Consider the following 288,358-nt stretch of genomic DNA (forward strand, 5'->3'; position numbering starts at 1 on the left):
ACTTCCCTGCATAGTTTAGCAGAAGCATATTGTTGTCAAGCGGGAATGAAAATCAAACCAGAAGTAGATAAAAATTAGGCAGCAACTGAATGAGCCAAAAAAACAAAAGTAAGAATATATGTTGAAGGATCAGATGCGAAGGCAAGAAATGTGGAAAATGCATAAATATAGTTGCAGGTATAGAAAACAACCTCATGTTGGTCAGGACTGAACTCAGGAATGGTTAAGAAAAGGTGAATTGAAACCAAAGACAAAAGGTTAATATTGGTGGTCCAGGATAGTGGACTATGTGCACACTGGTTTACAAAGTCCATTGAATATGTGGGAGAAACAGACAAATGTAGGTTTTGTAAAATAGAATTAGAAGCAGTCACACATCTTGTTGCTAGTTGTGACATACTAATGGCAGAAAGACTGTATAATGAAAGGCATACTAATGTGGTAAGATTGTTGCACTTAGGATTGTGCAAACATTATAATATTGAAGTAGCTGAAAAACACTGGAAACATCAGCCACAAGGCATGATAGAAAATGATGAAGTTTATATCACATGAGATCATCAATTACCAACAGTTCAAAAACAGATGCAAGAAAACCAGATATAGTATCCATGAACAAAAGACAAAAGTAGCATTGATCATTGAAATTGCTACACTCAGTGACTACAGAGTCTTACATACAGACACAAAATCATAAAATATCAAGATTTCCAGGTAGAAATGAGGGTAATGTGGAAAAAGGATACCCAGACAGTTCCAGTAGTAGTAGGAGCAACGGGTCTTATAAAAAAGAATTTCCAGTGGTACTTAGATACAGGGGCAGCTCATGCTATTGGGCTGCAAGACTGCAGCCCACCCCCAGCTGTACAAAGGAAAGGAAATGAATAAAAAAACAAAATAAAACATAAATAATAACAAATGGGAGTCCCTGCACCTTGCTGCAATTTCCCGAGTCCAGACTGCTACAGAACCAGTCCAGAGCATACACACAGATCTGGACTGCTGGTAAGACAGTCTAGACTCAGAAGACAGCCTGCAACAGCAAAGATCCCAGAAGTCTGTGCAGTTACAATTGCATAGACTGGAAGGGTATCAGACTGCAACATCTGCAGGCTGGAGCCTGCTCTCGCGGGAAGGACAGGACTTAGGCTCTCTCGTGGGGTTTTTTGAAACTGGAGCTTTAGCATTAACGAATGCTGCTGCTTTGGACTGAAAGCAGGTATGACTTGTTTATACTAATGGAAATGTGTGTGTGTGTGTGTGTGTGTGTGTGTGTGTGTGTATAAACTGCCCCAGTAGCTAGAAAGAAGACAGGAAATATACCCAGTGGCTAGACTCAAACCCTGTACCTTGGGAGTAGGTAGCAAGAGCTTGAATTTCCTACCCACCACCACTTGTGAAATTCTTTGCCTCATTTTTATTTTACTCATAGAATTTGTGTTTTTTCTGGATTTTGAATTCACTAAATAATGACAGGCATTTGAATTTCAGACTTCATATTCTTCAGAAACTACATGGTAACAAAGCCTTTTATTCTAGCAATTTTCTGTTTATAAGATAAATATTTGAAATTTGTCCCTATTTTTGGGGCTGTATTCCCCCAATATTGGCTTTGTCTAGGTGTTTTGTGCTAAGAGGTTGAGAGCTATGGTGAGAACTGAATTCACTAAATTATAGCCATTTAAGTTTCAGTCTACCTGTCTTTCAAAAAACAGCTGATCTGGCATAGTGGTATGTTGTTCTGATTGTAGTGCACAGGGTCCTGGTTTCAAGACTTGGCAATGAAATGCATGGTGGTAACACAACATTTTATTCTAGCAACTTTCCAAGATTATACAAGCAATGTTTAAAATGTCTCCCTAGTTTTTGGGCTTTTGCTCCCCCCCCCAATACATTTTGGCTTGTTCCATATTTCTTGTGCTTCAAAGTTGAGAGATACAGTTGAGTGTCAAGTGCATTTTACAAGGAGCTGAGAGCTTGAGGAAAAGTTTAGTGCTGCTTATGCTGTAGCTGCTTGTATTGTTAATAGCACAATATATAGTGTACTTGCTTTTGATGCAGAAGACTGTGGGTTCTATTCCCACAGTATATAGATGCATTACTGTACTATGTTGTACATTTAAAGAGGGTAGATGCTGCAGTCCTGAGAATGTCCTCTTTGGCGGAGATACCTAATAACGATGAACCTGTTATCAGTTTGCTATCCATTCCGTATTTCAATATTACTAGCTTATCATTTTTTTTAAAGTAGCATAGGCAGTTTCTTCCTCAAGAGCAACAGGCACTTTATATGTAGATGACACATTGAAATATAAAGTTGTGTGCTAGCAGCAGCCTCTTCATTTGTTACAAATCTCTTTAATGTGGAATTATTCAGATGACTTTTACTTCTGCAGAGATTGTGCATATTTACTGATACTGATGGATTTTAGAAATTTGAGTAGACTTTTATGATGGAAATGTTCTGAATTGGGCAGTTTTGTCATTATTGGCGCATGCATTTTGTTTCATTGTTTACTGGAAAAATGTTTAAAACAATACATTTAAAATGCCCTCTAACAATTGTACTGTATTATACAAGCAATATAATTTAATACAATCAGGAAGGCGTATCAAAGAACACATGTATGTTTCCTGTGCAAGGTGCCTATGATTTGAAAACAGCCAAAGTTAATTTTTATCTGCCACTGGCCAGATGTGTTTTCTTTGATTGTGGGTTTTGATGCTGTTTCAATGAATGTGAGTTTCAAGGGCAGAGAAGTTTTAATGCCAAGTCTATTTTCATTGTGAAACTGCATTGCTTTGTTTAGCAGATGTCTATTAGTGGTTGTGCTGTAAAATGCAAAATAAAACTTTTAAATGAAATACAAATCATCTTAGAAATAAAGCAGTATGCACATTACAATGTTTATGGTAAATGGGGCGAAATAGCCAAGTAATGGGACATTGGAATAGCTGCAGGGGATAAGCCCCATTTAACCATGATTTTGTGAGGGTGGAAGGTCGACAAACTCAGCCCCTGCTGAACTATACCTCTCAACTTTCCAGATTTTTGCCAAATTAATAGATTTTTGCTTCTTATTTTTGGTTTGTTCCTCATAACATTTGTGATTTTCTGGCAAATCATTTAGTTATGAAGTCACTAAATAATGACAGACATTGAGTTTCAGACTTCATACCCTTCAGAAAAAATGCATCCTAAAGCAAGACCTGTTATTCTGTCAACTGTCTAAGTTTATACAAGCGCAATTTTTAGTACTGTTTGTGTGTTCCCCCCAATATATTTGGTCTTGTCCAGATTTCCTGCGTTAAGAGGTTGAGAGGTGTGAGCAAATACATCACTTTATAGAATTAGGTATATCCAAACCTCTCAACTGTCCCCAATTTTGGCTCAAAATGTTGCTGTCCCACTAATCATCCCTTCACAAAATGACAAATTTGGAAGAAAATGTGGAGGGTTTACAATTAATAAATAATTGTAATGATCAGAGTTATTGATGGCTTTTAGTTTCAGAAATGCATGTAGATTTTCTTATTTTGTCACCTGCTCAAGTTAACAGTACTAATATTAAAAAAAAGTGTCCCTTCTTTGACAGGTTCCCAGCTCTATTGTGTGGCTATTTTATATTTTTGCATTACATTTTTGGTCAGTTTTTCATAAAATTGTGGTTTTCAGGCAAATTAGTGGCAAATCATTAAAAATTCAAGTTAGAAAATAATGACAGACATTTGAGCTTCAGATTTCATACCCTTCAGAAAATTCATACTAATGCAAGACCTACTATTCTATTATCTTTCTAAGTTTATAAGAGCAATATTTAAAAAATATCCTTATTTTTGGGCCTTTGTCCCACTTCTATTTATGGCTTTGTCCAGATTTCTTGCTCTGAGGTTGGGAGGTATAACAAATGTGTCAGGGCCATCACCGTCAGCCAGAGACATTTCAAATTGTGACATACTTGTTGCACCCCACTCCCCCACATAGTGACTCTGGATGTGTCCAAGCAAGGCAAGGAGCAGTTATGCAGTGTAAGTGTGCAGAGTATCCTCCCATCCAAGGTAGACAAGTACTACAGTGGCTTTTCATCTGTCCTTGATTTTGCAGAATGTTCTGGTTATCTGTCATATTTTTATATTGTTCCTTTATGCTTCTTATTCAGAAAATGCATGTTATTGCAGAGCCTGTTGCTCTGTGCTTAAGTAGCAATGCTTTAATGACCATCAGGTAAGCTTGTCTGAGATTGTAAGATGCAGGTAAGCTTTAATAAGCATACTGTTAAAGAATTACCAACACCGAAAGCCTTTTTGTTGTTGCCATGCAGAGAATATTTACATAACTAGATTGTATATAAGCCTTGGGTATTGAAATGCATATGACAATATTTGTAATAAAGGACAGGATTACAGTATTTTCAGAAGCTTATTACATTTGTTGGAGACTTGCAGTTATCTTTGCAGGCTTTACCCGTAAACTAAACAGAATGCCAATCTATCATGTGTGGTCCATAACCTGTGCAGTAATCCTTTAAGCAATTTATCTTGAGCTTGTTTCTTGTTTGCTGTTCATTTTTTACTTTGATCAGGTTTTCCCCATGAAACAAGTAGATAGTTGTCAGGCAGCAGGTCTTTTTTGGATAAGAAATGTTTTTACAAGTGGGAGTATGTCGGTATCACAGAGACTGATACTTTCAACATCTTACTTGGTACTTTTATAAAGCTGAATATAAATTATAATTAGAACTGCAGTGCAAGGAGAAGTGATTTGAGTTGAGTGCTGCTTGTTTTTTAACACTTGATTTTGACTGTTATTCCAGTAATGTATTTAAAAAGTAATTTATTTTTTCTTGCCTCACAACCTTTTTGTTTCCATCTAGATATTAAGTAAGCTGTCATGTAGCCAATGCATTGAAATATTTTTTTCTTCTACACTTTATTTTATCTTGATTGGACTCTCATAATGACGGTTTGGCACCCAGGACAGCGTATTTAATTAAAGTCCCAGTTTTTGCAGTTTTTAGCATAGCCCCCCCCCTTTCTAGTTGGCCACACCCCTTTCCATTGGCCCCACACATTCAGCTGTCTCCTGCAGCCACCAGCTGCCACTGCTTGGATACGTTATCGATACATGCAACTCCAGACGAAATGCAGAAGGAGTCATTACTGGGCACATTGCGGGTGCTGTAAAGAGCACTTCTGGCTAACATCAAAGATTGAAACAGCCCTAATTTCATGAACTTTAATCATACTTTGACTTAGGAATGGAGTCCATTCCTGTCATGGTATTAGAAACCCAAAAGACTTGGAGAAAATAAAAAAGAGGGAAAAATGCATCAACAAGCCCTACATGGGGAGATGGGAGCTTCAGAGATGTGCTTATTTCTTCAATTCTCATTAAAAGCCACACAGCCCCTAGAAACACTACTTGCTTCTTCAAGTGTCACCTATAAATTTTGATTTTCTTAAAATATATTCTTAAAGTTAGAGTGTTTGCAAACACAAGCTGTGGGAATCAAACCAAGTCTGTGGGATACTTCATATTCAGAGCTTGTCCCTTAATCGATAAGCTATGCTGTGAGTCATTTAAAATATAGTACAGTACATAGTAATCTGTGTATCAGTATAAGGCTGAGCACATAAAAAAATAGGGGCATGTCATTCTTAAAAGCAAAAATCTGAAAGTTTACAACACTTCTAACCCCCAAATTATAGATATTCTATACAAAAAAACACAGTCCCCCTGTGTATTAATTTTAGTAATATAGATATACAGCTGCAATAAAAAAGTCCTCATTTCCTGGTGTAGCCTCTTGAAAATAATTTAGACTGAATGTTTAGGCTGTCAGAGTGCACAGTGGGAGAGTGGATAGTGCTGTCGCCTCACAGCAAAAAGTTCCCTGGTTCAGTTCTTGGCTGGGGTGCCTTCTGTGTGGAGTCTACATGTTCTCCTTGTGTTTGTGTGGGTTTGTCCAGGTGCTCTTGGCTCCTCTCATATTCCAAAGACATGCAGTAGGTGGATACTCTAAACTGGCCATAGGTGTGAGTGTGCGTACACGTTCGTGGTGTGGAAAAACTACTGTGGCAGGATGAGCCACCTGGCAGTGTAATACTTGACTGTAGATGATCGTCATTGTTGAAGTGACACCCCGACCCCATGTGCAAAAATGAGAAAAAGGGGTGTGGATGGATGGAGGGGTTTAGGCTGTCAGAAGCAGCACAGCCCTAAAGACAAGAAAACAGCAGAAAAATGTATCATACATGCTGAAAAACCCAGAAAGTGGTAAGAGTGACTCATTTTTTTATGAAGTGTACACGACTGTGCTAAATATATTTGTTCCAGTTGTCATGGCACCACGGACCATGATGCATTTCCTGTTCAGAACACACTAGAGCTAAGGAGAGGGATACTATGACTCAGTACAAAGCATGGGGTCTTATTATGCACACAGTATGACAGCCCATATTTGTATAGTGCACAATAATCTGACTCATACATATTAGCATAACCTGACTTGCACATATCATGGCTTGCTAAAGGAGACTAACATCTAAAAATGAGAAGAAAAACTAATTTAAGCCATCCTAGCCCCACCAGGTTATGGACATCCAAAATTAATAAGCAAAAGGAGGGAAGTGACCAAGCAAATGCCATGACAGAACTTAGTGTAGAGCTCCTGAAATCTGATTTACAGTAACCAGTAGAAAACTCCCTGAACACTGAATCATATAGCCCTCACCCTCCCAAAATCAGCATGCATTTGTTTGTGACATATGAAGGAATTAAGTAAACCTAATGGCATAGTTTTTGGAAAAGCTATTCAAAAAGAGGAAGAGAAGAATGCTAAGCCCATAGCTGACTGACCTGGCTGAAGACCTATCACCTTTGAACTGTCAGTTTGGCAACTATACTATACTGTTATGCATGAAGAGAAAGGCACAATACCTATGTACTTTTGTACACTAAGGCCAGACAATGGTATCCTACTGAAAATTCAACATTTGTACTCTAAGTGCCAGTAATGACCTCGTGTAGGGAAAACAGAGTTGACAATTTTTGTCCTGGACTCGTGCTCCTAAAACGATTGGAACAGGTTTTGCTGCAGAAGACCTTTCCAGAAAGTTCTATGCCAGTTCTTTGGGAACAAGCTGTTTCCCCAACCTTTTTTAAATCTCTTGCTGGGGAGAAGGGACAACTTCACTACAGGAGAGATACAGTGTCCCTTTCCAGATGTTGAGGTCGAAGAAAACTACTCATTCACAAGGAGTACACCTCCAAGGTACAGCTACTGACAAAAGGGCATAATTAAAAAAGAAGGCTGTAAAAATGACTAAGTACATTCAAATCAGCTGTGGGAGACATATCTGTCTACCATTCCTTTGCCTTACAGTTATTTTAAGCTGCCAAGCTCTTGGATCAGTGAATGCGCCTCCTGACATCCGAATGGGAGATTAGGAAGAGACCTTCTTGGATCAGTGAATGAGCCTCCTGACATCCTAATGGGAGATTAGGAAAAGACCTTCTTTGGTAGGGCTGACTTTTTAACCATGTCCACTATTTAAACATGGTAGCATCCACTGCTGAATACAAGTAGGTACATGTAGTGTACTAAGTAAAATTCTTAACATGCAGTGCACTAAGTAAAATTCTAAACATGCAGTGTACTAAGTAAAATTCTAAACATGCAGTATACCAAGTAAAATTATAAACATGCAGTGTACTTATGTAAAATTCTAAACATGCAGTGTACTATGTAAAATTCTAAACATGCAGTGTACTATGCAAAATTCTAAACATGCAGTACTAAGTAAAATTATAAACATGCAGTGTACTATGTAAAATTCTAAACATGCAGTGTACTACGTAAAATTCTAAACATGCAGTACAAAGTAAAATTCTAAACATGCAGCATAATAAGTAAAATTATAAACATGCAGTGTATTAAGTAAAATTATAAACAAATGAACATAACAGGTTACGGTTGTAATTGTCTTCAGAAGGCTCATATTCTAAAAAAGCTTAGCTAGTGAATTTCAGTAGATCTTGAAGCATACATTCAGTAAATCAAGCTGTAATGCAGCACATCGCTCTTCTATTAAGATAAGCCATCCATCCATCCAGCCATCTACTAATCCATATACCCACCCATACATGCACCATCAGTCCATTAAAGTGCCCATCCATCCATCCATCCATATACCCACCCATACATGCACCATCACTCCATTAAAGTGCCCATCCATTCATCCATATACCCACCCACACATGCACCATCAATCCATTAAAGTGCCCATCCATCCATCCATCCATCCATGATTACAGGTGAGGGTAAGAGACAAACTGAATGGTAAATGGGGAGCTTCATCCTATGACCCATTGCTCACTTCACAACCCCAGTCCAGTACAATATGTGCAGTAGTACTGCACTAAACTCATCTGCTGCTTAATCTCCCTTCTACATCCATACAACTTCAAGTTACTTAAACTTCTTCACTTAAGACAGCAACTTCCCCATCACTTGCAGAGAAAAAAATACCTTTTCCAGGGGAAAAACATGGAATCTACTTTACAAATTAATTTTTTCCCTAGTCACTACATATCCTACAGGAAGTCATACCAATGTGTAGCAGAGACCACAGGCACTTAAGGCTAAGATGACAATCTACAAACAACAAAAATGCCACACTCATATGCCCAAACTGGATGCTGAAGATTTAAAACAGTAGGGAAATCAAGACCAACTCTTAGGAAATTCTTAATCCAGCAGGAATGAATCTGACTTACTGCTGAGAATGAGGAATCAAGTCTTACTCTGCAAACATGGGGACAGAACATTACTTGGCAGCAGCCATGCCTCACAAGACTTTCAGAAGATTTGACCATATCTTATTTATTTATTTATTTTTACATTTGTTATCCGGGTTAGTCTGACTGGGTCCAGAGAGTCCTTTTTCAGAAGAGACCCAAGGAGAAAAGCTCCAGAAAAGTAATTAAAAAACAAGAAAAACCTAACAATTCAAGGTGTAAGATACTTAACAGTACAAAAACAGAAATATACAATACAAATATATACAAGGCAAAAGTACAGCATTTTGAGAATGCAGTAGCAATATGTTTAAGAAATTTGGTTAGCATTAAGTTATTTACAAGGAATGTAGCAATGCCTAAAATAAAAAAGTCAGAGTAAAATCATGGCGTAGTACAACAAAGATGTATTTAATAGCATAGGTACTAACTTCAGAGAGAGTAATATCTGTAGACAGTTTAGATAGATACCAGGCAGATATGTCACTTGAGAGAAGAAAAAAAATCATTAGGTAATTTCCTGACAAGTACAGATCCATGCATGTAGGAAATGAATTTTTAGTTGCTTTTTGAATTCGCCACTTTTGGTAGTGGAGCAAAGGGACAATGGAAGTTTTTTCCATGAGTATGCAATTGAATGACTGTAAACTATTTTTCCAATATTTTTGTTTGGGTTGGTCATCTGCAGAAGGTTTTGTTGTGTGCTTCTAAGGTCACGATTGGGTGTGTAGGGTGTAATTATGGATGTAAGGGCAGGGCAGGATTTGGGGCTATTTAGGATGCTAGGCCTCCAAGTCCATAAAATGCATGTAAACCATATTCTCAATCTCCCATGGCACTCCATGATCCATTGTTCTATGTCCAAGATGGAATCCATACTTATCCTCCTGAATTAGAGGCTACTTTACAGCACCTGGCATAACATTCTCCAAGGAAGCACATTAGCAGGATTTCTATATATCATCAAAATGACCTGCTAACATTTCATAAGGTAGTAACAGACACCATATTTTAACAATCCAGATGCATTGTCTCTCCTTCCATGCAGCATTGAAAAGGTGCTTTAAGCACTGCACCCAACAAGATCCATCTCCTTCAGCATTTTGAGCTACATCACATCCATGCACAGCCTTGAAACCAGAAACCTGATTAATTGCTGCAGTGCTGTCATGAACAGGAATGGATCCAGTCAAATTAACTGCTTTTGGTTCTGCTTTCTCAAAGAAAGGCGTGTCTGCTGGGTTCAGGTCTTCCTCATAATGTTCATTGCACCTCCCAATAATGCCCCTATTCCAGATCAATGCTTTTCCATCCTTACTGAAAATAGCCTGGGCAATGTTCTATACCCCCTGTTGAGTTGCAGAAAGGTTTCACAGAGCCTCTTTGAGTCCAAATAAAAGTCAGTCATGATGGTCACACCAAATCCCTCTAACACTCAGGCCTTTGTTTTGGTGATTGCTATAACTATTGACTCCCTGGTCTGTTGCTACCTATTGACCAGGTCTGGAATCATGCCCCCATTAGGCCTGCATGGAAAACCTTGATGGCTTCCCTCACCACTGATAAGCATCAGTAGGTTTTAGTGTTACCTCTTTGACAACAATCAATCATAGTCTGACCACAGCTCCTTGTAGCTACCTCAGCTACTGATGTCTTTAAAGGTTTATTTCGATGTCTTGTAACCAATCTCCCGAGTATTAAAGGATTACCTCTTCCAGAAGGGGAAGTTGAACCCATTCCATACAGAAGTGTCTATCATGTATTCCCACATTACACTCACCACATGTTTAGGATTTTTAGGTCTGTCCAGTACTTATTCTGGCTCTGTGACATAACTTGCCACCAATTGTTGGTTAATGTAAAGCTCAGCACTTATTTTGTCCAGAACATATGGCCTGAAGTCTGATGGCAAGCCTACAAAGTCAATCATTTAGCCATGAAACATGATGTTCTGGTACTATTTTACTTACCTGCATTCTTGTGTTCAAGCATGATATTTATTATAGACAATCTGTCAGTAGTACAGAAGTCCAATAACAGCTTACCACTCAAGTTCCAATCAGGCTGGGCATTTTATCTCTACATTCTTCTCCATCTAGTATCATCATTCTCCAAGTGAATGCTGATGTCTCCTAGCAATCTTATGGAGTCAGTAGGTGATACCCTACCAAGCACCACAACAATGGCTTTCAGGAAGGTTGAACATCCTGAATACTGTTAGGAGCATATGCAAACCAACAGAAAGCATTTTCTTTGCTGCAACTTGCATTCACATTGAGGTGACCCTCTCAACTACTGATGAAATGCCAACTGTAGAGCACAAAGCTTGGAATTTATAACTGCCATCACTTCCACCTACTATTAGTCTCCGCTATGGAGAAACTCCAAAAGAGCAGAATCCACACCTGACTGAAAAGTCTAGTTCCAGAATGAATGATGTGTGTGCATAGAAGTAAGGCCAAATATATCTAGATTGTCCCTTTCAACCTCACACATAAGCATTAGTTTCTTTACCAGAAATAACATTCCATGTCTCAACAAGCAGTATCTAGCCTGTTTGATTCTGTCCTGTTCCTGCCTTACACTCATTTGACATCACACTCAACCTTTACTTGCTGCCTTCATGTAGCTATGGTGACCCAACATCACCCTCAGGCCTAGCTCAGGGACAGGACCCAGCATCCTTGTTCCAGGTCATAGTTACTGATGGTTGTAAACAAATCACCAAGGTACTAAACATTTTTAAATTCATTCTAGTCTGTCTCCTCCTTTTTGTCCAATTTTGCAGGGTATGTGAACGAATACTAATTAAAAAGACAATAATACAAATAATTATAAAAAAGTCACAGGTATGCAAATATCTGGTACCCTACAATCATTTACAAATACACGTCACGCCTGCTGTCCGTATTTAAATGATCAATGCTGTATTCTGTGCTAATGCCCTGCGGTAATATAAGCAGTTTTTATTATCCTTTTTAAATTTGTTGCACCAAAAATGGCCAGATGCTGTTACCACATTGAAGTGATTTTGGTTTTTGGCTAAGCTTTCTCCTTTCATAATTGAATTTTGTGTTCCCACAACATGACATTTTTGAACAACCTCTTCAATCATTCTAGTCTGTTTTGAATGGTAGAATACAAAACTGATTACTTTCAAAATCTGTGGACAGAGTAGCAGAGACATTTTCTCCAGTGATACTCTGTCTTCTGTTTTTTACCATTTTAAAAAGACTGGAATGAACCCTTCCATTTTTGACCGTGCTTAAATTATACTGATTTTATGAATTCTAATACTTCATTAGATGCAGGCTCCTTCTTTCATTCTCTAGCTCTGTGTTAGCTAATGGTGTAAAGATTCCTAACTGTCCAGCCTCAGCTGTTCAGTTAGCTGAGGATGACCACACACACGCGCGCGCGCACATACACACACATACACAGATACACACGCACGTGCGCACACACACACATACACACACACACACACACACGTGTGCACACACATGCACGTGCGCACACACACATATACACACGCACGTGCACACACACACTGAGCATATACAGCTTTATCACTTCCCACGTGTGTGTGTGTGTGTGTGTGTGTGTGTGTGTGTGTGCACGTGCTCTATCACATACATGGGCAGTGATAAAACTGTGAGTCCTCCAGAGAGTTGATACGTTTATGACCTTAGTGGAAGGAAAAGAATGAAGAGCTACAAGCTTCCTGCTAGTGGACTGTTCCTATGCCAAAAGTCTTAAAATGCAGTGTGTATGCTTAAATATAACTTATGGCTATAAATTCCTGAATCATCATGAAAATTCATGCAAGCCACAATGAAACACACCAGCTGAGTTACACAGAAATACCACCAAATCAGGTTTTATTTTTTTATATGTGGCAGTGGGAAATAATTTTGTATTAAGGAAATGCTCTCTAGAATGTTGAAATGTTTAGATATCATTTAGGAAAATGTCTACCACCATCTAAAGTCTAGAGACAATAATGCATATTCACAATTGCTTTCCTCATGTACAGTTGCTGAAATTAAAACATTTGTGCTGGAGTACTGATCTTATGTGAATCCAGAACATTTAGAATATCTTCATTAAATCTATCCCCACTGCTCTCCGATCTATGAAATAGCGAACTGTGTACCTTGTGGCCTAGGTGTTTCTCAAACCACCAAGACACCACATTTTTTTGGTCCTCACATAAATGCTCATGTTAAATGCCTTTAACTTCCTTTTTTAAGTCCACATAAACTGCTGTCATTGTAATACTCAAATGTCTATACCTACTGATTACAGCCATTTGTGTACAACTCTAATGTCTGATTGTTATAAGATGTATAGTATCCCAAGTTGCTTCACAGACTGCAAAACAAGACTACTGACTGGTTAACTTGATTATGACAGCCAAGGTCTTCATTTACGTTCATAGATGGTCTCTGCACCCAGCAAATATCGCATCATTGCTGACTGTGTACACCTCAGACTTCCGAGCATGGTAAAAATACATAAGTAATTATGGACAGAATATTGTATTTCAAGTTTGCTTCACACAAACACACAATAGTCTAAGTATTCCAATGTATTTCAAACAAATGCACCCAAAATCCTGCCGAGCCAGAATGCTTAAATTAAAAAAAATAAGTTAAGTTACTTTCATCCTCACACAGTCCCCTCTCCCACCCAGCAGTTATAGCCAATTTTGCTGTGTATACCTCATTTGATTATAATAAGCATTATAGTCTTTTAGTGCAAGAATTAGGGACAAAGGCTCAGAATCACAGACAGATTTTAAATATTAGCTTTATGTGGTTAGAAAGCTGCTAGGACAGTTTTTTGTATTAAAATGCATTTTCTTAAGAATATGAAATCAGAAACTGAAATGTATGTCATTATTTAGTGAGTGAAGTCCTTAATAATTTACAAGAAACCACTAAATTTATGAAAATATGATGCAAAATCAGGAATGTTATGCAAAATCAGGGACAGATGAGAGCTGCAATCAGGGAGAGATGAAAACTGTGTAAGTTCAACTTTGTTTCATATTAACAGCAGCCACAAGTATTCTAAATTATGTCATACAAATGCACATTTTTCGCACAAAGGTTAACCAAGAAAATGTCCAGAGGGTAAGTTACTTTCATTCACAATCAGACACAACTCCAATCTCATTTCTTCTGCAAATATCAAAGCTCTGAGAATCTGATAAAAGAGACAAGTACTAAGCAATGCATTTTGTAGGTTCCCTGTAAACATTTTCTAACTTCTTGAAACATGGAGCAGACCTATGGAGTCTGAAAACTACACACCTACAGCAAAAACTCAGTTATTATGCTATTTCTCCTCATCCGTTCAATGCTCAACTCAGGGGAAAACTTTCACCAAATAGTGGGATCTTAAAAATTTATAATCGCAACTTTGTGTGTTCCTTTTGTAGTTTGATACAACCTATCAGGTTCTGTAAAGGGGTCTGAGTTGGAAATTTTAACAAATAAGTTATGAGTTGATGTACGCTTTCCTGTAATAAAATATGTATATAAATAACTTAGAATGTATTGTCCTATAGTAGAATACAAGATCATTTGTGGCTATCAAAGTCATGGTTTGAGTAATTTTATTTTTTCTGTCCTCTATTTTATAAATGATTTACTACAGATGTTATACAGAAATAACCACCCCAAAAGTACTAAATATTTTTCTGTCACCGAAGAATGGAAGTTAACAAAAAAGACTTTTTTAAGCAATGAGGGAAACACCCCAGCTCAGAGAATAGACAGGGTTTATACAGTATGTATTTATATTTGATATCACATCTGTGAAGTTCTATTTTAGCAAAAGGTATACAGATAAGCTCAGAGAATAGAAACAATTAATATAGTCTTGTAACAATTTAGGAAGACAGAAACTATACTAGGCAAGCAATAATCATAGGAGGCCTAATCCTATGCACCTTTAAGCAGATACACAAAGGTTATTTATACATTTTATGAGAAGTAAATGGTGTCCAACACCAAAACCAAGCAGCGTCTTACATGTTAACACTTGTATAAATTTGTGTCTTTCCATCCAATCATAAAGACTAGTCTTAAATGTAGACAAAGTAGGACTTTCCCTGACCTGTAGTGGTAATTTATTCCATAGTCTGGGAATATGTTGTGTTTGGTTCCTATCTTTCCAGTAAGTCTTCCTTATTTGTTTCTGTAAAATTAAATCCCTTGTACAGGTGTTTGTGGAGCCATTGGTTTGGAGAAGAAATAGGAGGTCAAAAGGAGTGGGTCTTTCATGGCATGAAAAGCAAGACACAGGTCACCTTGGAACAGCTGGTATAAGGGCAGTTGTGCTAATCTACCGAAGCAGGTATAGGATTTAAGGCCTTTAATTTTTTTCTTAGTTAAAAATCATTGAGGCCTTTCTAGTTGGCTAAATTCCTTGGATTTTTACATACCGAAGGGGGTATCGTATTCACTGACAGGTCTCATAAGGGTAGAGTACAGTTGTAAGATGACTTCTTTGAATCTTGAAGATGTTCCTTTGGAAAGGAGCAAGGCAAGTACAAATATGACTCAGTCATTGTCCATGCTGGTGTGAATGACCTGAGATGTACCTCCCTGGACTACATGAAAAGAGACATAGAGGAGCTCTCTGAGCATGTAGCCCAGGCTGGTATGACCCTGACCTTGAGTAGCATCTTACCCTCACCAAGAATGATGCCACAATATGAAGACAAGATGATCAATTTCAACAATTGGCTTAAGTATTGGTGTCATTCAAAGGGGATCCAATGCCTGTCAGCGTGGGATGATATGCACGACAAGCCACGATGCTTTGCTAGGGACGGCTTGCACCTGTCACCCCTGGGCTTTCGGATATTGGCAAAGGCTCTTGCTACCCCATAGTGCCTTTTTTAGGCAAGGCTCAAAAGACAAACCCACCTCCATAGGTATCACAAGGGATAAGAAACTAAGAGTAATGCTACTCAACGCTAGAAGTCTAAACCTCAAGATGCACGCACTCGAAACTCTCCTTAGCATGGAGAACATCGATATCTGTGCAGTAACAGAAACCTGGTTCAGGACTCCCGAGAGCACCCCAGCACTACCAGGTTATACCTCATACCATGCGTTTCGGCCCCAAAACTTGGACCGAACCACAAAAGGAGGGGGGTATCGATATTCATCAAAGATACCCACACCTCCAGGTTGGTGGCAAAGCACGAAGCATCAGAGACTATCCATGTGCAACTAACAGTGGGTAAAACTGCCTTCCAGTTTATAGCCTGCTACAGACCACCCTCCCAAACCCAGGAACCCCACTTGGCCTTCCTGAGAACACTGGAAAATATGAAGGTCTCTCCGAACACCATTATATTGGGTGACTTCAACTACCCAAACAAAGATTGGGAGCATTACTCTAGCTCCAACACCCTTGCCCAAAGGTTCCTAGAATTCATAAACTCAAATGCTATGGAACAACTTGTTACCACTCCCACAAGAGGGGAAAACATACTGGACCGGATCATCACCAACATGGGGACTCTATGCTCCAGACCAGAAGTGTATCCCTCACTGGTAAGATCAGACCATAAACTGATCTCACTGGATATTCACATCCCGACCCCACCCCCTGCCCAGAAAACCACAGTGAAAAACTTCTCTAAAGCAAATTTCACACTCCTCAAAACCGAGGTGGAATCCTTCAAAGCCCTCTGGCCTGTGGAAAATACGGCCCAGACCGCAGAATCCTTTATAAATGCATTCTATGAACACCTTCAGGAATGCATGGATCATGCAATCCCAAATAAAACCAAGACCCAATCCTCCAAAGGCAGACGACCTGTCTGGTGGACCCCAGCCATAAACAAACTATACAATAGAAGGAGGAAGCTACTACATGATAGAGCAAAATCCCAAAAATCTCTGATCAGTATTAGCAAAAAACTAAGGGCACTCATAAAATCGTCAAAGGCCAGCTTCGAGAGAAAAATTGCACAGGACACTAAAGATAATCACAAGGCTTTCTTTAGTTATGTTAGGAACCTGGGTGGGAATTCACAGATATGCTCAGAATTAGTCCAAAATGACAAAAAATACACTGATCCCACAGACATTGCCAACATCCTAGCTGACAGGTTCAGCGCAAACTTCTCCCCCCCCCTCCCCACCAAAAAGGCAAATATCTATCCCAGCAGAGTGCTGCCCCCCCGACATCTCAGATGTTCGGGTGGGAGCCGCCCTCTCCAAAGCAAAAAACACAGCATCAATGGGACCAGATGGTGTCCCAGGCTGCGTCCTACATGAACTCCAAGAAGAGCTAAACCCAAACATAAAACTACTGTTCAATCTCAGCCTTACTACAGGATATGTACCCAAAGAGTGGCGTACAGCAACAGTGGTCCCTCTCCACAAAGGTGGTGCCTCAACGGACCCTGGAAACTATCGCCCCATAAGCATGACTAGCTTGGTCTGCAAAGCTATGGAAAGGATCATTATGGACCTCATAAATAAAGATATTGGGGACCTACAGACACTGGATCCTACCCAGTTTGGCTTTGTTAAGGGCAGATCCTGCCTCTTAAACCTGGTTGACTTCTTTGAAACAGTCACCAAGGCCATTGACGAAGGGAAGGTGGTCCACACAACCTATCTGGACCTCGCAAAAGCCTTCAATACAATACCCCACTCGGGCATTATAGATAAGCTCACCAGCTTAAATATAAACCCCTATGTCACTAGATGGGTTGCAAACTGGCTCAAGGACAGAACCCACATGGTTAGAATTGCTGGAGCCATGTCAGACTCCAAACCAGTTACAAGTGGCGTCCCACAAGGCTCAGTCCTGGGACCTCTCTTGTTTGGTATATATTTCTCGTAGGTACAGGCCAACACGGAAGGACTGTGGCTGACCAAGTTCACAGATGACTGCAAACTGGGTGCCATAATCGACTCTCCAGCCGACACAAGCATCCTCCAAAAGGGCCTCATAGAAACAGACAACTGGTGCCAGAGCCATGGCCTCAAGCTAAATGCCAAAAAGTGTATAGTCATCCCCTTTGGCAAAAACAAAGTGCCCACAAATTACCACATAGGTGGTAATCCATTAAGTACAGAAGAAGTCATTAGGGACCTGGGGACCCAAGTTGATAGCAATCTGTCATTTGACAACCACGTGGCCAAAGTGGTTAGAAAAACATTTTATATAGCCCACCTAATCATGAAGGGATTCACATCTAGATTAGGGGAGGTCATCGTGCCTCTTTACTCATCCCTCATCAGGCCCATAATTGAGTACAATGCCCCTTTTGGGATGTACCTTACCAAACACCTGCAGCAACTGGAAAGACCCCAAAAGTACCTCACCAAGAGGATCAAAGGGCTCAAACAGATGCCATATGCTGCTCGGTTAAAGAAACTCCAGCTCTACTCAGTGGCATACCGACTGCTCAGAGGTGACCTGTGCCTGACGTATAAGGCCATGTCCAACCCGGAATTAAGGTACATGCTGCACCTTAAAAAATCCAAATCCCATCAAGCTACACGCTCAAGAGACTTGAACCTCAGGACTGAAATAAATAGGACATGCTGGAGGGACAGATTCATAACCCAGAGGCTCCCTTCACTATGGAATAAAATCCCAGTCCAGGTTAGGCAGAGTCCCTCATTGACTCTCTTCAAGAGGAATCTTGATGAGTGGATGGGAGATCATAGGTTTACCCCGGGTATCACTTCTGTGTCACTGTTAGACAGAGGCACAGTATACTAACCTTTAAAAAGGGCATAGCAAAATTAATTTAAAATGGGTGGCGAAAGCCAAACATACTCTGGCTAGGCTTATAAATGCCCTAGGGCAGATAGCCTAGTATGAACCTATGAACCTATGAACCTATCAGACGGAAGGATTTCCTGACTATGGTGAAAACATGATGATTGAATGAGAGACTTGTACACATAAGTATCCAAGTCTCTTATGAATGTATCTGTTTGACAAGGAGTGCCATTTATAACATATGAGGTGGGTACAGCCTTTTTGATGAATGTAACTTTGCTGAATTTTCCCCCATTTAGTTTGATACTGTTTGCAGTATGTGCATGCTCCAGCCCTTGCTGTAGATATTTAGTATCAGTGGATGAACAAATGACAGTACCCAAGATGCAGTTCTCACCAAACTTGGTCAACCACACCCCTTGGACTGATTGTCTGCAAAATTAATGCAAAGCAGGAGGGGGCCCAACACTGAACATTTTGGTACTCCACTAGTTAAAATTTTACACTCAGAAGGTGTACCAGCCACTTTCGGTACATGGGATCTGGTAAATAGCCAGTTTGCAAGCCACAAGATAAAGCAGGGTATTACATTATGTTTGTCTATCTTTTCAATAATATCTGCATTTGGGTTATTGTCAAAAACCTTGGCCAGGTCAAGCTAAGCAGCATGCAGACAGTAACCATTGTCCACAGCATCTGTAACCTTTTCAAAGATGTTTGCTAGATTTAGGAGACAGGATCTGCCATCCTCAAAGCCAACTGATTGGAGAGCAGATCAGTTAAGTTGCCTATGTCTGAATAAATGAGCTCTTCTATGATACCTTACTTGTCATTGCATATAAAGGTGGTGAGGTTGATGGTCCTATAATTACCCAGGTATGTAGAGGGACCATCCTTGTGTGGAGGAGTTACAGGGGCTGTTCTCCAGGCATTAGGTTCAAGCCCTGTATAGACTGAGGTTGTGCAGTTTAAGTAGCAGCTCAGACAGTGCATACTTAACACTAATGAGAATGCAGCCTGGCATTCTTATACAGTCCAACAGAAACATTATTTTTAGTCATTGATGGGGATGCTAAGACTTGTTCCAAGGTGACTACAGGAGAAATTACATTTTCAGGTATCATGAACACAATAATGTGAGAAGATGAGGTAGTGTTGGCACTAAATTTGTCTGCTAATATATTATCTCCATTCTTGGACTGGAATGTGTGACATCATTAATATATTGTCTGTATTCTTGGACTGGAATGTGTGACATCATTAATATATTGTCTGTATTCTTGGATTGGAATGTGTGATGTAATTAATATATTATCTCTATTCTTGGACTGGAATGTGTGACATCATTAATACATTATCTCTATTCTTGGACTGGAATGTGTGACATTATTAATATGGTATCTCTATTCTTGGACTGGAATGTGCGACATCATTAATATATTGTCTGTATTCTAGGACTGGAATGTGTGACACCATTAATATATTGTCTATATTTTTGGATTGGAATGTGTGATATCATTATGGTTGACCTCAGTGCTCATTAACGTCAATGGCAAACTAATAAGTGCAGGCAGCATATATAACTTTTACACAGTCACATACAGCTTTTCATTCGCATAAACTGGACCTACACATAGGTTCATAGGTAGGTACTAGGCTAACGGCCCAAGGACCTGCGTAAGCCTAGCCAGCAAGGTACCATAGCTTACGCCACCCAAGAAAGTTATTTTCCTGTGTCACTGTCCAGCAGAGACACAGAAGTGATCCCCAGGGTGTATTTCCTATTTCCCATCCACTCATCAAGATTTTTTTTGAAGAGTGCTAATGAAGAACTTTGCTTCACATAGATGGGTAGCTTGTTCCGGAGTATAGGAAGTCTCTGGGACAGGAATTTATCCCTCCAGCGTGTCCTGTTTATTGCAGTGACAAGGTTTAGGTCCCTAGAGCGTGTAGCTTGGAGGGATTGGGATTTCTTTAGGTGTAGCATGTCCAACAGCTCTGGGTTTGACATAGCTTTATATGTTAGGCAGAGATCACCTTGGAGTAGGTGATATGCTACGGAGTAAAGCTGGAATTTTTTTTGAGGCGGACAGTATAGGGCATTTGTTTGAGGCCAGTAATCCTCTTTGTGAGGTACTTCTGTGGCCTTTCCAGCTGCTGCAGATGTCTTGTGAGGTACATTCCAAAAGGGGCATTGTACTCTATAATGGGTCTAACAAGTGATGAGTAGAGGGGAACAATTACCTCTTTTTTCCTGGATGAGAACCCTTTTATGATGAGGTGTGCCACATAGAAGGACTTCCTGACTACTGTGGCGATGTGACTATCAAAGGAGAGACTACTGTCCACCTGGGTCCCAAGGTCTCTTATCACACATTTGGTGTTAAGTAGATTGCTGCCTGTGTGGTAGTTCATGTGTACAGAGTTTTTACCAAAGGGAATGACACTGCATGTTTTGGCATTGGGCTTGAGGCCATGGCTCTGACACCAGGCATCTGTCTCAGTGAGGCCCTTCTGTAGGATATTCACATCATTTGGGGACTTGACTATGGCTTCTAGTTTGCAGTCATCTGCGAACTTCATCAGCCAGAGGCCTTCTGTGTTAGCCTGTACGTCAGAGAAGTAGATACCAAACAGGAGAGGTCCCAGGACGGAACCCTGTGGCACTCCACTTGTTACTGCCTTGAGGTCAGATTTGGAGTCTGCAGTGTGGGTTCTGTCAGTGAGCCAGTTGGCAACCCATCTTGTGACACAGGGATTTATACCTAGTTTAGTGAGTTTAGCTATAATTCCAGAATGGAGGATGGTGTCGAAAGCCTTGGCGAGGTCAAGATAGCCTGTGTGAACCACCTTACCCTCATCCACAGCTTTCGTGACTGCCTCAAAGAAGTCAATCAGGTTCAGGAGGCATGATCTGCCTTTCACAAACCCAAACTGGGTGGAATCCAGAGTTTGGAGGTTACCAATGTCTTTGTTTATGAGTTCCATGATGATACATTTCATGGCCTTGCAGACCAGGCTCATCAGGCTAATAGGTCGATAGTTCCCAGGATCAGTGGTGGCTCCCCCTTTGTGGAGTGGGATAACTATTGCTGTGCATCATTCAGTGAGCACAATGCCTGATGTGAGGTTATTATTGAACATGGTGCTTAAATGGGGAGCCAGTTCGTTCTGAAGTTCGTGTAAAACGCAGCCTGGGAAGTTGTCCGGTCCCATAGATGCTGTGTTTTTGGCTTTAGAGAGTGCAACTTTTACCTGTGTAGTTGTGATTACAGGGACTCTGCATTCTTCCTGTATAGATACGGGCCCTTTAGAGGGTGAGAGAGGGGTAAAGTTAGCACTGAACTAATCTGCCAGGATGTTGGCAATATCAGTTGGTTCTGTAATTTTTGTGCCTTTGTGCTGTAACTCAGAGCAGATCTGGATGTTGCCATCTAGATTCTTGACATAGCTATAGAATGCTTTGTGGTTGTCCTTGGATTTAGTGGCAATTTTGCTTTCGTAGCAAGCTTTGGAGAATCTTATAAGGAATCTCAGCTTCTTACTGAGGCTGACCAGGGATCTCCTCCACACATGGGATTTTACTCTCTTTTGCAACAGTTTCTTCCTTCTGTTGTACAGTTTGTTTATGGCAGGGGACCACCAGATTGGCTTCCTTTTTTTGGAGGATAGCATCTTGGTTCTGTTTGGGATAGCACGATCCATGCACTCGTGTAAGTGCTTATAGAGTGCATTTGTGTAGGATTCAGCAGTTGTAACTGTATTGTCCATCTGCATGGGTGTCAAAGTTCACCACGTCTGTCTTAAGAAGCATGAAGTTGGCTTTGGAGAAATTTTTTACTGTGGTTTCCTTAATGGGGGGTGGGGCAGGATGTGGATATCAAGGGTGATCAGCTTATGGTCGGATCGGACCAACGAGGAGTTGACTTCAGGTAAGGAACACCGGTCACTCATGTTGGTAATGACTAGGTCTAGGATATTTTTGCCCCTTGTGGTAGTGTGGATAAGTTGATCCAGGGCATTGGAGTTTATGAATTCCAGAAAGCATTGAGCTAAGGAGTTGGTACACGAGTAGTTTTCCTAGTTAATGGTGGGGTAGTTTTAGTCGCCCATTATTAGGGTGTTTGGTTGAACCCTAATATTTTTCAGTACATCAAGAAAAGAGGAGTGGGAATCCTGGAGCATGGTGGGGGATCTGTATCAAGCTACAATTTGGATTGCAGTTTTGCCCAGAATTAGTTGCACTTGGATAACTTCGGATGCATTATGCTGAGCAACTTGCCTGGAGGTGTGGATATTCTTAATGAATATGGACACACCTCCGCCTTTGGTGTTTTGGTCCAGGTTACATGGCCGAAAAGTGTGATATGAGTTATAGCCTGGTAGTGCAGGGGTGCTCTCTGGAGCCTTGAACCAGGTCTCAGTCACTGCACAGATATTGATGTTCTCCATTTTAAAGAGTGCCTCGAGTGAGTGCATTTTGAGATTTAGACTTCTAGCATTGAGTAGCATTACCTTCAGTTTTTGTTTGCCTGTTCCTGTTATGGTGGTGAATTTGTTATTTGAACCCTACCTAAAAAAGGCACTATAGGGGCAGCAAGAGCCTTAGCCAGTATCCGGAATCCCAGGGGCGATAGGTGCAGGCAATCTGTGGCAAAGCATCATGGTCTGTCAACCATGTCATCCCAAGCAGACAGATACTGGATCCCCTTAGAATGACACCAGAAGCTTAACCAATTGTTGAAGTCAATCATTTTGTCCTTGTACTGTGGTATCATTCTGGGTGATGGCAGAATGCTACTCAGGGCTAGGGTCATACCTGGGCTACAAGATCGGAGAGCTCTTCCATGTCTCTTTTCATGTAGTCCAGGGAGGTACATCTCAGGTCATTCACACCCACATGGACAATGACAGAGTCATATTTGTACTTGGTGATTTGTACACTGATTCACTACAGAAAAAGGAAACACTTATGAGCCAAGTCCTCCTTTAGAAGAATGTCTTGTTGTTGTTTAAACTTATATTCAAAAGTAAGTTGTAAGGAATACAGTAGTGTGAGGTAATCCCCTAATATTAAATCAGAGACTTCCTTTATATCTTATTAGTCATCTGTTATCACAGCCCCACCCCAATGAGAAATTGCTTCTTTCCCAATTTTGCATAGAAGCAGGTTATCTCCATGACTGAATATCCAGGCCACCTTCCACTGCCCGACAAAGAATGATAGCCCAGCTTTTTTCGGGTGGAGTAACCATAACTGGATCTCATTCTGAATGTCCATTAAAAAAGCAAGCATTCTGTGGATTACAAACATGGCATATGAACCATCATCTTTGTCCAGAATTATAGTTTACTGGTCATTCTCTGCCACTAATCACAAAAGCAGAAGCACTCACAGAAGACGCCTTTTTCAAGGCAAGCATGGTGACCATAGCAGACTTTACCAATATACCTTACCCCTAACACATAGTGCAGCCAATTAAGGCTACATGGTAGCATTTTAACAGACTTATATATTTTTTCAATTCTTCAGTTTAATGGCTTTTAAGTGCAGAACAGATTCCTTTTGGCTATAAGGTCATCTCCACACACTTCCCATAGATGTATCCATTGAATGACAATACAACAGATAAACAACATGTAACAAACTATCATCAAAACTAAGGGAGGTGAAGGGAGGCAACTAATGATGTAGAGACTGAAAGGGTTATGGTTGAATACCTTACACAGCTATACTATAAAATGTGTCTTCAGAGTCATCATTCAGGTCTGATGAAAGTCCTTCAACTATAAGATTAAAGTGCTTAGCTAAAGTTCATTAAAACTTTTCCTTTACTCTGTTGTGGGCACCTGAACTGCTATTTATTCCATGTTCTAGGCAAACTGTTTTATTTTGGTTGTATGGTTTCTTGTTTTCAGCATTTTCTTGCCTTTAGTGTGTTTGTTTTTTGGTGCAGTGGTTAGTGTTGCCTCCTCACAGCAAGAGGCTCTCCAGTTCGATTCTTGGCTGGGGTGCCTTCTGTGCGGAGTCTGCATGTCCTCCCTGTGGTCGTTTGGGTTTCCTCCGGGTGTTCCGGTTTCCTCCCACATCCCAAAGACTGCTGTAGGTAGATTGGACACTCTAACTTGGCCCTAGGTGTGAGTGTGTGCATGTGTGTGCCTTCTGTGGAAGGTTGGGTGCCGGGCTGTCAACTCAACACCGTAAAACTCCACTGCCAATCATGAGCAGACAGGTGATCCGCTGTGATGACCCCTAACCGGGAAAAAGCCGAAAGAAGAAGTGTGTTTGTTTTTTAGTAGGCTCTAATTAGCATAATATGTGTTCCCTTGGATACTGAGGATAAAACAGGAACAAAGCTGAATATTTTGATTCAAAACAATGCCCAACGGGAATTTGCCATTCACGAAAAGTTAGAAGAAAGGGAGACATGATTATGGAAAACTGTATAATGTTTGAAATGTATACATCTGTCACAAAATCTATAGGCTGTACAACAGAAGGAAGAAGATCATGGCAAAATTAGGAGGTGCAGCGCCCAGCAAGATAAAAGCACTGTCAAACTAAACAAACAACTTGGAGGGCAAATAAAGTCTACCAAAGCCAAATTTGAGGTAAATCTGGCCTCCCAGGTCAAGGACAACCACAAGGCATTCTTTAGCTATGTCTGAAACCTCAAAGGCAATACACAATTGTGTGCAGAGCTCGTTGTAAATGATGCCACCTTTACTGAGATAAATTCAGATCCAACTTTACCCCTCTCTCCCCCTCAACCTTCTCTCAGAAAATACCATCAAATGTAGCTCCCCCTGCTGTCACTAGGGGACAGGTCCTTAATGCTCTCTAAGGCCAAGAACACTGCATCAATGGTCACAGACAATATCCCAGGATGCCTTCTAAATAGCATGAAACATGACCTATCAGGCCCTCTGGAACTGCTATTTAACTGTAACCTTGGAACAGGCTTTGTGCCTCATGAATAGAGAACAGCAGCAGTCCTCTGTCTGTGTGAAGGTGGGCCATCTACAGACCCTGGAAACTACATTTCTGTAAGTCTCGCTAGTCTTATATGCAAAATCATGGAAAGAATTATTATGGAAATAATCAATAATGATATAATACACCTCTAGACACTGGACTCAACCCAGTTTGGTTTCATCAAAGATAGGTCATGCCTACTCAACCTGGTGGACTTCTTTGAGAAGGTCATCAAAGCAATGGATGAGGGCAAAATGGTTCACACTGCCTACCTTGATATACCCCACTCTTACATTGTTGACAAACTCAAGAGGTTAGGTATAAACCCATATGTCACCCAGTGGATAGCCAACTGGCTCATAGACAGGACACTGGAAGTTAGAAATGGGGAATCCACCTCTAGAAAGAGGCCAGTCACAAGTGGAGTCCCTCAGGGATCAGTCCTTGGACTGCTCCTTTTTGGCATTTACTTCTCTGAAGTCAAGACCAATGTCAGTGGTCTCTGGCTGACTAAATTTTCAGATGATTGCAAATTAGGAGCTGTCATTGAATCCCACACTGACACAAATATTATCCAGGAAGGGCTGACACAGACAAACAGCTGGTGTCAGAACCATGGACTAAAATTAAATACCAAGAAATGCATAACAGTATCCTTCGGAAAGTCATCCACCCCTGGTAACTATCATGTTAACAACACACCCCTTGGAGTTGACCCAGTAGTCTGGGACTTAGGAACACACATAGACAGTAATTTATCCTTTGACCATCACGTATCTACAGTGGTGAGGAAATCATTCTATGCTGCACAACTTATAAACAAATTTATGACATCTAGGTCCAAGAAAGCCATTGTTCCACTGTATTCGGCATTCATCAGACTTATCATTGAGTGCAATGCCCCATTATGTGCCAATAGGTTGGGAGGGTGGCCTAATGGTTAAGGTGTTTGCCTTGCAAACACAAGGGGCAGGGTTTGAGTCTCACAAGAGATAATTGGCTAGCCTTAAAATGGCTTGCAAGGGCTGTTAGCTTAGTACTAACCTATGAAATCAGACAGTGAGGCTGGATAACATGAAATCAGGAAGTACTTGGAGAAGGCGCTTAACACACATACTAACCAGGTATATCCAACAAATGGAATGTCCACAGAAGTTCCTCACTGAAAGAATACAGGGCATAAGTAAATTGTCCTATGCAGACCACCTCAAGACTCTATCCATTTATTCTGTCTCCTACAGGCTGCTGAGGGGATATCTATCATAGGATCATAGCCTATGCCTGGAATACAGAGCATTGTAAGACCCCACTCTGATGGATCTCCTGCATATCTGCAAAACAAACAGCAGCAATATTACCCATTCTAAAGACTTAAACTTTACCTGTGATATAAATAGGACCTGCTGAAAAGACAGGTATGTATCCTAGAGACTACCCTGTCTCTGGAATAGGCTCCCCATCCATGTGAAGCAGAGTTCCTCCCTAACCCAATTCAAGTGTAACTTGGACAATTGGATGAGAACAGGAAATTCACCCCTAGCTTGGCACCAATGTCTCTAACAGACACAGGCAATCTGTAAGTGGTTCATCTCCCAAGCCCCTGCTTACACTTTTTCAAGGGTACCAGCACTTGTCAGATATTTGGAATGCATGGCTAGGTTTAAAAAGGCCCTTGTGGCCATTAGTCTAGGAAACACTTATGAACCTATGAACTATATAACAGCCTGAAACTCTGAATCTATCCTAGCTAAGGTGATTGCGGAAAAACTGTCATTCAGGTAAAATGCTCTAAAGAAACAGAATACACAGGCTTAAGGAGAGGCCTTTTCTAAAACAAAGTTAAAGTTACAGGAGAGAACAACATTCATCTTACAAGGACTGATGTGAAGAACTCATTTCAGAAAGATTTTTATCATGGGAGACAAAATTAAAATCAATTACCATGCTATTCAAGTTGATAAAACAGATCAGTGAACCTAAGACTAAGAAAGTGAGAGATGTACCCAAAAACATTAGCCACAACTTCACTGTTATTACATGAAAGAAAATGTCGTCCAGTTTGACAAGTAAAATTTGTTGGCATGAAATTTTCAGTCATCTTTTGGCTTCTTACAGGAACCTAATTGGAGGAGAAAAAAATGGAGAAAAACATCTCTATTTAAAATGAAAATTTCAGTTTTCAGAATGAGAGCTCAAGGAGGTACAGGCAGGAATGCACCTTCTGCCCTTCCTGTGTAACCAGACTGTAACACGTAGGCTGCGAGTCTGGTTGGGTTGTCTGGTGATGCATGCTGAATATCACAGTGTGTGTGAATGAAACCGCAAAAGTCACTCTTTTTACTGACTTCCATGTTTCACTGAAAAATATGCCCTTATTTCCATGATATCAGGGAACTGTGTGGGCAACGAAGTTTCCCTATACAGAGAGGGTTGTAAAAGTTCTGAATTACTATATCAACCTGTGGGGGGTGGGGGAGCAGGAGTCTTGTCCTCCTTCTGCAGTGTTTTTATGTAATACTGTTAACTCACCAATTTGCATTGTCATCTTATTAGTTTTAATATTTACTGGTACAATGTTTGGTGGCACAGTGTTCTACTTTAAATCTGATTCTCCAGAAGCATGAGCTGCCATGACTGTCCTAGCCAGAGTGATGGTTTACAATTAGGTGTGCCAGTTCTTTTTTGTCAGTTTCTATTGAACAAAAGCTAGTGGAAAAATATGTACAATAGGTTGTCCCACCTTACTGACTGAATGGCGAGATGTAAGTATACGCTAGGGTTATCATGTCCCCCCGCATGTGCTCGATTTGGGGGGTGAGCACTATTAAGGGCTCAGAGAGGGTGGCAAGAAGTTTTAATGTATCTACTTAATGGTGTGTATGGCTACTAGGCATCTTATGATTCCCATGATCACCTGCGTAGTATTGTTTTAAAGCTCCTTGACTAAAAGCTTGGAAGCTATTGGACACCATTTTTAAATGGGTTATTACTCATGGTCCAGGCATATGTAGACATTTCTTTCCACTGGCATATAACAGCCACTAAGAACTGTCACATTGTCTATAACCATTTATAGAATTTCAGTGCTCAGCCAATATCCAGGCACTTTGGTAGCCAAAGTCACACACAATAGCTATTTAAAGTATTAAGCAAATTCAACTGCAATGAGAACTGCACTGCTGAAAGAAAGGGGTAAAAAGAGATAGAAGCAGTAAATAATATGCTTTTGTTTACTAACACACAATTCTGTCTTCCAGCTTGTAAACCATGAAGGTACACAATGGGTTTAATTTGAGATGGGGCCTGAACTATGGCACTGAATTTTTAATTGAGCAAGCGTTAGTAAAGGATGCATAGTTTTAAAATGTTAGTAAATTGATTGTGTAATGATTAAGTACTCATATGTTAGAATAAATCACAATGTAATTTGCCACTTGTAGGATTCTATAATGCCTATGAGTTTTTGTTTTACGATTAAAATAACCTCACAGAATATTTTCTGACTTCAGTATCCTTGCATTCTTTCATAAGACGGAACACAGATGTTTCCCTACCAGTGGCTAAGAACCAGTTGATCATCAGCTAATATCCTGAAAGCAGATGGCTGAAAAATAACCTGTTAGTGGAAATCAAAGGATTGAATATTAGATACAGCATGGTCACTGTTTATTTAAAAAAGATCAGTTGGGGGCTTCCCTTTCTGCACTGCAGAGTTACTTTAAATTAATATGCACACACACCCACACACGCACACATGTATATGTGTTTATAATATAAATATATATATATATATATATATATATATATATATATATATATATGTATATATATATATATATATATATATATATATATATATATATACATACATATACACACAGACAGACATATAAGGTTTATATATATATATATATATATATATATATATATATATATATATATATATATATATATATATATACACACATATAAATATATATACTAGGGGGATATAAACACTAGGGTTTGTGAGGGCTCCACCTCACCACCCATGAAGGGTGGTTTGATGTTTGAAAGTGGGCTGTAGGGACATTATGTTCTTTTGACTGAACAATGTTTTAACAAATACAATGAATGTTAATGGGGAAGTGTAGACACAGACTTACAGGTGCAATTGCCAGATAATTAATTTTAACCCTAATTGCCCATTTTAATTTTCACTGGTTTAAATTAATGTTACCTTAGAAGTGGAACAGAAATATTTCCAGGTAGAGTAACAGAACTAGCTTTGTTAATGTGTCAGATTCAAACTTGCTATTGTGAAGACTATCGGACAGAAATTGTAGAGAGATGCTAGCACCACTGTAAACAGTCCTTGTTTGTGGCTCTTTTTATCTAACTGCATTTGTTTTGTCAAATCCCTCAACTGTTTTATGAAATCAGATTTGTCTATAAAATTTAGTGCATGCCGTATTTAGCTGAGTTCCTGTCCAGAGAAAGTTTGCAATAAAACAGGACTTAGTTTATTCTAAATTCCCATTTGGTTGTGTATCATTAGAAATGTTGCATACAAAGCAAGCAAACAGTTTAAATATATAATTTAAGCCAGATTTAAAGACTAGTCATCAAATGTGGAAAGAGTTTAGAGAAAGGTTGTAAAATATTAAATGAACATAGACATTAGAGTAATGACAGTACTGGACGTGACCATCAGTTTACAATGTACCTAAATAAGCATTTACAAAACAAGCAATAATAATAATAATAATATGAGAAAATATAAGCTAGAATTCAGTGATGCTAGCCATGCACAGGACAGCTGACAAAGGAGCCATGCACAGCACAGTTTGCGTAAAGGTTCTAGAGCAAAATGATCATGGATTTCACTTGCCATTCAGAAGATGCTAGACCTATATTTAAAAAGTACTCAGCAATTATAAAACCTGAGGGAGTACAACTTAATGAAAGATCATGGTTTCTTTCATTATTTAAAGAAAAAGTCAATCTTCTCCTAGAATTTAACTCAGCTGTTAGGCATCTTTTTTCCCTGCAAAATGGTTCCAATATTGTTTAGGTAACAGAAACCCAGCTGTACTTTCTAAAACTTTCATTTCCTTGCCTTGGAATAAAAGGAAGGGAAAGCTGACCTAATTTTTTAAGCTTAACTTCTCCACTTCAGAAGAAATTGTCTCCACCTTCATGACGTTGCACACTCATGGGGAAATGTATAGTTTTCCCGGACAGACAGATACTGCCCCCAGTCTTACATACCCAATCAGTCCTACTGAGATCAGCAGGTCAAAAAAAGTAGACTATTGTGAAATTGTGTTCCTCTGACATTATTGCACTGGAAACAAAAACAATATCAGTGCACCTGGCTGATAGGTTTGCTACCTGTCTCTGTTTCAACAGTGCAGTACTGATTTTGGCAATTCTGTCTGGGTGGCGTGAAAAATGGTAAATGTCTTGACATTTTACAATAAATAAATAAAATAAAATAAATACATAAATAAGAAATCTGTGATACTACATTTAAATCATATTAATCTTCTTCTTCTTCCTTTGACTGCTCCCGTTAGGGGTCACCACAGCGGATCATCTGTTTCCATTTCTTCCTGTCCTTTGCATCTTGCTCTGTCACACCAACCACCTGTATGTCCTCTCTCACCACATCCATAAACCTTATCTTAGGCCTTCCTCTTTTCCTGTTACCTGGCAGCTTCATCCTTAGCATCTTTTTCCCAATATACTCTGCATCCCTCCTCAGCACATGTCCAAACCAATGTAATATTCCCTCTCTGGCTTTGTCTCCAAACCTTCCAACCTGGGCTGACCCTCTAATATACAGTGCAAATCTTAACATCTTTAACCCTGCCACATCCAGCTCTGACTCCTGCCTTTTTGTCATTGCCACTGTCTCCAACCCATACAACATATCTGGTCTCACTACCCTCTTGTAGACCTTTCCTTTTACTCTTACTGGTACTCGTCTGTCACAAATCACTCCTGACACTCTTCTCCACCCACTCCATCCTGCCTGTACTCTCTTCTTCACCTCTCTTTCACACTCACTGTTACTCTGAACTGTTGATCCCAAGTATTTAAACTCATCCACCTTTGCCACCTCTACTCCCTGCATCCTCACCATTCCTCTATCCTCCCTCTCATTCACACACATATATTCTGTCTTAGTCCTGCTGACCTCTTCTCTCTAGAGCATATCTCCACCTCTCCAGGGTCTCTTTCACCTGTTCCCTACTCTCACTACAGATCACAATGTCATCTGCAAACATCATAGTCCAGAGGGACTCCTGTCTGATCTCGTCTGTCAGCCTGTCCATCATCATTGCAAATAAGAAAGGGCTCAGAGCTGATCCTTGATGTAATCACACCTCCACCTTAAATGCATCTGTTACTCCCACCGCAGACCTCACTGCTGTCACACTACCCTCGTACATATCCTGTACCACTCTTACATACTTCCCCGACACTCCCGACTTCCTCATACAATACCACAACTCCTCTCTAGGCACCCTGTCATATGCTTTCTCTAGGTCCACAAAGACACAATGCAACTCCTTCTGACCTTCTCTGTACTTCTCCATCAATACTCTCAGAGCAAACATCTTAATATCAGCAAAAAACATTGCCCATCAGAGAGTCTTAATTTTGATAAGGTGGCATGATTTGTCCTGCATGATTTCAAGTTTCAGTAAGAATATCTCACTTTAAGCATCTAAAAAGATTGCAAACCTAATAGTTGAGATCATGTTTTGTATAGTGATCCATTTGTAAGACACATTTTTTATAATACGACAGTCTTATATAAAATAGTGTTAGTCCCACACACAGAACTGCTGATTTGTCATGCTCAAGGATTATGATTTTGATAAAGTGTTAGTGTGCTGCACTATAACAAATCAAGGAGTAGCAATGCAGCAGAAGTGGGAAGATGTAACAGATGAAGACGCGTGCCTCGGTTTAAAAGAAAATATCATAACACAAATTCAGGAATAGATAGCTGGGCCTTTTGCACTCTACTTCTAAGATACTTTTGAGTGGAAACAGCAAAAAGCAAAAAATATTAGCCCATTTTTCAACAACAAAAACAAATAGAAAGAAAAAAAGAAAGAAAGAAAGGAAAAGAAAGACAGAAAACACTAATCTTCCTACTGTTGTAGACACAGGTGAATAACAGAACCAGTTATTTGAAGTGTTCATTTACAGTTCTTGTATTGCAATGGTAGCTTTGAAACCACAGGAAGAGTTGTGGAATTGGTCTGTTGTCCATGTTTATAAGACTAGAAAATGCCAGGCCTTACAAAAGCCTGCACTTTAGCTAATATATTTGGCTAGAACTGTATAGCTTTCATGAATAGTGCAAAACAAGCTCTGACAGAAATGTATATGATAGTCATTCAGGGAAACAAATGCAAGTATTCCTGTTACAGAACGTGTAAGATAAAAATGACTCACATTGCTACTACTGTATCTCAGTGGAATAGGAAGATATCATCACTTACTTTTGTCTAGCTTGACTATTATAAAAGAGACTTGAAATGGATTCTGGGAAAGGGACAATAAAGCACTAAAACAAACTCATGTCAGCCATTTTGTGGAAAAACATTAAATGTTTATAAGAAGTACCAAGATTAACTCTGATGTATTAAATAACTTAGAAAGCAAAGATGCAATAAAGAAAAATATTTTTGGCTTCTAAAGTAAGTTTTCCTTTAAGAGAATAGATATATTCTCTCACTCTATCTGAACTACACCCATTTATATGATCTTCAGCTGCAGTCTAACACTACTTAGGTTCATAGGTTCATGGGATGATACTAGGTTATTGGCCCGGAGGCCTTATAAGCCTAGCCAAGAATTTTGCCCATGTTCCTACAAAGTCAGCACCTGTTTCCCCTGTCCAACAAGGACACAGGTGGGATCCCAGGGGTGTATTTTCTGTTTCCCATCCAGTCATCCAGGTTCCTCTTAAAGAGGGCTTGAGATATACTCTGCTTGACATGGAGACTGAGTCTATTCCACAGATAGGTTTGTGTCTCAGACACCCCCATCACACCAACAAGTTCGATTAATGCCACAAACAGCTTGAGGCCTTGCATGCGGATTGTATGACTGGAGTTTGACTTATGAATATGCAGCAACTTCATCAAGGCTGGGTCTTAGATGGCCTTGAATGCCAGGCACAGGTCACCTCTGAGCAGTCTGTATGAGACTGAGTAGAGGGACAGGGCTTTTAGCCTATCTGTATAGGACAGGTGTTTGATGCATTGGGATTGGTGAAGTCGAGGAATTTCTGGCCATTCTTGTTTGGGTTAGTATAGGTCTTGCACCTTATGGTTGGGTAGCTAAAGTCAACCAGGATCAGGGTAGAAGGTTGAATCTTGTTGGATTCAAGTTAGCCCAGATAGGTGGAATAGGCGTCCTGAGCCATGATTGGGGGTCTGCATCTATCTATGGTTTGAACAGGTGTTTTGTCAACAGTTAATTGCACTTGTAGTGTCTCCTGCATGTTATAATGTTTGACCAGCCTGGAGTTGTGTGTGTGTCTTTGATAAATATTGAAACTCTACCCCCTTTGGCTTTATAGCCCTCCGTTTGGGGTCTGAAAGTATGGTAGGATGAGTAATCTGGTAAGGCTAGGGTGCTCTCTGCAGCTTTGAACCAGGTTTCAGTGACTGCACAAATGTCAGCAACCTCCAGGGTAAGGAATGCTTGAAATGAATGCAGTTTCATTTTAAAAATCCTAGCGTTTAGAAGCATGACCTTTAAATTTTATATAGAAGAATTTTTCATGTTGGTAATTTTGTGCTCATGACTTTGCCTAAAAAAGGTTATATGAGGGAGGCAAGAGCCTTTGCTAGAAGCCTGAAGCCCAGGGTAGACAGATGAAGGCCATTTCTGGCAAAGCATCATGGTCTGTCAGTCATGTCCTCCCAGACTGTCATGTACTAGATCCCCTTGGCATAACCCCAGAAACTAAGCCAACTGTTAAAGTCAATCATCTTCTGTTTGTATTGAGGCATCATTCTGGATGATGATAGGATGCTGCTTAAAGCTAGGGGTATACCTGCCTGGGGGGCATATTCAACGAGCTCAATCATGTCTCTCTTCATATAGTCTAGAGAGGTATGTTTCAAGTCATTCACACTAACATGGACTATGACAGAGTCATAACAGTACCTGGTATTAAGAGACTTGACTGTGTGCATGATATGGCAGATTCTATCACCTGACAAGCAACTTACCTTGACTTTCTCCTTGTCTAGCCTGGTGAGGGGCACATCTGTGTGTCTTATGATAGAGTCTCCTATGACTAGTATGTTGGGTTTGTGGCTGGGCCTTAGAGGTTGTGAGACACAGGCATGTGTACTGTGTGTGATGCTTGGTGCTGTGGGTTATGATGTGCATGTGTTTTTTGCTTTGGAGGTCTCTTTGTTTTTATGAGAACCTCCACATATGTAGCAGTGTGTTGTACAGGTGTGGGTGGTGTTAGAGGTGTGGTGTTCATAGTGCTTGTGCAGACAACCTTCTCAGTGCCAGATGTAATGGCTTGTGACTGAGACAGCAAGGATTCTAGGTTCTTAATGTAATTGCATCTCTCACATATTGTGTTCCTGGGTGGTAGTAGTAGAGGGTTGTTCGTGTACATAAGGCAGTTGTTACACTGTCTCAGGATGCCCATATCAACCAGACCAGCAGGAGAAACCATAGGAAATTGTCTGTCCATGGTTCTCAGAATCTGTTGAAGAGAGTTCAGGGATAGTAGAGTGGGTACTATCTGAGGAGAGAGTACTGATAGGTGTGAGTAGGGCTGGATAAAATCAATATAGTAGCTGAAAGTGAGGGTCTCACTTACACAGTAGTGCTGGTAAGGGAAAAAATGCAGCTGAGATACCTTGCAAAGGGTTAAAACAGTGCAGAGGTGGTGCACTACGTGCAAACAAGCACAAACCCATGCAAACTCGGGTCTAAATACCACAAAAATGAAAATAAAATATAAACATTGGAATTGACCAATCAGCCCTTGTCCCTGAGCTCTTAGCTCAACACCCTATGCCAGACCAGTTCCAACTTGTTCATTTACTCCCACTAAGTGCAGGCAGGCCTTTGCCAACACAGGATGGCATAGCAGGTGTGATGCCCATGCCCTGACCTAGCAATCAAGGAGCCTCAATCCTCACCACTAACACCAGAGAGGGCATCCCATATGAGAGGAAAGGATAACAAATACATACAGTAAAGTGCAATTTCCCTTAAGAGCACACAGAGATCACAGTCAGTCTGAAGCTGGTCTCTCCCTTGCTCTCCAGATCCCCAATAAGACTCCCCACTGGCACAGCTATAGGGTCCAGATCTCAGCCTAACTGGGCAAGCTAAAATTTCCAGCACCCTCTCTGTCCTACCAGTGCTTTGTGTCCCTGCCCAAGTAGTTGACACACACATTTTGAGATAAGAGTTTATACAACCACACAGACACTTCTGGGGAAGACTGGCACAGGTTCTCCAGCTGTGCCCCTTTTACCCAGACTATACAGTAGTACTATGCCACCATCCAGCTAATAAATATCAGCTACTCAAAGACCCTTAAAAGGGTGTCCAATTATTATTGTGCAATATTATTATCCAATTGGTAGTATGACTAAACAGTCTCAAGGCTTATTAGAGTGACTTGGTCAGTAAACTCTATAAATATGCAATGTACTCTATAGCTTAAATTATCTCTACACAAAATAACCACAGTTGAAAGGTTATAAAATATTTAATAATTAATAATAAAAACACAAGACAATACTTTCTACTACACAGGGCTAGTCAAGAGTTCAGAGATCACACAGAAATACTTAAAATAATTCAGTAGTACAGTTCTGACATCACAGAAAAACAGTCTAAACCTTCTAATTTCTAGCTATCTCTAAAAGAAAACAAGTCTAAGATAACTTACATGTGAGCAAGAGGCAGTTCTGTGAGTTGGATGATCAAGACAAAATGCTTAATGCCTTCTGATTCTCTGTTTAAATGGAAACTGCAGTTCTGATAAACATTACATCATTTCTTTTACACTTTCCTGGTGGTCCCAGACCAACAGAAACTGCATCTACATTCTTTTACACCTTTTGTTATTTTGCAGCTGGTCAGGAGCAGAGCAATAAAAATACATTTGCTTGTTTAAATTTAGCAATTTAACTGTTGGTTAAAACAATAGAAAGAATTTCTTCAGCTTGACATTTCGGCATCACTGTCTACTTCAAAGTGTCACCACATGCTTTACTTTGGTCAGTAGAGTGCACTGTTATCATATTTATTTCCGGTTCCACATGTAACAGTATTTCTTTACATTTAAGACAACAAGCCTGTAGTTTACATTCATATTTACAAATGACGGAATTATCTGCAAAATTCTGTCTGGCTAGGCTGGCAGCCTTCACCCTTCTCTACCAGTCTTCACAGCAGAAAACACAGGAATCACACAAACAGATCTGGATACAGCAAAATCTGTAACGAGACTATGCTAAAGATAATTAAAATTTGTTTAGGTTGATTTAACACAGAAGAACAGATTCACACTTAAATATAGCAGTAGCAAACAAGAGCAAACTGATTTTAACAAATTAGCCAATTAACCAATAAAAAAGCTCAACACTGAGCCCTCTTCTAGCAGCCTTCAATCAGATGAGTTCTAACTGCACACTCCTGCCACTTTGGAGCAGTGAATACCCTGTCCCATAAAAGATGGCTTGGATTAGAGTTCAAGTTATACAAACAGAGCTAGATTCATCAGGTCTGAATCTAGTCTATGCTACAGCAAACAAAGAGCACCAATTTCAGAAAGAAACACTTCAAATAAGCAGGCACAATAAGCCTTCAACCAACAATTCCCAGCTCAGAAGGGCAGAATCTACCCTCTCCTCCTACACGAGTGTAGACCACAAACATTCTTAATGTAAAATAACTGGCCTGAAGCCCAAGGGCTTAAACCAGGACTAAGACACTTTTAGAATAACAGACAAACTAAGCCTTCAACCAGCAATTCCCAACTTAGAAGGATGTAAGCTACCATTCCTGCCACAAGAGGTTGACCACAAACCTTCCCTAATGTAAAACAACTGGCCTGAAGCCCAAGTACTTAAACCAAAGGGCTTAGAATAGTGGTTACAATTTAATCAGGCTACTAACAAGCAATAGTAAATGCAGCAGAATAAATGCAATTAAATACTTTTAAGAACAAGCAGTAAAAGCAAAATAAAGTAATAAAGTAGGAAGAAACACAAATACAGTAAAAGCAGATGAATAAAATGCATTTTTTTTTCAATTTTTATTTCATTATTTATTTTTAGGTTAAGTAGGAGGGGAGGAAACAAGATACTTTAAGGTTGAAAAACTAAGTGGGTGGGCCTTCCCAAATGACATCTCTCTACTCAGTAGAATGAGCTGATAAGATGGGACTGAGAGGAGTGTCCAAAATGAGATTTATAGTAGGGGCAGGCAACTCAAAAGCCACAAAATTTAAGAACACAATGAAAACTGGGTGGATGGGAGAGAGAAAATGCAGCCAGAGATGAGCGATATTCAGGGCAAGTAGGCAAAGTAATCAACTCTTAAATGAAGAGCTTCAAATAAAAATTAAATGCAGCCAGAGATGAGGGATATTCAGAGCAAGGAGGCCACACAAACACTTCAGTTAAATACAGATATTTCTAAATAAAAGAGCAATGCTGTCCTTTTCTCAGCTATTCACAGTTTCCAAAGGAATTCTTTAGTAACTTTTTAACTGACCCTAGCCAAGAACTCTTAAAACTCCAATAGAACAGAAAACTTAAAAAAACAAAACAAAAACAAATGTAATACTAGAATATGATACAAAATAGAAGTGACCAAACCTTAAATGAAGAGCTTCAAAGCAAAATTAAATGCAGCCAGAGATGAGTGATATTCAAAGCAAGCAGGCCACACAAACACTTCAGCTAAATACAAATATTTCTAAATAAAAAGAGCAATGCTGTTTCTCAGCTCCCCTTGCTAATTAACTGATGCTGTTCACAGTTTGCAAAGGAATTCTTTGGTAACTTTTTTAACTGATCCCAGCCAAGAACTCTTAAAACTCCAACAGAACAGAAAACTTAAAACAAAACAAATGTAATACTAGAATAAGATACAAAATAAAAGTGTAGACTGGTGTGAAAAGGGAAATGAAATATTGTTCATAGACATCATATACATCTAAATATACTCTTTAATTACAGATGTAGTTTAAAAAGCCTACTTCCTCTTAAATGACCCTGTAAAGGGAGCAGGCCCCTAGTATCAGCATCCCAGTAATGACAATGGGAAGGTTAGTGCCTCAGCAGTCCATGTCCTGTCCTTCAAATAAGCAAGACCAGCCTGCTTAAATAGAAAATGTAAGATCATAGATATATTAAAAAAGAGCAAGAAAAAAGGGAGTGAATGAATACCTAGGATGAGATGAAGGGTCAAAAGTACAAGAGTAAATGAGAACAACGCTTAGTAAGGAAAGTTTTAGAAGGCTGAAAATAATACCGGCATGTGCTTTGGCATCTGTAAAAAAAGCTGAAGCTATAAATCAACTTGCTCTCGAAAAGTGCTGGATCCCTCACCCTAGACCAGGTCTGTCCAAAATGACACTTGGGGAAGGGGGTAGCAGTCTGATTCCAAGAGTGATACTATTTTTACATACTAAATAAAAACATCATTATGTTATATATTTACCACTGTGTATAAAAGAAATCATGTTATCTGTATACCATTCACTCTGCATATGACCCTGTCACTATGGACTCATCTCAATTCAAAACTCTTCATCTAGACCTGCAGAACATCCTATTTTCCACACAGAGGCACTTGGCAAACTTCAAAGTATGAAGCAAAACTAAATTTATGAACCTTAAGTATGTTCTGACTTAGGAATAGGATGCATTACTCTCTCAGTATTAAAACATCCTAACATGTTAGATGGAAGCCTGAAAGCAGCATAATTTCTCTGCTCTGCAGTTCCATAAATATTTTGACAGGATTTATTTTTAAAAATCAACAGACAACTTTAAAGTAACTGATTCATAAACTGGAAATCAAAACCTCCCTTTTGGTATATTTTTCAATACATAAACATTTTATTTTCCTGTCAAAATTAACAAAAGAAGAAAGACAGAACTACATCTGAAAAAATCAGCCTTCTCAAATCTACACAGCATGTCCACTCTATTTAGAAGGAGATGCATTCAATTCTCATGAACATTCAAGATTTGGTAACAAAAATGGACAAATGTGATACAAAAATGGACAAATGTGATACAAAAATGGACAAATGTGATACAAAAATGGGCAAAATCATGGAATACTCAAACAAATTGAAATACTGAGTGATATTTTAAAACAAAAAATCCAAATATCAGCACTAGAAGAATCAGTCTCAGATATTGATTGTAGATTGACAGAGGGAGAAAAAAAACATCGAACATCTTCTACAACAGAACAACAAACTTATTAATAAAGTAGATGATTTAGAAAATTGGTCCAGAAGGAACAACATCAGGATATATGGCATACCAGAAGGAATGGAAGGAGATAATTTAGTGAATTTTTAACAGCATGGCTTCCTAAAACTCTAAACCTGCCAGAGGCTCTTTCTTTTGGTATCAAGAGAGCCCCACAGATCTCTATCTACAGTCTCATCTAACAGTAAAAATACTTATCCAAGGTCAATCATTATAAAACATATATCTAGCCAAGACAAGGATCTTATCTTAAAATCTGCTTGGGCTCTTTCTCCCTTGAAAATAAATGACCAGATAGTCAGATTTGACAATGACTACTCCACAGCTGTTCTTACAAAAAGGAAACCTTTCATTCCTCTCATTAAAGCCTTAAAACAAGCTGGCGTCAAAGCTCACTTGACATACCCTGCAAAAATAAGACTGCCAGAGGGGAAATAACCTTCAAAACTCTTGAAGAAGCTAATGCCTTCATTAAGAAGAAAAACCTAATAACTACAGAAGAACAAATGGACACTGCTTCCACATTAAAAAGACAAGCAACAAAATCTGACAGGTCTGTTTAAGAAAAAAAGAAATACAGAGACAAATAATCGAAAATGTAGTCAATTTACATTCAATTTCATCAAATAGATGTTTTTTTTCTTTTCCTTTTGATCTTATACAAACAGCTACAGAGATAAACAAGGTTAAAACTTTGTTCTTTCTCTTTGACAATAATAATTTAATAATATAACTTGACAGTAAGTAACTGCGTAATTCTAATTTGATTAAGAGTGTTTAGATATGTCTTCAAACTGCCCAGTCACTATATATTAGTAATTAACACTGATTAAACTCTGCTTTAGTTACCCACTCTAGATAATCAGTGAGTGAAGGACATCAGTAAAGTACGCTACTGACATAGGCTACACAGTTCGCAGCAAAATATAGTGTCTCATACATGTAATTAAAGCCCAGTGTTTTCCACTTTGGATTTGGGGAAACCTCTGTTGTCTTTTGCTGTACATGTTTACAGTATTTTCTCTTCACTCCTATAAAAAATATTTCTGTGCTTATGCTGTTTATTAGTGGTGGTTATAGTATTGAATACTTTATATGATACGTTCTAGGTAAAACATTTTGTACTGCAGTCATGTTTGAGTGCTTGGAGGGCTTGTTGTGACCTTTTCTCACTCAGTTTCAAAGGGGGAGGCTGTGTGCGGTAAAACATGGATGTTACAAGCATATCTGCGAGTGTTTTACACTCAAATCACATATTCATGGAAGTATTCCCGCCTATTGCCTTTTTTTCCCACTTGAATCCTTTTGAGAATTAGCTTGAACTCGTGAATGCCACTAAAAGCTTCACACTCGCATAGAAACAGCTTCTGCTACCCAAAGAAACTGCATTTGACCCTTGAACTCCTCTTTCACTTCCGAAATCAGCGGACCAATCAGAATGCTGCAGAAACAAAAGTGAAGTGTATAAGATAAAAGAATTTCCAAAAATATAAAAAAACTTAAATGCTGATTTTTTTAAGTAAATAAACACTGAATTCCACAGAAAAGTATTCTAAGAAAGGCATTCTGTCAGTATAGTACCTCACAGGATCCGCAGTAGCAAGGCCCACCCCAAACATGTCTCCAGCCCAGAGGAGGCAGCAGCACTATGAATATTCAACAGTGTGCAAAATGCAATGTAATTAATATTCAACATCTGTGCAGAAACCAATGCAATGTTTTATTGCAGACGTGTGACATTCTGCATCTGCACCAAAACCAACCTAGTGTTTGACAGCATCACGATGACCTAAATGTGTCTTTTGAAAAGCTTTGGATAGTAGACCTTGTGTGGGTTCAGTATCATTTAACAGAAATGTGAATCTTTCTGACAGTGTATTGAACCTAAACATCAAGGAACTTTTGTGTGTTTAATGGTTGTACACCAATGATGCTGGGAATTAACTGCTGTTTTTAAATCGGTTGCTAATTTCATCATTACGTAGCATACATTTGCCAACACCTTAGCACCCAGCTTTAAATACGCTGTCCCAGTCACCATATTGCAGCACTTTAAATGCATGTACTGAATCAGTGCAGTGTATGTTTAAGCACATATAAATACTACTTTGGCAGCCTGATCTTGGTTCTGGGTCACATGGAAACTGCATAGGCAACAAGTTTGCAGAGAGCCCTGGAGTAAAAGGAAGTGGCAGCTGTGGCACAGCCCCAGACAGTTAATGTGCTGGTAATGTTATGTGATTTTAACATATTTGTTTGGAACCTTACATTCCAATCTTTTTATTTCAGTGACAGTAATGTATACATGGCGTGACATGCAGCTTAGCATGAATGCCACTCTTCTTAGCTTTCCCTGCCCATTATGTGTGTCAATCACTCCGGGCATTCCCAAAGCTATGCAGAACTAAGTGCGGGGTGCCACAATGATAGAATGCTCAAAGATTGCGCAGTGACTCATTCTATGCATATGCTAACATGAATGGGTGTGTAATTAAATCAGTGTTGCCTGCATTAAATTAATTTAATGGTATTTGTTCTTTAACATACAGAAAATTATATTGTGCCTGTAAAATTGGTATTCGCAAAAAAAAAAAGAATGGGATAAAAGATTAGAAGATATTCAGAATGAATAGACGATCTAAAACAAAATGTTATATCTAATGACAAGATAACCCTGGATAATATAAACAAATTAAATAAAGAATACCAAAACATTTTACAACACAAAATATCTATAAGTCTAGAGAAAACGAAAATATACTCATGCTCCATTAACCCAAATAATTTGCACAAAATTGCAGTAAGATCAAAGTGTTTAAATGAAAAGAATCACATCAAGAACATTTTATATATATATATATATATATATATATATATATATATATATATATATATATATTGAAAATAAGAGGAAAATAAAAATATCTGATATGGGAAATATATTGCATTTTTTCAGAAAGTATTACGAGAAGATAAACCAATTAATGATAATGAAACTCTAGACAAATTCTTAATAGATAACATTTTAAAGACTCCATCCCCTGAAAATATTGCCAAAATTGATAAACCTTTTACATTTAAAGAATTAAAGGATCAAATAGGTAAATTAAAAACAAATAAATCACCAGGGTTAGATGGCCTGAATCCTGAAGTATATAAAATATTCCATGACAACATATTAAAAATCTTATTGAACACATTTCATGAAATTAGAAATACATTTATTAGGTCACTGTCATGGAAATATCCACTTATCTCACCTATACTTAAAGCCCATAAAGAACCCACTTTTTGTTCCTCTTATAGACCCATCTCACTTTTAAATATTGTTTATAAGATTTTTATGAGCATAATAGCAAATAGAATTAATTCCATTATGCCTAACTTAATACAAGGGGACCAGACAGGTTTTATAAAACATAGAAGAGTGCAAGACAATAGACATAGCAAATACAAATGAATTAACCATAATGAGTCTTGATATAGATAAGGCATTCAATTCAATAGACTGGTCTTACTTATTTAGAGTATTGCAACAATATATTTTTTCTATGGACTTTCTAAAACTAATTAGAATGGTTTTATGAAGACTCTGTGTTTTTTGTTAAGATTGGTTCTTTCTTATCTTCCCCCTTTAAACACATAAAAGGTACAAAACAAGGTTGTCCCCTTTGCCCTTTAATCTTTGCTCTAGCAATAGATCTATTGGCTAATTACATTAGAAATAAGTTATATATAAAAGGCTACAACCTTAATAGCGACCTATCCCCAAAGATACAATTGTTTGCAGACGATCTACTATTAACTAGTGGAGACATTGAAACATCTTTAGATCATCTACACAAAGCTTTATATTTATTTGAAAATATGTCAGGATTGAAATTTAATCATAGCAAAACCCAAACCCTCTTAATAAATAAAAAAGTGACCACTAAATTGAGAAATTATAAACATTTCAACTGGGATAATTCACAAATTAAATACCTAGGTGTCTACATTAACTTGAATCTTATAGAAACAGTCTCTGTAAACTATAATAATTTAATAAACTCAATTACTAATCTCATAGATAGCTGAAATATATTTTATTTTACCTTTGAAGACAGAATAATGTTAATCAAAATTATATTACTACCCAAAATTCTTTACATTAGTCAGTCTTTGATTTTTCTCCCACCTAAGAAAGTTTCAAAAAAGATCAACAATATCCTATTAAAATTTATTTGGCATCCCCAAAAACCCTGGATATCTTTACAGATACACACCACAAGCTTGGAAGAAGGAGGCATTAGCTTCCCCAGTGTTGATTATCATATAAATGCCACAATATTCAACACAATTCTTCTATGGATAAACACCTCATACAGCGCACACTGGAAACTAATATATGAAACAAATTTATCAATTAACAAATGCTACTTAAGCCCCTTACTACAATAAATAAAAATGTCTTTATATGGTCATTAAAAATATATATGCAGGATAAACAGAAATTAAAATCCTGCTCTTTCATTAACCTAATACTATCAAGCTTTAAAAGGTTTACTCAATCAAAAACGTATTAATATCTGCGTGTCTAATCACCTTTGATATTAACAAACTGCTTAAGTTCAAAGATAGTAACTTACTCTACTGGAATCAATTTTGTCCACTAATAAAATTCACTCAGCGAACTATTTAATAGCCAGATATAGTTTACATAATAAAAATTGGATAGATATACAAATGTGTAGAGAATTTAGTCATAATAAAATTATATCCTCTTTGCAAACATATGGAAATGATACACTTAAATTACTGGAATTATTTTTTAATATTACTAATGGCACTTTGAAAGGCACCTCATTTATATCTTTAATTTATAAAACTATTAGATCTGACTTTTAATTTTATAAATGCCTCCTCCTGGGAATATTCCACTAAAATAAATGAAGAATTCACTGCCAATAATAAAAAAAAACTCTCCTTAAATCAGTAGAAAGAAACAACAATCTCTCCATACTGGAAGATATAAACTTGGAAATTTCTCCACAGATGTTACTTTACACACCAAAGAATTGCGTAAATTATCAAAAAGAGTGATATGAAATGTTGGAGATGCAAAAGAACAGATGATGATTGGTATCATATGATTGTTGCATGTACTACGGTATCTCGGTTATGGATTGAGTTTAATAATTTCTGTAAGGCCTTATGGAATGATAATCGTACAATTTCCAACTCTCTTATTCTATTTAATGTACCAATACTGGAGATTGTACGCAAAACTCAAGTATGTATATTATGGTCAATTCTTGCAGTTGCAAGGGAAGTTGTACCAACAAATTGGAAAACCAACACTCCTCTTTCATTTAAAAATTAATTTATTTGTTTGGCCACAGCTCTATATGAAATCTCTAGTATAAAGCTCAGAACAAAAAATTTAACACACAAACTAATTGCCTGGGAAAAGTTAAACTTGTTATTGCAAACATTTTAATTGATTTCCTGAATGTATACGCATGCTTTAACAAGTTTAAGCATGTATACACATGCTTAAACTTGTTATGGACTCTGTAAATAGTTTTTGCTATGTTATGATTGTAAATATGTTGTTCCTGTTATTGTTCTTATTTGAAAATAAAAACATTTTTGAGAAAAAAAAATCTTAATATTAGGAAGAATTGAAAAGGAGAGACCTTGCATTCTGCACTGCTAGCTTAAACTTATGGATGTTTAAGATTCACTGCACATTGATAAATTAAGTACTGTAATGAAGCCCAGCACTATATAAGTGAACCACAAAAAATGGGCATATTACTATCTCATGTGGTAACAAATTTTAGGGAGATTGCTTGCCATCTCTGTTTGTTTTTTTTACCACGGCTATTTTGTTTTTCCTCGTTTTTTCTCAGTTTATTAGGGCATGGCTGGCTATGGATGCAATCTGATCTTAAGAAAAAAAAAATGTCATTTTCATTTCCAGGATGATCTAAGGTTGCATAGATCGTTTGAGAAACAAATGAAAACACAACTGCAAGTAGATAAAACCTTATTAGAGGATATAAGAATTATGTTTGGCCTGAACAAAACAGCACTTATAGCCAGAAAACTGAAGCATCAAGAAAATATCTATCTCAGAGAAGAATTTTATATGAAAGAACTTGAACTACAGCAAGTGTTTAAATAGCTAGGAATAGATGAAGGGCTAGCAACACAGCACAAGCACAGAACATAGCTTATTAAGGAATATTTCAGAAGGCTGAAACTATTACTGAAAATTGCTTTCACATCTGAATAAAGCTGAAGCTGTAAGCATGTTTGCCATGCAGAAGTGCTGAATCAGATGGATCTGAAAAAAGAAAGCTGTTGTATGCCTTTCAAATGATATAGAAAAGCTAGTACTTGGCAAGCTTCTATAACTCTCTGTCCTAAGGAGGTACAGGTATCCTTGAAACTGACTATATGTATATATATATATATATATATATATATATATATATATATATATATATATGTGTGTGTGTGTGTGTGTGTGTGTGTGTGTGTGTGTGTGTGTGTGTGTGTGTGTGTGTATATATATATATATATATATACACACACACATATATATATATATATATATATATATATATATATATATATATATATGTGTGTGTGTGTGTGTGTGTGTGTGTATATATATATATATATATATATATATATGGGTCTACTTCATTTGATTGAAAGACTATTTGACCTAAACCCATTTGATCGAGATTTCATTTGATCAAAAAACAGTATTCAAGGCAAATAACAGGGATTTGTCCCCCTCCCCAATGTCGTACGACCCTGGAGTTGATATATATAGTTGGGGGGGTGCGAAGCCCCCCACCTATTTTCGTTTAAAATTTGTACTTTGTTTTATTTTCTTCTTTTAAAGGACACTAGGTGGGGGGCTTTGCCCTCCACACCCCTCACACCCCCCTAACTATATATACCAACTCCAGGGTTGCACGACATTAGGGAGGGTGACAAATCCCAGTTTTATGCCTTAAATACTGGTTTTCATCCAATGAAATTTCGATCAAATGGGTTTAGGTCAAATGGTCTTTCACTCATATGAAGTAGACCCATATATATATATATATATATATATATATATATATATATATATATATATATACACACACAAAATCACGGAGCTGTAAACATCATAACATCATCCAAACATACCGACAGTTCTAAGGCATGAAGAAAACAAGTGTAAGGTAATATTCTTGCTCAGATTAGCAAGGATATTTAGGAGACCAGAAGTGGAAAAAAAGTCACAAAAAACTAAAAAGGAAAAGAAAGAATATAAAGATTGTGGGGAAAGAAAATATACAAAAATCATGGCTAGAAGAAAAGCAAGATGGAAGAAAATCAGAATGGCCACAATTACAGTGGAGAGTTTAAAGAACTGCTGGTGCAATCACATGTTGATCAAACTTTGATGTATGAATGACTAAAGAGAGGTAAATTCAAATCATAAGAAAAAAGGCTAATGATGACAGCTCAGGATAGTGGACTACACATGTTGATTCACAAAAACATCTAGGGAAAGTAGGACATACAGATAATTGTAGGTTTTACAGTAGAAAACTAGAAACAGTTGCACATTATTTCCAGGCTGAGATATACTGAGCTCTACACACTAAAAGACACAACAATGTGGCAAGGTTGTTATACTAGAGACTGTGCAAACAATAAAACATGCAAGTAAACTGAGAAGCATTGGAAACATTAATTGCAAAGAATTACTGAAAATGAAGAGATAACTACGGAGAGTAATTTGTTTGGCTGATGAAAAAAATGTTGTAGTCCATTGGACAACTTTGTTGCTGGGCTTTATGTTTTGGGAGATCAGGAATTTGCCCTTTCCCTAAGGTTGCATGTTGTTGGAGTTGAAATATGTGTGACAAAGGGGGATACTGCCAGCACAGCTATTTGCAATTTTGTAAATAATTATACGTCATTTGTGAATATCAACATGATTTTTATAAGATGCTTGTGTTACAAATGTATTAAAATTGTATGTCATGTGTATATCAAACTGCTGGTACAGAAGTGTGTGTTGAAAAGGTTTTTGCAAAGTGCTGTTTGAAATGGAACCACAGTGTGCCTTATTGGAAGAGAGCAGAAATGTACATGCACTATTGTAACTGTTTAAATGTATATATTTTAACAGTGGAAACTAGAATACAGGAGGTTAACTTCAGAAACATAGCTGAAATTAAATTAAATTACTTTATGGCTATGCAATAAAAGATGGTATATTTTAGTTTTCAATGCAGCTGGACACAGAGTCTGTGCTGAAAAGTTTTCTGTATTGTCTCTAGGGTGAAATAATTACTAGTCTTGAAATGTAAAGGAATGTAATTGCTTTATGACTTCCAGCATCTGCCAAAGATCTGAAGTCTATGTACTTTCACAGGTAGATGCTAAATACTGCCAGCTTACAGTAGTGGGGATTTCACCTGGGATAGAGTCAGATGACAAGAAATGATGTCGTTCTGCAAGCTATCTCAGCTGTAATTTTGAGATATTAATTTGAGAAATGTGGAACAGTGCATTCTGTATTCTGTATTGGACCTGACAACAACAGGAATCATTCACCACACATCTGCCCTGCTCCGATGAAGTAAGTTACTAGGAAATGGTATAATTCTCTTAAATATAGTCAGAATATGCTGAAGTTTAGTTTAGATAGTTGTCTTTATTTGAGACTGTCTTGCAATTTGAACTCTGATGTCACTGTGAATATTTATTTATTTACATTTGTCACCTGGGTAGTGTCCGACTGGGTAGAAAAATACAGAAAATCAGCAGAGACCCGGTGAGAAAAACTCCAGAAGATTACAAATTAGTAAAAGTACAATTATTTCAGAAAAAATAAATTAAAAAATGTTACAAGTCCAAACAAGGAATACACATCATAGAGGTTATGATAATATACAATGTTCATAAGTACAATTAGAGAGATAGTATGCAAGAAGTAATGCAATAAAAGTGCAGTAACAGAAGAGAGACTAGCCAGGAAAAATACAGGGGTAAAGCCAGTTAGTCTTTAAATAATCTATCAGGGTAGTTTTAAATATGGACAGATTGGGATTTTTTTGGATGTGCTGAGGTAGATTGTTCCAGTCCTTTGCTATTTTATAGGAGTAGAGGGAGTTGCCATGATAATTGTGAGACTGGGTCACTTTTAGCATTAGTTTGTTAGATTACCTAAGGAGCCTACAGTTAGAGTTTAGTTGGACTAGGTTTGAAAGAGAAATGCAGTCTGTAGGGTTGTAAATGACTTTATGGACAAAAGAAAGTTGCTTCAGTGCTAACAGGTTGGGAAGTTCTAGCCAACTGAGTAGCTGAAGAGCTGTACACTGGTGGATTTTTTAGGTTTATTGGTGGCAAACTTAGCTATATTGTTATAACAGAACTGTAGTTTATTAAGGTCAGTTTTGGATAGCTTGGTAAGGATTTCAGAGCAGTAGAGGAGGATAGCAAGTGAGGTGTTTCAGTGGCCAACCTAGTTTTCTGAGTAAGGTAAGGTTTAACCCTGTAGAGAGCACCAAGCTTGGAGTGGACTTTTTAATTGTAAGGCAGATATGTTTATCAAATTTTAGTGTATCATGTATAGTAGCACCTACAAGCTGCATCTGATTGGTGGGTTCAATAACTGTACCACTGTAAGAGTAAATGGAGAGGGGTGGAGAGCTGAGTTTGGATGGTTTCTTAGAGAAAATAACGAGTTTGGTCTTACTGGGACTGAGGATAAATTAATGGCTATTTAGGTAATGTTCAATGTCCTGGAAAGATGTTTGCATATTTTGTTGAAGTTGTTGAGGGGAGTGGGCTGAGCAGATAAGACAGGAATCATCAGCATATTGGATTATGGTGGCATGTTGGGTGGCAGTATTAAGGTTATTGGTAAATATTACAAAGAGGAGGGGCCCAAGCATGGAGCCCTGGGGCACACCAGTGGTGACTGGTAATAGTGGGGAGAAGTTATTTGTCCATTTAGTAGCTTGTTGGCAGTTAGATAGATAACTATGGAACCATGTTAGGATGAGGTAGAGAGATTAAAAGAGGCAAGTTTGTTGAGATATAGCTGGTGGGATACAGTGTCAAAAACTTTAGACATGTCTAGAAAAATAGCAGAGACTAGTTGTCCTTCATTTCTGAGGTGGTGAATGGCATCTGTAAAGGATATGAGGGCTGTAAGTATAATATGATTAGGTCCGAAACCATGCTGAGAGCTGGAAAGCAGGTTGTAAGTAGTGAGGTGGTTCATGAGTTGTAAGTGAATACATTTCTCTAGGATTTTTGCTATAGGTGAGAGGATGACAATGGGATGGTAGTTAGTAATATCTCTAGATGAACCACCCTTATGTAGCAGTATGACATGAGAAAGTTTCCATAAAGTGGGTACATACTGTTCTGAGATAGAGTGATTTATCAGTATGGATATGGGGTAAGCAGTGGATGGAGCAGCTAATTTTAGGAACTCATTGGGAAGCTGGTCAGCAGCCAGACCGCAGGGTTTAAGGTTACATAGAAGCCTTTTTATATAGTTGGTTTGGATATGTTTAAAAGAGAAAGAGTTAGTGTGATTAGAGTTTGGGGAGGGGACAGTGAGGGTAGGTTTGTTTTGCTGTCTAACAGATGAGACAGAGAAGAAGCAATGAGAGTTGAACTGTGAGGCTAAGGGTTCAGTGGTATTACTAGTTCATAGGTTCATAGGTGAGTACTAGGCTAATGGCCCTGAAGCCAACATAAGCCTATCCCAAGAATATTCCCAGGCATCCTCTTCCTGGATGTTGAAAAGAAGATAGGTTCATAGATTAATACTAGGCTAACTGCCTCTGTGAACCATTTCAAGCCTAATCAATTACTCCATGTGGGGATTAAACCTTGCACCTTGTGTCTGTAAGGTAAATACCTTAACCATTATGCCAACCTCCCACACAAAATAATTACCCCTGCCAAGTCTTGAACACAGGACCCTGTCAACTACAGCACAGTGCATTATCCCACTAGGACACTCAGCTCACCTAGTGAGGGGAGCAGGGATGGAGTATCTACCAGGTTTTAAGAGGTGGTTTATGTAATGCCAGAACTTTTTTTTTGGGTTGTGCTAGTAATTTTGTTCACAGGTAAGAAATTAGGTTTTCTTATCACTGATGACCCTTTTTTTAGCTTGGCTCCTAAGTTGCTGATATATGGAGAGATCAATTTTGTTTTTAGTTGTATGGTATAGTGACCAAGCTCTTTCCCTTTGTTTCATTAGTTGTTTAGTTACCTTAGATAGCCATGGAAGTTGTTTATATATATATATATATATATATATATATATATATATATATATATATGTGTGTGTGTGTGTGTGTGTGTGTGTGTGTGTGTGTGTATGTGTGTGTGTGTGTACTGAGTATTTTATTGTTCTTTTATTATTTATTATTAAATATATTTAAACCTTATATTGTGGCTGATCTGTCCAGAGATATTTAAGTTTTGAGAGTACTTGTGTATTTATTTGGTGACACTGTGTGGACCACTCCTAATAGCCTTGCTCTTGGCAAAACTACCATTTGTATTAATATTAGTATAACCTATAAGGTTAGACACGCTTTGTTAAGGGCCTTAAAGTAGCTGGTAAGGTGTTGGCTGGTGGCACTGATAACTACCTTATAGTCTGGGCAAAAAGAGGCATAACTAGTAAACCTGTGCCAGCCTTTCCCAGATGTGTGTGTGTGTGTGTGTGTGTCTGTGTGTGTGTCTGTGTGTGTGTGAAAATCAGACCTCAAAGAGTGTGTCTGTCAACTACTTGGGCAGGGACACGAAGCACTGGTTGGACAGAGAGGGTGCTGGAGGTCTTGGCTTGGCCTCTCAGCTGAGATCTTTACTCTATAGCTGTGCCAGTGGGGAACCTTATTGAGGATCTGGAGAAAGAGGGAGAAACCAGCCCCAAACAGACTGTGGTCTATGTGTGCTCTTAAATGAAATTGCACTTGATGCAGAGAGCTGCATCTGGAAATAATGTGTGTGTACCTGTTATCCTCCAGTGTACGTCCCCCACTGTTACCAGTGGTGAGAATTGAGAATCCTTGATTACTGGTCCATTGGTGGGTCGTCACAATATGTATACCATTTGTGGGGGTGCAGGGGGTATTCTCCTCCCTGGAAAAAAATGTTTGATTTGTTTCAAGGTTTAGAGGTTCATTATTTTGTGTTTCAAATGCCTGAACCTTCAGTGTTTTGAATTTATTCCTAATCATGTGGGATCATCACTTCCAATAGGTAAGAAAGTGGAAGAGGGAAAACCAAATATTGTAGCTAAGGAAAAAAATGACAAAGCAGTATTAATACTCAAAACAGATACACACAGAGACAGTAGTGAAAGAGTTAAGGTGAGAAAATATTAATCCATGGAAGCAGAAATTAGAATAGTGGACAATAAGGACATCCTGATAGTTCCAGTAGTAGTAGTAATAGTAATAGGAACACATTGGCTAGTAAGAAAGAATTTCTAAGCATTCTTAAATATGTTACCAAATATGGGTAACCATAAGGAGTATGGAAGGAGGCAATTCTGGTTACATTGCAGTTGCTGAGAAGATCTCTGTCAAAGTCTGAAGAAAAACCTAAGCCATGAAATGTAGCTATGCCCTGACTTAGGAACAGGTCTGTTACTGTCATGTATTAAAAACCCTTAAGGTTTGGAGAAATTAAAAAAGATAATCCTGTCATCGCTCTTCTGGAGGCAATGCAAACCAAAAGTAATACTTTATTTGCTATTACTTTATTTGCATTTTGTTTACCAGAATGCCCCATCAGGGCTGTAACCCATTTTCAGTGGAAGGCTTAGGGAGAAAACCTATTTGTTCTGTGTAGGGGGTTTCAGTATGTGGCCAAGGCATGAGAACTCAGCATTCTCGGTACTGATTTTTCTCTACAGTTATCTACAGAATTCTGCTTTAAGTGCACCATCAATGTTGCGTAACTGTCTTCCAAGTCATGATTTTTCTGGATGACTGCAAAATTACAATTACTTAACTGGAAAAAGCCAAACAATGACAGTGCTATAGTCTGTAAGCAAACTCTTTCAAATAATGGTTCTGAAAATTTTTTGCAAAATGATTAATGAATATGAACGTTATGAGCGCATGCTTCAATTGAGTGTGTTGTCTTGTAATTTTACTGCTCTCTGGGCCTTGTACCACACAGGCCTACACTAATCTGCTGTTTATAGTCTAAGGAAGGAGGGGGCTGTTTGTAAAGACACACTGCCATTGCACCAGTTATTATTCACGTTACATCCACTCAATATAAAGTGACTTACTTTAGAATTTTTCACATCCCAACTCCAGTAGCACAACACTGGAACTATAATAATATATTTCCAGAACTGCATGCATACTACCTTCACTCCTTATAACAAGAACTGAATCTGGGTGATTAAGCCATTCTCCACTGCTGTTCTAGTTTTCTCCTTTCATTTCTGGATCAAAAACATTCAACCAAAGTCCCACCTAGAATTAAATTTTCTGTGACCTTTGATATATCAGGAAGAGTCCAAAGTCCAACTTCTCACAGCCATTGCTTGCAGTTATCAACACAGCTTTCCCATGTAAGCCCTAATCTTCTCACTGTAGTACAAACTGTCCTGGTCATTTGGTTTGCTCACATTAATGATTTGTATCTCTATACATCTGGTTATTATAATTTGTTGCTGCAGTTATGGCTTTACATGTGTAGCCCTGTCTCCTTGCTGAACATTGCTGTGAATATACTGTTTTTAATGGTCAAATCTCTTTGGTTTCTGATTAAAACAAAAATTACTAGCAAATCCAGTGTGTCTACTTCCTAAAAACAGCAAAGTGACTGCCCCTAATGTGTTTTATTCATTTGTTTATTTAATCTTATTTCTTGTGTTTTATTTATTTGTTTATTTAATTTTATTAGTCTATTTGCTCACTAGACAAGGGCACTGATATATTGACCCTTTTGAGACACAACCCGATCTCAAAGAAAAGAAAATACATCACAGTGTTTCAGCCAACAATATTATATACAAAATAAGTACATAGCAAAATTCAGAACATAGTAAGACTGAATGCAGATATTGCTAAAATTATCTAGTCAGTGTATTGAGAAAAAATAGATATACAAAATACAAGCTGATATGCATAAAATACAGTGCATTCATACCTATAATATATAAACCCCTATATACATGTGAAATGTATGTGTGTTAGATACTACATGAAGAGGCTAAGCAAAGTTTATTAAATATATTCTATAATTCTTGATACGGAATGGTTACCTAACCACTGACATAACAGTTGCAGGTGGATTCAGTTAAGAGATGCTTTTTAACTGCATATTCAAAGCTTTAAATGGTTTCTAGATTTCTGTTGTCTGTAGGCCGGTGGTTCTAGCAGGCCCTACTCTACACAGGACTGTCTCACCTACAGCACTTTTAAATGGAGGGCATACTAAACAGGAACTTTTGTACTGTGTACTTCTGAGTACATAAGGGTCGTCTTGTAAAAGGTAGCTTAGTTTTAAAGGGGGGTAGTGACCATCTTTTAGCACCTTGTAAATTAGAGTACTTAGAAGAAAAGTGGCCCTATGAGGCACTGAAAGCCATTTTGAAAAATGTTTGGCCTCCTCAGACCTCATCTTTACCATCTTGGCCTCCAGTACCCAATGTCCACGCCAGGTCTACCAGCTACTCTCCAACTCCTCCCCAGACTTACTTCATGTTTTGCTGTGGCCAGTCATGGATTCTGAGGGTGTCCTTGGGGGCTCAGCTGAAATGTGTTTCCATCTGGGGGGATTTTTTTTATGAATGACCTACCCACTTCCTTTCTCTACTCCCCACTCCCATTAATTACATCTAAGAGTAACTCCTCTCTTTGGAGCATGCCTCCCCTTAGGGAGCTTATCAATGAGCACCTCCTAAGGGCATGCCCATCTCTTACCTGCCACTCCATCAGTTGTCTGAATCGCTAATTGAACCTGGATCTGCTGGTCTGTAGTGAGGGATTTATCCCTCTACACCACTGGAGTGGCCTTAAATTTGGAATTTTTAGCAATTTTGTAATGGTGTGGGTGTCTGCTAATAGAATGAATCTGCTGACTATTCTCAGTGGTCTGTGTTCTGTGAGTATTGTGGGCTGAATGCAATATGAAAAAAGTAAGGCCATATTCATGTTTGGGTATTAAAATATTTTTAGCAATGGCCCTGTGAGCAGCAGGTAAAAGGAGATGACTGATCATTATTTAAAAAAAAAAATGTGCGTGTGTGTGTGTGTGTGTGTGTGTGTGTGTGTGTGTGCGCGTCTGTGTTAAAGGAAAGGGTAGGTTGAGCATTAGGCCTAGGTCCCTCTGTTCAGTGACATTAAGTATTCTGCTCTCATTGAGATCTGGTAAGAGAATAGGAGGGATTGTGGGTAATTTCTTTGCTGAGGCAAAGACTATGGCATTGGTTTTCTTGGGGTTAATTAGTAGTTTGTTAGTAGTGGACCAGGTGCATAACTGAGTTAGATTGTCCTGTATCTTAATCTGCAGGTCAGACTGGCTAGCACTGGATTGCAGGAGCAGCATATCATCTGCTTACATTATTAATTTAAAGATTTGGTAATTCTAGGGAGAATAATTAACAGAGAGAGTAGATGACCTAGCACAGACCCTTGTGGTACACCTTTATTAAGTTTACCTGTTGACTAGGTGGTTTCTGTCAGTCAGCCAGTTTGCTACCCATCTGGTAACATATGGATTGATGCTTAGTTGAGAGAGTTTATCTATTATGCCGGGGTGGGAAATAGTGTTGAAAGCTTTGGCCAGGTCAAGGTAGGTGGTGTGCACTGTCTTATCCAGTCAATGACTTTGGTGACTGTCTCAAAGAAGTCAACCAGATTTAACAGACATGACCTTCCCTTGACAAAGCCAAACTCTGTGGGGTCGAGTGTTTGGAGGTTGCCAATGTCCCTGTTAATGAGGTCAGTGATAATCCATTCCATGGCCTTGCAGATCAGACTAGTTAGGCTGATGGGTCTATAATTTCCTAAATCGGTGGATGCTCCACCTTTGTGTAAAAGGATGACAGTGGCTGTCCTTCACTTAGCTGGGACAAAGCTGGTACTCAGGCTTTGGTTGAATAGGTTGCCTAATGGTGCTGCAAGTTCATGGCTAAGTTCATGAAGGATGCAACCTGGGATGCTATCGGGTCCCATGGAGGCTGTATTTTTTGGCTTTGAGAGGGCAGTGATGACCTGTTCCCTAGAGATAAGGGCTGGGGAGTAGGTACCAGGGATGTCCTGGTTTACTGATGGTGGGGGGGGACAAAGGGGTGAAGTTTTCCCTGAATCGGTCAGCCAGTAGGTTGGCTGTATCTACAGCGTTTGTGTATGTGGTATTCTTCACCACCAGTTCTGAACAGATCTTGGTGCTTCCTTTGAGATTGCGGACATATGTGATAAAAGTCCTTATGATTGTTTCTAGTAAATGTGGCTAATTTGGACTCTAAGGTGGCATTAGAAGATTTCAATAGTGCTCTTATTTGCTTGTTCAGGCTAAGAAGAGATTGCTTTCAATTGGGTACCTGCTCCTTCTTGGTCCTGGACAGCAATTTTTCCTGTTATATATTTTATTTATTGCAGATGTCCACCAGACAAGTTTACTCTTCCTTGCTGAGGATGATTTTGTCCTGTCAGGTATTCCTGAACCCATGCATCTATATATAAATGCTCGTGCAGTACTTTGGTGTAGATGTTGACATTGATGCCAGTTCCTATAGTGGGGGAGGGGGCTGTGAAGCTGTTTATACCATCCCTCAGGAGATTGTACTCAGTTTTGGAGAAGTTTTTTTGTTTGACCCTAGTTGGGGGGGGGGGGGTCAGGGGAGATGGTGACTTCGAAAGTGACTGCTTTATGGTCGGATCTTACCAGGGATGCTGATACTGCAGAGGTGCTGCAGTGGTTGCTCATGTTATTTAATACCAAATCTGAGATATTGTCACCTCTTATGGGGTTATTTAATATCTGTTTTAAGGCATTTTCATTGATAAAATCTAGGAATCTCTGGGCATTCTGACATGAGTAGTTTTTCCAGTCTATAGTTGGGTAGTTAAAGTTGCCCAGGAACAGGGTAAAGGGTTGAAGCTTGATAGATTTGAAGAGGTCCAGATAGGTGGAGTGGGCATCTTTAGTTACATTTGGGGGCCTGTAGCTAGCTATGATTTGAATAGGGGTCCTGTCAATGGTTAACTGCACCTGGGGTGTCTTCTGTGCATCATACTGTCTGACCAGCCTGGAGGTGTGCATGTCTTTTATATATATTGCAACTCCACATCCTCTTGCTTTGCTGCCCATGGTTTGGGGTCTGAATGTATGACAGGATGAGTAACCTGGTATGGCTGTGATGCTCTCCGCATCTTTGAAACAGGTTTCTGTGACTGCACAAATGTTACCATCTTCTAGGGTTAAGAATGCTTGCAATGAGTGCAGTTTTATGTTTAGACTCCTAGCATTTACCTTTAATTTGCGTTTTGTTGAAATTTTTATGTTGGTAGTATCGACCTCATGACTTTTCCTAAAAAAGGCACTATGGGGGAGGCAAAGGCCTTTTCCAGAAGCCTGAAACCCAAGTGAGATAGATGCAGGCCATCTCTAGCAAAGCATTGTGGTCTGTTGATCATATCTTCCCAGCCTATCAGGTACTGGATCCCCCTGGAATGACACCAGAAACTAATCCAATTGTTAAAGTCAATCATTTTCTGTTTGTATTGAGGCATCATACTGGGTGATCGTAGAATGCTGCTTAAGACTAGGGACATACCTGCCTGGGGCACATATTCATATTTATTATCTACTAAGATGGTATAAAGAAATAAACTAAATGTGCAGTCTATATATGTAACCTAGGCTAGGAGTTAAAAGAACTGTAAATGCAGCCTGACACCTAGGCTAAGAGTTAAAATGGCCAAATGAGAAAAGGACCATAGTCTACCTGCCACACTCGCTGTGTGCATAGGATAAGTAACTCAGCCTACCTGTCACCTACACTGTGTGCATAGGTTAAGCAACACAGCCTCCTTGCCACCCAGGAGGTGTGCATAGTTTAAGTAGCCCAACCTACCTGCCACCTAGGCTGTGTGCATAAATTAAGTTGCACAGCCTACCTGCAACCTAGGCTGTGTGCATAGATTACATAGCACAGCCTACCTGCAACCTAGGCTGTGTGCATAAATGAAGTTGCACAGCCTACCTGCTACCTAGGCTGTGTGCATAAGTTAAGTTGCACAGCCTACATGCCACCTAGGCTGTGTGCATAAGTTAAGTTGCACAGCCTACCTGCTACCTAGGCTGTGTGCATACGTTAATTTGCACAACCTACATGCCACCTAGGCTGTGTGCTCAGGTTACATAGCACAGCCTACCTGCCACGTAGGCTGTGTGCATAAGTTAAGTTGCACAGGCAATGAAAGACTAACAGGAAAGAGGTTCTGGAATAATTAGAGATGAACAACTTAGGTACCACCTAGGCTTTGTGCACAGGTTAACTCATAGAACCTTTCTACTGCCTCGACTGTTGTAATTATATAAAGGATGAAATAATCAGGGCATATGCAGAGGCCAAAGATAAAAGAACATAAGTATAAGCATAATGTGAAAAGAGTGGAGTGAGAGGATGTGGGATCTAGGGAAGGAAGAGGTGGGAGGAAAAAGGGACAACTTGTCTAACAAGTTGTGTCTGTAACTAGTTGTGTCTGTAACTAGTTGTGTCTGTAACTAGTTGTGTCTGTTACTAGTTGTGTCTGTTACTAGTTGTGTCTGTTACTAGTTGTGTCTGTTACTAGTTCTGTTTGTTACAAGTTGTGTTTGTTATCCTCTTGATCCTTTAGGTTTGGAGCTCTTATGACAGAAGGTCTTGCTAGAGTAGCCGCGCCCTGGCACTGCTATACTCTGTGTATGTGGGTGGGGGTATTGTGTTTGTGTTGGGAATGTCAGTTACCAGCTCAAAGGTGGCAGAGTAAAGTTCTTGAGAAAGGCTTATCAGAAATTCATTTCTATAGTTTGTGTGCGTGTTTGTGCGTGTGAGTCTGCGTATGTATATGTATGTATGCATGTTTGTGGTGCATGCATGTGTGTGTGTGTGTGTGTGTGTGTGTGTGTGTGTGTGTGTGTGTGTGCACATGTGTGTGTGCGTGTGTGTGCATGTGTGTGTCTGTGTGTCTGTATGCGTGTGTGTGTGTGTGTGTGTGTCTGCATGTTTGTGGTGCATGCATGTGTGGTGTGTGTGTGTGTGTGTGTGTGTGTGTGTGTGTGTGTGTGTGTGTGGTGCATGCATGTGTATATGTGGGCGTGTGTGAGAGAGAGATAGACTTGCAGACAAACATGAACACTCTGCAACATAATGTGTGATGACAAAGTGAGACAGACATAATGAAAGAGACATGACAGAGAAAGGAGAGGATTATGTGCTTGTCTTCTTTACATGGTGTCGCTAGTTAGAGGACCAAGAGGAGCTTTCCATGCAGTGATGGGAGCTGCATGTATTACTCACACTGTTGTGCTGCAGCATAAACTTCCATTTCAGAGATCATGCTACTGCACTTTGAAGCAGAGGCCAATGTTTCCTCACTGTCAGATAGTGTGCGTTCTCAGACAACCCCCCCCCCCATCTCCTTAGTGATGTCTCTAGTAAGTCAGGCTCATTCATAATTCCAGGGTACCTGTGCCAGGACTGACTACTGCAGTACCTCATTGACAGGATCACCACAGAGCACATTACTTACAGTGTGACAGAGCAAACAATCCATAAATTGCATCAATAAAAGCCTCTGACATAGCAGAGATTACAAAGCCCCTGAAAGCTTTTAGGCTGGCTTAATAAATACATCATTCAGTCAAGCTTCAAGGAAACAGCCACATCACAAGCAGGCTACCTGCCACTCTGGCCTCTTTAAACATTTGTTTCTGCACTGCACCCTTGTCTTGTAGGTCAGTAAAATGTCATCAAAATGAAGCAATAAGCCTGCTGCATTCAGCCTGTTTGCTACGGTGAAGCATTATGTCAGTTACTAGCAACTGTCAGGTGACTATTTATCATGTGGAGATGGGGGAGGGGTACAACAATACGGAACAAGAGAAGGGGGATGAATTATGATCACTGAGCTGACTACCAGTTGGTGACCTGTCGTTCTGCATCAGGAAGGTCATTTGAAAACAGGATCTAGCATCCGTAAAATTAATAGGATGGCTTTCCAGTAAAATAATGGATCCGAGAGCAACCTTGAAACCGTTCTTATTCCACGAACAGAAATGAAGGAGTCCATCATTATCATCACTGTGTGATTTCCTGCGATGTCAGAGCCCGGCATTACAGAGCTATGAATGTCATCATTAAGCAGGCTGGGACCTTTCTGGGTTCCACTTTGCTACTGGCACGTTACTTGTTACAGTTGTGGTACTCACATCAAAGCCTGTTTAAGCAACACTGAAATATAACACAGCCTAGACAATGTCAGCTCCTGAAATATTATGTAAATATTATATAATATCATTTGGTACACCAGATTTATTTCAGTCTTTTGCTTACATTCTGTTCCAGCACTGAAGTTTAACCTTAGCATATCTCTCCTGAAAACGGCAGTGATTGCTGAATAGAAAAAGATGGACCTCATCTTTTAGACAAACAAACAAATGCATATCTTTTCTATTTAGTATGATGCTGTTTGGGGAAAAAAGTAGAATCTTTGTCATTACTAATTTTAAATAACATGAAATCACAACAATATTAGATTCCTGTGATACTGAGGAATAATTTGTTAACAGACAGTGTAAAAATTCATTGGAATTGTTAGTTGCCTGTATTTTGTGACATCTTTGCTGAACAGAATGATATTTATTTAATTGTTAGCCAAGAAAGTTTATGTCAGCATAACTGATTTTCACTATTAGCCAGAGAGGAAAATAAAAAAAAAAAAAATAAATAACACTAACATGGAAATGCACAGATATTGCTAATGGTATAATCAATAATGTGTGTGTTAATAGCTTTAAACACAGACATGTTTTATATAAAATCGGGTACTGTATGTAACAAGCATATAACGCACAAGTAGCAATGTGTTAACCAGGAGAGGTCACAGGGTTTGATAGCAGTAAGGATCACCTTGTAATTAATGACTGCATGCTCAATGGTATGGGGCAATAAAGCCCTGATTGTGCCCCAAGTAACCCAGGCTGGAGATGCAGATCCAGTGCTGGAGTAGCTGGTTAGTAGAGGCTGGCAATCAGTGGCCATGGCCAGGTCACCCATCCAATGCACTGAACTGCATTTGGGCTGAGTGTATATTGTAGCCCTTGTCGTAGAAGTGTGTACTCTGTCCAGCCACAAGATGGAACTAATGGCATTTTAGCCAGTGACCACAACAGATCTGCAAGAAGAATGTGGGTCTCTAATAACCTGAAGGACTTGCACTGCAAACATTAGGGACACTTGGCAGGTATAACTTCCCTAGCTTGCCAGACACCCTCATTTACTGCACAACCATCTCTGTCCAGTACTGATGGCAGCAAACTAAAGGTAGAGGACAGGAAATAACAGCTGAGGGTGGAGCAAAGGTCATTTCTTCTTACACATCTGTTATTATAGTAAGTGCATAACTTGCATACCTGGCATGCAATGGCCCATCCTCAATGACTTTTAGGACAGACTCCCTAGCTAATCCTCATTTTTAATTTCTCCAAATCTTTTGGGTTTCTAATACCATGATGGGAATGAACCCCGTTCCTAAGTCAAAGTACGATTAAAGTTCATGAAATTAGTATTGTTTCAATCTTTGAAGTCAGCCAGAAGTGCTCTTTGCAGTACAATGTGCCTAGTAATGACTCCTGCAATTCATACAGGGTTACATGCATTGGTAACATATCTAAATACGATTGTAGATTCTTTTTTATAAGACCCGTTGCTCCTACTACTATTGGATCTGCCTGGGTATCTTTCTTCCACATCTAATAATCCTCCCTAGTGGCCATTGTCATGGTAATGTTCTCCTGATGCAAAGACCTAAAAACTCTGTCTAGCTTGCAGTGCCCCACAAGTATGGTCAGGGAAGACCAATTGCATATCTTAGGTGGCACTATGGAAAAGGCTACAGAGGTAACCACTGCTCTAGTAGCATGAACTTGGGGTTGCAATCTGTGCTCTCCCACGCTCATACAGTTGGTTAACCATTTGAAAAGGGTGTATTTGGTTAACTTATTTGCTTTTGCAGGAGTTGGAAAAGATGAGAGTGCATTGTCCTTTTTTAGTTTATTTGGTTTTGTAGAGTAAAATTTATTTTATATAGTTTTACTGAATTTGCTGAACAGCACAGAACACTGATCCCAGTGGATCATTTTCAGACTCAGCCTGGGAGTTAATCACAGAAGTAGACTTGAACATGACACAGATTTTTATTTGACACATTACAAATTGATACAATGCTGTATGAATTACAACAAAGTACAGCAAGATACAGATAAATAAAGATTATGTAATATAGCAGTAAGAAAATATGTTGCTGAACTAGTAATAATGTATGATAATCTAGTACACACATACACACACACACACATATATATATATACATATATATATATATATATATATATATATATATATGTATGCATACACATATGTATTTGCATTCTAAATATGTACTTCTGTAGATGTGAACTTTATTTGAAATGTTTGGAGCTTTTCTCCCCGGGCCTCTACTGAAAATGGACACATATCCAGCTAGACTAGCCCGGTCAACAAATGTAAAATAAATAAATAATAATTAAAAAAAAAAAAAAAAAATATATATATATATATATATATATATATATATATATATATATATATATATATATATATAAAATCATGTATTTTCATTTACAATCATAAAATTTACATTCCCTATGATAATAAAGGAGGCACTATGCCTGCTTTTTAATAATATGGGAGAGTGGAGAGGCTAGATTAATTAAAATTGTAGCCAGTCCTAAAGAAAAGTGCTGTGTTAAGGGTGACTGCTAGGTATTTAAGAGGTAAAAAAATAAGGTTCCAGAGGCAGCAGATCAGGGCAAAGGTTGGACAACAGTGATACAACTTGTGATGTCCCATCTCTTGACCAGTAATCAAGCCTTAATCCTCAGTACTGACACAGTGAGTGACATTCACTTGGAGCAAGAATAGATGGACGCAGTATTTTTAGATGCAGCACTCTGCACCGAGCACAATTTCCCTTAAGAATACACAGGGAACACACTCAGTCCAGGGTCTGGGTTTCCCTCTCTCTCTGCTTTCTCCAGGCCCCCAATAAGACTCCGCACTGGCACAGCTATAGAGATGAATCCTTAGCCGAGAGTCCCAGGCCAAGTCCTCCACCACCCTCTCTGTGAAACCAGTGCTGTGTGTCCCTGCTCCAAGTAGCTGACACACGCACACACTGAGATTGGATTTTCATGCACACACACACCTGGGAAAGGCTGGAACCGATTTACTAGCTATGCCCCTCCACCCAAACTATAAGGTAGATAATGCCATCAGGACACTCCAAAGTCAGCTAATCTAGGCTCCTACAAGGGTACACAACTATACTGAGTGAAATTAATACTAATACAAATTGTAGTATTTGACCAATGCAGCAAGGGTTCCAGGAGTGGCCACAGTGTCACCAAATAAATATAAGTAATCTCAAAGGTTAAAATATTCTCTAAAAGACCAGGCACAATGAAAAGTTTAAATATATTTAATAATAAATAATAAAAGAACATGAAAATGCTGAATATCTATTTACAATAAACACCACAGTTTCAATAACACAAATGAAGAGATTCACCAGATACAGAAAAACAATATTTAACTAATCTCACTATATTTTCCTGATTGATCTAAATATTTACTACTCCCTAGTTCACTTAGAGCAAGGCAAGACAAAGTAGGTTAGTGATCTTTATATGTCAGGTTTCAAAAACAGACTGCTCTGAGACTTCTGTCTCATCTAGTATTAAAACATCATTTCTGTGCTGGATTACAAAAGGACATCACATACATCTGTTTATCTGACTTCCTTCCCCCTTACAAGAAACTGAACCAGAATCTCACAAATGTCTTACCATACACACAGAGGTTTGCTAAGATGTGTTATAGCATCTGGAAGCCATAAAACCACTTAAGCACTCCCACCCTTCCAGGGCAGCAATTAGTTTACTGCTAAGGACAATACAACAGGATTCCTAGTCCTTGTTTTCACAGACATTCATCTCTGGCTGCAAACAGAACTGTAAGATACAATCTTTATGGCCTAAATTAAGTAATTTAATTTCAGGATATTTTTCTAAAAGTTACCTGGGGTTGAGTTTAACCTTTTCTCCTCTAGCATCCTCTGTTACAATATAAACATTTAATCAGTGACAATAGTGCAATCTGACATACATGTACAGTAAACTCTGTTAACCGGCACCCATGGGGAGTGGTAGATGCCAGATAACTGTAGTTTTTGATTGCTTGGGAGTTACTATTAAACATAGGCCTGACTAATAATGTACCCTATACTATTTGCTTGGTTTGGCTTTTTTAGGTTGGGGAGAGAGGGAATTTATTTCTGTCTTCCTTTATAAGATTCTCAAAACGTAAGGCATGTTTCAGCAGGGGGGGCAGAAAGTACGACATATGAAAATTGTACTATATTTCTTCCATTTTTTTCTGGTTGCTTGAGAGTTCTGGTTGCTTGAGTTCTGGTTAACTGAAAGTTTACTGTATATTTCTTTCCTGTCCAGCAGGACACAATGGTGATACATTTTAACACAAGCAACTTTACAAATTCATTTTCAGCACAAGCACCTGTACAAATCAGCTTGATATACAAATGACATATAATTCTTTACAAAACTCCAGCTAGCAATGCTGGCATATGTTGCACATCCACTGCCTTACTTCCCCTGGCATAGCTGACAATACCTCCCATCATACCACCAAATAGACCAGCATGAGCAGAATGGAGTTCAAAAGTCCTTTATTGAGCGTACTATAACAGACCGGTTTCGGCAAAAATTGCCTTTTTTTTTTTTTTTTTTTGTCCTACACTGAAGAAGGCAATTGTTGCCGAAACCGGTCTGTTATAGTACGCTCAATAAAGGACTTTTGAACTCCATTCTGCTCATGCTGGTCTATTTGGTGGTTTGCTGTATTTGGTTTGGACCGTGCATTTCCCCCTTGCATGGGATTCTGTTGGTTAATACCTCCCATCATGACATCTCTCCCTCTTTGAAGACTCAAGTTAGTTTTTCAAGTGACCATTGAGAAATGTGGCTTGAGGGACATAAGCCTGTTTGGGAACAAATTAACCCATTTCCTGTTTTGAGATCCCATCTATCTTGGCATTGCTGACCCCACTACAGTGCTACACTGTCATATCATATGCCTGTAACCCTAGGCTCCACCTTAATAACTTGGCATTTTGCCAGCTGGCTCGATGTAGCCATAGATCCCCCTTAGACTCCTCCTGCCACCCATTGTAAATAGCACCAGGGCCTCACTATCATGGTAAGATTTCATCATGTTCACATGGTACAGTTTGTGCCCCTGCCAGGCAATTCTACCATGTAGTTAACATCACTGACCTTCCTTACCACTTTGAAGGGTCCCTCCTAAGCTGCCTGCAGCTTGTTCTGTCTGACAGGAATAAAAACCATAACCTGCTGTCCCACAGCATACTCTTGGGCTTAAGCATTCCTTTATACCAGATTTTTTCTGCTGTTGGGCTCCTGCCAGGTTCTCCTGGGCCAAGCCCATGAGCTCCCTAAGCTTGTTTCTAAGGTTTAGGACATATATCACAACAGACTCCTTATGGGATTCACACTCACCATCTCACTCATCACAAATCAAATCTAAAGGCCCTCTCACCCTATGCCCATACAACAATTCAAAGGGTGAAAAACCCATAGATTCCTGGGGTACCTCTCTGTATGCAAACAGCAGATGGAGCAAATATTTATCCTACTCTCTCTTAAACTGTTCTGCAAATGCCCGTAACATAGTCTTCAATGTAGAGTTTAACAGCTTAACAAGATCATTAGCTTGAGGGTGGTAGGGGTGGTACTTAGGTTCTTCACCCCCCACAGTGCTCCCGCAGAAAAGCCAGCAGGTCTGACGTAGGCTCATAGGTAGGTACTAGGCTATCGGCCCAAGGGCCTATTTAAGCCTAGCCAGCAAGGTTATTTAGCTTACGCCACCCAAGAAAGTTATTTTCCTGTGCCACTGTCAAGCAGACACACAGAAGTGATCCCCGGGGTGTATTTCCTATTTCCCATCCACTCATCAAGATTTTTCTTGAAGAGGGCTAATGAAGAACATTGCTTGACATAGATGGGTAGCTTGTTCCAGAGTATAGGAAGTCTCTGGGACAGGAATCTATCCCTCCAGCATGTCCTGTTTATTGTGGTGAGAAGGTTTAGGTCCCTAGAGTGTGTAGCTCGGAAGGATTGGGATTTCGTTAGGTGTAGCATGTACAACAGCTCTAGGTTTGACATAGCTTTATATGTTAGGCAGAGATCACCTCGGAGTAGGCGATATGCTACTGAATAAAGCTGGAGTTTTTTGAGGTGATCAGTGTAGGGCATTTGTTTGAGGCCAGTAATCCTTTTTGTGAGGTACTTCTGTGGCCTTTCCAGCTGCTGCAGATGTCTTGTGAGGTACATTCCAAAAGGGGCGTTGTACTCTATAATGGGTCTAATGAGTGATGAGTAGAGGGGAACAATGACCTCTTTTTCCTGGATGAGAACCCTTTTATGATGAGGTGTGTCATGTAGAAGGACTTCCTGACTACTGTGGGGATGTGACTATCAAAGGAGAGACTACTGTCCACCTGGGTCCCAAGGTCTCTTATCACGCATTCATTAAGTAGATTGCTGCCTATGTGGTAGTTCATGGGTACAGTGTTTTTACCAAAGGGGATGACACTGCACTTTTTGGCATTGAGCTTGAGGCCATGGCTCTGACACCAGGCATCTGTCTCAGTGAGGCCCTTCTGTAGGATGTCCATATCATTTGGAGACTTGATGGCTCCTAGTTTGCAGTCATCTGTGAACTTCGTTAGCCAGAGGCCTTCTGTGTTAGCCTGTACTTCAGAGAAGTAGATACCAAACAGGAGAGGTCCCAGGACGGAATCCTGTGGTACTCCACTTGTCACTGCTTTGAGGTCAGATTTGGAATTTGCAAATTTTACAGTGTGGGTTCTGTCAGTGAGCCAGTTGGCAACCCATCTTGTGACGTAGGGATTTATACCTAGTTTAGTGAGTTTAGCTATAATTCCAGAATGGAGGATGGTGTCGAAAGCCTTGGCGAGGTCAAGATAGGCTGTGTGAACCACCTTACCCTCATCCACTGCTTTGGTGACTGCCTCAAAGAAGTTGATCAGGTTCAGAAGGCATGATCTGCCTTTCACAAACCAGAACTGGGTGGGATCCAGAGTTTGGAGGCTACCAATATCTTTGTTTATGAGTTCCATGATGATACGTTCCATGGCCTTGCAGACCAGGCTCGTCAGGCTAATAGGTCAATAGTTCCCGTGATCAGTGGTGGCTCCCCCTTTGTGGAGTGGGATAACTGTTGCTGTGCACCATTCAGTGGGCACAAAGCCTGATGTGAGGCTATTATTGAACATGGTGCTTAAGAGGGGAGCCAGTTTGTTCTGAAGTTCGTGTAAAACACAGCCTGGGATGTTGTCTGGTCCCATGAATGCTGTGTTTTTGGCTTTAGAGAGTGCAGTTTTTACCTGCGTAGTTGTGATTACAGGGACTCTGTATTCTTCCTGTATAGATATGGGCCCTTTAGGGGGTGAGAGAGGGGTAAAGTTAGCACTGAACCTATCCGACAGGATGAAGGCAATATTAGTTGGTTCTGTACTTTTCGTGCCTTTGTGCTGTAACTCAGAGCAGATCTGGGTGTTGCCATCTAGATTCTTGACATAGCTATAGAATGCTTTGTGGTTGTCCTTGGATTTAGTGGCAATTTTGTTTTTGTAGCTAGCTTTGGAGGATCTTATAAGGGATCTCAGCTTCTTACTGAGGCTGACCAGGGATCTCCTCCACTCATGGGATTTTACTCTCTTTTGCAACAGTTTCTTCCTTCTGTTGTACAGTTTGTTTATGGCAGGGGACCACCAGATTGGCTTCCTTTTTTTTGGAGCATAGTGTCTTGGTTCTATTTGGGATAGCATGATCCATGCACTTGTGTAAGTGCTTATAGAGTGCATTTGTGTAATATTCAGCAGTCGTAACTGTATTGTCCATCTGCATGGGTGTCATGAAGTTCACCACTTCTGTCTTAAGAAGCATGAAGTTGGCTTTGGAGAAATTTTTTACTGTGGTTTCCTTAATGGGGCGGGATGTGGATATCAAGCTTATGGTATTATGAAATTGGCACCTCTGTCAGTCAGTATTTTTCTTGGGAAATCTACCCTGCTGAAAATCTCTAACAAAGCATTTGCCACCTTCTTTGCCTCAGTGGAGGACAGAGCCACCACCTCAGGATATCTAGTAACATAATCCACTACCACCAGGATATACATCTTCCCTGTGGAACTTGGGGTACTCAGAGGCCCCACAATATCCATAGCTACCCTCTGAAATGACTCTTCAGTCACATACAAAGGCATCAAAGGAGCCTTGATCTTGTCTCCTGTCTTGCCTACTTTGTGGCACTGTTCACAGGTCCTGAAGTATGTTTTTACATCCCTTGCAATCCCAGGCTAATAAATGTTCTGCATAATACATCTCTTGGTATGCTTTATGCCCATATTACCTGCAAAAGGAATGTCATGGGCTATGGCTAGAAGTGTCAGATGGGAAGCTCTAGGCACTACCAACTGCTGTATTACCTCACCCTCTAGCTCTCCCTCAAGGGTCCACTCCCTATACAGTAAACCTTTCTTCCAGTATAGAGAGTCCCCTTTTCCTTGAGAATCAAGTGCCTTCTTAACTACCTCCCTCAAGCCTTGTAATGTAGGGTCGAAGAGCTGAGTCTGTCACAACTCTATATTTGTGACCCTTCCCAGCTCCCTTTCCACATGAAGCCTGGTATCCTCTGACAGTGGTGCCTCACTGTCAGCCTGGGTACTACCACTCACCTCTGCCCTTGTGATCACTCTGTTCTAGGGAACATCAGTACCTACCAGAAGCTGTGGTTTAACTTTAGGCTCACTGCTACAGGGTACGTAGCTCCCTCCTTGAAATAGCCACCTCACCAGCCCTGGCTTCAGGTGTGGGGTCTGTCTAGGTATCCCCCAGGCTACCAGACCCACATGCCTGCCTCCAAGCCTGACTGCATATAACTGCATGCACACAAAGTACTGAATTATCAAAATAATTCCCTATCAAGACATCTGCAGGCATATCCTCAAACACAACTACTTGCTTGTTTCTTTTTCCACTGCCCTAGTCAAGGTGAACCCTGGCCAAAGGCATTTGGAATGGGGTCCCTCCTAAAGCTTCTACTGGAGTCGACTGTCCAAGAAAGCACTGCTCTTCTATAACCACTGCAGGCTTCACAATGGTGATATCAGAGTCTATGTCTCGCTTAACAATGGCCTATTTTCCATCCACTAAGACAGGATATAAACTCTGGCAATAGTTTGGTACCCCTGTTGTCTCCAGACAACTTACAACCGACATACTGTTACCCTCACTTGCTGGCTCCCCTACCTTTTGTTCCCCACCTTGCTTCCATGGATATCTATATGGTACATGGCCCCACTGGTTACATTTAAGACATCTAACCCTTGATTCTGGGTGTGCACTTGAAGTAGTGGCTTCCCCTATTACTTTTGGGCTTTGTTGTGGTGGTTTAGGCTGCCCAAAAGAAACAGGGGAAGCCACTAGTTCAGATGCACAGCCAGGATCAAGGGTTAGCTATCTTATATTCATGTGCAGCACTGGGTATCCCCTTCCTGTGCAGTGATGCCCTGCTTGCTAAGTAGAGATTCCCTTTTTCCCCAGCTCATCTGCAGAGTTACACTCTCAATATGCCAACCAAAGTCTCATGTCCTCAGGCAAAGTGCTAAAGGCTTGTTCCCTCACAAAAAGGCCTTCCAGCCCTTCAGATGTGGTAATCTGACACCCACTCACCTACCTATGAAAATAAGTGCTTAACTCAACAATATAATCACACACACTTTCATCTACTTTGCATCTATGCTCACAATACATTTTTCCTCAAAGCTTCAGGTGTTAACTTAAAAGATTCCAGTAAACACTTTTTCCTTTATCATAGTTTAAACAATCAATATCAGACAATTAAGAAACAGCAGTTATAGTTTTACCATGGAGTAAGGGGGTCAGGAACCGTACCCAAAGCCCTTGGTCAACATTATACTGTTTACATACCCTTTCAAATATATGAATAAAATTATCAAAATTATCACCCTCTGTAAACGGTAGAATAAATTTACTGATGTTTACTGCTTTTGGGGTTCGGTTATTCCCTTTCACCATTAGCTCCATGTTCCTGTCAGAGTCAGCATCTCCCTGTCATGTTGGCACTATTTTTCATTTTTTTCAGCCTCCAAATGCCATAGTCTCTCTGCTGATTCTAATGTCATCTGTTTCTCCTTTTCTTCAGCTTCCAAACACCTCAGTCTTTCCGCTGATTCTAATTCCAAACACTTGGCCTCCAGTTCAAGTTTCTTTAACTCCAGACAAATTTTTTAAGTCCTCTGAGGGAAAAGGTAAACTGTCCTGAGTCTGTGGGCTGCAAATTCCCATCACCAGACTGCTTGTCCTCCTAGTTGGTAGACGTAGCTGTGACTAAGGCTGAAATAATTTCATCTTTAGTCAGGTTTGCATGCACCAGTCATTTGGCTTTGCACACCTTGGCCAACTGGTTCTTTGTCAGCCTGCCATAATTCTCTGCTGACATCTTTGCCTGCTTTCCCCGAGTAAACTAACAAAAAAAATAAAACTGTTGTGAAAATGAAACTCTGTATATTTACCTTGTGGTTGCTGAGAGTACACACACCTTTACTGACAACTGCCTACAGGCTACAGACGTTCAATTAATATCCCCACCACTGCTCTCCAATATGTGATGTCCCCTCTCTGGGCCAGTAATCAAGGAGCCTTAATCTTCACCACTGACACTGGTGAGGGACGTTCACTCGGAACAAAAATAGATACACACAGTATTTCCAAATGCAGCTCTCTGCACCAACCACAATTTCCCTTAAGAACACACATGGAACACACTCAGTCCATGCTCTGGGCTTCCCCCTCTTTCTCTCCAGGTCCCCAATAAGACTCCCCACTGGCACAGTTTTAGAGCTGAGTCCTCAGCAGAATATTCCAAGTCAAGTCCTCCACCACCATCTCTGTGAAACCAGTGATGTGTGTCCCTGCTCCAAGTAGCGTACACACACTCTTTGAGACTGGATTTTCACACATACACCTCTTTGAGACTGGATTTTTACACACACACCTCTTTGAGACTGGATTTTTACACACACACCTCTTTGAGACTGGATTTTTACACACACACACACACACACACACACACACACACACACACACACACACACACACACACACACACACACACACACACACACGTACACACACACACACGTACACACACAAACACGTACACACACACACACACACACACACACACACACACACACACACACACACACACACACACGTACACACACACACGTACACACACACACACACACGTACACACACACACATACACACACACGTACACACACACGTACACACACACACACACACGTACACACACACATGTACACGTACACACACACACACATGTACACGTACACACACACACATGTACACGTACACACACACACACACATGTACACGTACACACACACACATGTACACACACACACACATGTACACACACACACACGTACACACATACACACACACGTACACACACACACGTACACACACACGTACACACACGTACACACACGTACACACACACACACGTACACACACACGTACGTACACACACACACACACACACACACGTACACACACGTACACACACACACGTACACACACACACGTACACACACACAAATGCACACACGCACATGCCCCCAAAAAACTTTCACTGTGAACAAGAATGAGTTTTCTGTCCAATCCCATAATAATACTCTCATTGAAGTCGTTCCAAGTACCAAACTGCTAGGAGTTATTATTGATGAAAATCTAACATTCGACCTCCATATCCATAGCAACATCAAAAAAACACATAAAAAATTAGGTACCCTCTAGAAACACAAATACTACCTTAATGTTGTTGTTGTTGTTTTGTCTTTCGGCTTTTCCCGGTTAGGGGTCGCCACAGTGGAACTCCGGTCCACTAATGATTGGTAGTTAATTTTTATGGCCAAGTTACCAGCCCTGATGCACAACCTTCAATGAAGGTACGCCCATTCACACATGTCTCCATGCAGAAGACGCTTTAGCTGAGAATCGAACCGGACAGCGTCTTACTGTGAGGCGACAACACTACCACAGCACCACCACCACGGGTCTATTAAAAAAGCTCTAGTATCATCCTTCCTGTAACCATCTCTACTATAGGTTCATAGGTTCATACTAGGCTATCTGCCCTAGGGCATTTATAAGCCTAGCCAGAATGTGTTTGGCTTTCGCCACCCATTTTAAATTTATTTTGCTATGCCCTTTTTCGAGGTTAGTATACTGTGCCTCTGTCTAACAGTGACACAGAAGTGATACCCGGGGTAAACCTACAATCTCCCATCCACTCATCAAGATTCCTCTTGAAGAGAGTCAATGAGGGACTCTGCCTAACCTGGACTGGGATTTTATTCCAGAGTGAAGGGAGCCTCTGGGTTATGAATCTGTCCCTCCAGCATGTCCTATTTATTTCAGTGCTGAGGTTCAAGTCTCTCGAGCGTAGCTCGATGGGATTTGGATTTTCTGAGGTGCAGCATGTCCATTAATTCCGGGTTGGACATGGCTTTATACGTCAGGCACAGATCGCCTCTGAACAGGCGGTATGCCACTGAGTAGAGCTGGAGTTTCTTTAACCGGGCAGCATATGGCATCTGTTTGAGCCCTTTGATCCTCTTGGTGAGGTACTTTTGGGGTCTTTCCAGTTGCTGCAGGTGTCTGGTAAGGTACATCCCAAAAGGGGCATTGTACTCAATTATGGGCCTGATGAGGGATGAGTAAAGAGGCACGATGACCTCCCTGATCTAGATGTGAATCCCTTCATGATTAGGTGGGCTATATAAAATGTTTTTCTAACCACTTTGGCCATGTGGTTGTCAAATGAGAGATTGCTATCAACTTGGGTCCCCAGGTCCCTAATTACTTCTTCTGTACTTAATGGATTACCACCTATGTGGTAATTTGTGGGCACTTTGTTTTTGCCAAAGGGGATGACTATACACTTTTGGCATTTAGCTTGAGGCCATGGCTCTGGCACCAGTTGTCTGTTTCTATGAGGCCCTTTTGGAGGATGCTTGTGTCAACTGGAGAGTCGATTATGGCGCCCAGTTTGCAGTCATCTGTGAACTTGGTCAGCCACAGTCCTTCCGTGTTGGCCTGTACCTCCGAGAAATATATACCGAACAAGAGAGGTCCCAGGACTGAGCCTTGTGGGACGCCACTTGTAACTGGTTCGGAGTCTGACATGGCTCCAGCAATTCTAACCATGTGGGTTCTGTCCTTGAGCCAGTTTGCAATCCATCTAGTGACATAGGGGTTTATATTTAAGCTGGTGAGCTTATCTATAATGCCTGAGTGGGGTATTGTATCGAAGGCTTTTGTGAGGTCCAGGTAGGCTGTGTGGACCACCTTCCCCTCGTCAATGGCCTTGGTGACTGTTTCAAAGAAATCAACCAGGTTTAAGAGGCAGGGTCTGCCCTTAACAAAGCCGAACTGGGTAGGATCCAGTGTTTGTAGGTCCCCAATATTTTTATTTATGAGGTCCATGATGATCCTTTCCATAGCTTTGCAGACCAAGCTAGTCAGGCTTATGGGGCGATAGTTTCCAGGATCCGTTGAGGCACCACCTTTATGGAGAGGGACCACTGTTGCTGTACGCCACTCTTTGGGCACATATCCTGTAGTAAGGCTGAGATTGAACAGTAGTTTTATGTTTGGGTTTAGCTCTTCTTGAGTTCATGTAGAACACAGCCGGGACACCATCTGGTCCCATTGATGCTGTGTTTTTGCTTTGGAGAGGGCGGCTCTTACCTGAGCATCTGAGATGTCAGGGGCAGCACTCTGCTGGGATAGATATTTGCCCTTTGGTGGGAGGGGAGAAGTTTGCGCTGAACCTGTCAGCTAGGATGTTGGCAATGTCTGTGGGTTCGTGTATTTTTGTCATTTTGGACTAATTCTGAGCATATCTGGGAATTACCACCCAGGTTCCTAACATAACTAAAGAAAGCCTTGTGATTATCCTTAGTGTCCTGTGCAATTTTTCTCTCGAAGCTGGCCTTAGACAATTTTATGTGTGCCCGTAGTTTTTTGCTAATACTGATCAGTGATGCCTTCCCTTTTTGGGATTTTGCTCTATCATTTAGTAGCTTCCTCCTTCTATTGTATAGTTTATGGCTGGGGTCCGCCAGACAGGATGTCTGCCTTTGGAGGATTGGGTCTTGGTTTTATTTGGGATCGCATGATCCATGCATTCCTGAAGGTGTTCTTAGAATGCGTTTATAAAGAATTCTGCGGTCTGGGCCATATTTTCCACAGGCCTGGGGGCTTTGAAGGATTCCACCTCAGTTATGAGGAGTGTGAAATTTGCTTTAGAGAAGTTTTTCACTGTGGTTTTCTGGGCAGGGGGTGGGGTCGGGATGTGAATATCCAGTGAGATTAGTTTATGGTCTGATCTTACCAGTGAGGGATACACTTCTGGTCTGGAGCATAGAGACCCCATGTTGGTGATGATCAGGTCCAGCATGTTTTCCCCTCTTGTGGGAGTGGTAACAAGTTGTTCCATAGCATTTGAGTTTATAAATTCTAGGAACCTTTGGGCTAGGGTGTTGGAGCTAGAGTAATGCTCCCAGTCTATGTTTGGGTAGTTGAAGTCGCCCAATATAATGGTGTTTGGAGAGACCTTCATATTTTCCAGTGTTCTCAGGAAGGCCGAGTGGGGTTCCTGGGTTTGGGAGGGTGGTCTGTAGCAGGCTATAAAATGGAAGGCAGTTTTACCCACTGTTAGTTGCACATGGATAGTCTCTGATGCTTCGTGCTTTGCCACCAACCTGGAGGTGTGGGTATCTTTGATGAATATCAATACTCCCCCCTCCTTTTGTGGTTCGGTCCAAGTTTTGGGGCGAAAAGCATGGTATGAGGTATAACCTGGTAGTGCTGGTGTGCTCTCGGGAGCCCTGAACCAGGTTTCTGTTACTGCACAGATATCGATGTTCTCCATGCTAAGGAGAGTTTCGAGTGCGTGCATCTTGAGGTTTAGACTTCTGGCATTGAGTAGCATTACTCTTAGTTTCTTATCCCTTGCGATACCTATGGAGGTGGGTTTGTCTTTTGAGCCTTGCCTAAAAAGGCACTATGGGGGTAGCAAGAGCCTTTGCCAATATCCGAAAGCCCAGGGGCGACAGGTGCAAGCCATCCCTAGCGAAGCATCGTGGCTTGTCGAGCATATCATCCCAAGCTGACAGGCATTGGATCCCCTTTGAATGACACCAGTACTTAAGCCAGTTGTTGAAATTGATCATCTTGTCTTCATATTGTGGCATCATTCTTGGTGAGGGTAAGATGCTACTCAAGGTCAGGGTCATACCGGCCTGGGCTACATGCTCAGAGAGCTCCTTTATGTCTCTTTTCATGTAGTCCAGGGAGGTATGTCTCAGGTCATTCACACCAGCATGGACAATGACCAAGTCATATTTGTACTTGCCTTAAATGACCCGAGTGCTTGTGTTATGTGGCGGATCCTAGCGCCCGACAGGCTGCTCACCGTGACCCTCTCCTTGTTCAGCCTGGCGAGCGGGACGTCAGTGTGCCTGACGATAGAGTCGCCTATTACAAGTGTATCAGGTGTGTTGTTTAGTCTTAAGGGCTGTGACTGTTTGGCACACTGGCTTTGTGAGATATGTGTTGCACGTGTTTTGTTTTGGGGTAGCGGCTGCTTGGGTGTCTGCTTTGGAGGTCTCTGCTGCTTCGGCAGATCTTTATTTAGAGCCTCCAAGTATGTTTTTGTGTGATTATGTGTTTGGTTTGCTGTCGTGGTAGGTCTATGTGAGACTGGAATTGTAGTGAGTGTGGTTTCCTTCTCCTCCTGACTGGTTATGCCAGTACTGAGTTGAGAGAGCTTAGCCTCCAGTTTGGCTATATGGTTGCATCTCTCACATGTGTTGGAATTTGTTGGGAGGAGGAGAGGGTTGTCTGTGTACATGAGGCAGTTGTAACATTGCCTCAAGATTCCCAGATTCACCAGCTGGACCGGAGAGGAGATTGACAACTGACCTTTGGACATGCTAGAATAATATTGGGAATTCCTTAATTGAAAACCAGGGCCAGTGGGGAGTGAGGGTGTAGTGCTTTTAATTTTTAGTGCTGACTTATATAATTGCTTTAGTGAGCAAGTGCCAGGTAACTTAAGCGCAATGTGTTACAGGTAACTTAAATGCAAAAACGACAAACAGTAACTTTCTTTCAAGTGAAACAAGAAAATAAGTACAGTAAGCAATGCAGATATCACTAGTGATCCACAGAAGCGCTGAGAAGGCGCATATTACGTGGAATTAGCGTTCCAGGGAAATAACAAGCAAACAAACAACAAGCATATAAACAAAGCTAGATTCAGCAGGCCTGGATCTAGTCTATGCTACAGCAAACAAGGTGTACCAATTTCAGTAAGATACAGTTCAAATATTCAGGCACTATAAACCTTTAACCAGAAATTCCCAGCTCAGAAGGGCAGAGTCCAGCCTCTTCTCCCACAAGAGTGCAGACCTCAAACCTTCTTAATGTAAAATAACTGGCCTGAAGCCCAAGTGCTTAAACCAGAACTAATACACTTTAAGAATAACAGACACTGGGCTCTCAATCAGCAGTTCCCAACTTAGAAGGATGAAAGCTACCTGTCCTGCCACCACAGTGCATGCCACAAACCTTCCTAATGTAAAACAACTTGTCTGAAGCCCAAGTGCTTAATCCAAAAGACTTAGAATGATAGCTACACTTTAATCAAGTTACTACCAAGCAGTAATAAATACAATTGAATACTTTAGAGAATGCCTGGATTAGTGCTCAAGTTACACAAACAAAGCTAGATCCAGCAGGCCTGAATCTAGTCTATGCCACAGCAAATAAGGAGCACCAACTTCAGTAAGAAGCAGTTCAGATATGCATGCACTATAAGCCTTCAACCAGAAATTCCCAGCTCAGAAGGGCAGAGTCCAGCCTCTCCTCCCACAAGAGTGCAGACCACGAACCCTCTTAATGTAAAATAACTGGCCTGAAAGCCCAGTGCTTAAACCAGAATTAATACACTTTTAGAATAACAGACACTGAGCCCTCAATCAGCAGTTCCCAACCTAGAAGGATGTAATCTACCTGTTCTGCCACTACAGTGCAGACCACAAACCCTCTCAGTGCAAAACAATTGGTCCGAAGCCCAAGTGTTTAAACCAAAAGGCTTAGAATGAGTTACACCAAGCAATAATAAATACAATTGAGTACTTTTAAGATGATGCAAAAGTAAAAAAAGTAGGTAGAAACACAAGTACAGTAAAAGCAGATGAAATTTTTTTTTTTTTTCTGAACAAGTGCTGAGATCAAAGAAACAGATTTGAGTGCTGAAACTAGAAAACTGGCTAGTTATAAGAAAAAAAAACTAAGCTAGAAGGGTTCCCTCCAACACAGAAGGGCTTGGGGGCTCAGAAGCCTACAAATAGTCTATACCACTTAACAGGAATGTCCTTACCAATATCCAGTCCTCCCTGAAAAACAAACTGGAATCATGTTACAACAAGGCTGCCAAATTTTTAACAAATTAAAAAAACTCAGCACACCACTGTTTATCTCTACAACAGATAAACTGGCTCGAACTGCCACTCTACCTCACTTATTCACAATTAACCACAACACATAAACTCATATACAAGCCTTTGTCAAGCCCCTCCCTCTCCTCCTTATTAACTACATACCACCCTAACAGGCCACTAAGATCCAAAAAACACAATGATGCTGAAAGTTGAAAAAGCTAACCTTGCAGCTGGTCAAATGCTGTACTCTTTTACTGTCTCAAAACTATGGAATGCCCTCCCACCTTCTATCAGAATAATCAGTAATCCTGCTCTCTTTAAGAAGTCTCTCAGATCACACCACTCTTCTATCTGGCAATGTACTTGTGCCAAAATAGTACCTCCTAACACCTGATCCACTACTATATCCCTCTACAATATCACTACTTAGGAGCTCTCTCTGACTTGCCGAATTCAACTGCTTATGCCTACAAAACCCCAACAAGTAACAATCAAAACTGCTACCCTTCCTGACTAACTCCATCCTTAATGATCAAATTGTACACAATATTGATTTGTAATGTTTGTAAATAACGTGTACCATTGTGTTTAATATCTGTTTCCATGCACTGAGACTGTATATACACTATATATTGTGCTTTTTCTTGTATGTACTATTAATGTTATGTGGAGCTTTTCTCCCTCGGCCTTTACTGAAAATGGGCTTACCTAGGCCCAGTAGACTTTCCTGGTTAACAAATGCAATAAATAAATAAATAAAATAAAACACTAAATATTTATATTATATATTTTCTTGACTGATCCAAAGACTTACTATCCTCTAGTTCACTTACTAGAGCAAGGCAAGATGAAGTGGGTTTGAGATCTTTCTATATCAGGTTTCAAAAAACAGACTGCTCTGAGACTTCTATCCCATCAAGTATTAAAATATCATCTCAGTGCTGGATTACAGAATGACATCACATACATCTGGTCATCTGACTTCTGGTTCCATACTACCCCCTCCCCTTTACTAGAAACTGAACCAGAATCTTGCACATATGCATTACTATACACACAGATAGAGCTTTGCTAAGATGTGTTATAGCATTTGGAAGCCATAAAACCATTTCAACAGTTCCACCATTCTAGGGTATCAATTACTTCACTGATAAGGACAATACAGCAGGATTCCTAGTCCTTGAGGATTCATATTCCTTGTTTTCACAGACATTTCATCTCTGGCTGCAATCAGAACTGTAAGATACAATCTTTATGACCTAAATGAAGTAATATAATTTCAGGATATTTTTCTAAACTTTACCTGGGGCTGAGGTTAACCTCTTCTCTTCTCTTCCAGTATTCCCCTGTTAAAATATATACATTTAATCAGTTACAATAGTACAGTATGACATACATGTATATTTCTTTTCTGTCCAGCAGGACCCACTGTTGGTACATTTTTAACACAAGCAACTTTACAAATACATTTTCAACACAAGCACCTGTGCAAATCAGCTTGATATACAAATGACATAGAATTCTTTCCAAAACTCCAGCTAGCTATGCTGGCATATGTTACTTATCCACTGTCCATAACTGCCAGTACCTTACATTGTCACACAACTATCTGCATTTATATGTTAACAAAATATGCACTTTAGAAATAAAAAAGATGAATTCAGAGCCTGATGGTTATAATGGGAATTCTGTTTGAAAGCATTTGCACTGAGTTGAAATGAATAGATGATATTTTAGGGATAACCAGAATTTGAGGTATGATGAAATATTTCTGATTGTAGAAGGTAATGATTCCTAGAATTTAGGGGAAGAGCAGAAGAATTATGATCTCTTATAAAGTAATGTACTTTGTTGTTGGATTAATCTAGAGGTAGACCAACTGAGGGAATGAATCTCAGGTTGTAGGGAGTATGTCTAATGGAGATCCTACATGCAGGAAATGAATGAGTCTAGGTCAAATAGTTTATAGAATAAAAAGCCTAGACGTAGATCAAACCTTTGCTGGGTGGGGGGACATTTTGCTTTTGATAGGATTGAACAGTGATGTTCATGGTGGAATATAGTGAAGATATTCTCCATGTATCAGGGTAAAAGGCTGGATGAAAGTAAGGCAACTATCGGCAATTGTTTATATGTTAAGAAACTATGTAGTAAATATAAAAGGACAGATAGGCAAATTGAAACACTGATTTAAAGTAATGTTTCTAGCACCACTATGCATAAAATATAGGCTAGTCTTAAGTATCGGTCTTCATTATAGAAAAAAACAGTTAAGGAAGTCTGACAGAAAGATGCTATACTTCATCAGTTCTATTTGCAGAGTAACAACCACCAGGAAAAAGTTTTTCCGAGACAAGGACATGTAGTCAGAAGTGGCTGTAGGCTTACAGGGTGAAACTGTCAACTTCTTGAGCATAAAATAATTATCCCAAGGTGGGAATGGTCCCTCAGTGGGGAATCCAAACTGAAAATTATCACACAAGATGGTCTTGAAGACTTTCACAGGTACCAGAGAGACCAAGTCTTTACCAGAATGAAATTTAGAGACAGCTTTTAAATGGACCATGAAGGAAGAATAACATAAACCAGATTTATGACATATAATAAAGAGATAAAGGGAATAAATCCTTCCTAACTCCCCAGTGAGTCCACTTTTCTCAAATGAGTTTTTGAAGCAGCCAAATGATTTTGTCTTAAGGCTGGCAAGTTCAGGTGAGGCTTACCTGAATGTCTAAAACAGCAATATCTTAGAAGGTTGGAGCCTTAGAGGTTTGTGGAAGAGGTAGGGTACAAGAACAGGGGGCCAAGTGTACCTGGAGCAATAGAGAGAGTTGAAAATTGCCTCAGCCTTACATAATCGAGCTTTTTGGATGACTTTCATCACTACAGGAAATGGAGGATGGTATGAAGGAGACCATTTCGACAAGGGTGCTTTAGGGCATTCTTTACCTGATCTGCTGTAGCTGAGTAGTCCAAAAGGAAAGATGTTCTTGGCCACTAATTGGTAAAGTGACCAGTCATGAGGTATAAGAAGATATTGACTTAATTTACATCCTGAAGAATATGTGTTACTTGGGAAAGCAATGGGACTTAATTACCAACTGTGAAACCTTCATGGGTTTGCTATACAGGGTAAGAGCGAGTCCCCCTTTATGTTCAGGTAAATCTGCAGCCTTTTTCAGTGGAGGCCTAGGGAGAAAAGCTCAATGGAATTTCAAAACAGTTTATTAGATTAAAAATCACATAACATGGAATCTTTGAGTAGAAAAAAGTAGTTAACACTATACAGACAGAATAAGTACTTTTGCAGAGGCTTATAACAACTAAGACTCATTGCATGCAAAATACTAAAAAAAAAAAAACAAAGTGACACATAACACATACAAGTCTGAATATGTAATGGATAACATAGTTGAGCTAATCAATAGTAATATGTAAATAAAACATTTACAATGTGCAGAACACAGCAGGTTTAGATTAGATACATGTTCATTCATGGAAGTACAATAAAAAGTGGAATGCACAGTTTTATTTAGTGGTTCATCATGATTATATCTTTACAAATACCTCCTCCCTCAAACCCATACCTACTAGCTACATCAAAACTCTACTCTCTAAATTAAAACCATGCTCAGCATCAACTGACAATACTCCTTCCACTTTCCTTATACTAGCAGCTGACTCTCTTGCTCTCCCTGTATCTATCCTAATTAATCGCTCTATCTCTGAATCTATAGTCCCTTCCACTTGGAAACAATGCTACACTCTACCTATACACAAAGGAGGTAACTCCTTTGACATCTCCACCTTTAGACCTATCACTATCCTCTCTCCTGTCTCTAAAGTACTAGAAAAATGTATTCATAAACAAGTTCTGCAGTATGTAATACAGGAAAATCTGCTTATACCCACTCAACATGGCTTCAGACCTAAACATAGCACCACTACAGCTCCATTATCCTTCCTCATCACTATCTCTTTAGCCACGGATGACCATAAACTTATTTCTTGCCTATTCTTGGACCTCTCAAAAGCTTTTGACACCGTCTCACACTCTCTTCTGCTGCACAAATTGCATAACCTCAACTTCTCCTCTGATACTGTTGCATGGTTCTCCAGCTACCTCACTGATAGATCTCAATCAGTGAGATGGCACTCTGCACTCTCCCCTCCTCTCCCTGTAAAAATGGATGTACCTCAAGAGTCTATCCTAGAGCCTTTACTTTTTAATATCTTTACTAATCAGCTCTATGCCTCCTGTCCTCAGTCATCTTTAGTGCAATACTCAGATGACTCTACAGTCATCACTACAGGCAACTCTCCCTCTAAGCTCTTCTCAGCTGCTCAGGCATCTTTTAACTTAGTTGAAACAAGGCTCTCCCAACAACCAGCTCATCCTTAACCCTAAAAAACAAAGCTGTTACTCTTCCTACCCAAAAGGAAGAACAATATTAAACCCTCCTTCTCCATACAGTCCCTTAGTAACACTCCCATTCAAGTAGAATCCAGTACTAAGCTCTTGGGCGTAACCATAGACTATCAGCTTAAATCTGACTTGCATGTTAAAAACTGTATCAAAAAGACTCATTCAAAACTAGGGCTCCTTTACCGTAACAAGAAATTCCTTACCTCTGAAGCCAAGATTACTCTCTCTCTCTCTTACCTACCTTCTGCCCAGCCTAATGTACAGTTCTCAAATTCTCACAAATCTTAACTCAGCACTCCTGACCAAACTTGAATCTACCTACAACAAGGTAGCTAGACTTGCTGCCCAACAAACCTACAAATCCCATCAGTGTCTCTCTAAAACACCTAAACTGGCTTGGATTACCCCACCAGCTTCTTCTTTCTCGGCCCCAGATCACCCATTCTATCCTATACCCGCCTTCCTACTGCCCGACACTATCCCCTCTCATCTCCCATTATTCTCCCTCCAGACCTCACCGAAGCTCTAACTACAAATCTACTACAAATCTACAAACCCAAGTCTAAAATTTGGATGCAACATGTACAGCTATCACCCCACTATTGCCTGGAATAGGCTCCCACTAGGAATCAGGACCCTTACACATCCTAAACAATTTAAAACCAAAGAGCACTTTAAAAGTCACTGGTCCTGCCACTGCACTCTCCCTCCTTAACATCCCCTACTTCTCATACCTTAATGTACTTTCTGCCTTTAACTCGCTCTTCTCACCAGCTCTCTCTAATCTTCCTTGACTACTCTTTCTACTGTCTTCTAAAATTTATTAAGCAAATTGCCTCAGAGAAACATTCTATTGTAAATGTCTTGCCTTCACGCAACTACATCATGATAAAACTGGGTTTTTGTAACCACTTACCCCAAAAACTATATTCATCTTAATGACATATTGTTTTTATACATCTTGAAAGAGCTTTGCTATACTCATGATTATTGACACTGTATAACATTGTATTTCTACTTAATGCCTTGTAATAATCCTGTAACATTGCTGTTTAATGCTAATTTATAATGAAAATTGTATAATATGTTGGAGCTTTTCTCCCCTGGCCTCTGCTGAAAAAGGGCTCTTCAGCTCAGTCGGACATTCCCGGTCAACAAATGTAAAATAATAATAATAAAATAAAAATGAGTACTGGTATAACAATACAATTTCACCCAGTTTAAGAAAAAGATTAGTAGACTGGGTGCATGACTGTCTTAGCTGTTACAGAGATCTGCTCAGGGGGGTTGTGGTTGGGGTGTAGTTTGAATCAGTCGTGTATCTCTAGTAACAAGTGATTTTATGAAAAATATTTTAAAACTGAAGGTAGCAGCCAAGTGCTATATTAGAAAGACAATCTTCAATGCATATAAATTTGGCAAAACTTCTTCTTTTGATTTAATACTCAGAGTAGTCCAATAATATGATTAAGGAGGATAGAAGAGAAACTAAATTTTATATATATGTGTATGCGTGTATACATACATACACACACACACACACACACACACACACACACACACACACACACACACACACACACACACACACATTCATACACAGTCTGTACGGGCATTTTTAGCAACTGAGAGCTCATAAAAGCTGACAGAGTAAGGAGGCTGGAAAAATGTGTGTGTGTGTGTGTGTGTGTGTGTAAACTGTGCAGAGTGAGGACAAAGTTGCCAACCTGTAGTTGTTTTTGAATGTGATAATATTACATAGATCAGTGATTTCTAGCAGAAGTTTTCTCCATGTGCTCCTTATGTAGAACTTTAAAACAGACAATCTCCATATGTGCCATTCTGATGTTTTCGCAGGCATCCTTTTTCATGAGTGTAACTGACGGGGTGGTGTTGGTTTTGAGTTTAGGACTTAAAGGTATTACATAGTTGGTAAAAGTGCAGTTTACTAGCAAAAGACGACAAACATGATGTTTTTGGCAGGGTACTGTGATGAGTTCTAAAAGTAAAACTGTTGATAAACTTGGAAGATTGTGTTGAAATTGTTCTTTCATGGTAAAGCATCTGTGATTCTGGCATGCACTAAACGTGTAAAAGAATTTAAAGTGAACATGGGCGGTTAGTACTTTTTGCTTCAGCAGTTGTAGCTCGGTATCTTAACCTGTAGAATCTAGTATTGCACCTGAGTATTTAACTTTGCTGAATGTTGAATTCTTCTGGGTAGCAAATGAGTTCTTGGTACACTTGCTGACGCTTTAGACATACTTATTAATGTATCATATGTGTATATACCGGATACCCCAGACATATGACACATATGCTGCATATATCAAAGTACAGCAATATTATCCAAGAGAGTGGCAAAGACTCCCTTCTGGATATAATCTTGAAAGGCCAGCAGGAACAGAATCTGAAGGACATGTGATCTAAACTGATATCTCCATCTGCATAGTACGTTTTCCTTCCACATACCTGATCCCACTAAACTGTGATTCATCTTACCACGCCATTACTGGTCTAAACCCAACTCACATAATCAAGTCCCCTTTTTCATCTTACTGGCCTCTGTTACCTTTCCTAGCCTATGTAGTCACTACCAGCTACATTTCCCCCACTTCTCCTCCTCCTACTTTAACTCTATTCTCCCTTTTCTATTCCACTTATGTAACAGCAAATGAATTTGGTTTGTTACATCGTCTATGTCTATGCATTCTGCCAGATTGTCTATGCTTATTTATAAATGCAAACCACTGTTATTTGTCCACTGCACATTGTTTTGTTACATTATGATGTAAACTGGACTGAGCCTGTAATTGGTCATTGTTTGATCAGTGTTCAACCCTAGTAAACAAATGCAAATAAATAAACAAACAAATAAATACATCCAGGACAATGATATGTGAGTGAGAGTTGAAGGGCATTCCTGTCCCTGAATTGTCTGCCCAATGAAATGCCTTCCCATCCTAGGCCAGCTGTACCCCGTCATGTCATTTCAGGAGTCTGTAGTTGGAAAAGATTCACTAAGTGGCGGCCTGTCAGATTACCTAATTTACTAAACAGATCTTAGCAAAAACACAGCTTTTAAATATATATAGGCTTTTAATCTGATTGTAAAAGAGATGTTAATTAAAGTGAAAGTAAAGAAACAGCAACACTTTCAGCTAAAAGCTGTTAGAAGAAAGTATATGTATTACATGGTGGTAGATTTAATTAAGAAAAAGTCATATGCTTGTGTAGAAATCAGGAGCAGAAATTTATTTTATAGAATATAGAAGTATGTTTTCAATATAAAAATTAATAATAAAATAATAATATGAAAAACTGTTTTAACACTTTCTCATTGCTAGCATTGAAATGAGAAATAATACAAACTTTTTGCATCTAAACAACCTTTTCAGTCTCAAATTTCATGTCTGGATACAGTAAATTTGTTTTTCTGATTTTGTTCCAATACTACTGAATCACCAAATCTTTCAAACATATTTCTTCATGTTTTTTTGGGAGGGGGGTGATGCTGAAAAACACCCTCATTATAACCACCAATGTCCCTGAAGTGTCTGGAAACTTGTCTTTAAACTGAAAATTCTGGGATTCAAAAATCTGAGCTGCATCTCGGTGTGACTGAATTGCAGAAAAGTCAGAAAAGGTCCAATAGGCAATGCTCTTTCAAGTCACAAATGAGGAAACAATACATGTATTTAACACTTTCAGCCTTAAAGAAGAGAAATAAGACAAGCTGGCAGAGACAGATTGCAGGCATTTTCAGATCCAAAGAAGAATCTTCCATATGTACAGCATTTATTCTTCAGCTGGCTATAACCTTCTATAGCTAATTCCCATATGACCTCTCACACTCTGTTAATATTGTAAATAGCTTTTGACTTTGACTTTAACTGTGTGAATTTGTTAAAATGTATCTGCACAATATTTTTCCACTATGGGCAATATTGCTCAAACTTTGTATTATTTGATATGTATTTGTAGTTGTACCCTATTTTTATTGGACTATCTTCACTGTAATCTGTTTCATGGAGCTTTTCACCCCGGGCCTCCACTGAAAATGGGCTCCCTGGGCCCAGTGGACTTCCCCAGTAATCATACTGGAAATAAGCAAATAAATAAATAAATAAAAATTTCCCAGAGTGTGCTCAGGAAAACATTTAAAGTAGCCAAATATATTGGGTAGCAATGGATATGATTATGAACATTCATAATGTGCAATTACAGAATGACTTACAGCTGTGCACATAATAGCATAGATATGGAAAACAAGAAGCTTTTATAGGTTCATAGATTCATACTAGGCTATCTGCATAGGGCATTTATAAGCCTAGCCAGAGTGTGTTTGGCTTTCGTCACCCATTTTAAATTAATTTTGCTATGCCCTTTTTTGAGGTTAGTATACTGTGCCTCCGTCTAACAGTGACACAGAAGTGATACCCGGGGTAAACCTACGATCTCCCATCCACTCATCAAGATTCCTCTTGAAGAGAGTCAATGAGGGACTCTGCCTAACCTGGACTGGGATTTTATTCCAGAGTGAAGGGGGCCTCTGGGTTATGAATCTGTCCCTCCAGCATGTCCTATTTATTTCAGTGCTGAGGTTCAAGCCTCTCGAGCGCGTAGCTCGATGGGATTTGGATTTTCTGAGGTGCAGCATGTCCATTAATTCTGGGTTGGACATGGCTTTATACGTCAGGCACAGATCACCTCTGAGCAGGCGGTATGCCACTGAGTAGAGCTGGAGTTTCTTTAACTGGGCAGCATACGGCATCTGTTTGAGCACTTTGATCCTCTTGGTGAGGTACTTTTGGGGTCTTTCCGTTGCTGCAGGTGTCTGGTAAGGTACATCCCAAAAGGGGCATTGTACTCAATTATGGGCCTGATGAGGGATGAGTAAAGAGGCACGATGATCTCCCCTGATCTAGATGTGAATCCCTTCATGATTAGGTGGGCTATATAAAATGTTTTTCTAACCACTTTGGCCACGTGGTTGTCAAATGAGAGATTGCTATCAACTTGGGTCCCCAGGTCCCTAATTACTTCTTCTGTACTTAATGGATTACCACCTATGTGGTAATTTGTGGGCACTTTGTTTTTGCCAAAGGGGATGACTATACACTTTTTGGCATTTAGTTTGAGGCCATGGCTCTGGCACCAGTCGTCTGTTTCGATGAGGCCCTTTTGGAGGATGTTTGTGTCGGCTGGAAAGTCGATTATGGCGCCCAGTTTGCAGTCATCTGCGAACTTGGTCAGCCACAGTCCTTCTGTGTTGGCCTGTACCTCCGAGAAATATATACCGAACAAGAGAGGTCCCAGGACTGAGCCTTGTGGGACGCCACTTGTAACTGGTTTGGAGTCTGACATGGCTCCAGCAATTCTAACCATGTGGGTTCTGTCCTTGAGCCAGTTTGCAACCCATCTAGTGACATAGGGGTTTATATTTAAGCTGGTGAGCTTATCTATAATGCCCGAGTGGGGTAGTGTATCGAAGGCTTTTGCGAGGTCCAGGTAGGCTGTGTGGACCACCTTCACCTCGTCAATGGCCTTGGTGACTGTTTCAAAGAAATCGACCAGGTTTAAGAGGCAGGATCTGCCCTTAACAAAGCCGAACTGGGTAGGATCCAGTGTCTGTAGGTCCCCAATATCTTTATTTATGAGGTCCATGATGATCCTTTCCATAGCTTTGCAGACCAAGCTAGTCAGGCTTATGGGGCGATAGTTTCCAGGATCTGTTGAGGCACCACCTTTGTGGAGAGGGACCACTGTTGCTGTACGCCACTCTTTGGGTACATATCCTGTAGTAAAGGCTGAGATTGAACAGTAGTTTTATGTTTGAGTTTAGCTCTTCTTGGACATCATGTAGGACGCAGCCCGGGACACCGTCTGGTCCCATTGATGCTGTGTTTTTTGGTTTGCAGAGGGCGGCTCTTACCTGAGCATCTGAGATGTCAGGGGGGCAGCACTCTGCTGGGATAGATATTTGCCCTTTTGGTGGGGAGGGGGGGGGGGGGAAGTTTGCGCTGAACCTGTCAGCTAGGATGTTGGCAATGTCTGTGGGTTTGGTGTATTTTTTGTCATTTTGGACTAATTCTGAGCATATCTGGGAATTCCCACCCAGATTCCTAACATAACTAAAGAAAGCCTTGCGATTATCCTTAGTGTCCTGTGCAATTTTTCTCTTGAAGCTGGCCTTAGACGATTTTATGAGTGCCCATAGTTTTTTGCTAATACTGATCAGAGATGCCTTCCCTTTTTGGGATTTTGCTCTGTCATGTAGCAGCTTCCTCCTTCTATTGTATAGTTTGTTTATGGCTGGGGTCCACCAGACAGGACGTCTGAATTTGGAGGATTGGGTCTTGGTTTTATTTGGGATTGCATGATCAATGCATTCCTGAAGGTGTTCATAGAATGCGTTTATAAAGAATTCTGCGGTCTGGGCCATATTTTCCACAGGCCCAGGGGCTTTGAAGGATTCCACCTCGGTTTTGAGGAGTGTGAAATTTGCTTTAGAGAAGTTTTTCACTGTGGTTTTCTGGGTAGGGGGTGGGGTCGGGATGTGAATATCCAGTGAGATTAGCTTATGGTCTGATCTTACCAGTGAGGGATACACTTCTGGTCTGGAGCATAGAGTCCCCATGTTGGTGATGATCAGGTCCAGCATGTTTTCAACTCTTGTGGGAGTGGTAACAAGTTGTTCCATAGCATTTGAGTTTATAAATTCTAGGAACCTTTGGGCTAGGGTGTTGGAGCTAGAGTAATGCTCCCAGTCTATGTTTGGGTAGTTGAAGTCGCCCAATATAATGGTGTTTGGAGAGACCTTCATATTTTCCAGTGTTCTCAGGAAGGCCGTGTGGGGTTCCTGGGTTTGGGAGGGTGGTCTGTAGCAGGCTATAAATTGGAAGGCAGTTTTACCCACTGTTAGTTGCACATGGATAGTCTCTGATGATTCGTGCTGTGTCACCAACCTTGAGGTGTGGGTATCTTTGACGAATATTGATACTCCCCCTCCTTTTGTGGTTCGGTCCAAGTTTTGTGGCCAAAAAGCATGGTATGAGGTATAACCTGGTAGTGCTTGGGTGCTCTCGGGAGCCTTGAACCAGGTTTCTGTAACTGCACAGATATCGATGTTCTCCATGCTAAGGAGAGTTTCGAGTGTGTGCATCTTGAGGTTTAGACTTCTGGCGTTGAGTAGCATTACTCTTATTTCTTATCCCTTGTGATACCTATGGAGGTGGGTTTGTCTTTTGAGCCTTGCCTAAAAAGGCACTATGGGGGTAGCAAGAGCCTTTGCCAATATCCGAAAGCCCAGGGGTGACAGGTGCAAGCCGTCCCTAGCGAAGCATCATGGCTTGTCGAGCATGTCATCCCAGGCTGACAGGCATTGGATCCCTTTTGAATGACACCAATACTTAAGCCAATTGTTGAAATTGATCATCTTGTCTTCATATTGTGGCATCATTCTTGGTGAGGGTAAGATGCTACTCAAGGTCAGGGTCATATCGGCCTGGGCTACATACTCAGAGAGCTCCTCTATGTCTCTTTTCATGTAGTCCAGGGAGGTATATCTCAGGTCATTCACACCAGCATGGACAATGACTGAGTCATATTTGTACTTGCCTTGGAGTGACCTGAGTGCTTGTGTTATGTGGCGGATCCTAGCGCCCGACAGGCAGCTCACCGTGACCTTCTCCTTGTTCAGCCTGGTGAGTGGGACGTCAGTGTGCCTGGCTTTGTGAGCTATTTGTTGCACGTGTTTTGTTTTGGGGTAGCGGTTGCTTGGGTGTCTGCTTTGGAGGTCTCTGCTGCTTAGGCAGATTTTTATTTAGAGCCTCCGAGTATGATATTGTGTGTTTATGTGTTTGGTTTGCTGTCGTGGTAGGTCTATGCGAGACTGGAATTGTAGTGAGTGTGGTTTTGTTCTCCTCCTGACTGGTTACACCAGTACTGAGTTGAGTGAGCTTAGCCTCCAGTTTGGCTATATGGTTGCATCTCTCACATGTGTTGGAATTTGTTGGGAAGAGGAGAGGGTTGTCTGTGTACATGAGGCAGTTGTAACATTGCCTCAAGATTCCCAGATTCACCAGCTGGACCGGAGAGGAGATTGACAACTGACCTTTGGACATGCTAGAATAGTATTGGGAATTCCTTTATAATTGAAAAAAGGACCAATGGGGAACAAGGTACTCAAGGGGAGTTTGTGAGGGTGTAGTGCTTTTAATTTTTTAGTGCTGACTTAGTGAGCAAGTGCCAGGTAACTTAAATGCAATGTGTTACAGGTAACTTAAATGCAAAAACGACAAACAGTAACTTTCTTTCAAGTGAAACAAGGAAATAAGTACAGTAAGCAATGCAGATATCACCAGGGATCCACAGAAGCGCTGAAAAGCTGCGTTTTAGGTGGAATTAGCGTTTCAGAGAAATAACAAGCAAACAAGCATACAAACAAAGCTAGATTCAGCAGGCCTGGATATAGTCTATGCTACAGCAAACAAGGTGTACCAATTTCAGTAAGAAACAGTTCAAATATGCAGGCACTATAAGCCTTTAACCAGAAATTCCCAGCTCAGAAGGGCAGAGTCCAGCCTCTCCTCCCACAAGAGTGCAGACCACGAACCCTCTTAATGTACTAAAGAATCTAGACAACAAAGTATGCCAAATGATTGTTAGAGTATGATACACATTTATGGGAGGTACAACTGCTTAAGTAGTTGTAGAAGACATTGGTATAACCTCTGCATAGGAATCTGTGTTATTTGTGTTTGAAAGGGCTTTGAAACTTTTTATACCATTACTTAATAGAATTTAATTTGCCTTAGAAAAATTCTTAAGCATTTTGAGCTTGATGGGGTATCTGTTCTTATGATTACATCGAACAAGACTGATATTTGGTCTGATCTTATCAGGGAGGACATTGCAACATCATATGTTAATATACTGCTGACAGGGTTAATGCAGACAAATGACTGGTGCCAAAGCCATGGATTAAAGCTAAATGCAAGGGAGGGGTGCAGTGCTCTCCCATGTAAGTGAGTACTATGTCCAGCACATTTGAACCTTTTGTAGGTGTGCTGACTAGCTGTTCCAGTGCATTTGCTTTGACAAAATCCAAGAACGTCTGACCCAGCATGTTTGTGGTCATGTGTATTTCCCAGTTGATGGTAGGATAATTAAAATCACCCATGAGTAAGGTGTTGACTGTATAGTAAATTACTGCAGTAAGTCCAGGTATATGGTATGCTTTTCTTGTTTCATGGTGGGGCACCTATATATAGTTAGCTATGTTGTGATAGGAAGCTTTACCTATAGTTAATGGGACATAGAGTATCTCAAAAGAGTCATACTGTTTGGCCAGTCTCAAGGTGTAATTATCCTTAATGAAGATTGATACATTACACCTCCTCCTTTAGTTCTTACATGCTCAGTTTGTGGTCTGAACGTATGGAAGGCATTGTAGACCTGCACGGCCAGGGTGCTTTCTGTGCCTTTGAACCATGTCTCAGTGACTGCACAGATGTCATCTTCCAAACAAAAAACAAAAACATCTTGCTATTTTCCCCACCTTACTAAGCTAGAAAAGTCCAGTTTCAGATACCTGCTGATACCTGGACTATGTTTAAGCTTCTGTGTTTGGCCATACCTTACTTGGGCAAAAAGGAAGTTTCTTTGTTCACCAGTGAGACTGGGGAGCTCTTAACAGCCTGCCTGCCCTTGGAGGAGTGGTTTCTGCCCAGAAACTGTAGTTCTATTGGCCATTTTGGGATAATTTCTATCTCTTTAATCTTTCTGATATAAAAACTGCATTTCCGTGGTTTTGTGCGTCAGGTAGCGCCAGTTAGCTAGGGGGTTAAACTATTCCCGACTCCACGAAGTCTACTCTTCAGTTTTTCCCTTGGAACTAGACAAACCTTCAACTTTAGCACTCAAATCATTCATTTCACAGCCCAGCACTTGCTTAAAACTCATAACATGCACTAAATACCCCTAGCACTAGATCCCCTTATACTGTCCAGAAGGACAAGGCTCTCTATTCATCCACACCAGTCAATTAGAAAAACAGCTCATTCTACCTATTTAGGCATGTCCAAAGGGCAGTTTCCGGTGTGCTCTCCAGTCCAACTGGTGAATCTGGGCATTTTGAGGCAATGTTACAACTGCCTCATGTACACAGACAACCCTCTTCTCCTACCACCAAACACTAATATATGCAAGAGATGCAATTATACAGCCAGACTGGAGACAAAGCTCTCTCAACCCCAGACTGTAACTGGCTGTCAAGAGGAGAAGGGTAATACTTGCAACACTCCACCAGTCTCACATAGACCTAACAAACTAACACAGGCAAATAACACACATAAATACATGAAAACATACTCGGTGGCTTTAAATAAAAATCTGCAAAAGCAACAAAGACCTCCGAAGTAGACATCCAAGCAACCTCCACAACCCATCACCAACCATGAAACACATACTTCACATAAACAGTGTACCACGCAATCACAGCCCTTAACGCAAAATAACATACCCAACATACTAGTGATAGGTGACTCTATAGTCAGGCACACTGATGTCCCACTAACTAGGCCGGACAAGGAGAAGGTTACAGTTAGCTACCTGTCGGGTGCCAGGATCCGCCACATAACACAAACACTCAGGTCACTCCAGAACAAGTACAAATACAACTCTGTCATTGTACATGTTGGTGTGAATGACCTGAGACGTACCTCCCTGGAGTACATGAAAAGAGACATGGAAGAGCTCTCTGATCATGTAGCCCAGGCAGGTATGACCCTGGCCCTGAGTAGCATCCTACCCTCACCAAGAATGATGCCACAGTATAAAGAAAAAATGATCAACTTCAACAATTGGCTACGTTTCTGGTGTCATTCAAAGGGGATCCAGTATCTGTCTGCCTGGGATGACATGCTTGACAAGCCACGTTGCTTCACAAGAGATGGCTTGCACCTGTCACCCTTAGGCTTTCGAATACTGGCAAAGTCTCTTGCCACCCCCATAGTGCCTTTTTTAGGCAAGGCTCAAAAGACAAACCCATCACCATAAATAGCAGAAGTAACCAAAAACTGAGGGTAATGCTACTCAATGCCAGAAGTCTAAACCTCAAAATGCACACACTCGAGGCACTCCTCAGTATGGAGAACATCGATATCTGTGCAGTAATAGATACCTGGTTTAAAGCTCCAGAGAGCACCCCAGCACTACCAGGCTATAACTCATACCATATCTTTTGGTCACCCGGAGGGTGTATCCATATTCATCAAGGATACTCACACCTCCAGGTTAGTGGCACAGCACGATGCATCAGAGATCATCCAAGTGCAACTAACAATGGGCAAAACTGCAATCCAAATTGTAGCTTGCTACAGATCACCCAGCATGACCCACGACCACATTCAGCATTTCTGGCGACAATGGAAAATATGAATGTCCTACCAAACACCCTAATACTGGGTGATTTAAGCTACCCAAACATTAACTGGGAGAACTATTCAAGTACTAACTCCCTTGCCAAACGCTTCCTAGAATTTATAAACTCGAATGCCCTGGATCAACTGGTCAACACCCCCACCAGAGGGAACAACATATTGGACCTGGTCATCACCAACATGGGCGACCATTGTTCCACACCTGACATCAACCCCTCGCTGGTTAGATCACACCATAGACTAATCACTCTGGATATTCACATTCCGCCCCCAACCCCAATCAAAGAAACACCATGAAAAACTTTTCAAAAGCAAACTTCACGTTGCTTAAGACCAAGGTGGAAAGGTTCACAGCCCCCACGCCAATGGACAATGCTGTCCAAGCTGCTGAAACCTATACAAAGGCACTCTATGATCATCTGCAGGAATGCATGGATCGTGCTATCCCAAGTAAAACCAAGACTCACTCCTGCAAGTAAAGGAAACCAGTCTGGTGGACCCCTGCCATAAACAGGCTCTACAATAGAAGGAGGAAACTAGTACAGATAAGAGCAAAATCCCTAGAAGGAAAGACATCCCTGATCAGTATCAGCAAGAAACTGCGATCCCTCATTAAATCATCCAAGGCTAGCTTCGAAAGAAAAATTGCCAAGGACTCCAAAGATAACCACAAAGTGTTCTTTAGCTATGTCAATAACCTAAGTGGAAACTCTCAGATCTGCTCTGAGTTGTTGCAGAATGGCTCAAAATACACTGAATCGACTGATATTGCCAACATTTTGGCTGCTAGGTTCAGTGCAAACTTCACACCCCTCTCACCCCCTAAAGGGCCCATAACCATATCAGAAGAATGTAAGGCCCTGGCAATCACTGACACACAGGTTAAAACAGCCCTATCCAAAGCCAAAAACACAGTCTCAATGGAACTGGACGGTGTCTCAGGCTGTATCTTACAAGAGCTCCAAAATGAACTAACCCCTCACCTAAGCACACTGTTCAAACTCAGCATCTCTACAGGTTACATACCCACAGAGTGGCACACAGCAACAGTTATCCCACTCCACAAAGGTGGCACCACAGTGGACCCCGGGAACTATCGCCCTATAAGCCTGACTAGCCTGGTCTGCAAGGCTATGGAGCTCATCATCATGGAACTCATTAACAGAGACATTGGGAACCTCCAAACTTTGGACCCCACCCAATTTGGCTTTGTTAAGGGCAGATCATGCCTCCTAAACCTGGTGGACTTCTTTGAGACAGTTACCAAGGCATTAGATGAGGGTAAGGAGGTCCACACAGCCTACCTAGATCTCACAAAGGCTTTCAACACCATTACAACACCATTCCCTATTCTGGTATTATAGACAAACTCACCAACCTGAACATTAACCCCTATATCACATGATGGGTTGCAAATTGGCTCACGAACAGAACCCACACTGAGAGTTGCAGACTCTAGGTCCGACTGTAAACCGGTTACAAGTGGCATCCACTAGGGATCAGTCCTAGGACCCCTCCTGTTTGGTATATATTTCTCAGTGGTACAGGCAAGCACAGGAGGACTTTGGCTGACCAAGTTTGCAGACAGTTGCAAACTAGGTGTCATAATTGATTCTCTGGCTGATACAGATACCCTCCAGAAGGGTCTCATTGAGACGGATACCTGGTGTCAAAATCATGGCCTCAAGCTGAATGCCAAAAAGTGCATAGTTATCCCCTTTGGAAAAAACAAAGTACCCACGAACTACCACAGAGGTGATAGTCCCCTAAATACAGAAAAAGTAATAAGGGATCTGGGGACCCAAGTAGATAGCAATCTCTCCTTTGATAATCATATCGCCAAGGTGGCTAGAAAATCCTTCTACATGGCCCACCCAATCTCAAAAGGGTTCTCATCCAGAACAAAGGAGGTTATTGTGCCTCTGTACTCATCACTTATTAGACCCATTATAGAATACAAGGCCCCATTTGGGATGTACCTTACAAGACACCTGCAACAGCTGGAAAGACCACAAAAGTACCTCACCAAGAGGATTACTGGCCTCAAACAGATGACCTATGCAGCCCGACTAAAGAAACTCCAGCTGTACTCAGTTGCATGCTGCTTACTCAGAGGTGATCTCTGCTTGACATACAAGGCCATGTCCAACCCAGAATTGATGGATATGCTCCAGCTAAAAAAAACAAATCCCTTACCACAACGATAAACAGGACATGCTGAAGGGATAGATTCCTGACCCAGAGACTCCACATGCTTTGGAACAAGATTCCAATACACATCAGGCAGAGCCCCTCACTAGCACTCTTCAAGAGAGACCTTGGTGGGTGGACAGAAAACAAAACATTTACCCCGGGGATCACTGCAGTGGCTCTGCTGGACAGAGGTGCAGGGAACTAATGGCTCTTCTGGTCAGAGGCACGGGGAACTAATCTAAGGAGTGGCGAAAATCAACACACTCTGGCTAGGCTTATAAATGCCCTTGAGCAGATAGCCTAGTACTTACCTATGAATCTAAGTGAGGAGTGCTTCCAGGGAGTGCAGTTTCTTATTTAGATTCGTTAGCATTAAATCAGCAGTACCTTCAGTTTATCTAGAGAGGACTTTTTATATTGGGAGGTTGGTTATTTTGACACTGCCTAAAAATGGCACAATAGAGGTGGCTAATGCCTTTCCCAGTATCCAAAAGCCTATAAGAGTTAAGTGCAGACCATCTCTGGCAAAGCCGCGTGGCCTGTTGACCATGTCTTCCCAGGCGGACAGATATTGGATCCCCTTGGCCTGATACCAGAAGCTAACCAATTGTTATTGTCAATTATTTTTTGTTTGTATTGTAGAATCATCCTTGGTGAAGGTAGAATGCTGCTTAAGGCTAGGCTTATACCTGCCTGTAACACATAATCAGAGAGCTCAGTCATGTCTCTCTTCATACAGTCCAGTGAGGTACGTCTCAAGTCATTCACCTCCACATGGACTGTGACGGAGTCATACCTCTCAACCGTACCAAATTCCTCGGTATTTACCAGTTCTGAGGTCAAAATAATGGGATGCCACAAATTCCCAAGTGACCCCTTCAATTCCCGATTTTTTTTTTTAAGTTGGTTTTCATCACACATCCCAGGGGCACATGTGCAGTGATGACATCAGGCAGACTGCCGGAGACTCGTTACTGCCATGTGTGTGTTCCAGTTGGATATACCTGGTGTACCTTGGGTACAAGAAACAAGAGCCTGAATTTGCTACACATACCACCACTTGTGATTCAAGGAGTTGAGTCCATAGCTTTCAACTGTCCAGATATTTGGCTCATACTTTTGGTCCGTTCTTCTTAAAATGTGTGTTTTTCTGTCAAATCAATGAGAATTGAATTCACTAAATAATGATAGCCATTTAAGTTTGTCTTCCTGTCTTTCAGAAAATGCATGGTAACACAAAACATTTTATTTTAGCAACTTGCTAAGATTATACAAGCAATGTTTAAAATGTGTCCCTGGTTTTGGGCCTTTCTTCCCCCTAATAAATTTTGGCTTTTTCTGGATTTCTTGTGCTGCAAAGTTGAGAGATATAGTTGAGTGTCAAGTGGCCTTTACAAGGAGGTGAGAGCTTCAGGGGAAGAGAAGTTTTAGTGCTGCTTATGCTAAGTCTCTCTGCATTGTTAGTAGCACAACAGGTAGTATACTTGCTTTTGATGCACAAGGCTGTGGGTTCTACTCTCACAGTATGTAGATGGATTGCTGATACTGTACTGTTGTACTTTAAAGGGGGTGGATGCTGCAGTCCTGAGAATGTCCTCCTTTGGTAACCATGAACCTGTTATCAGTTTGCCACCCATTCCCTGTTGCAATATTACTAGCTTATCATTTTTTAATGTAACATAGGCATTTTATTCTTCAAGGACAACAGGCACATTATTTGTAGATGAAACAATGAAATATAAAGTTGTTTGCTAGCATCAACCTCTTTAGTTACGGATCTCTTTAATGTGGAATCATTTAGATGACTTATTTCTGTAGAGATTGTGTGTATTTACTGATATTGGCAGATTGTAATGACAGACATTTGAGTAGACCTTTATGATGGAAATGTTCTGAATTGGCAGTTTTGTCATTATTGGTTCATACATTATGTTTCATTGCTTACTGGGAATATTTCCAAAACAATAAATTTAAAACACGCTCTAGCAGGTATGCTGTATTATACAAGGAATATAATTTAATACAATCAGGAAGGTGAATCAAAGTACACATGTATGTTTGCATGGTCCTAAGTATGTATGCAAGGGGCCTATGATTTCAAAACACCCCAAAGGTAAAATTTATCTGCCACTGGACAGATGCATTTTCTTTTAATGTGGATTTAATGCTGTGAGTTTCAAGGGCAGAAAAGTTTTAATGCTGTCTTTTTTCATTGTGAGACTGCATTGCTTTGTTTAGCAGATATCTATCAGTGTTTGTGTTATAAAATTTAAAATAAAAGTTTTAAATGAAATCTAAGTAATCATTGTAGAAGTAAAGCATAAAGCCGTATGCACATTACAGTGTTTAACTAATGGGGAGAAATAGCCAAGTAATGGGACACTGGAATGGCTGCAGGGGAAGAGATGTGTATGGGAGGGCCCATTTGACCATGATGATTTTGTGAGGGAGCACTCAAAGACAGCTCTGGGTGGTACAAACTCTAGCTACGCCACTGGAGTGGTCTCTGTTTACATTTTTGGATCTCTGAAAGTCTGTACCATTTTGACCTTCTTTACAGAATCAGTTGTCTGATGTTGATGCAAAAGAACCTCAGTCTTCAAAATCAAGCAGCACCTGCTAGTGGGAGAGATTTAGACTTGAGTGCATTGCTTGCCTTTCGAATGTACTGCATTTACTTGTCAAACGGTGTAACAACTTTTTTTAAACAAGAAACCTTTTTATTAAATGATCACATATGACATAGAAGTCCCAAATGGAAAATGCTTAGTTAATAAGCAATTGTTGTGTTTAATAAAAAAATCATCATATTTAATAAGCAGTCATCTTTATTCATCTGGGTTAGTGGATTTTTTTTTCTTTTCTTAAAGTAGCTCTCCTTATGGAATAACAAGCTTAAGAAAGCCCTTAAGTGATGCAGGAACTAGTCTGGTAGTTTCCTTGCTCATAGCATGAAGAGGGCATAGACATTGCTTAGTAATGCCAGGCTATGCTTGAATTTGTATCATATCTTCAAATAATGTAGAGACAGGGCTCAGTGAAGAATCACAGCAAGCTTCTCTTCGGAGTTTATAGAGTTCAAATATTGATAGAAATAACACTGTTGTTCTGTTTATATTTTTGTGTGTAATCTTTGTCTTTCAGTTTGTGTTTAAAAGTTGGTATCCTACAATTCCACCAGAGTGGGCTGGGTTACATAATTATGTATGCAAACTGTATTTTAATCAGCGTACAGATTTTTGGCCAGTTGTACCCAATTTTCATGGGCCTTTGTCCAGATTGTTGATGATTCCACGTTGAGAGATTTGGACAAAGTCATACAAATACTTCTGGGTGACTTGAGTGTTTGAGTGACTTGATGGAGCCTGTCACTTGAGAGGCAGCTAATCGTAACCTGCTTCTTATCCAGCCTGGTGAGGGGAACATCTGTGCGTCTCACAATGAACTCACCTATGACCAATGTGTTAGGTTTGTGCTGGTATGCTTTATCGGCTTATTTGTTGAGACACTAGTGTGTATGTGTTATTATGTGTTGTAGTTGTTTTTTGCATTATGTGTGTAAGTGGTTTCCGTTAAGGAGGCCTCTGCTCTTTTGGTAAGTTACCAGTGAGTATCTCCGCATATGTCGTTTATGTGTCATGTTCTTATTTAGTGTGGGAAGAGTGTGTGTGTGTGCTGACAAGCTGTTTGGCATTCAGTTTGTCCTTATGTGAGAGTCTTGCCTCCAATTTCATAGTGTAACTCCATCTCTCACAGAAAGTATTTGTTTATTTCAGGAGTAAGTGGTTGTCAGTATACATGAAACAATTGCTACATTGACTCAAGATGCTCATGTCTATTAGGATGGCCAGAGAGATGATGGAAAACTGCATGTCCATGACAGCAGGCTCTTATTGTATGTTTTTTAAAGAAGGGAAGGGGTTAATTTGACAGGACTGTGCTGGTAGCGCATATATATGTATATATGTAAATATTAAAAAAGATCAGAGAGGGGGCCCTTGGAACTTGTTGCTAGAGGAACAAGAACTATTATGGCAACTTAAAACTAATGCCCAAGTCTACCCGGGTCTCAATGAGACCTGCTCGATTAAATGTCTTCTAAAACTCAAGGCCATTACAAGGTAGATCAAACATTTAGTTGTCGCACAAATTGTGTAATTAATAATTGAACCTGTTTTATTTTTAAAAAATATCAGGAAATACCAAGTTGGTTATTTATAATATTTACATATATACACAATATATAAAAGAGTAAAAAAAGTAAAAAAATTAAACAAAATAAAAAATTATTTTTAGGAATAAACATTTTATTCACTTTAAATTTATAACATGGTGTTGGAATTTGTATAGAATGGTAGTATTGTTCATAAAAACCTTTTGAACATTGATTCCCTTAAATGGATTTTAGGATTGTGTATGTTGAAATTGTGAAATCTGATTCGTACAAAATCAATTGTTTTTAATTACTTAATGAATTAATTGTGTGTGTGACTATATAAACTGTAACACAAGTTTGTAACTTTGTCTGAAGAAGTGCGGAAAGTGTCTGCATGAAAGCGCTAACAAAGTAAAGAAATTTTGTAAGAACGTACATTTGGACTGCAGTTGGTACCGTTATTTTTTTCGTTTTATCAGTTTTATTTCTTTGTTTGGAGTTTATGGCTAACAATAGCGGCATCCAACCATCGCAGCCCTTGACAACGTTCCTATCCAACACCGACTCTGGGTCGCCATTAACGAAGATAGCAGAGCAGTTGGTAACCTAACGGCTTTAATACAACGTCTCACACAACGCGTGGACGATTTGGCAACCCAATTCAATACCCGGTTTCCTGAGGCAACACCGGCAGTTCGGCCGAGAACAGGAGTCAGTTTCCAACAGACCCCACTTATTTTGAGGTCTACACTAGATGATAACGTTGCAGAGCAACCGAATGTATCCTTCAACTCAACGGACAACATACCTAACGCTCAACCGATAAGGTATGAATCTAACCTAAATGAAGGCAATGTTCTACCAAGCTCAAGAACTTGCATGTCCACTAACAAAACACCTTTGTTAATCGACTTTATTAAAGCCCCCGACAATATGTTCCATAATAACAATTCTCAAATTAGTAATGTTGAACAAAACGAACTTACTAGTGGCAATAATATTGTTTCCAGACTAAAAGAATTTGACACGGTTCTTTTAAAATATAAGAAATTACAAGTGGAAACAATATACTTTCGTGAATGCATAAATCATGGTATTGTACCGAAGGGACTCAGGCAGTGGAAGTACCCTTCAGGAGTCATAAAAGATTCTGACTTCCATAAGCAGTTAATTCAGTTCTTTAACCAGCAAGGACTTAATTTCTTAGAACTGCTTATTGGGGTATTTAACAATCAAATGGTCGATTTGAAGACACAACTCGAGATACTGGAAAAGGAGATCAAGGACGATAGAGATTTCCACAGTTATGAATACGACTTTGGGCGTATATTCATCAGTATTAATTCATTGTTGAACAAAATTAATGAAACAAAGAAGCGCAAACTTCATAGGGATAAATTAGCTTATAACAAGAATTTGGCATATCCCGACCCTCCTCTTTTGTACAACACAATGGTACAGTCCCAAGCGGCGTCACGTTCAAACTCAAACTTCAATTCTAACAACAACAATGACCAAAGTTTGGACACTGACTTTGACGAGTTTCCTCCACTTTTAGCGGACTCCCAATCATATAATGGAGAAACACTTTCGGGACCTAGAAGAAGCGAAAGAATCCATGAAAAACAACAACAACGGAACCGAAATGACGTTAATGGAGATAATTCCGGTTCGTCTTCGGGTTTTCAACAACAGCGGAATTATCGGAAATCCAACTCATTCAAGAACAACAAGAAGACCCAGAACAGGAGATTTTACAACCGCCGCAAGAAATGATAGACTTTTCACATGGTATGCCAATAATTGTTTATAACACCAGTAGAGACTTTAAGGTTTATAATTACACTGCCTTTTCACCTGAAAACGAATTCATTGACATTTTAGCAAAAGGCTTTAACTTTGCTTTGCCTAGTAATTTAAACTTAGCACGTGTACTATGTGACCTTAAACTCTACACTAGAAAATTGAATCTAAACACTATGTTTAGGGGCAATTCTGTTATTCTAAACGATGAAAGGGTGCCTAGCACATACAACCCTCCACTTAACAGTAATATAGCAGCATTTGAAAAAGTTTCTGAAATGCATTTCAGGGGATTGTATAATAAATATAAAAACTTCCAGGAAGGCGACATGCATCTCAAACAAATGATACAAACAGTGAAAAGTCATCAGATAAGGGTTATGAAACCCGACAAAGGCGGGGGAGCAGTCCTAATGTATGAGGCAGAGTACAATAGATGTATGCAATCTATGTTAGCTTCTGTTAATTATGAAGTTATATCCAGAAACGAGCTTAATCAAGCTTTTTATAAAATTAAGAACATTCTAAATGACATGTTTATAGATGGGAGCCTCACCTCAGACCTATACCATTATTTAGACATGGTAGCCCCCCGTATTCCTATAATGTTTGGAGTTCCTAAACTTCATAAAGGTTTGTCTAATCCAACTTTTAGACCCATTATTGACGGCAGGCAATCGATAACATATGCCTGCGCCAAATGGGTCGACAACAAACTAAAAAGTATCCTAAAAACGGAAGCACAGATTTGTATTGATTCATGGCATGTCTTAAAAAACCTTAATTCAATTCCGTTCTATGATGACTACAAGTTTGTAACAGCCGATGTTACAAATTTGTATACAGTTATCCCACAAGACATAGGTCTTGAATGGGTCAGGGACCTGCTTTTGCTCAAACATATTAATGGTTTAGAGATTGATTTGATCATTGCACTATTAGAACTGGTGTTGAATAATAACTACTTTTTGTTTAAAGACAAGATTTACTTGCAAAAAACAGGGGTAGCAATGGGCTCCCCCTGTGGCGGTACATTCGCCAATTCCGTCATGGCGTTCTGGGAACGAACTCATTTGTTCAATGACACTACATTTAAGCAAATAGTCGTATGGTACACGCGATACCAGGATGACATTTTTATGATCGTAAAAGGAAGTGAAGAACAAATTAATACATTGATGTACAACATGAATTCTTTTACTTCTTTTTTGGAATTTTCTTTTGTTTCAGAAAATGAATCAATTAACTTTCTGGATATTTCAATTTGTAAAGATTCTGTTAAAAAGTGTTTTGTTACTAGTATTTATAGAAAAAAACTGTATAGTAATTCACTATTACATTTTACTAGCAACCATCCATATACACAGAAAAGAGGTATTGTGAAAGGACAATTGGTGAGGGCTACTCGTATGTGCTCAGAAGATTATTTGTTTAACAAAGAATGTGAATTACTTAAACAGATGTTCCTTAATAGAGGGTACCCAAGTAAACTTATTAACAACTTGATTAATGAAATAAAATTAAAACGTCAAAATGGTTTACTTTCACCATTATTAACCCACCACAATTCAGTGACGTTAACACACGATACAGGTAGTCTATCGATTGATGAGCAACCAAGTATGGTGGTTGCCAACCAAGACATTATTAATTATAGAACCTGTATGATTACCCAATTTAATGAACATATGTTTGAATTTAAAAACATTTTAAACATAAATTGGGAATTAATTACACAGGACACACAATGTAGTGAAAGTTGTGGTCTGAAACCAAGAATTGTGTTTAAAAGAACACCATCTCTTAAAACTTTATTGGAACGACCTCTACAACAGCATGTAATAACAAAAGGGATGTTCAAATGTGGCTACTGCCACTACTGTAAATATATTCAAACTGGTTCCACATTTAGCATTAAAGGAGAAAGGTACTACATTAATGGTAAATACAATTGCCAAACAGAAGGTGTAGTCTATGTAGCAATATGTCAATCATGTAATGTGTTCTATTTTGGCAAAACTGAGCGGCCATTGAGACAACGCATATATGAGCATTTATATGCTATCACTAAGAACAACACCTTTAATGCTCTAGCAAGACATATTGTAACGAACACCGACCATAAATTTCTATTTCTTGTTGTCCAGCATATTAAAAAAGATCAGAGAGGGGGCCCTTGGAACTTGTTGCTAGAGGAACAAGAACTATTATGGCAACTTAAAACTAATGCCCAAGTCTACCCGGGTCTCAATGAGACCTGCTCGATTAAATGTCTTCTAAAACTCAAGGCCATTACAAGGTAGATCAAACATTTAGTTGTCGCACAAATTGTGTAATTAATAATTGAACCTGTTTTATTTTTAAAAAATATCAGGAAATACCATGTTGGTTATTTATAATATTTACATATATACACAATATATAAAAGAGTAAAAAAAGTAAAAAAATTAAACAAAATAAAAAATTATTTTTAGGAATAAACATTTTATTCACTTTAAATTTATAACATGGTGTTGGAATTTGTATAGAATGGTAGTATTGTTCATAAAAACCTTTTGAACATTGATTCCCTTAAATGGATTTTAGGATTGTGTATGTTGAAATTGTGAAATCTGATTCGTACAAAATCAATTGTTTTTAATTACTTAATGAATTAATTGTGTGTGTGACTATATAAACTGTAACACAAGTTTGTAACTTTGTCTGAAGAAGTGCGGAAAGTGTCTGCATGAAAGCGCTAACAAAGTAAAGAAATTTTGTAAGAACGTACATTTGGACTGCAGCTGGTACCGTTATTTTTTTCGTTTTTTTTTTATTTTGTAATATTGCCATCCATCCTGATGTGTTTCTCTGACGCAGTGGTGCAGCAGTAACATTGTCACCTCACAGCAAGATGTTCTCCGGTTCGATTCTCGGCTGGGGTGCCTTCTGTGCGGAGTTTGCATATCCTCCCTGCATTCGTGTTGGTTTCCTCTGGGTGCTCCGGTCATCTCCCATGTCAAAAAGACATGTGTCTGGAGTGTTTCTCCCCAGGCCTCCATTGAAAATTGGCTTTGTTCCAAGTCGGACTTTCCCAGTAAACAAATGTTAAATAACTAAGTAAATAAATAAATAAATATGTAATAAAGCATGTAAATGAACTATCCTGCCTGTTCATCATCTATGCTAGAGAGGGATGAGTGACAGTGCCAGAATGGGATCCAGATTCCTCAGTTTCGAGCCCAAGATGCACTCAGTTAAGACTGGAGGAATACATAGGAGTGAATCATCCCTACTGCACGTATAACTTGCAAAACAGGTCAGAAACATATTTCAGGTATTAAAACTTGCTCAAATAATTTCTTATTTGCAAAATATGAAATGAGGCATTAAGAATGCTCTAAACAATTTTCTAAGTAACAGAAATATCCGAAACTGAGAGACATTAACAGAAATATTTGAAATAACTATGGAAAATATTTGAAATAAAGTCTGAATCGCATAAAATGTATAAAATAAGGGAAATGACCACATTTTTTTACCAAGCACTACTTTTCGCATTAATCATGCTAATCGAGTTATCTGAAGTGCATGGTGCTCGCATGTTTGTGCAGTATTACAGTACAGTTATTTCACAAAATATAGCCATTTCAAAGCATATTACAAAATATAGTATTTCAAAGAGTTTATTGTGCATTTGAATGTTATTATAGGCACACACAGTTTGTTCATATATACTTTCACGGGCCGTATTATTACAGTGAGTTTGGGCATAATTTGTTGGCATGGCATTGGATTTCCAAAAATAGGTCCACTTGGGTTTGACATTAATATTGCAGAGAATTAGAGAGTGTTTGAGCAAAAGTACAATATTTTCATACAGGTTGTATTTTATGATAAAGATGATTGTACTAAGGCATTTATTCTGCTTAATTTAGCTGGTTTAGAACCCACATTTGTGTATGCACCTGCTGTCTTTGCAGGAGACGGTGAAAACTGTCATATAGTTGTACCGACTAAATCAAGAGAAGACCCCGAGTGCTTAAAACATAAATTTAGAGAAATGTGTAACCCCAAATGAACACTTATTTTACACAAGGGATCAAAAGCCTGGTGAAACCTTTGCAGCATATATAATTGATTTGAGAAACAAAGCTATAACCTGCATATTTGGTGATTTAAGGGATAAGTTGATAAAAGGCAGACTTGTGTGTGGTATTAAAGATAATGCTGTGAGAAAGATTTTGCTTCATGTCAGTGATTTAACTTTGAGTAAGGCCACTGAGATTTGTCAGATATATGATCTCACAGAAAAGTACAGAAATATACTTACAAATGAGAGTGGCCTTGGAAGATACTGCAGTAAAGCCAGTGTTGATAGTATGTAGCACGTGGTTAAAAGAAACAAGCCCAAGCACATGGCAGCAACTGTAAGCCCTGCAACAGTCACTGGGAAACCCCATAGCTTTCTAGCAAGTTCCAGAGTATGCACAGTCTCAGTGAAGCATAAGAGTGAGTCAGCAAACTCAAGAAATGGGTCCCCACCCAGTTTTATTCCAACTGTCGTAATTGTGGTGGAAGTCAAGAGCCTAAAAGGGCAAAATGTATAGCGTTTGGTCAGCAATGTCATAGATGCGATAAGTGGAATCATTTCAAAAGGTTTTGTAAATCAAATAAGGGGAATTTTTTTATTAAAAGGGAACATTCAAAGAAACAGGTTGATCAGTTAGAAAGCTATGACCCTATTTTTTTATGTGGATGGTGTGTCAGGGCTGCAGGAAACAGTTAATGCTGTAGATTTATGGGCAAAGAAGACCCATAGAACTCAAAGTTGACACCGGTTCAAAGTGTAATGTTATGTCAGCAGTAGGCTTGCCACCCCTCCGTTTTTTTTCCGGACTATCAGGAAATCAAACTGATTCTCCGGTAGTCCGGAAAACACTGTACAAACTCCGGTATTCTGTTTCAAAAAGGAAACAGACTATCGGAGTTTGTAAATCGGCTGATTTACTATGCTTTTTTTACAGAAAAGCATAGCAAATCAGCCAAAAGCAGGCGGCGGGAACGAAAAAAGAGGGCGTTCCCGTTGAGTGATGCTGTCGTGACATCACAAAATAGGCGGTATGTTGGCGGGAGAGGGGGTAGGGTGGGCGGGGTTACTGGTGACGCGAGGGGCGTGGCGTGGCTCCGGTTTTAGCCGTGAACGAAGGTGGCAACCCTAGTCAGCAGAAGCATTTGCTAGAGTATGTGCTGGTGAGAAGCTTGATTTGGCAAACTGTGCGAAACTTGTTGCTTATCGTGGTGAAGAGATTCAGACTGAAGGCTCATTTCATGTTGGTCTGTTGGGAGAAGCTACGGCATGTTATTTTATGTGGTCAAAAGGCACATGCAATCATTATTAGGGTGCAGAGACAATTTGAAAATATGGCTGCTTTCATTTAATAAGGAAGTCCATCATGTTAGTTTTAAAGGCTACTATTCTAATTTCATCCAGTATATTTTCTCTACCTATGCTGATCTTTTCGAAGACAAACTAGGCAGGCTTCCAGTTGTGCACTCTGTGAAGTTAGAGCCAGATGTCAGCCCAGTTGTCAGGTCAGCCCAGAAAGTTCCAGTAGCTATGCAGGACAGAGTCAAAGCCGAGCTAGATAAAATGGTGCAACAAGGTGTAATTTGTCCAGTTGAAGAACCGACTGAATGGGTATCTTCCATGGTGATAGCTCATAAGAAAAGCTCAGATGATACAAGAATATGTACTGATCCACAAGATTTGAACAAAGCACTGAAAAGGCCTCATCATCCAATGCACACAGTCAAAGAAGTTGCAGCTCTTATGCCAAATGCCACTGTTTTTTCTGTCTTAGATGCAAAGAGTTAATTTTGGCAAATTTTGCTTGATCAAAAATCCTTGTTGCTTGCTATGTTCAGTACTCCTTTTGGTGGGTACAGATTTTTGAGAATGCCATTTGGGATAAATTCTGCCAGTGAAGTCTTTCAGAGTGCAATGGAGCAATTTTTTTCTGGGTATCCTTGTGCTATTATCGTTAATGATCTTTTAGTCAAAGGTAATGGTGAAGCTGAGCATGACAGAAACCTCAAGAAAGTTCTGGAAAGAGCACGTCAGGTGAATCTTAAGCTGAATCCTATGAAGTGCAAGTTCAGGTTACAAGAAGTTACTTATGTTGGTCATTTGTTTACCAGTTCAGGCTTACAACTAGACCCTTCCAGCAAACAGCTATTTTTGAGGTGTCTATATTAAATCAGCGAATGCTTAAAAAAATGAAAGCTGATTTATCGACCCTCTTTAAGTGAAAGCATAAATCCCGAACACTCGTAACAGCGATTTTTTTTCCCTGGAGAAAAAAATTGCTGGGCCTTTTGTGGGACTTTGCCATTTCCTCCACTGTGGCGCAATCTCGGAGTTGGTATATTTAAGTTGGGGGTGTGTGGGAGCAAAGCCCCCCACTTTATTTACTGTTTTGAAGTTTGTTTGTTTTTCTGTAGAACAGTGATTTTTTTTTTTCTGGAAAAAAAAAATCACTGTTCCAAGTGTTTTGGATTTTAAGATTTTGCTTAAAGAGGGTCGATAAATCAGCGTTCGCCTTTTTAAGCATTCGCTGATTTAATATAGACCCATTCTTGAGATGCCAGCTCCAGACAATGTTCAAGCCCGTCAATGTTTTCTTGGCACGGTTAACTATCTAGGCAAGTTCATTCCAGACTTAAGCCATCTAGCAGCACTGCTTAGAGAGCTGACATGTAAAGATGTATCCTGGTCGTGGTTGGAACAACACCAGACAGCATTTGATGTTCTAAAACAGAGAATTGCTAGTCTACCAACTCTCAGATATGATGTGCACAAACCAGTCACTCTTTCCTGTGATGCTTCAAAATTTGGTCTTGGTGCAGACATTCTTCAAGAGGGTCAATCTGTTGCCTATGCATCCAGATCTCTAACTCAAACTGAAACTGTATGCTCAGAAACATTTGATGCTGGTGTCTGAGCCTGTACCTCAGCATTTAGCCTGTGAGAAAGACTCTTTATCTCAGAGTGAGTTGTCCAGCGTTCCAGTTCCAGAGGACATTCCAGAAAATATCCGTTTTCCTGAGATGAATCACAAAATTCTGGATACGATTTGTTCACCGAATACTGTCCCTGTTTCTAAACCCAGTTTTGATTACTATATTACTAGATCAGGTCACATTCCCAGACCATGTTACAGATACAGAGCAACTTGGACATGAACATTGTGTTTATTTCTAATGTCTATATTATTGCATGTGTTATTCCAATTCATTTCATTGAGAGAAATCTATTTAAGAGGGAGGATGTAGATCAATATGTATGTATATCTTTAAGAAGCTTTCCATGAGCTTGTACAAGTGTATAAATACTGAGCATGTGCGAGCCTGTCTGCCATTTTGTAGGAAGCTGTTGAGATGTAAGCATGTATGCCTGTGTAGTCTGCCAGTTAATCAGTTTGTTTATATTTTATAATGCTGCTATCCATCCTGATGTGTTTCTATGTAATAAAGCATGTATATGAATTACCTCCTGTTCGCCATCTAGACTAGAGAAGGACAAGTGACAACTATAGGTTCATAGGTATGTACTAGGCTATCTGCCCAAAGGCATTCATAAGCTTAGCCAGAATGTGTTGGCTTTCGCTGCCCCCTTAGATTAGATCCCTTTGCCTCTGTTCAGCAGAGCCATTGAAGTGATCCCCAGGGTAAACTTCCTGTTTCCCATCCACTTCTCAAGGTTTCTCTTGAAGAGGGAGCTCTGCCTGATGTAGATTGGAATCTTGTTCCAAAGCATGGGAAGTCTCTGGGACAGGAATCTATCCCTCCAGCATGTCCTATTTATTGTTGTGGTGAGGTTTAGATCCCTATAGCGTGTGACTCAAGGGGATATGGTTTTCTTTAGGTGGAGCATGTTAATCAATTCTGGGTTGGACATGGCCTTGTATGTCAGGCAGAGATCACCTCTGAGTAGGCGGTATGCAATCGAGTACAGCTGGAGTTTCTTCAGTCGAGCTGCATAGGGCATTTGTTTGAGACCAGTGATCCTCTTGGTGAGGTACTTCTGTGGTCTTTCCAGCTATTGCAGGTGTCTCGTAAGGTACATCCTAAATGGGGCATTGTACTCTATGATGGGTCTGATGAGTGATGAGTAGAGGGGCACAATGACCGCTTTTGATCTGGATGCAAACCCTTTTGTGATTAGGTGGGCCACAGAATGATTTTCTAACCACTTTGGCAATGTGATTATCAAAGGAGAGATTACTATCTACTTGGGTCCCCAGATCCCTTATTACGTCTTCTGTATTTAGGGGGCTACCACCTATGTGGTAGTTTGTGGGTACTTTGTTTTTTCCAAAGAGGATGACTATGCACTTTTTGGCATTTAGCTTGAGGCCATGGTTTTGACACAGGTATCTGTCTCAGTGAGACCCTTTTGGAGGATATCTGTGTCAGCCAGAGAGTCAATTATAGCCCCTAGTTTGCAGTCGTCTGCAAACTTGGTCAGCCATAGTCCTCCTGTGCTTGCCTGTACCTCTGAGAAGTATATGCCGAACAGGAGGGGTCCTAGGACTGGGCCCTGAGGAACGCCACTTGTAACCGGTTTAGAGTCAGCCCTAGCTCCCGCAACTCTTACCATGTGGGTTCTGTCCGTGAGCCAGTTGGCAACCCATCTTGTGACATAGGGGTTTATGTTCAGGCTGGTGAGCTTGTCTATAATACCAGAATGGGGAATGGTGTTGAAGGCCTTTGCAAGGTCTAGGTGGGCTGTGTGGACCACATTTCCCTCATCTATAGCCTTGGTAACTGTCTCAAAAAAGTCCACCAGGATTAGGAGGCATGATCTGCCCTTAACAAAGCTGAACTGGGTAGGGTCCAGTGTTTGGAGGTTCCCAATGTCTTTGTTAATGAGATCTGTGATGATGCGCTCCATAGCCTTGGAGACCAAGCTTGTCAGGCTTATAGGGCAATAGTTTCCGGGGTCTGTTGTGGCTCCACCTTTGTGGAGCAGAATAACTGTTGCTGTACTCCACTCTATAGGTACGTAGCTTGTGGAGAGGCTGAGTTTGAACAGGGTGTTTAGGTGAGGGGTTAGTTCATCTTTGAGCTTGTGTAGGATGCAGCCTGGGACACTGTCCAGTCCCATTGATGCTGTGTTTTTGGCTTTGGAGAGGGCTGTTTTAACCTGAGTGTCTGTGATTTCAGGGGCACTACATTCTTCTGGTATGGTTATGGGCCCTTTTGGGGGTGAGAGGGGGGTGAAGTTTGCACTAAACCTGTCTGCCAGGATGTTAGCGATATCAGTAGGTTCAGTGTATTTTGTGCCATTCTGCACTAACTCCGAGCAGATCTGAGAATTGCCACTTAGATTCTTGACATAGCTAAAAATGCCTTGTGGTTATCTTTGGAGTCCTTGACACTTTTTCTTTCGAAGCTAGCCTTGGATGATTTTATGAGGGATCGTAATTTCTTGGTGATACTGATCAGGGATGTCTTTCCTTCTTGGGATTTTACTCTTTTCTGTACTAGTTTTCTCCTTCTATTGTACAGCTTGTTTATGGCAGGGGTCTACCAGACTGGTTTCCTTTTCTTGGAGGAGTGAGTCTTGGTTTTGCTTGGGATAGCATGAGCCATGCATTCTTGTAGGTGCCCATAGAGTGCATGAGTAAAGGATTTTGCAGCTTGGGCAGCATTATCCTTTATCATGGGGGCTTTGAAACTTTCCACCTCAGTCTTAAGTAACGTGAAGTTTGCTTTTGAAAAGTTTTTCACAGTGGTTTCCTTGACCGGGGGAGGGGATGGAATGTGGATATCCAGAGTGATTAGTTTATGGTCAGAGCTAACCAATGAGGGGTTGACCTGCAGTGTGGAACACCGATTGCCCATGTTGGTGATGACCAGGTCCAATATGTTGTCACCTCTTGTGGGGGTGTTGACCAGTTGATCCAGGGCATTTGAGTTTATAAATTCTAGGAAATGTTGGCAAAGGGAGTTAGTACTTGAGTAGTTCTCCCAGTTAATGTTTGGGTAATTGAAGTCACCCAATATCAGAGTGTTTGGTAGGACCTTTATGTTATCCAATGTTTCCAGAAATGCAGAATGGGGGCCCTAGGACATGGTGGGTGATCTGTAACAAGCTATAATTTGAATTGCAGTTTTGCCTGCTGTTAGTTGCACATGGATGATCTCTGAAGCATTGTGCTGTGCCAATAACCTGGAGATGTGAGTATCCTTGATGAATATGGATATGCCCCCACCTTTTGTATTTCGGTCTAGGTTTTGCGGCCCAAATGTATGGTATGAGTTGTAGCCTGGCAGTGCTGGGGTGCTCTCTGGAGCCTTAAACCATTTCTGTTTCTGCACATATTTCGATTTTCATCATACTGAGGAGTGCCTCGAGTGTGTGCATTTTGAGGTTTAGACTTCTGACATTGAGTAGAATTACCCTCAGTTTTTTGTCACTTGTGTTATTTATGGCAGTGGGGTTGTCTTTTGAGCCTTGCCTAAAAAGGCACTATGGGGGTGGCAAGAGCCTTGGCCAGTATTTGAAAGCTTAAGGGTGACAGGTACAAGCTGTCTCTAGTGAAGCAGCATGTCATCCCAGGCGGACAGACACTGGATCCCCTTTGAATGACAACAGAAGCTTAGCCAATTGTTGAAATTGATAATTTTTTCTTTATACCGTTTTATCATTCTTAGTGAGGGCAGGATGCTACTCAGGGTCAGGGTCATACCGGCCTGGGCTATGTGATCAGAGAGCTCTTCCATGTCTCTTTTCATGTAGTCCAAGGAGGTACAGCTCAGGTCATTCACACCAACATGGACAATGACACAGTCATATTTGTACTTGTTTTGGAGTGACCTGAGTGCTTGTGTTATGTGGTGGATCCTGGCACCTGACAGGCAGCTAACAGTAACCTTCTGCTTGTTCAGCCTGGTGAGTGGGACATCAGTGTGCCTGACTATAGAGTAGCCTATTACTAGTGTGTTGGGTATGTTATTTTGCCTTAAGGGCTGTGATTGCATGGCACACTGGTTTTGTCCAGTATGTGTTTCATGGTTTGTGTTGGGGGTGGAGGTTGCTTGGATGTCTGCTTTGGCGGTCTCTGTTGCTTTTGCAGATTTTTATTTAGAACATCCGAGTATGTTTTTGTGTATTTATGTGTGTTTTTTAACGGTGCTGGTTTCATAGGTCTATGTGAGACTGGTGGTGCGAGGGAAGTAATTCCCTTCTCCTCTTGACTGTCTGATCCAGTCTTGGGTTGAGAGAGCTTAGCCTCCAGTTTGGCTGTATATTTGCATCTCTTGCATGTATTAGAGTTTGGTGGTAGGAGTAGAGGGTTGTCTCTGTACATGAGGCAGTTGTAACATTACCTCAAAATTCCCAGATTCACCAGTTGGACTGGAGAGTACACCTGAAACTGCCCTTTGGATATGCCTGGATAGGTACAGTGTACTGTTTTACTGATTGGCTGGTAAAGTCGAATAGAGAGCCTTGTCCTTCTGTACAGTATAGGGGGGTTTAGTGCTAGGGTTTATTAGTGCTTGCTATGAGTTTTGAGCAAGTGCTGGGCTGAGAAGTGAATGGTTTGAGTGCTTAAGTTGAATGTTTGTCTAGTTCCAAGGGAAAAATTGAAGAGTAGACTTTGTGGAGCTGGCAATAGTTATACCCTAGCTAACCGGCGCTACCCGGCGAGCAAAACCATTCTAATGCAGTTTTTATAGCAGGGAAATAAAAGAGAAATTAGCCGAAAATTGACAATAAACTACTAATTTCTGGGCTGAAACCACTCCTCCAGGAACAGATTGGCTGCTCAAAGCTCCCCTCTCTCACAGGTGAACAGAGAAACTTCCTTCTATCCGAGTAAGGTATGGGCAAACACAGAAACTTGTAACACAGCCCTGAATTCAGCACTAACCTGAAAACTGGACTATACTAGCTTAGAAAGGTGGGAAACAAGTATTTTTTTTTCAGAAAATAAAGCAGATACAATCAAAAAACACTTCAAATGCACAGAAAAGGCTATCACATTTGAGTGTGTAGCCTACAATAGTTAAACAAGTAATTTAAACACAAAAACAACTTTGTTAAAGTGCAGGCAGTAAAATAAGTACAATATGCAGCTGAAACAAGCTTTTTAAATCACAAAAACTCTAAAAAAAATCGGCGTTTTAGGCGGAATTAACAAAAGGCAGCAGGAAAATGCAGAAAAATGATACTTAACTCCAGAGTCTCTCTTTTATCTCTCTGCTGCTGTAGAACTCAGCAGGGCACCAGGCAGGAGCTTACTGAGCTGTATACAAGTGCATAAACCTCGCAAATGCGTTTTTTATAGCAGGGAAATGAAAGAGATAGAAATTAACCCAAAACGGCCAATAAACTGCTCATTTCTGGGCTGACACCACTCCTCCAGGGACAGATAGGCTGCTCAAAGCTCCCCTCTCTCACAGGTGAACAGAGAAACTTTCTTCTATCCAAGTAAGGTATGGGCAAACGCAGAAACTTGTAACAGTCTTAAATTCAGCACTAACCTGAAAACTGGACTATACTAGCTTAGAAAGGTGGGAAACAAGTATATATATATATATATATATATATATATATATATATATTTTTTTTTTTTTCCCGAAAATAAAGCAGATACAGTAAAAAACACTTTAAATGCACAGAAAAGGCTATCACACCAATCAGGAAAGCGCACAATAAGCCTTCCACCATCAATACCCAAGTCAGACAGGTTAGATTAGCACACTTCTGCTACAAGGGTGCAGAAAAACACCTTCTTAATGTAAAATAGTTGGTATGGAGCCTAAGTATAACAAGAGCACACAAACTACCTTCAACAACCCTATGACTAACAGATACAACATACTACAGTGCAATTAACTACTTAAAGCAACAGCAAACAATACATTTTTTGAAGCTGCTAAAGTACAGTCACAGTATATAAGAGAAGTGCAAAACCATATTTCAAAACTTTTTGTGTGTTTCCTAACTTATATAGAATGGATAAACACCTACTGCCACTAAATGAGTAATCCCAGTCCTGCTAATGTAAAAGCACAGTAAAGGGGTGTCTGGAGTGAAATGTTACTACAAACAAACTTAAAGATATGAAATGCTACCACAAACAAACTTAATGATACAGACACAGCAGTGTACTTTAAACAGCTTATAAAAGTGTGATTATTCAATAAAAGTCTTTGCTTTGTATAAATGAGCCAAGAGACTCAACTGTACAGACTTTAAAAAGGCACTAAAAACAAGATAAGCTGATTAATAAGCCATCCAGCTAATTAAACTACATGCAAAAATATCCAGAGTTTCCCCATCCTAAACAGACTAGGCTACCTCCCAATGCATGTGATGGAAAATCCACTGACATCTTGATTTAAAAACAAGAGCTTGATAGAGTGTAAAAATATACTACTTTATCCAACAGCTAGCTAGATAATGAATTCAGAGCAAGTAAATTAGTAGAACAGACAATGAGAGGCAAAATGCACTTTTTCAATATAAGCACACAGAAAGGCAAATCAATCATTCAAGATATCAACAGCAGTGTAGGAAGGGAGGGGCTTATTTAAACTCAATTTATAGTAGGGCTGGGCAGCTTAAAAAACAGGTTTAAAAGGCAGATCAATGAAGGGGACGGTGGGGGGGAATAATTAGCAGGGAGTCACCAGCAGTATTTTAGTTTATGCAGGCTTGAAATCTTTTCAGAAAAATAAAAGCCCAGAAATTCAATGTATATGTAAGAATTACTCAAATAATTTAAGCAGCGAAAAAAAATGTGTAATGTGCAGCCTAGCTAATTTAAGTGTCTATCTCTCACAGTGAATAGAACAAAAATACCAGCCAAGCAGATTTCTTAAAACAGAAAAAATGGAGCAAGTAAAACAGAAAGCAGCTTTATCACTCACAGACAAGAAAAAATATAGGTTTACATTTCACACCTAGCAGGGAATCACCAGCAGTGCTTTACTTTATGCAGGCTTGAAATATTTTCAGAAAAAGACAAAGGCCCAGAAATTCACTAGCCAAAAAAGCATTTTTGAGTTGACCCTATAAGTCATTGTGATCCCAGATCCTACTCCATTTTCCTAAAGGACTGCTCCTTACAAGCCATGTTTCTAGTCCTCCTGGGTAAACTAAACTGCTATGTTGCAGTTTTGAAAGAGTCCAACTTTGCAGTTAAAGGTAACTACTGGAATATGTTTTCTTAATCCCTATTCCCAAAATGTCAGTTCCTGGAATCGTTTTACATTATTTGGCTACACTGTGATATTCTAGAGTTGCCACATTTGGAACATGCAGTAAAGAAAAAGATCTCTTGCTCCATCCCTATCCCTACCTACTCATTCCCTTGCCTTTTTTCCACTTCTTGGTCCATCTAATCTCACATCACCAGAAGGATTTTCTAACCTAAATGGGCCTGTTTGCTTATCATTACAGGAAGTGAAATATCTTTATAGGTTCATAGGTAGTTACTAGGCTATTGACCCCAGGGCCTATATAAGCCTAGGCAAAAAGGTACCCTGGCTTTCACCACCCAAGAAAATTATTTTCCTGTGCCACTTTCAAGCAGAGCCACAGAGGTGGTCCCCGGGGTGAATTTCCTATTTCCCATCCAATCATCAAGATTTTTCTTGAAGAGTGCTAATGAGGAGCTCTGTTTGACATAGGTAGGTAGTCTGTTCCAGAGTATGGGAAGTCTCTGGGACTCGAATCTATCCCTCCAGCATGTTCTGTTTATTGTGATGACAAGGTTTAGGTCCCTAGAGTGTGTAGCTCGGAGGGATTGGGATTTCTTTAAGTGGAGCATGTCCAACAGCTCTGGGTTTGACATAGCTTTGTATGTTAGGCAGAGATCGCCTCTGAGTAGGCGATATGCGACTGAGTAAAGCTGGAGTTTTTTGAGACGGTCTGCGTAGGGCATCTGTTTGAGGCCAGTAATCCTCTTTGTGAGGTATTTCTGTGGCCTTTCCAGTTGTTGTGGATACATACCAAAAGGGGCATTGTACTCTAATGGGTCTAATGAGTGATGAGTAGAGGGGAACAATGACCTCTTTTTTTCTGGATGAGAAACCTTTTGTGATGAGGTGAGCCACGTAGAAGGATTTCCTGACCACTGTGGCGATGTGATTATCAAAGGAGAGCCTACTATCCATCTGTGTCCCAAGGTCTCTTATCACACTTTTGGCATTAAGTAGACTACCACTTATGTGGTAGTTCATGCGTACAGAGTTTTTACCAAAGTGGATGACAATACACTTTTTGGCATTGAGCTTCAGGCCATGGCTTTGATATCAGGCATCTGTCTCAGTGAGGCCCTTTTGTAATATGTCCACATCGTTAGGAGTTGAAATTATGGCTGCTAGCTTGCAGTCATCTGCAAATTTTATTAGCCAAAGACCTTCTGTGTTAGTCTGTACTTCAGAGAAGTAGATATCAAACAGGTGAGGACCCAGGACTGAACCCTGTGGTACTCCACTTGTCACTGGTCTGAAGTTGGATTTGGAGTCTGCTACTTTCACAGTATGGGTTCTGTCCATGAGCCAGTTGGCAACCCACCTTGTGACATAGGGATTTATACCTAGTTTTGTGAGCTTATCTATAATTCCAGAGTAGGGGATGGTGTTGAAAGCCTTGGCGAGATCTAGATAAGCTGTGTGGACCACCTTACCCTCATCTATGGCTTTGGTGACTGCTTCAAAGAATTCAATCAGGTTTAGGAGACATGATCTGCCTTTTACAAACCCGAACTGGGTAGGGTCCAGAGTCTGGAGATTACCAATGTCTTTGTTTATTAGTTCCATGATGATACGTTCCATGGCCTTGCAGACCAGGCTCTTCAGGCTAATGAGGCAGTAATTCCCGGGTTTCGCCGTGGCTCTCCCTTTGTGGAGTGGGATAACCGTTGCGGTGCACCATTCAATGGGCACAAAGCCTGAGGTGAGGTTATGACTGAACATGGTTCTTAGGTAGAGTGCCAGTTCATTCTGTAGTTTGTGTAGAATGCAGCCTGGGATGTTTGTCAGGTCCCATAGATGCTGTGTTCTTGGCTTTGGAGAGTGTGTTTTTTACCAATGCAGCCATGAATACAGGAACTTTGCATTCTTTTGGTATAGAGATGGGCCCTCTAGGGGGTGAGAGGGGGGTAAAGTTAGCACTCAACCTATATGCCAGGATGCTGGCAATATCAGTTGGTTCTTTATATTTAGTGCCATTGTGCTGTAACTCAGAGCAGATCTGAGTGTTGCCATTGAGATTCTTGACATAGCTATATAATGCTTTGTGGTTGTCTTTAGAGTCAGTGGCAATTTTGTTTTTGTAACTAGCTTTCGAGGATTTTATGAGGGATCTCAGCTTCTTACTGAGGTTGACCATGGAGTTCCTCCAGTCATGGGATTTTACTCTTTTTTGCAACAGTTTCTATCTTCTGTTGTAGAGTTTGTTTATGGCAGAGGACCACCAGATTGGCTTCCTTTTTTTGGAGGATAGCATCTTGGTTCTATTAGGGGTTGCATGATCCATGTATTCGTGTAAGTGCTTATAAAGTGCATTTGTGTAGGATTCAACAGTCGTACCTCTATTGTCCGTCTGCATGGGTGTCATGAAGTTTGCCACTTCTGTCTTAAGAAGTGTGAAGTTGGCTTTGGAGGAGATTTTTACGGTGGTTTCCTTAATTGGGGGTGGGGGCGGGATGTGGATGTCTAGGGTGATTAGCTTGTGGTCGGATCTGACCAACGAGGAATTGACCTCTGGTGTGGAACACCAGTTGCCCATGTTCGTAATGACCAGGTCTAGGATATTGCTGCCCCTGGTGGGGGTGTGAATAAGTTGATCCAAGGCGTTGGAATTTATGAATTCCAGAAAATGTTGAGCAAAAGAGTTGGTACATGAGTAGATTTCCCAGTTAATGGTGGGGTAGTTGAAATTGCCCATTATTAGGGTGTTGGGTTGTACCCTAATACTTTCCAGTGTATCAAGAAATGAGGAGTGGGAATTCTGGGGCATGGTGGGGGGGTCTGTAGCAAGCTACAATTTGGATTGCGGTCTTGCCCAGAGTTAGTTACACTTGGATAATCTCAGATGCATTATGCTGTGCAACTAGCCTGGAGGTGTGGATATCCTTAATGAATATGGACACACCTGCACCTTTAGTGCTTCATTCCAGATTAAGTGGCCGAAAGGTGTGGTATGAATTATAGCCTGGTAATGCAGGGGTGCTCTCTGGAGCTTTGAACCAGGTCTCGGTCACTGCACAGATGTCAATGTTCTCCATTTTAAAGAATGCCTCGAGTGAGTGCATTTTGAGGTTTAGACTTCTAGCATTGAATAGCATTACCCTCAGATTTTGCTTGCTTGTACCTGTTACGGTGGTGAATTTGTCATTTGTACCTTGCCTAAAAAAGGCACTATAGGGGTGGCAAGAGCCTTAACTAGTATAAAGAATCCCAAGGGCGACAGGTGCAGGCCATCTCTGGCAAAGCATCATGGTCTGTTGATTATGTCACCCAGGCAGACAAATACTGGATCCCATTAGAATGACACCAGAAGCTTAGCCAATTGTTGAAGTCAATCATTTTGTCCTTGTACTGTGGTCTCATTCTGGGTTATGGCAGGATGCTACTCAGGTCTAGTGTCATACCTGCCTGGGCTACAAGATTGGAGAGCTCCTCCATGTCTCTTTTCATGTAGTCCAGGGAGGTACATCTCAGGTCATTCACACCAACATGGACAATGACAATGTCATATTTGTACTTGTTGTGGAGTGACCTGAGTGCGTGCATTATGTGGCAGATCCTGGCACCTGACAGGCAGCTGGCAGTAACTTTCTCCTTGTTTAGCCTGGTGAGTGGAACATCAGTGTGCCTGACTATAGATTCACCTATGTCTAGAGTGTTGGGTATGTTATGTTTTATGGGCTGTGGTTGAGTGTCACACTGAGTTTGTGGGCTATGTGTAATTTGTGTTGTGTTGGGGGGGGGGGTGGAGTTTGCTTGCGTTTCTGCTTTGGAGGTCCCCGATGCTTGGGCAGGTTTTTATTGAGAGCCTCCCCGAATGTAGGTGTGTGTTTTGTGTTTCTCTGTGTGTGTTTTGGTGGTGTAGGTTTTCAGGGACTATCTGATGAGTGTGGTGTGGTGCAAGTGTTTACCTTCTCCTCTTCACTGTCTAGTCCAGTCTTGGGTGAAGAGAGCTTTGCTTCCAGTTTGGCTATATAAGTGCATCTCTCACAGGTTATAGTGTTGGGTGGTAGGAGGAGAGGGCTGTCTCTGTACATGAGGCAATTGCTGCATTGCCCCAAGATGCCCAGATTAATCAAGTAGACAGGAGAAATCACTGGGAGCTGACCCTTAGATATGCCTGGATAAGTGCTTATTTATTAAGTACTAAAAACTGCTTTCCTCTAGACAAGTGAGGAAAGTTGAGTGCTGTAGTAATTTGCAGCTTATTTAGTGCTTACAATGAGTTCTGAACAAGTGCCGAGTTCAAAGAAACAGATTTGAGTGCTGAAACTAGAAAACTGGCTAGTTCTAAGAAACAAAATTAAGCTAGAAGGCTTCCCTCCAACACAGAAAGGCTAGGGAGCTCATAAGCTTACAAACAGTCCTGTAAACAGCAAATCTGTTTCTGGACTAGGCTAGACAGGAAAGGTAGGAAACAAGCTTAGAACTGTTTTTCTTTTTCAGATGCTCTCTTTGTACACAGTAGGAGTGCCTGAAATCAAAATATGATCTCACTGCACTCAGTTGAGTGAGCAAATGAGATGGGCCCAGAAGGAGTATCCAAACACAAATTTACAAGAGGGACGGGCAATTTCAAAGCCACCAAGATTAACACCAAAACAAAACCAGGGAGGGCGAGTGGGGAACTAACTGAAAAAACAGAGTCAAAACTTCCAGTTCAGTTAATATTCAATGCAACACAAATAAATCAATTAAAATACGGTATTATTTGAAAAAAGTGCAGATAAAAGGTACTTAAATTCTCTTATACGTCCAGTTGAATACAGCTAGATCTTAGCAATGCTTGTATGAAAATTAATGTCTAGAGGCACTTGATGTTCAGGCTCAAATCATTTCTGGATTACTGATCAGTGCACAGTTTTCAGACAGGTAAGAAAAATGGATAGTTGGCAATCCTTGGGAAGTCACAGTTGAGCTGTGTATCTATTTTTTTTTTACTGATTTAGCTCTTTTTTTCTCTTCTTCTAAACGTTTTACCACCATGCAGTTAGTATAAATAAATATGAGGTATTGGCAAACATGGTCCCTCATGGGGGGAGTACAGGGAGCTTTTTCTCCTGGAAAAAAAGATTTTTGAATTGATGTTACCTGCAAGTTCAATAGGTGCATATTGTTTTAAGACTCTGACATTAGGCAGCCTGGTGTCGTTGGTTTATGCATTGACTTATCGGAGTGGGACCTTTATGTATCTTAGAAATACATCTGCAGTCCTTTCACTGGCACACCTGTTCATGCTAGACATTTCAAAACTAGTAAGCTATCTACCTCATTTCTTTGTTGGTCCCTGACAATCAAATAAATGCTGCTGAATTATTGAAAGAAAGGCAGTGTAGACAAATTCTACTGCGACAAATGCACACAGAATCTCAATGAACTGCACAAAAGGGAAAAGGAGCAGCCTGTGCAGAAAAACAGTGTGCCTGCCATAGTGATTACCATGTGCAAGGTCCAGATATGCAGATATAATGAAGACACAGAAAGCATTTAATTATACAGTTTGGTCTAAACACAGCAGTTCTTCCACCACCAGAACTGTGTTATCTCAAGACTCTAAGCTAGAAAGCTTTGCCATCCTCTCAGTGCAAAAGTCATTCTTAGCAGTATTTCTCAGGTTCAGTGTCAAGATTTGGAAGGAAGTTGTCCAGATTAATCTTAGTGTTAGCCTGAATCCACAGTTAGTTCTTACTCATAACCGTGCTAGAATTCAAGATCAGTTTACTGTGAATGGCCTCCAGTGAGGCAGACTCAGCAGCCTCAGATTCCTCAATAATAGTCTTATACTTATCAACAGCCTCCAGAGGGGCAGGTTGCAGTTGAGGTGCCTGCTGAGAACATCGGTCATCTGGACCTGCAGTGAGGAGAGACAAGAAGAGGTTAGCCATGAAATGCTCCACCTGGACAAGTTTTTGGGATATCTATCTAAATATATATATATATATATATATATATATATATATATATATATATATATAAACATATATCAGCATTTGTGAGTAAAAACTATCTGTGGTTGGCTAATAGCCTCCCCTGCCTCCTGTGGTAGGTGACTTGATTGCTGTCTCATTATGTTCATGCTGAAAGAGAAAGAGCACAGCAGGTAGCTATGACAAGTATAAGGTAGGATTGCTAGAATAATAGATATGAGTTACACTGTAATACATATTTCCCCATTAGCTGTGTAACAGGTAGCAGGCACATGTGTTTCACCTGTGCATACATTAAGATACTTACCCAAAAATGACTCTGTTGCATGCATGGACACACCAGGTATGTCTAGGCACTGTGGGATAACCTCACCCCATAACAGGTCCCAGTAAGAATCCACATTAAATGTATTTGCCATATGCCATTAAGTACCACTACCATGTCCACCTGACAGTGACTCTCTGCACAATGGTCCACACATACTTGCTATGATGACCTTGACAAATACCTCCCATTATCAAGAACAGTCACAAACATAAAATGGATAAAATAATTACAATGTTATGTGCTTACAATAGCATTAAGGGCACATCCTCTACTTCCCATGAATAGACCTCATCAGGGTTATGGAGCTGCAGGTCATCATACTGATGGCTAAATTGTGTCCCTGCCCTGCTAATTCCCATGGCTGAGGTCAGCACCTCATCCAGGTAATACCAGGCATCTACTTTCTTGAGTCCACCATGACAGAGCCCCGGTAGGCACTCCCTGAGCTTTCATTCATGCACCATACAGGTGCTGCCCAGTGGCAGTAGCCAGTAGTGTCAGTGTCACCCAAATCCCACAGAAAATGGTATTACTTTTAGAGGGAATAAAATGTTAACTGTAATTACGCTTGACATTGTAATATCTGAAACTCGGTTAGTGCAATGTTGTAACTCACATACTCATGCAGACCTTCAGCACAAGCTCATGGCCATGATCTGTCAGAAGCAAGAATAGGTAGCAAGCTGCACTTTAAATCATGGATATACAGCAACAAAGTAGAGCAATTCATGGACATTCATGCAGCCTGTTTATTGTGCCTATACATTATGCAAACATATATAAAACCAGATTGTTCCAGAAGCTCTCTGCTGTTCTGTAAGCTAAGTCACTTAGGTATGGGAAGCTATAGTGGATATCTGAACAGCAGTCTTAAGAAGAAAACATCACTTTCTAGACCTATAGACCACTCTCTGGACGTGCATAGTCCTCTGACTCTGTTTTTGTCAGTTCATAAAGATGCGCATGACTGAATATGAATTCAGTCTGAAAAAGGCTAACAGTATGAATAGATGTTCCTGCATGATGTATATCATATGTACATTTTACTGGCAATAAGGCAGCCCATGATATTAGGACAGCTTGTTCCTCTACATGCCTGTCACTACTTATGGTGAGAGTATGCCATGTGTAATCTTTAGAGTGACTTAAGGTGGTGCTATCGTAGTGCCATGTCAACACATATACCCCCCCCCCCCACTGTGCTAGAGTACGGCATTGATGCTGGCATTTTATAAGGTGTCTCATAATGTGTTGGCAACAGAAATGACTGTAAGAAATTCATATGTACCAACATGTGCCAAGTACGCCTGCAGTATGTATTCCCATATCAGTCTCTAAAGCTATAAAATGGCATATGTCACAGTTATCCCTTTGAATACAGTATGGTACTGCTAGTTTACCCCTTTTCTGTAGCTGTTATTCTACCAGTCCAGTAGTATAAAGTTCACAGCATTCTCATGTGCTCATTGGTATCTGCATGTCCAGATGAAAAGGTAGATGTCAGAGGTTGGACAATTTTGTCATGCATAAAATGATGCTTTCTTGCAGGGACTCAGGACACATAGCTAGGTATCTCTTGGGGTGAGGGGATAATGACCACCCTTTATGGGTGCAGATATAGCAAACAGTGGTCCATGATATAAATATCATAGGAAGTACAACCACCCATTACAGCACAGGTGTAAATGTGTTGTTAGTATCGTACACCGTGCTAAGGCAAGGGTGCATACCACAGCATAGCAGCTGAAAAGTTGGCCGTGGGGTGGGGATCTATGAGTCGCAGTCTAACTGAGCAAGAGGAGTATTTTGTGTCCCTGCAGGGTACAATGGTACTAAAATCAATCCTCGAGGAGTGGACACTGGCACCATGAGGAGCCCACCCCATGCACCTCAGTGGATGATGCCCCAGGTTATTACCATACTCAGCAAATAATATACAATAGCCCTGTATATAGCTACTGTAGGCTAAACACAGCATATGTTGCCTATCTTTTGTTATAGGAACATCTGATATACAACCATGTCAGAATGGAATCTGAGGTAGGTCCAGCTCTATAGTACTTCCTGTATGGAAATCCTTAATGTGCATGCTACAGGGGAATGATTTTAAAACATTTACTTATTCTTACTCCATTATATCTTTTGTTGTGTTGTCTCAAGGTGGAGCACTGCTAAAGTGACAACTGTAACCACTGGGTGGGACAACAGGCTAATGTTGGCATGCATATAGACATGACAATAATGATGCGATACAGATATCTGGATCACAGACTGATGACACAGTGGGACTGATTGTTTATATTGTGGGTAAACATGCACCCACAATACAGGATGAAACTGCAGCATCACCCACACATAAACCTGTGGCTGTACAGTCTGAGTCTCCTATGGAGAAGAGGTTCCCCTGTAGTTCAAAGCACTACCGATGATCCCGCTGTGCCAGCAGCAGCCGCATATAAGGCCATGAGCGCACTGTTTCCGATGTGGGTATATTCTCCACTGTGCAGCTTTGGAGGGGTAGTTTACACTGTCATGTGTCACAGCTGGGTCCTGACATATTGGCACCACTTGAAATCATTCAGCAGATGTGCTGCATCATCCAGGTACAATATGCATGGAGCTGATTGTAATGCTGCATGACATTTGTGAGGATGTTACCAGCTATGCCAGCTGTTCCATGTGAATTTGGAATCCAGGGCTACAGTACTGATGGGTATTATGAGGTCTACTGTGGCACAAACTGCTTCCATCTTCCATCCATGAGGAGGACTGCCTGTACCACAATTGCTGTGCAAATTGAGAAAGTTGTCTGATGTCATGGTAAGGTACATATCAAATATGTCTATATTGGTGGTGGTGGGGGGGGGGTCATCACAGGGCTACACAGTTTTCATCTGTGTCTGGAAGTGTATGACACTATGCCAGCCCTTGCCATGGGTGGCCATGACACCTCTCTCCACTGGCAGGATACCTCACAAGTGGATTAATACAGAACAGTTTTCCACAGGCACATACCATCGATGCTGTGGGGGATACCATGATCTACAACAACAGACCAGAGGAATAGTCACTAGGTCACTGCCATGAAGTGGCACTCCTACCTCATCGATAGAAAAACAAATTGCACATTACCTCAAGATCCCTATCTTTGCCTTCTGTGGCACGATCTCTCAACCCAGAGATTTTTTTTGTGTGTGTGTGTGTGTGTGTGTGTGTGTGTGTGTGTGTGTGTGTGTGTGTGTGCAGACAGCCATATGTCACTGAGTCCTTAGCTAATTGTGTACATTATGATGACTGTGATCCACTCTATCACCCTTACTGTGTGGTAAATGTGGGAATGTCTGATGCACAGAGTGGCTTGACAATGCAATGAATGTTGCAGCTCACTATTAACACTACACATATCATGTTTGTGGACCACACTGTCACTGTGAGGTCACCAGGGCACATGGTTCTACACTAGACATCATTGTTTCACCTGGGGAGTGGTTGTGTGGCTGCCAGTTGTTGCTGTTCCACCTCACTGTCAATGGAGAATGGTACTGAGGTATCATTCCTGCTAGTTATATGTGTGTGTATGGTCTGACTGTACCAGTAATGTGAGACTTCCCAGACTGTTTCCTCACTAGCATAGCATGTGACATGCTAGGAACATCCTGCAGGCTGTGGTAGGGTCATTCCATAGTGTCTCCCAGGGATATCAAAGTAGTGGAAGTGAGTTTTGTACAGGATGAACTCAAAAGACTGTGATATTACAGACTTGCTTGTGTACAGTGTTATACTGGATCTGGTTATGCCTTGTATGTTTTGTATGGGCATTATAATCCAGGGCTCCAGCGGATATCCAGCATCACCTACAAAAGAATTTTAACATGTGAATGGATTAAATTTATTATTATTATACATTTGTTTACCAGGAAAGTCCGACTGGGACAGAGCTCATTTTCAACGGAGGCCCTGGGAGAAATGATGCAGATGCATGTCTTTGAAATGTGGAAGGAAACTGCAGCACCTGGAGGAAACCCACACAAACACAGAGGGGGCATGCAGACTCCATACAGAAGGCACCGCAGCCAAGAATTGAACCAGAGAACCTCTTGCTGTGAGACGATAATGTTACCACTGCACCACATTTCAATGCACTATAAATGTAGTTATATACATAAACATTAGTTACATTGTCTGCAGTTACCAACTAGATTGGCTTAAGAAACATGACTAGAATCTGGAGCATTTCTCGCCAGGCCTCCACTGAAAATTGACTAAATTCCAAGTCAGACTTTCCAGTTAAACAAATGTTAAATAAATAAAAATGTCTGTGCAGGAAGCAACAATATAGCTCTAATTTATTTATTTATTTTATGTTATTTTATTTTATTTTACATTTGTTGACCGGGCTAGTCCAACTGGATATATGTCCATTTTCAATAGAGGCCCGGGGAGAAAAGCTCCACTAACAGTTACTAGAAATATAGATACAGTACATTTTTAAGGCTAGGCAATACAAGTTATTTAGATGATAGCTAAACATCAATATAAACAACAAACGTTTTACAAGACAATGGTGAAAAATTCATACAAGAGGTATAGACAAATACATACTATACTACAGAGAGCTGGCAAGCAAGGACAAACTCTATAGTACCTTCTACGATACTCTAAGCTAGTACCAAACGTTGTTAGCTGATAACTAATACATTCAGAGGTTAATAGGAAGGAGTGCAAAGCATAGCAGTAGTGAGATAAGTTTAGAATAAGTATGAAGGAAGGAGGTGGCAAGATGCAGAGGATAGGAAGAAATGGAAAGAGATGATGAATGAAGGAAGGAGGTGATTAATCTGGGTTGGAGCATGGACATAGCCAGTTATTTTTAAGGTATTCTTTGAGTTGCTTCTTGAAGAGTGGTGTGGAGGAAAGAGATGAGTTCTCTTGGGAGCAAGTTCCAAGTTTTCCCCACGGTGTTGGAGAACAGACTCTCCAGCCTTATTGTAGGACTTGTGTATTGATACTAGCAGTTTATTTGCTGAGCGTAGGGTAGATAGATTTATGTAGGGGGCAACCAGGCTAGTGAGTATAGGTGTGTTACTAGGATGATAGAGGATCTTGTGTGTGATAGTAAGTTGGTAAAAAAGAAGTTGATTATAGAGTTGCAGCCAACCCAGTTGCTTTAGATTGTGACAATGGTGGGTTCTAAATGGGGAACTTGTGGCAAATCTGGCAATGTTGTTGTAAGAGGTTGTAAGTTTGTTGAGGTTGCTTTTGGAAAGAGTGGTATAAATGGGAGAGGCATAGAGAAGGGTAGAGATAAGATGGGTGTGGGCAATATAGTTCTAGCTGTAGGAGTAAGGAAGGATTTAATCCTATAAAGGGAGACTAGCTTTCTGTTCACTGATTTTATTGTGCTGTTGATGTGTGTGTCAAAGGTAAGATTGTTATCAATTGTTACTCCTAAGAGTTTGGTAGTTGGGTCAGGAGATGTAGCAGTACCATTACTGGATAACACTGTGAAGTCTATTTGTATGGACTTTTTTGTAGGATTAAAGAGCAATCATTTGTTTTTTTTGGGGGGGTTCAGGAGTAGGCAACGCTGTAGGAACCAATCTTCCACAATGTTCAGTACCTTTTGGGTGAGGGATTGGAGTTCTGATAATGAAGTAGCAGAGCATATTAATGTTGAATCATCTGCATATTGTATGCAGGTAACTTGAGGAATCGTTAAGTTGAAGTCACTAATAAAAATTGAGAATAGGAGGGGGCCCAATATAGAGCCCTGAGGGACACCTAGGGTAACAGGAAGATAAGTGGATAGTGTATTATCCCACAGCACAGTTTGTTGACGGTTCTCTAGGTAGGAATAGAACCATTTTAGTGTAAGTGTATCAAGAGAGAGAGATTTAAGTAGATTCATAGAAGCTGATGGTTAACTATATCGAAAGCCTTTGAGAGGTCAATAAAAAGTGCGGAAGATGGAGTGTTGTTGTTACGATTTTTGTTGATGTAGTCAGGAAAAAGATAAAAGGGCAGAGGTGGTACTATGGAATGGCCTAAATCCATGCTGACAGCTACCTAGTAAATTATTTTGGAGAAGGTGGTTGAGTAGTTGTCAGTGGATACATTTTTCCATTATTTTTGCTAAGGGAGAGAGTAAGGCTATTGGTCGAAAGTTAGAAAGGTCAGTGGAGTTCCCACCCTTATGTAAAGGGATAATATGGGAGATTTTCCAGATAGATGGGATAGTTCCTTCAGAAACTGTCATATTTATTAGGATGGAAATGGGATAGGCTACAACTCTGGCTGCTTTTTGCAAGTATTCGGCTGGTAGGAGGTCGGCTGAAGGGGTGCATGGCTTTAGTTTTAGGAGAAGGGTGCTAATGAGGGATGTAGGAACTGGTTGTAGGTGGAATGCTGGTAGTAAACTAGTTAAGGTGGAAGACAGATTTGGTCTAACAGGGAGTAGAGAATTTGCTAGTGATTGGATAGCCTCAGTAAAAAATGTATTAAAGGCATTGGCAATATGCTTAGGATTGTCACTGGTGGTATCTGATGAGGCTGGTGTTTTGCCGTGAACTGGGTGTAAAAGTTTGTTTATGCCTGACCAGAATTTTTGTGGTTTGTATTTGTGGGTCTGCTGGAGTTGAAAGTAGATTTTTATTGTCAATCATTATAGATCTTTTAGCAGCATTTCTCAATTGTTTAAAGTCTAGATGATCTGTTGGGTTTTTGGAAGATCTCCATTTGGCCCAGATTTTGTTTCTATGTGAAATTTTCAGTCTGGTTTAATTTGTAAGCCATGGAGCAGATTTAGTCCTATTTCTGATAGTGCAAATGGAGGCATGGTAGTCTATAATTTGTAAGAATTTACTATTAAACTATGACACTGCTTCCTCTAGTTGGAGGTGTTTCAGTGGTGACCAGTCACATGCTTTAAGTTCAGTCTGGAAGCATTCTAGGTTAAAATTTTTATTGGATCGATTAGTTCTAAAGAAATTAGAGTTGGGGATATTGAGTCTTTGTCTGATGACATAGGTCAGTGAATGGTCACTAAGGTCATCAGGAAGAGTACCTGCTTTATATATAGAGGGATGACTGTTAACTAGGATCCAGTTGAGGGTGCTTTCTTTGTTGTTACGTTTATTGATTCTAGTGGGGCAGGTAATGATTTGGGAAAATTGATATAGGTTAATATGGGTAGTAGGCTTGGGTGAGCTACATGTAGTCCAGTCTATATTAAAGTCACCCAGCACTATGGTTTCATGTGGTAGGTAGGCAGAGAGCCAGCTAAGTAAATTTTCAAGGATCAAGGATGTTAATGTTGTTTCCAGGAGGCAGGTAGGAGCAAATTAAATAGATGGATTTAAAGGCGTTTATATGAAGTTTAGCAGAAAGGATTTCAGCATTACTGTCAGTAGGGAGTTGCACATTGAAAGACGTGATCTGTAGCCATGCCTTATAAAGAATGGCTACTCCCCGACCTTTTTTGGTTTTCCGGTCTAGTCTCAATATATTGTATCCAGGTGGGGTGATTTTATTGTCCTGGGTTGTTGGTTTAAGCCATGTTTCAGTAAGACATAGGATGTCAAAAGAATGCACATCTAAGAGAGTGAAGATGGTCTATTTTATTGTTAATACTACGAATATTAAGCTGTGCTATAAGGAGAGAGTCAGATTTTTTTCAGGGGTGTAAGAGGTGGATGGAATGAGTGTTTGGGGATCAGAGCCATCTGTATTGTAGGGACCAGGGTTGGGTGAATGTCTCTGTCTAGTAGGAGATAAAGTTTAGGTCTATGTGTAAACTGCAAAGTTTTAGAGTAGATGTTCAGGGATTTGTTGAATTGGAGATAAGTAATGTGGGATAATCTGTGATACTTTGGAAGTAAGCAGATAGAAGTTGATGTGATATTAATGTGGTTGTGGGGGGTGACCTGAGTTGCAAGTAAAGTTTGCTGGAAGGGATGGTGAAAGTCAGTGAGCATAAGATGTTCATAGGCAGAATGTAGGCTACAGATAGGAAAGGAAGAGTAGTACACAAGAGTAATAAGTGTAGATATAGGTGGTATGGCCAAAGTAAGAAGGATGATATAAGATAAAGTAATAGTGTTAGGAGTAGGGAAGAGTATACATATATGTAATAGACTGTGGGTTGGGAGAGAGTTTGGAAAGTGGTTAGGTATGGTGTATTAGAATATTAAGGAGTAGTAGTAAAGTGTCTGGGGGTAAGTGTGTAGAAGGATAACAAGCAAAAGGCAAGGATTGGGTATTTAAAGGAAGGGGTGTGGCTTGGGAGGTATAAGGATAGCACCCCTGGGGGTGGGTGGGAATTGGGGGCAGGGTGAGGAGTGGAGTGAGCCCACAGGGCGAACAGAGTGGGAAGAGCCAAAGGGAAAAGCAGCTACAGAGAGAAGCAGCTTCAGAGAAAACAATCTGTAAGCAAACACTAGAGACAGCAGTAGAGATGTAAAAAATGTAAGTAGAGAGTGTTACCAGAAAGGATGGGGAAAAAGTGTTTTAGGCAGGATAAAATGTAGGGAGTATGATCGGGAAGGAGAAAAGTGAGGAAAAAGGGTCCAGGTTCAGTAGCAATTAGTGGGAGAAATAGACTATTGTGTGAGATAGGATGTTACTATGTGAATAGTGCCACCTAGTGACGATAAGAGGAAAGCAAAACCGGGAAGGATACATTATCATGAGAGCCTTATAAAGTATTTGGAGAGGGAGAGAAAACAAATAAAATGTAATTGGGGGAGCGAGAGGGGCACACAGGCTGTGGTCGGCTGCTTAAGCACACTAGAGACAAGATGTAAATACACTGATGAAGAGTAATTACTTTAAACAATATTAAAAAAATGTCTGTTATAGGGCTACATACACTGTGTCATAGGTACTTGGGGGATAAACCGCACCGAGGGCGAGCTGAACACTTTAGGCGTCTTATGGATAGCAGGAGGAGATGGTTCTTTATTATTTGAAGTTACCCAGGTAAAATACACTGTCTTTTGCAAGACTCAGAGTGGAGGACCCAGGGTAGAAGGCATTAAAAAAAGAGGACAAATCTGAATATAGGCAAGCAGAGTAAAAAGAAGAGAAAACAGTTGAGAGTCACAGAAAGAGAAAAAAATAGGACTAGATTAAATAAGCGTTAGGCTAGACAGGCAGGAAGCTAGGGAGATTGTTAGCAAGATTCAAAATATAGAAGCCAAAGTAGCTGAAGTGAAGACCTGACACCGTTTCACAGATGTACACCCAGCAGTGAGACAGTGCAAGGCAAGAAGTGATACGACAGGATACCCACACCATTCGCTATACTTATAGTAGTCCATTTAAATAAAAGCAGGCAAAAAGCAGCATCAGTTGGACACAGCAAAATAGGTACAACAGAAACAGCAGCACATAAAGTACAACAGCAACAATATAAGCAACACTTAAATGGGCTTCTCAAATATCACATAGAAATAGGGCCATACAGTTATAACATTATTGGACAATTCAGCACATAAAGTAAAAACAGCAATTAAATAAGCATCACATAAATAGCACAATTAATCGGCTTTTCAATAACCCAAAGTATCAGAGCCATACATTTATAACATTGTCAGTTCATTTGCCAATAGGGACAGTTTTACTGCCATGCATTACTAGCAATTATGCTGTCTAGTTGGAGCTATGTGTACTGTTTGTGAATCATGTGAACTGCCTGGGTGTCATGTAATTAAGCTGGTCATTTGCAGACGACTGCAAGCTGGGAGCCATTATTAACTCCCCAAGTGATGCAGACATCCTACAGAAAGGCCTCACTGAGACCAATGACTGGTGTCGAAACCATGGCCTTAAGCTTACTGCCAAAAATGTGTTATCATCCACCTTGGTAAAAACTCAGTTCCCACTTATTACCACATCAATGGGAGCCCACTGAATACTGAAGGCGTTATAAGAGATCTGGGGATACAGGTCGACAGCAACCTCTCCTTCGACCACCGCATTGCCACTGTGGTCAGAAAGTCCTTCTATGTGGCACATCTCATTACCAAGGGTTTTGCATTCAGGAAGAAAGAGATCATCATCTCTCTCTACTCTTCCCTCATTAGACCAATCATTGAGTATAATGCCCATTTGGCATGTACCTCACTAGACACCTGCAACAGCTGGAGAGGCCACAGAAGTACCTCATGAAGAGGACCCTAGGCATTAAACACAGTCCTACATGGACAGACTCAATAAGACTCCAGCTATTCTCTGTCTCATATCACCTACTTAGAGGAGATCTTTGCTTGACTTACAAAGCCATGTCTGACTCAGCTTGTTAGAAATGCTACATCTAAAGAAATCCCAGTCCTTCCGCACCACATGCTCCAGAGACCTCAACCTCATTACCACAATCAACAAAACATGCTGGAGGGACAGGTTCCTCACCCAGAGACTGCCTGTGCTCTGGGATAGACTTCCCATACATGTCAAGCAGAGCACCTTGCTGGCCCTCTTCAAGAGAAATCTTGATGAGTGGATGGGTAATAGAAAGTTTACCCCGGGGATCACTCCAGTGGCTCTACTTGATAGAGGCATTGGGAACTAATGTCAGGTGGCATGATGCTAGGGGACTTTTATGGGCTAGGCTTGTAAAGGGTCCAGGGCCATTAGCCTAGTACACAGCTATGAATCTATGAGATCATGTGCATCACACACTATCTGGCAGTTCCTATGGTTTCTAGTCTAACTGTGCAAAAAAGTAATGTACTAGCCACAATGATTTGTTGAGAGGAACAACCAATTATATGCTATATGCAAGGCCCAGATATTTAGATTCCAGAAGAAACAGAAAAAAAAGAAACCATTAAAGAGGAAGATGAAGAAGCTGTTTCGCTTGTTACTTTAAAGCTCTTAACTATATAGTGATAGCCTTTCCTGTTCACAAACCTCTGTGACTGTGGTCCAGTTGGGGCCTTCATTGCCACATGTGTGCAATCTATGGCCATCAGTGCCTAAGGAAGTTGAGCAATGTTGTAGAAGGTGTGTCTGGTGTTAGCTCTCTGTTGTGGTATACTTATATGCTCCTCTACATGCAGAGGCATTATTTTAAAGAACATGATTTTTATCTCTGCAGCCAAGGCGTGTAATGTGTACATAACAATCTTTAGCTACACTTCAGAAAGGGGTCCAATCACCATAAAAAACAGCAGCGTTTTTTATTTAAATACAGGCACAGACTTTAGGGTCTATATTAAATAACAGAAGAGGCGTTTCAGCGAACACCTTTTCGGTGACACATACACAGCAAGCGCACAAAGGTGCAAATGCTGACATCAGCGATTTCTTTCCCTGGGAAAGAAATTGCTTGTCTAAAAACAAAAAAAAATCATTACAAACATAAAAGTGAGGGGGCACTGTTCACCCACACCCCCCAACATGGGGGTGTGTGCCCTCCACGTCCCCCCAAACTAAATATACCAAATCTGAGATTGCACTACAGTGGGGAAAACGACAAACTTATAGGGATGGCCAAACGATTTCTTTCTCAGGGAAAGAAATCGCTGATCTGAATGATTGCAGTTTAGTACATTTGTTCATTATGTGTCACTGAAGAGGTGTTCGCTGAAATGCCTCTTCGGTTATTTAATATAGACCCAGACTTTAAGTTTTGACACAACTAGGGTTGCTGCCTTTTCAAATGCCTAAAGTGGGACATTTTTGGTACAAACGTCAGATTTAGCAGGCCGAAACATGCCCATGGCCAGTACAAAGGTTCATAGGTTCATATGTTCATAGGTAGGTACTAGGCTATTGGCCCTGGGGCCTATACAAGCCCAGCCAAAAAGGTACCCTGGCTTTTGCCACCCAAGAAAATTATTTTCCTGTGCCACTGTCGAGCAGAGCCACAGAGGTGATCCCCGGGGTGAAGTTCCTATTTCCCATCCAATCATCAAGATTTTTCTTGAAGAGTGCTAATGAGGAGCTTTGTTTGATATAGATAGGTAGTTTATTCTAGAGTATGGTAAGTCTCTGGGACAGGAATCTATCCCTTCAGCATGTTCTGTTTATTGTGGTGACAAGGTTTAGGTCCCTAGAGCGTGCAGCTCAGGGGGATTGGGATTTCTTTAAGTGGAGCATGTCCAACAGCTCTGGGTTTGACATAGCTTTGTATGTTAGGCAGAGATCACCTCTGAGTAGGCGATATGCGACTGAGTAAAGCTGGAGTTTTTTGCAATGGTCTGCGTAGGCCATCTGTTTGAGGCCGGTAATCCTCTTTGTGAGGTATTTCTGTGGCCTTTCCAGTTGTTGTAGATGCCTTGTGAGGTACATACCAAAAGTGGTGTTGTACTCTATAATGGGTCTAATGAGTGATGAGTAGAGGGGAACAATGACCTCTTTTTTTCTGGATGAGAAACCTTTTGTGATGAGGTGTGCCACGTAGAAGGATTTCCTGACTACTGTGGCGATGTGATTATCAAAGGAGAGACTACTGTCCACCTGTGTCCCAAGGTCTCATTACACTTTCGGTGTTAAGTATACTACCGCCTATGTTGTAGTTCATGGGTACAGAGTTTTTACCAAAGGGGATGACAATGCACTTTTTGGCACTGAGCTTGAGGCCATGGCTTTGACACCAGGCATCTGTCTCAGTGAGGCCCTTTTGTAGGATGTCCACATCGTTAGGAGTTTTGATTATGGCTCCTAGTTTGCAGTCATCTGCGAACTTCATTAGCCAAAGACCTTCTGTGTTAGCCTGTCCTTCAGAGAAGTAGATACCAAACAGGAGAAGACCCAGAACTGAACCCTGTGGTACTCCACTTGTCACTGGTCTGAAGTCGGATTTGGAGTCTGCTACTTTCACAGTGTGGGTTCTGTCAGTGAGCCAGTTGGCAACCTATCTTGTGACATAGGGATTTATACCTAGTTTAGCAAGTTTATCTATAATTCCAGAGTGGGGGGTGGTGTCGAAAGCCTTGGCAAGATCTAGATAGGCTGTGTGAACCGCTTTACCCTTGTCTACGGCTTTGATGACTGCTTCAAAGAAGTCTATCAGGTTTAGGAGACATGATCTGCCTTTTACAAACCCGAACTGGGTGGGATCCAGAGTTTGGAGATTACCAATGTCTTTGTTTAAAGTTCCATGATGATACGTTCCATGGCCTTTCAGACCAGGCTCATCAGGCTAATGGGACAGTAGTTCCCGGGGTCTGTGGTGGCTCCCCCCTTGTGGAGTGGGATAACCGTTACTGTGCACCATTCAGCAGTCACAAAGCCTGAGGTGAGGCTATGATTGAACATGGTACTTAGGTGGGGTGCCAGTTCATTCTGTAGTTCGTGTAGAACACAGCCTGGGATGTTGTCTGGTCCCATGGATGCTGTGTTCTTGGCTTTGGAGAGTGTGGTTTTTACCTGTGCAGCCATGATTACAGGAACTTTGCATTCTTCCAGTATAGAGATGGGCTCTTTAGGGGGTGAGAGGGGGGGTAAAGTTAGCATTGAACCTATCTGCCAGGATGTTGACAATATCAGTTGGGTCTGTATATTTAGTGCCATTGTGCTGTAACTCAGAGCAAGTCTGAGTGTTGCCATTGAGATTCTTGACATAGCTATAGAATGCTTTGTGGTTGTCTTTAGAATCAGTGGCGATTTTGTTTTCGTAACTAGCTTTGGAGGATTTTATCAGGGATCGCAGCTTCTTACTGAGGCTGACCAGGGAGCTCCTCCACTTGTGGGATTTTACTCTCTTTTGCAAGAGTTTCTTCCTTCTGTTGTACAGTTTGTTTATGGCAGGGGACCACCAGATTGGCTTCCTTTTTTTGGAGGATAGCGTCTTGGTTCTGTTTGGGATAGCAGGATTCATGCACTCATGTAAGTGCTTATAAAGTGCAATTGTGTAGGATTCAGTAGTCGTAACTGTATTGTCCATCTGCATGGGTGTCATGAAGTTCACCACTTCTGTCTTAAGGAGCATGAAGTTGGATTTGGAGAAATTTTTTACCGTGATTTCCTTAATGGGGGGTGGAGGCAGGATGTGGATATCTAGGGTAATTAGCTTATGGTTGGATCGGACCAATGAGGCGTTGACTTCAGGTGTGGAACACAGCTCACTCATATTGGTAATGACTAGATCTAGGATATTGTTGCCCCTGGTGGGGGCGTGGATAAGTTGATCCAGGGCATTGGAGTTTATGAATTCCAGAAAGCGTTGAGCAAAGGAGTTGGTACATGAGTAGTTTTCCCAGTTAATGGTGTGGTAGTTGAAATCGTCCATTATTAGGGTGTTTGGTTGAACCCTAATATTTTTCAGTACATCAAGAAAAGAGGAGTGGGAATCCTGGGGCATGGTTGGTGATCTGTAGCAAGCTACAATTTGGATTGCAGTTTTGCCCAGAGTTAGTTGCACTTGGATAAGCTCGGCTGCATTATGCTGAGCAACTAGCCTGGATGTGTGGATATCCTTAATGAATATGAACACACCTCTGCCTTTGGTGTTCCGGTCCAGGTTACATGGCTGAAAAGTGTGGTATGAGTTATAGCCTGGTAGTGCAGGGGTGCTCTCTGGAGCCTTGAACCAGGTCTCAGTCACTGCACAGATATCGATGCTCTCCATTTTAAGGAGTGCCTCGAGTGAGCGCATTTTGAGATTTAGACTTCTAGCACTGAGTAGCATCACCCTCAGTTTTTGCTTGCCTGTTCCTGTTATGGTGGTGAATTTGTCATTTGAACCTTGCCTAAAAAAGGCACTATAGGGGCAGCAAGAACCTTAGCCAGTATCTGGAATCCCAGGGGTGACAGGTGCAGGCCATCTCTGGCAAAGCATCATGGTCTGTCGACCATGTCATCCCAGGCAGACAGATACTGGATCCCTTTAGAATGGACAGAACTTCACTTTTTTGCCTAAATAAAAGCTTATTCTTGTAGCATTTTAGTTGCTTATTCTGTTTCTTATAACATGTAAGTGTTTCAGATACAGAATAACTGTTTATGCAACTATTACATAAAATATAGGAAATACTTTTATCCTAAAATCTCAGGACATTTGCCATTTTTACAATTTTTTTGCAGGACACAACTGCCCAATCAGGACTGTCCCTCGCAAAGTGGGACAGGTGGTAACCCTAGACACAACAGAGGCTATCATTTCGATTTATACTGAAGCAATGTCAGGAAAGGCTAACAGGTACTGATTTATTAAAAAAAGCTTTTTGTTTTGTACACATAGCCATGGGTTACTTGCTTATAAACATGGATTGCATTTTACTGAAAATTCATAGAGCGTACAACTGCAAGTTTCTTTCAGTTTATACAAAGGGGGTAACAAAATGAAGTTAACTATGGAATGGAGGGCTCATATGTGTTGAATATGCTGAAATGATGCAAATGCTTTAGAGTTGTCAACATTTTGGAAACCATCTCCTAGCCATTGTATTCCTCTATTTGTACATTCAGATTACCTTATGCGGCTCCTCTAACTTAACCTCCAGGTATTCAAAAAGAGTGGTTACAGATCTCTACACCTGTTGTGAGTGGCGAGATTTATATAACTTCTACAGATTCTTATGAGCAACATTCAGCTCCTTAGTGAGTGATTTTATGTGCCACCTTACAGCTCACTGAGAATCCACACCTAGAATCTGTGATTCTATTTTATGTACCACCTTGCAGCTCACTGAGAATCTACACCTAGAATCTGTGATTCCATTTTATGTACCACCTTACACCTCACTGAGAATCTACACTTAGAATCTGTGATTCCATTTTATGTACCACCTTACACCTCACTGAGAATCTACACTTAGAATCTGTGATTGCATTTTATGTACCACCTTACACCTCACTGAGAATCTACACCTAGAATCTGTGACTCCATTTTATGTACCACCTTGCAGCTCACTGAGAATCTACACCTAGAATCTGTGATTTCATTTTATGTACCACCTTGCAGCTCACTGAGAATCTACACCTAGAATCTGTGATTTCATTTTATGTACCACCTTACACCTCACTGAGAATCTACACTTAGAATCTGTGATTCCATAACAGCTCAAGTCAGAGGGGACTCCTTTTTTGTAAGTAAACCCTGATGTGGGGAGACAGCTTGTGCATATAAACCCCAGTTCATGATCTAAAGCCTTAGATGTGACATCAGATTACCAGATACATGAACCTTCATCCCATGTCTCTTAAAATCCCAGATGATTGTGAGAACAGCTTTGTCATTTTAGTCAGCCATTAGTTACCTGAAGGCATCTGAGTATGCAGAACAACTCAAAAAAGACAGATGATGCATTCATCTTCATCACTGCAGTTTTATCCAGTAAAGGAAAGAGGATTTTTTCCCAATTGTGTACCCAAAGGAAAATCTTAAACTAGAGAGTGAATTAATATGTAGCAGGACTCTCAGGTTTTGAAAAGGTTTGATACGCAATGTAAAGGACTGTTGTATGTTGAAATCTATATAATTTTGAGCTGCAGAAAATATCTTAGTTTTTTATTTAATTGTAATTCCAAGAGAAAGGCACATTGCTGCAAAATGGATGCAGTACAAGAGGAACCATACAGAGGGGTTTGCAAAAGTATTACTTAATCCTTCAGTTAACAGCTGGTTTAGGGGCTATACTGATAGGAGACATATGGCTGCAGGCACACAGCATCTTTGATTGGCTTCTCTGTGAAGGTGAAAGGGTGTAGACATCATATAACTGGTTAGCACTGCAGCCACAGGGGAACTTTGGCTAACCAAGTTTGCTGATGATTGCAAAGTAAGGGCAGTTATCAAATCCTATTCTGATACTCAAACTCCCCAGTAAGGGGTAGACCAAACACATGCTTGGTGTACTAATCATGGACTTACCCTTAATACCAAAAATGCATCATAGTTTCCTTTGGTGAATCTAGCATCTGCTTACCATATAAATGACATTCCAGTTACATTTGATAGACTCCTCAGGGACTTGATTATATCTCTTGATAACAGGCTCTCTTTTGACAACCATGTCTCTGTGATGGTAAGAAAATATTTCTACCTTGGACAACTTATCCTTTGTAGCATCTCCATAAGGTCCAAAGAAATTATAATCCCACTTTACTCATTCTTTATTGGGCCCATCACTGAATATAATGCACCCTTTGGCATGCCATCACTGAATATAATGCACCCTTTGGCATGCCGTCACTGAATATAATGCACCCTTTGGCATGTACCTCATCAAGCACCTAAACCAGCTTCAGAGACCTCAGTGTTTCCTCATCAGAAAGATGTGAGAAGTTACTATCCTTAGTTACTCTGATAGACTAAAAGCTCCGGCCCTCTACTCAGTGTCATACAAATTCCTGAGGAGTCATCTCTGCTTACTTTCCATGCTCTGAGCAACCTAGTACTTTCTGAACTCCTTCACCTAAACAGAACCAGTGTTAAAGCAAACAATTTTCTACAGACCTCGACCTGTACTACCACATCAACACCCCCAGATGGCATGACATATACCTACCCCAACATAGCCTCCATTTTTGGAATAGGCTGTCCTTGCTTATCAAGCAAAGTGCTTTCCTAGCAAAATCAGTCTGGATGACTGGATGGATGATCACAAATATTCACCAGGGATATATGGAGAAAGTCTGCTTAATGGGGTACACTGCTAGTGTCCCACCATACGGTGATGTGGCTGAGCTTCTTAATTGTCCCCTTTGGCTGTAAACGTAGGAGGAACATATGAACCTATGAGTAATAGAAGGCCTGTCTGGCATCTATGAAAGAATGGGAAACCACATTTCACACAATATTCCACAGAAACTCCCACTTGATTGTGTCTAATGTTGTCACAAAATCTATAAAAATGATGCAAGATCTATTTTAGAGACTGTTCTTACATCCTCTATGCATAGACAAAGGGTCCAGTGAAGGTTTGTACTTGATTTCTCCTGAAATCACAGAAAGATTTTGAAGAGAGAGAGAGAGAGAGAAAAGACTCTGTGAATACCTTGTGATGTCATGGTTGGTGATACAGGTCACAATCTTTGGAATCGTGGAGATGCCAGGGATTACATTGTACTGACTGATAATAGTTGTAATGTCATCTGAATTAAGCCATCTGAATTTATCTTCAGCTTTTTGTCTCTGGCTTTTTACATTGAGCAGTGTTACTGGCACAATAACAATGGTGCTAATATTAACGGAGATTGAATCAGTGTGTAAAGTACAGGCTTCACAAAGACATCTAATCGGGTGGTTCCTTCATCATTACTGCAGTATGTAGAACAGTCACAGCTATCATTACTTGGTTTAAAGAATTTACATTAAGTGCAGCATCTTCCGGATATGGAATTCTAAAAATTCCTGGTACTGCTGCCTTCCACTTCAAATCTAGATACCTTAAGGGGATTGTAACCTACACTACTTATTATTTTTATGAGATGAATGTTTGTCCCATGCAGCCTGGCTGATTTAGTTTTTAAGACCTTGTTGCAAACTTACATTGTAACTGAATCTTATCACCATCATAGTCATCCACTCACCTCTTGATAGCCTACACATTTTGTGTAATTAACCTGTACAAGCATGACACCAGGCAGAAATCAAAGGGGTTCCATGCTCATCATGGGTCAGTTAAGCTAATAAATGGGTTGATCCCCTCAAGGATTGTAACATGGAACTTGAAGTAGTGTTAGCAGATTGCATTTCAAAGCTTCATTGAAGTGCATGTCCACTGTCCCCAAACTTCACCAAAGTATGGTCACTCAATGTAGCAGTGCTGATTTCCTGTTATCTCCATGGATATCTTTATTTTTGTGTTCCCTATCCCTGAATCTTGACATGATTGCAATAATATTGTGTTTACCTTAGACTGTGTTTAGCAGTCCTTTAGTCATGTTTCTGTAATGTGCATTTCTCACAGGGAAGCACTAATTCTTCTGTTTTGTAACTCTCAGTTGCTGTTAGTCTGCCATAAACTGAAACTGCTCAGGTGTAAGATGCCCCTCTCATTTCCACTCAGGAATATTCCAGAGGTATGCAGCAGCCCAATAGCCAAATGAAATAAAGTAATTAATTAACTAATTTACTAAATAAAAAGACACCCCCAAAGCACAGTATCATACATGAGCATCTAATTCACTTACATTTAAGGCCAGATCTGTCTGAGGCTGATTTCAGCTCCCTAAGTGCCATTGGAGACCCCAGTGTTTCAGTCCAAGATTTTCTCCTTTGTGATCTGGAAACACATGTTCTCCTCAGAAGGAAAACATCAATTGTCATCTCTCTTAACAAAGGAGAGCCCCTCTCAAATCTTACAAAGTACAGGCCATCTTCCATTCTATCTCCACTATCTATGAATTCTAGAAAGGTGTATAGCTAACAACTTTAGCACCTCAGTACAGAAAACCTTACATTATCCTCATGATGTGGCTCATTCCTAATCACGACACAGACTATATCACCTTCATTCACATCATCCTCACAGCGTTGCTCCATTCCTAATCACAGCACAGAGACTATATCACTTTCATTCACCAGTATTTCTGTCTTCATCCCAACAACAGCAATTACATTTCAACACTAGCAAGAGTTTGACATGGTCAGCCATAACATTCCTTCATCTTGCGTCTCTCAATCTTTCCACACATTCTCATTGCTAATCAGACTTAAAGTCACCAGATCAGACTTCTCTCAGCATAGATGTGTAGTGGTTGTTGACGTTGGATGCCTTATTGAATATCTGCATTTGTCTAAAATTTAAAACTGCTAAAATAGTGAAATAAAAGTAATGTACTTGCCATGTTTTTGGTGAACTAATAAGTGAATGGGTCATCTTTTGGTCGATGACAGAATAAATGGACTGTGCAGTGGAATCAGACTCTTTGTGATGTAGGAGGTAGTTGGATCCAGAATGGGACTGCCATGATGCTCTAGGTCTAAGCAATTAAAAGAACATTAAGAATGAACATTTTGGAGAAAAAAATAACAAACAGTTAGGAGGCCATAATGATGAATGAACTGTCTGCAGTATAAATGAAATGCATGGGGGAGGTTATAATGTATAAAACAGATCACATGCACATCCAACAGGCAGCCATTGCACCTGTTAAATAACAAATGTGCAGGATTCACTACAGCGCAGTTCAAAAACTAAACCAACTTGAGCACAGTGCAGAGACAAGAGACCAAAATCTGAGGCTGTAGGGTATCTTAGAAGTCAGGGAAAAGAAGGGCTTGATGGAATATGTGAAACCAGAGTAGGCTGGGACTGTGAAAGCTTCCTTACAGATAGCATTTGTGCAACACTTGTCATTACCTGACAAGATAGTCAAATAATGGAAGACTAGTCCAATACCAAAAATAACTGATGTAGTATGAAAAAGAGCAGGGACTATGGAAACTGTGGCAACCAGGCAGAAAAATATTTATGGCTGAGCGATGTATAGCTTGTAGAAATGGATTATTCAGAAGAGATATTGAAACATCACTTATGTTTTTAGAACTGAGCGTAAGTGAAGAAAGCTGAGCTTTAAAATGCCATTTGTGCTGTCCTGTCCCGGAATGGTAAGGTGCTGACCTTTGACACTCCAGACAAAGCAACTGGAGAAATAATTGATTTTCCAGGCAGACTTGCCCAATTTCATGTGGTGCAAAAAAAGATAAACAGAATGCTGATCTCAGAGGTATTGATATTATCAGGAAAAGCAGATAATGAACGGAAGGAGGATTCTGATTTGACTGAGAACAAGAGTGTATGTGAATGTAATCCATGGGACAAAAGGGTTTGATAGAATGGAATATTCTTAGAATAACAGGGCAGTAAATAGATGCAAAGGCTAAAGTGGACTTAAATATTGGATAAGTAATTGTTTTCAAATTATCTGATGGCAGTGTCTTACTTCTATGTGAAGGATTATTGAACTGTGTAAGTATGTTACCAATTCGATACTGTTAGGAGACTGGCATTTTGTCATGTTAATAATAACTTATGGACTTTTGACTTGCTAATACCCAAATATTTTCTGCAAGTGCCTATATTTTTATTTAATTTAATATCATTCAGTGATGAAGCCTATGATGAGGGATGACTGTATGAGACTGCACATTCTGAATTTTAATTAGAATATGGTGAATAAACTGTAGTCTTTAATAAATGTACAAGAGGAAGAGGTTACTTTTGGATACTTGTCCTTTCCTTACCCTTTTTAGTTGTTTATTTCTGAAGAATGCACACTTGCGTAGCACTGTCCCTTCTCAGTAACAGGTTCGCCAGTTTATTTTTTGGCCGATCTGCCTTCAGTACAATGTCTTCAAATTCTCTTTGTGTTTGCTTGGGCTTTCTCCATGTGGTCAGGCTTCATCCCATGTTCTAAAGGCATATGGTAAGCAGGTTGGTGCACTCTAAATTGTCTAAAAGTGTGCGAGTGTGTCCGCGTGCGAGCACGCGATTGTATATGTTCAATAGTTCAAATTAAACTGTGTTAAAGCCAAGACCAATTAAAACGCAGACTCTATATTTAAAAGAATGTTGTAATTCCTGCCCATGAATCCAAGCACTTTTTAAACAATTGCAGTGAATGTAATTGATGGATGGTTAAAGGAAGTTTATTCCACTTATGGACCATTGTTTGTAACAAATATCTGGATCTTGAAGCAGTTCCATACCTTACTGCTTTATAGGTATAGCATACTTTGCAAGTATTTTTACATGAATCAGTCAACTCTAAGCTCAGCAGCAAATGTAACTCACCATTCATAAGGGTTTGAAATGCCAGACAATGTACCTTACTCACAGCTACATATAACTAACAGTGAAGAGTCCTAGACGTTTGTAAGTTAGAAGTATATGAGTTTCCCTTGATCTCATGGATTCTCTTAGTAAACTTTCACTGTACGTCCTCAAGTAATAGCAGATCACATTTACTGAACATGCAGAATAGCATATTACAGTCGATAATTTGTTGAACATATATTACAGTGTTGTTAAAAATTCCCCCTTTCTTTATATCAAAATTGCTATAAATTAACCTCACAGCTTTTGTCACCTTTAATTTTATTTTCTGAAAACATTTTCAAAAACTTAGATTACTGCTAATAATTACATCCAAATCCTTGTATTCTGTCAATTTCTGCGATTCAGTTTGTCCCAGTTAAAGGTGATACACAAGGTTGTTTTTACAAAATATAAAACACCACTTGTCACTGTGATAACTTTTAACCCATTTTGTTTTAATCACAGAGTGACCTGGTTCATGTACTGGTTAAAATATTCAATATCTTTTTGAAGGAGTAACCACACATCCCATTTTTATGTCATTAGTGTATTTAGCCACCCATACCTTATGGCATTTTAGAATTAGAGAAAAAACAAAATTAAACAAGAAAGGGCCCAAAAGTGAGCCCTGTGGAACACATACCCAGTCTGAAGTGTAATTCTGTATTTTCCCCTTTGCATCCTACCATCCAGCCAATCTGCGACCCAGCATACTGGATAGTGGTTAAATTCTTATTCATTGCATGGATAATAATATGATCTGGGATGCGATCAAACGCCTTATAAACAACAACTGCAGATAAGCCTGAATCTCATGCCAAAGACACTGGTTCATAAGAGTCGACCAGGTTAGTGGAGGTTGAACAGTTCCACATAAAACCCTACTGAGTAACATCCAATAAGCCTCCCTGGAGTGCATAATTAATAACCATTAGAAGTCACCTCACAAAGCTTTTACCAATGATTGTGATAAGACTAATAGGTCTATAGTTGATAATACTGTTCACAGGTCCTCCCTTATGAATGGATATTATATCTGAGGGTTTTCAACTAAATGATACCTGTGTGTGTTTGTGTGTGTGAGAGATACAGAAGAAATACCTGCAAACTACACTCCTATTTTCCCTCATTTAGTAATTGGGTTGCAGCAGTTGTCCACGGAGTTGCTATACAAGCTGGCTGTGGCTTGTAAGTGTGGCTGGACAGTTAACTCATTAACACCTGTGGGTTGTGGAATGTCACACCTCTAGCAACCAACACATGTCCTTGCATTCCAGAAGATTTTCTAACAAACCAACTTAAAAAGCTTCTGACAGACAAATATAAATATTTTGTGAATACAAGATTTTAAATGGTACAAATAGCAACGTTATCAGTAATAAGTTTTCTTTACAGTGATAATAGTCAGTGCATTCATAGTCTTTCCATAAATAATATATTATAATGCACACACACCCAGAACTATACCTTTTGATAAACTTTCGCAAACAGATTTTCATTTCTGGGAAACTGTACAACCTAGATGTACATTATTAGAACATTTTTGTTAATCAAACTTAACTTTTCACATGACAAGAAATTCCTCTCTTTGTACATGTTTATTGAGATATTTACAGAAATATGAGGACACGTGTTTAATTGCATGATTAGCAATACAAATAGCACTGAATATTTCTCAAGATGTGCTACTTATATTGCAAATATCAGTGATACATTTCTTCAACAAGGTCTAAGATTTCACTTGATGCCATGTGATAGTTGTAAGTTTTTGGAGTATTAAGTGTATATGGAAATATTGTTTATTTTCATAATTACTAGCAAACAGGGAGCATATCCACTATAGTGTGATATAAATGGACACTGTCAATTAATTTTCCTGTCTCCCAGCATGGCATTTCACACCACATACCCCGATAGCAGTTATGCCTCTTGGTTATGAAAATGGGAATATAAATATGAAAATATTCAGTAAGTTTCAAACAGTTTCATAGTTTCATAGTATAGTACTAGGCTATCTGCCCTGGGGCATTTGTAAGCCTAGCCATAGTGATGTGGCTTTTGCCACCCCATGAAATGGTACAAAAAATGTACAGAATAAATTTAGAATACTGTGCCTCTGTCTAGTAGTGACACAATGAAGGCCCCCTTATATAATAGAATTAGTTTACTGTGCCCCTGTCTAGCAGTGACACAGATATGACCCCTGGGGTAAACTTACGATCTCCCATCCACTCATCAAGATTTCTCTTGAAGAGAGTCAGTGAGGGGCTCTTCCTAATACGAACTGGGATTTTGTTCCAAAGCATGGGAAGCCTCTGGGTTATGAATCTATCCCTCCAGCATGTCCTATTCATACTTGTGCCGAGGTTTAAGTCTTTAGCTCTCGTGGTCCTGATGGATTTGGATTTTTTGAGGTGGAGCATGTCCATCAGATCCTGATTGGACATGGCCTTGTACATCAGGCAGAGATCACCTCTGAGCAGGTGGGTATGCTACTAAATAGAGCTGAAGTTTCTTTAGTCTGGCAGAATAAGACATATGTTGGAGACCCTTGATCCTCTTGGTGAGGTACTTTTGTGGTCTCTCCAGCTGTTGCAAATGCTGGGTGAGGTACATACCAAATGGGGCATTGTACTCAATCATGGGTCTGATGAGGGAGGAATATAGGGGTACAATGACATCCTTGGATCTGGATGTGAATCCCTTCATGATGAGGTGTGCAAGGTAGAATGTTTTTCTAACCACTTTGGCAACGTGGGTGTCAAACGAGAGGTCGCTGTTGACTTGGGTCCCTAGGTCTCTGATTACTTTTTCTGTACTCAGTGGGTTGCTGTCTATGTGATAATTTGTGGGAACTTTGTTTTTCCCAAAGGGGATGACTATACATTTTTTGGCATTTAGTTTAAGGCCGTGACTCCGGCACCAGTTGTCCGTTTCTGTGAGGCCTTTTTGTAGGATGTGTGTGTCTGCTGGTGTATCGACTATGGCGCCTAGTTTGCAGTCATCTGTGAACTTTGTCAGCCACAGTCCTCCCATGTTTGCTTTAACATCTGAGAAATAAATGCCGAACAAGAGGGGTCCCAGGACAGATCCTTGTGGGACACCACTTGTGACTGGCTTTGAGTCTGACATTGCTCCAGCGATTTTAACTTTATGAGTTCTGTCCTTTAGCCAGTTTGCAACCCATCTAGTGACATAAGGGTTTACTTTTAAGCTGTTGAGCTTATCTATGATGCCTGAGTGGGGTATTGTGTCGAAGGCCTTAGCCAAGTCCAGGTATGCTGTATGGACTGCTTTGCCCTCATCAATGGCTCTAGTGACTGTTTCGAAAAAGTCAACCAGGTTTAAAAGGCAGGATCTGCCCTTTACAAAGCCGAACTGGATGGGGTTAAGTGTCTGTAGGTCCCCTATGTCTCTGTTTATGAGTTCCATAATGATTCTTTCCATAGCTTTGCAGACAAGGCTGGTTAAGCTTATGAGGCGGTAGTTTCCAGGGTCTGTAGAGGCACCCCGCTTGTGGAGTGGGACCACTGTTGCTGTACGCCAGTGTTCAGGTACATATCCCGAAGTAAGGCTAAGGTTAAATAGCATTTTTATGTGTGGGTTTAGCTCCTCTTGGAGTTCACGTAACACGCAACCCGGGATGCCCCCAGGTCCCATTGATGCTGTGTCTTTTGCTTTGTTTAGGGCGGTTCTCACTTGGACATCTGAGATGACAGGGAGATTACCTTCAGCTGGGATAAGTATTTCTTCTTTTGGGGTGAAGGAGGGGAGAAATTTGCACTGAATCTGTCAGCCAGAATGTTGGCAATATCTGTGGGTTCAGTGTATTTGTTATTGTTGTGAAACAACTCTGAGCATATCTGAGGGTTTCCGCCCAGGTTTCTAAAATAGCTGAAGAAGGCTTTGTGGTTATCTTTAGTGTCCTTAGCGATTTTTCTCTCAAAGTTGGCCTTGGATGTTTTTATGAGAGAATGTAGTTTCCTGCTAATGTTGATCAGAGATGTCTTCCCTTCATGGGATTTTGCTCTGACGTGCAGTAGCTTCCTTCTTTTGTTATACAATTTGTTTATGGCTGAGGTCCACCAGACAGGACGCTTACCTTTGGTGGAGAGGGACTTGGATTTGTTTGGGATTGCATGATCCATGCATTCTTGGAGATGTCCATAGAAAGCATTTGTGAAGGATTTGGCATTGTGGGATGTGGTATCCACTGGCACAGTGGGCTTAAAGGATACCATCTCAGTCTTAAGAAGAGTGAAGTCTGCTTTTGAGAAGTTTTTCACTGTGTTTTTTTGTGCTGGGGGTGGAGGTGGGATATGTATATCCAGGGTGATTAGTTTGTGGTCAGATCTCACTAGTGAGGGGTATACTTCCAGTGTGGAGCATTTTGTCCCCATGTTTGTGATGATCAGGTCTAGTATATTATTCCCCCTAGTGGGAGAGGTGACTAGTTGTTCCAGTGCATTTGAATTTATGAATTCCAGGAACTTTTGGGCTAGGGTATTAGGGCTAGAATAATGTACCCAATCTATGTTTGCGTAGTTGAAGTGATTAATTTGTCTACTGAAAGACATTGTAAATTAACAATCTTAGTGTCATTTTGTTAATAATTCCTTGCCTTTTCTAATACTGCCTGTTATTCACTAGTAAGTCTCTCAGTTAAAGAAGCCAAACCCAAAAAAGGCCTGGACACCATAATGAGCTATGGGTGTTAACTGGAAGTATACAAAAAGACACTAAACACCTGCATTTTAGCAGGTCTAAAGGAAGTAAAACAAATATATAGCTCTGTGTTAAACATTTTTGTGTTAAAACATTCAAGATGGATGTGAAGACTGGTAGAAATGTGAAGGCTGCCAGCCTAGCTAAATAGAATTTTATAGATAATTCTATCATTTGCAAATATCAGTGTAAGATACAGGCTGGTTTTCTTAAATGAAAGAATAGGCTGTTAAATGTTGAACTTCAACAATGTGGTAACATTGCCCTCTGCTGTAAAGAAAACTAAAGTCAAGCATTTCTTGTTGGTCCTTTGAAATTAAAATTACTTTATGTCTGTTCCTTTGAAGTTAGAATTTGGAGTCGATGAGTCTGGAGTAAGCATCCTGCTTATTGTTTTAACTTAAGGAATAATTACTAGAATTTACATATGGAATGTCCTTTATTGCTCTAAGTGTAAAATAAAGTAAATGCAGTTTCTGTCAGCCTGGGAACTCCAGGAAAGTGTAAAAGATGATGTAATGTTTTAGCAGAACTGCAGTTTCAATTTAAACAGTGAGAACCAGAGATTATTAAGCATTTTTGTCTTGACATCCAACTCACAACACTGCCTTATGCTCTATGTAACTTATTTTAGAAGTGTGTTTTCTTGCAGAAATAGCTAGGACTATAAAGATTAGACTAAGTGTTTTTCTGTGATGTCAGAACTGTACTACTGATTTATTTTAAGTATTTCTGTGCGACCTCTGAACTCTTGACTAGCTCTGTGTAGTAGAAAGTATTGTCTTGTGGTTTTGATTATTTATTATTAAATATTTTAAAACCTTTTAACTGTGGATGGTTTTGTGTAGAGATAATTTAAGTTCTTTAGAGTACTTGTATGTCTTTGGTAAAATTGTACAAAGCCACTCCTATAGCTTTAGCCCTTGGATATACTACCAATTGAATAATAATATTGCACAGTAATAATTGGACACCCTTTTAAGGGACTTTGAGTAGCGGATAAGTATTAGTGGGTGGTGGCAAGTGGAACTACCATATAGTCTGGGAGCAAGGGGCACAGCTGGAGAACTTGTGCCAGCCTTCCATAGGAGTGTCTTTGTGGTTGTACAACCTCTTCTCAAAGTGTGTGTGTGTGTGTGTGTGTGTGTGTGTGTGTGTGTGTGTGTGTGTGTGTGTGCATAGCTGGCCTTAGGCATAGGCCAACTAGGCGGCTGCCTAGAGTGCCGCTGTAGCAGGGGCACTTTTCCAGTATTTATCTGGTGTAGGTAGACCAGGATTGCGGCACTGGGTGGTGTCATGGGGGGGTGCCATGGAGCCCTTTTGCCTAGGGCACCAATTGACCTAAGGCTGCTCCTGTGTGTGTGTCAGCTACTTGGGCAGGGACACAAAGCACTGGTTGGACAGAAAGGGTGCTAGAGGTTTTAGCTTGCCCACTAGGCTTTGATCTGGACTCTATAGTTGTGCCACTGGGGAGTCTTATTGGGGACCTGGGGAACAAGGGAGCTACCAGCCCCAGACTGACTGTCATCTCTGTGTGGTCTTAAGGGAAATTGCACTTTACTGTGTGTATTTGTTATCCTTTCCTCATATATGAGACGCCCTCTCTGGTGTAAGTGGTGAGGATTGAGGCTTCTTGATTGCTGGGCCAGGGCATGGGTGTCACATTTGTGTTTGGCAGTGGTGGGATATCCACATCACATATTAATTAGTTGGCAAATACTAATTGGCTTGTAGTGGTGTGGGTAGAGGGAATCTTGTAGGTTGTGTACAGTGCACTTTGAAGGTGTTTTGTACTCTAAAACAGCCATGCAGTGAATACTCAGAGTTCAGATCACAATTATTTTATTTCTTTTGTTAGCTTAGTTAGTCAGGGTGAGCAGGCAGCATGTCAGCAGAGGAGTATGGAAAGCTGACAAGGAGCCTGCTGGCGGAGATGTGCCAGGCTAGGGGACTGGTGCATAGAAACCTAACTAAGGCAGACCTGATTGCCGCCTTGGTTACAGCTGCATCAGAAAACAGCAACCAGGAGGACAATCAGACTGGCAGTGGAGATATAATTTTCTCGGAGAATGGACAGCTCAACCTTTCTGCAGTGGAGTTAAAAATCCAGCTGGAGCTAAAGAGACTTGAGTTGGAGACCAGGCATGTGGAATTAGAAACAAATGAAAGACTGTAACGTTTCAACTGAGGAGAATGAGAAACTGTTACGTCTGCAAGCTGAGGAACAAAAGAGGCACAGGCAGCATGAGAAGGAGATGCTAACTCTTTGCCAGAGTCATGGAGGTAATGGGGAAGGGAGTAAATGGACCCCAGAAGCACAAAAGGTCAGTAAATTTCTTCTGCAGTTTACAGAGGGGGATGATTTTGATAGTTTCATTCATACGTTTGAGAGGGTATGTAAACAGTATCAAGTTGACCAAGGGTTCCTGACCCCCTTACTCCATGGTAAAGCTGTAACTGTTCTGTCCAAAATGTCTGACATTGCATGTTTTGATTATACTGCTGTAAATAAATGTCTTTTAGAACTGTTTAAGCTAACGCCTGAAATGTATAGGAAAAAGTTTCATGGGCATAGATGCAAGGCAGATGAAAGTGTGTGTGAATATGTTGCTGAATTGAACACTTATTTCCATAGGTGGGTACGTGGATGTCAGGTCACCACTTTTGAAGGGTTGGCAGACCTTTTGGTGAGGGAACAAGCCCTTAGCACTTTGCCTGAGGACATGAGGATCTGGTTAGCTGATAGACAATGTGCTACTTCAGATGAGTTGGGGAAGGAGGGAGACCTATACCTGGCAAGCAGGGCAGCCCTGCACAGAAAGGGGACCCCCAGTACTGCTCATGGGTCTAAAGGAACCCATGGTGGGCAGCACAGACTGCCCCAGCATAATCTGTCAGTAGCAGGGGAAGGCACTAGTCCAGGTACACATCCAGGAGCTAGGGTTAAATGTTTTGAATGCAACCAGTGGGGCCATGTGGCATACAGGGGTCCACGAAAGCAAGGTAAGGAACCAAAGGTGAGAGAGCCAGTAAGTGGGAAAGACAAAATGCCAATAGTAAGTTGTCTTGAGACAATAGGGGTATGGAACTACCATCCTGCAGATGTCCTGAGAGGGAAGGATTTGGATGAGGCAGTACCATGTGCTTATGCAGTTACACGCGGTCAGGCTAGGACACAAGCATGGGGGTCTGGTAGCCTGGGGGGGACCCAGTCAGACTGCATACCTGCAGCCAGGACTGCTGAGGTGGTTACTTCAGGAAGGGAGCTACTTTGTAGCAGTGAGACTGAATGTGAGCCACAGCTGCTTGTGGGTACTGATGTTCCCTTGGACAGAGTGACTGCAAAGGTTGAGGCGAGTAGTAGTACCCAGGCTGACAGTGAGGCACCACTATCAGAGAATGCCCAACTTCCTGTGGAAGGGGAGTTGGGAAGCGTTACAAGGAGAGAGGTGAGACAGGCTCAGCTCTCAGACCCTACAGAGCAAGGCCTGAGGCAGGTAGCTAGGGAGGCACCTGATTCTCAAGCAAAGGGATAATCTGTATACTGGGACAAAGGGTTACTATACAGAGAGTGGACCCCTGAGGGAGGGCTAGAAGGTGAGAGAGTACAGCAGTTGGTAGTGCCTAGAGCCTACCATCTAGTGCTTCTAGCCATAGCCCATGATATTCCCTTTGCAGGTCATATGGGCATAAAACATACAAAGAGGCGTATTATGCAGAACTTCTATTGGTCTGGAATTTCCAGATGTAACAGGGCACTGCAGTACCTGTGAGCAGTGCCAAAAGGTAGGCAAGGCAGGAGAAAGGTGAGAGCTCCTTTGATGCTTTTGCCTGTGATTGAAGAGCCATTTCAGAGGGTAGCTATGGATATTGTGGGTCCTCTGAGTACCCCAAGTTCCACAGGGAAAAAGTATATCCTAGTGGTAGTGGATTATGCTACAAGATACCCTGAGGCAGTGGCTTTGTCCTCCATTGAGGCAGAGGAGGAGGCAAATGCTTTGCAAGAGATTTTTAGCAGGGTAGGTTTCCCAAAATAAATACTGACTGACAGAGGTGCCAATTTCATGTCAGACCTGCTGGCTTGTCTGTGGAAGTCCTGTGGGGTGAAGCACATGAAGACCACCCCCTACAATCCCCAGACTAATGGTCTTGTTGAGAGGTTAAACTCTACAATCAAGTCCATGCTATGGCCATTTGCAGATCAGTTTAAGAGGGAGTGGGACAAATATTTGCCCCATCTCTTGTTTGCTTACAGAGAGGATCCCCAGAAATCCACAGGTTTTTCACTCCGAGTTGCTGTATGGGCATAGGGTGAGGGGACCTCTAGATTTATTTCGAGATGAGTGGGAAGGTGAGTGTGAGTCCCACAAGGAGTCTGTTATGGCTCACATCATAAACCTCAGGACAAGGCTCAGGGAACTCATGGGCTTGGCCCAGGAGAACCTGGCAGAAGCTCAACAGAAAAAGATGCGTTATGACAGGAATGCTCGAGCTAGAAAGTATGCTGTGGGACAGCAGGTAATGGTTCTCATTCCTGTCAGACACAAGCTGCAAGCAGCTTGGGAGGGTTCCTACAAGGTGGTCAGAAAGGTAAGTGATGTTAACTACATGGTGGAACTGCTAGGCAGACAGCAGGGGCACAAATTGTACCATGTTAACATGATGAAAACTTACCATGATAGGGAAGCCCTTGTATTGAGCATTTGCAGTGGATTTCAGGAGGAGTCTGAGGGAGATATGGGGACTGATCTCCTCGGTGAGGCTCGGGTTGACACCTCAGTGGAAGGGGTAGCAATGTCCCAGCAGCTATCTCCTACCCAGGTTCGAGAAATCCAAGCAGTGTTGCAGGAATATGGGGACATGTTCACTCAGAAACCAGGGTGCACCCACCTAGTGCAGCACCAGGTGGATACAGAACCCCAAAGGCCTATTAGGCAGGCCCCTTATAGGGTGCCTGAGAGAGTCAGACAGACTCTGAGGGAGGAGGTACAGGAGATGTTGGAACTAGGGGTGATTCAAGAGTCCAACAGTCCCTGGGCCTCCCCAGTGGTGCTGGTGCCAAAGAAGGATAGCAGCACCAGGTTCTGTGTGGACTGCAGAAAATTAAATAGTCACACAGAGTTGGATGCTTAACCCATGCGTAGGACAGATGAGGCCCTAGAGCAGCTGGGTGGGGCTAAGTATCTTATAACTATTGATCTTACCAAGGGTTACTGGCAGGTGCATTTGACTCCCAGTGGTAGAGAGAAGTCAGCCTTTGTGACTCCTTTTGGCTTGTATGAATTCACAAAGATGCCCTTTGGGATGAAGAATGCCCCAGCGACCTTCCAGAGGCTGGTAGATCATATCCTAGCAGGAGCAGGAGGGTTTGCCCTTGCTTACCTAGATGATATTGCCATCTACAGCCATTCCTGGCCAGACCACCTTCAGCATGTCAGGGAGGTGCTGGGCAGACTACAGAGGGCAGGGTTGACCATTAAGCCAAGCAAATGTCAGGTGGGTATGGTGGAGGTCTCCTACCTAGGACACAGAGTGGGGAGTGGTAAGATAAGTCCAGAACCTGCCAAAGGGAAAGCCATTCAGGCATGGCCTGCACCTGTTACTAAAAAGCAGGTGAGGGCATTTTTAGGAACAGCAGGGTACTACAGAAAGTTTGTCCTGACATAGTACCATAGCAGCACCCCTCACACACTTGACGAGGAAGAACAGGCCAGATAAGGAAGTGTGGACCCCAGCATGTGAGCAGGCATTCCAGAAGCTTAAAGAAACTTTGGGAGGACCCCCTGTGTTAGCCAGTCCAGATTACAGCAAAAAATTTGTTGTGCAGGTGGATGCTTCAAACCATGGGGTGGGGGCTGTTCTTAGCCAGATTTCTTCAGAGGGGGAAGAGCGCCAAGTGGTTTATCTCAGTCATAGGCTCCAACCCAGGGAGGAATGGCATGCAGCTGTAGAAAAGGAATGTCTAGCCATAGTGGGGGCACTGCAGAAACTTCAGCCTTATCTGTATAGGTTCATAGGTAGGTACTAGGCTATCTGCCCGAGGGCATTTATAAGCCTTGCCAGAGTATGTCGGCTTTTGCCACCCCATTGATTAATTAACTGATCCTCTGTCAAGCAGAGCCAATGAAGTGATCCCAGGGGTGTATTTTCTGCTGCCCATCCACTCATCAAGGTTTCTCTTGAAGAGTGTTAGTGAGGGGCTCTACTTGATGTAATTTGGAATTTTGTTCCATAGCATGGGGAGTCTCTGACAGGAATCTATCCCTCCAGCATGTTCTATTTATTGTTGTGGCGAGGTTTAGCTCACTAGAGCACGTAGTTCACAGTGACTTGGATTTCTTTAGGTGGAGCATGTCCATCAATTCTGAGTTGGACATGGCTTTGTAAGTCAGGCAGAGATCACCTCTGAGTAAGCAATATGCCATTGAGTACAGCTGGAGGTTTTTCAGTTGGGCTGCATAGGACATATGTTTGAGACCAGTAATCCTCTTGGTGAGGTACTTTTGTGGTCTTTGCAGCTGTTGGAAATGTCTTGTGAGGTACATCCCAAATGGGGCATTGTACTCTATGATGGGTCTAATGAGTGACGAGTAGAGGGGCACTATAACCCCTTTATTTCTAGATGCAAACCCTTTAGTATTTAGATGGGCCACATAGAAGGATTTCCTAACTACTTTGGCAATATGATTGTCAAAGGAGAGATTACTATCTACCTGGGTCCCCAGATCTCTTATTACCTCTTCTGTATTAAGAAGGCTGCCACCTATGTGGTAATTTGTGGGTGTTTTGTTTTTCTCAAATGGGATGACTATGCATTTTTTGGCATTTAGCTTGAGGCCCATGACTTTGACACCAGGAGTCCATCTCAGTAAGGCACTTTTGGAGGCTGTCCGTGTCAGCCGGAGAGTCAGTTATGGCTCCCAGTTTGCAGTCATCAGCGAACTTTGTTAGCCATAGTCCTTCTGTGTTTGCCTGTACTTCTAAGAAGTATATGCTGAACAGTAGGGGTCCCAGGACCAAGCCTTGCGGGACACCACTTGTCACTGGTTTAGAGTTGGACCTGGTGCCCGCTATTCTTACCGTGTGAGTTTGGTCTGTAAGCCAGTTGGCAACCCATCTCGTGACGTAGGGGTTTATGTTCAGGCTGGTGAGTTTTTCTGTAATACCTGAGTGGGGAATGTTGTTGAAAGCCTTGGCGAGGTCAAGGTAGGCTGTGTGAACCACCTTTCCCTCATCTATGGCCTTTGTTGACTGTCTCAAAGAAGTCAACCAGGTTTAGTAGGCATGATCTGCCTTTAACAAAGCCGAACTGAGTGAGGTCAAGTGTTTGCAGGTTCCCAATGTCTTTGTTAATGAGTTCCATGATGATGTGCTCCATAGCCTTGCAGACCAGGCTAGTCAGGCTTATGGGGCGATAGTTACCAGGGTCAGTTGTGGTCCCTCCTTTGTGGAGATGAACAACCATTGCTGTGCGCCATTCTATGGGCACGTAGCCTGTGGAGAGGCTGAATTTGAACAGCGTGTTTAGGTGGGGGGTTAGTTCGTTCTGTAGTTCGTGCAAGACACAGTCTGGGACACCATCTGGTCCCAATTGATGCTGTGTTTTTGGCTTTTGAAAGGGCTGTTTTCACCTGTGCATCTGATTTTTGGGACACTACACTTTTCTGGTATTGTTGTGGGCCCTTTTGGAGGTGAGAGGGGGGTTAAGTTTGCACTGAATCTATCTGCCAGGATGTTGGCAATATCAGTAGGTTCAGTATATTTTGTGCTATTTTTCACTAGTTCAGTGTATATCTGCGAGTTGCCACTTAGATTCTTAACATAGCTAAATAAGGCTTTGTGGTTATCTTTTGAACACTTGGCTATTTTTCTTTCGAAGTTAGCCTTGGATGATTTCATGAGGGACCTCAGTTTCTTACTGATACTGATCAGGGATGTTTTTCCTTCTTGGGATTTGCTTTTTTTCTGAACTAGTTTCCCTTCTGTTGTATAGCCTGTTTATTGCAGGGGTCCATCAAACTGGTTTCCTTCTCTTAGAGGAGTGAGTCTTGGTTTTTCTAGGGATGGCACGATCCATGCATCCTTGTAGGTGCTCATAGAGTGCATTTGTAAAGGTTTCTGCATCTTAGGCAGCATTATCCTTTAACATGGGGGCTGTGAGAAATGTATAGTTATCCCTTTTGGGAAAAAACATGTACCCATGAATTACCATATAGGTGGCAGTACACCAAACACCGAAAGTGTGATAAGAGACTTAGGGACACAGGTGGACAGTGGTCTCACCTTCGATAACCACATCGCCACAACAGTCAGGAAATCCTTCTATGTGGCACACATCATCACTAAGGGCTTTTTATCCAGAGAAAAGGAGGTCTTTGTTCCCCTGTACTCATCCCTCATTAGACCCATTATAGAATACAATGCCCCGTTTGGTATGTACCTCTCAAGACATCTGCAACAACTGGAAAGGCCACAGAAATACCTCACAAAGAATCACAGGCCTAAAGCAGATGCCGTATACTGACCGCCTTAAAAAACTCCAGCTATACTCTGTCGCATATCGTCTACTCAGAGGCGATCTCTGCTTAACATACAAGGCCATGTCAAACCCAGAGCTGTTGGACATGCTACACTTAAAGAAATCCCAATCCCTCAGAGCCACATGCTTCAGGGATCTAAACCTTGTCATCACAATAAACAAAACGTGCTGGAGGGATAGGTTCCTGACCCAGAGACTCCCCAGACTCTGAAATAGATTGCCCATACATGTCAAGCAGAGTGCCTCTTTGGACCTCTTCAAAAGGAATCTTGACGACTGGATGGGAGAAAGGAAATTCACCCCAGGGATCACGTCAGTTGCCCTGCTATACAGGGGTCCAGGGAAGTAAATAGTGTGGGAAGAAATAGCCAGGGAATTGTTATGGCTAGGCTTGTATAGGCCCTAGGGCTGATAGCCTAGTACCAACCTATGAACCTATGAAACGTACCACCTTTGTTTTAAGTAAGGTGAAGTTTGCTTTAGAAAAGTTTTTTACTGTAGTTTCCTTAGTTGAGGGTGGTGGTGGGGTGTAAACATCCAGAGTGATTAGTTTATGGTCTGATCTCACCAGTGATGGGTTGACCTCCAGTGTGGAACCCCTGTCGCCCATGTTGGTGATGACCAGGTCCAATATGTTTTCACCTCTGGTAGGGGAGTTTACCAGCTGATCCAGGGCATTTGAGTTGATGAATTATTTTATTTTATTTAACATTTGTTGACCGGGAATGTCCAACTAGGTTCCACAGAGCCTGTTTTCAGCGGAGGTCCGGGGAGAAATGCTGAATTCCAGGAAGTGCTGGGCCTGGGAATTTGTACTAGAGTAATTTTCCCAGTGAATGGTAGGATAATTGAAACTGCCCAATATCAGGGTGTTCGATAGGACCTTCATGTTTTCCAGTGTCTCCAGAAAGGAGGAGTGGTGGTCCTGGGTCATGGAGGGTGATCTGTAGCAGGCCACAATTTGCTTTGCAAATCTGCCCGATGTTAGTTGCACATGGATGATCTCAAAGGTATCATGCTGTGCCACTAACCTGGAGATGTAGGTATCCTTGATGAATACAGATACACCCCCCTCCTTTTGTGTTTCGGTCCGTGTTCTGTGGCTGAAATATTGGTATGAGTTGTAGCCCGATAGTGCTGGGGTGCTCTCTGGAGCCTTGAACCAGGTTTTAGTTACTGCACAAATGTTGGCGTTCTCCATACTGAGGAGTGCTTTGAGTGTGCGCATTTTGAGATTTAAACTCCTGGTGTTGAGTAGCATAACCCTCAGTTTTTTGTTAATTGTGCTGTTTACGGAGGTGAATTTGATTTTTGAGCCTTGCCTAAAAAAGGCACTATGGGGGCAGCAAGAGCCTTGGCCAGTATTCAAAAGCCTAGGGGTGACAGGTGCAAGCCGTCTCTTGCGAAGCAACACGGCTTATCGAGCATGTCATCCCAGGCTGACAGACACTGGATCCCCTGTGAATGACACCAGAAGCTTAGCCAATTGTTGAAAGTGATCATTTTTTCTTTATACTGAGGTATCATTCTTGGTGAGGGCAGGATACTACTCAGGGTCAGAGTCATACCAGCCTGGGCTACATGATCAGAGAGCTCTTCCATGTCTCTTCATGTAGTTCAGGGAGGTACATCTCAGGTCATTCACACCAACATGAACAGTGACAGAGTCATATTTATACTTGTTCTGGAGTGACCTGAGTGATTGTGTTATGTGGCGGATTCTGGCTCCTGACAGGCAGCTAACAGTAACCTTCTGCTTGTCCAGCCTAGTGAGTGGGATGTCAGTGTGCCTGACTATAGAGTTACCTATTACTAGTCTGTTAGGTATGTTATTTCACCTTAAGGGCTGTGATTGTGCGGCACACTGATTTTGTATTTTATGTGTTATCTGATTTGTGACAGGAAGTGCAGGTTGTTTGGGTGTCTGCTTCGGAGGTGTCTGATGATTTTGCAGGTTTTTATTTAGAGCCTCTGAGTATGATTTTGTGTATTTATGTGTATTTTTTGCCAGTGCTGTTTTAGTGTCTGGATGGAGTTGTGGTGCAAGTCTTAACCTTCTCCTCTTGACTGTCTGTGCCAGTCTTGGGTGGAGACAGCTTAGCTTCCAGTTTGGCTGTATAATTGCATCTCTCGCATATGTTAGTGTTTTGTGGTAGGAGGAGAGGGTTATCTGTGTACATGAGGCAGTTGTAACATTGTCTCAGGATACCAAGATTCACCAGCTGGACTGGAGAGTGCACCTGAAGTTGCCCTTTGGTCATGCCTGAATAGTAGGGTGAGCTGCTTAGTCGCTTGGTTGGTGAGGGGTGAATAAAGAGCCTTGCCCTGCTGGGCAATCAGTGTCAGGGTATATTAGTGCTTGCTATTAGGTCTGAGCAAGTGCTGGGCTGTAAGATGCTTTTTGAGTGCTTAGGTTGAGAGTTTGACTAGTTTCAAGGGAAAAACTGAAGGAGACTTAGTGGAGCCGGAAATAATTTAACCGTAGCTAACCGGCACTGTCCAGTACGCAAAACCGTGCAAACACGGTTTTTATAGTAGGGAAATGAAAGAGATAGAAATTAGCCCAAAATGGCCAATAAACTACTAACCTCTGGGCTGGAACCACTCCTCCAGGGACATGCAGGTTGCTCAAAGCTCGCCCTTCTCACAGGTGAACAGAGAAACTTTCTTCTATCCAAGTAAGGTATGGGCAACTCAGAAACTAGTATCACAGTCCTGAATTCAGTACTAGCCTGAAAACTGGACTATACTAGCTTAGAAAGGCAGGAAACAAGGAATATTTTGTTTTTTTTTTGTTTTTTTGAAAAGATAAGGCAAAAACTGTAAAAAAAATACACTTAAAAACAGCTTTAAATTACTACAAACGATCAGAAAAGGCTATCACACTTTAGTGTGTAGCCTATAACAGTTAAACAAATTATTTAAAAAAAAAACTTTTTAAAACTGCAGGCAGTCAAATAAGTACAATACGTGAAAAAACAAGCTTTTAAATCACAATAAATGCTGGAAAAACTGCGTTTAGGTGGAAAACAGTTAAGTACAGCAAGAAAGTACAGAAAACTGATACTCAATCACTCCAAAGTCTCTCTTTTAAGCTAGAAGGCTTGTATCAGTTTAAGGCTTTCTAGTGCTTTCCAGTAGGTTAGTTACAGGAAAGATGGGAAACGAGCGCAGATGTGGCCTTTTAAACCAGAAAGTCGAAAGAGATGGAAAACTGTCCAAATGGTCAATAAACTACAATTTCTGGGCTAAGAACCTCTCCTCGCATGCTACCGTGTGCTTACCACTCCCACTGATAAGCTAGAAGGCTTTTCTCCAACACAGAAAGGCTTGCAGGGCTCAGAAGCTTACCAAACAGTCCTGGATACAGCAACTCTGTACCTGGACTAGGCTAGTTACAGGAAAGGTGGGAAACAAGCGCAAGTGTGACTTTTAAACCAGAACATTTCAAGAGATGGAAAAAACTGCCCAAACGGCCAATAGATACAATTTCTGGGCCAGGAACCACTCCTCTTGTGGTAGATAGGCTACCTAATGCTTACCACTCCCACTTATAAGCTAGAAGGTCCCCCCCCCCAAACACAGAAAGGCTTGCAGGACTCAGAAGCTTACAAAGAGTCCTGGATACAGCAAATCTGTACCTGGACTAGACTAGTTACAGGAAAGGTGGGGAACAAGTACAAACGTAGGCTTTTAAGCCAGCAAGTTGAAAGAGATGGAAAACTGCCCAAACGGCCAAATAAACTACAATTTTAGGGCCAAAAACTCACTCTTCCCATGTAGGATAGGCTACCTAGTGCTTACCACTCCCACTGATAAGCTAGAAGGCTTCCCTCCAACACAAAGGTTTGGGAGGCTCAGAAGCTTACTAACAATCCTGGATACAGCAACTCTGTAACTAGACTAGGCTAGTTGTAGGAAAGGTGGGAAACAGGCACAAGTGTGGCTTTCAAACCAGACAGTTGAAAGAGATGGAAAAAACTGATCAAACGGCCAATAGCTACAATTTCTGGCCCAGGGACCATTTCTCTTGTGGTAGATAGGCTACCTGATGCTTACCACTCCCACTGATAAGCTAGTAGGCTTCCCTCCAACACAGAAAGGCTTGGCGGGCTCAGAAGCTTACAAAGAGTCCTGGGTACAGCAAATCAGTACCTGGACTAGACTAGTAACAGGAAAGGCAGGAAACAAGCACAAACACTGGCTTTTAAACCAGAAGGTTGAAAGAGATGGAAAAGCTTCCCAAACGGCTAATAAACTATAATTTCTGGGCCAGAAACCTCTCCTCCTGTGGTAGATAGGTTACCTAGTGCTTACCAGTCCCACTCATAAGCTAGAAGGCTTCTCTCCAACACAGAATGGCTTGGGGGGGGCTCAGAAGCTTACCAGTAGTCCTGGATACAGCAAATCTGTACCTGGACTACACTAGTTATAGGAAAGGCGGGGACCAAACGCAAAACAGGCTTTTAACCAGAATGTAGAAAGAGATGGAAAAACTGCCCAAATGGCCAATGAACTACAATTTCAGGGCCAAAACCCACTCTTCCCATGGTAGATAGGGTACCTAGTGCTTACCACTCACACTGATAAGCTAGAAGGCTTCCCTCCAACACAGAAAGGCTTGGGGGGCTCAGAAGCTTACCAACAGTCCTGGATACAGCAAGTCTGTATCTGGATTTGACTAGTTACAGGAAAGGCAGGAAACAAGCTTAGAATTTTTTTTTTTTTTTACAGAAAAGCAGCTACAACAGCAGTAAATACAATTCAAATTGTACTGCAGGCCAGCACACCTGAGTATGTAGCAACACTACGGCAAATACAGTTCAAATAAATGCATGGAAGGAAGTATGGAAAAAAATTCACTGTTATGACAGATCACAACCCTCTAACATGGTTAAACAGAGCCAATCAGCAAAATGCCAAGTTGCTAAGATGGAGCCTAGGGTTGCAAACATATGATATGTCAGTGCAGCACCGCAGTAGGAGTAGCAATGCCAATGCAGATGGGCTCTCAAGACAGGGAATGGGGTAGGTACACTCAGATAGACCTAACCCTTTCAAGCGGCGTTTCTCAAGGGTCACTTGAAAAACTAGCTTGAGTTCTCGGGGGGGGGGCAGAATGTGAAGACTGGTAGAAATGTGAAGGCTGCCAGCCTAGCCAAATAGAATTTTATAGATAACTCTATCATTTGTAAATATCAATGTAAGATACAGGCTGGTTTTCTTAAATGAAAGAATTGGCTGTTAAATGTTGAACTTCAACAATGTGGCAACATTGCCCTCTGCTGTAAAGAAAACAAAGTCAAGCATTTCTTGTTGGTCCTTTGAAATTAAAATGACTTTATGTCTGTTCCTTTGAAGTTAGAATTTGGAGTCAATGAGCCTGCAGTAAGCATCCTGCCTATTGTTTTAACTTAAAGAATAATTACTAGAATTTACATGTGAAATGTTCTTTATTGCTCTAAGTGTAAAGTAATGTAAATGCAGTTTCTGTCAGCCTGGGAACTCCAGGAAAGTGTAAAAGATGATGTAATGTTTTAGCAGAACTGCAGTTTCAGTTTAAACAGTGAGAACCAGAGATTGTTAAGCATTTTTGTCTTGACATCCAACTCACAGCACTGCCGTATGCTCTATGCAAGTTATTTTAGAAGTGTGTTTTCTTGTAGAAATAGCTAGGACTATAAAGATTAGACTAAGTGTTTTTCTGTAATGTCAGAACTGTACTACTAATTTAATTTAAGTATTTCTGTGTGATCGCTGAACTCTTGACTGTCTCTGTTTAGTAAAAAGTATTGTATTGTCTTGTGGTTTTAATTATTTATTATTAAATATTTTAAAACATTTTAACCGTGGCTGGTTTTGTGTAGAGATAATTTAAGCTCTTTAGAGTACTTGTATGCCTTTGGTAAAATTGTACAAAGCCAGTCCTATAGCTTTAGCCCTGGGCTATACTACCAATTGGATAATAATATTGCACAGTAATAATTGGACACCCTTTTAAGGGCCTTTGAGTAGCTGCTAAGTATTAGTGCGTGGTGGTAAGTGGAACTACTGTATAGTCTGGGAGAAATGGGCACAGCTGGAGAACCTGTGCCAGCCTTCCCTGGGTGTGCCTTGTGGTTGTATAACCTCTTCTCAAAGTGTGTGTGTGTGTGTGTGTGTGTGTGTGTGTGTGTGTGTGTGTGTGTGTGTGTGTGTGTGTCAGCTACTTGGGCAGGGACACGAAGCACTGGTTGGACAGAGGGTGCTAGAGGTTTTAGCTTGTCCACTAGGCTGAGATCTGGACCCTATAGCTGTGCCAGTGGGGAGTTTTATTGGGGACCTGGGGAGCAAGGGAGCGACCAGCCCCATACTGACTGTGATCTCTGTGTGCTCTTAAGGTAAATTGCACTTTACTGTGTGTATTTGTTGGATTCCTATTACGTGAATGAAAATCCCTTTAGGCAAATATGAAGACATCAAACCATATTGCACGAAGTACGTAAACCCCGAATGGTCAAAACCACGAATTTCGAAATGTCGATTTGTTTTGGTTGGCCCGTCTGCGGTACAACTCTGTAAGGTAAGTGTACGATAGATAGGACTTTAGTGTTAGGATTTGGGTTAAGGTAAGTGCATAGATAGGTACTGCATGTAAGAGTTAGTGTAGTGTTAGGTGTAGGGTTTTTTAAGTGTATGCATGTGTATTATTTATTTTGTTTGGGTGTATGTCTGTTGGGGATGTGTGTGGTAGTTACGACCTTAGGGTTAGGGAGGGGTTAAGGAGAATGCATAGATAGTTGTGTTTGTGGGGTTTAGTGTAGTGTTGGAGGTAGGATTTTGGTGCTTTTATTTTGTTTAGGTGTATGTCTGTAGGGGATGTGTGCGGTAGTTACGGACGTTATGGTTAGGGAGGGGTTAAGGAGAGTGCATAGATAGTTGTGTTTGTGGGGGTTAGTGTAGTGTTGGAGGTAGGGTTTTGGTGCTTTAGTTTAGGTTAGAAGTAGGGTTTGGTTAGTGTATGTATGTTGTTTATTTTGTTTGGGTAGGTAGTATGTAGCGGGTGCTGGGGTTGGCCGACTATGACAGTTCGATATTTTTTTTTCATGGTTTAGTGCATTCGGGATTTTCTCGGTTCGCGGTATAGGGATTGATGTTTTGGTATTCGTGCATAGGGTTTTTCGCTTTGCTAATATAGACCCGTATTTGTTAACCTTTCCTCATATAGGAGACGCCCTCTCTGGTGTTAGTGGTGAGGATTGAGGCTCCTTGATTGCTGGGCCAGGGCATGGGCATCACAATGGCTATCTATTAAAACTGTTAATTATCTAGGATAATCTGAAAAGATTAAGAAAATGGTAGTATCCTTTTAATGATTATTATAGGTAATGAAATATAATACAGAGTTTAATAACATGGGCATTGTAAATTATAGGATGAAGGTGATATAAGCAAAATGAGGGACAGTTAAGATTGTACAAAAGCACAAATCTGAGTACTAACTGGAAAATGATGAAATAGTAGCCATAATAGAGTAATGATTTGGAAAAATAGTACAAATGATGACTTGGTGAAAATAATGTCTTGAGTATGTTAATCTGACTTGGTTAAAACACAGTGGATTATCAATTGTTTTAGTGATCAATAATTTAGAATTCCAATCCAATGTGAATGGGTTTTTCTGTCTCCTTTGTCTGTTGCTTTGTTAAATGAAGCAGTTAAAGCTACATTTATGGGCTGATGGAACAATATGAGAACTTGTGCTAGGTATTATAAATGTTACGATTTGTACAAGGAACTGATTGATGTCAGTAGTATTTAAGTTTAATTATGAACAAGAGCAGAGTGAGGTGCCACTGGTGTGTAATATGACTGCAAGGGGGAAGCTGCATTAACGATGGGAGGACAGACGCTTGATGATTATTAATGAAGTCTTATGGAGCATATGCAAATCATACAAAAACTGGTAGAAGAGTGGTGCCCTGATGACAGAAAGGGTGGCTTCCTTAATTTTTGTTTAATTAGATATACAATTACAGTTGTGTAGTCTTGGTGGGCATATCATGACATGAAAAAGGTTAATTATGTATAGTAATTGATAGATGTGAATGATAAAACAACCCCCATCAAGTTAGTTATGCTTTATTGATTAGAAGTACGGGACAACGGATGTATCTGAGGAGTGTGTATGGCTAAAGAAATGACTAGGTACTCCTCATCCATTGTTTTTCAGTAGTGTCCTTGGTAGCCTTTTTGGTCAACTGGCGATATAATGCAGAGTGGCATTGGGTGTAAAATAGATAAAATTTGAGTACACAGGCAAGGAATTGATTATACTGAGCAGAAGACTGCTGTAAAATTAAAATACCAGTCATGTCAACTGCACGTTATTGACTGAAACAGATGGTAATACTGGTAACATTTAGAAATATATATATATATTTGTAAATAAAGCTGCCAGGGCCACCCCATTCCCTATTGGTTATTCAGCTGAGTCTCAGAGGTGACATTTTAGGTCACAGCAGAGTCACGATGCAGACTGGTATAGAATGTAAAATAAATGTTTAAGTACATGAGAAATTATAGTGTGAATGGATAAAGTCTGGTGTATTAATTATTGTGCTGTCCCACTGGTTGAGACATAAAAAGGTAACAGAAAGATGAATGAAAGAATATAGTGGATTGGACACTAGCTCACACTCATACCTCTCAACCTCTTAGCACAAGAATTCTGGACAAAGTCAAAAATAATAGTGGACAAAGGCCCACCATTAGGGACATATTTTAATTATTGGTGTGACATACTTTGAAAGTTGCTAGAATAACACGTTTTGCATTATCATATATTTTCTGAAGTTTGAGAAGTCTGAAACTCAGATGTTTATTATTTAGTGACTTCATTCCTTAGTGATATGGCATAAAACTACAATTTTTAATAGGATCAGAACAAAAGACAAAAATCTGAACACTTGAGAGTTATGCACAGGATATAATATTGGATAAAGAAGAAAAACAGGCAGAGAAAGGTTAGATGTTACGGACGGGAGCAACCAGGAGAGACATTGGTAGAATTTCAGCATAACATTGTCACAGGCAATGGCACAAGCAGAGATGTCTATTTGCTGATGGAGGGCTTTTAAAAAAGAGACTAGGATACAATGAGTTGTAAGTCAAAGACAAGGAATAGTAGTAATGAAAAGAAATTAAAGGACATGATTACAAAATGTAGTAAAGTGATGTTATAAGAGTTATGAAGATAATTATAGGTACTACAGTTGGGTGTTTTAAGGAGATTACACCATTTTATGGTGCATCAAGCTTTCATCCCTGTAAGGAAAAGTAGAGGAGACACAATAAGCAGGCTATACCTGCTTGCAATAAGACTCCCCCTATAAGGAATATAATTAATTGGCCAGGTGATGCCCTAGATGGAAGAGAATTATGTTACTGTATGCAGCAACATAGGTGAATGCTGTTCTATCAAAAGAATTAGAAATGTATGCAATGTGAGCAAACTGAAAACAATGCACTGGAAATATTGAAATATGTTCATTTTAATAACAGATATTAACAAAGCTGTTTAAAAATCATACATCTTTCTCTCTACCTGTATCCCTTGGCATTGCCCAGGGATCTGTCACTGGACATCTACTTTTTACAGTATTTGTCAGCAGCATGCTACCTTTTTGCAGTCCAGCATCCTTTATACAGTATGTAGAAGATACTACCATCTTCTATTCTTCCAGGTCTTTTAGAAGTATCACTCAGTCTCTTCAGACATTTGCCAAAGGCAAATCATGGCTCATCAATTCAGGATTAAAGCTGCATATAAAAAAATAAACCCTATTGCTCTTTCACCTGAGCTTAGCCCCAAGCAATCAAACACTTGTTTGGAATTAGTATCTAATTATAGACTACCTGATGGCACTTCTTTAACTGTGCCATCAAATATGAATCATACATATGTAAAGTAATTGGTGACTGCAGCTATAAACTAGGCTCCCTCTACCACTCCATGTGATTTCTAACCCCTCCGCATGACTTACCTCTTACCACCTAGCTATTAGCAAGCCTGTATTACTCTTTTTTTCTCCGTCCAAAACTGTGCCCTTCATTAACCTCTAAATTAGAATAAACTTACCATAATTTATAAGATTTGCCTCTAGCCATCTCAAAAGATCTCACTGTCCATCCTTGAATAGATAACTGACTCAAGCTTCACAACAGGCTTAATATATTTATCCTTGGGATAGCTCGCTTTCTTTATCCAGATCAGTATCCATCATTAAAGAGAAGCTCCTGCTGTTATACCCTCCCTATTTTCACATTTGTTCCTCAAACCAAATTGTCACTAAACCACCAGCCACTCAGGGTTACCATGGAGACTCATTATGTGGCATAGAGAAATACAAAGCCTGGAATTCCTTACCTCTTCCCATAAAAAGCTAGACCACTTCTTTACCTTTTAATAAAGACCTTAGAACTCCTCCCCCTTTTCTCCTCCTGAAATGTAGTTGCATCCATTCACAACTCCTTTTCCCCATTTTTTGCATATGAGGTCGGGGTGTCACTTCAACAATAACAATCATCCTCAGTCATGGTTTACACCACTGGGTTTCTAGCCCTGCTGCAGTAGTTCTTCCACAAAGTCACATGCACACTCACATCTTTAGCTAATTTACCGTGTCCAGTCTACCTAATTCATGTCTTTGGAATGTGATAGAAAATTGGAGCACCCAGAAGAAACCCATGTGAACACAGGGAGGACATGCAACTCTGCACAGAAGGCACCTCAGCTGAGAATCAAACCGGAAACCTCTTGCTGTGAGGCAAAAACACTAACTGCTGTGCCAGTGTATGCATTTCAGTGCTACAACAAAAAGAACCACCCCCCAAAAATCTTGCTTTTTCCCCACTTTCTGAAAGTTAAGAAAGTTCAGTTACAGATTTGCTGTTCTGAACTGTTTGGAAGTTTCTAGAAGGCCAGTGCTTGCTTGGGCTAAAGGGAAGTCTCTGTGTTCACCAGTGGGAGTGGTTAACACTGAACAGCCTGCCTGTCCCTGGAGGAGTGGTTACTACCTAGAAGCTGTAGTTTTATTGGCCATTTTGGGTCAATTCTAAACTCCTTGATCTGTCTCTCTTAAAACCCATCTGCCTCGTGGTTTTGGCATCTTTTCAGGCTTGCTAGTTGTTGCTGAAGCACCTACCAAGGGGAGAAAATGCTGAGAGAAGAAAAGGAGCCACTTTTGTGATTTTAAGTATTTTCTTCTGATTTTTTGTTAAGTTTTACTGCTTTGCCGCCTATTTTTTGGCATTTTCCGGCTTGCTAAAATTTATATCTGTAACAGTAACAGTACTTGGAACACATCTAGAGCCTGTTTACTGCATTTCCTGTGTTGCACTTAATTTAAAATCATTTTTTTTCTCTAAAAACTGCATTTTACCTGATTTTGGCCTAGCACTCAAGTGTGGGGTCATTTATTGCACTGTTGTGATTATTTTGCTGCTTGTGTATCTCTGCTACCTTTAAACTACAAAAAAAAAATAAAAATATTGCTTTTTTCCCACTTTCTGAAAGTTAAGAAAGTTCAGTTACAGATTTGCTGTTCTGAACTGTTTGGAAGTTTCTAGAAGGCCAGTGCTTGCTTGGGATAAAGGGAAGTCTCTGTGTTCACCAGTGGGAGTGGTTAACACTGAACAGCCTGCCTGTCCCTAGAGGAGTGGTTACTACCTAGAAGCTGTAGTTTTATTGGCCATTTTGGGTCAGTTCTAAACTCCTTGATCTCTCTCTTAAAACCCTACAACTCTCTTTTTGCGTGGTTTTGCGCACTGAGCAGCGTCAGGCAGCGCCGCCTATACAGGTTTAAACTATTCCAGACTCCACAAAGTCTGCTCTTCACTTTTTCCCTTAGAACTGTTCAAACTCTCAAAGTAATCACTCTATTCTCTTTCTAAAGCCCTGCACTTGATCAGCTCTTATAAGGAAACACTAACTAAAGCACTACACCCTCCTTGACTTCTCATAAGTATTAGGCTCCCGATTGGTCCTTCCTGATAAAGTGAAAAATCAGTTCCCTTCCCTAATCTGATCAGTAGAAAAACAGTTCCCTATACTAATCTGGTATGTCCAAGGGTCAGTTTCAAGGTTACTCTCCAGTCCAGCTGGTGAATCTGGGAATTTTGAGGCAATGTTACAATTGCCTTATGTACACAGACAACCCTCTCCTCCTTCCAACAAACTCTAATACATGCGAGAGATGCAGTTACACAGCCAAACTGGAGGCAGAGCTCTCTCAACCCAAGACTGGCAGGAGGAAAAGGTAACCACCCACACCACAAATCCAGTCTCACACAGACCTATTGCATCTGCATACCCAACACATAAACACACAAAAACATACTTGGAGGCTCTAAATAAAAATCTGCCTAAACAGCAAAGACCTCCTAAGTAGATATCCAAGCAACAGCCACCCCTCAACAATACCCACAAATCACATCTCACAAAATCAGTGTGCCTCACAGTCACAGCCCTTAAGGCCAAACAGCACACCAAATACACTTGTTATAGGGGACTCTATTGTCCGACACACTGATGTCCCACTCACCAGACTGAACAAGGAGAAGGTCACTAAGCTGCCTGTCTGGTGCCAGGATCCGCCACATAATGCAGGCACTCAGGTCACTCCAAAGCAAGTACAAGTAGGACTCTGCCATTGTCCATGCTGGTGTGAATGATCTGAAATGTACCTCCCTGGACTACATGAAAAGAGACAGAGGAGCTCTCTGACCATGTAGCCCAGGCTGGTATGACCCTGACCTTGAGTAGCATCTTGCCTCACCAAGAATGATGCCACAGTATAAAGACAAAATGATCAGTTTCAACAATTGGCTAAAGTATTGGTGTCATTCAAAGGGGATCCAGTGTCTGTCAGCCTGGGATGACATGCTCGACAAGCCACGTTGCTTCGCTAGAGACGGCTTGCACCTGTCACCCTTAGGCTTTCGTATACTGTCCAAGGCTCTTGCCAACCCCATAGTGCCTTTTTTAGGCAAGGCTCAAAGGACAAACCCACCTCCATAGACAACCCAAGGATAAAAAACTAAAGGTAATGCTACTCAATGCCAGAAGTCTAAACCTCAAGATGCACGCACTTGAGGCTCTCCTCAGTATGGAGAAAATCGATGTCTGTGCAGTAACAGAAACCTGGTTCAAGGCTCCTGAGAGCACCCCAGCACTACCAGGTTATAACTCATACCATGCGTTTCAGCCCCAAAACTCAGACCGAAGAACAAAAGGAGGGGGAGTATCTATATTCATCAAAAATACCTACACCTCCAGGTTAGTGGCACTGCACGAAGCATCGGAAACCATCCATGTGCAACTAACAGCGGGCAAAACTGCCTTTCAGTTTGTAGCCTGCTACAGAACACCCTCCCTATTACAGGAACCCCACTTGGCATTCCTGAGAACACTGGAGAATATGAAGGTCTCTCCAAACACTATGTTATTGGGTGACTTCAACTACCCAAGCATTGACTGGTAAAACTACAAGCCCAAACACCCTCGCCCAACGGTTCCTTGAATTTATAAACTCTAACGCAATGGAACAACTGGTCACCACTCCCACAAGAGGGAACATATTGGACCTGGTCATCACCAACATGGGGACTCTATGTTCCACACCAGAGGTAAACCCCTCATTGGTAAGATCAGACCATAAACAAATTTCCCTGGACATCCATATCCCGTCCTCACCCCCAGCCAAGGAAATCACTGTAAAGAATTTCTCAAAAGACAACTTTGCACTTCTCAAGACTGAGGTGGAATCCTTCAAAGCCCCTGGGCCAGAGGATAATACAGCCCAATCCACAGAATCCTTTACAAATGCATTCTATGAGCACCTGCAGGAATGCATGGATCGTGCTATCCCAAATAAAACCAAGACTCACTCCAAAAACAGGAGACCGGTCTGGTGGACTCCGGCCATAAATAAGCTATACAACAGAAGGAGGAAGCTACTACATGACAGAGCAAAATCCCAAAAAGGGAAGGCATCTCTGATCAGTATTAACAAGAAACTTCAATCCCTCATAAAATCATCAAAGGCCAGCTTCGGAAGAAAAATTGCCCTAGACACTAAAGATAATCACAAGACCTTCTTTAGTTATGTCAGGAACATGGGCGGAAATTCCCAGATATGCTCTCAATTGTTGCATAACGGTACAAAATATACCGAACCTACAGACATAGCCAACATCCTGGCAGACAGATTCAGCACAAACCCCCCCCCCCTTCCCCCCCAAAGGAGCAAATGCCTGTCCCAACTGAATGTAACCTCCCTGACATCACAGATGCACAGGTGAAAGCTGACCTCTCCAAAGCAAAAAACACAGCATCTATGGGACCGGACGGTGTCCCAGGTTGTATCTTACATGAGCTCCAAGAAGAACTGAACCCTTACATTAAGTCACTGTTCAAACTTAGCCTTACTACAGGATATGTACCCAAAGAATGGCGTACAGCTACAGTGGTCCCACTCCACAAAGGTGGTGCCACAACGGACCCCGGAAACTATCGCCCCATAAGCCTGACTAGTCTGGTCTATAAAGCTATGGAGCGTATTATCATGGAATTCATAAACAAAGACATTGGGAGCCTCCAGACACTGGACCCTACCCAATTTGGCTTTGTTAAGGGCAGATCTTGCCTCTTAAACCTAGTTGATTTCTTTGAAACAGTTACCAAAGCCATAGAGGAGGGCAAGGTAGTCCACACAGCCTACCTGGACCTCACAAAAGCCTTCGACACAATATCCCACTTGGGCATCATAAATAAGCTTGCCAGCTTAAATATCAACCCCTATATCACAAGATGGGTTGCAAACTGGCTCAGATAGAACCCACATGGTCAGAATCGCAGGTGCCATGTCCGAATCCAAACCAGTTACAAGTGGCGTCCCACAGGGCTCAGTTCTGGGACCTCTCTTGTTCGGTATATACTTCTCTGAGGTTCAGACTAACACGGGGGGATTATGGCTGACAAAGTTCGCAGATGACTGCAAACTGGGGGCCATAATCGAATCTCCAGTTGACACAAGCATCCTCCAAAAGGGTCTCAGAGACGGATGCTTGGTGCCAGAGCCACGGCCTCAAGCTAAATGCTAAAAAGTGCATAGTCATCCCCTTTGGGAAAAACAAGGTGCGCACAAATTACCACATAGGTGGTAATCCATTAAGTACGGAAGTAATTAGAGATTTGGGGACCAACGTAGATAGTAATCTCTCCTTTGATAATCATGTTGCCAAAGTGGTTAGAAAGACCTTCTATATAGCCCACCTTATCACAAAAGGGTTCGCATCTAGATCGAGAGGTCATTGTGCCCCTCTACATCACTCATCAGGCCCATAATTGAATACAATGCCCCTTTTGGGATGTACCTTACCCGACACCTGCAGCAACTGGAGAGACCCCAAAAGTACCTCACCAAGGGGATCATGGGCTACAAACAGATGTCCTATGCAGCTCGACTAAAGAAACTCCAGCTCTACTCAGTTGCTTACCGCCTACTCGGAGGCGATCTATGCCTGACGTACAAAGTCATGTCAAACCCAGAATTAATGGACATGCTCCACCTCAAAAAATCCAAGTCCCTTAGAGCTACATGCTCCAGGGACCTAAACCTCAGCACAAAAATAAATAGGACATGCTGGAGGGACAGATTCATTTCCCAGAGGCTCCTCTCACTCTGGAATAGAATCCTAATTCATGTTAGACATAGCCCCTCGCTGACCCTCTTCAAGCGAAATCTGGACGCGTGGATGGCAAATTGCAAATTCACCCCTGGGATCTCTTCTGTGTCCCTGCTAGACAGAGGCACAGTAAACTAATCTTAAAAGGGTACCTTCTGTGACCTACTTTACAGAGGCACAGTAGGCTAATCTAATAGGGAGGCGGAAGCCAAATACACTCTGGCTAGGCTTATAAATGCCCTAGGGCAGATACCCTAGTATCTACCTATGAACCTAAATAATATGTTAGCCAGTACTGCCTCTATCTTCATTGCTGTTTACCTCCGAATACTCTACCTCGGCCTCTACACACACGGCATGCTGTCCTGGCTGCAGAGCTACACCTGCATGACTAAGAATATAACTGTTTACATATTATGTTCTATTTACTAACTAAGCGATTAACTGCTGAAACCAGCGGATTCAGACTCAGAAACTTATTTCTCCTCACTACTGAATCAAACTAGTTCGTCAAGAGTCTCTATGCACAGTTTCACTGTTCTCTACTGTTATCGTAAGTATTCTTAGGTAATCTATCAACAGCAAATGTGAATTTAGTTGAGAACAAGTTATACCGCAATGCATTTAAACACTACCTTACCAGTATGTCTGCATTCCTCTGTAATAATTGCCCTGCACCGGTACTAGATAGATATACCTTTCAGGACCTACCTAGAGCAACTAATTTATAGGCTATTTAATTGTTGTATGAGCAAATTTATTCTAATCTAAATTTAATACATCAGTCTACAGTTGTGTTATCCTTCATTTTATAACCCTTATGGTTTATCCTATGAATTATATAACTTTTTATATATCTTGTGCTGCCTAATCACTACAGTATGTGCAGCTGCTAGACTGTTGTCTACCCAGGCCTTTTCTGAAAATGGAACTTTCCTAATCAAACTTTCCTGGTTAGAAAACATAATAAATAACTAAATAAGTAAACGTTCTGGTCCGCTAGTAATTAACTTACCTTTAATATCAACCAACAGAGACTTGTGAGACTTGGCAAAAAGGAAATAAATTATGATTGCAGAACAAACAGTAGCTTCATAAAAAATGACACCGTCATTAAATATATAGAGACAATGGTAGACTACAGTTTAAACTTCAACTAGAATGTATTTTACCAAATTCAGAAAATCATGTTTTTGTAGCCCATCAGAATATAAAAGACTTGGAGTCACAGATGGCACAGTGGGAAAACATTCAGTTATTGCTGTCTCAAAACACATGGTTCTTCAGTTCTTGGCAAGGTTGCTTTCTGTGTGTGGGCTGCATGTTGTCCCTGTGTCTGTTTATATTTTTTGTGGGTAGTCTTACTTCCGGCTGCATCCCTCAGACAAGTTGTAGCTTTATGGGAAATCTTCCAAATAGCTGGTATATGTGTGCGACATAAGTGACTGCATGACTGTGGTGTGTGTGCGTGTGTGTGCGTTAGTCTATGTATCCATACATGTAAATACCCATCCCACTACGAAACTACATCATATCTGGAATTCCTCTAACTTACACTGACCGAGTGCCAAGATAGTCCCTGGCTTTCCTGGGACCCTGAATTGGAACCCATTGATAAGGGCAGAGTGAATGAGAGAACATCACTTTAAGGAATAGAAAATTGAACCACTTAATATCTCACTGATCTGATGCATGATTGAATGCAACACTGCATTATGTAGCCTTTGAACAAGCTAGCTGAAACAACTAAAAAAGGTACAATTTCTTACTTCAAAAAATCCAGCAGCTGAAAAACTTGAACTAGTCAGAAAGATTCCAGTAATTATTATTACATTCTTTTAGGTTAATTGTCAGAAATACATCAGTCTTACTGACTATTTTCCAAAAAAAAAAAAAAAAGATTCAGTCCTCTCAACTGTCCCTGTTTTGGAGAAATATTCCTATTTTCAGGCCTGATTTACTCCTGCATGGGATGTCCCTGCTTTTGGAGGTATGTCCTTTTTTTAGACTCTATTTACCCCATCACACAATTTTTTTGAATTCCCCTCATTGTATGTGATTTTTGAAGCTGTCTGGTACATGAAAACCACACAACGTGATCAACTGACTAGTGGCAACAATAATTAAAAGAAAGAGGACACACATCTCACTTCTCCTTTTCTTAAGCAGAAATAAATTATGTTGTGTGGTAGAATTTTGCAATACAATCCATTAAAATCTCAACACTTTACCTTTGATAACATGCTTGTATTTTTCCATCAATGTTCACTCTGCTTTGTAAACATGCATTTCTTAGTAGTTTCCCATATTCATACTGAAAGTAGGAAGACTTGTGTGCTGTCTGGTATTTAAAATTGATGCTATTTAGATGCCAGATTTTCAGTTGGATGTTCTTGGCTTTCAAGGAGCTTTGTTCCTATTTTCAACATCTGCAGGCTGAGAGGTATGATTATGGTAGAAATCCAAATTAGCCTTGCTACACTCAGCTTCACTTCACTCCACTACCATCCTCCCAATTCCCATCCACCCCCTCTAACACTACCTTTATTTTTAAACACCACCCTCCCCAACACGGATCATTTACAGTCGCCAGACCAATGCACACAGCCATTTCATTAAAGATCATATCTAAAGGTGCAAAACAAACTTTTCTGTGTAAAAAGAAAAGTTTGTTTTGCAGCCTTTAGAAAAATACAGACTTTGGAAGATTTTTTTCCAAAAGCTGAAGACTAAACAGTCGTGTTTACATCCTAAATATTAATGGACGGCCAGCAGGAGTTTGTGTCACTTTGGGTTCCAGCTATAATTATGCTGGATTGGCATAAGTACATAATTATGTATTAATTATGTAATTGCCAAACTGTTAAACAGCTGGCAAAAAACAAATCAAATGAAAAATGCCTCTTGCCCATTCATTAATATTAATGCTGTAAACACATCTCTGTTCATTTACACTTCCACTTTTGGAAGAAATCTTTAAAACACTGTATTTTCCTAAAAGCTGCAAAATGAACTTTTCTTTTTACACAGAAAAGTCTTTGCTTGCATAAAGATGCATGCAAACATTTTTTTGTGTGAAAAGAAAAGTTTCCTTTGCACTTTGAGGCATAATTTTAAGCACTCCAAATACCATACTCTTTTCGTAATACCATTACTTCATTCAATCACAGGCCTACACCAGATTCATCCAATACCACACAGAAAAACAAAGGATCAAACAATACTCAAATGTACGTAAAATAACTCAGTGTCATCCTCACACATTCCTTTAAACCTTGTAATATGATTAAGGCATATAAAGACTTTCCTACTGTTCCACAACTCCTGTTAATTCACCTACATCCACTGTCATTTTGAACCTTACCTTAAACTCCCCCTACTAATCTTTGCACAATCTGCCCTAATACCTTTCCAAAATTATTCCTAGTCTCCCATCTTCCCACTTCATTCATTGTATGGAATTCTACCCATCATCACTTTGTGTCATCACCCCCTCTATTTCTTATGCTTACTCTAACCACACACAGTTTCCCTCTCTTAACTCAAAATACTACACGCCAACTCACTACATGTTGCAATACACACATCCTTCTCCCATTCAGCAATACCCTGCCCCTCATGTAAGCAGCAACTTGTTACACCTTTTATTATACTTCATATCACTCCTCCTTCTTTCACTCTCTAATTATCAAATTCTCACTAACAGGCCACACCAAGTGGGACACCTCCCCCATTCCCCCAATTCTAACACAATCATTCTCTTCCAGCTCCCCATATCTGTGTAAGCCATATTCTCTCCAGCTGATAGAACTACACTGTCTTCTAATATTCCCCCTCTCCCCTCCTTGGTTCTTCATTCTATCAAACCTAAATTACACATCATATACAAACTTGTACAAATCTTTAGAGACAGAAAACTGTCACTCAATGGAGATATACAACCCAACCATGAACCTCCTTCCTGTGACTCTCCCAATTACTCACACAATCCCCATGTTAATCAATTCCCACAATAACGTAATCCATTTATAACCCCTTTTCCCCATTTTTCCTGCATATGGGGTTGGGGTGCCAATATGTACCCCACTGGGAGGATAGCCCTGCCACAGTTCTCCAATGCCTTAAAATGAGTACACACACACACATACACAACTACAGCCAATTTAGAGTGTCCAGTCCAGCTACTGCACATCTTTGGAATGTGGGAGGAAATTGAAACTTTCCAACAAATACATCGCAGTCTACTAAAGCTTCATTAAAACTATTTAATACTACCTTCCAGAGCATGTGTAATAAAAATCACATCTCTCCAAGCATGGATTGAGTTCCACTATTGAGACATTTGCATACCAAGATAAATATGCCTCAAACCAGCCAGCCCTTGTACTGAACTACTTTCACCAAGCAAATAGCCACCAAGACTGGACTGCTAAAACATAGGTGGTGTAGCCATGATCTTCAATAATAACATTCATCTCTCCCTATTCTCACAATCTGCCCCAATTATTTGCTAATGCTGAAATCCTCATATGTAACCTATCAACACATTTAATAGTCCCTTATATACCACAAAATGGAAACAAAAACATATCTGTTCTGGAAGACATTCAGTGATGGGCACCAAACAATATCACACTAGACGTACACTGGCAAAAATCCAACAGTGTCACCGTATTCAACTTTTCTCTACTCGTACATTCACCAATTATATGCAAGAAAACACATAACAAATACTCAACCTTAGATTGTTTCCTTACAACACACCTCACAAACTCATCAGGATTGCTACCTCATGTTCTAAGTTAACACCATCCAACCATTGCTATTTGCACATTCCCTAAAACAACCAAACTGACTGTGTTCAACTCTGTTTGAAAACTATCCACGTGTAACAAACATTCCTTCATTAAAACCCTCAAAGAACAAAACTGCTCTAACCTAAAATACCGTCCCTCTAGGCAATGCTGTAATCTCTTTTAACAGCACATTCTTAAATATTTTCAGTAATTTTGCACCACTTAGAAAAACAGAGTAAAATCTAACCAGACCCATGGCTTACTATATCTGCAAAACAACTCATGAAACAAAGATGATGTATCGAACCACTTGGCCAAAAAAAAAAAAAATCAGCAAATTGTGAAAACTATCATCTGCTCTGTAATACAGCCAAAGCATGTCAAAGCAGAGAAAAAAAAAACCTCTATTTCCTGTTAAGATTCCTACTTTAAATGCTCAAGCAATTCTGGGTCTCTATTTTGATCTACTAAAAACAGATAAACCAACACAGCCAGCCCCTGTACCCACTAAAACAGACTAAAATATCAGTTGTGCATTTAATGTACACATTCACTGACATGGCCACCTCTGTCTCAAAGCCTGACCTCTGGCCCAGCAAAACACCTACCACTAACTCCACTTCATTCCACAAATCAGACAACAGCACATACCTAACACCTAGTAATCATTCCAGTAATAACTACAGCATCTTTAACCTACAGTCAGTCCCTCCGCCCTCTGTCAAACAACTTCTTAGCAAACTAAAACTACCACCACCCTAGCCCCTGATGATGTCCACACATAATACTTACAATTAGCAGTGGCAGACGTTATTTCCCACCCTGTCACAATTCTTATCAATAGAGCCATCCAAGAATCTCACTTCCCATCCCCCTGGAAACAATCATTTATATTGTCACTTCACAAAGCAGATGCACCCATATAAATCACTAAATTTAGACAAATGCACGCACACAAAACTCCAAGCCTTCCTCTTAAATAACAACAACCTTCTCTCATGCTATCAACATGGTTGCTGTCACTCTGATAGTACCAACACAGCTCTCCTCTTCTTTATCAATACCGTACAGCAAGTTTATAACAATTAAAAAGTCTCAGCTGTCTTTCTGGATCTTTCTAAAGCTTTTGCTATAGTGTTTCATCCCAAACGTCTCCATAAACTCTCCCACAGTACTTTACAGTAGTTTACGTGTTAGATGGAATCACTCCTCATCAGTATTCCTATCTGTACCTGTAGGAGTTGCACAAGGTTCCATTCTGGGCCTCCGACTCATTGGTATAATCACTAACCAACACCTAACAGCTCACTCTGCTTGTTTTCCAATAAACATCTTTATTAAATTATCACACATGACATAGGCAATCTTACATTTATATAAATGAAAACCAAAGTGACACCACTGTAGTTGCAAACATTATACATCACTTATAATCTATCCAGTCATTGTCAGTTAAGCATTATATGGGTCACTCAGATCCTGCCTCTTAAACCATTTTTTTTCTATGTAGTTTGCTTCTTCCCTTTTCTAAAGATCCCAATTCCAGTTCTTTTATCTCTGTTACTATATCCAATACTTCTAGTAAGGTTGGTCTAGACTTTGATTTCCATTTTCTAGTAATTGCTTTTTTTGGCAGCCACCATAATTAGACTCAGCAAGGCCTTACTATGTCTAGGTAATTCCGATTCTGTATCACAGCTCAAAAAAAAATCATCTATCCAGTCAATCCAACCCGCTTACCCAGCATCTCTAACAGAGCAGCCCGCAGAGAGTCCTAAAAGTCTGCCAGCTCATTACACTTCCAAAAAACATGTTCCCTGCCACCGTTCTCTCTTGCCCATCGTATCTCCCAACATTTGCTGTCCACCTGAGGAAAAATTCTTTGCAGTCAACTTGGGATATAAAAATACCTATGTAAACACTTCCAGGCAAAGATCCTAAGTCTTCTAGACTTTGTTGCATATTTGGGAAACATGCATATATCCCCCCATTGTTTCTTTGTGAATTGCTTAAACAATCTCTCTTCCCGATCCTTTCTAAACTGCTCTGAGCGAGTCTTAAAATTATTATGTAGTACTTTATATGCTTTACTAATTATTCTTTTTTTAATGTCAGTTTCTGTTCTAGATTTTATTAAGAGTTCTACCAGTGCTGGTCTTTCATTTGGGACACCCCTATTTCTTTCTCTTTGCCTATACTCTGATATCAATCCTTGATAGGGAAGGCAATCTCTAACCTGCAGTCTCTTGTCCAATATATACAACTACTGCACTCTAAGATGCCACCCAACAAGCCTTCACAGCCGAAATTTAACTGGACTAGTCCAACCTCATCTTAAATCCGCACAAAACAAAACAAACATATGTTTTTCACTGCTAAATCTCAATCTCCCTCACATACCACTTTCAAAGTACAATCCAACACTGGTACAAATATTGAAGTAGTCACCCACAGTAAGTTATTAGGAGTCATTATTGACAAGTATCTGAAATCTGACTTGAACACACAGTAATGTCATCAAAAAGCACATAAAAGCCCAGGATGTCTTTATTGAGTAAAACATACCCATCAGAATAAGGACATTAAATATTATAAAACTGCTTGTTTACCACCTGCCTCAATTGCACCTCATCCATCTTTACAAACCTGCCTACTACACAACTCACACAAGCTGAACAGGCCTATCATAAAATCATTCAAATTTCTTCGGTCAGCAAAACAGATCTGATCACTGCACATCTTTCAAACAATTAAATTGTCTAGTATTCACCAACCTTCAAAAATTCCATTGAAGGCAAACCCTAAAATCCTCCATCTACTCCACAAGTGGCCGTCCACCTCTACTTTACTGGAGTGGTTCTCTCCAACATACACTCTATGATCCTCAGATTAAAACCTTGTTATCTCAGAAATCATACAGAGACTATCTATACTTAATTTATGTTGCAAAAACCTAGAATTTGCTCACTGCACAACTTGCTTCACCAAGAAAACAAACTAAAAACTATTGAAAGATACATTAAAAAATACCTAACTGCTGGCTATGTCTGTACTCTGGAGCAAGATGTACACTTCTACACAAAACTGTCATAATGCTCAGACTTCTTTGAGTCATACTAATCCACTGAACTCTCACCAGACTGCATCCAGAGTAACCCACAATTCATTTCTCTTCTTGTATGATATTCTCACACACCAGCTATACTGATGTTTCTAGCTTCTCCTCCAATGTGCTAAGAACTAAGAATCCTACTCATCTATCATTTAATTGAATATGATCTGTCACATGAATCCTAGTTCATAGGTTCAAAAGGATATACTAGGCTAACAACCACCAGGGCCTTTATAAGCTGAGCCAAGCAATCCAAACCGGTTGTGTCCCTATGCATCACAGCAGTTTATTAAGAAGGGGCATGTTAGGAAATTTCTAGACGTTATGTGGGGGGTATGTTAGTTTGGGTATTACTGTCTGCCTCTGTCCATCAGAGACATGGGAGCCAGACCTGGGATAAAGTTCCAATTTCCCATTCATTGGTCAATTTTAAAATAGGGTTAGGGACACACTCTGCTTCACATGGATGGAGAGCCTGTTCCAGAGCATGGTGATCCTCTGAGACACATATCTGTTTCTCCACCATGTCTTATTTATGTAACAATCAACATTTAAATCCTTGGATCTAGTGGTCCTGATGCTGTTCATTTTGCAGATGTGCAAAAGGTCCATCAGAGCTGTATCTGAGGATACTTTGTATACCTGGCATAGATTACCTCTCAGTAACCTGCAAGGGACACAGTACAGAGATAGAGATTAAGACAGAGCTTTAAGGCAATCCATACAGGATAATGTGTTTATACCCTGGATTCGCATGGTAAGGAACCTTTGTGAGTTTCCAACTGTTGGATATGTCTTGTCAGGTACATGCTGATGGGGACATTATACTCCATGATGAGTCTGATAAGGGGTGAATAAAGTGGTGTTATGACTTCTTTGGACCTAGGTGCCATGCCCTTACTTTTAAATTGGGTGACAGAATGATTTTCTTAGTAACTTGGCCACATGTTGGTCAAAGGTCAGATTACTGTATAAATATGTTTCCAGATCCCTAATTACTGGGTCAACTCTTAGGGGTGTCTTATCAATGGAATAATTAACCTGGGTGGTAGTTTTTCCAAAAGGCACTATAATGCATTTGTTGTCAGTGAGGTTTAATCTGTGACTTTGGCATCAGTCATTTGTCTGTGTTAAACCCTCTTGTAAGACATTTGTGTCATGGGGAAATCTCTGATGTCTACCAATTTGCAGTCATCTGTGAAACTAGTCAGCCAAAATGGCCTTGACATTGGCCTTTACCTCTGAGAACTAGATGACAAATAGGAGCGGTCCCAACATGAAGCCCTGAAGATACCCCACTGGTGACTGGTCTATTAGCTGGTCTCAGCAATCCTGACTTCCTGTGTCCGGTCTGTAAGCCAGCCAGCAATCCTGTTAACTATGTTGTGGTTTATGCCCAGTTCAAAACTAAAATAGAACCACCAAAAACTAAAAAAACTGCCACGTAGACTGGAATCCAAAAGTACAAACTTTAATACATACAATAAATCCAAGGTAAGCGCTTTCGTTTGGTAGTTATCACCACTTCAGACAAAATAATGAAGCACATACAATCCAATATATACTAAAGAACACACCCTACCTCATTGAATTAATTAAAATCAATTAAGACTTTTAAAAAGACACATACCCAAGACATATGTAAAAGCACAGGAACATATCCAGATAATGCAAAAATACTTAATGTACATATATGAAAGTATATAAATAATGTAAAAAACTTTTAAATAAATATATTATACATATATATATATATATATAAACAGAAACTATATGTACAAGACAGAAATTATAAAAAAATGTATAAAATATATATATACACATTTTTTATCTGTTCAGAACCTTCAATTTCAGTTTACTGGATATAGAAATAACATCGTTTAACCCTGGGGGCTGGTCAGCATTGAGGAAAACCTTCAACCAGGTTTCCTTTTCCTCAAGGAATAACGTCCAAGGCCCCTTTCTATCCCCACATTTGACCTGTTGTAACACTACAAATTTAAAAGAGTGATTAGGGAAACTTTGAATATGTCCAAATAAAGCATTGTTGATATCCCCCTTGCGAATATTATAAATATGCTCATATAGTCGCTGTGACAACTTACGCTGCGTCTTGCCCACATAAAAAAATAGGGCACTGATCTCACACAGCAGCATATACTACTGCATGGGAATAGCAACTAAATTTACCTTTAATAGCAATCTTCCTGCCATTAAATTCCAAACTGGAGGTAACCATAACATGCTTACATTGATTACACATCCCACAAGGTGCCATCCTTCCATCCACATCCAAATACAACTTTGGAATGTGTTCCAAAAGTCCCTTTAAATTCCTACCCTTTCTAAATACAAATTTAGGATAATCACCAAACACTCTAGCGATACTAGGTTCACTCACAAGAATATGCCAATTTTTATTGACAATATCCTGCACCAACTGACTCTCCATAGAAAAGGTAGAAACAAAGGGGCAAATACCACCAATAATAGGAACAACTTCAACATCATCAATTGAAGGCAGATCATTGCCTTGAAACACTGAAGCATTATTGCCCCCCATATAATGATTATCTTTGGCAGGCCCAACATTGTTAACTAGGACAACCCCATCATGTCTCAATATGGGCCTATAAAAGCCCCTCATACGCTTATTAATCACTTCTTGTTTAATATTGAAAATCAGGTCCTGGGGTTAACCTCTGTCCAAAAACATTTGACCCATAAAATCACATTCCTGTAAAAAATCATCATACAATGAGACCATGCGGGCAGCCCTCACCAACGGACCCTTGACTATACCTCTCTTAATATGGAATGGATGACTGTTTGAAAAGTGCAATATACTGTTAAAAAAAAGTAGACTTCCTAAAAATTGTAGTTTTAACCTACCCATCATCCAACTTATGTAGCATAACATCCAAATAAGACATGTTTTCAGAGTTCATGGAAAATGTAAACTTAAGAAAATCAGTACTAGAATTAATGTAATCCATAAACCTCAAAATATCCTCGGGCGGACCCGTCCAAGCAACAAATAGGTCATCCAAATAGCGTAAATACAAGGAAATTGAGGACATAAAAGGGGAAGTAAACAGGAAACATCTCTCCCACCATGCCATAACCACATTCACAAATAAGGGGCCACATGCTGAGCCCATGGCAACCCCCAGAAGTTGTTTAAAATAATGCCCCTCAAAATAAATAAAATTGTTGCTCAGCACCATCTCCATTAATTGTGAGTAAAAATTAATACGATCCTGTTCCAGTCCAAATTCATAAAATATTGGTATATTCTTGTGAGTGAACCTAGTATCGCTAGAGTGGTTGGTGATTATCCTAAATTTGTATTTAGAAAGGGTAGGAATTTAAAGGGACTTTTGGAACACATTCCAAAGTTGTATTTGGATGTGGATGGTAGGATGGCACCTTGTGGGATGTGTAATCAATGTAAGCATGTTATGGCTACCTTCAGTTTGGAATTGAATGGCAGGAAGATTGCTATTAAAGGTAAATTTAGTTGCTATTCCCATGCAGTAGTATATGCTGCTGTGTGTGATCAGTGCCCTGTTTTTTATGTGGGCAAGACACAGCATAAGTTGTCACAGCGACTATATGAGCATATTTATGATGTTCGCAAGGGGGATATCAACAATGCTTTATTTGGACATATTCAAAGTTTCCCTAATCACTCTTAAATTTGTAGTGTTACAACAGGTCAAATGTGGGGACAGAAAGGGGCCTTGGAAGTTATTCCTTGAGGAAAAGGAAACCTGGAGGCAGGTTTTCCTCAATGCTGGCCAGCCCCCAGGGTTAAACAATGTTATTTCTATATCCAGTAAACTGAAATTGAAGGTTCTGAACAGATAAAAAATGTGTATATATATTTTATACATTTTGTATACCTATTACCCACAGAGAACAATCATAAAATTTCCCTTATAAACAAACACATTCAAAAACTGAGAAAACTAATAATCTCATGCATATCAAAACTAGCCCTAAGTGGAGACATCCACCCCAACCCTGGCCCTACCATCTCCAACCCCAATCCTCATAATCAGACTAGAAATCACAACTTCTCCCATATTACAGCCAATAGAAAGTCAAGTGACTTCCTTCTACTAAGCCGAAATATTAGAAGCATATCCAACAAAGTCCATGAACTCCATGCCACCATAGACTTATACTCCCCAGATATAGTCGTCCTGACAGAAACCTGGCTAAAACCTCACATTACCAGTGAGCAAATACTCCCTACAGGTTACGGCATACTAAGAGTAGACCGGCTAAACAAAAAAGGAGGTGGTGTAGCTATAATATTTAAACAACATCTAAACATCCAGATCTTAAAATCATCAGCTCCACAAATAGGCAATGAAGAAATAATATATACCAACCTCAAAATTAACCGAAACAAAACCATCAACATAATTGGATGCTACTTCCCACCTGGCCAAAACATCCTTCCACTAGAAAACCTCCTCAGCTGGTCTACCCACCATCTCCCCCAAGAAACTATCTTAGGTGATTTCAATATTGACTGGCAATCCTGTTCTGGCAACAATCCAACCCATCATGTACACCTTCATGGCTTCACCCAACTAGTCCAGTCACCAAGAAGGATAAATAAAATCTCCAGCAAGCAGTCTACCCTGGATTGGATACTAGTCAGTAAGAACCCCCAGTCATATACAACAGGCTGCTTATCAGATAGCCTCAGTGATCACTCCCCAACATTCCTACTCAAAAAATACCTGTACCAAGCTAAACCTGTCATCTATCGTCAAATACGTAAAAAAATAAACTTTAACACACTCACATTCATCTCATCCCTCAAAGAATGTAACTGGTATGCTCTAAAGTACCTCAGTCTAGATGACACAGTTGAATCTTTTAATACTACCTTCCTGAACATCCTTAATTACCATGCCCCCATAAGATTTTCCAGAACCAAAGCACAACCCTCCCCATGGCTACAGAAAACCACTAAGTCAGAAATGAAAACCAGGGATAAAGCCTGGGAGCACTGGCGCAAAACCAAAACCCCCACAGCTAGACAGAAATTCCTAGAACTACGCAATGGAGTCAAAAAGCTAATAAAACGGGACAAATTCCAATACTACCAGTCTGCCCTAGACTCCTCACAACACAGCCCCAAACAATTCTGGTCCTGCATAAACTCCATTCTCCACCCAGGTAAAGTCAGTACCCCTCCTCCTAACATCCCTCACTCCTCAAAAAATATTGCTACCTCATTCAACACACACTTCACCCAAACCATACTATCACTAGCTAAACACAACCCCCTCCCCTCCAACCCACACCTTCAACTAGTAATCTCCCCACTGCCTTCTCTTTTTCTCCTGTACCTACCTCCAGCATAAAAAAACTCTTAACTAAACTTAAACCCAACAAATTAGCAGCAGACAACCTCCCAAGTGAATACCTACAAATCGCAGCTGATGCTCTGGCCTACCCAGTATCCATCTTGATTAACCGATCTCTGTCAGAAAGTTACATTCCCACATTGTGGAAAGTCTCACATATAATTCCCCTCCACAAAGGCGGACCCTCTACAGAACTAACCAATTACCGCCCCATAGCTATTCTCTCTCCACTCTCCAAAATACTAGAGAGATGCATACACTCTCAGGTCTCACACTACCTCCTTACTAACAACCTCCTTTCCAGTACTCAGCATGGTTTCCGACCAAACCATAGCACCACCACTGCCTTACTCTCCTTTACAAACACTATCCTTCAGCATAAAAACAATGGCCATCTCTCCTCTGCTACTTTCCTAGACCTATCTAAAGCATTTGACATGGTCCCACACAAACAACTTCTCTGTCCTCAATAACCTATCCTTCTCACAATCAGTCACCAACTGGTTTCAGAGTTACCTGTCTGACCGCCAACAATCCGTTGTATGGCAGAATGACACATCTCCCCAACTACCTGTCTCCATAGGGGCTCCCCAAGGATCCATCCTTGGATCCCTACTTTTCTCTGTTTACACCAATAATCTAGCCTCTGCCACCAAACATGGCACACTCATCCAATACGCAGATGACTCTACCATCATCTGCTCAGCCCAGTCCCTACCCAAACTGCAAAAAGTCACACAGGAAGCCTTTTCCTCTGTTGAAACATGGTTATCCGATGCCCAATTAATACTCAACCCAAACAAAACTAAACTACTCATCTTCCAACCCACCAAACATACTCAAAACAACTCTCACTTTAACATCACAGCAAAAGACAACACCACTATATACCCAAATGAACACACCAAATTGCTAGGAGTGGAAATAGACAAACTAAAATTTGACATTCACATATCCATGACCATAAAAAAGTCCACAAAAAACTAGGAGCATTATACAGAAATAAACAATTTCTCACCAAAGCAGCAAAGATTTCAATAGCAAATTCCCACCTTATCTCCACCCTACTTTATGCCTCTCCAGTATATACCAACCTAAGGCAATGTGATCTAAACAAGCTAGAGACCTGCTACAACAAAATCGCAAAATTCACCACAGGGGCATCCTACCGTAGTCACCACTGTCTCTCACTTGCTGAACTGGGCTGGCTTGAACTCCCTCACCTCCTTCAGTGGTATCAACTCTCACTCACCCACAAACTAGTAAACCATCCACTAAATGTCCCATCCCTCCAGAATCTACTCCAACCCTATTGCACCACCAGATTACCAAGATCCAGCAACAAAAATCACTTGCAGATCACTAAAGGCAATAACTCTGCTGGTGAAGCACTATTCTCTTGTGCCATAGCCAAATTATGGAACTCACTCCCACCCACAATTACCTCCGTACCATCATGCACCAACTTCAAAACTTTATTAAAAGCGCACCTAAAAACATGCTGGCTATGCCCTTGCAACTCCCACTCTAATATCATCCACCCCATCCAACTACTACCTTTCTTTCACCTCCACTAACTACCTTGATGATAGCAAGATCAGATGCTCATAAGCCTAGTACTTATTATACAGCAGGAACTTCTCATTGTTACATTTGTTAATGCCTGTTATGTACTTCACAGATACAGATTCTAGTTGTCTACTGATGTACTATGTTCTTCATCTGTAAATATGTTGTAAGTAATTTCTATGTTAAATTGTTAATCACTATGTAATCCAATGTAACTACTGTCTGTTTATTTTACTGTGGAGCTTTTCTCCCCGGGCCTCCGCTGAAAATGGACCAACGTCCAGTCGGACACTCCTGGTCAACAAATTTAAATAAATAAATTTATAATTTCTGTCTTGTACATATAGTTTGTTTATATATAGATATGTAGAATATATTTATTTAAAAGTTTTTTACATTATTTATATACTTTCATATATGTACATTAAGTATTTTTGCATTATCTGGATATGTTCCTGTGCTTTTACATATATCTTGGGTATGTGTCTTTTTAAAAGTTTTAAAGGTCTTAATTGATTTTAATTGATTTAACAAGGTAGGGTGTGTTCTTTAGTATATATTGGATTGTATGTGCTTCATTATTTTGTCTGAAGAAGTTTGGTGATAGCTACCAAACGAAAGTGCTTACCTTGGATTTATTGTCAGTATTAAAGTTTGTACTTCTTTTGGATTCCAGTCTACGTGGCGTTTTTTTTTAGTTTATGCACAGTTGAGTGAGTTTACCAGCTATACTTGAGTGGAGTATTGTATCAAACACCTTGGACAGGTAGGTAGGTGCTATGCACTAATTTCTCCTCATTGATCGCCTTGCTAACCTTCTCAAAGAAGTTCACCAGGTTGAGTAGGCACGACCTTCCCTTGACAAAGCCACACTAGGTTGGGCCCAGTGTCTGAAGGTTGCCAGTGTTCTTATTGATCATTTCCATGATAATTTATTCATGACTTTGCATGTTACACTATTCATACTAATAAGTCTTTTGTTTCTGGGGTCGGTTGATGGACCAACCTTGTGAAGTGCGATAACTGTTGCAATCCTCCATTCCCATGGTACAAAGCCTGTTTTGAAGTATTCTGAGACAACTGACTCATGTTTACTGACATCCACCTGATACTTAAGCAATCTGATGCAGTGAGAGAGATGTACTTATACAATGCCACTATAGGGAAGGCTCTCACATACAACCACTACAAATAAACAAGTTGCCAGAAACACACAACACCACGCCATATCTATTACACACATTACAGATGAGATAATTTGACCCACATAAACTGAGGCTCTTGACACTACAAAGGCCTCCCAAGTGTAGCTGTAGTATCAAGAGCCCACAGTGACCTCACACTCATGTTGGCTGCATCTGCCAACAAAACATGCATTATTAACTCACAGTGCTTCAACTTGAAAGCCCATAAGAAATGCCTCCACAGAACCCAACATCCTAGTCACAGGAGATTCCATTGTGAGACACACTGATGCATCACTTACTAGGCTGAATAAGTAGAGGGTCACAGTCAGTTGCTCATCAGGGGCTGGGATTCACCACATCCCATAATCCCTCAAGTCCTTACACTACAAGTACACATATGACACATACATGGGATGGACCACATGGATACATGGGAGTAAATGACCGGGGGCATATCTTCCTGGGCTATATAAAGAGAGATATAATGGAGTTCTCAGAATGTGTCTGAGGTGGGTCTAAATCTAGCCCTAAGCAGCATTTTAATTTTACTTAGAATGACGCTGCAATATGAACAAAAGAAGTTTTCAACAATTGCCTTAGCTTCTGGTGTCATTCAAAGTAGCTACAATATATATTAGCCTAGAAGGAGAGTGTAGACAGACCTAAATGCTTTGCCAGGGATGACCTGCATCTGTCTCTGAGACTTTCATATATTGGCAACAACCTTATCTATCCCCGAGTGCCTTTTTGGCAAAGTCAGTCTTTGTAAGCTTCTAGCACAACAAAACAGAATCTGGATAACATTAAGGTATTACTGCTTAACAAAGCTTCACTCCTAATGGACACTCTGTACCATGGAATGAATTGATATATGCATCCTTACGGAGATCTGGTTTAAGACTATTGAAACCACCCTGTCAATAAAAGGCTTCAACACCTACGATGTGTTCAGGCCCACCATACTATATGAAGACACTAAAGGCAGCCGAGTCTCTGCATGGATTCATGTCATATGATCAAACGATTAAAACATTGAATCTCACTTCGAGACGAGAGCATCGAACAACTTAATCAGCGAAAGCTGACATCAATGAATCTCACCACATCAAATAACAATAGTTGGCCAACAGCTGCGACATTAGTATCTATAATATCTTGGGAGTAAATATAGATATTATTTCAACTTACACGCGGCTGTTGGCCAACTATTGCTATTTCATGTGGTGAGATTTGCTGATGTTAGCTTTCGATGATTAAGATGTTAGATGCTCTTTTCTTGAAGTGAGATTCAATGTTTTAATCATTTGATCATATGGCATGTGCATCTCTGAATTCATAAAGCAAAATTTCATCTCTAGACTCATTAGAAGGATAATGACTTGAAACTCCTCCATGTCTAACTTACCATTTACAAAAACACATATCATAGCTAACTATATTTACCCCTTCTATGTCCCACTTGGCCCATACCTCCTACATGACTAATATTGAATCCCTATGTATTCGGCCAAATACCATTCTTCTAGGGAATTTCAACTACCCTTCCATCAACTGGGAGACTTATACATCCCCAACATGTATGCCCAGAGATTTCTGGACTTGATAATTACTAACTCACTAGACCAGTTAGTCTGCAACCCAACCGAGGAGACAAAATCCTAGACTTGATTCTCATTAATATCGGACAGCTCTGTTCCCTGTCAGTATTAATATCGGACAGCTCTGTTCCCTGTCAGTATTAATATCGGACAGCTCTGTTCCCTGTCAGTATTAATATCGGACAGCGCTGTTCCCTGTCAGTATTAATATCGGACAGCGCTGTTCCCTGTCAGTATTAATATCAGACAGCGCTGTTCCCTGTCAGTATTAATATCAGACAGCGCTGTTCCCTGTCAGTATTAATATCGGACAGCGCTGTTCCCTGTCAGTATTAATATTGGACAGCTCTGTTTCTTATCAGTATTAATATTGGACAGCTCTGTTCCTTGTCAGTATTAATATTGGATAGCTGTGTTTCCTATCAGTATTAATATCAGACAGCTCTGTTCCCTATCAGTATTAATATCGGACAGCTCAGTTCCCTGTCAGTATTAATATCAGACAGCTCTGTTCCCTATCAGTGTTAATATTGGACAGCTCTGTTCCTTGTCAGTATTAATATTGGACAGCTGTGTTTCCTATCAGTATTAATATCGGACAGCTCTGTTTCCTATCAGTATTAATATTGGACAGCTCTGTTCCTTATCAGTATTAATACTGGACAGCTCTGTTGCCTATCAGTATTAATATTGAATATCCCAAAAACACACAAAGTGAACCAAAGCAATGGAAAACTCAATAAAAAAAACAAAAAATCCTTTAATAAAATGTAAGCGCTTTCACAGTAATGTTACTATTGCTTCCTCAGACATAAAAACGTAAACCAAAAAAAAAAATCTCCATTTATTTAGAGAAGAGTTTAAGACCTGTCTTGGACAAGAATCAATATGTCTTGTAAGACTCTAAACAGTTTGACTGATTTATATGATTTTACATCAAAAAGGGAAAGTTGTGACAAGGATTTCTGGTTAGTGACTCTAGATGTGAAATCTTTGTTGTCGGTGATACCCAATGGTGAGGGCTTGGAGATGCTTAAGAGATATTTAAACATAAACAGTGGATATGAACAGAAGTTCATTGATCTGCTTTGTTTACTAATGGAAATAGTGCTTGAAAACAACATATTCCTATTTGAACATGATTTATACATACAGAAATATGCTTGAACACAACATATTCCTATTTGAACATGATTTATACATACAGAAGGATGGGGTAGCCATGGGGACATCTACAGCCAACAGTTATGCCAACTCGGTCATGGCTACTTGGGAGGAAGACATGCTGATAAGATAACCTTTTAGCAACAGCTGTCATTTTACAGATGCTTTGTCGATCTCTTCCTCCTCTGGGTTGGTAACCCTGAGGGATTATGTAGTTTTTTCCAATATGTAAATACAAAAGTAGATTTTTTTAGATTTAATATATACTAATATAGATTTGTTGAGATTTACTATGAATAAATCATTGCATGATATAGAGTTTCTGGATATCAAAGTTTACAAGAAATCAGACACTGAATTGAGTACAAAGATTAACAGAAAACAATGGTTCAGGAATGCATTTTTGCATAGGAGCAGCATGCACCCCATACAAGGCATGAGAGCATCCAGAGTGAATGCAAAGGATGCTAATTTTTATGAAGAAGTGGATGCCTTAAAGGCTAAGTTTATACAGAGAGGGTATAATGACTAGTCCGTCAATAATACCCTCAATGAGGTTTCCAATATTAGATATATGTTAGTGAAACCCTATTTTTCAGATACAGGACCTGATTATAGGATTACTAGAGAGCTTAAAAGAGAGAGTTAGTGTATCCACTTATACGAATGATATTAATTTAGTGACTGATGTTTACAAAAAATGTTTACAAGAAATACTGGCCCATACTGATAAGTGACCCCAGCATAAAACAGATACTAGGTGAGAGATTGACTTTTTTGTTTAAAAACAAGAGGTTCTTGAAAAAGTTATTATGCTATCCCAGAGATAGAACAGGAAGAATGGCACACAGGCCACTATTTCCTGTGGCAAATGTAATACATATTTAGACTCTACAGGATCCTTTAGACATCGAGAAAATGGCAAGATGTTTAGATTTAACGTAAGAGCTGATGTAAGTCTGAGAATATAGTATACTTAGATGTATGTAACATATGCACTATGTTCTATGTTGGGAAATCCAACCATAGACTTAGCGACAGGATCAGGGAACATTTATATAATATTAGAACAAGAAGTGCTACTAATGCATCGTCGAAACATGTTTTGACATTTGATGCTACACACACCTTTAAGTTCCTGGCAATAGAACAGGTTGAATTGAATCGGACAGCTCTGTTCCCTGTCAGTATTAATATTGGACAGCTCTGTTCCCTGTTAGTATTTCTATTGGACAGCTCTGTTCCCTGTCAGTACTAATATCGGACAGATATGTTCACTATCAGGTATTAATATTGGACAGATCTGTTGTGTATCATATTAATATTGGATAGCTCTGTTCCCTGTCAGTATTAATATCAGGCAGCTCTGTTCCCTGTCAGTATTTATAATGGACAGCTCTGTTCCCTGTCAGTATTAATATTGGACAGCTCTGTTCCTTGCCAGTATCTCTATTGGACAGCTCTGTTCCCTGTCAGTATCTCTATTGGACAGCTCTGTTCCCTGTCAGTACTAATATCGGACAGATATGTTCACTATCAGGTATTAATATTGGACAGATCTGTTCTGTATCATATTAATATTGGATAGCTCTGTTCCCTGTCAGTATTACTATCAGGCAGCTCTGTTCCCTGTCAGTATTAATACTGGACAGCTCTGTTCCCTATCAGTATTAATATTGGACAGCTCTGTTCCCTATCAGTATTAATATTGGACAGCTCTGTTCCTTGCCAGTATTAATATTGGACAGCTATGTTCCCTGTCAGTATTTCTATTGGACAGCTCTGTTCCCTGTCAGTACTAATATCGGACAGCTCGCTGTTTCCAATCAGTATTAATATTGGACAGCTCTGTTCCCTATCAGTATTAATATCGGACAGCTCTGTTCCCTGTCAGTATTTATATTGAACAGCTCTGTTCCATGTCAGTATTAATATCGGACAGCTCTGTTCCCTGCCAGTATTAATATCAGACAGCTCTGTTCCCTATCAGTGTTAATATTGGACAGCTCTGTTCCTTGTCAGTATTAATATTGGACAGCTCTGTTCCCTGTCAGTATTAATATTGGACAGCTCTGTTTCTTATCAGTATTAATATCAGACAGCTCTGTTCCCTATCAGTATTAATATCGGACAGCTCAGTTCCCTGTCAGTATTAATATCAGACAGCTCTGTTCCCTATCAGTGTTAATATTGGACAGCTCTGTTCCTTGTCAGTATTAATATTGGACAGCTCTGTTCCCTGTCAGTATTAATATCGGACAGCTCTGTTCCCTGCCAGTATTAATAATGGACAGCTCTGTTCCTTGTCAGTATTAATATCAGACAGCTCTGTTCCCTATCAGTATTAATATCGGACAGCTCAGTTCCCTGTCAGTATTAATATCAGACAGCTCTGTTCCCTATCAGTGTTAATATTGGACAGCTCTGTTCCCTGTCAGTATTAATATCGGACAGCTCTGTTCCCTGCCAGTATTAATATTGGACAGCTGTTTTCCCTGCCAGTATTAATATTGGACAGCTCTGTTCCCTAACAGTATTAATATCGGACAGCGCTGTTCCCTGACAGTATTTATATTGGACAGCGCTTTTCCCTGACAGTATTTATATTGGACAGCGCTTTTCCCTGTCAGTATTTCTATTGGACAGCTCTGATCCCTGTCAGTACTAATATCGGACAGCTCTGTTCAGTATAATATTAATATTGGACAGCTCTTTTCCCTGTCAGTATTAATACCAGGCAGCTCTGTTCCCTGTCAGTATTAATACCGGACAGCTCTGTTCCCTATCAGTATTAATATTGGACAGCTCTGTTCCTTGTCAGTATTAATATTGGACAGCTCTGTTCCCTATCAGTATTAATATCGGGCAGCTCTGTTCCCTTTCAGTATTAATATCAGACAACTCTGTTCCCTGTCAGCATTTATATTGGACAGCGCTGTTCCCTCTCAGTATTTCTATTGGACAACTCTGTTCCTTGTCAGTACTAATATCGGACAGCTCTGTTTCTTATCAGTATTAATATCGGACAGCGCTGTTTCCTATCAGTATTAAGATTGGACAGCTCTGTTCCATATCAGTATTAATATCGGACAGCTCTGTTTCCTGTCAGTATTTATAATGGACAGCTCTGTTCCCTGTCAGTATTTATAATGGACAGCTCTGTTCCCTGCCAGTATTAATATTGGACAGCTCTTTTCCCTAACAGTATTAATATCGGACAGCTCTGTTCCCTATCAGTATTAATATCAGACAGCTCTGTTCCTTGTCAGTATTTATATTGGACAGCGCTGTTCCCTGTCAGTATTTCTATTGGACCGCTCTGTTCCCTGTCAGTACTAATATCGGACAGCTCTGTTCCCTATCAGTATTAATATTGGACAGATCTGTTCTGTATCATATTAATATTGGACACCTCTGTTCCCTGTCAGCATTAATATCAGGCAGCTCTGTTCCCCATCAGTATTAATATTGGACAGCTCTGTTCCTTGTCAGTATTAATATTGGACAGCTCTGTTCCCTATCAGTATTAATATCGGACAGCTGTTTTCCTTATCAATATTAATATCGGACAGCCGTTTTCCTTATCAATATTAATATCGGACAGCTCTGTTCCCTGTCAGTACTAATATCGGACAGCTTTGTTTCTTGTCAGTATTAATATTGGACAGCTCTGTTCCCTATCAGTATTAATATCGGACAGCTCTGTTCCCTGTCAGTATTTATATTAGACAGCTCTGTTCCCTATCAGTATTAATATCGGACAGCTCTGTTCCCTGTCAGTATTTATATTGGACAGCTCTGTTCCCTGTCAGTATTTATATTGGACAGCTCTGTTCCCTAACAGTATTAATATCGGACAACTCTGTTCCCTATCAGTATTAATATTGGACAGCTCTGTTCCTTGTTAGTATTAATATTGGACAGCTCTGCTCCCCATCAGTATTAATATTGGACAGCACTGTTCCCTGTCAGTATTTATATTGGACAGTGCTGTTCCCTGTCAGTATTTCTATTGGACAGCTCTGTTCCCTGTCAGTACTAATATCAGACAGCTCTGTTTCTTATCAGTATTAATATCAGACAGCTCTGTTCCCTGTCAGTATTTATATTGGACAGTTCTGTTCCCTATCAGTATTAATATTGGACAGCTCTATTTCCTGTCAGTGTTTATAATGGACAACTCTGTTCCCTATCAGCATTAATATCGGACAGCTCTGTTCCCTGCCAGTATTAATATTGGACAGCTCTGTTCCCTGTCAGTATTAATATTGGACAGCTCTGTTCCCTATTACTATTAATATCGGATAGGTATGTTCCCTGTCAGTATTAATATTGGACAGCTCTGTTCCCTGTCAGTATTAATATTGGACAGCTCTATTTCCTGTCAGTGTTTATAATGAACAACTCTGTTCCCTATCAGCATTAATATCGGACAGCTCTGTTCCCTGCCAGTAATAATACTGGACAGCTCTGTTCCCTATCAGTATTAATATTGGACAGCTTTCTTCCCTGTCAGTATTAATATTGGACAGCTCTGTTCCCTATCAGTATTAATATCGGACAGCTCTGTTCTGTATCAGTATTAATACTGGACAGCTCTGTTCTCTGTCAGTATTAATACTGGACAGCTGTATTCCCTATCAGTATTAATATCAGAGAGGTCTGTTCCCTATCGTATTAATATTGGACTGCTCTGTTCCCTGTTAGTATTAATATCGGACAGCTGTGTTCCTTATCAGTATTAATATCGGACAGCTGTGTTCCCTGCTAGTATTAATATCGGGTAACTCTGTTCCCTATTAGTATTAATATCAGATAGTCTGTTCCTTGTCAGTATTAACACCGGATAGCTCTGTTCCCTATCGTATTAATATTGGACAGCTCTGTTCCCTGACTGTATTAATATCAGACAACTCTGTTCCTGATCAGTATTAATATCGGAGAGCTCTGTTCCCTATCAGTATTAATCTCATCCATAGTCAGATCAGACAGTTATTCAGTCACTTTCCCTATAACATTAAAGCCAGAAACATACTCCAGTAATTCTGTATTCAAAGATTTTGCTAAGGTTGATCTAAACCTGAGGGATGACCTGGCTAAATTCAACATTCCCGTCCACCCTGATGACCCCTCTACAAGTGCAGAAACCTTCACTATCAAATTGTATGCACATGTAAATAGCTGCATAGTTGCACCTGTCCCCCTCTGAAGTAAATACAATGCCAAACTCAAAAATAAACCCCTATGGTGGAACCCAAACAAACAGGCTTTACAGTAAAAGGAAAATGCTCATTGCATTCAAAAATAAAGGTAGCTCTCCAAATTCTAAAACACTCTTAAACACTTAACAGGGAACTTTGGTCCCTGATCAAATGAGCCAAATTGTTTGTGGTACAAATAGCCACAAAGGTAAAAGACTATCACAAAGCCTTCTTTAAGTATATTAGAAACCTCAGAAGCAATTCTCAGAACTGCACAGAGTTACTAGTAACCAATATCATATACTCTGATCCAAACAGCACAACCAATCTACTAGCAGATACATTTAGCTCCAACTTCACCCCACTTTCTCTCCCCACTGTCCCAAAACAAATATCTGCATCCACACCCCCCTCAAATCTCAAAGGAACAAGTCCTCAAGGCAGTTACCAAAGCCAAGAATATGGCTTCTATGCAGCTGGATAACATACCAGGGTCCCCGCTAGTCATCCAGAAGCAGACCGTCTCCAGTCCCCTGCAATCTCCAGATAGGGTTTGTGCTAAATGAGTGGCAGACAGCAACAGTCATTCCCTGAACAAAGGTGGGGCATCAGTAGAGGGCCAATTATAGATGAGCAACCCAACAAGCCTCCTCTGTAAGGTGTTGGAGAGGATCATTATGCAATTAATAAATATGAGCATAGGCAAACTACAGACTGTTGACTTAAGCCACTTCAGTTTTGTCAAGGGCAGAACCTGCCTGCTTAACCTGTTCAAATTCTTTGAGGAGGCTACTGAAGGAATGGACGAGGGAAAGTCTGCACACACCACATATACAGACCATGCAAAAGCATTCAACACCATTATCACACTTAGGTATGTTTGATATACTCACCCAGCTAAATATAAATCCCTATGTAACTTATTGGTTAGCAAACTGACTGACAAACAAAACTGAAAAAATTAGGGTGGGGTTTCTACCTCCTCCAAAAGATCTGCTACCAGCAGTATACTTCAGAGTTTGGTTCTCAGAACACTCCTCTCTGTGATTTACTGTGAGGTTAAAGCTCATGTTAAGGGCTTATGGCTGACCAAGTCTGCAGATGATTGCAAACTCAGTGCCATCATCAACTCTCCAGAAGACAACAAGATCTTTCTTTATGTCTTTTACTGAACAAATAGTTGGTGTGAAAACTATGGATTAAAAGTAAATGTCAAAATGTATATACATTAGCAAGCATGATCCAGCTATCACATCTGCAACATACCCTTGACAATCGATCCAGTAGTCAGGAATCTGGGATCCTATGCTGACAATGATCTGCCCCTTGACCATCTTATACCTACTTTTGTAAGGAGGTCCTTTTCCATTGCACAGCTTTGTTAGTAAGGTTGTGGTGTCCAGGATCAGGGAGGTGAGTATTTTACAGTATTCGAAATTTCTTAGGCCGGTCATTGAGTACAATGTCCCCTTCAGTGTGTACCTGTTCAAACACCTGGCACAGCTTGAATAACTACAACACCTTTTCAGTAAGAAAATGTATGTTTTATTTTATTTATTTTACAATTTGTTTACTGGGATAGTCCATTGGGCCGAGAAGAGCCCATTTTCAATAGAGTCGTGGGGAGAAAAGCTCCATCAAAGACATTATTCAATGTAGACAAATCACATGCAATTAAGTGTTACAGTAATTCAGGTGAACATAGTATTAAAAATTTCAATATGCAATAGGAATTTAAAAAACAAGAAAATTTAAGAAAACCATTAGTCAGTATTTACAAATATTTACAAATACATTTGTTCATATAATGGACATGTAACAATAGAGGCAAAGGCAATTCATAAAGGTGTCATAGGAGAATAATAGAGGGAGAAGTGGGACAGGACGGTTTAATGCAGAAGTAAAAAAAGGGGATAATAGAAAAAGTAGAGTAAAGAGTTGGGGGCTGGTGAGAAAGGTGGATTAGGTAGCATAATAGGTTAGAGAGAGGTATGAGACGAAGCAGAGTGTAATGCTGAGGGAGTTAAGTGGGGGTGAGAGTAGGAAAATTCCCAGAGGGAATAAGATGTCTTAAAGTTAGAGTGGTTATGGATGGTACGAATAAGGGGTGGTAGAGTGTTCCAGAGGTGTGCTAGAGAAAATGGTACTAGGTGTATTGCTTGGTGGATGGGCAGGCTTGTGCAGTTAAATCAGATTCTAGTTATTGGATCTAAGAGGTCTATCAGGTGGATGCATTTTGAGAGAGGAGACAAGGGAGGGACAGAGAGAGGGATTGAAGATAAGTTTGTGGGCATGAGTGAGTTGAATGTAGGAAAGATGATTGGGGAGTTCTAGCCAATTTAGTTTGTGAAGGGCATTACAGTGATGGGTGGAGGATTTGTAGCCTGTAGCAAACTTGGCAATTTTGTTATAACAGGAAGAGAGTTTTGTCTTTAGAGAAGAATTTAGGTTAGTAAAAAGTGGGGTGCCATATAGGAGGGAGGGAATGAGGTATGTGGTAGAGAGAACAAACTTTGTAGGGGGAGTAAGGTAGCAACTGTGGCAGTAAGGCATACCGAGTTTCTGGTGAGTTTTCTTGATGTTTGTTTGAAGATGATTATCAAACTTCAGCTGTTCGTCAATGAGAGCACCTAGAAGTTTGGCATGGGATACTACAGAACTGCTGGTCAATGATGACACCTAGTAGTTTGGCATGGGATACTTCCTCGAGAGAGGTATTATTCTGACTAGTAATGGAGAAAGTGTTGGTGCTGTTTTTAGGCGTTTATATCACATTATCGAAAGATGAAAATAGCGAACGCTATTTCATCGGCCCCAAAACATCTAAATATGAAAATATCGAACATTCAGAACAGCAATTTTTTTTCCCAGGGAAAAAATTTGCTGCTCCGAAACACATACATACAACACAAGTACATCAAACAAACAGCAACCACACACACACACTTAAATTCCTACATCTAACGCTACACTAAACTAAACATACACCACTATCTACCCACTTACCTTAACACAAACCCTGACCCTAAGGTCCGTCACTATCGCACACTCACCTAACCCGTGCCCTAACCCTAACTCATTTAAACCACCCCTTACCCTAAAGTCTGTCACTATCGCAAACACGCCTAACCAGCGCCTTAACCCCAACTCACTTAACCTGCCCCTAACCCTAATGTACAAACAATCACACACTTACCTGAACCCAACCCGTAACTTTCCACCACAGCGCTAAGAATAGAGAAGCCACAGAAATGACCAACCGAATTCTTTCCCGAGGAAAGAATTCGCTGTTCTGTAGCTTTGCTATTCTTAGCGTTCGCTGAATAGTGTTAGATACCAGAACATTTGAAGTTTTAATACTTCGATGTTCTGATATAGACCTGTTTTTAGAAGGGATAAATACCATAAGTTTAGTTTTTGATGCATTTAGTGCCAGGTGGTTATCTAACATCCAATGTTCAGTGGAGGTGAAGACATCCTAGGTTGAGTGGGGATGGAGGTGGCAGAACAGATGATTGTAGAGTCATCTGTGTATTGAATAAGCTTAGCATTTGGGATAGTCTAGTGGAAGTAATTTATGAAAATATTGAACAATAATGAACCTAAGATAGAACCCTGGGGTACACCTGTAGGAGTATTAAGGAAGGGGGAAGTCGCTTTTTTCCATTTGACTGCTTGTTGCCTGTTAGAGAAAGGGCCTGAACACAAAAGCTACGCTGACCATCTCAAAGTCTTGTTCTTCTTCTTGGCATCATATAAATACTGAGGGGCAATCCCTGCCTCGCTTACAGATCCTCAGGTGACCCCACCCTTTCATACATACTGCATATCTGCAAGTGCAATACTGTCAGAAATACTCACTAAAGAAATCGTAATCTCTTCTGCAACTTAAATAGAACATGCTGGACAGATAGATAGGTGTCACAGAGAATACCACTTTTCTAGAATCGTCTTCCTCTCCACATAAAGCAAAGTACGTCTCTTGCTCTATTCAATGGCTGGGAAACCACAAGTTCACCCCTTGATGACCCTTGTCCCTTATGGATACGGTTTACTTATAAATGCACAAGTTCCCCCCTTGATGACCCTTGTCCCTTATGGATACGGTTTACTTATAAATGCACAAGTTCACCCCTTAATGACCCTTGTCCCTTATGGATATGGTTTACTTATAAATGCACAAGTTCATCCCTTGATGACCCTTGTCCCTTATGGATACGGTTTACTTATAAATGCACAAGTTCACCCCTTGATGACCCTTGTCCCTTATGGATATGGTTTACTTATAAATGCACAAGTTCCCCCCTTGATGACCCTTGTCCCTTATGGATACGGTTTACTTATAAATGCACAAGTTCACCCCTTAATGACCCTTGTCCCTTATGGATATGGTTTACTTATAAATGCACAAGTTCATCCCTTGATGACCCTTGTCCCTTATGGATACGGTTTACTTATAAATGCACAAGTTCACCCCTTGATGACCCTTGTCCCTTATGGATATGGTTTACTTAGAAATGTCTGCCCAGCTCTGGTTATTCATACTTCAAATATAAAGGGCTCTAGGTTAATCATACTTATAATACTAGGGCTAATAATCCTCTTGGGAATGCATGGCTAGGCTTCTGAAGATCCACACAGAGCAATAGCCTAGTAAGTACCAATGAACCTATGATTAACTTGTATAAAGTATACATAAGCCATTTGCAAGAATATAATAATTCATTCTACATCTGTACTTCTGACAATCTTAGATGATTTAAGTTTGTTAAAGAAAAATTACAAAGAGAATTAAATTTGTAGCAAATTCATCATATGAATATAGATGTAAACTTGATTTATACTTTTTGCACCATCATTACTTCATAGGTGTAACATTATTAGTTTATTAAGCTTATATTCTAGCCCTAATACCCTAGCCCAAAGGTTCCTGGAATTCATAAATTCAAATGCACTGGAACAACTAGTCACCTCTCCCACTAGGGGAGATAATATACTAGACCTGATCATCACAAACATGGGGACAAAATGCTCCACACCGGAAGTATACCCCTCACTAGTGAGATCTGACCACAAACTAATCACCCTGGATATACATATCCCACCTCCACCCCCAGCACAAAAGACCACAGTGAAAAACTTCTCCAAAGCAGACTTTACTCTTCTTAAGACTGAGATGGTATCCTTTAAGCCCACTGTACCAGTGGATACCACATCCCACAATGCCGAATCCTTCACAAATGCTTTCTATGGACATCTCCAAGAATGCATGGATCATGCAATCCCAAATAAATCCAAGTCCCTCTCCACCAAAGGTTAGCGTCCTGTCTGGTGGACCTCAGCCATAAACAAATTGTATAACAAAAGAAGGAAGCTACTGCACGTCAGAGCAAAATCCCATGAAGGGAAGACATCTCTGATCAACATTAGCAGAAAACTACGTTCTCTCATAAAAACATCCAAGGCCAACTTTGAGAGAAAAATCACTAAGGACACTAAAGATAACCACAAAGCCTTCTTCAGCTATGTTAGAAACCTGGTGGAAACCCTCAGATATGCTCAGAGTTGGTTCACAACAACAAAAAATACACTGAACCCACAGATATTGCCAACATTCTGGCTGACAGGTTCAGTGCAAATTTCTCCCCTCCCTCACCCCCAAAAGAAGAAATACTTATCCCAGCTGAATGTAATCTCCCTGTCATCTCAGATGTCCAAGTGAGAACCGCCCTAAACAAAGCAAAAAACACAGCATCAATGGGACCTGACGGTATCCCGGGTTGCGTGTTACGTGAACTCCAAGAGGAGCTAAACCCACACATAAAAATGCTATTTAACCTTAGACTTACTTCAGGATATGTACCTGAACACTGGCGTACAGCAACAGTGGTCCCACTCCACAAGGGGGGTGCCTCTACAGACCCTGGAAACTACCGCCCCATAAGCTTAACCAGCCTGGTCTGCAAAGCTATGGAAAGAATCATTATGGAACTCAAACAGAGACATAGGGGACCTACAGACACTTGACCCCACCCAGTTCGGCTTTGTAAAGGGCAGATCCTGCCTTTTAAACCTGGTTGACTTTTGAAACAGTCACTAGAGCCATTGATGAGGGCAAAGCAGTCCATACAGCATACCTGGACATGGCTAAGGCCTTCGACACAATACCCCACTCAGGCATCATAGATATGCTCAACAGCTTAAAAGTAAACCCTTATGTCACTAGATGGGTTGCAAACTGGCTAAAGGACAGAACCCATAAAGTTAAAATCGCTGGAGCAATGTCAGACTCAAAGCCAGTCACAAGTGGTGTCCCACAGGGATCTGTCCTAGGACCCCTCTTGTTCGGCATTTATTTCTCAGATGTTAAAGCAAACATGGGAGGGCTGTGGCTGACAAAGTTCGCAGATGACTGCAAACTAGGCGCCATAGTCGATACACCAGCAGACACATACATCCTACAAAAAGGCCTCACAGAAACGGACAACTGGTGCCGGAGTCACGGCCTTAAACTAAATGCCAAAAAATGTATAGTCATCCCCTTTGGGAAAAACAAAGTACCCACAAATTATCAGACAGCAACCCACTGAATACGGAAAAAGTAATCAGAGACCTAGGGACCCAAGTCGACAGCGACCTCTCATTTGACACCCACATTACCAAAGTGGTTAGAAAAACATTCTACCTTGCACACCTCATCATGAAGGGATTCACATCCAGATCAAAGGATGTCATTGTACGCCTATATTCCTCCCTCATCAGACCCATGATTGAGTACAATGCCCCATTTGGTATGTACCTCACCCGGCATTTGCAACAGCTGGAGAGACCACAAAAGTACCTCACCAAGAGGATCAAGGGTCTCCAACATATGTCTTATTCTGCCAGACTAAAGAAACTTCAGCTCTATTCAGTAGCATACCGCCTGCTCAGAGGTGATTTCTGCCTGACGTACAAGGCCATGTCCAATCAGGATCTGATGGACATGCTCCACCTCAAAAAATCCAAATCCATCAGGACCACGAGAGCTAAAGACTTAAACCTCGGCACAAGTATGAATAGGACATGCTGGAGGGATAGATTCATAACCCAGAGGCTTCCCATGCTTTGGAACAAGATCCCAGTTCGTATTAGGCAGAGCCCCTCACTGACTCTCTTCAAGAGAAATCTTGATGAGTGGATGGGAGATCGTAAGTTTACCCCAGGGGTCACATCTGTGTCACTGCTAGACAGGGGCACAGTAAACTAATTCTATTATATAAGGGGACCTTCATTGTGTCACTACTGGACAGAGGCACAGTATTCTAAATTTATTCTGTACATTTTTGTACCATTTCATGGGGTGGCAAAAGCCACATCACTATGGCTAGACTTACAAATGCCCCAGGGCAGATAGCCTAGTACTATACTATGAAACTATGAATCTATAAAAATGAGGACTCGAGGGGAATATAAAATTCACAGGCATTGTAATAGGAATTATTATTATAATGGAAAGTATAACAGAACTAAGACGACAATGTGTGACTAAACATATTCCCCATATTTGGAAAAGGCTTCCATTGCACATTTGGAAATCTGAAACAGTTTCAAGCTTCAAAATGAACTTAGATGCATGGATAAATATAAACGTTTTTGACCCCGAATTTTTGGAGACTATGCTCCTGGACTGGTCTTCAGGCCAGTACACAGTTGTGAGGCCTATGAAACCCATGAAACCTGTGTGTCATTCATTTTTAGAAAAGGAATAGTTATGCTATTACTGAAAGGCACAGTATATTTTAGCCAAGAATGGTTTGACTCTGTTGATATGGAAAGATGTGAGACTGGGATATTTTAATTGTTAAAGTGTGGATAGTCTGTGTAATTTTGATAATGCCAATATTTGTGTTACAGTGTTACTAGGATGTTCAGTATCTCATAAAACATCATAAGAAAGCCAGTTCCTAAAACAGTTAATCTTACAGGGTAAATCTTCATACATTGTTACTAGGCTAAGTACCCTTTCTGGCCATTTTAAGTCTAGCCAATTACTCCATGTGAGAATCAAACCATCCACCTTGGTAAACTTTTTAACCATTATGCCAACCTCCCACCAGTTCGGCCTGACATTTAAACAGATTGAGTATGACATTCTAACATGTAAAGATAATCTATTCCAAAATCTGGCAACTCTCATGCATTTTACTGTAATCCCAAAGTCCTTATGAATTACAGAAACGCTCTGGGAAGGTGAATACCACTGGTTGTGGCCGCTATTCTGAAAATGTAAACAAGGTTATTACTACTTATCTAGAAAACTTATCATACATTAAAAACTCTGGTGATTTACTGAATAAAACATACGTTAAATGCACATCAAATATGTACTGTAGTGGTTTAATATTGATAAGAATGGTTTATACACCAATATTCAGCATGCTTGGTTTTGGAAGCCTCACTGTATTTTTTTAGGTGATAACTCAAACTAATTTTGAGTGAGATCTTGGCTCTTTTGATTAAACAGTGTGTTTTTAAATGGAGACTTGCACCAACAGAAAGGAGGGGCTGTGATGGGCCTCTTTGTTCCATCCTACTCCAACCCATTTTATGGCTCAGTAGAATATGAGACAGTTGCATTTTGCAGCTGAATGTATTCAGATATTTTATTAACATTGATGACCTGCTGTTTATTTTCAAGAGAAACCCACATGTCCACTCTTTGTAAGACATCAGAAGTAGGAGGCTTGATTTTACTTTTTCACGTTTGGGTTACAGTAATAAGATTAATGTTTTGGATTTATCTTTAATAGGAGTTAATGATCAGTGGGTTACTAGTAACCTATATAACAGTACCTCTCTGCATGCGTGGTGTAACAGTACTGCTCTGCATGCATGTAGCTGCCACCAACATGCATTAAGTTTGCCTTTCCTTGCAGAAAAATTATTCAAACTAAAACAGCTTGCAACTCTAGAACATATTTCTTTGATGAAGCTAAAACATAATAAATAGGTTTTTGAATTGTGGCAGATTATTCTTGTTATACAGAGTGTAAATTACAAAGTGATGAGAATGGATAACGAACGGCTATTAAATTAAAAAATAAAGGTGTCAGTGAATCATGATGTTAATAGCTGTCTTTGTGACAGAAATGTATAGAGTAGTAATAATATGCTGGCTATATATATATATATATATATATATATATATATATATATATATATATATAGTCACTAAATATAATATCGTATTACAGTTAGTAGTGTCCATTTCAAAAAGTTGTTTGAATTTTTTGAGAAAATGATTTACTTAAGATTGGTCTTGTATTAGTCTTTGTTTCAGGCAAGAGTGGACAAAATATTAAAACTGACTTAGTTCCTAGCAGTTATTAAAAATGTATGACTGACCTTTATAATTTAGCTAATAACTGCAGGGGTACATTCCCTTGGGTATCTGTAATATTTGTTCTTACATTGTAGGGTAGTTTGAGTATATTAATTACAGGAGCATTGATGTCAAATATAGGTATATCTGTTTGACAGACTATGCAGTGTGTACTTTGAAATGTCCCTGCAGCCTGTCATGCATTGATTACACCAGAAGGAAGTTTAAAACTAGGCTTTAAGATCAAATTACAGATAACCGGCAAAATAAGCCTGAAAGGCCTACAGCTATACATTTTGCTGAAAAATATCAGAGTAGTGATAAATTATTGTAAGATACCATTCCAGATCATATAAACAGAGATGTTCATGATATTAAAGATTATTTATTATGTAAAGAGACATTTTAGAAGTTTGACATTAAAATCTAAAGGATTTAAATAATGAATGTCTTTACATTAATTGGATATTTTGTTTAGAATTCTTACTGGTTGTTTTTAATTGACTATTTTATTCAGTGTTTTTTCTCCTTTACTTTTTAAGCCATATGTTTCTCCATAGAGTTATACTCCCAGAAAGCATTACCACAGGCACTGATGTTTAGTTTTACTGTGTTTTAAAGATTTCACAGACATCCATTATTATATGTTTGATTTATTCTGTTTAACTCTTGTATAGAAGTAGATTTAATCTGCTATTTGCACAGACAGAAGTCTCTGTAGAAGGATAGTGTGGGCTTCTGCTACAAAGGGAACAGGACAAAACAAGGTTATATAATCATAACGCTGAATTAATAAGGAGATGCCACAGTGTTTGCACATGCCAAAACAAAAATGGTGAATAGTTAAGGCCTAAGTAAGGAATCCTGTGGAACTATGGGAACTGTTGTGGAAAGGCTGATGACAGAGAGCTAATGGTTGGTGGTGTCAATGGCCACGAGCAAATCAAAAAACAGAAAACTAAACATATCTGACCACTAGATCACCACACCAGATTCAGTTACTGCAGATGTCTCAGTGGCAAGATAGTAGTCATACTTTAATGGAATAAATGTGATTTAGAATCATTTTAATGCACTTTTTCTTAGAAAGCTTGAAATGTGAGATATAAAAAGATGGCCTAAAGTTGTTGACAGAGTGGAACATTTCACTATTATGAAAGGGAATATTTACTGCAGACTTCTAGATCTGAAGGAAGCTTGTCTTCATTGATACACTGATAGGTAATGGTAGTGACTGTGTATTAAAAAGGCATGTGATACTCAATTATCAGCCATCAGTGTGTCTACGTTAGGCTTAAGTACCATTACTTTTATAACTCAGAGAGGCACCAGGCAGTTTAAGTCCCAGCCATGTATGTTTTCTCCCTTACTACTATAACTTATTACTCAGAGAGGCACCAGGCAGTTTAAGTCCCAGCCATATATGTTGTCTCCCTTACTACTATAACTTTTATTACTCAGATAGGTAGCAGGCAGTTTAAGTCCCAGCCATGTATGTTTTCTGAAGTTTTGAACACTGATTTGTATTCAGAGCATCAAAATACCTGGGGATATTAATAATAAGAGGGGATGGTGCCACTTGAGGGTAAGGCTTAGGTTCTTTAGCTCGGCCTGGGTGGAGAGGCTAGTTAAATACATACTGGGTATGCCTTTAGCTATTGGACTTAGAGTTCTGGTTCATATGGTACTCTCGTTTGTTTTAAGGCAGAAAACATGATGCATTTCATGTAGTATCTCGCAGCATTTCTAGAGTTTAAATCCTTCTCAGAATTTGCTCCATATTGATATCTGGGACTCTTTTTCTGGTGAATTCCACGTTCATGGCATTCTATGAATTCTATAGTACCTTGTGGATAATGTGTTTAAAGGATCATTATAACGTGCTAATGAAATGTTCAAAAGCAGGTAAGTGCTTATCAGGGGCACATGTTGAAAGCCAGACAAGTATGCCATCTTCCGGTTCTGTTATTAGTTCTTGTACTTATCTCAAATACCTATGCAGTCCCAATAACTGTATAAATGACCATGACCCTTAATCAGTCTTCTACCTCCAGTTAATATGGAGCTCAACCCCAATCAGTTATTTCTTTTTTTCATGTCTGTAGTGGACCACAGACAAGTGTCTTCTTCTACAGTAAAATCTGGTGAAGTAGGATGGACATAGATACATGCCGGCACAGTGGATTTAGTTTTCTGAATGTGTATGAAGCTAAGATTGTCAGTACAGTGAACACGTTGCAGGTATTTAGGGATATTCTGTACGTCTGTCTCTCATATGCTGCCATTTCTGTTTTTTTAAATCTCTTTACTATATTTTATTTAACTTAAAACACACAATGATATCCACATCACAATAAAAACAATTATTCCAAACAAATGTAAAGAGAATTTTTAATTAATTCTTGCCTTCAGCCCTCTCATATCTCTTCTTCTTCTTCTTCTGAATCTTTATTCTCCTGCCTATCACTGTTATTAATATTCTTTGATTCTCTCAGGTACTGCAACATGTTTCTCTATCCTAATTTCTATTAGGCTTCTGTGATTGAAAGTTTATTTTAAATATTTTATATGCATCTCTTTAACTTGGTAATTGTTTTTATCTGTTCCTGTATAATTTGTAAAATATATTGTTTGTCTGTTTAACTGTGGAGCTTTTCTCATGAAATTAAAAGGATTATGCCCTTTTCCCCACTGTAGTGCGATCCTGGAGTTAGTATATATAGTTAGGGGGGGGCACAGCCCCCCACAATGGGGGTATATTTTAAACCATACACATGGATACTTATAACTGCAATGAATAACTCTTTGCAGAAAACAATATTTACCTAAACTTTGTGGGGGGCTACACCCCCCACACCCCCCAATGTGGGGGGCTGTGCCCCTACACCACCCTAACTATATATACTAACTCCAATATCGCACTATAGTGGGGAAAAGAGCATATACCTTTTACTGTATAGTTTCAGTGTTATGAGTTTCAGTCAAATGGGTTTTCAGTGTTTTGAACTTTCGGTGTTATGGTCTCGGTCAAATGAATTTCTATCAAATGAACTTTCTATCATATGAAGTAGACCCTTACACACATACACACACACACACACACACACACACACACACACACACACACACACACACACACACACACACACACACACACACACACACACACACACACACACACACACACTCAAACAGCAAACACTCATGAATGAATGGGTTGTAAATAACATCAAACACTCATATGAACAAATGTTTTCAATGGAGTTTTTGCTACCGACATTTTGTATGGGATTATGATGCATTGGGGTAAAAGAATTTGCCCTTACACTGCTGTTGTGTGATCTGAGAGTTGGTATATATAATTAGAAGGGTGGGGAGGGTGCAGGGGGGCTTGTCCCTGAACAAAAACATGAGTTTTAATTTTTGTTTTTGATCATTTTAGATTTGAACTAAAATGATCGAACTTTGGATGGTCAGTATTGTGAATGTTCGATGTTTGATGATAAACGCAAATATATATATATATATATATATATATATATATATATATATATATGTATATATATATATATATATATATATATGTATATATATGTATATAATAGAGAGAGACAGAGGGGTGATATGTATATACATGTATGTATGTAGAATGCCAGCTTCTGGGCTCTCCAGATGGATGAATGGATACGGTCAGCATTTAACATGAAAATGAGATACCTACCTTTAATTGTGATTCCTCCACCCTCAGTAAGAAAGTAATGCACTTTACTGAGTAATTATGAGAAGTACTGCCTTCTCCAATAGATTATATCAAATATCTCATAGCCTGCATATGTTTTCAGTAGTTCTTAAACTTTTACAGATGAACCTGACGTAACTACAGTTAATAAGCTGATGTAAGCTGCATACAGCTGACAAAGTTACCAAAAAACTGCAAACTACGTGCACCACTTAACTGTAGCGTAACAATTTATTAGAATTTGGTTTTATTTAAAAAGCTTACCAATGTTTAGGAAATTTAGCTTAGTAATTAGCTTAACAAAAGCTCAGACATATTACCTACAGTGCTTTCAAAAAGAAGCATTTATTTGTCTATAGCAGCTGGCTGTCTGATTTTATGGTTGGCAAAGTACCACTAATGTTTTCCCATCTGAAGAGATTAAACCTTGTCTTCAATGCACCACCATTCCACTCACTTTCTTCTGTCTGCTACAGTAGAAAACAGAAAATGATCTCAGCATTACCGGTGAGGACCCCTTGTGACCCTACTCAGCTTGTACCCCTCTTCCAGCGATTTTGAGGGGTGTATTGAACATGAGCTTTCATAGATATAAGGGAGAATTAATATTAACACATTATTCTGTTATCTGAGTTTGTTTTGCAGAGCACAGAATTCATTCTTCCAGCTAGCACTTTGCTTTTAAAAAGGATGTCTCTATATCCCCAAATTGTCCATCATATCTTTTCTCTACAGTTCAGCAGAATCCTTTGAGGAAATTTCAGTGCTACATCCCCAATTTCAGGTTGACTTTAAATTTAATCGCTTATATGCCAAAGTTCTCAATTGCTTTGCGAAGGTAGAAGTCACAGGTTATGTTATGGTACTGGATGAGGTCAGAAATTATGATAAGTAGTTTATTTAAATGTATTTGTTGACAGGGGCACAGCAGTGATCTCCATGGACTTTTTTCAGACTCAGCCTGGAAGCGCTGTCTGGTTTCAAGACTTGTTCAGTCACACAGTTAGATAATGCAGGCTGAGGGAATCAAACCCTGGCCCACTGGACCTCAAGAAACAGCTCATTAATAGCTCTGAGTACACTGCACCAACTGCCAGGTAATTATGCTAATACATACATTCATGTGTAAGTGTGCTTTATAGACAATGACCTTGAAAATGTTAACATTTTTGTAGTTCATGTGGAATTCATACTCCAATGCAGTATCTTATTCTCAGAAAGAGCACTTTACGTTTTACATATACACAAATGAAAAAGAACTGAATATGTTATAACTCAGCATTATGAAAAAGAAGACGAGAGAAGGACAGAGAGACAACAAGTGCATGGAATGAAAACAGAAGGGAGAATGCAGACCGTCACAAAAGAAAAACATGAAACCGGAAAAGGATTAAAGTGAGAGCAACAGAAACCAAGTCGAAGAAGAACAGAAACACAAAGGCAGCACTGTAATTGTCTTGTTTGCTGAGCTCTAAACTTTGCGCTTTCAATCAAAGGGAGAAAGTACAATGGATTATCTAACTGCATAAAAAGCAAAAAAATATTGATTTCTTTCTTTGGCAAATTGATTTGTGAGGTGCGGAGGGTGAGAGAAAGACAGATGGAAATAGAGAGCTTGACAGTTAATATAGAACAGGCAGGGGGAGGGACAAAGTACGGCTGTATTACTGCACTACAGTTATGGAGGAAAAATAGTTCTACTTATAAACCTTAGCAATGCCTAAATCCATTTTATAAGAATAAGGCTGAATGTATTTGGGAGGAGAAAGTGTGAAAATAGAAAGATAACACTGAGAAGAGCAGGGCAAGAGAAAAAAAGAAAGAAAAAAGACAAAATACTAATTTACACATAAAAAATCATGGACAAGACTATCTCAGAATAAAAAATAAATGCTGAGTACATCATTAGCTGCCACCTCTCTTCTGATGATCTAGATACATAAGCACTGGGGTTATTGTCAGGACTTGAAGCTGTGGTGTAGAGTCACTATTGCACGTTACAGAGTATTAAGTTTTGTACAGAAGACGCATGTATATATCTTGTGATGATAGTACTTCTTATAAAGCAGTGTGTGCACATTGGAGATTGAGTAATATTGGTAGCAAATGGCAACTGAGGTGTAATCAGTGAGCACAGAATGAAATACTGAACTTTTCTGTGTTTACTTTGTGATTTGAACAGCAACAAACCTGGACCACTAATATGATAAAATATTCACAATAGTGGAGATAAAGAGCAATACAAAAAGCATAAACTGTTATGCTTACTAAAATGTGTAATGCACACACATGTTTGTGTATGTGTGTGCGTGCATGTGTGTGTGTTTGTGCATGTATGTGTGTGTGTAAAACATGTATATACATATATTATATATATATATATATATATATATATATATATATATATATATATATATATATGTGTGTGTGTGTGTGTGTGTGTGTGTGCGTGCATGCTAGGATGTCAACAGATATGGTTGTACTGGTGTTTGTGCACATACAATACACAATTTCACACATACATACATGTAACTATCCTGCACCTGAAACCTAAATTTCCTGGCAATTTTATCACTAAGGGGAAGTAATTCGGATATTGTAAGCAGTCACAAGGATACTTTTATGTGTTGCATAAGAATGCAGCTGACAGTCCTCGTGATGCAATGCACTGACTCACAACATTGATGATCAATATTAGAATATCTCAGGTTCCAGCTGCACTGCAGTTCTCCAGCATTACAAGGAGGTCCGTAGGTCATTCCATACAGAATGGGGAAGCAATGAGAACTTTGCATGTATAAGTGAAACATAAAGTGTTCTTTCTGAAAATAGGATACTACATTCGAGTATGAATTTTTGACAAAGTACAAAAAAAAAAAGAGTGAGGGAGACTGAGTGAAAAATACTGTAGGCAACAGAATGTGATGGACACAAAGATCAGAGATGCTGCTAGAAAGATTTACAGTTTATCATTTCTAGCCTCATAACATGCTGAGTAGATGTAAGCCTACAAAAATGCCTCAGAGAGCACTAACTGCATAGCACTGATTTCATCTGCCCCTGTTCTTCCTCAGACTTCAATCTCACTGCTATTTTTTCCATAATCTTGCTATCCGATGGACCCTATTTTAATTAATTCCATTCCCTAACCATATGTTATGGGTACTGTGGACCCTATTTTTAATTAATTCTATTCCCTAGCCATGTTTTTATTGGTACCATGAACACTGCTTTTAATTAATTCCATTCACTAACCATGTTTTATGGGTACCATGGACCCTATTTTTAATTAATTCCATTCCCTAACCATATGTTATGGGTACTGTGGACCCTATTTTTAATTAATTCTATTCCCTAGCCATGTTTTTATTGGTACCATGAATATTACTTTTAATTAATTCCATTCACTAACCATATTTTATGGGTACCATGCACCCTATTTTTAATCAGTTCCATTCCCTAACATTGTCTTATGAGTACTGTGGATCCTATTTCTAATTAATTCCATTCCCAATCCATGTTTTATGAGTACCATATACCCTATTTTAATTAATTCCATTCCCTATGTTTTATGGGTACTGTGGACCCTATTTCTAATTAATTCCATTCCTTATCCATGTTTTATGGGTATCATGGACCCTATTTTTAATTAATTCCATTCCTTATCCATGTTTTATGGGTGCCATGGATCCTGTTTCTAATCAAGTCCATTCCTTAGACATGTTTTATGGGTACCATGGACTCTTTCTAATTAATTCCATTCCCTGTCCATGTTTTATGGGTCCCATTGATCCTATTTCTAATTAATTCCATTCCCTATCCATGTTTTATGGGTGTCATGGATCCTATTTCTAATTAATTCCATTCCCTATCCATGTTTTACAGGAGCCATGGATCCTGTTTCTAATCAATTCCATTCCTTAGCCATGTTTTATAGGTACCATGGACCCTGTTTCTAATTAATCTCATTCCCTATCCATGTTTTATGGGTACCATGGACCCTATTTTTAATTAATTCCATACCCTATCCATTTGTTATGGGTACCATGGATCCTATTTAAAATTACATCCATTCCCTATCCATGTTTTATGGGTACCATGGATGCTATTTTAATTAATTCCATTCCTTAGCCATGTCTTATGGGTGCCATGGATCCTATTTCTAATTAATTCCATTACCTAACCATGTTTTATAGGTACCATGGATCCTATTTCTAAATAATTCCATTACCTATCCATGTTTTATGGGTACCATGGATCCTATTTCTAATTAATTCCATTCCCTATCCATGTTGTGTGAACCATGGATCCTATTTTTAATTAATTCCATTCCTTAGCCATGTTTTATGGGTACCATGGACCCTATTTCTAATTAATCCCATTCCCTATCCATGTTTTATGGGTGTCATGGACCCTATTTCTAATTAATCCCATTCCCTATCCATGTTTTATGGGTGTCATGGACCCTATTTCTAATTAATCCCATTCCCTATCCATGTTTTATGGGTGTCATGGACCCTATTTCTAATTAATCCCATTCCCTATCCATGTTTTATGGGTGTCATGGACCCTATTTCTAATTAATTCCATTCCCTATCCATGTTTTATGGGTGTCATGGATCCTATTTCTAATTAATTCCATTCCCTATCCATGTTTTACAGGTGTCATGGATCCTGTTTCTAATCATTTCCATTCCTTAGCCATGTTTTATGGGTACCATGGACCCTGTTTCTAATTAATCCCATTCCCTATCCATGTTTTATGGGTACCATGGACCCTATTTTTAATTCCATACCCTATCCCATTTGTTATGGGTACCATGGATCCTATTTCAAATTACATCCATTCCCTATCCATGTTTTATGGGTACCATGGATGCTATTTTAATTAATTCCATTCCTTAGCCATGTCTTATGGGTGCCATGGATCCTATTTCTAATTAATTCCATTACCTATCCATGTTTTATGGGTGCCATGGATCCTATTTCTAATTAATTCCATTACCTAACCATGTTTTACAGGTACCATGGATCCTATTTCTAAATAATTCCATTCCCTATTCATGTTTTATGGGTACCATGGATGCTATTTTTAATTAATTCCATTCCCTATCCATGTTTTATTGGTGCCATGCTGCATCACTTCCACATCTTACCATTTCTGATGGATAATATGAATGCTGAAGTCAGTATGTATCTAACGTCCACTGTCCTGTTTTTTTCTGCTTACTGCATGAGATGGACATTATGTAAGATCAACTACACAGTTCTTTATACGGTCTAATGGACACTGTGCCATGCTATGTCCTCATCCTTACTGAACACTGTACATTGCTGCTCATTTGATCCATTCAAGTGTCTAAAGGACATTGTGGTGCATTAATCTCATACCCTTACTGTGTTTAATGAATACTGGGGTGAGCTACTCCCATATCCTTACTGTATCATGGGGACTGTTCTCAGTTAATTCCACACTTATGCACACACACACACACACACACACACACACACACACACGCACAAGCACGCACATGCACACTGTGTTTAATGGGCAACAATGGGTCTGATAGGCACTGTGTACTGTTAATTCTACATAATTACTGGATCCAATGGGCACTGTGTATCGTTAATTATACACCATTATTGGTTCAGATGGGCACTGTGTACTGTTAATTTTACACCATTACTGGATCCGATGGGCACTGTGTATTGTTCATTCTATACCATTAATGGATCCGATGGGCACTGTGTACTGTTAATTCTACACCATTACTGGTTCTGATAGGCACTGTGTATTGTTAATTATATACCATTATTGGTTCAGATGGGCACTGTGTACTGTTAATTCTACACCATTACTGAATCCAATGGGCACTGTGTACTGTTAATTCTACACCATTACTAGATCTGATGGGCACTGTGTACTGTTAATTCTACACCATTACTGGATCCAATGGGCACTGTGTACTGTTAATTCTACACCATTATTGGTTCTGATGGGCCCTGTGTATTGTTAATTCTACACCAATACTGGCTCTGATGGGGCCTATGTATTGTTAATTCTACACCATTATTGGGTCTGATAGGCACTGTGTATTGTTAATTCTACACCATTATTGGTTCTGATGGGCCCTGTGTATTGTTAATTCTACACCATTTTTGGATCTCATGGACACTGTATATTGTTAATTCTACATCATTATTGGGTCTGATGGGCACTGTGTATTGTTAATTCTACACCATTATTGGTTCTGATAGGCACTGTGCACTGTTACTTCCATTACAGGATCCGATGGGCACTGTATATTGTTAATTCTACATCATTATTGGTTCTGATGGGCCCTGTGTATTATTAATTCTACACCATTTCTGGATCCGATGGGCACTGTGTACTGTTAATTCTACACCATTATGTGGTCTGATGTGTACTGTTAATTCTACACCATTATTGGTTCTGATGGGCACTGTTTATTGTTAAATTCTACTGCATTACTGGATCCGATGGGCACTGTATATTGTTAATTATACACCATTATTGGTTCTGATGGGTACTGTGTACTGTTAATTCAACACCATAAACCTGACTAGGCATCTATCCATCTGTTTAAACTTAGCTCTGCCTATCCCAGACTACTCATGAACTGTTATGTTAATTTTGACTATAAATACAGACTCCCTCCAAAACTACACTGTGTCCAACCTCTGTAAATACTTTCTACTGAGGAATTTCTTTATTTTAATATAATTGATCTGTCTTCTCTTTTGACTATTTCTTCTTTTTATGTATTATACCTGTATGTTGTATTGTATGTGCATTCTTGCACTATAAGTACTTATTTTTTGTCCTCACAGTATTTTCTGTTGTAACCTGGAATATGCATTGTATATAATGAATGTTGCTATTTAGTCATTTTTCTGTTGTAACCTGGAATATGCATTGTATATAATGAATGTTGCTATTTAGTCATTTTTCTGTTGTAACCTGGAATATGCATTGTATATAATGAATGTTGCTATTTAGTCTTTTCTGTTGTAACCTGGAATATGCATTGTATATAATGAATGTTGCTATTTAGTCATTTTTCTGTTGTAACCTGGAATATGCATTGTATATAATGAATGTTGCTATTTAGTCATTTTTCTGTTGTAACCTGGAATATGCATTGTATATAATGAATGTTGCTATTTACTCATTTTTCTGTTGTAACCTGGAATATGCATTGTATATAATGAATGTTGCTATTTAGTCATTTTTCTGTTGTAACCTGGAATATGCATTGTATATAATGAATGTTGCTATTTAGTCATTTTTCTGTTGTAACCTGGAATATGCATTGTATATAATGAATGTTGCTATTGCCATTTTTCTGTTGCAACCTGGAATATGCATTGTATATAATGAATGTTGCTATTGTCATTTTTCTGTTGTAACCTGGAATATGCATTGTATATAATGAATGTTGCTATTGTCATTTTTCTGTTGTAACCTGGAATATGCATTGTATATAATGAATGTTGCTATTTAGTCATTTTTCTGTTGTAACCTGGAATATGCATTGTATATAATGAATGTTGCTATTTAGTCATTTTTCTGTTGTAACCTGGAATATGCATTGTATATAATGAATGTTGCTATTTAGTCATTTTTCTGTTGTAACCTGGAATATGCATTGTATATAATGAATGTTGCTATTTAGTCATTTTTCTGTTGTAACCTGGAATATGCATTGTATATAATGAATGTTGCTATTTAGTCATTTTTCTGTTGTAACCTGGAATATGCATTGTATATAATGAGTGTTGCTATTTAGTCATGTTTCTGTTGTAACCTGGAATATGCATTGTATATAATGAATGTTGCTATTTAGTCATTTTTCTGTTGTAACCTGGAATATGCATTGTATATAATGAGTGTTGCTATTTAGTCATGTTTCTGTTGTAACCTGGAATATGCATTGCATATAATGAATGTTGCTATTTAGTCATTTTTTTGTTTGCTAAGTTTTTCATGTATCTGTCTTAGAGCTCATCTCCCCGGGCCTCTACTGAAAATGGACATGTATCCAGTTAGACAAGCCCGGTCAACAAATGTAAAAATAAAATAAATTACTGGATCGGATGGGCACTGTGTACTGTTAATTTTACACCATTACTGTATCCGATGAGCACTGTGTACTGTTAATTCTACACTATTCCTGGATCCGATGGCCACAGTGTATTGTTAATTCTACAGCATTACTAGATCCGATGGGCAGTGTATTGTTAATTCTACACCATTACTGGACCCGATGGGCACTGTATATTGTTAATACTACACCATTATTGGTTCTGATGGACACTGTGTATTGTTAATTCTACACCATTATTGGGTCTGATAGGCACTGTGTATTCTTAATTCTACACCATTATTGGATCTAATGGGCGCACTGTATATTGTTAATTCTACATCATTATTTGGTCTGATAGACACAGTGTAGTGTTAATTCTACAGAATTATTGGTTTTGATGGGCACTGTGTACTGTTAATTCTACACCATTACTGGGTCTGATAGATGCTGTGTATTGTTAATTCTACAGCATTATTGGTTCTGATGGGCACTGTGTATTGTTAATTTTACAGCAATATTGGATCTGATGCGCACTGTGTATTGTTAGTTCTACACCATTATTGGATCTGATGGGCACTGTATATTGTTATTTCTACATTATTATCGGGTCTGATAGACACTGTGTATTGTTAATTCTACAGCATTATTGTTTCTGATGGGCCCTGTGTATTGTTAATTCTACACCATTATTGGATCTGATGGGCACTGTATATTGTTATTTCTACATTATCGGGTCTGATAGACACTGTGTATTGTTAATTCTACAGCATTATTGTTTCTGATGGGCACTGTGTATTGTTAATTCTACACCATTATTGGTTCTGATGGGCACTGTGTAGTGTTAATTCTACACCATTCCTGGATCCGATGGGCACTGTGTATTGTTAATTCTACATCATTATTGGGTCAGATTGGCACTGTGTATTGTTAATTGTACAGCATTATTGGATCTGATGGGCCCTGTGTATTGTTAATTCTACATCATTATTGGTCTGATAGACACTGTGTATTGTTAATTCTACACCATTATTGGTTCTGATGTGACCTGTGTATTGTTAATTCTATACCATTATTGGGGGTTATGGGCACTGTATATTTTTAATTCGACACCATTACTGGATCCAATGGACACTGTGTATTGTTGATTCTACACCATTACTGGATCCAATGGATACTGTGTAGTGTTAATTCTGCACCATTATACCATGACCCCCCCATTAATATTCCAAAACGGTCACGCCGATTGGCCAGCGTGCACGTTGTAAATCGACTTATACTAATGGAAAAAGGTCCGGTCGCCCGGACTTTTTCCATTAGTATAAGTCTTTTTTTAAAACACTGTCTCGCTATGTTAAAAGAGTTTAACATAGCGACACAGGTTTAAAAAAGCAACAGAGATCTCCGTTGCTTTTTTTAAAGCTGTCTCGCCATGTTAAACTCCTTTAACATAGCGACACAGTCTGTAAAAAGCAACGGAGAACTTGCTTTCTCCGTTGCTTTTTTTTTAAAACCTGTCTCGCTATGTTAAATGGGTTTAACATAGTGAGACAGCTTTAAAATAAGCAACGTTATCTCCGTTGCTTTTTTTAAAGCTGTCTCGCTTTGTTAAACCCATTTAACATAGCGAAACAGTAAAAAAGCAATGGAGATCTTGCTTTCTCTGTTGCTTTTGGCCACAGCTCTGATGTACTGCGTAGGCATGCGCAGTACATCAGAACTGCTGATGCCAGACAGCTGCGGAAGGGCAGCAAAGAGGCATTATACAATGCCATTATTTAAGAAAAGTAATTGTTTCTTTTCTTAAATAATATAGTATAATAGCAATAACCCACTTCTGGGTGTGGGTAATGCGGGATTTACCCATGGTTGTCTTTGTTTGGTCCCTCGGGACCAAACCACGCCAACCGTGGGTAAATCCCGCATTACCCACACCCAGGCGTGGGTTATTGCTATATTATTGCATCTGATAGGGATTGTGTACTGTTAATTCTGAACCATTACTGGATCCAGTGGGCACTGTGTATTGTTAATTCTACACCATTATTGGTTCTGATGGGCACTGTGTACTGTTACTTCTACACCATTGCTGAATCCGATGGGCACTCTGTATTCTTAATTCTACACCATTATTGGGTCAAATTGGCACTGTGTCTTGTTAATTATAAAGCATTATTCAAATCGATGGGCCCTGTGTATTGTTAACTCTACACCATTATTGGATCTGATGGGCACTGTATATTGTTATTTCTACATTATCGGGTCTGATAGACACTGTGTATGGTTAATTCTACAGCATTATTGTTTCTGATGGGCACTGTGTACTGTTAATTCTACACCATTCCTGGATCCGATGGGCACTCTGTATTGTTAATTCTACACCATTATTGGTTCTGATGGGCACTGTGTACTGTTAATTCTACACCATTTCTGGATCCGATGGGCACTGTGTATTGTTAATTCTACACCATTATTGGGTCTGATAGGCACTGTCTATTGTTAATTTTACACCGTTATTGGTTCTGATGGGCCCTGTGTATTGTTAATTCTACACCATTATTGGATCTGATGGGCACAGTATATTGTTAATTCTACATCATTATCGGGTCTGATAGACACTGTGTATTGTTAATTCTACACCATTACTGGGTCTGATGGGCACTGTGTATTGTTAATTCTACACCATTATTGGGTCTGATGGGCACTGTGTATAGTTAATTCTACAGCATTATTGGTTCTGATGGGCACTGTGTATTGTTAATTCTACATCATTATTGGTTCTGATGAATACTGTGTACTGTTAATTCTACACCATTCCTGGATCCGATGGGCACTCTGTATTGTTAATTCTATACTATTATTAGTTTTGATGGGCACTGTGCATTGCTAATTCTACACCATTATTGGATCTGATGGCTACTGTATATTGTTAATTCTACATCATTATTGAGTCTGATAGACACTGTGTACTGTTAATTCTACACCATTATTAGTTCTGATGTGCCCTGTGTATTATTAATTCTATACCATTATTGGGGGTTATGGGCACTGTATATTTAATTCTACACCATTACTGGATCCGATGGACACTGTATTTTTGATTATACACCATTACTGGATCCAATTGACACTGTAGTGTTAATTCTACACCATTATTGCATCTGATAGGCACTGTGTACTGTTAATTTTGCACCATTACTGGATCCAATGGGCACTGTGTATTGTTAATTCTGCACCATTATTGGTTCTGATGGGCACTGTGTACTGTTACTTCTACAGCATTGCTGGATCTGATGGGCACTCTGTATTGTTAATTCTACATCATTATTGGGTCAGATTGGCACTGAGTATTAATTGTGCAGCATTATTGGATCCGATGGGCCCTGTGTATTGTTAATTCTACATCATTATTGGTTTGATAGACACTGTGTATTGTTAATTCTACACTATTATTGGTTTTAATAGGCCCTGTGTATTGTTAATTCTACACCATTGTTTTATCTGATAGACACTGTGTACTGTTAATTCTGCACCATTACTGGATCCGATGGGCACTGTGTATTGTTAATTCTGCACCCTTATTGGTTCTGATAAGCATTGTGTACTGTTAATTCTTCATTATTGGATTGATGGGCACTGTGTTCAGTTAATTATACACCATTACTGGATCCGATTAGTACTGTGTACTGTTAATTTTACACTATTACTGGATCCAATGGGCACAGTGTATTGTTAATTCTACATCATTATTGGTTCTGATGGGCACTGTGAACTGTTAATTCTACGCCATTATTGGGTCTGATAGGCACTGTGTATTGTTAATTCTACACTATTATTGGTTCTGATGGGCCCTGTGTATTAATTCTAGACCATTATTGGATCTGATGGGCACTGTATATTGTTAATTCTACATCATTATTGGGTCTGATGGAGACTGTGTATTGTTAATTCTACACCATTATTGGTTCTGATGGGCACTGTTAGTTCTAAACCATTATTGGTTCTAATGGGCACTGCATATTGTTAATTCTATACCATTACTGGATCCGATGGGCACTGTGTATTGTTAATTCTATACCATTATTGGTTCTGATGGGCACAGTGTAATGTTAATTTTACACCATTATTTGTTCTGATCCACCCTGTGTATTGTTAATTCTACTCCATTTTTCGATCCGATAGCCACTGCATATTCTTAATTCTACATCATTATTGGTTCTGATGGGCACTATGTATTGTTAATTCTACATTATTATTGGGTCTGATAGGCACTGTGTATTGTTAATTCTACACCATTACTGGACCCGATGGGCACTGTGCATATTTAATTCTACACCATTATTCGTTCTGATGGCTACTGTGTTTTGTTTATTCTACACCATTATCGGGTCCAATGGGCACTGTATATTGTTAATTCTACACCATTACTGGATCAGAAGGACACTGTGTATTGTTAATTCTACACCATTATTGGGTCTGATAGGCACTTTGTATTTTTAATTCTACACCATTACTGGATCCGATGTGCACTGTGTATTGTTAATTCTACACCATTACTGGATCCGATGTGCACTGTGTATGGTTAATTCTACATTATTGGTTCTGATGGGCACCTTGTACTGTTTATTCTCTACCATTATTCAATCCGATGGGCAATGTGTATTGTTAATTCTACAGCATTATTGGGTCTGATAGACACTGTGTATTGTTAATTCTACAGCATTATTGGGTCTGAGGCACTGTGTATTGTTAATTTTACACCATTATTGGTTCTGATGGGCCCTGTGTATTGTTAATTCTACACCATTATTGGATCTGATGGGCACTGTATATTGTTATTTCTACATTATCAGGTCTGATAGACACTGTGTATTGTTAATTCTACAGCATTACTGTTTCTGATGGGCACTGTGTATTGTTAATTTTACAGCATTATTGGATCCAATGGGCACCCTGTATTGTTAATTCTACACCATTATTGGGGATGATGGGTACTGTGTATAGTTAATTCTGCAGCATTATTGGTTCTGTTGGGCACTGTGTACTGTTAATTCTCCACTATTACTGGATCCGGTGGGCACTCTGTATTGTTAATTCTACACCATTACTGGATCCGATGTGCACTGTGTATTAATTCTACACCATCACTGGATCCGATGTGCACTGTGTATTGTTAATTCTACACCATTATTGGGTCAGATTGGCACTGTGTATTGTTAATTGTACAGCATTATTGGATCTGATGGGCCCTGTGTATTGTTAATTCTACATCATTATTGGTCTGATAGACACTGTGTATTGTTAATTCTACACCATTATTTGTTCTGATCTGCCCTGTGTATTGTTAATTCTACTCCATTTTTCGATCCGATAGCCACTGCATATTCTTAATTCTACATCATTATTGGTTCTGATAGACACTGTCTATTGTTCATTCTACAGCATTATTGGTTCTGATGGGCACTATGTATTGTTAATTCTACATTATTATTGGGTCTGATAGGCACTGTGTATTGTTAATTCTACACCATTATTGGTTCTGATGGACCCTGTGTATTGTTAATTCTACACCATTACTGGACCCGATGGGCACTGTGCATATTTAATTCTGCACCATTATTCGTTCTGATGGCCACTGTGTTTTGTTTATTCTACACCATTATTGGGTCTAATAGGCACTGTATATTGTTAATTCTACACCATTACTGGATCCGATGGACACTGTGTATTGTTAATTCTACACCATTATTGGGTCTGATAGGCAGTGTGTATTCTTAATTCTACACCATTACTAAATCAGATGTGCACTGTGTATTGTTAATTCTACACTATTACTGGACCCGATGTGCACTGTGTATTGTTAATTCTACACCATTATTGGTTCTGATGGGCTCCTTGTACTGTTTATTCCCTACCATTATTCAATCCGATGGACAATCTGTATTAATTCTACAGCATTATTGGATCCGATGGGCAGTGTGTATTGTTAATTCTACAGCATTATTGAGTCTGATAGACACTGTGTATTGTTAATTCTACACCATTATTGGATCTGATGGGCACTGTATATTATTTCTACATTATTATCGGGTCTGATAGACACTGCGTTTTGTTAATTCTACAGCATTATTGGGTCTGAGGCACTGTATTATTAATTTTACACCATTATTGGTTCTGATGGACCCTGTGTATTGTTAATTCTACACCATTACAGGACCCGATGGGCACTGTGTATATTTAATTCTACACCATTATTCGTTCTGATGGCCACTGTGTTTTTTTTATTCTACACCATTATCGGGTCTAATGGGCACTGTATATTGTTAATTCTACACCATTACTTGATCAGAAGGACACTGTGTATGGTTAATTCTACACCATTATTGGGTCTGATAGGCACTGTGTATTTTTTATTCTACACCATTACTGGATCCGATGTGCACTGTGTATTGTTAATTCTACACCATTACTGGACCCGATGTGCACTGTGTATTGTTAATTCTACATTATTGGTTCTGATGGGCACCTTGTACTGTTTATTCTCTACCATTATTCAATCCGATGGGCAATGTGTATTGTTAATTCTACAGCATTATTGGATCCGATGTGCAGTGTGTATTGTTAATTCTACAGCATTATTGGGTCTGATAGACACTGTATTGTTAATTCTACAGCATTACTGGGTCTGAGGCACTGTCTATTGTTAATTTTACATCATTATTGGTTCTGATGGGCCCTGTGTTTGTTAATTCTACACCATTATTGGATCTGATGGGCACTGTATATTATTTCTACATTATCGGGTCTGATAGACACTGTGTATTGTTAATTCTACAGCATTACTGTTTCTGATGGGCACTGTGTATTGTTAATTTTACATGCATTATTGGATCCAATGGGCACCCTGTATTGTTAATTCTACACCATTATTGTGGATGATGGGTACTGTGTATAGTTAATTCTACAGCATTATTGGTTCTGATGGGCACTGTGTACTGTTAATTCTCCACTATTACTGGATCCGATGGGCACTCTGTATTGTTAATTCTATACCATTACTGGATCCGATGTGCACTGTGTATTGTTAATTCTACATTATTGGATCCGATGGGCCCTGTGTATTGTTAATTCTATATCATTATTGGTCTGATAGACACTGTGTATTGTTAATTCTACACTATTATTGGTTTTGATGGGCCCTGTGTATTGCTAATTCTACACCATTATTGGATCTGATGGCCACTGTATATTGTTAATTCTACATCATTACAGGGTCTGATAGACACTGTGTATTGTTAATTCTACACCATTATTGGTTCTGATGTCCCCTGTGTATTGTTAATTCTATACCATTATTGGGGGTTATGGGCACTGTATATTTTTAATTCTACACCATTACTGGATCCGATGGACACTGTATTGTTGATTCTACACCATTACTGGATCCAATGGACACCGTGTAGTGTTAATTCTACACCATTATTGCATCTGATAGGGATTGTGTACTGTTAATTCTGAACCATTACTGGATCCGATGGGCATTATTTGGTTCTGACAGGCACTGTGTATTAATTCTACACCATTATTGGTTCTGATGGGCACTGTGTACTATTACTTCTACACCATTGCTGGATCCGATGGGCACTCTGTATTGTTAATTCTACACCATTATTGGGTCAGATTGGCACTGTCTTGTTAATTGTACAGCATTATTCAATCTGATGGGCCCTGTGTTAATTCTACATCATTATTGATCTGATAGACACTGTGTATTGTTAATTCTACAGCATTATTGGGTCTGAGGCACTGTCTATTTTTAATTTTACACCATTATTGGTTCTGATAGGCCCTGTGTATTTTTAATTCTACATCATTATTGGATGTGATGGGCACTGTATATTGTTATTTCTACATTATTATCGGGTCTGATAGACACTGTGTATTGTTAATTCTACAGCATTATTGTTTCTGATGGGCACTGTGTACTGTTAATTCTACACCATTCCTGGATCCTATGGGCACTCTGTATTGTTAATTTTACACCATTATTGGTTCTGATGGGCACTGTGTACTGTTAATTCTATACCATTACTGGATCAAAAGGACACTATGTATTGTTAATTCTACACCATTATTGGGTCTGATAGGCACTGTGTATTCTTAATTCTACACCATTACTGGATCCAATGTGCACTGTGTATTGTTAATTCTACACCATTACTGGATCCGATGTGCACTTTGTATTGTTAATTCTACTCCATTATTAGTTCTGATGGGCTCCTTGTACTGTTTATTCTCTACCATTATTCAATCCGTTGGGCAATGTGTATTGTTAATTCTACAGCATTATTGGTTTTGATGGGCACTGTTAATTCTAAACCATTATTGGTTCTGATGGGCCCTGTGTATTGTTAATTCTACACCATTATTCATTCTGATGGGCCCTGTGTATTGTTAATTCTACACCATTACTGGATCCAATGGGCACTGTGTTGTTAATTCTAAACCATTATTGGTTCTGATGGACCCTGTGTATTGTTAATTCTACAACATTATTGGATCTGATGGGCACTGTATATTTTTAATTCTACATCATTAGTGGGTCTGACAGACACTGTGTTTTCTTAATTCTATAGCATAATTCTACATCATTATTGGGTTTGACAGCGTGTTTTGTTAATTCTATAGCATTATTGGTTCTGATGGGCACTGTTTATTGTAATTTTACACCATTATTGAGTCTGATGGACACTTTGTACTGTTAATTCTCCACCATTACTGGATCCGATGGGCAATGTGTATTGTTAATTCTACACCATTATTGGGTCTGATAGGCACTGTGTATTGTTAATTCTACACCATTACTCGTTCTTTTGGGCAGTGTGTAATATTAATTTTACACCATTATGTGTTCTGATGGGCCCTGTGCATTGTTAATTCTACACAATTATTGGATCCGATGGCCAAAGTATATTGTTAATTCTAAACCATTATTTGATCTGATGCCCAAAGTATATTGTTAATTCTACATCATTATTGGGTCTGAGAAGCTGTGCATTGTTAATTCTACGAAAACTCCAAAAAGTGAAAAACGGACTAGTTCAGCAAAGCACGGGCTGTTTATTTAACGCAAGTGCTTTCGGCTAAGGTATTCCTCAGCCTTCTTCAGACTAAAACAATATGTTAATCACAGCAGGACCTTATATATAAAAAATATATATGTGCTAATTAAAACAATTAAAATTCAAATTCATTAACCACTTGGCTGGCTAAAAGCTTAAATTTTAAAGGGCTAATACCTATTAACACAAGCAGTTATTTACTTTCCCACTCAATGCACTGGCAAAGCACACTTGTGAACATCCTGAACATTCCTGTTTTCCGTTGTTCACCAGGTTAAATCCCACATTAGGGGTGGTCCATGGCAATTAATGTTGGAAGCACAGGAGGTTTTTTAGCAAATTAGAACTTTCGCACAGGTACCCCCAGATTTAAACGAGTATGTCTCTATAAAAAGCATTCTCAAACTAAAAGCACTGAAGAGATGAGTTTCCAAATTGTAACTATCATTATTTTTATGTATATGTATGAAGGGAATATACATATGTATATGTACTTTTCATGTACATAGATACAACAATGGTTATAATAATAATTTTTGGTTCCTTTCTATCTTGATATGTCACCATTACCAAGTGACTTATGTATTGGTTAAACTAGGTAGGTAACATGCACATTTACATTTATTTATTTATATCTATATATATTTTTTTTTCATTTTTTATTGTTATACTTTCTTAGGAGTTCCGTATTGATACACTTGATAGGTTTGAAATACTTCACAAACTCGTAGTTTATTTATTTGTTTGTTGTTTATTTAGAAAACAGAAAATATAGGTTGTTTTGTTTTGTCTTGTTTTATATTGTGTAATGAGTGGGAAAGTAAATAACTTACTGTGTTAATAGGTATTAGCCCTTTAAAATTTAAGCTTTTAGCCAGCCAAGTGGTTAATGAATTTGAATTTTAATTGTTTTAATTAGCACATATATATTTTTTATATATAAGGTCCTGCTGTGATTAACATATTGTTTTAGTCTGAAGAAGGCTGAGGAATACCTTAGCCGAAAGCACTTACGTTCAATAAACAGCCCGTGCTTTGCTGAACTAGTCCGTTTTTCACTTTTTGGAGTTTTCGTGGTTTATCTTTTTTTAGTGTTTTTTGCAATATTGTTAATTGCACACCATTATTGGTTCTGATGGACACTGTGTACTGTTAATTCTACACCATTACTGGATCCGATGGGCACTGTTTATTGTTAGTTCTACACCATTATTGGTTCTGATGGGCACTGTGTATGGTTAATTCTACACCATTATTGGGACAGATGGGCACTGTATATTGTTAATTCTACAGCATTACTGGATCCGATGGACACTGCGTATTGTTAATTCTACACCATTAGTGGATCCGATGGACAGTGAATTGTTAATTTTACACCATTATTGGGTCTGATAGGCAGTGTATTGTTAATTCTGCACCATTATTAGGTCTGATGGGCACTTTGTAGTGTTAATTCTCCATTACTCGATCCGATGGGCAATGTGCATTGTTAATTCTACACCACTATTGGTTCTGATGGACACTGTGTACTGTTAATTCTACACCATTACTGGATCTGATGGGCACTGTGTATTGTTAATTCTACACCATTATTGGGACTGATAGGCACAATGTATTGCTAATTCTACAGCATTATTGGATCTGATGGGCCCTGTGTATTGTTAATTCTACACCATTGTTGGATCCACTGGGCACTGTGTACTGTTAATTCTACACCATTGGAGGATCCAATGGGCACTGTGTATTTTTAATTATACACCATTATTGGTTCTGATGGGTACTGTGTATTGTTAAACAGCATTATTGGTTCTGATGTGCACTGTGTACTGTTAATTCTACACCATTACTGGATCCGATGGGCACTGTGTATTGTTAATTCTACACCATTATTGTTTTTGATGGGCCCTGTGTATTGTTAATTCTACACCATTATTGGGTCCAATAGGCACTGTGTATTGTTAATTTTACACCATTACTGGTTCTGATTGGCCTTGTGTATTGTTAATTCTACACCATTATTGGATCTAATGGGCGCACTGTGTATTGTTAATTCTACATCATTATTTGGTCTGATAGACACAGTGTAGTGTTACTTCTACAGCATTACTGGTTTTGATGGGCACTGTGTAGTGTTACTTCTACACCATTACGGGATCTGATGGGCACTCTGTATTGTTAATTCTACACCATTATTGTGTCTGATAGGCACTGTGTATTGCTAATTCTACACCATTATTGGGTCTGATAGGTACTGTGTACTGTTAATTCTACACTATTACTGGATCCGATGGGAACTGTGTATTAATTATTCTAGACCATTATTGGGTCTGATAGGCACTGTGTATTGTTAATTCTGCATCATTATTGGATCTGATGGGCACTGCATATTGTTTATTCTACATCATTACTGGGTCTGATAGATGCTGTGTATTGTTAATTCTTACAGCATTATTGGTTCTGATGGGCCCTGTGTATTGTTAATTTGACAGCATTATTGGATCAGATGAGCACTGTGTATTGTTAGTTCTACACCATTATTGGGTCTGATGGGCACTGTTTACTGTTAATTCTACACCATTACTAGATCTGATGGGCACTGTGTATGGTTAATTCTACACCATTATTGGTTCTATTGGGCACCATGTAATGTTAATTCTACACCATTATTGGTTCCGATGGGGCCTGTGCATTAATTCTACACCATTATTGGTTCTGATGGGGCCTGTGTATTGCTAATTCTACACCATTATTGGATCTGATGGCCACTGTATATTGTTAATTCTACATCATTATTGGGTCTGATAGACACTGTGTATTGTTAATTCTACAGCATTATTGGATCAGATGGGCCCTGTGTATTGTTAATTCTACACCATTTTTGGTTCTGATGGACCCTGTTTATTGTTAGTTCTACACCATTATTGGATTCAGTGGGCCCTCTAATGTTATTTCTACTTCATTAGTGGATCCAGTGGGCACTGTGTATTGTTAATTCTACACCATTATTGGTTCTGATGAGCCCTGCGTATTAATTCTACACCACTGTTGGATCTGATGGGCACTGTGTACTGTTAATTCTACACCATTGGTGGATCCAATGGGTACTGTTATTGTTAATTATACACCATTATTGGTTCTGATGGGTACTGTGTATTGTTAAACCGTATTATTGGTTCTGATGTGCAATGTGTACTGTTAATTCTACACCATTACTGGATCCGATGGGCACTGTGTCTTGTTAATTCTACACCATTATTGGTTTTGATGGCCCCTGTGCATTGTTAATTCTACACCATTATTGGGTTTGATAGGCACTGTGTATTGTTAATTCTACACCATTATTGGTTCTGATGGGCCTTGTGTATTGTTAATTCTACATCATTTGGTCTGATAGACACAGTGTGGTGTTAATTCTACAGAATTATTGGTTTTGATGGGCACTGTGTACTGTTAATTCTACACCATTACTGGGTCTGATAGATGCTGTGTATTGTTAATTCTACAGCATTATTGGTTCTGATGGGCACTGTGTATTGTTAATTTTACAACATTATTGGATCTGATGCGCACTGTGTATTGTTAGTTCTACACCATTATTGGGTCTGATGGGCACTGTGTACTGTTAATTCTACACCATTACTGGATTCGATGGGCACTGTGTCTTGTTAATTCTACACCATTATTGGTTCTGATAGGCACTGTGTCTTGCTAATTCTACACCATTATTGATTTTGATGGGCCCTGTGTATCGTTAATTCTACACCATTATTGGATCTAATGGGCGCACTGTATATTGTTAATTCTACACCATTATTTGGTCTGATAGACACAGTGTAGTGTTAATTTTACAGAATTATTGGTTTTGATGGGGACTGTGTACTGTTAATTCTACACCATTACTGGATCTGATGGGCACTCTATTGTTAATTCTACACCATTATTGGGTCTGATAGGCACTGTGTATTGCTAATTCTACACCATTATTGGGTCTGATAGGCACTGTGTACTGTTAATTCTACACCATTACTTGATCCGATGGGCAGTGTGTATTAATTCTAGACCATTATTGGGCTAATAGGCACTGTGTATTGTTAATTCTATACCATTATTGGTTCTAATGGGCACCGTGTAATGTTAATTCTACACCATTATTGGTTCTGATGGGCCCTGTGTTTTGTTAATTCTACACCATTATTGGTTCTGATGGGGCCTGTGTTTTCTTAATTCTACACCATTATTGGTTCTGATGGGGCCTGTGTTTTCTTAATTCTACACCATTATTGGATCTGATGGCTACTGTATATTGTCAATTCTACATCATTATCGGGTCTGATAGACACTGTGTATTGTCAATTCTACAGCATTATTGGATCTGATGGCCGCTGTATATTCATAATTCTACATCATTATTGGGTCTGATAGGCACTGTGTATTGTTAATTCTACAGCATTATTGGTTCTGATGGGCACTGTGTATTGTTAGTTCTACAGCACTATTGGATCTGATGGGTACTGTGTATTGTAAATTCTACACCATTGGGTCTGATGGGCACTTTGTACTGTTAATTCTCCATTACTCGATCCGATGGGCATGTGTATTGTTAATTCTACACCATTATTGGTTCTGATGGGCACTGTGTACTGTTAATTCTACACCATTACTGGATCTGATTGGCACTGTCTATTGTTAATTCTACACCATTACTGGGTCTGTTAGGCACTGTGCATTGCTGTGCATTGCTAATTCTACAGCATTATTGGATCTGATGGGCTCTGTGTATTGTTAATTCTACACCATTATTGGTTCTGATGGGCCCTGTGTATTAATTCTACACCATTGTTGGACCCGATGGGCACTGTGTACTGTTAATTCTATACCATTGGTGGATCCAATGGGTACTGTGTATTGTTAATTATATACCATTATTGGTTCTGATGTGTACTGTGTATTGTTAATTAAACAGTATTATTGGTTCTGATGTGCACTATGTACTGTTAATTCTACACCATTACTGGATCAGATGGGCACTTTTATTGTTAGTTCTACACCATTATTGGTTCTGATAGGCATTGTGTCTTGTTAATTTTACATCATTATTGGTTTTGATGGGCCCTGTGTATTGTTAATTCTACACCATTATTGGGTCTGATAGGAACTGTGTATTGTTAATTCTACACCATTATTGGGTCTGATAGGCACTGTGTATTGTTAATTCTACACCATTATTGGTTCTGATTGGCCTTGTGTATTAATTCTACACCATTATTGGATCTAATGGGTGCACTGTATATTGCTAATTCTACATCATTATTTGGTCTGAGACACAGTATAGTGTTAATTCTACAGCATTATTGGTTTTGATGGGCACTGTGTACTGTTACGTCTACACCATTACTGGATCTGTTGGGCACTCTGTATTGTTAATTCTACACCATTATTGGGTCTGACAGGCACTGTGTATTGCTAATTCTACACCATTATTGGGTCTGATAGGCACTGTGTACTGTTAATTCTACACCATTACTTGATCCGATGGGCACTGTATTATTAATTCTAGACTATTATTGGGTCTAATAGGCACTGTGTAATGTTAATTCTACACCATTATTGGATCTGATGGGCACTGCATATTGTTTATTCTACATCATTGGGTCTGATAGATGCTGTGTACCATTTCTACAGCATTATTGGTTCTGATGGGCACTGTGTATTGTTAATTTTTACAGCATTATTGGATCTGATGCACACTGTGAATTGTTAGCTCTACACCATTATTGGGTCTGATGGGCACTGTGTACTGTTAATTCTACACCATTACTGGAACCGATGGGCACTGTGTATTGTTAATTCTACACCATTATTCATAGGATCATAGGATCATAGGATCATAGGATCATAGGATCATAGGATCATAGGTTAGTACTAAGCTAACTGCCCTTGCGAGCCATTTTAAGCCTAGCCATTTATCCCTTGTGAGACTCAAACCCTGCACCTTGTGTTTGTGAGGCAAACACCTTAACCATTAGGCCACCCTCCCAACCCTGGGGTCTGATATGCACTGTATATTGTTAATTCAACATCATTACTGCGTCTGATACATTGTGTATTGTTAATTCTACACCATTATTAGTTCTGATAGGCACTGTGCATTGCTAATTCTACAGGATTATTGGTTCTGATGGGCACTGTGTATTGTTAATTTTACAGCATTATTGGATCCGATGCGCACTGTGTATTGTTAGTTCTACACCATCTGGTCCGATAGGCAATGTGTATTGTTAATTCTACATCATTATTGGTTTGATAAACACAGTGTAGTGTTAATTCTACAGCATTATTGGTTCTGATGGGCACTGTATACTGTTAATTTTACACCATTACTAGATCTGATGGGCATTGTGTATTGTTAATTCTACACCATTATTGGGTCGGATAGGCACTTTGTATTGTTAATTCTACACCGTTATTGCGTCTGATAGGCTCTGTGTACTGTTAATTCTACACCATTACTGGATCCGATGGGCACTGTGTATTGTTAATTCTACACCATTATTGGGTCTCATAGGCACTGTGTATTGCTAATTCCACACCATTATTGGATCTGATGGGCCATGTATATTGTTAATTTGACATCATTACTGGGTCTGATATGTGCTGCGTATTGTTAATTCTACAGCATTATTGGTTCTGATGGGCACTGTGTATTGTTAATTTTACAGCATTATTGGATCCGATGGGCACTGTGTATTAATTCTACACCATAATTGGTTCTGATGGGCCCTGTTTGTTGATTCTGCACCATTGGATCTGATGGCCACTTTATATTCTTAATTCTGCATCATTATTGGGTCAGACACTGTGTATTGTTAATTCTACAGCATTATTGGCAATGATGGGCACTGTATTGTTAATTCTTCAGCATGATTGGATCCAATGGGCACTATGTATTGTTAATTCTACACCATTATTGGGTCTGATGGGCACTTTGTACTCTTAATTCTCCATTACTTGATCCAATGGGCAATGTGTATTGTTAATTCTACACCACTATTGGTTCTGATGGGCACTGTGTACTGTTAATTCTACACCATTACTGGATCTGATGGGCACTGTGTATTGTTAATTCTTCACCATTATTGGGACTGACAGGCACAGTGTATTGCTAATTCTACAGCATTATTAGATCTGATGGGCCCTGTGTATTGTTAATTCTACACCATTGTTGGATCCACTGTGTACTGTTAATTCTACACCATTGGAGGATCCAATAGGCACTGTGTATTTTTAATTATACACCATTATTGGTTCTGATGGGTACTGTGTATTGTTAAACAGCATTATTGGTTCTGATGTGCACTGTGTACTGTTAATTCTACACCATTAATGGATCCGATGGGCACTGTGTATTGTTAATTCTACACCATTATTTGGTTCTGACAGGCACTGTGTCTTGTTAATTCTACACCATTATTGGTTTTGATGGGCCCTGTTCATTGTTAATTCTACACCATTATTGGATCTAATGGGCGCACTGTATATTGTTAATTCTACATCATTGTTTGGTCTGATAGACACAGTAGTGTTAATTCTACAGCATTACTGGTTTTGATGGGCATTGTGTACTGTTACTTCTACACCATTATGGGATCTGATGGACACTCTATTGTTAATTCTACACCATTGTGTCTGATAGGCACTGTGTATTGCTAATTCTACACCATTATTGGGTCTGATAGGTAGTGTGTATTGTTAATTCTACACCATTACTGGATCCGATGGGCACTGTGTATTAATTATTCTACACCATTATTGGGTCTGATAGGCACTGTGTATTGTTAATTCTACATCATTATTGGATCTGATGGGCTCTGCATATTGTTTATTCTACATCATTACTGGGTCTGATAGATGCTGTGTATTGTTAATTCTACAGCATTATTGGTTTTGATGGGCACCGTGTAATGTTAATTCTACACCATTATTGGTTCAGATGGGGCTTATGTATGGTTAATTCTACTCCATTATTGATTCTGATGGGGTCTGTGTATTGTTAATTCTACACCATTATTGGATCTGATGGCCACTGTATATTAATTCTACATCATTATTGGGTCTGATAGACACTGTGTATTGTTAATTCTACAGCATTATTGGATCAGATGGGCCCTGTTTATTGTTAGTTCTACACCATTATTGGATTCAGTGGCTGCTGTATATTCTTAATTTTACATCATTATTGGGTCTGATAGACACTGTGTATTGGTAATTCTACAGCGTTATTGGTTCTGATGGGCATTGTGTATTGTTAGTTATACACCATTAGTGTTGGCCCTGTGTAATGTTAATTCTACTTCATTAGTGGATCCAGTGGGCACTGTGTATTGTTAATTGTACACCATTATTGGTTCTGATGGGTACTGTGTATTGTTAATTCTACAGCATTATTGGTTCTATTGTGCACTGTGTACTGTTAATTATACACCATTACTGGATCCGATGGGCACTGTGTATTGTTAATTCTACAGCATAATTGGGTCTGATAGGCACTGTGTATTGTTAATTCTACATCATTACTGGGTCTGATGGGCACCGTGTATTGTTAATTCTACACCATTATTGGTTCTGATGGGCTCTGTGTATTGTTAATTCTACACCACTATTGGTTCTGATGGGGCCTGATTATTGTTAATTCTACACCATTATTGGATCTGATGGCCACTGTATATTGTTAATTCTACATCATTATTGAGTCTGATAGACACTGTGTATTGTTAATTCTACACCATTATTGGGTCTGATGGGCACTTTGTAGTGTTAATTCTCCATTACTCGATCCGATGGGCAATGTGTACTGTTAATTCTACACCACTATTGGTTCTGATGGGCACTGTGTACTGTTAATTCTACACCATTACTGGATCTGATGGGCACTGTGTACTGTTAATTCTACACCATTACTGGATCTGATGGGCACTGTGTATTGTTAATTCTACACCATTATTGGGACTGATAGGCACAATGTATTGCTAATTCTACAGCATTATTGGATCTGATGGGCCCTGTGTATTGTTAATTCTACACCATTGTTGGATCCACTGGGCACTGTGTACTGTTAATTCTACACCATTGGAGGATCCAATGGGCACTGTGTATTTTTAATTATACACCATTATTGGTTCTGATGGGTACTGTGTATTGTTAAACAGCATTATTGGTTCTGATGTGCACTGTGTACTGTTAATTCTACACCATTACTGGATCCGATGGGCACTGTGTATTGTTAATTCTACACCATTATTGGTTCTGACAGGCACTGTGTTTTGTTAATTCTACACCATTATTGGTTTTGATGGGCCCTGTGTATTGTTAATTCTACACCATTATTGGGTCCGATAGGCACTGTGTATTGTTAATTTTACACCATTATTGGTTCTGATTGGCCTTGTGTATTGTTAATTCTACACCATTATTGATCTAATGGGCGCACTGTGTATTAATTCTACATCATTATTTGGTCTGACACAGTGTAGTGTTAATTCTACAGCATTACTGGTTTTGATGGGCACTGTGTACTGTTACTTCTACACCATTACAGGATCTGATGGGCACTCTATTGTTAATTCTACACCATTATTGCGTCTGATAGGCACTGTGTATTGCTAATTCTACACCATTATTGGGTCTGATAGGTACTGTGTACTGTTAATTCTACACTATTACTGGATCCGATGGGAACTGTGTATTAATTATTCTAGACAATTATTGGGTCTGATAGGCACTGTGTATTGTTAATTCTACATTATTGGATCTGATGGGCACTGCATATTGTTTATTCTACATCATTACTGGGTCTGATAGATGCTGTGTATTGTTAATTCTACAGCATTATTGGTTCTGATGGGCCCTGTGTATTGTTAATTTGACAGCATTATTGGATCAGATGAGCACTGTGTATTGTTAGTTCTACACCATTATTGGGTCTGATGGGCAGTGTTTACTGTTAATTCTACACCATTACTAGATCTGATGGGCACTGTGTATGGTTAATTCTACACCATTATTGGATCTGATGGCCACTGTATATTGTTAATTCTACATCATTATTGGGTCTGATAGACACTGTGTATTGTTAATTCTACAGCATTATTGAATCAGATGGGCCCTGTGTATTGTTAATTCTGATGGACCCTGGTTATTGTTAGTTCTACACCATTATTGGATTCAGTGGGCCCTCTGTAATGTTAATTCTACTTCATTAGTGGATCCAGTGGGCACTGTGTATTGTTAATTCTACACCATTATTGGTTCTGATGAGCCCTGCGTATTGTTAATTCTACACCATTGTTGGATCTGATGGGCACTGTGTACAGTTAATTCTACACCATTGGTGGATCCAATGGGTACTGTTATTGTTAATTATACACCATTATTGGTTCTGATGGGTACTGTGTATTGTTAAACAGTATTACTGGTTCTGATGTGCAATGTGTACTGTTAATTCTACACCATTACTGGATCCGATGGGCACTGTGTATTGTTTATTCTACACCATTATTGGTTCTGATAGGCACTGTGTCTTGTTAATTCTACACCATTATTGGTTTTGATGGCCCCTGTGCATTGTTAATTCTACACCATTATTGGGTCTGATAGGCACTGTGTATTGTTAATTCTACACCATTATTGGTTCTGATGGGCCTTGTGTATTGTTAATTCTACATCATTATTTGGTCTGATAGACACAGTGTGGTGTTAATTCTACAGAATTATTGGTTTTGATGGGCACTGTGTACTGTTAATTCTACACCATTACTGGGTCTGATAGATGCTGTGTATTGTTAATTCTACAGCATTATTGGTTCTGATGGGCACTGTGTATTGTTAGTTCTACACCATTATTGGGTCTGATGGGCACTGCATATTGTTTATTCTACATCATTACTGGGTCTGATAGATGCTGTGTATTGTTAATTCTACAGCATTGTTGGTTCTGATGGGCACTGTGTATTGTTAATTTTACAGCATTATTGGATCCGATGCGCACAGTGTATTGTTAGTTCTACACTATTATTGGGTCTGATGGGCATTGTACTGTTAATTCAACACCATTACTGGATCCAATGGGCACTGTGTATTATTAATTCTACACCATTAGTGGTTCTGATGGGCACCGTGTAATGTTAATTCTACACCATTATTGGTTCTGATGGGCCCTGTGTTTTGTTAATTCTGCACCATTATTGGTTCTGATGGGCCCTGTGTTTTGTTAATTCTACACCATTATTGGATCTGATGGCCATTGTATATTGTCAATTCTACATCATTATTGGGTCTGATAGACACTGTATTGTCAATTCTACAGCATTATTGGATCTGATGGCCGCTGTATATTCATAATTCTACATCATTATTGGGTCTGATGGGCACTTTGTACTGTTAATCCTACACCATTACTGGATCTGATGGGCACTGTCTATTGTTAATTCTACACCATTACTGGATCTGATGGGCTCTGTGTATTGTTAATTCTACACCATTATTGGTTCTAATGGGCCCTGTGTAATAATTCTACACCATTGTTGGATCCGATGGGCACTGTGTACTGTTAATTCTACACCATTGGTGGATCCAATGGGTACTGTGTACTGTTAATTCTACACCATTGGTGGATCCAATGGGTACTGTGTATTGTTAATTACATACCATTACTGGTTCTGATGTGCACTATGTACTATTAATTCTACACCATTACTGGATCAGATGGGCACTTATTGTTAGTTCTACACCATTATTGGTTCTGATAGGCATTGTGTCTTGTTAATTTTACATCATTATTGGTTTTGATGGGCCCTGTGTATTGTTAATTCTACACCATTATTGGGTCTGATAGGAACTGTGTATTGTTAATTCTACACCATTATTGGGTCTGATAGGCACTGTGTATTGTTAATTCTACACCATTATTGGTTCTGATTGGCCTTGTGTATTGTTAATTCTACACCATTATTGGATCTAATGGGTGCACTGTATATTGCTAATTCTACATCATTATTTGGTCTGATAGACACAGTATAGTGTTAATTCTACATCATTATTGGTTTTGATGGGCACTGTGTACTGTTACGTCTACACCATTACTGGATCTGTTGGGCACTCTGTATTGTTAATTCTACACCATTATTGGGTCTGATGGGCACTGTGTATTGCTAATTCTACACCATTATTGGGTCTGATAGGCACTGTGTACTGTTAATTCTACACCATTACTTGATCAGATGGGAACTGTGTATTATTAATTCTAGACTATTATTGGGTCTGATAGGCACTGTGTATTGTTAATTCTACACCATTATTGGATCTGATGGGCACTGCATATTGTTTATTCTACATCATTGGGTCTGATAGATGCTGTGTACCATTTCTACAGCATTATTGGTTCTGATGGGCACTGTGTATTGTTAATTTTACAGCATTATTGGATCCGATGCACACTGAATTGTTAGTTCTACACCATTATTGGATCTGATGGGCACTGTGTACTGTTAATTCTACACCATTACTGGAACCGATGGGCACTGTGTATTGTTAATTCTACACCATTATTGGGTCTGATATGCACTGTATATTGTTAATTCAACATCATTACTGGGTCTGTTACATTCTGTGTATTGTTAATTCTACATTGGTTCTGATGGGCACTGTGCATTGCTAATTCTACAGGATTATTGGTTCTGATGGGCACTGTGTATTGTTAGTTCTACACCATTATTGGGTCTGATGGGCACTGTGTACTGTTAATTCTACACCATTACTGGAACCGATGGGCACTGTGTATTGTTAATTCTACACCATTATTGGGTCTGATATGCACTGTAATATTGTTAATTCAACATCATTACTGGGTCTGTTACATTCTGTGTATTGTTAATTCTACATTGGTTCTGATGGGCACTGTGCATTGCTAATTCTACAGGATTATTGGTTCTGATGGGCACTGTGTATTGTTAGTTCTACACCATTATTGGGTCTGATGGGCACTGTGTACTGTTAATTCTACACTATTACAGGATCCGATGGGCAATATGTATATTTAATTCTACCCCATTATTGGTTCTGATGGGCACTGTGTACTGTTAATTCTACACCATTACTGGATCTGATGGGCACTGTGAATTGTTAATTCTACACCATTATTGGGTCTGATAGGCTCTGTGCATTGCTAATTCTACAGCATTATTGGATCTGATGGGCTCTGTGTATTTTAATTCTACACCATTATTGGTTCTGATGGGCCCTGTGTATTGTTAATTCTACACCATTGTTGGATCTGATGGGCACTGTGTACTGTTAATTCTACACCATTGGTGGATCCAATGGGTACTGTGTAGTGTTAATTATACACCATTAATGGTTCTGATGGGTACTGTATTGTTAAACAGTATTATTGGTTCTGATGTGCACTGTGTACTGTTAATTCTACACCATTACTGGATCCGATGGGCACTGTGTATTGTTAATTCTACACCATTATTGGTTCTGAGAGGCACTGTGTCTTGTTAATTCTACACCATTATTGGTTTTGATGGCCCCTGTGCATTGTTAATTCTACACCATTATTGGGTCTGATAGGCACTGTGTATTGTTAAGTTAATTCTACACCATTATTGGATCTAATGGGCGCACTGTATATTGTTAATTCTACATCATTATTTGGTCTGATAGACACATTGTAGTGTTAATTCTACAGAATTATTGGTTTTGATGGGCACTGTGTACTGTTAATTCTACACCATTACTGGGTCTGATAGATGCTGTGTATTGTTAATTCTACAGCATTATTGGTTCTGATGGGCACTGTGTATTGTTAATTTTACAGCATTATTGGATCTGATGCACACTGTGTATTGTTAGTTCTACACCATTATTGGGTCTGATGGGCACTGTGTACTGTTAATTCTACACCATTACTGGATTCGATGGGCACTGTGTATTGTTAATTCTACACCATTATTGGTTCTGATAGGCACTGTGTCTTGTTAATTCTACACCATTATTGGTTTTGATGGGCCCTGTGTATTGTTAATTCTACACCATTATTGGATCTAAGGGGCGCACTGTATATTGTTAATTCTACATTATTTGGTCTGATAGACAGTGTAGTGTTAATTTTACAGAATTATTGGTTTTGATGGGCACTGTGTAGTGTTAATTCTACACCATTACTGGATTCGATATGCACTGTGTATTGTTAATTCTACAGCATTATTGGTTCTGATAGGCACTGTGTCTTGTTAATTCTACACCATTATTGGATCTGATGGGCACTGCATATTGTTTATTCTACATCATTACTGGGTCTGATAGATGCTGTGTATTGTTAATTCTACAGCATTATTGGCTCTGATGGGCACTGTGTATTGTTAATTTTACAGCATTATTGGATCCGATGCGCACTGTGTATTGTTAGTTCTACACTATTATTGGGTCTGATGGGCATTGTGTACTGTTAATTCTACACCATTACTGGATCCGATGGGCACTGTGTAATGTTAGTTCTACACCATTACTGGTTCTGATGGGCCCTGTGTTTTGTTAATTCTACACCATTATTGCTTCTGATGGGGCCTGTGTTTTCTTAATTCTACACCATTATTGGATCTGATGGCCACTATATTGTCAATTCTACATCATTATTGGGTCTGATAGACACGGTGTATTGACATTTCTACAGCATTATTGGATCTGATGGCTGCTGTATATTCTTAATTCTACATCATTATTGGGTCTGATAGACACTGTGTATTGTTAATTCTACAGCATTATTGGTTCTGATGGGCACTGTGCATTGTTAATTCTACACTATTAGATCTGATGGCCACTGTAAATTCTTAATTCTACATCATTATTGGGTCTGATAGACTCTGTGCATTGTTAATTCTACAGCATTATTGGATCCGATGGGCACTGTGTATTGTTAATTCTACACCATTACTGGATCTGATGGGCACTTTGTACTGTTAACTTTCCACCATTACTCGATCCAGTGGGCAAGGTGTATTGTTAATTCTGCACCATTAGTTTGATGGGCATTGTGTACTGTTAATTCTACACCATTACTGGATCTGATGGGCACTTTGTATTGTTATTTCTGCACCATTATTGGGTCTGATAGGCACTGTGTATTGCTAATTTTACAGCATTATTGGATCAGATGGGCTCTGTGTATTGTTAATTCTACAGCATTTTTGGTTCTGACGGGCAGTGTGTATTGTTAATTCTACACCATTATTGGTTCTGATGGGCCCTGTCTATTGTTAATTCTACACCATTATTGGATTCGATGGGCAAACTATATTGTTAATTCTACACCATTATTGGATCCGATGGCCAAAGTTTATTGTTAATTCTACATTGTTATTGGGTCTGATAGGCACTGTGTATTGTTAATTCTACACCATTAATGGTTCTGATGGGCACTGTGCATGGTTAATGCTGCATCATTATTGGGTCTGATAGACACAGTGTGGTGTTAATTCTACAGAATTATTGGTTTTGATGGGCACTGTGTAGTGTTAATTCTACACCATTACTGGGTCTGATAGATGCTGTGTATTGTTAATTCTACAGCATTTTTTCTGAAGGGCACTGTGTATTGTTAATTTTACAGCATTATTGGATCTGATGGGCACTGTGTACTGTTAATTCTACACTATTACTGGATCCGATGGACACTATTGTTAATTCTACACCATTATTGGTTCTGATGGCCACTGTGTACTGTTCATTCTACACCATTACTGAATCCGATGGGCACTGTGTATTGTTAATTCTACACCATTATTGGTTCTGATAGGCACTGTTGTTAATTCTACAGCATTATTGGATCCGATGGGCCCTGAGTATTGTTAATTCTACACCATTATTAGTTCTAATGGGCCCTGTGTATTGTTAATTCTACACCATTATTGGTTCTCATCGGGCCTGTGTATTGTTAATTCTACACCATTATTGGATCTGATGGCCACTGTATATTAAGTCTACATCATTACTTCGTCTGATAAACACTGTTAATTCTACAGCATTATTGGATCCAATGGGCACTGTGTACTGTTAATTCTGCACCATTATTGGTTTTGATGGGGACTGTGTTTTACTTTTATACCATTATTGGTTCTGTTGGCACTGTGTACTTTTAATTCTACACCATTTCTGGATCCGATGGGCACTGTGTATTGTTAATTCAACACCATTATTGGTTCTGATGGGCACTGTGTATTGTCAATTCTACAGCATTATTGGATCTGATGGGCACTGTGTATTGTTAATTCTACATCATTATTGGGTCTGATGGACACTGTATATTGTTAATTCAACACCATTACTGGATCCGATGGGCACTGTGTATTGTTAATTCTACACCATTATTGAGTCTGATAGGCACTGTATTGTTAATTCTACAGCATTATTGGATCTGATGGTCACTGTGTATTGTTAATTCCACACCATTATTGGATCTGTGAGGCACTGTATTTTGTTAATTCTACATAATTATTGGGTCTGATAGACAACCCGCGGTGGTGGTGCTGCGGTAGCATTGTTGCCTCACAGTAAGACGCTGTCCGGTTCGATTCTCAGCTAGAGCGTCTTTTGCGTGGAGACATGCGTGAATGGGCGTATCTTCGTTGAAGGTTGTGCGTCAGGCCTGGTAAGCCGGTACGTAAAAATGAACTGTCAATCATTAACGGACCGGAGTTCCGCTGTGGCGACCCCTAACCGGGAAAAGCCGAAAGACACAAACAAACAAATTGGGTCTGATAGGCTCCTGGTATCTGACCTCGCTCTTGCACAGCAATCTGGTTGTCTTCCAGATACTGTAAGTGACCATCATCCAACCTACCTAATTAGGAACAGATCCCAAACCAAACCATCGACCAACCTATCCTCAGAGTAGTTAGAAACAAAAAACCTTTATAGCTACTGATCTCATCAGTACTCTAAAAAGCTGCAACTGGACCCCCTAAAACATCTACCTCTAGATGATGCTGTTGAGTACTTTAACACAACCCTCATAAAAATCTTAAACCATCATGCACCCCCTAGAACCATTAGAATAAAAACTAACTATGCCCCATGGCTAAGAAAAGATACTAAAACTATAATGAAAGAAAGGGACAAGGCCTGGGTTCAATATCAGAAAAACAAAACTACTACTTTGAGACAAAACTATGTAAAGCTCCATAACAAAGCCAAAAAACAAATCAAACTAGACAAATCCAGTTACTATACAAGCATGCAAGAAAAATATGCTCACAACCCAGAAAAATTCTGGGGCTCAATAAATGGTATACTGCATCCAGGAAAGTCCACGACTCCAACCCCTGTGCTTCCAAATAACCCTGAAAAAATCCTACTCAGTTTAACAACTTCTTTACCGAAACAGTCCAGACCCTTGCCAATGCCCAAAATAGTACTAGCAGCCCCACACCAATAACTACCCCAACCCACCCCAATATACAAAACAATAGCTCCAGTTTTCACCTCCACTCTGTATCCACCAAATCAATATCTAAACTCCTTGGTAAACTTAAACCAACCACTCTAGCAGCTGATAAGCTGCCAGCAGACTTCCTTTGGATCTCAGCTGAAGCTATAGCCTATCCTGTCTCTATTCTCATAAACAGATCTCTCTCAGAATGCAAAGTCCCTGCCTCATGGAAAACATCATATATCATTTGTTGATGAACTGCTCCTTAGGTCTCCCAGTTTTGGATTAATGGGTGTCACTGTATCTGGCTGGCATGAGGTAAAGAGATATTATCTGATGGGCCCTGTGCTGTTTCTTGTATTCCATTACAATATTCAGTAGGCAGCTGGTGTTTGTGTGCATACACTACATACCTTCACGGATACATATCTTGCACATTTTTATGTTTTTGAGAGGCATTGTGTTTTGGTAATGCCATACCCTACAATATCTGTCAGGCAATAGGTCCTGTTAACTTCTATACTATTACTTTACCTGAGCAGTACAATAAAACACTACATGTTGCAGGTGATTGTCACATACTGTGCCTTACATTTCCTAACTGTGCTTGGTACACAATGTTCTCAGTGTTTTTTTGTATACCATTACTATGGCTGACGGGCACTATATCTTATTAATTCTATATCATAACTGCACATGATGGATATATTTTCTGTTTCTCCCATACCATTGCAGTTCCTGATGGGGAAACTGTGATATTTCATCGGTAGGTACTAGGCTATTGGCCCTAGGGCCTATATAAGCCTAGCCAAAAAGGTACTCTGACTTTCGCCACCCAAGAAAATGATTTTCCTGTGTCCCTGTTGAGCAGAACCACAGAAGTGATACCTGGGGTGAATTTCCTATCTCTCATCCAATCATCAAGATTTTTCTTGAAGAGTGCTAATGAGGAGCTTTGTTTGATATAGATAGGTAGTTTGTTTCAGAGTATGGCAAATATCTGGGACAGGAATCTATCCCTCCAGCATGTTCTGTTTATTCTGATGACAAGGTTTAGGTCCCTAGAGCATGTAGCTTGGAGGGATTCAGATTTCTTTAAGTGGAGCATGTCCAACAGCTCTGGGTTTGACATAGCTTTGTATGCTAGGCAGAGATTGCCTCTGAGTAGGCGATATGTGATGGAGTAAAGCTGGAGTTTTTTGAGACAGTCTGCATAGGGCATCTGTTTGAGGCCAGTAATCCTCTTTGTGAGGTATTTCTGCGGCCTTTCCAGTTGTTGTAGTTGTCTTGTGAGGTACATACCAAAAGGGGAGCTGTATTCTATAATGGGTCTAATTAGTGACGAGTAGAAGGGAACAATGACCTCTTTTTCCTGGATGAGAAACCTTTTGTGAGGTGTGCCACATAGGACTTCCTGACTACTGTGGTGATGTGATTATCAAAGGAGAGACTACTGTCCACCTGTGTTCCAAGGTCTCTTATCACACTTTTGGTGTTAAGTAGACTACCGCCTATGTAGTAGTTCATGGGTACAGAGTTTTTACCAAAAGGGATGACAGTGCACTTTTTGGCATTGAGCTTGAGACCATGGCTTTGACACCAGGCATCTGTCTCAGTGAGGCCCTTTTGTAGGATGTCTACATCATTAGGAGTTTTGATTATGGCTCCTAGTTTGCAGTCATCTACGAACTTTGTTAGCCAAAGACCTTTTGTGTTAGCCTGTACTTCAGAGAAGTAGATACCAAACAGGAGAGGACCCAGGACTGAACCCTGTGGTACTCCACTTGTCACTGGTCTGAAGTTGGATTTGGAGTCTGCTACCTTCACAGTTTGGGTTTTGTCAGTGAGCCAGTTGGCAACCCATCTTGTAACATAGGGATTTATACCTAGTTTAGTGAGTTTAACTATAATTCCAGAGTAGGGGACGGTGTTGAAAGCCTTGGTGAGATCTAGATAGGCTGTGTGAACCACCTTACCCTCATCTACGACTTTGGTGACCACTTCAAAGAAGTCTATCAGGTTTAGGAGACATGATCTGCCTTTTACAAACCCAAACTGGGTGGGGTCCAGAGTTTGGATATTACCAATGTCATTGTTTATATGTTCCATGATGATACATTCAATAGCCTTGCAGACCAGGCTCATCAGGTTAATGGGGCGGTAGTTCCTGGGTCCGTGGTGGCTCCCCCTTTGTGGAGTGGGATAACCGTTGCTGTTAGCTATTCAGTGGGCACAAAGCCTGAGGCGAGGCTATGATTGAACATGGTACTTAGGCAGGGTGCCAGTCCGTTCTGTAGTTCGTGTAGAACGCAGCCTGGGATGTTATGTCCCCTGGATGCTGGGTTCTTGGCTTTGGGGAGTATGGTTTTTACCTGTGCAGCCATGATTACAGGAACTTTGTATTCTTCCGGTATAGAGATGAGCCCTTTAGGGGATGAGAGGGGGGTAAAGTTAGCACTGAATCTATCTGCCAGGATGTTGGCAATATCAGTTGGTTCTGTATATTTTGTGCCATTGTGCTTTAACTCAGAGCAGATCTGAGTCTTTCCATTGAGATTCTTGATATAGCTATAGAATGATTTGTGGTTATCTTTAGAATCAGTGGTGATTTTGTTTTCATAACTAGCTTTGGAGGATTTTATGAGGGATCTCAGCTTCTTACTGAGGCTGACCAGGTAGTTCCTCCAATTATGGGATTTTACTCTCTTGCAACAGTTTCTTTCTTCTGTTATAGAGTTTGTTTATGGCAGGGAACCACCAGATTGGCTTCCTTTTTTTGGAGGATAGCATCTTGGTTGTGTTAGGGATTGCATGATCCATGCACTTGTGTAAGTGCTTATAAAGTGCATTTTTGTAGGATTCAGCAGTTGTACCTCTATTGTCCATCTGCATGGGGGTCGTGAAGTTTGCTACTTCTGTCTTAAGTGGGAAGTTGGCTTTGGAGAAATTTTTTATGGTGGTTTCCCTAATGGGGGTGGGGGCAGTATGTGGATGTCTAGGGTGATTAGCATGTGGTTGGATCTGACTAATGAGGACTTGACCTCTGATGTGGAACACTGGTTGTCCATGTTGGTAATGACCAGGTCTAGGATTTTGCTGCCCCTGGTGAGGGTGTGGATAAGTTGATCCAAGATGTTGGAATTTATGAATTCCAGAAAATGTTGAGCAAGTTGGTACATGAGTAGTTTTCCCAATTAATGGTGCGGTAGTTGAAATCACCCATTATTAGTGTGTTAGGTTGTACCCTAATTTTTCCAGTGTATCAAGAAATGAGGAGTGGGAATCCTGGGGCATGGTGTGGGATCTGTAGCAAGCTACAATTTGGACTGCGTTCTTGCTTAGAGTTAGTTGCACTTGGATAATCTCGGATGCATTATGCTGAACAACTAGTCTGGAGGTGCGGATATCCTTAATGAATATGGACACACCTCCGCCTTTAGTGTTTCAGTCCAGGTTAGGTGGCTGAAAGGTGTGGTATGAATTATAGCCTGGTAATGCAGGGGTGCTCTCTAGAGCCTTGAACCAGGTCTCTGTCACTGCACAGATGTCGATATTCTCCATTTTAAGGAGTGCCTTGAGTGAGTGCATTTTGAGGTTTAGACTTCTCGCATTGAGTAGCATTACCCTCAGATTTTGCTTGCTTGTACCTGTTACAGTGGTGAATTTGTCATTTGAACCTTATCTAAAAAAACCACTATAGGGGTGGCAAGAGCCTTAGCCAGTATCCAGAATCCCAAGGGTGACAGGTGCAGGGCATCTCTGTCAAAGCATCATGGTCCGTCGATCATGTCAACCAGGCAGACAGATACTGAATCCCCTTAAAATGACACTAGAAGCTTAGCCAATATGTACTGTGGTATCATTCTGGGTGATGGCAGGATGCTACTCAAGGCTAGGGTCATACCTGCCTGGGCTACAAGATCGGACAGCTCCTCCATGTCTCTTTTCATGTAGTCCAGGGAGGTACTTCTCAGGTCATCCACACCAACATGGACAATGACAGAGTCATATTTGTACTTGCTATGGAGTGACCTGGGTGCATGCATTATGTGGCAGATCCTGGCATCTGACAGTGACTTTCTCCTTGCTTAGCCTGGTGAGTGGAACATCAGTGTGCCTGACTATAGAGTCACCTATGACTAGAGTGTTGGGTACGTCATTATGCCTTATGGGCTATGGTTGGGTGACACACTGAGTTTGTGGGCTATGTGTCATTTGAGTTGTGTTGGTGGGGTGGAGGTTGCTTGTGTTTCTACTTTGGAGGTCCCTATTGCTTGGGCAGATTTTTATTGAGAGCCTCCGTAAATGTAGGTGTGTGTTTTGTGTTTCTATGTGTGTGTTTTGGTGGTGTAGGTTTTGAGGGACTATGTGATGACTGTGGTGTGGTGCAAGTGTTTACCTTCTCCTCTTGACTGTCTAGTCCAGTCTTTGGTGAAGAGAGATTTGCTTCCAGCTTGGCTATATAAGTGCATCTTTCACAGATTGTAGTGTTGGGTGGTAGGAGAGGGTTGTCTGTGTACATGAGGCAATTGCTGCATTTCCCCAAGATGCCCAGATTCATCAGGTAGACAGGACAAAACACCGGGAGCTGACCCTTAAACATGCCTGGTGCTTATTTATTAAGTACTAAAAACCTGGATTCCTCTAGACAAGTGAGGAAAGTTGAGTACTGCAGTAATTTGTAGCTTATTTAGTGCATACAATGCGTTCTGAACAAGTGCTGAGCTCAGAGAAACAGATTTGATTGCTAAAACAAAAAAAATGGCTAGTTCTAAGGGAAAATTCAAAGAGCAGACTTTATGGTGCCGGAAATAGTTTAACCCTAGCTAAGCGGCGATGCATAAAGTGGGGTTTTTTTTTGTTTTTTTTTAGATAAGCTGCCTAGTGCTTACAACTCGCACTGACAATCTAGAAGGCTTCTGGGGTTCCTATTAGATGACTGAAGCAGCATTCTATTGATGACTGAAGATGCATTCTATTGAGTGCATCTTGGTCAAACTTAAAACAACAAAAAGGCAAAATAGCGAAGTGGCTTTTAAGCTAATTCTTTCCCAGGGAAAGAATTTGCTTGGCCACTTCCGTTACTTTGCTGTTTTCAACAGCGATGTTTTTCCCTTGGAAAAAAATCGCTGTTCTGAGCTTTCAAGATTGTAAGCTTTCGCTTACATGTAGTCGATTGTTCATCTTTCACTTTTTTAAGAATTCAATGATTATAGACTTGGCTTCCCTCCAACACAGAAAGGCTTTGGGGCTCAGAAACTTACAAACAGTCCTGGATACAGAAAATCTGTATCTGGACTAGACTACTTACAGGAAAGCCAGGAAACAAGCTTAGACATTTTTTTTTGTAAAGTGGAAAGGGAGAAAGGAGGAGCAGAAGATAATTCAAGGTTAAGAAGCTAAGTGGGTTGGCCTTCTCAAATATTCTCCCTGCATTAGGTAGAAAGAGGTAATGACACTAGACTTAGACAATAGAAGTGCTATAAATAACTCATAAAAATAAGCAAAAAACAGGATACTTAATGTTATAGATCACAGATCAGTTTGCTGAGTGTCCTTCTTCCGATTAGCTCAGTGTGAAATGGCAGAAATACTCGCAAGTTAACTTAAGTAACAGAAAGATGAAACCTCAAACAACTTTAAAAAAAGATTGAAAGAACCAATGAGGTGCTTACTCCAAGCCGTAGTCCAGGTAACCCCAATCAGCCAATGACCATAAACACTTCCCTCTCACTGAAATGCAAGAATGGCTTTGGATAAACTAAGATGGCCTGGAACATGTGCTGAGACACACAGCCTCTGCAAACAACTAGGCCCAAAACACAAGCCTGAATATGGACAATGCTACAACTACCCACACTACTTGGGTAGAAAAAACTGCGGAAATGTTTATCACAGCAGAAAAGCAGCAGTGAGCCTTTAAATGAAAGTTTTAAACAGATAAAGGAGCAAGGAGACTCTAGGGAATACTTTTAACTACAAACAAGTTATGTGATACACTCCTTGTTCAAGATTTCAACTCTTACTGTGTCTGCTAATTGGTGCATTATATTACTTCACACACCGACTAACTAAAAGGCACTATCAGTTTTTACTTCTACTATAACCTTGTGTGATGCACACCATACCTTATCTGTGGTTAATGTGTATGGCGGATGACTTGTTCTGACTTCCCCTCCCTTACTATATGTAAAAGGTAGTATAGTCTAGCTTCCATATTCTTACTATGTGTGATGGGTACCATGCTCTTGTCTCCATTCTCTTGTTTGTATGATGCATGGCATACTCTTACTTTACTTCCATACTCTTACTACCATATACATACTGTTGTGATAGACTGCCTTTCCTTCAGTTCCTTCCTTCAGTTCCTTAATATGTCTGTGGGCACCATGCTCCTCTATACTTTAACTGGATCTGATGAGTACCCCTGCTCTTACATCTGTATCCTTACTCTAAGGGTAGGTACAGTGTTTACATTTCTATATGGTTACTGTGTGTGACAGTGTGCACTTTTATTTTTGAAGTCTTACTGTCTGTTATGGATAATGTACTTTTAATATTATTCATTTGGTATGTAAGATGGGATTCCTACTCTTGCCTATGCTTACTGTGTATGTGTAAGGTACTCTTCTCTTACTTCTCTGTCATTACTGTGTATGTGTTTGGTACCATGCTGTTACTTCCTTATGCTTACTATGTATGTGTAAGGTACTGTATTCTTACTTCTCAATCATTACTGTATATATGTTTGGTACCATGGTGTTACTTTTCTATCCTTACTGTATGTGTAAGGTACTGTGTTCTTACTTCTCAGTCATTATTGTATATATGTTTGGTACCATGCTATAACGTCACTGTCCTTGCTGTATGTGTAGCGTACTGTGCTCTTACTTCTCCATCATTAATGTGTATATGTTTGGTACCATGCTGTTACTTCCCTATGCTTACTGTGTATGTGTAAGGTACTCTGCTCTTACTTCTCTGTCATTACTGTGTATGTGTTTGGTACCATGCTGTTACTTCCCTATGCTTACTGTGTATGTGTAAGGTACTCTGCACTTACTTCTCTGTCATTACTGTGTATGTGTTTGGTACCATGCTGTTACTTCCCTATGCTTACTGTGTATGTATAAGGTACTATGCTCTTACTTGTCTATCATTACTGTGTATGTGTTTGGTACCATGTTGTTACTTCCCTATCCTTACTGTATGTGTAAAGTATGATGCTCTTACTTCTCCATTACTGTGTATGTGTTTGGTACCATGCTGTTACTTCCCTATGCTTACTGTGTATGTATAAGGTACTATACTCTTACTTCTCTATCATTACTGTGTATGTGGTGCTATGCTATTACTTTCCTATACTTGCTGTTTATGTGAAAGGTACTATGCTTTTCTTTCTCTGTCATTACTGTATTTGTTAGGTGCTATGCTGTTACTTTTCTTTCCTTACTGTTACTTCCCTATCTTTACGGTATGTCTTTGGCACTATGCAGTTACTCATGAATAATCCCAATGACGGAAAAAGCAGGACACAGTAGTTCACTCTGTCGATTTAATATAAAAATAAAGTGCTTTTCATCTTGTAGATACAAAGACTTCTTCAAATGTAACAAGCTACATTTATAAATGTTTTACATACCGGCATTGTCCAGTCATGTGGTCCCAGTCACCCAACAAGATTACCCATGGGTGAAACTTTTAAAACGAAGTAGCAAGACACTTTACTTTATGGTGTTTGTATTATCTACAAAAGCACTTTCCACTACGAATTTACTACGTAGTACATAACAAATTGGTATCTAGTACTATACTACTTATACTAACAACAAACATAACAAAAATGTGTAAAAAGTCTGTAAAAAATTGTAGTATAACCTACGTCCCTATGTGTCCACATATAAAATCTACTAATTTATATATATATATATATATATATATATATATATATATATATATATATATATACTCATTTTTTTATACACATAAAAATTAATGATCTATAAATCTACTATTTAAAATAAACCTGTATGTGATACATAGCAGAAAACATAGACATAGTTACCTAGTGCATTTTTAATCAGTTACTACATTCCTATTGTAAGTACTCATTTACCTTTCTAGAGCATTAAGGTTAAGCACACTGACAATAGTACACATTTCATTTAATCCTGGGTGATTATATGCATTTGTTAAGATCTGCCAATATAACTCTCTAACCTCCAGCATTATTTTTGTTATGTTTATTGTTAGTACAAGTATAGTACTAGGTAACAATTTGTTATGTACTACGTAGTACATTCGTAGTGGAAAGTGCTTTTGTAGATGATACAAACACCATAAAGTAAAGTGTCTTGCTATTTTGTTTTAAAAGTTTCACCCACGGGTAATCTTATTGGGTGACTGGGACCACATGACTGGGTAATGCCGGTATTTAAAACATTTATAAATGTAGTTTGTTACAGTTGAAGAAGTCCTTGTATCTACAAGACGAAAAGCGCTTTATTTTATATTAAATCGACAGAGTGAACTACTGTGTCCTGCTTTTTTTGTCATTGGGATTATTCAAGTGTATTCAGCAGTTTTTCGTTTTTAACTATACAGTTACTCCCCTATCCTTTCTGTATGGTATTTCCCTATTCTTACTCTGTATTTTGATAAAAAAACAAAAACATTCTAGTAGATAAATGCATTCTGTAATAATCAGAAAAGCAAATGTCTAAAATAAATGCAGCTTGTGTGCAAACAGAGTGGGTAGCAATGAAACAAAGCAAAACAGCAAGTAAATGTTTGTATACAAGTTAAAACAGTTGAGCACTTAAGTTCAGATATTATATGCAAAAAAAAAAAATGTATATATATAAAATCTATTGATGACAATTAACTTCTATATTGTATTATCGTTCGCACAGGTTTAATGCTTACAAGTTCATTTAAACCAGGAAACGTATCAGTACAAAGTCAACAGATCCATCTGTATTCTGCATTCTCTATTTCCAATACACAATCACCACCTTTAATGCATTCAAAAATCAATTGAACAGTAAATTTGAAAGTGTGCTCTTTACCTCTACCCAGTACATGTTTACGTAGAGAGTTAGTTTCCACCTGTCTCCTAATATCAGAGATATGGTCACCAATTATCTCCCTCAACTTCCTATTCAGTTAGCCTACATAGTGGGCATCACATGTTTGGCATAAGGCTAAGTACAATACATTTCTTGTATTGCAATCAGTATAAGTTCTAAGGTGAAAATGTTTCCATTGAGGGGGTGTACAAATGTCTTCCCGGAATAAATACACTTAGAAAAATTCAATTGCTAGATGGATATATACCATTCTTCTGGACTGTGTATCTGTCATTTATATATATTTCTTTATAACCTATCTTTTGCATTAAACTCTGTGCTTTTCTATAACTAAAACTAGGTTTACAATCTAGAAATGTATTCATATTGGAAGCAGGTAAGGTATTAAGAATATACCAATTGTTTTTAATAATGGTCTGAATCAAACGTGCGTGTCAATTGTAAGTAAGGGTATACCTGAGTTTCTTCATATTTCTGTTAGAGCTACAGTTAGTATTCTCATCTAAATGTTTTCCAAATTTTTATCATTTATTCTATCATTACCTTGGTTGATATTGTAACCCCCCATTACTGGAGGAGAATCTGCTACAAGCAAAAACAGGAATATGTATTTGATTCAGAAAAAAAAGGTCTAGACAGACCACAAGTTTCAAATATTTCTTGCTTCTGTTCTTTTAATATATTATTACTATCATAAGTTCCTAGTTGGAAATCATTAACAACATAATCTAGTTCTTCATTCAACATGGCATCATTTGTGTTTAGCTCAACATACCTCAGTATCTGGCTCTTGGAAATATTAGAGAACATAAAAGATGGATGCATGCTATTTCTATGTAGGTAGCTGTTCTTAACTTGCTTTTTTATCTACAGTTGTATCAGTACTGCCATTAGGTGTTTTTATTAATTTAATATCTAAGAAACCTATTTCTGAGAAATAATTACATTTCTTAAATTTCGAGAAGTGTGTTGTACTTTAATATACTCAACAAATGAGCCAAATTCTAATGCACTACCATTTAAAATGATGGAAATATCATCCACAAAGCACTTGTATTCTAAAATATTATGTTCAAACATATTATTAGTAAAGAAGACATGTTCGTCTTTCCACACAACCAAGACCACATTTGCATATGTATTTGCAAAGGGGGCACCCATAGCTACTTCACATTTCTGTAAATAATATTCCTATTTATATATAAATACATTATTCAATACCAAATTCAACAAGGGACATAATCGGTTGATTTCTAAATTACTCTTATTTGCATGTCTACTGATAAATCTTAAAAAAATCAAGCTCTGTATCATTTGGTATCATAATAAAAAGACATTCTACATCAAGTGTTGTAAGAACATATATGAGAAAATGGCATTTTGATTAGACAAGCCCCAATGGTGTTTTAGAAATCCATGCTATCTTTTAAGTAACTACGTCATTCAAGAAGGGCACTCCTCAAATTCACTTCTAAGTATTTGGAAATGGACTCAGTAATCCATCCTCTACCAGATGCTATAGATCTCATTGGTGGTTGTGGATTTTGGGTAAACCATAATATATAGATATAGCAGGATGAGGTATATGTAGTTCAGAGTAATGGTGAGTGTGGAAGAGAGGTGAAGAAGAGAGTACAAGCAGGATGGAGTAAGTGGAGAAGAGTGTCAGGGGTGATTTGTGACAGATGAGTACCAGTAAGAGTGAAAGGGAAGGTCTACAAGAGGGTAGTGAGACCAGCTATGTTATATGGGTTGGAGACAGTGGCACTGACAAAAAGGCAGGAGTTAGAGCTGGACGTGGCAGAGTTAAAGATGTTACGATTTGCACTGGGTGTGACGAGGGTGGACAGAATTAGGAATAAGTATATTAGAGGGTCAGCCCAGGTTCGAAGGTTTGGAATCAAAGCCAGAGAGGCAAGAATACGTTGGTTTGGACATGTGCCGAGGAGGGATGCTGGGTATATTGGGAAAAGGATGTTAAGGATGGAGCTGCCAAGTAAGAGGAAAAGAGGAAGGCCTAAGATAAGGTTTATGGATGTGGTGAGAGAGGACATGCAGGTGGTTGGTGTGACAGAGCAAGATGCAGAGGACAGGAAGAAATGGAAACAGATGATCCGCTGTGGCAACCCCTAACGGGAACAGCTGAAAGAAGATGATGATGAGGTATATGAAAGAAATGTAATAAATCTGTTGTCAAATAGCTATCTGCGAACATTCCATATATGTGGCTGTTCACTGTGATAACGTCATTCACTTTCAACGTATCTATTTTAGCATGTGTGTCAGAATCACTTAAGTGAAACATAGTATCATCATATACTTTTATCCATTATGATATCAGCTCCATCTTTGAATGCATTCTTAATGACTATTTTGTTGTTCATCAATGAATCCAATGCTACTTGTTCATCAGTTTTTAAATTAAAATAATGAACTCTATTATGATTCTAAAAGAAATCATAAATATCTCTTTCACACACTTCTTGAAAAACATTCACTACATTATTACTATTAGGAATGAACACTCTTAACTTACTTCCCTATTCTTACTGTATGTGTTTGGCACTATGCTGTTATTCCCCTATCCTTACTGTCTATGTGTTAGGTACTATGCTGTTACTCCCCTAGCCTTGTCTATGTGTTAGGCATTATGCTATTTCCTTGTCCTCACTGTGTATGTGTTAGGTGTGATGCTGTTACTTCCATTTCCTTACTGTATGTGTTAGGTGCTATGCTCTTTCATCCCTATTCTTACTGTGTATATTAGGTACGATGCTGATACTTCCCTTATCCTTACTGTATGTGTGAGGTACTATGCTATTACTTCCCTATCCTTACTGTGTGTGAGTTAGGTACTATCTTGTCACTGCCCTATCCTTACTGTATCTGCTTGGTACTATGCTGTTACTCCCCTATCCTTCTCTATGTGTTAGACGCTATGCTGTTATTTCCCTATCCTTGCTGTGTGTGTGTCAGGCACCATGCTGTTACTTCCATTTCCTTACTGTATGTGTTGGGTGCTATGCTGTTTCATCCCTATTCTTACTGTGTATATATTAGGCACTATGTTGTTACTCCCTTGTCCTTACTGTATGTGCGAGGTACTATGCTATTAATTCCCTATCCTTACTGTGTATATGTTGGATACTATGCTGATAATTCCCTATCCGTACTGTGTATGAGTTGGGTACTATGCTGTTACTTCCCTATTCTTACTGTATGTGTCTGGCACTATGCTGTTATTTCCCTATCCTTACTGCATGTGTTAGGTACCATGCTGTTAGTCCCTTATCCTTATGTGTGTGACATACTATGTTATTACTTCCCTGTCCTTACTGTGTATGAGTTAGGTATTATGCTGTTACTGACCTACCCTTACTATATGTTTGGTGCTATGCTGTTACTCCTGTATCCTTGTCTATGTGTTAGGCACTATGCTGCTATTCCCTGTCCTTACTGTGTGTGTGTTAGGGACTATGGTATTATTTCCATTTCCTTACTGTATATATATATATATATATATATATATATACACGTGTTAGGTACTGTATGTCTTATTTCATTCTCTTACTATGGATGGTGCATGCCATGCCATTGTTTCCACAGATTAACTGTGTGCTATGAGTATATGCTCTTAGTTCCATGTCCTTACTGTCTGTTATATGTACCCTCATCATACACCCATACCCTTTGTGTGTGCAATGGGTGCTATACTCTTACATACATATCCTTACTCTGTGTGATACGTATAATACTGATACTTCCATACCCTTACTGTGTGCCATGGATACTTTGTTCTTATTTCTGTGCTCAGACTATGCATGATGGGTGTCATGCTCTTAATTCCATAACCCATACTGTGATTCTTGGGTACCATACTAATGCTGTGTAATGTATAAAAAATTCCTTAGTCCTTAGTTTTATTCCTTCAAAATGTGTGTAACTGTTGCCATGCTGTTACTTCCATAAATATACTATTAGGCATAGTTACTCTGCCCTTACTTATGGACCTTAATGTGTCTGTAGGCATCATGCTTTTTTTTAGGCAAAGCTCAAAAGTCACACACCTCCGTAAACAGCACAATTAACAAAAAACTGAGGGTTATGCTACTCAATGCCAGGGATTTGAATCTCAAAATGCACGCGCTCGAAGCACTCCAGTATGGAGAGCGTCGACATCTGTGCAGTAACTGAAACCTGGTTCAAGGCTCCAGAGAGCACCCCAGCACTACCTGGCTACAACTCATACCACATGTTTTGGCCACAGAACATGGACCGAAACACAAAAGGAGGGGGTGTATCCATATTCATCAAGGATGCCTACACCTCCAGGTTAGTGGTGCAGCATGATACCTCTGACATCATCCATGTGCAACTAACATCGGGCAAATCTGCAATGCAAATTGTGGCCTGCTACAGATCACCCTCCATGACCCAGGACCACCACTCCACCTTTCTGGAGACAGTGGAAAACATGAAGGTCCTACCGAACACCCTGATATTGAGCGATTTCAATTGCCCTACCATTAACTGGGAAAACTACTAGAGTACAAACTCCCAGGCCCAGCACTTCCTGGAATTCATCAACTCAAACGCCCTGGATCAGCTGGTAAACTCCCCTACCAGAGGTGAAAACATATTGGACCTGGTCATCAACAACATGAGTGACAGGTGTTCCACACCTTAGGTCAACCCGTCACTGGTTAGATCAGACCATAAACTAATCACTCTGGATGTCCACACCCCACCACCAACAACTAAGGAAACCACAGTAAAAAACTGTTCTAAAGCAAACTTCACCTTACTTAAGACAGAGGCGGTAAGTTTCACAGCCCCACGCTAAAGGATAATGCTGCCCAGTATGCAGAAACCTTTACAAATCCACTCTATGAGCACCTACAAGGATGCATGGATCATGCTATCCCTAGCAAAACCAAGAATCACTCCTCTAAGAGAAGGAAACCAGTCTGGTGGACCCCTGCCATAAACAGGCTATACAATAGAAGGAGGAAACTAGTTCAGAAAAAAAGCAAATCCCAAGAAGGAAAGACATTCCTGATCAGTATCAGTAAGAAACTAAGCTCCCTCATAAAATTATCCAAGGCTAACTTCGAAAAAAAATAGCCAAGGATTCAAAAGAATCCCACAAAGCCTTCTTTAGCTATGTTACGAATCTAAGTGGAAACTCGCAGATATGCACTGAACTAGTGCCAAATAGCACAAAATATACTGAACCTACTGATATTGCCAACATCCTGGCAGATAGATTTAGTGCAAACTTTACCCCCCTCTTACCCCCAAGAGGGCCCACAACAATACTGGAAAAGTGTAGTGTCCTGGAAATCACAGATGCACAGGTGAAAACAGCCCTTTCAAAATGCAAAAAAAACAGCGTCAATGGGGCCAGATGGTGTCACAGGCTGCGTCTTGCATGTACTACAGAACAAACTAACCCCCCACCTAAACATGCTGTTCAACTTCAGCCTCTCCACAGGTTATGTGCCCATAGAATGGCACACAGCAACTGTTATTCCACTCCACAAAGGAGGGGCCACAACTGACCCTGGTAACCATCTCCCCATAAGCCTGACTAGCCTAGTCTGCAAGGCTATGGAGCGCATCATCATGGAACTCATTAACAAAGACATTGGGAACCTCCAAACACTTGACCCGACCCAGTTTGGCTTTATTAAGGGCAGATCATGCCTACTAAACCTGGTTGACTTCTTCGAGACAGTCACCCAAGGCTATAGACGAGGGAAAGGTGGTTCACACAGCCTACCTTGACCTCGCCAAGGCTTTCGACACCATTCCCCACTCGGGTATTACAGAAAAACTTACCAACCTGAACATAAATCCCTATGTCATGAGATGGGTTGCCAACTGGCTTACAGACAGAACTCACACGGTAAGAATAGCGGGCTCCAGGTCTGACTCTAAACCAGTCACAAGTGATGTCCCACAAGGCTCAGTCCTGGGACCCCTACTGTTCAACATATACTTCTCAGAAGTACAAGCAAACACAGGAGGGCTATGGCTAACCAGGTTCACCGATGACTGCAAACTCTGAGCCATAATTGACTCACAGGCTGACACGGACATCCTCCAAAAGGGCCTTACTGAGACAGACACCTGGTGTCAAAGTCATGGCCTCAAGCTAAATGCTAAAAATTGCATAGTCATCCCGTTTGAGAAAAACAAAACACCCACGAATTACCATATAGGTGGCATCCCCCTTAATACAGAAGAGGTAATAAGAGATCTGGGGACCCAGGAAAATAGTAATCTCTCCTTTGACAAATATATTGCCAAAGTAGTTAGGAAATCCTTCTATGTGGCCCATCTAATTACTAAAGGGTTCTCATCTAAAAATAAAGAGGTTTTAGTGCCCCTCTACTCATCAGACCCATCATAGAGTACAATGCCCCATTTGGGATGTACCTCACAAGACACTTCCAACAGCTGGAAAGACCACAAAACTACCTCACCTTACCAAGAGGATTACTGGCCTCAAACATATGTCTTATGCAGCCCGACTAAAAAAACTCCGGCTGTACTCAGTGGCATATCCCTTACTCAGAGGTGATCTCTGCCTGACTTACAAAGCCATGTCCAACTCAGAATTGATGGACATGCTACACCTAAAGAAATCCAAGTCACTGTGAGCCACATGCTCTAGTGAGCTAAACCTCACCACAACAATAAATAGAACATGCTGGAGGGATAGATTACTGTCACAAAGACTCCCCATGCTTTGGAACAAAATTCCAAACTACATTAGGCAGAGCCCCTCACTAACACTCTTCAAGAGAAACCTTGACGAGTGGATGGGTAACAGAAAATACACCCCTGGGATCACTTCATTGGCTCTACCTGACAGAGGATCAGTTAATGGGGTGGCGAATGCCGACACTCTGGCTAGGCTTATAAATGCCCTCGGGCAGATAGCCTAGTACCTACCTATGAACCTATGCTTTTCTACAGCCTTACCAGATCTGACAGATACCATGCTTTTGCTTTCATACTCTTATTCTGTGAGACGGGTTCTATTCTCTTACTTCTCTACAGTTACTGTGTCAGGTACAGTTCTTGTATTGCCGTACTCATATCATGTGAGATGGGTCAATGCTACTGTTTCTATAATCTTACTGTGTTTTGTTTTTCTTTCAGCTTTTCCTGGTTAGGGGTCGCCACAGTGGAACTATGGTCCACTAATGATTGGCAGTAGATTTTTACGGTGCTGAGGTGCCAGCCCAACGCCCAACCTTCAACGAAGGTATGCCCATTCACGCATGTCTTTTGAATGCTACTCGACCATGGGGAGGACATGCAGACTCCACACAGAAGGCGCTCCAGCCGAGAATCGAATGGGAGAACCTCTTGCTGTGAGGCAACAATGCTACCACTGCACCACCATGGTCTTATGCATAATTTGCTTTTACTACTAAACTCTTGCTTTCTGTGATGGATACTTTGGTCTTACCGATCCTTGCTGTGCTTTAGGTACTATGCTCTTACTTTCATACTTTCACTGATGGTATCATATTAATATTTACTAATTGTAAACCATTACATTATCATAATTAATTATTAAAGCAATATAAAGTAAAAATATGAAATGTATTATTCAAACTATTCAGCATTATTTATTCACAATAGTAGCTACTGTTTGATCCTCTAATTTTGCCTGTAATGTATCTGATGATAATCCTGTTCACTTCTTGAGCTGCCTGTTTGATTTTCACTGTATATATGCTTTATTATTTTTCTAGGTATTTGTTCATTGTGTATGAAATGTATTATTCAAACTATTCAGCATTATTTATTCACAATAGTAGCTACTGTTTGATCCTCTAATTTTGCCTGTAATGTATCTGATGATAATCCTGTTCACTTCTTGAGCTGCCTGTTTGATTTTCACTGTATATATGCTTTATTATTTTTCTAGGTATTTGTTCATTGTGTATATGTTATGTTGCCATATGGCTTGCACTGCGGCTAACAATTGCATTGCATCAGCCCACCAACCTGGTTAATAACTTAAATAAATGGGTACTGTGCACTTACTTCAATACTCATACTGTGATTAATAGATAGTATGCTGTTGCCCTTAGTTTCATTGCTATGATGCATGTTATTACCATGCTCTCTTTTCTATACTTTTACTGTATGTGTTGGCTACAATTCTCTTACTTCTATTACCTTACTGTGCATGAGGAGTGCCATGCTGTTAATTCTATACTCTTACTGAATGATATGGGTACCATACTGTTACTGTTACACCCTCAGGTGTGTAAAATGGACACTATGCTCTTCCCACGCTACTTGTATTCTGTGTGGTATGATTTCTACAGTGCGGTACTCAGTATGCCTGATGTGTATCGTGCTTCTTCTACTCCATTACTGTGTGTGTGGTATGATTTCTACAGTGCAGTACTCAGTATGCCTGATGTGCATCATGCTTCTACTCCGTTACTGTGTGTGTGGTATGAGTTCTACAGTGTGGTATTTAGTATGCCTGATGTGTATTGTGCTTCTGCTTCTACTCCGTTACTGTGTATGTGGTATGAGTTCTACAATGCGGTACTCAGTATGCCTGATGTGTATCGTGCTTCCACTTCTACTCCGTCACTGTGTGTGTGGTATGAGTTCTACAGTGCGGTACTCAGTATGCCTGATGTGTATCCTGCTTCTACTCCGTTACTGTGCATGTGGTATGAGTTCTACAGTGCGGTACTCAGTATGCCTGATGTGTATCCTGCTTCTACTCCGTTACTGTGCATGTGGTATGAGTTCTACAGTGTGGTACTCAGTATGCCTGATGTGTATCATGCTTCTACTTCTACTCCATTACTGGGTGTGGTATGAGTTTTACAGTGCAGTGCTTTTAGTATGCCTGATGTGTATCGTGCTTCTACTCCGTTACTGTGTGTGGTATGAGTTCTACAGTGCAGTACTCAGTATGCCTGATGTGTATCGTGCTTCTCCTACTCCATTACTGTGTGTGGTATGATTTCTACAGTGTGATAGTCAGTATGCCTGATGTCTATCGTGCTTCTACTCAGTTACTGTGTGTGTGGTATGATTTTTACAGTGCGGTACTCAGTATGCCTGTGTATCGTGCTTCTACTTCTACTCCATTACTGTGTGTGTGGTATGAGTTCTACAGTGCGGTACTCAGTATGCTTGATGTGTATCGTGCTTCTACTTCTACTCCATTACCGTGTGTGTGTGGTATGAGTTCTACAGTGTGGTACTCAGTATGCCTGATGTGTATCGTGCTTCTACTCCATTACTGTGTGTGGTATGAGTTCTACAATGCAGTACTCAGTATGCCTGATGTGTATTGTGCTTCTATTTCTACTCCATTACTGTGTGTGTGGTATGAGTTCTACAGTACGGTACTCAGTATGCCTGATGTATATCGTGCTTCTACTCCGTTACTGTGTGTGGTATGAGTTCTACAGTGCTGTACTCAGTATGCCTGTTGTGTATCGTGCTTCTACTTCTGCTCCATTACTGTGTATGTGGTATGAGTTCTACAGTGCGGTACTCGGTATGCCTGATGTGTATCGTGCTTCTACTTCTACTCTATTACTGTGTCTGTGGTATGAGTTCTACAATGCAGTACTCTTAGTATGCCTGATGTGTATTGTGCTTCTACTTCTCCATCACTGTGTGTGTGGTATGAGTTCTATAGTGCGGTACCCAGTATGCCTGATGTGTACCGTGCTTCTACTTTTACTCCGTTACTGTGTGTGTGGTATGTGTTCTACAGTGCAGTACTCTTAGTATGCCTGATGTGTATTGTGCTTCTACTTCTACTCAGTTACTGTGTGTGTGGTATGATTTTTACAGTGCGGTACTCAGTATGCCTGATGTGTATTGTGCTTCTACTCCGTTACTGTGTGGTATGGTTTCTACAGTGCGGTACTCAGTATGCCTGATGTGTATCGTGCTTCTCCTACTCCATTACTGTGTGTGGTATGATTTCTACAGTGTGATAGTCAGTATGCCTGATGTGTATTGTGCTTCTACTCAGTTACTGTGTGTGTGGTATGATTTTTACAGTGCGGTACTCAGTATGCCTGTGTATCGTGCTTCTACTTCTTCTCCATTACTGTGTGTGTGGTATGAGTTCTACAGTGCGGTACTCAGTATGCTTGATGTGTATTGTGCTTCTACTTCTACTCCATTACCGTGTGTGTGTGGTATGAGTTCTACAGTGTGGTACTCAGTATGCCTGATGTGTGTCGTGCTTCTACTCCATTACTGTGTGTGTGGTATGAGTTCTACAGTGCAGTACTCAGTATGCCTGATGTGTATTGTGCTTCTATTTCTACTCCATTACTGTGTGTGTGGTATGAGTTCTACAGTACGGTACTCAGTATGCCTGATGTATATCGTGCTTCTACTCCGTTACTGTGTGTGGTATGAGTTCTACAGTGCTGTACTCAGTATGCCTGTTGTGTATCGTGCTTCTACTTCTGCTCCATTACTGTGTGTGGTATGATTTCTACAGTGCAGTACTCAGTATGCTTGATGTGTATTCGTGCTTCTACTTCTACTCCATTACTGTTTGTGTGCTACGAGTTCTACAGTGCAGTACTTAGTATGCCTGATGTGTATCGTGCTTCTACTTCTTCTCCGTTACTGTGTGTGTGGTAGGATTTCTACAGTGTGGTACTCAGTATGCCTGATGTGTATTGTGCTTCTACTTCTACTCCATTACTGTGTGTGTGGTATGATTTCTACAGTGCGGTACTCAGTATGCCTGATGTGTATTGTGCTTCTACTCTGTTACTGTGTGTGTGGTATGATTTCTACAGTGCAGTACTCTTAGCATGGCTGATGTGTATCGTGCTTCTACTCTGTTACTGTGTGTGTGTGTGGTATGAGTTCTACAGTGTGGTACCCAGTATGCCTGATGTGTACCGTGCTTCTACTCTGTTACTGTGTGTGTGGTATGTGTTCTACAGTGCAGTACTCTTAGTATGCCTGATGTGTATTGTGCTTCTACTCCGTTACTGTGTGTGTGGTATGATTTCTACAGTGCGGTACTCAGTATGCCTGATGTGTATCGTGCTTCTACTCCATTACTGTGTGTGTGGTATGAGTTCTACAGTGCAGTGCTCTTAGTATGCCTGATGTGTATCGTGCTTCTACTTCTACTCCATTACTGTGTGTGTGGTATGAGTTCTACAGTGTGGTACTCAGTATGCATGATGTGTATCATGCTTCTACTCCATTACTGTGTGTGTGGTATGATTTCTACAGTGCAGTACTCAGTATGCCTGATGTGTATCGTGCTTCTACTCTGTTACTGTGTGTGTGGTATGATTTCTACAGAGCGGTATTCAGTATGCCTAATGTGTATCATGCTTCTACTCCATTACTGTGTGTGGTATGAGTTCTACAGTGCGGTACTCAGTATGCCTAATGTGTATTGTGCTTCTACTACTCCATTACGGTGTGTGTGGTATGATTTCTACAGTGCGGTACTCAGTATGCTTGATGTGTATCATGCTTCTACTTCTACTCCGTTACTGTGTGTGGTATGAGTTCTACAGTGCAGTACTCTTAGTATGCCTGATGTGTATCATGCTTGTACTCTGTTACTGTGTGTGGGGTATGATTTCTACAATGCAGTACTCTTAATATGCCTGATGTGTATCGTGCTTCTACTCTGTTACTGTGTGTGTGGTATGATTTCTACAGTGCGGTACTCAGTATGCCTGATGTGTATCGTGCTTCTACTCTGTTACTGTGTGTGTGGTATGATTTCTACAGAGCGGTATTCAGTATGCCTAATGTGTATCGTGCTTCTACTCCATTACTGTGTGTGGTATGAGTTCTACAGTGCGGTACTCAGTATGCCTGATGTGTATTGTGCTTCTACTTCTACTCCATTATGGTGTGTGTGGTATGATTTCTACAGTGCGGTACTCAGTATGCTTGATGTGTATCGTGCTTCTACTCCGTTACTGTGTGTGGTATGAGTTCTACAGTGCAGTACTCTTAGTATGCCTGATGTGTATCATGCTTCTACTCAGTTACTGTGTGTGTGGTATGAGTTCTACAGTGCGGTAGTCAGTATGCCTGATGTGTATCATGCTTCTACTCAGTTACTGTGTGTGGTATGATTTTTACAGTGCGGTACTCGGTATGCCTGATGTGTATCGTGCTTCTACTTCTACTCCATTACTGTGTGTGGGGTATGATTTCTACAGTGCGGTACTCAGTATGCCTGGTGTATCGTGCTTCTACTTCTACTCCATTACTGTGTGTGTGGTATGAGTTCTGCAGTGCGGTACTCAGTATGCCTGATGTGTATTGTGCTTCTATTTCTCCTCCATTACTGTGTGTGTGGTATGAGTTCTACAGTGCGGTACTCAGTATGCCTGTTGTGTATCGTGCTTCTACTTCTACTCCATTACTGTGTGTGTGGTATGAGTTCTACAGTGTGGTACTCTGTATGCTTGATGTGTATCGTGCTTCTACTTCTACTCCATTACTGAGTGTGTGGTATGAATTCTACAGTGCGGTACTCAGTATGCCTGATGCGTATCGTGCTTCTACTCCTTTACTGTGTGTGTGGTATGATTTCTACAGTGTAGTACTTAGTATGCCTGATGTGTATCATACTTCTACTCCATTACTGTGTGTGTGTGGTATGAGTTCTACAGTGCGGTACTCAGTATGACTGATGTGTATCATGCTTCTACTTGTACTCCATTACTGTGTGTGTGGTATGATTTCTACAATGCAGTACTCTTAATATGCCTGATGTGTATCGTGCTTCTACTCTGTTACTGTGTGTGTGGTATGATTTCTACAGTGCGGTACTCAGTATGCCTGATGTGTATCGTGCTTCTACTCTGTTACTGTGTGTGTGGTATGATTTCTACAGAGCGGTATTCAGTATGCCTAATGTGTATCGTGCTTCTACTCCATTACTGTGTGTGGTATGAGTTCTACAGTGCGGTACTCAGTATGCCTGATGTGTATTGTGCTTCTACTTCTACTCCATTATGGTGTGTGTGGTATGATTTCTACAGTGCGGTACTCAGTATGCTTGATGTGTATCGTGCTTCTACTCCGTTACTGTGTGTGGTATGAGTTCTACAGTGCAGTACTCTTAGTATGCCTGATGTGTATCATGCTTCTACTCAGTTACTGTGTGTGTGGTATGAGTTCTACAGTGCAGTAGTCAGTATGCCTGATGTGTATCATGCTTCTACTCAGTTACTGTGTGTGGTATGATTTTTACAGTGCGGTACTCGGTATGCCTGATGTGTATCGTGCTTCTATTTCTCCTCCATTACTGTGTGTGTGGTATGAGTTCTACAGTGCGGTACTCAGTATGCCTGTTGTGTATCGTGCTTCTACTTCTACTCCATTACTGTGTGTGTGGTATGAGTTCTACAGTGTGGTACTCTGTATGCTTGATGTGTATCGTGCTTCTACTTCTACTCCATTACTGAGTGTGTGGTATGAATTCTACAGTGCGGTACTCAGTATGCCTGATGCGTATCGTGCTTCTACTCCTTTACTGTGTGTGTGGTATGATTTCTACAGTGTAGTACTTAGTATGCCTGATGTGTATCATACTTCTACTCCATTACTGTGTGTGTGTGGTATGAGTTCTACAGTGCGGTACTCAGTATGACTGATGTGTATCATGCTTCTACTTGTACTCCATTACTGTGTGTGTGGTATGATTTCTACAGTACGGTACTCAGTATGCCTGATGTTTATCGTGCTTCTGCTTCTACTCCATTACTGTGTGAGTGGTAGGAGTTCTACAGTGCAGTACTCTTAGTATGCCTGCTGTGTATTGTGCTTCTACTCCATTACTGTGTGTGGTATGAGTTCTACAGTGTGGTACTCAGTATGCCTGATGTGTATCATGCTTCTACACCGTTACTGTGTGTGTGGTACGAGTTCTACAGTGTGGTACTCAGTATGCTTGATGTGTATCGTGTTTCTACTCCGTTACTGTGTGTGGTATGATTTCTACAGTGCAGTACTCAGTATGCCTGATGTGTATCGTACTTCTACTCCGTTACTGTGTGTGTGTGTGGTATGATTTCTACAGTGCAGTACTTAGTATGCCTGATGTGTATCATGCTTCTCCTACTCCATTACTGTGAGTGTGTGGTATAAGTTCTACAGTGCTGTACTCAGTATGCCTGATGTGTATCATACTTCTACTCCATTACTGTGTGTGTGGTATGATTTCTACAGTGCAGTACTCAGTATGCCTGATGTGTATCGTGCTTCTAGTTCTACTCCATTACTGTGTGTGTGGTATGAGTTCTACAGTGCAGTACTCTTAGTATGCCTGATGTGTATCATGCTTCTACTTCTACTCCATTACTGTGCATGTGGTATGAGTTCTACAGTGCTGTTCTCAGTATGCCTGATGTGCATCATGCTTCTACTCCGTTACTGTGTGTGGTATGAGTTCTACAGTGCGGTACTCAGTATGCTTGATTTGTATCGTGCTTCTACTTCTACTCCATTACTGTGTGTGTGGTATGAGTTCTACAATGCGGTACTCAGTATGCCTGATGTGTATCGTGCTTCTACTTCTACTCTGTTACTGTGTCTGTGGTATGAGTGCTACAGTGCGGTACTCAGTATGCCTGATGTGTATCTTACTTCTACTCTGTTACTGTGTGTGTGGTATGATTTCTACAGTGCGGTACTCAGTATGCGTGATGTGTATCGTGCTTCTACTTCTACTCCATTAGATGGTACTTTTACTTCCATACTCATTGAGGCTGGTTCCATGCTCATAGTTCTGCATTCTTAGTATGTCCGTTTGGAATTCCATGCACTTACTATGTGTGGTGGGTACATTGCTTGTATTTCTTTATACATATACTGTGAGAGAAATACCATGCTTGCATTTCCATATCCTTGTTGTGGGTGTTGTGTGTTATGCTCTTACTTCCACATCTTTATTCTGTGTGATGGGTATAATGCTTGTACTTCCATATCATTAATGCACATTATGAGAATGACTCTTACTTCAATATCATTCTCTGCATATAGATACCATGCTCTTGCTTGCATATCCATACTTTGAGTGGCATATACCCTGTTCTTACTTCTGTACCCATACTGTACACAATGAATGTCATGTTGTACTTCTGTAACCCTTACTGTGTTTCTTGGGCATCACACTAGCCCTTGATGTGATGGGCATCAAGCTTTTATCTCTAATTCTATTCTATATAATGGGCACCATGCTGTTACTTCCATATCTTTAATGTGTGTGATGATTACTATGATCCTATGTCTCTAACCTGTGCAAGGACTACTGTGCCCCTATGTCCATAACATGTTGGATGACTACTATGCTCTTATGTCTGTAATGTATGTAATAACTACTATGCTGCAATGTCTAATGTTTATAATGACTACTTTGCTCCTATGTCAGTAATACACATGTTAACTACTATGTCTCTAACCTGTGCAAGGACTACTGTGCCCCTATGTCCATAACATGTTGGATGACTACTATGCTCTTATGTCTGTAATGTATGTAATAACTACTATGCTGCAATGTATGTAATGTTTATAATGACTACTTTGCTCCTATGTCAGTAATACACATGTTAACTACTATGCTCCTAAGTCTATAATGTGTGTGATGACTATTATGTCCTTATGTCTAATGTGTCTGATGACTACTATGCTCTTATGTCTATAATGTGTCATAATGTGTCTGATGACTACTATGATTCTATGGCTGTAATGTGTCTGATGACTATGATGCCCCATGTCAGTAATGTGTGTGCCGACTTCTATGTCTTTATGCCTGTAATGTATCTGATGACTACTATGCTCCTATGTTTGTAATGTGTCTGATGACTACTGTGACTCCTGTGCACTGACCCAGTAATCAAGGAGCCTCAATCCTCACCACTAACACCAGTGAGGGGTGTCCACATTGGGAAGGATATCAAATACACACAGTAAAGTACAATTTCCCTTAAGAGCACACAGAGATCACAGTCAGTCTGTGGCTGGTTTCTCCCTTTCTCTCCAGATCCCCAATAAGACATCCCACTGACACACCTATAGGGTGCAGATCTCAGCCTAGTGGTCAAGCTAAAACCTACACCATCCCCTCTGTCCAACCAGTGCTTCGTGTCCCTGCCCAAGTAGCTGACACACACACTAAGATTTGATTTAGATACAAACACACAAACACTCCTGGGGAAGGCTGGAACAGGTTCTCCAGCTGTGCCCCCATTCTGCCAGGCTATAAGGTAGTAATCACTGCCACCAACCACTAATATCAGCTACAGTAAGGCCCTTCCCAAAGGGTGTCCAGTTTTACTGAGCAATATTATTATCCAAATAGTAAGTGTGACTGAGCAGCAAGACTATTGGAGTGGCTTTGTAAGGTATCACTATATATATGCAATGTACTCTATAGCTTAAATTATCTCTACACAAAACAGCCACGGTTGAAAGGTTTAAAAATATTTAATAATAAATAATAAAAACATAAGACAATACTTCTTACTACACAGTGCTAGTCAAGAGTTTAGACATTGCCGGTAATGCTTAAAATAATACTGTAGAATGGTTCTGACATAAATATAGAAAACAACTAGACTAAAAATACTATTTTCTATCTTTTCCTAAAAGCAATCACAGTTCTGAATAAACTTACATATAGAACAAAAGCAGAGTACTGGTGAGTTGTCAGCTTTAGACAAAATCCAAAAAATGCTCTTTGTCCTTAAATTGATAACAGTACTGCTTCACATTAGATCATTCTTGACATTTCTCTGGTTTCCCAGGCTAACAGAAACTCTGAGTTTAACATAGCTTTGATCATGCACCTGGTCAGGAAACCACAACAATTAAAGACATTATATATGTAAAATCTAGCAATTAACTCTGGTCTCAAAACAATAGAAAGAATCTGCTAGTCCAGACATCACGGCTCCGAGTTTGAGGTCAAACAATCATACAAGGCTTGACTTATCAGCTTTCTTCAAGCAGAGTGCACTGTTACATTTTTGACATTTAGCATTTAACACAATTTTCTTCCATTTAAGAGAACAAGCCTGTGGCTTATATCATTTACAAATGACAGAATTATCTACAAAATTCTATCTAGACAGGCTGGCAAGCTTCACATCTCCACTCCCCCCCCCAGAGAACTCAAGGTAGTTTTTCAAGTGACCCTTGAGAAACGTTTGAGAGGGTTAGGTCTATCTGAGTATACCTTACCCCATTCCCTGTCTTGAGAGCTCATCTGCATTGATGTTGCTAACCCCATTACAGTGCTGCACTGACATATATGCTTGCAACCCTAGGCTCCATCTTAGCAACTTGGCATTTTGATGGCTGGTTTGGTGTAACCATGTTAGGGGATTGTGATCTGTACCTAGAGTGAATTATCTTCCATACAGATAAGGCTGAAGTTTCTGCAGTGCCCAGACTAGGACTAGACATTCCTTTTCTACAGCTGCATAGCATTCCTCCCTGGGTTGGAGCCTATGACTAAGATAAACCACCAGGTGCTCTTCTCCCTCTGAAGTAATCTGGCTAAGTACAGCCCCCACCCCATGATTTGAAGCATCCATCTGCACAACAAATTATTTGTTGTAATCTGGACTGGCTAACACAGGGGGTCCTTCCAAAGCCTCATTAAGCTTCTGGAATGCCTGCTCACACTGGGGTCCACACTACCTTATCTGGTCTGTTTTTCCTTGTCAGGTCTATGAGTGGAGCAGCTATGGTACTATAACTGGGGAGAAACTTTCTGTAGTACCCTGCTGTCCCTAAGAATGCCCTCACCTGATTTTTGGTAACAGCTGCAGGCCATTCCTGAATGACTTCCACTTTGGCAGGTTCTGGCCTGATCTTACCACTCCCCACTCTATGTCCCAGGTAGGAGACCTCTGCCATACCCACCAGACATTTGCTGGGCTTAATGGTCAACCCTGCTCTCTGCAGCCTGCCCAGCACCTCCCTGACATGTTGAAGGTGCTCTTACCAGGAATGACTGTAGATGGCAATATTATCTAAGTAAGCAAGGGCAAACCCTCCTACTCCTGCTAGGACATGCTCTACCAGCCTCTGGAAAGTTGCTGGGCAGTTTTCATCCCAAAAGGCATCTTTGTGAACTCATACAACCAAAAGGAGTCACAAAAGCTGACCTCTCTCTAGCACTGGGAGTCAAGGGCACCTGTAAATAACTCTTGGTAAGATCAATGGTGGTAAGATACTTAGCCCCACCCAGCTGCTCTAGGGCCTCATCTGGCCTAGTCATGGGCTAAGCATCTGACTGACTTTTTAATTTCCTGTAGTCCACAGAGCCTGGTGCTGCCATCCTTCTTTGGCACCAGCACCACTGGGGAGGCCTAGGGACTGTTGGACTCTTGAATTACCCCTAGTTCCAACATTTCCTGCATCTCCTCTATCAGAGTCTATTTGACTCTCTCAGGCACCCTATAAGGGGACTGCCTAATAGGCCTTTGGGGTCCTGTATCCACCTGGTGCTGTACCAGGCGGGTGCACCCTGGTTTCCCAGTGAGCATGTCCCCAAACACCTGTAACACTGCTTGGATTTCTCAAACCTGGGTAGGAAATAGCTGCTGGGACATTGCTACCCCTTCCACTGAGGTGTCAGTCCGAGCCTCACTGAGGAGATCAGTCACCAGATCTCCCTCAAACTCCTCCTGCAATACACTGCAAATACTCAGCACAAAGGCCTCCCTATCATGGTAAGATTTCATCATGTTAACATGGTACAATTTGTGCTCCTGCCTAGCAGTTCTACCATGTAGTTACCATCACTTACCTTTCTTACCATCTTGTAGGGTTCCTCCCAAGCTGCTTGCAGCTTGTGTCTGACAGGAATGAGAACCATTACCTGCTGCTCTACAGCATACTCTCTAGCTCGAGCATTCCTGTCATACCATACCTTTTCCTGTTGTTGGGTTTATGCCAGGTTCTTCTGGGTCAAGCCCATGAGTTCCCTGAGCCTTGTCCTGAGGTTTAGGACATATGCCACAACAGACTCCTTGTGGGATTCACACTCACCTTCCTACTCATCACAAATTAAATCTAGAGGTTCCCTCACCCTATGCCCATCCAGCAACTCAAAGAGTGAAAAACCTGTGGATTCCTGGGGAACCTCTCTGTAAGCAAACAGATGGGACAATATTTGTCCCACTGCCTCTTAAACTGGTCTGTAAATGCCTGTAGCATGGACTTTATATATTTAACCTCTCAATAAGACCATTAGTCTGGGGATGGTAGGGGGTGGTCTTCAGATGCTTCACTCCACAGTACTTCCACAGACAAGCCAGCAGGTCTGACATGAAATTGGCACCTCTGTCAGTCAGTATTTCTTTTGGGAAACCTACCTGGCTGGATCTCTAATAAAGCACTTGCCTCCTTTTCTGTCTCAATGGAGGACAAAACCACTGCCTCAGGGTATCTTGTAGCATAGTCTACTACCACTAGGATATACATTTTTCCCTGTGGAACATGGGGTACTCAGAGGCCTCAATATCCATAGCTACCCTCTGAAATGTCTCTTCAATCACAGGCAAAGGCATCAAAGGAGCTCTTACCTGGTCTCCTGCCTTGCCTACCTTTTGGCACTGCTCACAGGTCCTGCAGTACCCTGCTGCATCTCTGGAAATTCCAGGCCAATAAAAGTTCTGCATAATGTATCTTTGTATGTTTTATGCCCATATGACCTGCAAAGGGAATATCATAGGCTATGGCTAGAAACACCAGATGGTAGGCTCTAGGCACTACCAACTGCTGTATCCTCTCACCTTCTAGCCCTCCCTCAGGGGTCCATTCTCTATACAGTAACCCTTTGTCCCAGTATACAGATTCCCCCTTCCCTTGAGAATCAGGTGCCTCACTAGTGACCTGCCTCAGGCCTTGCAATGTAGGGTCTGAGAGCTGAGCCCGTCTCAACTCTCTCTTTATAACCCTTCCCAGATCCCCTTCCACAGGAAGTCTGGCATCCTCTAACAGCGGTGCCTCACTGACAGCCTGGGTACTACTACTCGCGTCTACCTTTGCAGTCACTCTGTCCGAGGGAACATCAGTACCCACAAGCAGCTGTGGCTCACCTTCAGTCTCACTGCTACAGAGTAGCTCCTTCCCTGAAGTAACCACCTCACCAGTCCTGGCTGCAAGTATATGGTCTGTCTGGGTCTCTCCCAGGCTACCAGACCCACATGCTTGTCTGGAAGCCTGATTGTGTGTAACTGCATTACCACATGGTACTGCCTCATCCAAATCCTTCCCCATCAGGACATCTGCAAGATGGTAGTTCGGTACCCTTATTGTCTTGACAACCTAATATTGGCATTTTGTCTTTCCCACTTTCTAGCTCCCTCACCTTTTATTCCCCACCTTGCCTCCATGGACATCTGTAGGCCACATGGCTCCACTGGTTGCATTCAAAACATTTAACTCTAGGTCCTGGCCGTGGACCTGGACTAGTGGCTCCCCCTGCTACTGGCAGATTCTGTTGGGGCAGTCTGGGCTGCCCACCATGAGCTCCTTTAGACCCATGAGCAGTACTGGGGGCCCCTTTCCTGTGCAGGGATGCCCTGCTTGCTAGGTGCAGGTGTCCCTTCTTTCCCAACTCATCTGATGTAGCACATTGTCCATCAGCTAACCAGATCCAAGTACTAAGGGCTTGTTCCCTCACCAAAAGGTCTGCCAGCCCTTCAAAAGTGGTGTCCTGGCATCCACTCACCCACCTATGAAAATAAATGCTCAGTTCAGCAACATACTCACACACACTTTCATTTGGCATCTATGCTCACAAAACTTTTTCCTTTAAGTTTCAGGTGATAGCTTAAAAAATTCTAACAGACAATTCTTAGCAGTATAATCAGAAAATTCATGATCAGAAAGTTTAGACAACACAGTTACAGCTTTACCATGGCGTAAGGGGGTCAGGAACTGTACCCAGAGCCTTTGGTTAACATCATACTGTTTACATACCCTCTCAAACATATGAATGAAACTATCAAAATTATCCCCCTCTAAACTGCGGACGAAATTTACTGACCTTTTGTGCATCTGAGGTCCAATTACTCTATTCCCCGTTACCTCCATGACTCTGGTGAAAAATCAGCATCTCCTTTTCATGCTGCCTCTGCCTTTCCTTCTCAGCTTCCAGGCATAGCAGTTTCTCATTCTCCTCAGCCTGTAGATGCCTCAGTCTCTCTGGTGCTTCTGTTTCCAAACACCCGGCCTCCAACTCGCTCTATAGCTCCAAATGGATTTTTAAGTCCTCTGCAGAAAAGTTGAGCTGTCCTTTCTCTAAATGTTGTACATATCCATGACCAATTTAATCACCCTCCTGACTGCTGTTTTCTGATGCAGCTGTGACCAAAGCTGCAGTCATGTCTGCCTTAGACAGGTTTCCATGCACCACTCCCTTATCCTGGCACATCTCAGCCAACTGGCTCCTTGACAGCTTGCCACACTCCTCTGCTGACATGCTTGCCTGCTCTCCCTGACTAAGCTAACAAAAAAAAAATAAAAATTGTGATGTGATCTGAACTCTAAATATTCACTGCATGGCTAATTTAGCATACAAAAACACCTTCAGTGATCACTGTACACAAGCTACAGGAATTCACTGTCTACACCACTACAAGCCAATTACCAACCAATTAATATGTGATGTGGATATCCCACCATTGCCAAACAATTAATATGTGACGCCCATGCACTGACCCAGTAATCAAGGAACCTCAATCCTCACTGCTAACACCAGTGAGGGGTGTCCACATTGGGAAGGATAACAAATACACAAACAGTAAAGTACAATTTCCCTTAAGAGCACAGAGATCACAATCAGTCTGGGGCTGGTTTCTCCCTTTCTCTCCAGATTCCCAATAAGGCTCCCCACTGGCACAGCTATAGGGTCCAGATCAGCCTAGTGGCCAAGCTAAAACCTCCAGCATGCTCTCTTTCCACCCAGTGCTTCGTGTCCCTGCCCAAGTAGCTGACACACACACTTTAAGATTTGATTTGGATACAAACACGCACACTCCTGGGGAAGGCTGGCACAGGTTCTCCAGCTGTGCCCCATTCTGCCAGACTATAAGGGAGAAATCATTGCCACCAACCACTGTAATCAGCTACTGTAAGGCCCTTCCAAAGGGTGCCCAATTTTACTGTGCAATATTATTATCCAAGTAGTGTGATTGAGCAGCAAGACTATTCATAGGTTCATAGGTTCATACTAGGCTATCTGCCCTAGGGCATTTATAAGCCTAGCCAGTGTGTGTTTGGCTTTCACCACCCATTTTAAATTAATTTTGCTGTGCCCTTTTTCGAGGTTAGTATACTGTGCCTCTGTCTAACAGTGACACAGAAGTGATACCCAGGGTAAACCTACGATCTCCCATCCACTCAAGATTCCTTTTGAAGAGAGTAAATGAGGGACTCTGCCTAACCTGGACTGGGATTTTATTCCAGAGTGAAGGGAGCCTCTGGGTTATGAATCTGTCCTTCCAGCATGTCCTATTTATTTCAGTGCTGAGGTTCAAGTCTCTCGCGCGCGTAGCTCGATGGGATTTGGATTTTCTGAGGTGCAGCATGTCCATTAACTCCAGTTTGGACATGGCTTTATACGTCAGGCACAGATCGCCTCTGAGCAGGTGGTATGCCACTGAGTAGAGCTGGAGTTTCTTTAACCGGGCAGCATATGGTATCTGTGAGCCCTTTGATCCTCTTGGTGAGGTACTTTTGGGGTCTTTCCAGTTGCTGCAGGTGTCTGGTAAGGTACATCCCAAAAGGGGCATTGTACTCAATTATGGGCCTGATGAGGGATGAGTAAAGAGGCACGATGACCTCCCCTGATCTAGATGTGAATCCCTTCCTGATTAGGTGAGCTATACAAAATGTTTTTCTAACCACTTTGGCCACGTGGTTGTCAAATGAGATTGCTATCAACTTGGGTCCCCAGGTCCCTAATTACTTCTTCTGTACTTAATGGATTACCACCTATGTGGTAATTTGTGGGCACTTTGTTTTTGCCAAAGGGGATGACTATACACTTTTCGGCATTTAGCTTGAGGCCATGGCTCTGGCACCAGTTGTCTGTTTCTATGAGGCCCTTTTGGAGGATGCTTGTGTCGGCTGGAGAGTATTATGGCGCCCAGTTTGCAGTCATCTGCGAACTTGGTCTGTCACAGTCCTTCCATGTTGGCCTGTACCTCCGAGAAATATATACGGAACAAGAGAGGTCCCAGGACTGAGCCTTGTGGGATGCCACTTGTAACTGGTTTGGAGTCTGACATGGCTCCAGCAATTCTAACCATGTGGGTTCTGTCCTTGAGCCAGTTTGCAACCCATCTAGTGACATAGGGGTTTATATTTAAGCTGGTGAGCTTATCTATAATGCCCAAGTGGGGTATTGTATCGAAGGCTTTTGCGAGATCCAGGTAGGCTGTGTGGACCACCTTCCCCTAGTCAATGGCCTTGGTGACCGTTTCAAAGAAATCAACCAGGTTTAAGAGGCAGGATCTGCCCTTAAAGCCTAACTGGGTAGGATCCAGTGTCTGTAGGTCCCCAATATCTTTATTTATGAGGTCCATGATGATCCTTTCCATAGCTTTTAAGACCAAGCTAGTCAGGCTTATGGGGCGATAGTTTCCAGGATCCGTTGAGGCGCCACCTTTGTGGAGTAGTTTTATGTTTGGGTTTAGCTCTTCTTGTAGGACGCAGCCTGGGACACCATCTGGTCCCATTGATGCTGTGTTTTTTGCTTTGGAGAGGGCAGCTGTTACCTGAGCATCTGAGATGTCAGGGGGGCAGCACTCTGCTGGGATAGATATTTGCCCTTTTGGTGGGGAGGGGGGGGGAGAAGTTTGCGCTGAACCTGTCAGCTAGGATGTTGGCAATGTCTGTGGGTTCGGTGTATTTTTTTGTCATTTTGGACTAATTCTGAGCATATCTGGCAATTCCCACCCAGGTTCCTAACATAACTAAAGAAAGCCTTGTGATTATCCTTAGTGTCCTGTACAATTTTTCTCTCGAAGCTGGCCTTAGATGATTTTATGAGTGCCCGTAGTTTTTTGCTAATACTGATCAGAGATGCCTTCCCTTTTTGGGATTTTGCTCTATCATGTAGTAGCTTCCTCCTTCTATTGTATAGTTTGTTTATGGCTGGGGTCCACCAGACAGGACGTCTGCCTTTGGAGGATTGGGTCTTGGTTTTATTTGGGATTGCATGATCCATGCATTCCTGAAAGTGTTCATAGAATGTGTTTATAAAGGATTCTGCGGTCTGGGCTGTATTCTCCACAGGCCCGGGGGCTTTGAAGGATTCCACCTTGGTTTTGAGGAGTGTGAAATTTGCTTTAGAGAAGTTTTTCACTGTGGTTTTCAGGGCAGGGGGTGGAGTCAGGATGTGAATATCCAGTGAGATTAGTTTATGGTCTGATCTTACCAGTGAGGGATACACTTCTGGTCTGGAGCATAGAGTCCCCATGTTGGTGATGATCAGGTCCAGTATGTTTTCCCCTCTTGTGGGAGTGGTAACAAGTTGTTCCATAGCATTTGAGTTTATAAATTCTAGGAACCTTTGGGCTAGGGTGTTGGAGCTAGAGTAATGCTCCCAGTCTATGTTTGGGTAGTTGAAGTCGCCCAATATAATGGTGTTTGGAGAGACCTTCATATTTTCCAGTGTTCTCAGGAAGGCTGAGTGGGGTTCCTGGGTTTGGGAGGGTGGTCTGTAGCAGGCTATAAACTGGAAGGCAGTTTTATCCACTGTTAGTTGCACATGGATAGTCTCTGATGCTTTGTGCTGTGCCACCAACCTGGAGGTGTGGGTATCTGACGAATATTGATACTCCCCCTCCTTTTGTGGTTCAGTCCAAGTTTTGGGGCCGAAAAGCATGGTATGAGGTATAACCTGGTAGTGCCGGGGTGCTCTCGGGAGCCTTGAACCAGGTTTCTGTTACTGCACAGATATCGATGTTCTCCATGCTAAGGAGAGTTTTGAGTGTGTGCATCTTGAGGTTTAGACTTCTGGCGTTGAGTAGCATTACTCAGTTTCTTATCCCTTGTGATACCTATGGAGGTGGGTTTGTCTTTTGAGCCTTGCCTAAAAAAGGCACTATGGGGGTAGCAAGAGCCTTTGCCAATATCCGAAAGCCCAGGGGTGACAGGTGCAAGCCGTCCCTAGCGAAGCATCGTGGCTTGTCGAGCATGTCATCCCAGGCTGACAGGCATTGGATCCCCTTTGAATGACACCAATACGTAAGCCAATTGTTGAAATTTATCATCTTGTCTTCATATTGTGGCATCATTCTTGGTGAGGGCAAGATGCTACTCAAGGTCAGGGTCATACCGGCCTGTGCTATATGCTCAGAGAGCTCCTCTAGGTCTCTTTTCATGTAGTCCAGGGAGGTACGTCTCAGGTCATTCACACCAGCATGGACAATGACCAAGTCATATTTGTCCTTGCCTTGGAGTGACCCGAGTGCTTGTGTTATGTGGCGGATCCTAGCACCCGACAAGCAGCTCACTGAGACCTTCTCCTTGTTCAGCCTGGTGAGCGGGACGTCAGTGTGCCTGACGATAGAGTCACCTATTACAAGTGTATCAGGTGTGTTTAGCCTTAAGGGATGTGACTGTTCGGCACACTGGCTTTGTGAGCTGTGTTGCACGTGTTTTGTTTTGGGGTAGCGGTTGCTTGGGTGTCTGCTTTGGAGGTCTCTGCTGCTTAGGCAGATTTTTATTTAGAGCCTCCGAGTATGTTTTTGTGCGTTTATGTGTTTGGTTTGCTGTCGTGGTAGGTCTATGTGAGACTGGAATTGTAGTGAGTGTGGTTTCCTTCTCCTCCTGACTGGTTTCACCAGTACTGAGTTGAAAGAGCTTAGCCTCCAGTATGGCTATATGGTTGCATCTCTCACATGTGTTGGAATTTGTTGGGAGGAGGAGAGGGTTGTCTGTGTACATGGGGCAGTTGTAACATTGCCTCAAGATTCCCAGATTCACCAGCTGGACCGGAGAAGAGATTGACAACTGACCTTTGGACATGCTAGAATAGTATTGGGAATTCCTTTATAATTGAAAAAAAGGGCCAATGGGGAAAGAGGTACTCAAGGGGAGTTTGTGAGGGTGTAGTGCTTTTAATATTTTAGTGCTGACTTATATAATTGCTTTAGTGAGCAAGTGCCAGGTAACTTAAATGCAATGTGTTACAGGTAACTTAAATGCAAAAACGACAAACAGTAATTTTCTTTCAAGTGAAACAAGGAAATAAGTACAGTAAGCAATGCAGCTATCAACTAGGGATCCACAGAAGCGCTGAAAAGCCGTGTTTTAGGTGGAATTAGTGTTTCAGGGAAATAAGCAAACAACAAGCATACAAACAAAGCTAGATTCAGCAGGCCTGGATCTAGTCTATGCTACAGCAAACAAGGTGTACCTATTGGAGTGGCTTTGTACAGTATCACTAAATACATGCAATGCACTCTAGAGCTTAAATTATCTCTACACAAGACAGCCACAGTTGAAAGGTTTAAAAATATTTCCGTAATGTGTCTGATGACTACTATGTCTCTATGTCTGTACTGTGTGTGATGACTGCTATGTCTTTATGTCTGTAATGTGTCTGATGACTGCTATGTCTTTATGTCTGTAATGTGTCTGATGACTATTATGATCCTATGTCTGTAATGTATGTGATGACTACTATACTCCTATGTCTGTAATGTGTGTGATGACTACTCTGCTGCTATGTCTGTAATGTGTCTGATGACTACTATGTCTCTATGTCTGTACTGTGTGTGATGACTGCTATGTCTTTGTCTGTAATGTGTCTGATGACTACTATGATCCTATGTCTGTAATGTATGTGATGACTACTATACTCCTATGTCTGTAATGTATGTGATGACTACTATACTCCTATGTCTGTAATGTGTGTGATGACTACTCTGCTGCTATGTCTGTAATGTGTCCGATGACTACTATGTCTCTATGTCTGTACTGTGTGTGATGACTGCTACGTCTTTATGTCTGTAATGTGTCTGATGAATACTATGATCCTATGTCTGTAATGTATGTGATGACTACTGTACTCCTATGTCTGTAATGTGTCTGATGACTGCTATGTCTTTGTCTGTAATGTGTCTGATGACTGCTATGTCTTTATGTCTGTAATGTGTCTGATGACTACTATGATTCTATGTCTGTAATGTATGTGATGACTACTATACTCCTATGTCTGTAATGTGTGTGATGACTACTCTGCTGCTATGTCTGTAATGTGTCTGATGACTGCTATGTCTCTATGTCTGTACTGTGTGTGATGACTGCTATGTCTCTATGTCTGTAATGTGTCTGATGACTGCTATGTCTCTATGTCTGTAATGTGTCTGATGACTGCTATGTCTTTATGTCTGTAATGTGTCTGATGACTGCTATGTCTTTATGTCTGTAATGTGTCTGATGACTGCTATGTCTTTATGTCTGTAATGTGTCTGATGACTGCTATGTCTTTATGTCTGTAATGTGTCTGATGACTGCTATGTCTTTATGTCTGTAATGTGTCTGATGACTACTATGATCCTATGTCTGTAATGTATGTGATGACTACTATACTCCTATGTCTGTAATGTGTCTGATGACTACTATGTCTCTATGTCTCTATGTCTGTACTTGTGTGATGACTGCTATGTCTTTATGTCTGTAATGTGTCTGATGACTGCTATGTCTTTATGTCTGTAATGTGTCTGATGACTACTGTGCTACTATGTCTGTACTTTTGCTGTGTGTGAGATGGATAGTTTGCTGTTACTATTACTTTCTTACCCTCATTGTGTGTGATGGATACCGTGCTTTTACTTTCCTACCTTACTATATGTGTTGGGTACCATGCTCTTACTTTCATATGCTAATTGTGCACCAGGGGTATATGATGTTACTTTAACACCCTTACTCTGTGTGATGGGTACCATGCTGCTACAGCCATACTTTGTGTGTTTTTGATGAGTGCAGTTCATTACCTTGTGCAATGGGTAATTCTCTTACTTCTGTAATCTTACTGTGTACGAACTGCACCATGTTGTCATCTCTGTACTCAGTGTGCATGATAGGTGTCATGCTTTTATTTCCGTAACCATAGGTTCATAGGTTCATAGGTTTATACTAGGCTATCTGCCCTAAGGCATTTATAAGCCTAGCCCAAATTTTTGTGGCTTACGCCACCCCTTATATGAAAAAATACTGTGCCCATTAGTTTGTTGTGCCTCTGTCCAGCAGTGACACAGAGATGATTTCCGGGGTAAACCTACAATCTCCCATCCACAGGTCTAGATTTCTCTTGAACAGAGTCAGCGAGGTGCTCTGCCTCACATGGACCGGGATTTTATTCCACAGCATAGGGAGTCTCTGAGTGATAAATCTATCCCTCCAGCACGTCCTATTTATATCCGTGCTAAGGTTTAAGTCGCTTGCTCTAGTGGTTTTGGTGGATTTGGATTTTTGAGGTGGAGCATGTCCATTAATTCCGGGTTGGACATGGCCTTGTATGTCAGGCACATGTCACCTCTGAGCAGACGGTGTGCGACTGAATAGAGCTGGAGTTTCTTCAATCTGGCAGCATATGACAGATTTTGGAGTCCCTTTATCCTTTTGGTGAGGAACTTTTGGGGTCTCTCCAATTGCTGCAGATGTCGGGTGAGATACATCCCGAATGGGGCATTGTACTCTATCATTGGTCTGATAAGTGAAGAGTACAGGGGAACAATAACCTCACTGTGTTTCTTGAGTAACATACGATTACTGATTGTGACGTGTACCATGCTGTTTTCATTCTCCTAATAGCTCTGATAGGTGGCATGCTGTTACCTGAATACTCTGTGTGACTGTTGTACTCTTGTTTCCAACCCTTAATGTGCATGAAAGATGCTAATCGCTTTCTTCTACTCGCATATTCTGCATGTGTTATAAACTAAGTTTGAATTGGAATTTCCATGCTGTTATTGACTATGATGGTTAGCATACAATTACTTTAATCCCCCTACTGTATGTGATGGGTGCCATGCTCTCACTTCTGTATTCTTACTATGAGCGATGCATCCTTACTCTTACTTCTGAATTACTGTGTTTTATGGATAGCATATGTTTAATGCTATCCTCTTACTACGTGTGTTGGCTACCATACTCCTTCCCCATCTTTACTGTGTGTTAGATACTATGCTTTTATTTAAATATACCTTTACTGAACATGTGGCACGATACTCCTATGTTCATTCCCATACTGTGCATGGTAGGTGTCATGCTCTTATTTCCATATACCTTTACTGAACATGTGGGCACCATACTCCTACGTTCATTCCCATACCATGCATGGTAGGCGTCATGCTCTTATTTCCATATACCTTTACTGAACATGTGGGCATGATACTCCTACGTTCATTACCATACTGTGCATGGTAGGTGTCATGCTCTTACTTCCATATACCTTTACTGAACATGTGGGCATGACACTCCTAAGTTCATTACCATACTGTGCATGTTAGGTGTCATGCTCTTACTTCCATATACCTTTACTGAACATGTGGGCACCATACTCCTACGTTCATTCCCATACCGTGCATGGTAGGCGTCATGCTCTTATTTCCATATACCTTTTCTGAACATGTGGGCACAATACTCCTACATTCATTACCATACTGTGCATGGTAGGTATCATGCTCTTACTTCCATATACCTTTACTGAACATATGGGCACGATACTCCTACGTTCATTACCATACTGTGCATGGTAGGTGTCATGCTCTTACTTCCATATACCTTTACTGAACATGTGGGCACAATACTACGTTCATTACCATACTGTGCATGGTAGGTGTCATGCTCTTACTTCCATATACCTTTACTGAACATATGGGCACGATACTCCTACGTTCATTACCATACCATGCATGGTAGGTGTCATGCTCTTACTTCCATATACCTTTACTGAACATGTGGGCACGATACTCCTATGTTCATTCCCATACCATGCATGGTAGGTGCCATGCTCCTACTTCTATAACTGCTATTGTGCTTCTCGGATACCAAACGTTTATTGTGTAAGTAATAGCTACAATGCTTTATTCCCATGTTTTCACTATAATGTGAAGGGTGCAATTTATATACTTCCACAACTTTGCTGTGTGTGATGGTACTATTCTCTTACCTCTGTACCCTAACTGTGTATGATGAATAATATACAGTTTCTGTTACTTTCATACCTTTACTCTGTGGGCCATAGACACTGTATTCTTATTTCTCTACTCTTACTGTGAGTGGAGGGTACCGTAGCCTAACTTCCATTCTCTACGTGTGTTATGGGTAGCATGGTGTTACCTTTTCACAGTTACTGTGTGTTGTGTGCCATGCTAATACCTCAATTCCCATAGTACGTGTGTATGTGTGTGTGTGTGTGTGTATGTGCGCGTGGGAGAGAGAGAGATAGGTACTATACACTGTTAATTCCCTGAGATAGGTGCCATGCTTGTTTTTCTGTACAGTTAGTGTGTACGATGGATGCTATGCTGTTTGTTTATTCGTTGTGATGGGTACTTTGGTTGTAATTCCATACTGTAAACACGAAGATGATGTAGCATTATAGACAGACTCTGAGCAAGAACTTCAGCAAAGGATAGGAGAATGGAATGCAAAACTGAAGGCATGTGGGATGAAAATGAGTAGAAATAAGACAGTGATAATGGCAGCAAATGGTGGAGTTCAGAAGTTGAGAATTGAGCTAGAATAGAAAATAGTGGAACAAGTTAACATTTTCAAGTATCTGGGAGGGTTGGATGAGAAGGAAAGTCTTAATGAGGAAGTCAAACCTAGAATCAGATTTGCTGAAACCAACTGGCACTGAGTGTCAGGGGTTGTGTATGACATAAGAATGCAAAGCTGAAAATAAAGTATACAAAACCGTGATGCAACCACTACAACTATATGGTACTGAAATCAGGGCAGTAAAGGCAGAGCAGTTGAGGAAGCTAGAGGTAATAGAGATGAAGTGCCTGACATGGGTGGTAGGATGCACACTGTAGGACAGATGAAGAGATGAGGACATCAGGGCAGAAGCCAAAGTAGCTCCAGTTGCAGAGAAAGTCAAAGGGAACAGATTACAGTTGTTTGGACACGTGCAGGAAGGAAGAAGATTTGGGACAGAGTGGAAGAAGGCAAGAGGAAATGATGGCATCCAGAAAAGAGATGGCTGGATTATGTGAGAAAAGATTTGTGACAGTCAAGCATTACTGCTTAAGAAGGTAGGAGAGTGGCATTGTATCGAGAGAGATGGTGACAGTTGTCAACACCTCAAACCTATGCAGAAAATGGGAAAAGGGAACTGATGGTGATGATGATAAATGCACCGTATCCAAGAAGTCTCATGAGAGCTTGAGCATCCTGTGGATGTAGCAGTTGTATTGCTGACCTGACTTTCTCATTGCTAGGTTTCGAGTCTTTGGATGTTAAGAAATGGTCCTTGTGTGTTTCTTCTGTAACTCAGATCTGCACTTCATTTTGCTGAGCTTGAGACTGTTCTTTCTCAGACTGTTGAGTAGTTTAGATCAATTTCATACTGTTCTTTGGTCTCTTCCCCACATTAGTGCTGTTCTCAGTTATAGCTACAAAACCATGATATGCCCTTCAATTATTTATGTAACAACTCTATGAAACAATTCAGGTGCTGAAAAGGTACCACATGGAAGTATGAGATCTCTGTAGCTTCCTACAGTGAACTAAAAGTATGCAGCTTGAAACTTCCTTAATCTGTCACAGAAATTAATTTGGTCCTGATTTTGCAGACACCACTAGTTCAACTGTAGAAATGTGTTCTCTTTTTATGGTTTTGTGAAGATTTGCTGCCATAGACAAATACTCGTTTTAGCTAGCTTCACAACAGTAGCCACACTGTTTACCTAGTCACTAGGCTCAGTCAATTTCTTAATCATATCTGTGCATTTTATTCTGTACAACTACGTTTTGATTCTACTTATCAGTAGTACAGGAACTTTGCTTTAAGTATACACTTCTAGTAATAAATACCGTAGGATCTATTTGGATATGACAAATTCCTGGCAAGCAGCTCAACAATTAAATAAATCCTCTGTAATTACTGTGGAGCTTTTCTCCTTGGGCCTCCATTGAAAATAGGATCAATCCTAGTCGGACCTTTCCTGGTAAACAAAGATAAATGAGTACGTGAATAAATAAATAAACATAAGAGTAATTTGTCCATTAAGCCAATCATTGATCTGTACCTTCTGACCAGATCTGCAGTGTAAATAAATATGAAATGTACTTTCACAATGTGAACTGTTTTCACCATATCATGTTTTTGTCAATTTTAATAACACAGCTGGTACTTCCATTCCCACTATCTGTAAATAAATGTTGTTTTTATTCTTGTATTCACGTGCAAGCACTTTTTGGCCCACTTGCCTTACATGATGCCTTTTCAGGTGAGACAATTCTTAAGTTTCTCTGCCCACATTTTAAACCAATTTTCTGGTGTCTCATGTATTTTTTACTTCATTTTCATGTGCACTATTAAATCTGTGCGAATTCTCAACGCATGCTGTGCCCTAAACAGCTGATTTTCTTGACTTTGTTTTACCATATGCAGTCTTTTTGATTGAACTTTTGTTTTCTTCATTTTGAATGCTTTAGCAAAGTGATTCTCATTCCAGAATGATTAACTGCAGGACATTCCTTTCATCACACTTAGTTATACTTCATGCAAAACTTGTCAATATGTTTTTTATGCTTTCACACTTTGCATAGCTGTCTTTATTCTTGTCTGTTTTACTCAGTTTCTCTTTAGTGCTCTCAACTTTATACACTTTTAACTCTTATGGGCCTTTGTAGCTAGAACAATATATGTTCACTTGTTTTGTAACATTAACTCTGAGTCAATAAATAACCTTCTTTTCCTCTTATCATTTCCAATACCACACATGATGTCATGCACTAATAAATCATGTAACAGACTGGATTCACTGTTCTTATATCACTACTTCAAGTCAGTAAAATAAGCATCTATAGATTCTGTGGATCACTGAATCACAAATGGAGACATTTTCCACTAATATTGAAACAGCTGTCTTACTACTACAAAGCTTTATCTTTCCATTCTTACATCTCAGATGGATTGTAAACTTCTACGGATTTTCCCTTGTGACATATGGATACGTAGACCACTATAATTTTTCAGGCTTCTTTGGTATATAGCAGTAATGTGTCAAATATATAGATCCACAGTTTCCAGTTCTCAAAATAACCTTTGAGAGAAGGGTTTCCTAGTGGCTGTAGCGGTACCATTTGTCAGATTAATTCTGTGGTGCAGATGGGCTAGATTTGTGACTACAACCCAGATGGCCTAGGCTTGGTTAGTAGCAGAACAAACTGAGGGAGAGATGACTGGAGGCGATATCTGCTTACCTCTCTCAGGTGGCAGAAGCTGGGGAGGATGTCATGGGGCATTTTTACGACAGACGAATATCTGAGAGAGACCCAGGACTTAGCAGAAACCATCTGCTCAAGTGGATATGGGGTTGCCTAAGTAGCTTACAGAAGTGAGTGACAGCCCCATGCTGCATTCATTATATGCTTGTCCTCTGAGTGTTTATGTGGCATGCAAGTGTGGGGTTTTTAGTGAAAGTTCATTGTTACTGCAGATGAATCATACTTTACTTTTTCAAAGTTTCAGCGCTTACATTACTGTTCTCGCAGTTTTGAATGGAATCCCAGAGGAATATGGCTGCCTTTGATAGCTGTGCTACAACTGGCTTTTGTTCTGAATGGATGAAGGGGCTGAGAGTATAGTGATCAGCTAGCTGATTAACAGGCATGCTTGGACAAAACACCTCTACTGTTTCTCAGATGCAAGCAAGAATTATTTATTTGTAACTACTTCTCATACCATCTTGCATTTGGTATTCATGAGCTATAGTAACAAGCATGAAACAAGACCGCATTTTGCCACATTCTATACATGAGCCATAGTAACAAGCATGAAACAAGATCGCATTCTGCCACA

Source organism: Protopterus annectens, chromosome 7.part0 (genome assembly GCF_019279795.1).
Source record: "Protopterus annectens isolate FY-2018-M chromosome 7.part0, PAN1.0, whole genome shotgun sequence".
NCBI classification, from domain to species: domain Eukaryota; kingdom Metazoa; phylum Chordata; order Ceratodontiformes; family Protopteridae; genus Protopterus; species Protopterus annectens.